Genomic DNA, 260785 nt, shown 5'->3' on the forward strand with positions numbered 1-260785 from the left:
CAGGCGTGAGGACCGAACAACCGGTGACCGGCTGAACGCCTCCTCCGCCGAGAGCTCTAAGCACGGTGCGGAGCACGGATAACCCGAAAGCCCCATCTTGGGCGTTCACCAGCCGCGGGACCCTGAGCCAGGCTTTCGGTCTCCGTGGCCTCAGTTCTACTCCGGGAGGGACTGGCCTCCAAATGCCCTTCTCTAAGTCTACGATTTTCCCTGCCCCCTAACCAGGAACCATCCTGACAGCTTCTGGGTCATCCGACACAGAGGGGTACGGGAGCTCTCTGCTCCGCAGTCCGGTCTTGTGTGTTCTGCCTCCAAACTTATCGTCCTGACTTCTACATGTTGGAAGCCCCAGCTCCTCGCAAGCCGTCACGTTTTCTGATTCCCCCGAGTTGTTAACTGCTTCCTTCCTATCCTTTCTCCCCCTATATGTAGATAGTGGGACCATAAGTGTAAAGTGCCTATTATGCACCTGTTCAAAGAGAATACCAAAAAAAGAAAAAAAAAGGAAATCCTCACAGTGTATTGGAAGAGACAACATGTAAACAAATACTGTATGAATAAATGGGATACATTGGTAGTTTTTACGGACTTTAACCCTAACTTCAAGGTCCATCAGACTATCTCAGAGAGAAGGCACTAAGATTGTGGAGAACTAATAAAGACATCATGGCGCAGTGGATAGAGCGCCAGCCCTGAATTCAGAAGGACCCGAGTTCGAATCTGGTCTCATACACTTAACACTTCCTAGCTGAGTGACCCTGGGCAAGTCACTTAACCCCAGCCTCAAAAAAAAAAAAAAAAAAAAAAAAAAAAAAAAAGACTTCATGTAGGTAGGACTTAAACTGAGGCCTGAAAGGTGCCTGGATGGGGGACAAGCTATATATTGTCCCCCATTCAGGGAATGAAATCTCACTTCTTGGAATTTATACAGTATGGCAATTACAAAATGCAAAAGGTAACAATAGAAAAGAAAGTCCAGTTCAAAATAACATATCTAGAATTTAATCAAGGTACACTCCAGATTTATATTAATACAATTACAAACACTCTTTAAAGAGAAAAATAGTTGTATGGGTATTTGTTGCCCATGATTGAAAAGTGCCAATATAATAAAAATGACAATACTGCTTAAATTAATCTAGAAACTTAATGATAGACTATCACAGAATACAAGAGAGACAAAATCGTAGTTGTTTAGAAGAACAATAGGCCTAAAATGTCTCCAAAAAAATGATAAAAGGAGAATTTAAGACTTCAGATTATACTATAAAGCAATAATCATCAAGGCAATTTTATACTGGTTAAGAAATAGACAAGTAGATCACTGGAACAGGCTACATAAGAAAAATCAGACAAAATTGAATTCAATTACCTATTGTTTGGTACAATAAGGAGCATAAGTTACTTGAGGGAAGAATTCTTTATTTGACAAGAAGTACTAGGAAAATTGGAAAGCAGTCTGGTGGAAATTCAACCAAAAAAAAAAAATGGCCTAATCAACAATCCATATGCTAAAAACTCAACACTGATACGTGCATGATGTAAATATGCAAGGTTACAGCACAAAAAAATGAAAAGAGAACAAGATTAGAAAGCCTTCACAACTACAGGTAAAAAGGATTCTTAATCAAAAACCATACACACATGTACACACTATTTTGATCATATTAGGTTGAAAAACTTTTGCCCTGACTAAATAGCAAATATGTTCAACTAGAAAAATAGGATACTGGAAAAGTGTTTGATCAATAACAATAATGATAAGGGTTTGATTTCTGAGGTCTGAGGGAGCTAACAGTGTAAAAATAGTGCTCTGAGAGAAGTAGTCATCAATAAGGATAGCAGAGCACATGTTGGGGTAAGAAAGATTATTTTGGCAACAATATAAAGATGGATTGAAAGAGGTAGGGAGAGAACCCAAATTTCATTTGGTGTACAGAAGAAAAAGAGATGCCTTGACATGGACTGATGATAAGAGAATATGAGGAAGGGACCATTTAGATGGCCAACAAATCAAAGTTGAATGGAGAATTATAGATAATAGAAAGTAAACCAAAAGCTCTAATTAGGATTGAAGTTTGACGGATTCTTGTGTGTGTATCTATACTTACATTCCCTCATTCACTTTTACATTTCAATGACTCCATGATCTCAACAATGTAGCCAAAGCCATAGCTAGTAATTTTTGTAAACAGAACAACTGCTGGTTGGAGGTAAGTACTAGGGAAAACCCATCTTTCTTTTCCCCCTCAATATTTTATTTTCTAAACACTTCCAAATATAGTTTTCAACATTCATTTCTGTAAGATTTTGTATTCCCAGCTATATCCAGTGAAAGAACTCTGGGAAATGAGTAAGAACCACTATATAGAATTCTTAATCCTTCTATTTTTGTCCGCCTACATTTTTTATTTCCTTCACAGGTTAATTGTACACTATTTTAAAGTCCTTTTTGTATAACTGTATGGACATATATACATATGTTGTATTTAACTTATACTTTTGCATATTTAACATGTATTGGTCAACCTGCCATCTGGGAGAGGGGATGGGGGGAATGAGGGGAAAAATTGGAACAAAAGGTTTTTCAATTGTCAGTGCTGAAAAATTACACATGCATATATCTTGTAAATAAAAAGCTATTTAAAAAAATTGTGTTCCAAATTTTTTTCTCCCTCTCTCCCTTCTCCCCTTCCCAAGACAGTAAGCAATCTGATATAGGTTATACATGTACAATACTTTAAAACATATTTCCATATTTGTCATGCTGTGCAAGAAAAATCAGACCAAAAGAGAAAAACCATGAAAAACAAAAATCAAACAAAAAAGTGAAAATACTATGCTTTGATCCACATTCAGTCTCTGGATGTGAATAGCATTTCCATCATGAATCTATTACAGCTGTCTTGGATCACCACATCGCTGAGAATAGCTATATATCTATCATAGTTGATCATTACTTAATCTTGCTGTTACTATGTACAATGTTTTGGTTCTCACTTCACATAGTATCAGGAATACTCATCTTTCTGGACTTCTTATATGTTTTATTCTCCTTCTTGCATTCTATAGTTCAACCTTATTGTTTGTTATTCCTTACAGTATTCTATCTCTTTCCATGCTTTTGCATGGAATCACCTGAAATGCAGCCATTTTTCACCTCTACCTCATACTGCTTTCAAAATTCAACTTGAGCACCCCTTCTCTGTAAAGCCTTTTCATAGCTTCCATCTTCTAGTACCCTTCCTTCCTAAACTACCTTGTATTTATTTTGTATGTATTATGCTTATAGTTATAAATGTATACATCTGACCCAAATAGAGTAAAAGATCCTTGTATTTCTAGAAGGAGGGTGGGTTGTACCTTCCCCCTCACCAAATATTACATCTATTTTCACACAGAAGATGTTCTCATTGAGGTGAGCTTGTGCCCAAACTCTCTGTGTTTTCTATTTTGTATTTCCTTTCCTAAGTATCTGGATGGCTATCATTCTTTCTTTCTCTTTCTCTCTCTCTCTCTCTCTCTCTCTCTCTCTCTCTCTCTCTCTCTCTCTCTCTCTCTCTCTCTCTCTCTCTCACACACACACACACACACACACATACACACACACACACACACACACACACATTAGGATTAAGTGACTTTCCCAGGATCACACAGCTATCAAGTGTTAAATGTCTGAGGCCAAATTTAAATTCAAGTCCTCCTGACTTCAGGGGTAGTGCTTTATCAGCTGTGCCATCTAGCTGCCCCTATCATTCTCAAGGAACATAAACCTAGGCCTGGAGTTGATTTTTTGGGTTTGAGAGATCCAAAAGTCCAATGATCCCATGAATGACAAGGAAAGCTTTTGCATTAGAAAGACCAGCCACTAAGAAAAAGCTCAAGAGTCTCATTTGACATACCAAAGGATATACATTTTTGAGAGAGTCAATAACAGGTAGAAATGAAAGGTAAAATGTAATCTTACAAACCACTTAATCTTCTGATTAAGTATTTTTTTTTCAGTTATTATCATGTCATGTCAGACTCCTTGTGATCTCATTTGAGGGTTACTGAAATGGTTTGGCATTTCCTTCTCCAGCTCACTTTATAGATGAGGACATAAACAAATAGAGTCAAGTGACTTGTTCAGTGCTCCAGACCTGACTTCAGGCCTAATGCTCTAACCACTACTCCACTTAGCTGTCCCCCCAAAAATAATATTTATCATTTATACAGCTAAGCTTTATGATTTACAAAGCATTTTATATGTGTTATCTCTTTTTATACTCATGTTACAGAATTAGTAAATGTTTGAGGTAGAATTTGAACTTGGGTGTTCTTACAAGTCCTCTCTGTACCACCTAATTTAGATCTAAATTAAATATTTATTTAATTTAGAATTAGATTCTCCTAGGGACTTCCAGATCCTCTCTGGCTTGGTATACAAATGAATTTAAAACCAAGAAAAAAAAAAGAAAGCTAAGGGGACCTATCATTGTTTTCTATCTACTTGGCTCACATCCCAGTCTTTATTATCCAGAACAGTCAATGGCAAACCTAATCTCTTTGATGTTGAATTTAGACCAACAGATAAACTTTTTCTCTCCACTGAGAAAGAGCTCCAAGACTTACAAAATAGCCCAGCGAATATATCTGCATTCAAACCAGTCAACAGCAAAGCCTGATCTTTTTGATGTTGTATTTACATCAACAAACCTGTCTCCCTGTAAGACTTAAAAAAACAGCTCAAAGGAATCCATCTACAGCCAGATTGAGATGATCAAACCTGTGTTTCAGATAACCTTGGTTTGCTTCTCCCTGCCTGTGTCTGCTGTCTGGTAGGCAAAGATACTTGATGAAGCCCTGGCTTGGCTCCTCTCGGGCAAGACTCCCAAGAACTGTCTCACCATGTCACAGGCCCAGGCCCATTTCATCTCTTCCTTTCCAGATCATTAATCTCCTAAGAACTTTATAAATCTCTATCTTGTTGGTGGCAACAAAACACAATAAAATCTTCCTGGCTGTTTGATGTAGAAAAAGGATGAGAACGGCTGTCTTCAGTCTAGATGGAGATACTTCTTCCCTCTTTTTCCTTCTCCACTCTCCCTCCACTCCCCATGTTCAGAGTGATTCTGGTAGGGAGGAGAGGGTCAATGACAGGATCAAAATGTAGCACTCCAGCATTTGAGATATTAGAGAAATCTAGAGAATAATTTTCCACACATCAACTTATGGTGTCATATGTTGGCTGGGTCTAAAAGGAATGTTATCTATAGATAGCATACAAATTGTCTCCAGAATAGATTTTTAAATGGTATTACTGGAATGTGCATTTTAGACATAAGAGGACAAGGCCACAGCATAAATAGAAAATTATTTTTTAATAGAGCTTAATGGAATCTCCAGCAGAAAGGCAAGCAGACCAGACATCCATCTTTTTAAATAGATTGCATAGTGAGTACTGCTCTTTGTTGACTGTACATATAGCACTTAAAGAAACACTGGGAATGAAGAAATGGATGTGTTAGCTGTTTCAAAGGAAAACAATAGTAAGAATGTATTTTGCACTTTAGACTCAACTCGTCCAAATCTCCTTTTATTGAATTTAATATTAATCTGTAGCCAAGCTATTTCAAGCTTGGAAAGAAAAAAAAATGTCTAAACAGGCAGAATCCCCACTGGCTTCCAACATGATTCTCTGTTTCAAGAGGATTTAATTCATAGGAATTCTGAACAAGAAAAAGATTATAATACGGTGGGGGGGAGGAAGTTTAGGGTTAATATTGCACAATAATTACCATGATTTTCCTTCCTAGATCACTTTGTCTTAAGGGTTCTTTTCTGTGATCAATATTTTAACCTTGAATTTCAAAAGCAGACAGTCTTTAAGTGGGGCATGGCACCAACCATTTTAGGGAGTAGCAAGGCAAACCTCATATCTAGATAAGAGTTTTAACTTTGATTATTCTTATTTCCTTCAAAGGAAAAGTCATAACTTTTTTTCTTCCTACCTTTTTAAAGCAAAAAATCTGGAAAGGGTTTTAGGTTGGAAGAATATTATTTAATATTTCTAGAGAAACTAAAAAGGAATTTTTTAAAAATGTGTTTTCACAGCTGTCACAAATCAAATTTCAAACTCATTTTCTGCCAGTACTCATGTATTTTACCCATAGTTTCCTTAATATCAGCTTTGTGAGCCAAATGATATAGGAAAATGTTATGAGAGAGCAAGATAATCATTTTTTTCTTTAGGCCAGTGGATCTCAAACTTGTTTGGTCTCAGGACCCCTTTTACTGTAAAAATTATTAAGGATCTCAAAGGGCTTTTATGTGGGTAATATCCACTGATATTTACTATGTTGAAAATTAAAATATTTTAGTATTATTATGAAAGTAGTATTTAATCTCTCAGTTTTCCAGAAATGGTCTCAGGAATGCCAGGGGTCCCAATCACAGTTTTTAAAATGCTAATACAGACTATTGTTATAACCAATAATGATTCTATAAGTAGGAGAGTAAGAATTTATTAAAATGAGAAATTACCTTTGATTTTCCAAACAAGTACTCTGATTTTTAAATGTAAATCAAGTTTTTGTTTCCAGAATCTAAAAACAAATATGTGTGTCCATGCTCATACAAGAATTAATTCACTGATTTGGGGCTACTCATTTCATGTCTCTATTCTTGTTTCCTCATCAAAAAGATAACATTCCATTATTGGAAGATCACTGGTTTTGAAGGCAACAAACTGCCATAAAGGAAACCAGTTACATTGAAATCAATCAATTAGTAAACATTTATTAGGTGTTTAGTATATGCTAGGTGCAGTTTTCTATCATCTGTTATTTTTTTAAGTTCACAAACCCTAGGTTAAAACTTTTTTTTCTAGATGAAAAATCAATAAAGACTCTTTGCAGTGGGAGTAATATTATGAAAATGAGATTCAAAAGAAGTAGGAATATAGACGGTGAAAGATCAGAAAGGAGCAGAAATAACTTGAAAATTTGAAGTATGTGTGAGATAGGGAGGTAACCACGAGGTGTCACTATAGAGAGCAAAAAGGGCAAGCCAGAGGCTGAACTCAATTCAGCCCAAGACCAAGATCAAGAAAGTGGTAGAAACAAGATGCTCCAAACCAGGCTATTTCTATCTAGAGGCAGGGGGCCCTGGATAGAACTTTCTCTATTACTCTCTTCCCTCCCTCTCTACCCTTCTCTGAATAAGGGTTTAGAAAAGAACTTCATATTAGCCTCAAAGCCCTACATCCATCATGCTCTCCTCTCTATGATCATAAGGACCATGAAAAACAGATTCACTTAGTCAAAGGATCAGAAAGAAAAGGCCCAGAGGTCAAAGCTCTCTGAGAAGAGCTATAGAGTTAATGATATAGATAGATAAATCAATATCATTTTGTAAATTCTGAAGTGACATCTAAACCACCAAACTGAAAAAGAGATTATATTCTATGCTCTAAACTCCCTCAGAGACTGCACTGATTGCATACTTGGCATATAATTAAAGACATAAACAAACAACAATTGGAATTAATCCTACCATTTAGCTAGAGAAAACAGACTTAAAATATTGTGTTTTTTAAAAATACTTAACAATCTATATAAAACAGCTTGCCTTCTCAATGATGGAGTTGGGAAGGAAGGGAGAGAATTTGAGATTCAGTTTAAAAAAAAAAGAATGTTGAAAATTATTATTACACGTAATTAGGGAAAAATAAAATATTAAATTAAAAAAAATTTAAGGGAGGGCATTAGATTTAAATATCCATTTGACATGACAGTGGGGTAATAGGATAGAGAGATTAGAAGAAAGAAGATTCTACCTCCCTTAGCTTCCTGGATTCATGGCTACAGGCAAAGTTCTTGATTTAAGAGATTTATATTCCCATGCCATTGTAGCAGATGAAGATGCCACTGGGGAGCCTGGGTATCCTCAAATCCATTTGCATTCATCCATTGTCTGTCTCTCAGCACTACGTTGCCATTCTCCTCTTGAGAAATAAAAATATATCTACTGTCATTGTTGAGCTATTCAATCTCCTTGCTTCTCCGTACTGCAGGGGTAGAAGAATCAACCACTCATTTTGGCTACTGAAGATTCATTCTTTACCAATTCTCTCTCTCTCTCTCTCTCTCTCTCTCTCTCTCTCTCTCTCTCTCTCTCTCTCTCTCTCTCTCTCTCTCTCTCTCTCTCTCTCTCTGTCTCTCTCTCTGTCTCTCTCTCTGTCTCTCTCTCTCTCTCTCTCTCTCTCTCTCTCTCTCTCTCTCTCTCTCTCTCTCTCTCTCTCTCTCTCTCCCTTCTCCCCACTCACTCTTCAATTCTAATGGGCACTATATAATTTCTATTATTCTCTCGGGGCAGAAAAAGTTGCAAATGGGACTACATTTCTCAGAATATTCAAACATCCTGCCCTGTCTGTCAGATTCATCTGGAACTGTTCAAATATCTATTATAGTATCATCAATAGAAATAGAGAAATTAATTGGAGGGATAATGTCTTTGCTTTTTTGGGGGGAAATTAATGTCATCTTGGACATAATGTATTGAGTTAGAGATGCCAGCCAGATATCCAGGCAGGATCCCAGGGCTGAAATTTGAGAGAGTGGTTATATAATTAATCTATAGATTTGGGATTTATATGTATTGAATTCAAGGGAATAGATGAGATTGCCAAGGTAAATGGAGAAAGGGAAGGGTACAAAGAAGGACAGAGTCTTGGGAGGGGGGGCAAGCATGGGACAAGCAAGTTGGAAGAAGATGAAGAATTAGTGAAATAAACAAAAAGGAATAGTTAAAGACTTACACAAACATAGAGTAATGGAAGCCAAAAAAAGAAAATTAAAAAGAAAGGCTTCAACAGTGTCAAACATCACAGAAAGTTTAAGGAGACAGAAAGCTGGTGCTGTGCCTCACTTCATTGTCTGCACACAGCTAGTGCTTTTGTCCCCAGCTTGAAATTAAATTTCCCAAGTAGTCTGTTTATAAGGAATAGGGGGAAGCTGATTTTATGGAGCAGCATAAAGCCAGGCCACTAAACCTATCTTTTGTGTGTATGTGAGATAGAGTGGGGACATCTCCTTTCTGAAAGATCTACATTGTAGAACTAATTTGAAAGGGAATTCATTTCTATTGAGCTGAGAATGCACAACTCTCCATCTCAGCTACCTAAAAGAGGACAAAGGATGGTCCTCATCTGGCTATTCTTAGCAATTTCACTTTTCAAAAGTAAATCTCATCTGAGATCTCTAAACTGCAATGTCCTCACCAGCTATTATTATTTTCGTGGCTCCTCAGATTGTTATTTAAATTCATCCTTTAACTTCCCAAGATTCTTGGTGGTAAAAATCCACTCTCTCCCTGCCCTCCTATGCAGAAAGTCACTCCCCTCCCCCTGTCCCATGAAGTAAGACTTTCATAAGCGGGTCAGGTTTCCAGTTTTCATTTCTTTATGGTAGCAATTCAGTTCTCTATTACTCTCAGCAATAGCAAGGGAATATTAGCCCTAGTAGTATCTCTGATCTCCTACCCAACCTCCTTAAGCACTCAAAAGGCCAGTTCCATCAGGTCAGTCCCATTGAAAAGATTTTCAGAGAGGAATAGCCAGAAGTCCACAGGGGAGCAGGCTTCCATCAGGCCACCCTTTTGGATGGATGTTTTGCCCTTATTTCCATATCATTCTTTCCCATGTTGACCATGAGGTCATCCACAAAGTCATTCTTTAATAACTTTGTTGGTCACATCAAATGTTCTGAACAGGGCCTGACTCATTCTGGTCTGATGATTCAGGCTTGGAATTGGAAAAAAATGAATTTATTTTAGGCCAAATAATATTTTAAAAGATAAGTTTCCTCAACAGTAACATAAAGGATATTCAGCAAAGATTCAGCATTGGCTCAGTTAAGGAAAGCTCTCTTCTCCACTCAGACAGAAGAAAGTTGTGCTGGATCACATGGCAGTGGAAACTACCTAAAGCCTGACAAGTTTTGACTGTGTCCCATTCACCTGAAATAATCAGGAATCTTTACCAATGAATCGAGCCTTAACTGTCATAAATCACAGATAAGGTTCCCATTACCTTTTTGAGACAGATCAGCCTCTGTAGGAAGGTTTTAGTCTTGTCACCATGAATCTCAATCAACCTCAAGTAAATGTATCATCTTAAACAACATGTAAGGTGATTTCATGCATCTATCCCTTAGTTTTGGACATTCTTTGTGCTTGGAATGATGCAGGCTGCATCTAAACCTTGCAACTTCTCCAACCTTTACTTTGCACACATAATAAATAAATGTCTGGTACAATTATTGTAAAGCACAGAGACACATTGAAGTTAAAACTATAATTATTCCCTCCTTAATAATAATTAAGATACCTATTTTCTCTATTGAATTTTGATTATGTTTGGAAGATAATAAATTCTTAGCCAGTGAATTTGAGAGTCTTATGGGAGTATACTCTTTCATATTGTTCTGCAGAGAAATAGATGAAGAATTTATAAAAGATAAAATAGTTATTGAAGAATACATCAGCCTGGCATTTCTTAAAATGAGAAATCAATGAGATAAGAGAAGAAATTTGCCCAGGATCTCTATTTAGAACTATTACAGCACATAAGCAGTAACTTGAGAGCAAGTGGGGGATTTTTGTTGTTGTTAACAGTTCACTGTGTATGAGATCATCTCTAAACTAATTGCAGCTTTACTATACCAATGGAGGGTCTATATGTCTCAGTATAAATGAATGCAAGGGTTCATTAGGAGGAAAACCTAAATATAGCATTCTCATCAAAAGACAGCACATAGATCAGAAAACAGCCTATGGGTCTTTGAATGGAGGCTTGTATAGAAGACAGATGGGGGCTTTATTGAATATTTTTTTCTTGCTTTAAATATATCCTTTTTAAGAGGATTATAAACACAATTACTATGGGATTTGACTTCTTTTGCAACCCCATCTAAGGGGTAATAAAAGTCAGTTTCTTGAAAGAGGGGATTCTTTAAAATTCAAAGACAATTACACTAGAAATATGGGGCACACACAAATGATCCTAAATTAAGAGTTGATTTGGAAAGATTTACTGATACCATCAGGTGGGCATATTTTATTTATACTAAAAGGCCTTGTATTTTCTATGTATGAATAAAGCCCTGGAGGAAGAATATAGGAACTGGATAGTGGGGACCTCCATGGGTTAAGGATTCCCAGGTCAGGAACAGGAGAAAAATCATAGGGAAGAAGCTACAGGGTAGTAGAAGTAGTGAAACAATAATAGGTGAGCAATGGGGTCAAGAACAGGAATAGAAGCAAGTAAGCCAAGGTTGGGGAAATGGTCAGAAAAAAGGAATGGGACAAAGAGATGACAACAGGGTAATGAGCAGGTTTCATTTAGGTGAGAGAATGGAAAAGGAAGAAGGACAAGATGAGGCTGAGGTTACAGAGGTGGTTTCAAAATTCTAAATTTGAATATTGCTAAATTTCAAAAGATAAAGAGTTATAACATTAGTCAATATCAGTGATAGCTAGAGGGATAGAAAAGGAAGTCTATAGAATTGAGATTGTCCAGAGAGCCTGTCAAGATGAAGGGTTTAAATTCTTAAGGATAATGACAGGGAATGGAAGAGATTATGAACCAGACATTGTTAAGAAAGCTGGTAGAAAGACCAAGAGCCTTCAAAGAAACATGGTGAATTTATTGTTAAAAATAAAAATAAATGTTTGTTAAAAAAAAAAAAAAAAAAAAAAAAAAAAGAACGAAGGACAACAACCAACCAATGGCTCGGGGCTTAGAAATGAGTATACAGCTAAATAAAGTAAAGATTGGTGGGATTTTAAAAAAAACAAATAAACATGTATCTCATGATGAGATACAAGTCAAAAAGGTAGGGAGCTGTCTAGAGTGAATTCACAGGCTCAACCCATCTTCCAAGTTAAGGGACGAAGCTTTATTATGATGCTTAAAAGGTGAGCAAAGTTTCTAATGAACTCACAATTAGCAGGGTGCAAGATATGTCCATTTATTGGGAAAGAAAGCAGAGCAAGGTAAATGGAGGGACCTGGGGATTTAAATACTCCAGGGTACTTTGGAACTCTGAGGGAAGATTTGACTGGCCTAGCCTTGAGAGAACAACACAATTTCTTAAGAAAAGCTAGCATTTATATAGTATCTGCTATGTACCAGGCTTAGTACTATGTGCTTTACAAATATCTTACATCTCACAAAACCTTAAAAAAATTTTTATTCAGTCCTTTGAGTCATGTCTTAACTCTTTGTGACCCATTTGGGGTATTCTTGACAAAGATAATGCAGTGGTGTGCCATTTCCTTTTACAATTCATTTTACAAATGAGGAAACAAGCCAACCGGATTAAGGGGTTTATCCAAGATCACAAAGCTAGTAAGTGTCTGAGGTAAGATTTGAGCTTAGAAAGATTAATCTTCCTGACTCCCAAACCAGGTGCTCTATCCATTGTGATCTATTTAGCTATCTCATCAGAAGCCAAGACTAGGGTCTAAGCAAGGTGCAGAGAAGATGGATGGGACTGACACTGATCACTCAATTATATATTATTGGGATTGGTCATATTTCCTCTCTCTTGTCACTTTCTTGTTCTTTGTAATGCAGAGTGTTGGAATAAAAAGAAAGTATATAAAAGGATATGATGGAAGGAAATGTATAAGTAACAGTAATAATAGTGAATGTGAATTGGATAAAAGCATGTATAAAATAGAGGAGAATAGCCAAATGCTTAGAAAACAATCCAACAACATGCTGTTTTTCAAAAATAGATTTACACAGAGCTAAAATGACTGTCTGGACCAGAATTTATTATGCATCAGATAAAACAGTCTGACAAAAAACAAAAAGTGATGGTCATGATCTCAGACTGGGCGACAGTAAAAATAGATATTGTTAAAAGAGAGGAGCAATAAAATTACATTAACTTAAAGGCATCATACATGATGAGATAATATCAGTGCTTAAGATGTGCACCAAACAACATAGAATTGAAGTATTTAAAGGATAACATAATTGAATTACATGGAGACAATGTCAGGAAAACTATTAATAGGAAATCTAATTTTGCCCTTTTCAAACTGAGGCAAATGTAATAAGAAAGAAATTGAAAGTATGAATAGAATTTTAGAAAAATTAGCAAGGATGGGTCTCTGGAGATTAATGAAGATGAATAGAAAGTAATATACATATTTTTCAAGCAGCCATGGCACTTTTATAAAACTGACCATCTGCTAGTACAGAAAAGGATTAAAAATAAAGCTAATGGATTAAAAACATGCTTTGTTACTAAAATTAGAAAATCATAATCACTAAAGGGCCTTTTCAAGAAAGGATTCAAATAGAAATAGAAACAAAATAATTAGATCCTAAAAAAAGTTGATGTCAAAAATAAATCATAGACACAATAGATAATTATAGTTAAGAAAATGAAAAAAAGTGAGACAATATATCAAGACTCATGGGATACATCCAAAACAGAACTTAGGGTAGAACTTATATCTCTAAATATTTTCATCAATACAAAAGAGAAAGAAGAGATTAGTAATACATATTTACAATCAATCTAAATGAGCAACAAATATGAAACTCCTAAATAAATACAAAAATTTGGTCTGAAAATCAAAGAAGATATAAGCAAAACTGAAACTAAAGAACAATAATAACACTGAATTGATAAAGTTAATAAAATAGTTGAGTAGTTAGTCAACCAAATTGCCAATATCAAAAATGAAAGTGAAGAATTAACAAATAGAGAAGAAATTTAAAAATGGACGCAAATCTTTGTTCAATTACATTCCAACACATTAATAATGAATAAAATGATTATATATTTATAAAAATATAAAATAACCAATTTAACAGAAAAAGAAATATGCATTTTAAATAACTCTATTTCAGAAAAAAGAAATTCAGAAAGCAAAAAGAATTCCCAAGAAACAGTAAGACCCATTAGATTTTATAAATAAATTCTTTCAAACATTCAGATAACAATTAATACTAATATTACCTTTTTTGTAAGAATAAGAAGAGAAGAGATCCTGTGAAATTTTTTTGAAGTAAAATTTTTTTATTGCTAAACCAGGGAAACATAGGGTAAGGTAAGAAAATTATCAACCAATATCTCTATTGAAGATTGAATAAAATACCAGCAAGGAGGATGCAACAATATATTAAGATATTTTATTTTTGTTTGTTTGTTTAGAAAGGCTTTGATTTGTGGTGCTCCCAAAGAAAACTATAAGAAAACTACCTACTACATAGATTGTTGATTAATAATGATCTTTTTTTTTTTTTTTCCCTGAGGCTAGGGTTAAGTGACTTGCCCAGGGTCACACAGCTAGGAAGTGTTAAGTGTCTGAGACCAGATTTGAACTCTGGTCCTCCTGAATTCAAGGCTGGTGCTCTATCCACTGTGGCTCCTAGCTGCCCCCTGATCAATAATGATCAACTCTTTGTGACCCGATGGACCAAAGTTTCAATGCATCAGACTATCCATGGGATTTTCTTAGCAAAGATAGCAGAGTGGTTTGCCATTTCCTTCTCCAATGGATTAAGGCAAATAAATGCTGTGACTTTGATGGGGTTTCAGTCTAACTGAACCCAAAATATTGGGGTTTGGGGCTAGGGTCATCAGGTGTCTAAAAAAATTTTGTAGACTGAGTCCCTCTCCAAATCAAGAGGTCAAGATTTTCCAAAAGTTCCAAAAGAGTGCCATTACTAAGGGAGACCCTTAACCTGGTTTAGTCTGTCTCATGAGAATATGGCTGCTGCACATACTACACAGCTTTTTAGAGTCACTGGTGAGAGTTAGGTGGTAGGTGAACAGCAAAGGTAGCTGAGCAGCTCTGCAAAGGGCTCACATCAGAGATGTGTGCCCTTCCTAAACACCCCATATACTCTTATATACAGTTATATGACATATTTAAAGAAAAATCCATAATTATTTCAATCATTCTGTAGTTCCTAGATAGCCCCTAGGGAACTTACCCTGTATTTCCAACCAGGTACTGTAACATTATATAAGAAGTTGGTTAATTTGTACATCTTTTTGATGGCTACATAGATTCTTCAGTGAAGAGGATGTAGAAAATTATGTGGGGGCTGCTACATGGCACAATGAATAAAGCACTGGCCCTGGAATCAGTCTTGGGTTCAAATCCAGTCTCAGAAACTTAATACTTGCATGCTGTGTGACCCTGAGAAAGTCTCTTAATCCAAATTAACTAAAAAATAAATAAATTATATGACCTGTAATTGAAGAAATTACTTTCTGCTTGTAGATTTCATAGATTTAGCCTTTCTTTGTCTTGCAAAGCTTACAAAATGAACAGCTAAAAAGCCTGGGTTTATATCTCTGTTTTGCCACTTAGTGTTTGTGTGACCATAAGCAAGTCATTTAACTTCTTTGTGGCTCAGCTTTTTCCTCTGTAAAATAATGGGATTGGAATAATGTCTTACAAGATACCATTCAAATCTAAGCTCATGATCCTAGAATACGATGGTCCTGTGAACACTTGACCCATTTGCTGCTAATCTTACTTTCCACTATACATGTCCTTGAAGTAGACAATGACTGACATTGTTCTGGGCTAGTTGAACAGGCAAGGTCACTTAGCCTGTGACATATTACTTTTCTGTGCATGCCCTTGCTAGACACCCTCAGGCAGGAGTTTTCAGGGAGGTCTGGGGCCTAGAAATCCAATTTGTATGGCTCAGTCAGACAGAAGAGAATCTTTGTAACTTCCCCAGACACTGGTGTCTTAAGTGAAACATTCACTCTTTGCAGATTTTGGAGTAAGATTAAAGGAAACTATTTGAAGCTTTTATGCCAGATGTCAGTCACAGCTCTTCCTTTTCCATAGTTTTTGATTGGCCAGCATAATTAAAGTAGTCATAGTAGAAAGACTAGAGATTTCCCATAGGGGAGGAGAGTCCTGCTTTCCTTATATGATTTCTGTATTTTGAACAAAACAGCTTATTGAGTCATTGAAACTTTTTAGAAAACCACCCACGCCATTAAAAAAAAAAAAAAAAAAAAAGTCTTGCTGTCGATTAAAGTTCACTTAGAGACACAAAAATACAATTGTGTCATGGAATAAGTGCTGAACTTGGCATCAGAATATCTTAGGAAACCAATCAACAAGTGTTTATTAAGCTCTTACTGCTGAGGTTCAACAGGAGACTCCAAAAGGTTGGAGTTTTGAGGTATCTCAAAAGAATTTGCAGACTTGAACCCATCTCCAAGTCAAGGGACAAAGCTTATTGTAATTGTAACACCAATTGAAGTGGGCTAAATTCGAAAAGGATTTAGTAAAGAAGCAAGAGTAAGAAGACAAACTTATAGGAAAAGACAGAACAATCTGATTCTTCAAGTCACTGATATGCTAATTTTATGGCCCAAAATAGAATTGAGGAGTGGTCTGCTATGCACTTCACCCATTTGTCTCAGAAACCCTGTTATCACAGACCAACAGATTCTTATCTGACAGTCTGTATAATTTTTAAGACTATATATATCTCTATATAAGCGGAAGCAGCTAGGTGGCTCAGTGGATAGAGCACCAACCTTGAATTCAGGAGGACCAGACTTCAAATCCGATCTCAGACACTTAACACTTCCTAACTGTGTGACCCTGGGCAAGTCACTTAACCCTAGCCTCAGGGAAAAACAAAATAAAACTATACTATAAGCCAGAAGATTTTAGAATAATTGACAGATTGTTTGAACAATAGCAGTCTAAGGTGAGGGGATCTCAGGATCACTGCTATATTTCCCCTAGAAGCAATATTCAATCACAACTACATACTAAGTGTTGTCCTAAGCACTGGGAAAAAAAGTCAGAGACATAACAGCTTCTGTCCTTGTTGTTGCTGTTCATCCCTTTTTCTGTAAGAGGAGCAATTACATCAGGAAGGTGATACCTTGACTTGAAAGTGAATTAGATTTAAGTGAGGCAGGGTTGTGCAGTCACCAACTTCACCCTCTCCTCCAAAATCATTAGGGTCCAGTGGCAAGACATAGGTCAAGACCATTCAGTAGTGAAAAGCTATGTAACAACTGAGGCAAAAGATGTCTATTTTGACTTTCTAAAAGAATCAGGGGCAGCTTGGTGGCACAATGGATAGAGCACCATCCCTGAAGTCAGGAGGACCTGAGTTCAAATCTGACCTCAGATGCTTAACACTTCCTAGCTGTATGACCCTAAGTAAGTCACTTAACCCCAATTGCCTCAGCAAAAAGAAAAAGAAAAAAAAAAAAAAAAAAGAAAGAATCTATCTGGGAGGGAAAGATCCTCCAAGTTTTTGACCAGAAGAGAAACAATTGATATTACATTCTACAAGAAGAAATGCATATAAATCTATATTAACTCTACATAGAGTAAATATATAAACTAAAAGGTAATAGAGGGAGTGAGGAGCTCTAGCATCTGAGGGATGAGGGGTATCAGGAAAGATATTATTTCAAATGATGCTTGAATTGAACTTTGAGAGAAATTTGGGTTCCAAGAAACAAAGAGGAAATGAATTGTGGCCATGGGAGATGCAAAAGTGTGGAGAAAGAAGATAGAATGTTATTTGTGGGGGAAAAGAAGCAAACTGGTTTGAGATTTTGAAACTTTGACATGAAACTTTCTCCCATGGCAGGGAGAAAAAAGGGTGGTTGTGGTTTAGTTTTATCTGCCTCTTCCTGATCCCATTTGGGATTTTCTTTGAAAAGGTATTGGAGTGCACAACATAGCATTTTTACTTTTTTTGTTATTGTTTGCTTGAATTTTATTTTGCTTCTCCTTTAAAAAAAAAAAAAACTGGTTTGATTGGATTTTTCTTGTGCAGCACAATAATTGTATAAAAATGTATGCATATATTGGATTCGACATATATTTCTACCATGATTAACATGTATTGCCATCTAGGGGAGGGAATGGGGGAAGGGGGAGGGATTTGAACACAAGGTTTTGCAAGGACTAATGTTGAAGAATTGTCCATGCATATGTTTTAAAAAATAATAAGCTTTAATTAAAAAAAAAAAAAAGGTATTGGAGTGGTTTGCCATTTCCTTTTCATTCTATGCACTGTGCCACTTAGTTGCCCAAGAGAAAAGGGATTTTGCTTCAAATATTCTGGTCCTTGGTAAAATATGAAGCAAAGTCCTCATTCTATATGTAGTAGCAATATGTACTTTTAAAAAGTTTTTTTTTTCCCCCTAATATCTTTTGTTTTATATTACCTATATCGAATTGCTTGCTTTCTTGGGGAGAAAGGAGGTAAAGGAAGGAATGAGAAAAAATTTGGAATTTAAAATCTTACAAAAATGGGTGCTGAAAATTATCTTTATAAGGACTGTGAGAACTGAGTGTGGACCACAACATAGCATTTTCACTCTTTCTGTTGTTGTTTGCTTGCATTTTGTTTTCTTTCTCAGGTTTTTTTCCCTTCTTGATCCTATTTTTCTCGTGCAGCAAGATAACTGTATAAATATATATATACACATATGTTGGATTTAACATATATTTTAACATGTAATGGACTACCTGCCATCTAGGGGAGGGGGTGGGGGAAAGGAGGGGAAATTTTGGAACAGGTTTTGCAAGAGTCAATATTGAAAACTTACCCATACATATGTTTTGTAAATAAGAAGCTTTAATAATTTTTAAAAATTATCTTTACATGTAGTTGGAAAAATAAAATACTATTGAGAAAAAAATGCCTTTTGTTTTTATATTGCAGTCATTTTCCAATATACATTGTACCCTCTACAAAATATCATAATTTTTTAACAACAACAATAAAAGCAATTGAAATTCCTAAGTGGTTTGCAACATTCCCCACTCATGATCCCCTTATGTCTCCAAGGAAAGGAAGGAGATTTATTTTCTCATTTCTTCTCTGGTGTGAAATATGTATGTCTGCCATTCAGTACATTTATGAAAAATTTTGAACATTTAAAAAATATAAATATTACTGTCTACTAGCTGTACTTAATAAAAGAAGGAAAAGAAGATGAATAAGCACTGAGAAAGAAGTTGTATTTATTTACATAGCAGCATAGGATATATTTATGATAAAGGTAATAATATTTTGTTGTCTGAAGGGAATACTTAATGGGCAATATGCAGTACATTTTAACTTTTTTTTGCTAAGGGAATTTCTATCAGTTTTCTCTTATAATTCCTGAAGATTTATACAGGAAATACTAAAAGTGCCCTCCCCAATTGTCACTGATAGGTTGTAAACAGTTGGATTTTGAAAGGGAAGTAAGGTGGGATGAATCTGTTTTTCCCCTGGCTATGGGATAAGTCTTCCAGTGTGACCCATTATATCATTATATTGTCTTTGTAGTCTTGAAGATAATGAAAGATGATATTGTAGAACTGACACATATAACAAAATTATGTCACAACAATTTATAAAACTCCTTTTCCCATCAGAATGTCAGCTAATATGTGTTTAGGGAAAAATTAAAATGCCTTCAATAATTTAATGCAAATAACCAATAAGCACCTGCCAGGTAACCAAGGTAAGAGAAAAAAGTCAAGATAATTCTCATTATCATGGAGTTTGTATTCTATTGGGGAGAGGGTGCAAATATAAATGCAAGGTAATTTAAAGAAGGGAATTCACTAGCAATAGGGTGACTTCATGGAGGAAGTGGTCTCTATGCTGAATCTTGACAAAAGATAAAGATTTCAATAGGCAGAAATGAGGGAATTGCATCCAGTGTGATGAAAACCATCTAATTTGCATTAACTTCTCTGAACTTACTTCTAAACTTACTTGTACTAATGCAAGCCTTAATTGACTTCACTTCCCTTAACCTCCTCTCCCCTGTTTGAAGAGCTGGAAGGCAAAGTACTAAATTTCACCTAATGCTTTCCTTTACAGAAAACAGAAATTGGTTTGTTTCCACTTTATATCTGCTGTTCTACCTGGATTCAACTTCACAGAACAAGATATTCCTGACCAAATACACCTGTTTCTGCATCTTTTTGTATGTTGTCTCCACCTTTAGACTATAAGCTTCTTGAGGATAGGGACTGTATTATTTTAAATTAAATCCCCAGTGCTGAGCATTATTCTTGGCATTTGGTAGGCACTTAATAAATGTTTATTGGATTGGAATTAGGTGCCTTTATTATTGCCCTTTTACAGATGAGGACACTGAGGCAGACAGATGGTAAGTTACACAAATAGCAAGAGCCTGAGGTTGGATTTGAACTCTTTGGGTTTTTTTTTGTTTGTTTTTGTTTTTGTTTTGTTTTGTTTTGTTTTGTTTTGTTTTTGTTTTTGTTTTTGTTTTTTGTTTTTTGTTTTTTGTTTTTTGCTTTGTTTGTTTTGTTTTTACTCCAAGTACAGAGTCCTATCTGTACCAACTTTCTGTAGCATCCTTTGAGATAAAGAGTCCCCTTACTGGTTACAATGATGATGATGATGATAACTCAATGGATGTTTAAAAAGAATCGCCTTTCTATCTCAAGCCTCTCTTCCTCTCCAGAAGTGTATTGTGTCAGAACTCTTTCAAATGGCTTCCTAAGAGGCAATCAGGATAAGGGACTGCCCTATCACCATCCCAGCCTCTTTATACCTGATCACATGACATATAGAATATTATATCCTGTCTTGATAAGTCCAAGCCTGGATTGGAGTTGCATCTTTTCTGTTTGTCCTATCCTGTTAAGCAAATACTACCCCAAAAGGGATATCTCCAGGCTTAGAGGTGACCTTGGAAATCTGAAAGGTCTGAAAGTCTCAGGTATCATCTTCCAATCTCCCTATAGCAAGAGAGGAGTCCCCAACAACTACTTCAGAGTTCTTGGAGATGACTGCTACCAACAAGAAGATTGGCCAAGTCTAGGCTAGCTGTTTTATAAAAAGAGTTGAGTGAGCAGCTATTTGCACTATACAAAACTAGGCTATTTCTTTTTTTTTCTTTCTCTCTCTCTTTTTTAGGTTATACATGTACATTCATTTTTTAAAACATGTTTCTATATGAGTCAGATTGGGAGAGAAAAATCAGAACAAAAGGGAAAAACCATGAGAAAGGGGAAAACAAGGTGAAAATTGATTCACATTCAGTCTCCATGAGTCTCTCTTTGGATGCAGATGGCATTTTCCATCTAAAGTTTATTGGGATTGCCTTGGATCACTGAACTTCTGAGAAGAACCAAGTCTGTCATAGTTGATCATCATATAATCTTGTTGCTATGTACAATGTTTTCCTCGTTCCGCTTGCTTCACTTAGCATCAGTTCATGTAAATATTTCCAGGATTTTCTAAAATCAGTCTTTCATAATTTTTATAGAACAATAATATTTCATTACTTTCATATACCATAACTTATTCAGCCGTTCCCCAACTGATGGGCATCTACTCATTTTTCCCCTCTTTTCCACTACAAAAAGAGCTCATACAAACATTTTTGTATGAGTGGGTCCTTTTCCCTCCTTTATGATTTCCTTGAGATACAAACCCAATAGTGGCAATGCTAGGTCAAAGGGTATACATGGTTTTATAGTCCTTTGGGCATAGTTCCAGTTTGTTTTCCAGAATGGTTGGAACATTTCACAACTCTACCAACAATGTATTAGTGTCCCAGTTTTTCTACATCCCCTCCAACATTTATCATTATCTTTTACTGTCCTTTTAGCCAGTCTTATAGGTGTGAAGGGTTATCTCAGAGTTATTTTTATCTTCATTTTTCTAATCAATAATTATTTGGAGCATTTTTCACAGATGGCTATAATTTCTTTATCTGAAAATTGTCATTTTATATTTTTTGAAAAACCAAGCTATTTCTGGGAGCTTACAAATGAAAGGGAAGCAAGAGAATGATACTGGATCCTACTTTAGAGGAAAGAAACTTTACCCCACTCACTTTTCAGATGAGAAAACTAATGCCAAGTGATGGGTCATGCCTCATCCAAAGTCACACAGGTACTAAGAGCTAGAGCTGGTCAAGTATAAGTTTCTTATCTTGTTTTTAAGGAATAAGGAGTGTCTGGGTTTATTTTCAGAGTGAGGAGAAGAATTGAGTGGATAAAGAGAGACTGAAGTAGGGAAAGAGAGAAGGGATGATAAAGAAGAGAAGAAGAAAATGTGGAGCCAGAGGAGGCAGGCAGACCTGGCTTAGAAATGAGAAGGGCTCATCTCTTCTTTAAAGATTGGAAAAAAGAGAACATGGAGGACAATTCTATGGTGTGGTATAAGAAAGAGAAAGGAACTTACGATATATGGCTCTGTCTTCCCAGTAATGTAGACTTGGTTCTCTGCTGAATGAGTGGGAAGGAGATGAAGAGGACATTTGAGGAGAGAAGAGAGGATATGTAATAGTCACTATGGGAAGAGTGATAAGGGAGTTATTAAAGAATAAAAGAATTTCTGTGCAAAGTCTGGGTCTAGTTTTAAAAAAAAATAGATAAAAAGGGACAGCTAGATGGCCCAGTGGAGAGAGTGATGGTGCTGAAGTCAAGAGGACCTGAGTTTTAAAAAAAGACTAAAAAATAGATAAAATACATCATTCTAAGTAACTTTTAATAAATCAGTTTAACAGTTCATGGTTAGGATCAGAGAAAGATAGTGGGATTAACCCAAAGTTGGAGTTTATTTGGCATCAGCAGTGAGAGGTCCGGCTGGGCAAAGAAGTCAGAAGTAGAGGGCAACATATGGCTGAACTGGTTAATAACCACATCAAGACCAAGAAGGGAAAAAAATGAGGTGGGGCAAGGATCATGTACTGGGAAACTAGAAGGAGATGGAGGAAATAAGTATCATGGGAAGGAAAAAGACAAGATAAAGAAGAATGAATCACAAAGAGAAACCAATGGGGAACTGAGGTCCAAAGAAATGAAGTGACCTCTTCAAATCCCCAGGAAATCAGTGTCAAGAGTTCTTCCAAGTGTTCTCTTTTCTTCCTTTCAGAACTGGGACTCTGAGCTCTTATTGATGAGTCTATCTCACCTAGAGTGATTTAGCGTCAATTCTACAAGCTCCCCAGAACCAATTGTTAAATTCCCAGTGATTATTTCTATATCATAATTGCAAGTGACAAAATAGGACCTGATTTATTTTTATCATCATCTAGACTTAAGAAAGTGATGGAGAAAATACGACCAATGCAGATTAAACTTAGAAGTGTGTCAAACTTCCTTTCCCCTCTCTTCTTTCCTTCCCACACAGACACATGGTTGTTAAACATTTACCAGAATACCCCTGACCCTGGCCCACTATACCACTTCAGGGTTATCTCCGAGCCATGCCACAGTACATGCACCCTCCCCTTCCCTTTTCCCCACACTATCTCCTTTCCATAATATATCTTGTCTTCCCATTAGAGTATAAACTCCTTGAGTACAGGCTATATTGTTTATTTGTTTTATTATCCCCAGCACCTAGCACAATGGCTAGTAAGTAGTGAGCACATCACAAATGCTTTTTTCTTTCACGCATTCTTCCATTCTCTATCCATCCATCTATCCCAGGACTGTCTGACTGCAGACTGTAACTGTGTGTCTTCAGAAGTTCTGGTTGTGAAACTGGCAGCTTTCCCAAGGACATCTGCCAGGAGACAACTGAACTGGTGATAGAAACGAATGTAACTATTTCTGTGCTAGAGTGAGGAATTTGCCATTTTAAATGGACTCCATGATGTGTTTTGAAAAGAATGTGTATATCATAGTTAATGTCAGACCTCCCATTTTGGGAGAGACAGGCTGTATTTTGTAAGGACCCTTTTTATCCAATGAACTCACTTGTTCTACTCTCCTTGCCCTTAATCTCCACCCTAACATAATTCTCTTTTTTTGGTTTACAAGTTTAATTATATTTTATCAATAAGCAAGGAAGCCAGACAGACCTAAAGAGAAATAAATCTTGTCTTTACACCCTGAAAGACTAATAGCTTTCTTGGCTTGTCTTGGTTCTGTGGAAGTCAAAGCAAAAAGAATAGGACTAAGGAGCTACTTTTTAGTTTAGAATTCTGATTCACTATTTTTTTTTTAGGCAATTGGAGTTAAATGACTTGCCCAGGGTCACACAGCTAGAGAGTATTAAGTGTCTGAGGTTGAATTTGAACTCAGGTCCTCTTGACTTCAAGGCTGGTACTCTATCCACTGTGCCATCTAGCTGCCCCTCACTATCCTTTTTCAATAAAAAATAATAATGATGGTAATGGTAGTAGTAATGGTGATTATGATGATATTACTATTAATAAAAATAATAGCTAGTATTTAAATAGCATTTAAGGTCTATAAAGCACTTTACAAATATTTATTTGATCCTCACAATCATGCAGGAGATAAGTGTTATTATTATCCCAAGTTTACACATGAAGAAACGAAGGTTGGAGTTAAACTCAAGTCTTTTTGATTGTAGGTTTAGTGTTCTATCGGCTATGGCGCCACCTAGAAGCTGAGGCCATAGAACCCCTCTCTTATAGCTGCCTAACTCTATCACTTCGCCTACCCCCAAATCAGGATGGGAAGTGGGTGAGCTTGGTTGGTGACCTTAACCTTCTGAACACCCTACGCCCAGTGTTTACCTCAACTGGATTCTCCCTAGCTGCATTTATTCAGTTACATCTCTGTGATTCAATTTTCTTTCAACTGCCTCAGCAACATATATATAAACCCAGGATTTAAAGTCAGAAAACCAAGATTTGAATTTGAAATCCACTATTTGCTAACTATATGATAATGGCAAATTATTATTATTATTATTATTATTATTATTATTATTATTTTGCTGAGGCAATTGGAGTAAGTAATTTGCCCAGGGTCACACAGCTATGAAGTGCTAAGTGTCTGAGGTCAAATTTGAACTCAGGTCCTTCTGACTTCAGGGCTGGAGCTCTAACCATTATGCCACCTATCTGCCCGGATACTGGAAAATTATTTTTCTTCTTTGGTCTCCATTTCTTGAACTGAAAAAGGAGAGGAATGGCCTAGATCAGCTTCTTTTTAATTTTTTTTTATTTAAAAATGTTTTCTCTTCCCTAGTTATATGTGAAAATAATATTTTTGTTATACATATACATTCATTTTTTACATATTTCTTCATGAATCATGTTCATGAAAAAAGTAGAACAAAAGAGAAAAATCACAAGAGAAAAAATAAAACAGAAGAAAAAGGGGGGGATTTACACAACGTGTCTTGATTGACATTCAGTCTCTACTGTTCTCTTTCTGGATGCCAATGGCATTTTCCATCCAAATTTTATTGGGATTACCTTGTATCACTGAACCACTGAGAAAAACCAAGTCTGTCATAGTGTGTCATCACACAATCTTGTTGCTGTGCATATGCAATGTTCTCCTGGTTCTGCTCATTTCACTAAGCATCAGTTTATATAAATCTTTCCAGGCTTTTCCAAAATCAGCCTGTCAATTTTTTTTTTAGAACAATAATATTCCATTACTTTCATATACCCACAATTTATTCAGCCATTCCCCAATTGGTAGATATCAACTCATTTTCCAGTTCTTTGCTACCAGAAAAAGAGCTGCTATAAATATTTTTGCTCATGTGGATCTTTCCCCCCTTTTATGATTTCTTTGGGATATAGACCCAGTAATGGCACTGCTAGGTCAAAGTAATGGCACTGCTAGGTCAAAGTATAGGCACAGTTTTATAGTCCTTTGTAGCCCAGCTCTTTAAACTGTAGTTTATAGCCCCATATGCAGTCTCATAACTGAAAATGAGGGTCACAATATTATAATTTGTTATCAGTAAATGTTTGATTTATATACCTAGATTTTGAGGGCTATATGAAAGTTTCTTGGACAAAAAAAGGTTGCCATAGAAAAAGTTTAAGAAGCATTGGACCGGGGCAGCTAGGTGGTGCAATGGATAGAGCACTAGCCTTGAATTCAGGAGGACTGGAGTTCAAATTTGATCTCAGACACTTAAGACTTCCTAGCTGTGTGACCCTGGGCAAGTCACTTAACCCCAACCTCAGGGAAAGAAGAAGAAGAAGAAGAAGAAGAAGAAGAAGAAGAAGAAGAAGAAGAAGAAGAAGAAGAAGAAGAAGAAGAAGAAGAAGAAGAAGAAGAAGAAGAAGAAGAAGAAGAAGAAGAAGAAGAAGAAGAAGAAGAAGAAGAAGAAGAAGAAGAAGAAGAAGAAGAAGAAGAAGAAGAAGAAGAAGAAGAAGAAGAAGAAGAAGAAGAAGAAGAAGAAGAAGAAGAAGAAGAAGAAGAAGAAGAAGAAGAAGAAGAAGAAGAAGAAGAAGAAGAAGAAGAAGAAGAAGAAGAAGAAGAAGAAGAAGAAGAAGAAGAAGAAGAAGAAGAAGAAGAAGAAGAAGAATTGGACCATAGGACCTCTGAGATATCTTCTGGTTTGAGAGCTGTGATCCTACCATCCATTCTCTGGTCCTAAGTAAGGACAAAATACAATCAGAGTGCTTTGGGTGGGGGTTGCTCCTTATCCCTGATATTAGGAAATGGCCCAAATGATCTCAGTGCCCCAATTTAGGATGAAGATGAGCCTGGACTGTTAAAGACTCAGATCACAAGCACATCATAAGCTCCTGCAGGTTTTCTTAGACTAGAAAACCTTTAAGTAGAGACCTGGTGATATACATCCAGTATCCCAGAACCAGCCTAGCTAAAAATGTATTGTTTCATGCCAGGCTGAATTCAAACTGATGAATCTTTTGGCCATAGCAACCCACAAAGGCCGTTTGCTACATGATAGAGGTGTGGTATGGGAATATGAACACAACAGTGAAATTTCAAATCAGGGAAGTATTAAAAAGACTAGAACAATAGTTATTCTTTATATATAGCACCTTCTTTAGGTGATAGAAATCTATTTGTAATGTATGAAGTGTGTAACATGTGAATGCATATATGTATATGTATGTGCAATATAGAGAGACAGATGCAAAGATATGAAGATAGAGATAAAAAGAAAATGAGACAAAGATAAAGAAACAGAGAGACAAAGAGCAATAGAGACAGAAAGATAGAGACAAGGAGATTCAGAGAGAGAGACATTCAAATATAAAAAGAGCAACAGAGACAAAAAGAAACAGAAAGAGAAAGATAGCTCTTTGAGGACAGGGATTATATCTTTTGTATTTATATTTTTAGATATCAGCACAACTCCTGTGCTAAGTAGGCAGTTAATAAATGTTAAATTAAATATGTTTAATAAATATGTATGTATTATAATATACAGTTAATATAAATATACTTGTATTATATAGATTGCTATATATATTTATGTTATTCAAAGAACTTTACATATAGAATCTCATTTGAAGCTCACAACAATCAGATGCTCTTATTATCTTTATTTTACAAAGGGAAGAAACTGAATATGAAATTGGCTTGGCCAAGTTACTTGCCCATGGTCATATAACTAGTATGTGAAACAGAATTCAAATTCAGATATTCTTGACTCTGCTGCATCTCCTAGCTGCCAGCCTCAAGTTCTCCCTATGCTTGCTTTTATTACTCTGGCTAAGCAGTCATATCCCACTGACACCTCTGAGTCATTATAGAGCAGGAAACTGGGATTCACAGGGTGAATGACTTGACCACGTTCAAACAAGTGGTCAGTGTCAGAGTTGGATTTTGAACCCATATCCTCAATTCTAAAAGCAGTGTTTTTCCCACTGTATTAAGATGTTTTCATCATCTCTGCTGAATGCCCGGGTCTTTTAAAAACTTATCACTCTTTGTTTTTAATTTTTTTTATGCCTTCATTGTCACACTCAGTGGAACCCTAAGGATCACTTGAATTCCATTTCCCAGCTTGTCTCTTTGATCCTGATAATGGAGGCAGAACTGGCCACTTTATCCTGTTTTTCCTTAGAGACCTCTCAGGCTTCTTCTGATTCACAGCAGATCCTCTGAAGTAGGCTGCAGTCTACTTATGGTGATCTTTCTCTCAGAAATTCCATAGTCACAAGGGCAGGCAAACCAAGTTGTCTAGTCTTTTTTTTCTTAAAAATAAAGATGCCAGAATCAAATAATATTATTGCTAACCTATAGGTTTATACGCTCAATATTTTATTAATTGAATTATTGCATTGAGAAGGAGGAAATACTAGATAGGCATTTTACTTGTGTAAAAAGTTAGATTAGAAATAAAGTATTTCATAAACATACTAGTTACAGCTGATTCATATGCTTGAGGCTGGATACTTATTTTTAAAAAATCTTGTTCTATTATTCTTAGTATTGTTCTCATGATAATTTTGCTTTAATGGGAACATTATTTCATTGATTTAGTTGTATTCTCTAGTAGTACTCATCATAGTACTCAAAACCTAAACCTCAAACCTCAATCTGTGTGGCTCTAATATATTTTCCCATGAATCCTGAGACTTCCCCTCTCAGGCTTCCCTGTAACTTCTCTGTAAAAAAGCAGGTATTCTTTTCACTTTTTTTCTATATTCCTAGCACCCTTAGAGACAGTATGACATTGTGAATAGAGATCTGTCCCTCCAAGTCAGCATAGGTCTGGGATATGGTTCTATTTTCAACTTGTTGAACTCTTTCTTTCTTTCTTTCCTTCCTTCCCTCCCTCCCTCCCTCCCTCCCTCCCTCCCTCCCTCCCTCCCTCCCTCCCTCCCTCCCTCCCTCCCTCCCTCCCTTCCTTCCTTCCTTCCTTCCTTCCTTCCTTCCTTCCTTCCTTCCTTCCTTCCTTCCTTCCTTCCTTCCTTCCTTCCTTCCTTCCTTCCTTCCTTTCTTTCTCTTTTCTTTCTTTCTTTCTTTCTTTCTTTCTTTCTTTCTTTCTTTCTTTCTTTCTTTCTTTCTTTCTTTCTTCTTTCTTTCTTTCTTTCTTTCTTTCTTTCTTTCTTTCTTTCTTTCTTTCTTTCTTTCTTTCTTTCTCTCTCTCTCTCTCTCTTTCTTTCTTTCTTTCTTTCTTTCTTTCTTTCTTTCTTTCTTTGTGTTCTAGGTAGCTCTCTAGGATTATAAATTGTAGAAAAAGTGTCAAGCTGATTTGGTGGAGGGAGTTCCCTATAGCAATGACATCACAGGTTTGGTCCCTATTCAACTCAGCACTTAATATAGTATTTCATTCAGTAAGTGCTTCACCAATGCTTGGTGACTGCCGATCAAACATACTGGAAGCCTTCTAGGTCTTCACTTAGATCTAGTTCTTCAAACATAACTGCTCCCTTTCCATTTCTAATCGTTTTTCCAGCTCAATGCCATTTTGTCACATCTTTTGCATCCTTCACTGATAGAAATCAGTAGCAATAAAATTTAAGCCCCCATGTATCCGTCTGTTGTTCTTTGGCTCAAAAGAAACTTCACTTTTTCTCAGATTGTAGATTTATATGGTTCCCCACCGTTTAGCATCATCGAGAGAATAATGGTTAAAAAGGGCAATTGCCTTTAGAAGTTTACAAGCTCCTCCTTTGGTAAAATTCATTCTTTTTAAGATGACTGTTTTAGCCAGGTCAAAACAGACTTAACCGAGAAATAAATTTTGATGCTCCCAAGAGAAACACTGGATGGTGGCAAGAGCTGATGTATTATTTTGATAAGAGATACCTATCACCAAGGCTGAAATAGTATAAACTCAGAGCTGTGATACTGGGTCATGGGTTGTATCAAGATGTAGTGGGGGGTTTTCTGCTATACTAAAAGTATCCTAAAATATTATTACATTAATATACATACAATTATATTATTCATACACATGTGCTCTGTCCTGACTTCAGGACATCACCAGTCATACCATATTAAGGACAGTTGATAGCAAAGTATTAATGTTATTATAATAAGCAACAGTCAACCAATCCTCAAGCATTTATAAAGTCCATCTTATATTTCAGAGATATATGTTAAGAGCTAAGGATACATAGACCTCCCCCCCTAAAAACTGTAAAAAACAGTCCTTACCTTCATGGAGTTTACATTCTAAAAGAGAGAAGGAGTGAGTTTATCACATATAAATCACACTATTTAAGTTATATGGAGCAGATGCAAAGAAACTTTAAAGGAGATGGTATTAGCAGCTGGAAGACTTGGAAAAGCTTCCTGGAGGGTGTAGCAAAGTCTTAAAAGAAGATGAAATTCTAAGAATTAAAGGTTGGAAAGGAGAGGCTAACAGGCATGGGGAACAGCTGGTGCAAAAGCAAAAAGATGAGAGATATTGTGTGAAAGAATCTTCAAATAGTTCTGAAGAGAGACTCTGGATGCATGAATAGCTGGAATCATCAGTATAGTGATGATTCCATGGAAATTGATGTAATTACAAGGAAAATAGTAGAGAGAAAGCAGAGAAAAGGGTATAGGACAGAGTCTTGGAGAAGACCTTCAGTTAAAGAAAATACAGTAAAAGAAGCTGAAGAGACAAGTAAGTGAAGAACCAAGAGGAGGCATAGTCAGCAAAAACCATTTATAAAAAAAAAGTGGTCAACTGTGTCCAATGCTTCAAGGAGGTCAAGAGGAATAAAAATTGGTACATGGCCATTAGATTTGACAATTAAAAAGTCATTGGTGACTTTGGAGAGAGCAGCTTCAATTAAATGATAAGTTTGGAAGAAAGATTGAAGAGAATTTAAAAGAGATGAAGAGAAGGTGAGGAGAAAAATGAGACAATAGGTGGTGGGCACATTGTGTATCATATGTATATATGTGTGCATGTGTGTATATCTGAAACCAAAAGTCATTCTCTAGTAGATAAAAGATCAAAGGATATGAGAAAGATGTCTCAAAAGAAGACTGTAAAAGTGTTAGAAACTGTAAGAAAGAATGTTCCAAGTCATTAATAATTAGTAAAATGCAAATCAAAACAACCCTGAGATTTCACTTCAAATCCATCAAATTGATGATAGGAAGATAGGAATAGTTAATGTTGGAAGGGGTGAGGGAAGATAAGCACTTGAAGTGCATTGTTGATGAAACTGTGAATCAGTGCAACCATTTTGGAAAATAATAAAATAAAATAATTAAATATCTATATTCTTTAACCCAGAGATCTCATTATCAAGCATATATCTCAGGGTTACTGATCAGAAAAAAAACCAAAACCAAAATATATATATATATACAAAAGTATATGCAGTTTGGTTGCTCTTTGGGTCTAGCTCCAAATTGTTCTTCAGAATGGTTGGATTAGTTCACACATTTACCAACAGTGCAGAAAACAGGGACTAATTCTCAAATTTGCATGTCATCCTTGCCCAGAGGTCATGCTAATCTTCCCTTTATCATTCCAATTTTAGTATATGCACTGACAAGGCAAGTATAGGCATACTTGCTTATACTTTTGTCCCAGCAATAGCATTACTAGGTTTGCATCTCAAAGGGATAAAATTTTTAAAAGGGAAAAGGACCTATTTGTACAAAAATATTTATAGCAGCTCTTTTTGTGATGACAAAGAATTTGAAATTAAGGAGTCGTCATCGTTTGGGGAATGGTTAACCAAGTTTTGGTATGTGATTATAAAGGAATTCTATTGTGTATACAAAATAATGAGCAAGATGCTTTCAGAAAAACTTGGAAAAGTTTATATGAGTTGATACAAAATGAAGTAAGGAGAATAGGAGAACATTGTACACAATAACAGCAATATTATCTGATTATCAATTGTGAATGACTTAACTATTCTCAACAATACAATGATCCAAAATAATTCTGAAGGACTTATGATGAAAAATGGATCTATTTTGAGAAAAAGGAATTGATGGAGTCTGAATGCAGATTAAAGCATAGTATTATTTTATTTGTGTGTGTGTTTTAAATCTGTGTTTTCTTTTACAACATGACTAATATGGAAATGTTTTACATGACTGTATATATATGACCTACATCAAATCACTTGCTGTCTCAATAAAGGTAGAAAAGAGAGAAAAAAGGAAAGAATTTGGAATTCAGAATTTAAAATTTTTCTTATGTAAAATGTTAAAAATTGTTTTAGGTGTAATGGGAAAAAATAAAATATTGAAAGGAAAAAAAAAAAGAAATTGTCCATATTTCCCCAAATATTTATAATAAGACTTTGGTAGTAGCAAAGAATTGAAAAAATCATTCCCATCAATTAGGAAATGATTAAACAGTAGTCCATGGAAAGTGTACAAATGGAGAATAAAGTAGAGCAAAGGAAACAACATATACAATGACTACAACAATGGAAACTGAAAGAATAAACACTACTAGACAATCAAGACTGAATGCTGCAAAATTACAAAGAACAAGCTCAGCCCCAAGGAAGAAATAAGAGAAGACATATTCCCCCTGTCCTGTACTTCTTTGTAGTAGTAAGAGGTCCACAGATGTGGAATGTCACATTTATTTTAAAACTTCTTTGATGAATTGATCAGTTTTGTTAATTTTTCCCTTCCTTTTTCTTTCTATCTTTGTTTCCTTAAAAATATTACTTGTTATATAGGATAGTGTAGGGGGTGGAGGTAATATTGTAGGGTACTAAGAAAAATTTTTAGCAATGTAAAAGCAAATATGTCAATATAATTTATTTTTAAAAAAGAATGGAGGGGGACATGAATATGTTTGTAAGCAGCAGAAAAGGAAGAGAACATGATTTTACGGTGGGAGCAATCTATTGAAGAACATGGGAAGAAATGACATAATCTACTGAAACACGTGGGGAAGAATGAGATCAAGGGGTTGGTCTTGGCAAGCAAAAGAGCTACCTCATCATTAGATATTAGAATGAAAGAGATGGGGGGAGGAGTAAGAATGATGTCAGAGGGATGTGAAGAGGAAGAGGATAAAAAGGCAGCCCTTGGCAAATAGCCTCAATATGTCTCAGTGAAATAAGAGGTAAAGTTTTTAGCAGAGAAGGTGAATGGAAGGAATGATAGGAGCACCTTGAAGATAGAAGATTTTGGAATACCTGCTGTGGTGAATGGGTTAGGGAATATTCTAGGTAGTAAGAGAGTATTTGTCTTGCTATAATGAGAGCATAGTTGAAATTAGCTTGAATAAATTTGTAATGGACATAATCAGCTTGGTTTCAGGATTTCCTCCAGTTCTAGAAGCACATGAATAGAAGCAAAGGAGATGGATGGTGGGAGTAATCTAAGGCTAAAGTTTAACAAAGTTTGAGTGGGCATAGGAAAAAGAAACAAAAAATTCAAGAGTAGGAGACAATGTAAATCTGAGCTGGTTCATCAATAAGTTGAAAATTGAAAAAGGAGAAGAGCAGAGGGGAGTGGAAGATGACCTGAGACAGAACTGATGAGTGGAGGGAATGGAAGGAAATGATAAGGTTTTTAAATAAAGTAATGAGACAAAGTATAGCCAGAACATGGAAGTGAAGCAATTGTGGGTAATGGTAAGATGGAGGATGTGATGGTCTCTCTGTGTAACTGAATGGAGTTGGGTACATTAAGGAAATAGAAACTTATGGCATTTAAGGGAACATTGTGTATATTCTGGTAATCTAGAATGGGGGAAGAAATTAGGGTATAGTGAAAAAGTGAGCTGGGCTCTTAACTCATTCAGAAAAGAATGAAAATATGACACTATCAAAATGTGGATTGGGTGATAAAGGTGGATCTAGTGAACTTCAAAGTAAAAAACATTGCTGAATTGGAAGGTTGCAAGAGAGGGAGGATTGGGAGGAAGAAATACTCCTCCCCAAACATTCCAAGTCCCGATTATTCTAGGAACTGTGCTAAGTACTGGGGATACAAAAACAAGAAAACAGTACTGTTGCTTCTCTATACTCTCAAGGAATTTATATTCTAATATAAGGAGACAAACAGAAGGGGGAACAAGAAAAGGATGGGACAGGTATACCGTACTGGAGGAGGAGCTGGGAAAGAAGAGTGAGCATTATGGCTGGGCCTTCTCATGATATGGAAGTTCTAGGAAGGGATTCTTCAAACTGAGTTGGCCTCAGGGTGGATAAGCATAGTATAATTGTGCTAGTTTGCATATAATAATAAAAAAGGAAAAACCTCAGTATGTTGGTTTGATCCTCTATGGAATGTTTCCAGGGGGACTTGAAGAGAAATCACACAGGATAAGAAGGCCTAGAGGGATTGTAATCTGCATTGGTGGATCGTACACATGGATTCATGAAATCTCTACCCCATAAAACTTTCATTAGAATATAAAAAGTCTGTGTTGCAAATATGGATAATATATAGTGGCACAGTAGACCAGATGTAAGACAGAAAGGTCTTTTGTTCCCAGACTAATTAAGAAATAAAATCACCAATGGAGCTGAAGAAACATCAGAGGTTCAAGCTTTCTTCTTACAGTCTGTTTTTTGTCTCCCTTCTTATCCAGAAGCATAAAATGAGAAACAGATATTTTAATGCTTTCATCTTTTCTTTACCTTCTTCCCCATGTTCCTCCTTGAAAGGGGACTTTTTTAGAAGTATAAATACTTCACAGAGGCCTTAAAATTTTAAATAAGAATTTTTTTAACTAATTTTAATTAACATGGAAAAAGAAATGGTGAATTTTATACCATTAGCATTTCAAGAGAAATTAGGGATAATTTGTTGGTACTATGAATGTTGGACCACTGAATTTTGAACCTAGACTTGAATCCTATGCAGACTTGGGTACTTCCCTTCCCCTCATCTGGTTCCAAGTTTGACCAAATTGAATAATACACCTTGGGGTAAAGCAGGTTGGGCCAACTCATTGTGGTTTGATCTACCCAACAAAGTACTCAAGCAAACATATCTTTCTGCAAAAGTGTTTGCCTTTCTTCCTTCCATAAATTTCCCAGTATTAAAGTCATACCTTTCAGTGAACTAATGTGTGCATAGTCTTCAAAAGGCCACCATTAGAATACATTATATAGTTCAATAAATGTTGAGTGAAAGAAGAGGGAAGATAATGGAAAGTTTTTCAGGAAGAGGGAGTTGTAGCAAAATCTAGTTTCCTAAAATGGCTTTGATCTGGAAAGAGAAAGAAGAGAGAAAAAAAAAAAGAGCAAGAAAGAGAAAAACAGGAGGAAAAAAAAAGAAGAAAAAAGAAAAGATTATCTTACTATCCATCTCATAAAGGAAGATGGACTCCAAGAAAACAGACCTGGATTCAACTTGAGTCTTCATTTGTGTCAGCCTCAGTTTAAATATAATTGCAAGTAGTCCCTTGTATTGATTGGTCACAAAGAATCTGAACAACAGATGCCACACCCAAATTGGAAAACCTTTTTTAAAGTAGAAAATTCTCAGGATTTGGAATCAGTGAGACCCAGGTTCAAATTCTACTACTAACTCTTTTTTTCTTTTTTTAAATTAATTTTTTTTTTTTTTTTTTTTTTTGCAGAGGCAATTGGGTTTAAGTGACTTGCCCAGGGTCACACAGCTAGAAAGTATTAAATGTCTGAGTTTAAATTTGAACTCAGGACCTCTTGACTTCTGGGCTGGTGCCCCTACTAGCTCTTACTATGATGACAATAAAGGTTGAAATGGTAAAAATGGCAATGATGTGAAGGAGATGATGAAATGATGATGATGGTGACAATGGTGGTGAAGGTAATGGTGACAATGATGGAGACAGAGATGGTGACAATAACCATGGCAATGATAATGATATGATGATGGCAGTAATAATGGATCATGCAGATGGTGCTTAAGATTGCCACTAAATTTCTTACAAAAATTATATGAATAATTATTTATCTATAATAGATAATAGATAATTATCGACTTGTAATACTATTTTGATTTTATCATTTAAATACATTAGAAGAAAACTAAAATTCTGGAACATAAAAGAAGGCAGCAATACATAGATTGGTCCTTAGGCTGAATCCTAGGTTTTATGGCTTGGTTGTATGACTCTAAGAAATCTTAATGATTTAAAAATTCCCTTGCCCATTTATTTAAAAAAAACAAATGAATTGCATTTTCTATGCAAAAAGACTAATTTTATTAGGTTCTCACTAGTTACTGGCTTTATACCTCTATAAGAATATTGAATAAGCTGTTTAAAAGCAATCCATTGAAAAAGTGACTACTATGACCAAACACTGTATTAAGGGTACAAAGGCAAAATGAAACAGTCCATGCTTTTGTGGGAGCAGTATTTTAGCACCCTATGCCTATTCAAGGTAGGCTAATTTTTTCTTGAAAAGTTTTTAAACCATCCTCCAGACTTGATTGAATTAGGTCACTAAAGGTTCTGCCTATTGACATAATTTCCTAGTTAGCTAAGTATAAAACAACTGTTAAAAGTTGCATAAACTCTCCTTGAATATTGACTGCTGACCACCATATTCAGAGATTGGAGTGTGGGTTAGCTGGAGAGCCTCAATGCTTAACCTTATTGAATATTATTTTCTGGCTACAAATTTCTTTTTGTTACCTATTGAATAACTTATGAGGGTTCATTTTGTCCAATATTTTCAAGGGAAGTGGCCTGGGTCAGAGTCAACCTAAAACACCTGCTCTCAAGAAATTTAAGTAAAAGATTACAGCCAAATTCAACAAAAAGCATAATATACAAATTCTTGAAGGAAAATTTAAATGAGTTACAGGAAGAAATATATAGTAAACCTATATTAGTAGTGGACTTCAATTTATCCCTCTCATATTTAGATAAATATAACCATAAAATAAATAAGACAGAAATTAAGGAGATAAATGGAATCTTAGAAAAGTTAGATAAAATAGACCTCTGGAGGATATTGGATAGGAATGGAGAAGAATATATCTTTTCAATTTATATATGGCAATGTCACAAAAAATGACCACATATTTTAATGGAATATCAAAATTTCACACAAATGCAGAAACATTAACATAAAGAGATTCTCAAAATGTGGGTTGAAAAGCAGTAGACACAAGGTCCCTGGTGGAATCAAGGTGTAGCTAAACCCAGCTACACAGTCAAGATTATACTAGGCTAAAACTAGTGTTTGCTGATAACAAGATCAAGTGGATTACAAACCCAGAGATTTTTTCTTCTTCTATTCCCATAGACTGCTCTGCTAAAGAAGTTCTTGTTATTTAAAAACAAAACAAAACTGTTCAATTTTCATTTCTTCCCATCCTCTTCAGATTAGTTGGGAAGAGGGAGAGAGTAGAATAAAAGAGAGGAAGAGGACAAATCAACTCAAACTGCAATGTTGGTTCATTCTGCTACTTGAACATTGTTCTGAAATGTTTATTTGAAATTTTTAATGCTGTTTATGACATTGACAAAAATAACAAAAGATGGAAATAGTCATTATTAGAGGGACTGTGGAAATAAAAGTACAATAATACACCATTGGTGAGCTCTGAATTGATCCAATTTAGGAACACAAATGAGAATTAAGAATGAAAACAACTAAAATGATCATAGTCTTTGATCCAGAGTTGCCATTGCTAGACATCTCTCAAGAAGGTCAAAGACAGAAAATAGGTCCCATCTATATCAGAATATTTACAGTGGCATATTTAATGGTGTCAAAGAACTGAAAGCAAAGTAGATGCCTATCAATTGGGGTATGGTTAAATAATTATAATGCATTTATTTAGTGCACTATAAGGAACAATATGGCTAGATTTATGAAAAGATGCTTTTTGTTGTTTACTTATTTCATTCTTGTCTGACTCTTCATGACTCCATTTGAAGTTTTCTTCCCAAAAATACTAGAGTAGTTTGCCATTTAATTCTCTAGCTCATTTGACAAATAAAGAAACTGAGACAAACAGGATTAAGTGATTTTTCCCACCGTCATAAACCCAGTAAGTGTCCTGAGGCTAGATTTGAACTAAGGAAGATGAACCTTCCTGATTCCAAGCCAATGTTCTATCTACTTTGCCACTTAGTTGCTTCATGACATAGAGTAAACAAAACGAATAAATAGAGAGTTTTTTTTTTTAATCAAATCAGAGAAATAATGTACACAATGACTGCAACAATATGATGGGAAGGAAAAAAGAGTAAAAACTGAATACTTTGTAATTATAATGATTAACTTTGTCTCTGAATAAGATATAAAAAGACATCTGTCTCTCCTTTGTATTGCCAAAGACTATGGGTAAAGATCACTATATATACCGTTTGGTTAAGGCAATAATTAGTTTCAAAAAATGTATTTTCTACTTTTATTGTCTTCTATAAGAAATAATTCTAAGAGTAGTGACATAAAAACAAAACATAATAATAAAATTAAAATAATTAAACTTGTAGTGGAAGAAACATAAATGGGTAGTGCTCATGGATGAGCAGTGAAGTGTATTCCTATAAAGGAGTGGATTCCTAGAAGGAAATAATCTGCCTAGGTTACCTGAAACAAAAAAGTGTGTGGAGGGGTGTTGTTTAGGAGGTATCTGCAAAGTGCTGAGGGATAGTGAGGACTAAATTTCATTGAGATTGCCCTTCTGGAACTCCACCCCAAAATTGAATAAAGCTATATCAAATGCTTACCATCAAAAATAAACAAACACATCACATAACCATTAGCAATGAATTATTGAATTCTATAGCTATGAGAGTTCAAGATTCAGGAGATCAGATCAATTAGAGAAAATATCAACTGAGAAAAAATTGGTTGAAATGGTTGAAATATATATATATTTCTTTCTATCTTGAGATGGGAGAATAATTTTTTTTTCCTTTTATTAATCACTTTTCTTTTAAGCAGGTCTGTCTCAGTAGCACAAGAATAATAACTGTGATGATACTCACCTTATAAAAATATTTTTTCTTAGATGATTATGAGTTTTAAGTAGAATTTTAATTTTCCTTTCTCTTTTTTCTGGAATTTTTCTTCTTTCTTTCTTTCTTTTTTTTTTTTTTTTTTCTTTCAGATGCTCATTTTAGAAACATTTTCTTGGAATTGTCTATTTTATTTTTATCTATCTTTGTTATATTATTTTGCTACATTGTCCTATGTATGTTCTATAGATCATAATCAACCCTCTATACTTCTTAGGATTAGGATTACAAATGTAGACTGTTATTGCTGGAATGATTGATTCAGTATATTGGTTCAGTATATTGGCTCCTGCTCATTAGCATGCTGTTCTGAGCTAACAGTCTATTCACATGCTAATTTTCTTTATATTTATTCAGTGAAGTCATCTACATTTGCATGATTTTGTTCAAGTCCCTTTAGAGTGTTACTAATTTGCATACTTGTCTTACAGTATTATTGCTACATCTTAATCATAAATCACCATTGCTTGACTCTTGTTACACATTTATTATGTGGTTTGACATTTGCTGAATATTTTTATGAATACTTGAACAAAAATGGAGAGTGATGTTTGTAAATTATTATCATGTGTGATGGGACCACCATCCACCTAGGTCTTCCCCAGGACTCACAAATAGATAAAACTGTTTTTTTTCCCTTAAGGATACCATAACTGTAGTCCAGATGAGACTGATTGAAGAGATGGAGGCTCAGATAATGCCTGATTTGTCTGCAGATTCATGGTGGCTGCATCGATGTGGTTTTCCAGTTACTTAGGGACATTAAAAAAAAAAAAAAAATTCCTCCACATGTAATCAGCACCTTGGCCACGTCCCAAAGTCAGATTACCAACCCCCATCCTGTTGACCAAACACCCAAACTAAATGTGACAGTATCTTTTTTTGAATATCCTTTCTATACTATGGCTAAGTAAATCTCTATTTGCTAACTGCTGATTGGTCTACAAATGTCTTGTTTCATTCTAATATTGCATCCAAATTAATAGAGGACCCATCTATTAAAATCATATAAAAGGTATTCTTAAATTCTATACACATTTAGTCTCTAGATTTTAGGAGTAGATTCTGAGTGTGAAAATGACCTTCCCCATTGTCCCTCCCCCACGATAGGTTCCTTTTAATTTTAAATTTTAGGATTCTGCTTTCCTAAAATTGTTCCCCCACCCCACCCCCAATGTTAGGACTTTACTCATAATATACTGAAAGGGCAGATTCTGAGTAAGAGGTTCAAATTGAGGTAAGGAGTAAAGAACCTTAATAAGATGAGGCAAGGAAAACAAATAGTGTAGCTGTTTGTAAACACTTTTGTCTAATTGGCAAAAAGCATGTTGGAGAATTTTAATTACATTATCTTTTTCTTTCTGAACTAGATAAACATCATTAAATATTAGCATTTCCACATTCCAGGAAGAACAGAAAAAAGGAATTTTACATTAAAATGATTCTACATTATATACATTTAAAATAGCAAATAATAACTTCAGCAAATAATAAATTCAAATCATTTCCACAGGTATCCTATTCTTCAGTGCTTCCCTCTTAGCTTCCCAGTGTTTAGCACAGTGCCTGGTACATAGGGGTGTAATGAATGTTGACTGATTGATTAAACCTCCTTTTTGTGCATGTTTAATGTTCCATTGACCCACATCATGTCCCTTCCTCTGTCTCAGACTCTCTCTTTCTCTTTTTGTATCACTAGCACCAGTCCTCTCTTTCTCTCAATGCTATCTCTCCATTTTTTTTTCCTTCTAAGCAATAAATACACTCAAGGAAAACAAATTCTTAAAACACACATCTTAAAATGCACTTGTTTCATTCTATAATTCTCATTTCTATACCAAACAATTTTTTGGGAATATGTTCAGTCCTCCTTTGTTTCAGTTAAAAGTAAAATTGATTTGATAGTTATACTCATTGCTCCTTCCTCCGTATTTGTATAGTCTTTCTTTGCACTCCAAATATGAGAAATAACAGGATCCAAATCCTGCTTCCTCCTTTATGCATTAATGTATTTATAATCAGTGGTCAGCTGGTAAATGTTTAACAATTGCCTCTCCAGGAAAAAAAGTACAAGAAATACTTATAAATTTAATCTGTGTTATTAATATTTTCTTAAGTCTAGACAATTAACAAAACAATAAATTGAGTCCTGATTTATAATGTTGTGATTTCTGGGGTATAAATGCTCACACTACTTCCAAATGCTCATAAATGTTAACCTTCCTAATATAATAGGAAAGGGGTCTGGTACCTGTAGAGGGGTTTCAGATGGTATGTCCATGTGGAGGTCGGGAGGGATTTATTACCAGAAGAATTATGCTATCATGCAAAGGAAGTGCCTTGGAGATACTAGATAGTATAGCTTCCAGTTGGCTAAGTGTGTGTTTGGAGAGAATAGTTTTGAATTGGCTCCATACCTGGAACTGAAAGCATCCTTTAAAATGCTAGAGTCAGCAGTGGCTAGTTTCTTTTTTTATTCTTATCTGAGAGAGCTTAGTGAGTTTTTTATTCATACGTCTTGGAGTGACTATGCTGGAAAGATCTCAGGGCCTTCTTTTCCTTTGATGTCATATGGTCGCAGAGAAATGTGTCTGAGTTCTTGGCCTTTTTACTATTGTGTTGTTGTAATTCTTTTTTTTTTTTTTCTACTCTAGTGCAAAGAATAAGGATTTCAATTATGGGAGAGTGAGCTACAGGAATTGGAGGAATCAGAATGCAGGCTAGTGTTTCAGCCCACCTAGGATCAATGCTCTAAAAAGCAAGAAGCAATCTTTGAAAGTGACCTTTGGGTGCTCAGCAGGACAATGATAACAAAATGCTATGAAGGTACTGAGCTATTCTGACTTACTTCTCTAAAGACTGAGGTAGTTTAGGAGAATAATTGTCCTAGAATAATTGGGGGGAAATGTTGTATTCTTATTATTTCTTAAAAGTAAATAGCCCATAGGGGCAGTTAGGTGGTGCAATGGATAGAGCATCAGCTGTGAAGTCAGGAGGACCTGAGTTTAAATCTGATCTCAGACACTTAACACTTCCTAGCTGTGTGACCCTGGCCCAGTCACTTAGCCCCAATTGCCTCAGCAAATAAATAAATAGCCCATTGTGAAAGAAACATGATATTAAATAACTAAATAGCACTGGGACTGTTAATTATTGGCTTCCAGCCAATAGGGAGAACAGAGATTATAGTGATTGAATTCATGGTAATAGAGAAGAGACATTCAAAAACTTTCCAGTTATCCTGGAGCCCTGAGGGGTGATGTGAAAAGCTTGCCCCTGTAAGAATGAGTCCAGAACATATTTGTGACATTGCTTTTCTAGACTCCTGTGTTGGTATTTCAAAGTTCTTACATAGCTCTAATCTTTTCATTTGAAATGTTTGAAAATTCTCTAATCCACTAAAGATCCATTCCCCCAACTGGTGGGATTATGCTCTGTCTTTTCTTCTTGATTATAAACCTTTATCTTTTGTTTTTTGGAATATCCCATACCAAGATTTTCTTCTTAAAGGAGTAGCTGTCAGGTCTTTTGTGATTCTGACTCTTGTTTTGTTGAACTTGAACTCTTTCAGGCTTTTTTTTCTTTAACCTAGAAGTCTTGTGTTTTAGCTATGATGTCTTTGATAGTTTTAATTTCTTTCATGAAATTATCATTGAATTCTATTTTTACTTTGTCCTTTATTTCCAAAAAATTGGGATAATTTTCATTTATGATATTTTAAGCTTTTACTTTGAAGATATGCAAGTGCAAAAGCATGCACCTTGCTTTCCATTATTCTAAAGATTCTCTCCCCTATGATCATCACTTTAGTCTCTGGGAAGAGCACCTTCAGACTTTGGATTGGTCTCACCAAGTTTAAGTCTAAATGCTCTGCAATGGAATGAGAACTCATTTTCATTATTGCTACTCTGGTCCTTGAGGTCATTGGGACATTGATGTTGGGCATCTGACAAAACCCAATATTTCCTGGACTCCTAGACTTGTTAGATTGCTAGATATTCATATACCTGGAAGAATGGCTCTCCAAACCTTTTGGAATTCAAAAACTCAGAACCTCCAGGTTAATCTCTTTTATTTAAAACAGAAGAACAAACAGAAACAAAGGATTAAAGCTTATTTTCACAGGGCTAAATATCAACCTCAAGGTGTAGGGGGCCCAAGTATTATGCAGCATTGTCTCTCATAAGATACTATCTGCCAAGGAGTCAAACAAATAGCACAAACTCTTCACGAGACATCAGTGGAAGAGAATGTCACAGTTTTCAATGATTTTTTTTGTCATGTGGAATTTTTTTAAATTAAAGCTTTTTATTTTTCAAAACATATGCATGGACAATTCTTTAACATTAGCCCTTGCAAAACCTTGTGTTTCAACTTTCCCTCTTTTTTCCCCACACCCTCCCTTAGATGGAAAATAGTCCAATATGTGTTAAACATGGTAGAAATATATGTTAAATCCAATGTATGCATAGATATTTATACAATTATTGTATTGCACAGGAAAAATCAAATCAAACTAGTAAAAGGAGAAGGAGAAGAAGAAAATGCAAGCAAGCAACAATGAAGAGTGAAAATGCTATGTTGTGAACCATATTCAGTTCTCACGGTCCTCTCTCTGGGTGTAGATGGTTCTCTTTATCATTGAACAATTGATTTGAATCATTTCATTGTTGAAGAGAACCACCTGAATCAGAATTAATCATCATATAGTCTTGTTGTTGGCATGTCCAATGATCTCCGGGTTCTGCTCATTTCACTTTGCATCATCCTGTTGAAATCATCCTGTTGGTCGTTTCTTACAGAACAATAATATTCATATGACATAATTTATTCAGCCATTCTCCAATTGATGGGCACCCACTTAGTTTTCAGTTTCTGGCCACTACAAAGAGGGCTGCCACATTTTTGCACATGTGGCTCCCTTTCCCTCCTAAAGATCTCTTTAGGCTATAAGCCCAGGAGAGACACTGCTGGATCAAAGGGTATGCACAGTTTGATAAATTTTTGAGCATAGTTCCACATTGTTCTCCAGAATGGTTGGATCTGTTCACAATTCCATCAACAATGTATCAGTGTCCCAGTTTTCCCACATCCCCTCCAACATTCATCATTATATTTTCTTGTCATCTTAGCCAATCTGAGAGGTGTGTAGTAGTATCTCAGAGTTATCTTAATTTGCATTTCTGTGATCAATAGTCATTTGGAGCACCTTTCCATATGACTAGAAGTAGTTTCAATTTCTTCATCTGAAAATTGTGTGTTCATATCTTTTGACCATTTATCAATTGAACCTGATGATTCTTAAATTGTCTTTCTGATGTGTTTTCCAAGCTATTTGTTTTTAATGCTATATACCGTATTATTGTTGTTGTTATCTTTTCATTTATCCTATTATTTCTCATTTGTTTGTAAACTATTGCCATTAAGCTCTGGTCCATTTTTACTTTGAAAGATTCTATTAATTAGGTAATGTCTTCCACCTTCTCTTATAAGCTATCTATTCTCCTTTGGATCATTGCCTCTATAACTTTTATCTCTCTCACAATCCCATTTTAAAAATACCTTGCTGCATGGACACACACTTAACACCACATACCAAGATAAGATCAAAATGGGTCCATGATTTAGGCATAAAGAACGAGATCATAAATAAATTAGAGAAACATAGGATAGTTTATCTCTCAGACTTGTGGAGGAGGGAGGAATTTGTGACCAAAGAAGAACTAGAGATCATTATTGATCACAAAATAGAAAATTTTGATTACATCAAATTAAAAAGCTTTTGTACAAACAAAACTAATGCAAACAAGATTAGAAGGGAAATAACAAATTGGGAAAACATTTTTACAGTTAAAGGTTCTGATAAAGGCCTCATCTCCAAAATATACAGATAATTGACTCTAATTTATAAGAAATCAAGCCATTCTCCAATTGATAAATGGTCAAAGGATATGAACAGACAATTTTCAGAGAATGAAATTGAAACTATTTCCACTCATATGAAAGAGTGTTCCAAATCACTACTGATCAGAGAAATGCAAATTAAGACCACTCTGAGATACCACTACACACCTGTCAGATTGGCTAAAATGACAGGAAAAAATAATGATGAATGTTGGAGGGGATGTGGGAAAAGTGGAACATTGATGCATTGTTGATGGAGTTGTGAAATAATCCAACCATTCTGGAGAACAATTTGGAATTATGCCCCAAACGTTATCAAACTGTGCATACCCTCTGATCCAGCAGTGCTACTACTGGGCTTATATCCCAAAGAAATACTAAAGAAGGGAAAGGGACCTGTATGTGCCAAAATGTTTGTGGCAGCCCTTTTTGTAGTGGCTAGAAACTGGAAGATGAATGGATGCCCATCAATTGGAGAATGGCTGTGTAAATTGTGGCATATGAATGTTATGGAATATTATTGTTTTGTAAGAAATGACCAGCAAGATGAATACAGAGAGGCTTGGAGAGACTTACATCAGCTGATGCTGAGTGAAATGAACAGAACCAGGAGATCATTATACACTTCAAAAACAATACTATATGAGGATATATTCTGATGGAAGTGAATCTTCAACAAAGAGAAGATCTAACTCAGATCCAATTAATCAATGATGGACAGAATTAGCTATACCCAGAGAAGGAACACTGAGAAATTAGTGTAAGCTGTTTGGATTTGTGTTTTTCTTCCCAGGTTATTTTTACCTTCTGAATCCAATTCTTCCTGTGCAACAACAACAAAAAAAAATTCGGTTCTGCACACATATATTGTATCTAGGATATACTATAAAATATTTAACATGTATGAGAATGCCTACCATCTAGGGGAGGGGGTGGAGGGAAGGAGGGGAAAATTTGGAACAGAAGGGAGTGCAAGGGATAATGCTGTAAAAAATTAACCATGCATATGTACAGTAAAAAATAAATAAATAAATAAATATAAATTTTTTAAAAAGAAAAAGAAAAAGAAATCTCTTATCCTATAGTTTCCCATTGACTATTAAGGAAAATCTGCATTAAAGTTTTGACACTGATATCCTGAAATCCAGGCTCAAACTTTTTTGCCATCTTTGTGTTCTAGTATTTTATTTTACTGAAGAAACCTATGTAGTTAGTTACAATAGATGGACTATTTCTGCTTCCTTCATATTTTTTACTCCCATTGGGTTGTGAACTCCTCAAGGAATAAAACTGTTTTTTCCCTTCCCTTGTATCCTCAGTATTCACCACAGTTCTTGTCATTTAATAGTACCTTAATAAATGCTTATTGATTGACAAAAACAAAACAAAACAAAACAACTTGCTTCATTCATTTCTTCCAGTTATATCTGAAATCCTTGTGGCCAAGCCATTGTTTATTTATTTTTAATGAATGAATAAAAAAAAAAGTGCTTAATGGAATGTCCACCATGTGCAAATTGTGCTAAGAATCACATTTTAATTTTTATATTTTATTAATGATATTTTCAAAAATTTGATACATTTTTAATTCTAATAATTTAAGAAAAGGGAAAGGGAAAGTCAAGACCCATTGTGCTTAGGGTTCAGCAACAAAAATAGATGATAAAGCCTTTTCTTTAATGTCATTTTCCATTGATAAAATCATTTTACTTTCTGATAAAGAACTTATTTTTTTCCTTTCTCTGAGCTCTGCTTGTAATTGTTATGGACTTACTCTCTTTTTTATCTCCTGGGCATCTTTGGATACAAAATGCCTCTTAAGAGTCTTTGGTGTCTTTTTCCATTTGCTCATATCTCCAGCCTCATTACCTGATGTAGGACTTTGTAACAGCATCAGGATGCATACTCTCTCTCCCTCTAGAATGGTATACTTTGGTTCTGACCTCCATTTCCCCATTTTCTGAAAGTTGGTTTCCCCTTCCCTTTGTGTACCTGGGCCCAGAATATTGGAAACTTTCATGCTCTGACTTACAAGAATGGAATTGGTTGTCTCTTATCAAGGTGGAACTATGGCATTCTGGCTTTCTAGAGCTTCTCTGGTCCAGGCACTGCCAAAGCTTCCCCATTTTGGTTGGTATTATGTTCTTCCAGGCTACTACCCTGTGCTGGTGTTGGCTGCACTGACAGGACCTTTCTTTTAACAACAGTTGCATTCGGATCCCTTTAAGTCCAGTTCTGGGCTGGATCCAGGAGTTTCCTGATTTTTTTTTTTAGGCTTTTTTGGTTGTTTTTAAGAATGGGATCTTTCAGCACCTCTTGGAGTAGAAGTGGGACAATCAAGTTTCCCTGATACTTTTCACACCACCATCTTAATGAGAAGATCTAGGAGGAGACTTTCCGAAGAGTGTTTTCTTGGGGATAGAGAAATGGCCACAGTCTGCTCAGGATAGAGAGGAGACTTGGTACTAGTAATGGCTCATTGAATCCCCCTAATAACCAAACAGTTGTTGTTTACCTAGGACACTGGGTGTAGAGTGGGAGGCTAGGAAGGAAGCAGCAAACTCCTCAACAGCTGCTCCTTCTCCAGGGGTGCCCATCCCCCATGGCTAATTTGGGATTGCCTTCAACCTCCCCTTGCATGTGGGAACTTGGAGTCCTGGCATGGAAGGGAGGATGTACTCACCTTTGGCTCCACTTCATCTGTAAATAGTGCAACAAGGAAAGAAACAAAAGGGAGCAATAATGAACTGTCTGTGTCAGTCCTAGGATTCAGGCCCGGAAGCCCAATTTTGGAGTCCGGGGTAAGGTGCCAAAATGATGGTGTGGTCGGGGATAGTAGTAGAGCTTGGTGGAGATGCAGGAAACCCATTTTTAAGGGTTTACTATGTCCCAAACACTGAGTTCAATAATAAAAGCAAGATGTCTCGCCCTGAGAAGAGTTTACTTTCTAGTGGAGACATCTAGAGAAAGGAGTCAGTTTCTGTCTGCATAGTCATATGGATGGTCAGTGGAACAATATGTGTGGCGGGCAGTGAGATTCTTGGACAAATTCTTTCCCCAGACAATAGTGCAGCTGATTTAATTATTCAAATTTCAGAGTTCTTAGAGAAAGCCATAGAGTTTGCGGATGCTAAGTTCGGAGGGAGTTCCGAAGGAGAGAAGGAAATTTTACTGACACCAATTCCTATTTTTCATCAGAATCTGATCCTTTGCACACACGCTTTAACAAAGAAAACCAGTTCAACAAAAAGAACTCATTCAGCTACCGCCTTCCGACTGAGTGTGAAGCTCTTCCTTTGTAGTCTCCACTCCCCTCCCCCCCACACCCCTTACCTCACCACCACCCCATCTCCCGCCTCATCTCTCAGAGCAGTGGAAAGAGGTATATTCATTTATCTGTTCCCCCAGATCATTATTGGTTTTTCAGTTATTCAGAATCCATTTTCCTTTCAGAGATGATCATGATTGTGACATAGCCCTCCTCCCTGTTTTACAAAGGAGGAAACTGAGGCAATGAGGGATTAAAGGTAGTTTAAAAAATGTTTTTCCAGCAGAGTTTGACTTGACCCAGGTACTCTGCTTCCCCCGCGAGGGCTCTTAGCCTCTGCACCCCACTACTCTGTTGGCTCTGGGTGACTCCGGGTCGAGAGCTACGCTTCCTATGGGCTCCGTCCTAGCGCGGCGCTGGGTGTCCCGAGGGGCCCGGCGCCCAGTGATTGACCGAGGGGTGAGACGGGGTGAGGTGCTAGCTGTGCGGCGGCTCTTGCCCCGCCAGGTGGCAGCCCCTCCTAATACCTGGCCGTACTGCCCCAAGCCCACCTCCCAATTCTACGGCACCGCCCCCTCCCTGGCAGCTACCCGAAGTCTCCGCCCACGCAGAGGGTCCGGTGGGAGGGGGGAGAAGGCGGGGCATTCCCGGGATGGGGAGGCCCCGCCCCCTCCTCTCATTTGTGCGGGCCCGCCTCCCTCCCTCCGCATCTCAGTTTCTGAGCTAAGTAGAATGGCTCAGAGGTCGAAGCTGCTGCTGCGGCGGCGGTGGCGGGACCTGCGGGCACCATGACTGTCAGCACCTTCGTGGTAGTTCTGGTGCTGGGGACGCTCCTCGGAGTGAGTGGCGTGGAAGGGAGCCCGAAGTCCCCCGGGCTGCGCCGGTCCCCGCTCCCTGCGGCGCTCCCCCGGCCCCCCGGCTCCATATCACTGGCGCTCGGAGCGGCTCGACGGCCGTCCAGTTTGCCTTTCCAACGCCGCCAGTCCCCTGCCTCCGCGCCTCTGCAGCTGCTCTCCGTCCCAGTTCTCGGCCTGGGGCAACACCGCTTCTCCGGCAAAAGCCCGGACGTGGGTGCAGAAGACGGACAGTGTTGCTTCCCTGGAGACCCTCGAGACCGATGCGATTGCAGACACGGTGAGTGCACACCGAATCCGAGCCTGGGGGCAGGATGGGAGTTTGGACAGTGAGCACGTGTGGGAATGTGGACAGGTGAGCACGTGTGTGGTGGAAGTAAATGTGATGGGCTGGCATGGTTGGGGATGGAGATAACTTCCTGGAGACCTGGAAAGACTCAGGCCTGGAGAAACATCTTCGTCCCATCCCACTTCCATCCCTCCCTCTCAGTTTTTCAGCTAAGGAGACTAAGGCCCAATGAGGGAAAAGATTTATCCAAGATCACATAGCTGCCACAGAATAGCCAAGTCAAGATTCAAACTTAGGTCCTGAGATTCCCTGCTGCCTAGTGAGTTTTCCACTGTACCAAAGTGTTTTACTTTGGGACTCTGAGTCAGTCACTTTCGAATCTTAACTTTCTCTTCAAAACACACCTGATTCTTCCAGATAGAACTTTCAGTGATTCCATGTGTGTATGTTGCAACTGCTCCACTGTCTGCATTGTCAGGTATAATTGTCAGCTGTGTAATTGAGCAAGAGAGATGTGGATTGTGAGATTGCTTGGAGTATCAGAACTGGCTGAAAGGGTGGGAGGGCTCTGTGCGGGGTGCTGTCTGTGGCAATGCTCCGATGCTGTTGGCTGTGAGTTGATGTTTAATGGGAGAGTTTTTCCAAAGACTTTATTCAGCAGTGACATTTTATGTTTTTTTTTTTCATAACCCACATCCCTTCTGCCATCTGACCTTCTAGTTCATTGCTTTTAGAAAGAATAACATTCTTTATCCTGGTGAGATGTCTTGCCCAGAATCCAGTAGTTGGTCCTGGTTCAGTTCAAGAATGAGACAGGGGCATTTCCTCCTTACTTAGGATCCTAGAAAGCCCCTTAACTGAGCCAACATCTTATTCCAGCCAAAGTACTAGAGGTGCTCGATCTGTTTCTTCACTGGAGTAAGAACAAAGGAAGCCCAAAGAAAATCCTTTGTGAACAAACTATAAGTCCTTGTAGGTATGGGAGAATCTAGTGTATTAGATACCTAGCTATTTACTTTCATTTTAATCTACCTCTGGGCAACATTGATGGGAGAGATCAGCTTAGGACTCAGTAAGACTAGTTTCCAGTTACTTTTCATGTTAAACAAGTACAGCAACAAAACAAAACCATAAACATGATACCCTCCAGCCCCACCTTGAACTCCACCTCTTAGATGTGGGATTTTATGGCAGGTTTTTTTTTTTTTTTTTTTTTTTTCCCCACACTAGGGTTCTCTCAGTGATTTTAATGTTTTTAGAACTTGAAACTGTGTGACTTTGCCCAAGTAATTTCATTTCTTTCTCCCCACAGATTTCCTCCACTTTAAAATGTGAGGGTTAGGCCTTATGATCTCTCAGTTCCCTTTAAATATTAATATGTCTGCACAGGCATGTCCAGTGGATTACAGGGCCAAACTTGAAATGAGGAAGTCAGAAATTCTGCCTCATATACTTGATAGCTGTGTGTCCCTGGGCTATTCACTTGACTTAGAATACTGAACTTAGAATTTGGAAGACTTGAGCTTAAAACTGGCCTCTGATACTAGCTGTGTGTCCCAGGGCAAATCTCTTAATCACTCTTGTTATAAATTGGGAAGCTCAATTTCTTTATTTCCTTTTGAATGTCAGTACAGTTACCATGTCTGTGATGTCAGCCAGAAGGCAGACTGAACAAAGAAGCTTGAACCGTTACCCTGTTAATTGTGAGATATCTGCAGTAAAGCCAAAATAACACATATCTAAATTCCTTCCAAATGTTTAAGAGCTATGTAAATGTTACTTATCTCAGTAACTGAAAGAAAGGCCCCATTTTCTTTTTTTGGGTGCTTAACTTTCCCTTTTACATTTGATTGCCCTTCCTGTCCACTGAAGGGAAGAAGGAATGGGATGATAATCCATTTTCTTTCACTTGGGACCTGAGGTATACCTCTTTTTGTCCCCCTTTTGAGGCTAGCTCAGTTTGTCAGGTGTTCTGCCCAAGTGCCTTTTATCTCTGCCTTTGGTTGATGGAGTCCTTTGGGCTAGAGGTAAGTGGTAGCAAGGTTAAGACTAAAGTTTTCTTCTGCCCTGGAATGAAGTCATCATTACTACTTTTGTATTTCATGGCAAGAATGTTGATGGGCTTGTAATGGCCTGGAGCTGGCCCCAGCTGGGAGCTCTAGAATTTCCTTGCTATTTACTATAAGGCATATCTATGACTTCAGTATTAAAATTCTCACATAGAGCAACACCAGTAACAACAGCTGAACACCACCACCATCACCACTATTACTATTAGGACCCCTTCAAAATCCAATCCATTCTCTATGACACAATGAAGGTGAGAAGGCAAAGTCAAAAGAAAGAGATGACATCTGGAGGGGTATATATTAGGGGAAATATGTATATATATATATTGGGGATTCTCTGTCTTAAAACTGATATGAAACCCATGAAAGAACCCTGAACCTTGATCCCAATCAAATTCTAGCAATATCATTGATTAACAGAGTACCCAGCCTTGTTAACTTTGACCAAGCTGGGTCCTGCCAAGCTTTTAAGCTTGGTTCTATCTAACCTCAACCTCTATTGCTTCTCTCTGTTCTGATACTTATCCTGATCATCCATTTTCCAGGATTAAATTTTACAAATGAGCTTATATACATAGAGTTGCTTTTATCATCTTTCCTAAGCTTTTTTAAAAATGGATTTATGTCCTAAATAGGTATTTCCTTTGAACACCGTTTTTCTCTCTCTTATTCTCTATTTAGTGACTGTTTCTTTTAATTGGAGAATAATTCAAGTATGTGCTTGCTGAGACATATTTTAGGATCTTTTTTGCCTCTTTATTATGGCAATTGATGTATATTAGTTAAATTTCTCCATAATTGCTATTATGCATTTTTTCCTATTGATTTACTATGTTTCATTATTAATAACTTATTTAATACATCAAGAATGAGTATTATTTCATTGTCTGTAATCCTTTTTCTGAATCATTATTTCCTCATATTTTGTATTAAATTTGATCTTTGTTTTTAATAAGTAAATGGTCTGAATACACATATATAACTGATTTAAGGAGTTGTTATGTCCTGAATAAAATTATTATGGCCATCCCCCTTCCTTGCTATTAGGACTGGGAGAATTGAGTCAGGAAAAACCTTGAAGTTCTGGCCACTTTACATTTCATTATATCATAAAATCCAGGTGCATTAATTATCTCAGTCCTTGGTAGGATAATTATCTCTCCACTAGAGTATTGCCTCCCTCCCCCCAATCTTCTTATCTTGACTCTATCCTGTCAGGATTAAGTTATAGTCCTCTTCTGGAATTATGGCCTGCACGACCTTTCAGTGCCTTCGCCTCCCACTTTATCTGCCTTTGTTTCCCCTATAAGATAATTCAGGTTATTCTGTTTGCAAACCCTAGTTAGTTATAAAAGTTCCCTGCTTCGTCAGTGCTAAATGACTTTTGAACATGAGTTCCATTTGGTCAATTAGCTTAAAAAAAACTCTCCACGTTAAAAAAGATTAAAACCAATCTCTATCTTGCCTCAGTTTCTCTGGCATTACAGAATCCTTGCCCTCAAGAAGCTTACATTCTATGAATATGATAGAATATAATTATGCTGTAAGAACCCTGGGAACAGTAAGAAGTGATGCACAGTGAAGTAAGCAGAACCAGAAGAACAATTATACAATAACAACAAAATTGGAAAGATAAACAAGTTTCAAAGACTTAGGAATTCTGAACAACTCAATGACCAATGATGATTCCAGAAGCTTGTGATGAAACAGACTATTCACCTTGCAATTAGTGCTGATTAAGATGTGTAGTTCTTAGAAACGGCCATTATAGGAATTTGTTTTATTTGTGTTTCCATAACAGGAGATTATGGGTTTGTTTGTTTTTTCCTCTCCTCTGTCAGTTGGTTGGGGATAGAAAATAATTGGGAGGAAAAGAAGGACAATTTTTGTTTGAAAATAATAATAATTTAATAAAAGGAAACAAGATTACATTCTACTGGTGGTAAGGAAGAATATAACACATACAAAGATAAGTATATATAAAGAAATTTGAGGACAGAGAGAACACTAACAAAGAAGAGGATCAGGAAAGATCTTAGCTTAAGTTGATATCTGAGCTGAGCCTAGAAGGAAGCCAGGGATGGATTCTAAGAAGTAAAAATGGAAATTCCAGGCATAGGGAACAATTTTTGCAAAAACTTAAATGTGGTAAACTAGGATGCCAAGGTCATATAGTTTCACTGGAATGTAGAGACTTTGAAGGAGATTAAATGTTAAGTCAGAAAAAGTAGGTCAGAGCTCAAGTGTGGAGGGCTTTAAATGCCAGGCTGAGAAGTCTTGGTTTTTATCCTGTAGGCAACAGTAAGTCCCTGAAGATCTGGGGGCTAGGGATTAACATGAGCCTTTAGGGAAGTTATTTGGGCAGCTTTTTGGAGAATGGAGTATAAAGGGAAGAGGCTGGAAGCAGAGAAGCCTATGAGGAGTCTACCATAAAAGGATACATATCAGGTTGTGGATATCCTGACCAAAAGTGTTAGCTTCCTAAGCAAAGAGAAAGAAATGGAGGGGAAAAAGGTTGGTAATATAGAATGGTCAAAATTTGGGAGCTGAATAGATATGGACGGTGAGGGAACATAAAGATTCAAGGATGGTGCTAGGGTTTTGAATCTGGGGGTCTGTTAGAATGGTGACATCCTTAATGGGAAAAGGCTCATTTAGCTGAACAATTAATTTTATAGAAATTGGTGAGTTCTTTCTTGAATGTACTGAGTTTGTATTGACAATGGAGCTATCTAGGAGGCTGCTAGTAATGATATATATTTTGAAGCTCAGGAGGAGGAATGGGGGAAAGAGAGGGAGAGAAGGAAGGAGGAAAGGGGAGAGAGAAAGAGAGCAACAGAGACAGAGAGACAGAGAGAGACAGAGAAAGAATCAGAGAGAAAGAGAGAGTCTGAGAGACAGAGAGATGCACACATAGAGACAGAGACAAAGAGATAGAGACAGAGGGAGAGACACACAAAGAGAGAAATGTTGGAGTCAGAAGAGCATAGACATAGTGCTAGAAGGGACTTCAGGTGCCATCAAGTCCAGTTCCCTAATTTTACAGAGGAAGGAACGGAGGTCCAAAATTCTCCAAGGTTGCCCAGCTAGTAAGTATCAGAGACAGAATTTGAATACAAGTTTTCCTAGTTCCAAATTCACCACTCTTTCCATCACACTAGAAAGAGAAACAATGAAAGAAAACTCTATTATGTACTTATCTGTGACAGAATAAATGTTATTACTCTGTAATATTTAAGATGTTTCCCCAAAAGAATCATTCATATTTCTGAATTAGTGTGCTAATCCATGCTGAATATAATATATTGAATGGAAGATTCGTGAGCACATTAGGCTTAGAGTTTGGAGACCCAGCTTTGAATTATAATATGGTATTTATTTATCTTTTTGAATCTCAATATTACTCATCTGTAGACTGGAATAATGATACTGGGACTGCCAGTTGAGCTGTTGTGGAGACCATGCTTTGTAAGCCATATGGTGCTGCTAAAAAAAGAAGCTTAATACTGAAGTAAACAGCAGTTTCAGGAACTGTAAACATTTGCATTTTGGTATAAAAAGAAGACATCTGGAACACTGACAAGTTGTACTCTTGGAAGTCCATCTCTTGTCTGAAATGGTTTTTAATGACCCAATTGACCCAGAGGATTGGCCTGACCTCTGCTTCCCCCACTTCCTTCCTGTTCCATCTTGACTCTATGTTGTAGATCACACAGATTTACAGATCATGAATTCAAACATCTCATTTTAAATATGATAAAACTGAGGTCCAAAGTGGTTAAATGACATAACATATTATCGCAATGGGATTTGAACTGAGGTTCGCTGCCTGTCAAAACAGGTACTGCACTTTCCTTTCTCTCTTACAGATTTTACAAAATTCTTAATTCTTGCCTATTGTTAAGGCCGTTGGCTGATAAAAAACACTTTGGATTCTTGGCATTGACCAGCTGGAAACAAACAAAGCATCAATCAGGAATTGTTGACTAGAAAGAAACAAAGGTTGTTTAGGTTTATACAAATCAGAGCCCATCTGATTATTGACTCATAACACTGGGATAGCTTCAGCTGTACCGATCACCCAATGTTCCTGGTACTAGGTTCTGTCTTCCAGGTGATTTCATATTTCATGGGTCCCTGGGATGGTGCATGTTAGTCTTATGACATGACCAGCATGCTTCCTCTTTCTAATTAAACTCTCCTTTACTCTTGTCAGTTTTCTTTCTTTTAGAATGTTTTTAATTATGAATTTTAGAAATCATTAACCAATATGAACAGTATACAAAAAGCAAAAAAAGATATTTGTATATGAAACTGCAAAGTTGTTATATGCTTTAAAAAAAAAACCATACATCAAATTTAATGCAGTAGTATTCATTAGAGATTTTCTTGGCAAAGATATTGGAGTATTTTGTTATTTTCTTCTGCAGCTAATTTGACAGGTGAGCAAACTGAGGCAAACTGGGTTAATTGGCTTGTCCAAGGTCCAAGGAAGTGTCTAAGGCCACATTTGAACTCATGAAGATGCCTTTTTAACTTCAGGCCTGGTACTCTATCCACTGTGTAACCTAGCTGCTCCTTTATAAGTTTTATTGATGATTATTTTTTGTTGTTGTTGAATCTATTTTTACCTAGTAAGAGATAGTAGAGATACAGCCCTGGGAAATATGCCACATTTTCCTTACCTTTACAGGCAGTCAGGCAGGCACTCAACAAGAATTTGTTAAATACTTATCATATGGCATGAATTTAGTTGCTCAGTTTTGTTTTGATTTTTAAGATCCAGTTTCAAAACTTGTGTCTCCCTATAGGTAGGGAGGTCCAGTAGAAAGGAAAGAGTCCTAGATTTGAAGTCAAAAGATCTTAGTGAGCCAGACTCCCAGTGGCACATGCTTGTAATTCCAGTTACTGAGGAGGTTGAGATTGGTGGATTTTTTGAGTTCAAGACTTCTGAGCCAGCCCTCTTTGCAGTGGCCAGAAATTTGAAATTGAGTGGATGCCCATTGATTGGAGAATGGCTGAATAAATTGTGGTATATAAAGAGTTCTGAGCTTCAATGACCCAAGCCAATCTCTGTCCATACTAAGTCTACCACCAGTATCGTGGGGATAAAAGGGAAGGGGCACCAGTTTATGATCAAGAGGGGGGAAATTAGCTTAGGATGCAAGCAGAGCATGTCATAGCTTCCATGGCCTTGAACTCTCATAGCTATGAACATTAACAGGTTTTGATCCTCTGTCACTGAATTTTTATTCTGAAATGGACAGCTAAGCCACTGAACCCTATTCTCATCCTGTCCCTTTTAATGGGGGTGGGAGGGTGGGGGGTGGTGAGTCATTTACTTTAAGCAACATGTAAATGAATGGAAAACATTGAGACTACACAGAGTGTCATTTGGGACCTCTTGCCTGATATATGCTGTCTCTTGATGTGTCGTGGCCATTCAGCAAATGATTCTGGGAATCTGAAAATACCCAATAAACTGTACCAGCCCAATTCAGTCTTAATGTGGCTGAAATCCTTCTTCCTTTTGGGTTTCCCTCCCCATTTTCTTGGATGCTTCTTACAACAGGGAATAAGAAATCAGAATGAATTTAAGAATTGCTCCTGTTAGGGCAAGACAGCTTCTGAGTGGGTGTTTCCATCTGCTCTGTGAGTACAGCATTGCCAATCAAGGAGATAAGCAATGCTGATCTCATCCTTGGCAATTGAATTAGCTCTGCCACTACCCCCCCCCCATCATGAACTTGACAAATATCAACAAACATAACCTTTTCCATATACAAAAAAGACCAGAAAAAAATTGATTGCAAATGAAACTGTGACTCTCAAGTACATAGATCTTATTTTTTGAGGTATATATTAAATTGACTGTTACTATTAGTGTGTTTCTATATCCCTCTTTAATTCTGTTGTCTTGTATATTTTTAAAATGTTTTACTAATATTTCTTTAATTTCTTCTCTTTTTTGCATCAATATTACTAACCCTCAACTCTACTCCATAATTCCTAACCCCCCCTCTCCAAGCCCTCTTTTGAAATGCTTAAATATAGTCAAACAAAACAAATTCATACATTGGTCATGGCTACCCAAATTTGTCCTATATCATACCTCTAGTCTATTACCTCTCTGCTGTGATACCTGGTATTATGCTTTTTTCTCAGTCTTTTGGAGTAATTTTCAGTTACTGTATTCATCAGAACTTTACTTTTTTTTTTTTTTTAATTTATTATAGCTTTTTATTTACAAGTTATATGTATGGGTAATTTTACAGCATTGACAATTGCCAAATCTTTTATTCCAATTTTTCCCCTCCTCCCCACCCTCTCCCCCAGATGGCAGGTTGACCAATACATATTAAATATGTTAAAGTATAAATTAAATACAATATATGTATACATGTCCAAACAGTTATTTTGCTGTTCAAAAAGAATCGGACTTTGAAACAGTGTACAATTAGCCTGTGAAAGAAATAAAAAATGCAGGCGGACAAAGGTAGAGGGATTGGGAATTCTATGCAATGGTTCCTAATCATCTCCCAGAGTTCTTTTTCTGGGTGTAGCTGGTTCAATTCATTACTGCTCTATTGGAGCAGATTTGGTTCATTTCATTGTTGAAGAGGGTCAGGTCCATCAGAATTGATGATCCTACAGTATTGTTGTTGAAGTGTATAATGATCTCCTGGTCCTGCTCATGTCACTCAGCATCAGAAGAACTTTAAGTCTTTTAAAATTATTATTTTTTTGTAGTCTTGATATCTTTGTATAATGATTCATTCTCCAGGTTTTTCTTACTTCCCTTGGAATCAGTACATAGAAATTTTTCCAGGTTTCTCTGAATCCATCCCTTATATAATTTCTTATGGAACAACAGTATTCCATTCTATTTATATATCATAATTTGTTCAGCCATTTGACAGGAAATGGGCATCTACTGTGTTTGCACTTCTTGGCTACAACAAAATCCTGTTATAAATATGTTTTACATATAAGTCGTTTCCCTCTTTGATCTCTTTGGAGTATAAATCTACCAGTGGTTTCAGTGGGTCACCAGATATTCACAGTTTCAGTGACATTTAAGAATGGGAAACCACTTCACCACTCTACCAATAAACAGTAGGCCAATTCTGCTCTAACATAGGTTATGAAAATGAGATTATGTCAATGTGATTAAGAAACAATTTGAGCTTAATGGGAATTTCAATTTTGTTTCTATGCAATTTTTTCCTTGGAAAAAATCAGGACTTAAAAAAAAATTAAAAAGAAGAAATAATTTAAAAATGAAAAGAAAAACATCAGGACTGCAAAAACTGCACTATTTAACAATCACTGTCAAGCTATAACCTTTATATATTCTGGGTATAGATCATTATCAGAAAAATATGCTTTTAAGTCATAGTTCCCTAATTTACTGTATTGTTATTGTTCAGAAAATTATGCTACAATTCCCTGCTAATTCTAAATACTTTGATTTTATTTATTCAAAAACTTTTCGATTTCATGTGATCAAAATTATCCATTTTATCTACTGTGACCTTCTCAGTCCCTTGCTTCATCAATAACTCTTCCAATATCTAACAGTGTGGATGGTATTTTTTTTCTATTCTAATTTGTTGATAATATGACTTTTTATATCTAGATCATGTATCCATTTGGAAATTATTGTACTATATGATATGTAACATTAATCTAAAACCTATTTTCTGTCAGAATGCTTTCTAGTTTTCCTAGTAGTTTTTGTATGGTAGTGAGTCCTTAACCTGGTAGTTGTAGTTCTTGGGTTTCTTGAACTCTGTGCTACCATGTTTGATTGCTTCTTGCATGACTAATCTTTCTAGTGATCTACTTTCCTGATTTTTAAGTAGTACCAAATATTTCTGATGATTTCTAACTTATAATCTGGTTTGGGATTTGATACCCTGTGCCCTGTCACTTTGTTTTGTTTTTTTTTTTTTTTCCCTCATTAATCACCTTTAGATTTTGATTTATCCTAGATGAATTTTGTTATTATTTTTATAATTTTATAATGTAAACTTTGGTGATTTGACCAAATCTATAAATAATATCATTGTTTTTATTATACTGGTAAAGCCTAACCATGAACTGTTAATATCTTTCCAATTATTAAAATATTTCTGCTTTACTTTATTTATTTAAGAAATTTTTATGAATTTGTATTTATTTATTTTTTCCCAAAGATGCTCCAAAGGACTAAGAAATAAATATATTCCTTTCTATTTATATTCAGTGATCATCAGAGATCTATGATATTTAACTTTTCTAAAATTACATTCAAGTTCTCCACTTTTTTCTTACTTTTTTTTGTTAGATTTATCCAGGTCTGAAGTGTGCACATTCCAAATTATTATGATTTTGTTCTCTATTTCTCCCTATAATTCAATCAGCTTTTCCTTTAAATAGATTCTATGCTGTTCAGTGCCGATAGATAGATAGATAGATAGATAATTATTTTATTGTCTAAGGATACTATAAGGATAGTGGTTTCCCTAATTATCACCTTTAATAATATCTGTTTTTTACTCTTGCCTTGTCTGAGAGCACAATCACTATTTCTGCTTTTAAAAGTTCACCGAAGGCATAATAAATTCTGCTCTAGACTCTCATTTTGACTCTGTGAATCTTTTTGTTTTTATGTTTCTGTGTGTGTTTCTTATAAATAAATAACACAATTATTGAATTTTTGGGTTTTATTTTTTCCTACTATCCTCTATTTTATGGGTAAATTAATCTCATTCATGTTCATGGTTATGATTATTAATTATATATTTTCTGTCATCATATCTTATATTTTTCCTTTTTTTGCCAATTATCCCCTTCTTTACAAAGAAGGAAGAAGAAATGAAAAAAAGGGATGTGTTCTATGCAGCTTTCTTAGTTCCTCTGCTCTTCTCTTCCCCTGTCTGGATCCCTTATCACTGATTCTTCCATCTCCTTTCTCCCCCTTTTACTCTATCATTTATGATCCACATTTGATAATGGAATTTGTTTTGGTTGTGACTGTGTCCTTCCTGTATCTATCATCTTTATAAACTACCTTCTCCCTCTTTAAGGTTCCCTATTGATTTTTAATATATTTCTATACCAAATGGTGTATCTTCAATCTGTTTTTACTTAGTTTAGATGAGTGAAACTAATAAGATGCATGTTCTCTACTCCTTCCTCTATGTTTATATGCTTTTCCTCTCATACATCTCAATTATGCCAAATAACAGTTTACTCCCCTTCTCTGTCATTTCTCCCTCAACATATTACTTTCACTCCCTTTTCATTACTCTCTTAAAAACAATAAAAGAGAACAAAAACAGCCCTAGTAATTTTTGATTTACTTTCTTAATTCCATGACCCTTGTTGACTATAGGTCTCTGAAGTGAGACTTTTTTTCTTCTCTCCCCCACCCTTCAGAAAATATGTATTTCATCATCATTTAACTCTTTCTAATTTCTAAAATGTGCTTCCCTTTCTAGGTTTTTCTGTCTTTCTGTATTTGTGTTTCAAAGACTCTATGAGCTCTAATCTTTTAATCAGGAAGATCTGAAGTTCCTTCTAATATAAATCCAATTCTGCCTTGAGACTATGCTGAAAGGGAAAGTTATTCCTGGTTGTAAGTCTTTATAGTCTTTCTTTCAGAATGTCATTATATAAATCGTTTGATCCTTTATACTAGTTTTATACTAGTCATTTTTAATGATCCTATCTGTGGTTCATTAGTACTTACATTCTCTTCTTGACTGCTTACACTACTTTTGCTTGGACCTGGAACCTCTGGATTTTGGCTATGATTTTCTGGGGTGTTTTCAGTTTGGAGTTTCTTTCAGGGATGACCAGTGGATTTTATTTCCACTTTGGCCTACAGTTCTAATATGTCTGGTTTATTTTCTTTAATGATTTCTCAAAATGTGGTATTTTGGTTTGGTTATAGTTTTCAAAGAGTTGGATAAAAGTTCTTCAGTTGTTTCTTTTTCCTTTCCCCAAGGTCAGCTGTTTTTGGTAGTAAATGCCTCATGATTTTTTTTATTTTTTCAGTGTTTTGACTTTGTTCAGGGGATCAGGAAAGACTTCATATTTGAGCTTTGCAGGTGGATAGGTATGTGGGAAAGCTAGGCTCTTTTACAACTTTAACTTGAAGTATTGAAGTTTTTTTCTAGCAATTCATTAATTAATTCAACCAGTGTTTGCAAAACATTAGGTTCAGTTGGGGGTTTACAAAGACCTCTGCTCGAATCTTTACTGTGCTCCATACCATCTGTGTGACCTTAAATTAGGCACTTTCCCTTTTCCTGATTCTCAGTTTCTCTATATATCAAAAGAGGGAATTTCGAGAAATAATCTCTAAGGTCCCTTTTAGGTTTAAATCATATGTATAATATGGCAAAAGCACAGACCCTGTATGCCTAATGAGTTTGTGAAGAAAGACAATGCAGTTTCATTTGTATTGAGATTCCTACAGGACATGCAGTTTGAAATATCTCAAAAGCAACTGGTGATATGGGATTGGAGGTCATTAGAATTTAAAGCTGGATATCTATCTCTTGATGTTGCCTGAAAAAAAAAAAGGTTATAATTAGACTTGTGGGAGCTGTTAGTTTACTGAGAGAGAGTATACAGAGAGAAAAAGAGAGACATACAGAAAGAAACAATGACAAAGTGGGTGAGGGAAGAAAGAAACAGAGAGACAGAGGGACACACATACAGAAAGAAAGAAAGAGGGGGAGGGAGGGAGACAGGGAGACACACAAAGACAGAGAGAAACAGAGAGAGAGAGCCTCAGAGAAGAGAGTGAGTGAAGAGACAGAGAGATAGAGAGGAAGAGGTAGAGGAAAAGGTAGGGTACTCCTAGTGTGAAAACTCCTTCTTTCTAAACATATCACCAATCCAATCTTAAAGAGCTGCCTGGGTTACTGAGAGATAAAGTCAACAAACATTTAATAAACTTCTATGTGCCAAGCACTATACTGAAGGGGGGGAGAGAAAGAGAAGAAGGGGGGGAGAGAGAGATGGAGAGATGTAAGAAAAAGAGATGTGAGGGAGGAGGAGAAAAGAAGGGAGGGAGAGAAAGAGAAAGAGAGGGAGAGACAGAGAAACAGAGAGATGGGAGGGGGGAGTTCCTGGCAGAGCTTTGGGGCTCTTGTACTTTCTAAGAGGCAAAAAAGAAAGATAGAGTTTTGTACTCATTTTTCCTATGTTTAATTATTTCAATAAATATTGAACACAATTCATAAACATCTTAAACCCAATTTAGATGTTTTAAGATGAGTCATGTGAGAAGGCCTCTCCTAAGATGAGTCAGCTATCAATCCATTTTAACCTCTGAAGTAAAGGCATTTCATGAATAATCAGGAGTCAATACACTGAGTAAATGGGGCCTCTTCAGTGAAATACTTATGAAATGGTGTGATTGTCACATATGATTAAAGGAGTGCTGGCTTTCATTTTTTTTAAACTTTGGATGAGTTGAATAAAAATAGCCATTTTATGATGACAAAATGGGGATTTTTACCTATTCAATATAGTTTAAAGTGACATACCCCATCATAGAAATTGTTTCTTTCACTATTAGCACTAGTACCTACCAATGCCTAAATCTTCCAAGTATTCATCATAAAGTTCAAAATTCAATTATTTTTTATATTTTTTCAATAAGTGGTTTTGGAAATTTCATAATTCATAGAGAAATGCAGCCTCCTATCCTTCACAGCTGGTGTTGGGTATGAAGAATTGTAATTATTGCTTAACAGATGTGTGGTAACGGGAACTTTTCTTTTACTCTTGTAGAAATTACACTTGGCCAGCTATTGGACATCTCTCAAAAGTGTCTTGTTTTTCTCAGGATCAGAACAATAAGATAATCTCATCCACATGGCATTCTCCCATAGCCCTAGACAAGACAAATGATTAGGGGACACACATAGTATAAGGCATAGTGGAATGGAAGAGATTTTCAGGACCTTCAGCCTTCACTGGAAGAGGGAATTTACACATTTGGGAGTTTTCTTTATTAGTGAAGGTCACATGGGTAGTATGGAGTCCCAGTTGAACTAGATGTTGTACAAACACTGGTTAAATTAGTGAGTGAATTAATTGGTAAAATAAATAAATAAATAAATAAAATAAAGTGACATTTTGAGTTAAGATTGGACAATTTGAGAGTTATAAAAAGAGCCCAGATTTCCCACAAACCCAACAAGCTAGCAAAGACCTAAGGTCCACTCTTTTTCCCTCTCATTTGCTCTTCAGATTAAACATTTGAAAGGTGTTTTTAGAGCCATCCAACACAAAGTCTTAACCCCCTACTTTATTATACTGTGGAAGCAGCCCTGAAGTCATAAGGGCAGGACCTGAAATGTGCTTCCAATATGGAAAGGTCTCAAGAAGGGCCAAGGGCCAAGCCCAATCTGCTAGCAAATTTACTTAAGAGAGCTTTCTATTAACTTAAACTAGAGATTATAATTGTCACATTACTTTTTCATTTCCTATAGTCTGCAAATGATTGTTTTGTCTGCACACAATTCAATCCATTTCATTTCACTAGAATTCATCTTATTTCTTATCTGCATCAGAGGAGGGTTTTTCTATACCAGGAGTACCGTACGCTAATAAAATCTCAAGTCTGCACCTCCCTCTCCAGTTTCTATTACTATCTTAATGTGAGTGGGATATACGTGTGAACAACCCAGTAAACTCCTACTTGGTCTCTCCCTATGGCCTATCAATTTTTGTTCACTCTCTGGCATCTAAGAACAGTGTTAGGGACTTCCCAAGCTCTGGCCTTGGTATATGCTCGTTTGAGCCTTGCATCATCTTGCTGAGTGCTGGGTGCTGTCTTCTACCACTTTCAGGGTTTTCTGGAATCCCCGAACTGGGGTTTTCTGACTCCCATGATATCTCTCAGTGCAGTCCTCTATTCTTGCTGCTTCTGGACATGGACCTTTGTAGCTGTACCTTCTCTGTATTTTGCCAGGTTCACTTTGCTGGAGAACCTTCCTTTTCCATTGTCAATGGGCTTCTGGTTAACATTTTGTTCAGTTCTGGGGCAGAAGACATCACCTCCTATGGTTTTCTATTATATTTTTAAAATTCATTCCGATTTGTACCATTAAGTACTTAATGGTTTTTGTCAGAGCAGAAATGTAGAAGCTGGGTACCCTGCCTTCTACAAGGCAGCCATGTTGGCAGGAAGTCCAACTGTGTTGTTTTTCTAGCATGTTTTGCCGATTTCTTTAGCAGTTTCTACTAGTGTTGTCTTCCAAAAGAACAATTTCTGCATGAATCATTGTCGTGAAAAAATATTTTCCACAGATTTTTCCAGGTTGTTGAGCTAAGTCATTATTTTGTCTTGTTTCCTTTCACTAATTTTATTTCTCCCTTTATTTCTTTCAGTGTATTTACTGTCCTCACTGGTATGTCTTTCATTAGTCAGAGATTTGTTTCTGGGACATCACTGGTATTAATTTATTGTATATCTTCTAGTGACTTATTATGTTGGAACTTTTGTTTTGTCTGCTCATTTTTTGGTCCCTTATCTTCTGAGAATTTTTTTTGAGATTTTTTTGGTCAAAGAAATCACTACTTCCTTGAGTTGACCTTTCTGTGAGTGTTTTTGCTGGGATTTGGAAAAAATGGGCTGTTCTATGGCCTCCAATTCTGTCCTCATACCTCAAAGTAGAAGTCCTGGGGACATGTTTTAGAGTCAAGATGACTTTTTTCCAAGTCATTTGAAGCATTATGAAATTCTTAGCTTTGTTTAGAATGAATGAATACACAGTCTTTGAGCCTAAGGATAATTGCATCTTCAGAATAATCTGGCATTTCTATGGATAAGTATTATTAATTATGAGAAGCAATCATGGTGTAGTGACCAAATAGCCTCTACTCCAACCAAGTCTGCTCCAAGATTTGAGTTCTAGTCTTTCCTTTGACACAAGTATACTATGGACAAGTGACTTCATCTTAGCAGTCTTGGGGAAATCTCTAAGGTGAAAAGTTGCAGAGGTGTGCTGACTACCTTTGCTGAAAAGAGTTTCTTCTTTGGGGCCTTCCCTGTATCACTGAAATCAATGGTCCAGTCTTTATTACTTTTGAACATAGGAAACCAAGTAAAAACTTGAAAATATTATTTTATTTCTTTCATTTAGATGTTTTGCAGGAAAATACTCTATGATTCCCCCAGCATTCTCTCTTTTCTCTCTTTACTTTGTGTTATACTTAGATTGTATATGTTTTAAATCTCTTCCCAAGAATGTAGGTTCTTTGTTAATTTTTCCTGCATTTGTTTATACAGCATCTGGCGACTGTATATTTATCCAGGATATCTTTTTTCCCTCATTTGTCTAGACCTTTAATTTGATTCTGAGCTTTTTGGTCTGCAAATTCCCTTGTCCCATGCAACTCTGGCTGGGGGTCTTAGGCTCTTAGAAACTCCAGAGCCCTAGGAATAAAGTAGTAATCCAGGATTCTAGAGCTATAAGTGTTGTACCAGACATTGAGATCCTCTCTCGAGTCAAACAGCCAAGCATTCAAACTCTGCTGCAGAGAGCACAGCTCAGAAGGGCTGTTCCACTGCCAAATGTGTATTTGTCTAAAAGACTATTTTACAGAGAGCTCAGGGCAAACACTCACATGGAGGTCAGAAAAGGTAAAACAAGGGCATTCAAGAACTCTCTGAAGAACTTGGGAGTCGATGGTGAAATATGGGCAACACTGGCACGGTACCACCCAGTATAGCATGCCCTCATCGAAGAAGGGACTGTGTTCTATTAGCAAAGTAGAATTGTAGTACATTAAAAGAAATGTGAGATGTGCAAATTTAAAGCCATCTCCCCTCCAGGTGTTCATATGGATTATTTGTGTCTGAGTTATGGTGGAGTCTTCCAAGCTTGTATTGTTCTGATCAGCCACAGTTGGACACACTGTACCTATACCTAGATGTAGTGATGTCATTTTGGTTCTTTCTGAGCACCAACCATCAGCTCTATGTCAGAGGGGCTCTAACTTTCATCCTCCTTATTCCAAGGTCAGCTACTTATCTACTATGTTGTAAAGATCAAACAAGGTAACATCTCTAAAATCCTTTGCAGACTTTAAAGAATTATAAAAATGTTGCTGCTGCTGCTTCCTCAACTCTCTACTATTTCCTCTGTTTTTTGCCTAACTTTATATAAATACCTAAAAGATGAGTGAATAAAACTATCTGTTGGTTGCAGATCTCACAGGAGATTTTTTTTTTTGATGTTAACATGTGAGATGACCATAGATGGAGAAGTATTCCAGATGCTCTTTATTTTTGCCAATGTTCAGTTTGGCTGACTGAAATCTAGAATTGATATCTCCTCTGAGGTCCATGATCATTCAAAAAAGATCAGCCTAGTAATCCACAAAGGAAACAACAAGTGGATGAAGATGGCTCTTGACCAGGTTATGACATGTAGTTGGATAGACAGCCAATTGTGCTACTTCATCCATACATGCATAGGGTTGCAGATGTCCAGTGAGCTGAACCCAATATTGAGCAAAAGGATGAAGATGGGCTGAATCATTTTTTATTCATGGGTAAGGATTTTCAGGGCTATTCCACTGCTTTCTGACACCAAACCATCGTTTTCCTGGGGATGCTCTGTGGCCACAAGTGAGAGATTAATACCATCGTGGAAAACTCACAGTTGGAGGTAATCCAAAGAAAGAATATACTACAGCATCTTAACAATTTTGACTTGAACATGGGAGATAGCAGAGAAGAGAAAACAGAGAAGATATGACTGCCAAGGAAGCAAGGATGATGGGTAGCTCTCTTGCACAGTGTATGAACATCCATGAATGTTAGTAAAAAGGCTGGTAGTATCATAGTCTATCCTATGAAGGCTTTATAAAAAGACATGAATAAAGTGGACTCAGGAGGGAATGACACAGCTGACATAAGTGGATAGCATATGCCCAAATATAAGATCATGAGTCCAGCCAATTGGAGACCTGAGTTCAAGATCTGTACCTTTTACTTCCTCCTTGGTGAATTTGGGAATGTTAGTTATCTTCTCTGGACCTCAGTTTCCTTATTCATAAAATGAGGGGATTGAACTAGATTATCTCCCAACATAATAATAATAATAATAATAATAATAATAATAATAATAATAATAATAATAATAATAATGATTGTTAGCATCTGTAGAGAAGCTTATGATGGGCAGACCACTTTACAAATATCAACTTATTCAATCCTCTTAACAATCCTGGGAGTTAGGTGAGATCTTTACCCTCATTTTATAGATGAATTAATCAAGGCATATACCTTGGTTCAGGTATAGAAACTCAAATAGAAACAGGGGCTACTAAATCTGAAAGAATTCCTGATCCCCACAGACTGCATACTGACTTAGAAAACCACATATTAACATTATCTATGCTTTACTGTAAAGGCATAACCCAGAGATATTGCATATTTGATTTCAGACACTACAATAAAGCAAATATATATTAATATAATATAGTATATTAATGTACTAATAGACATTAATAATGCTTATTAAATAAGTGATGATGTTATATCTAAAAATATGTACATACCTGAACTAAAATATATTTTAGCACTGAAAATACTAATCACCATCGGACCATTCAGCAAGTTCTAATCTTTCTTGGTGGAGGATTTTGCCTCAGTGTTGATGTCAACTAACTGATCAGGATATTGGTTGCTGAAAGTTAGGGTGACTGGAGAAATTTCTTTTTTTTATTATTAATTTTATAATTATAATTTTTTGACAGTACATATGCATGGGTATTTTTTTTTACAACATTATCCCTTGTATTCATTTTTCCAAATTTTCCCCTCCCTTCCTCTACTCCCTCCCCTAGATGACAGGCAATCCCATACATATTAAATGTGTTCACAATATAACCTAGATACAATATATGTGTGTAAAACCAAATTTCTTGTTGCATGGTAAGAATTGGATTCCAAAGGTATAAGTAACCTGGGTAGAAAGACAATAGTGCAAACAGTTTACACTCAATTCCCAGTGTTCCTTCTCTGGGTGTAGTTGTTTCTGTCCATCATTGATCAAGTGGAAGTGAATTAGATATTTTTTATGTTGAAGATATCCACTTCGATCAGAATACATCTTCATACAGTATCATTGTTGAAGTGTATAATGATCCCCTAATTCTGCTCGTTTCACTCAGCATCAGTTGATGTAAGTCTCTCCAAGCCTCTCTGTATTCTTCCTGCTGGTCATTTCTTACAGAACAATAATATTCCATAACATTCATATACCATAATTTACCCAACCATTCTCTAATTGATGGGCATCCATTCATTTTCCAGTTTCTAGCCATTCTCTAATTGATGGGCATCCATTCATTTTCCAGTTTCTAACCACTACAAAAAGAGCTGCCACAAATATTTTGGCACATACAGGTCCCTTTCCCTTCTTTAGTATTTCTTTGGGATATAAGCCCAGTAGTAGCACTGCTCTCCAGAATGGCTGGATTCTTTCACAACTCCACCAACAATGTATCAGTGCCCCAGTTTTCCCACATCCCCTCCAACATTCCATCATTATTTTTTCCTGTCATCTTAGCCAATCTGACAGGTGTGTAGTGGTATCTGAGTTGTCTTAATTTGTATTTCTCTGATCAGTAGTGATTTGGAACACTCTTTCATATGAGTAGAAACGTATTCCTGCATTCTTTCATGGAAATAGAACATAGCACATGATATCAGACTTTGGGTGTATTGATTAGTTTTACTAACCTATTTTCTAATAAAGAGAAGGTCTTTATTATAAGGAATAACTCAAGATGGTAGAAAAATACAGAAGGAAATGGAAAATTGTGTAAGAAAATAATATGTCAATAAAATTTTATTTGAAAAACATGTACATTCTTTGGTTTGATGCAGTGCTGGCATCTGATATGCATTAGCTTTTTTATTTCACTGAAGAAGCTAGCTTGAGGGAGGTTGCAAAATCCCTTTCAGACAGTGGGGAGGAGAAATTAAAGGTATTCTTTTTTTACTAAATTTCTAACTTTGAGCCAATTTAGTTCAAAGTGCAACAACCCCTCTGGGTTTCCTCTCTTACTCTCACTTGCATTTACAGGCCCCAACCCCAGAAACTTGTTGCTTATTCCTAGTTAAGGCTCAGGGTGACTCTGAGGGCCTGAGATTCCTAGTTAATGTAATTCACAAATCCCCATTCTGTGTTCTCTATTTTCAAACAAAGGAACCAAGCTTACTAGTCTCAGAAAAAGAAACTACTGAGAAGGTATAGCAAGAAAAGGAGTTACAACCACCATCCTTCCCCCATCCCAGGGCAGATTTTCCTCTTGCATGTACAAAGACCTTGAAAAGAGTGAGCTTGAATTTAAAGTACTGTACAAAGTTAGTTAGGTACAGGTCTAGGAAATGTATGTAGCCCAGGGGTATCTCCCTATCCCCAGAAGGCTTTTCCCTTTTCATGAAGTCCTCATGAATGTGATGAGGTTTAGATTTGGGGAACCCAAATGAAATTAGGGTTTCTGGTGGTCAGGGAGTTAAATGAGGTCTAGTTGTTAGATTCGGGGTTCAGGGTAGATTTTGGCGCAAGGGTAGAGAGTTTTGGGTTACTCCCTTCTGGCAGGGCAGAATTTACAGACCTGAAAACCTAGATTGATAAAAGAGGTTTATTATGGGGATTGGAAATAAGGTTAAAGTCTAGTTAAGGAAATAGGTGAGGGTAAAGAGAAGATAGCACTGGAAACAGTATTCCAGTGGGCAAAGGCCCTTGGTGTGTCAAGCATAGCATAGCATGGCATGTTTCCTCTTCTGTGAAATGACAGGGAGTGACTAGGTGCCTTCTAGATCTATGCTGTATAATCTTAAGACAAGTCACTTGACCACCTCAGGCCTCAGTTTCCTTGTCTTTAAATAAGGAGGTTAGGCTAACCTGGTACCTTCACTAGCTAATCCTAATAGGATGAAACTATTCTCACTTCGTCTTCCTTTTTCCAATATAGCCAGCATGTTCCCTTTATTTACACTGTCTCTCTTATTATAATGAAAGGGCCTTAAGGGAATAATCTATTTTTGCTTTCCTCATGTATTAATACTAAATGATTAATAAATGCTTATCGAGTGACTAACTGGACCCTGAAATCTTTTGGATTTCTAGATAGATCTTGTCTTTAAAAGGATAAGGACACTTAAAAGATTTAGAATGTGATAAACAGCTTTTCCATAAATTCCTAACTTTCAGTTTCAAGATTGGATTTCTGTATTTTGGTCCCATAGTGGGAAAGGACAGAGTTAATTCACTGCACACACACAATTTGAGTAGTTCAGTCAGTTATTCACTTTCCTTGTCTGGCCCTAAATCTGTTCTATTCTAAGCAGTTATCTTGGTCTTCTCTCCCAAAATCAGGTCTGCCTTAGCTCTCACTTAGGATATTAGGATACTTCTAGGATCAAGAATCTTTCTTAATTTGCATTGGGTTCAACCCAAGCAGCTGTGTCCCTTCTGTAAGGGCCCATGACTTGCAATCCATTTCCATTTATCCATTTAACATTGATTGGTTTTTATAAAGTGATATTTCCTTCAAAGCTATTTTAAGGACAAAGGAACAAACATTTCTCCAAACAATTGTGGGGCATAATCTCCCCTACACCACCTAGGTCTCTAGGATTTAGCTCAGTTCCTACATTATCTGCAGAAAAACCCTGCCAAGTTTATGGTCAGTTCATAGTCAGCAACATTTCTCTTCTTCCTGAAAGATCACTATCCCTGAAGCTGCTGTTATCCTCAGGAGGATGAGAGAATCTTTCCACTGGAATTTCAAAAGTAACTCCTAAAGATTGCTCCTTGCTTCTTGAGAAATTGATGTCAACCTGGCTGCAAAACCCAGCCTGGAACTCCCAGGGGTCAAGATACTCTGAGGATCTCATCAACTCATAAGATTGTGGAGGTTCCATTCCTTCAACCTATAACAGAAGCAGACAAACTACAAGACCAAGGATTGAGAGCCCATTCCTGGGAGGTGAGATAGTGAAAACATGGCATCAGACAGAAAGAAGGTCTTAAGGCTGTCACTTTTGACTACATGGTCTCTGCCTGGATGCCATGAGCAAGATCATTGTGCTCCCGCAGACATGAATGCAACAAAGACCAAGTATATGAAGTTACCTGGCCTTTTAGAATATGCTCGTTGTTCTTTGTACAAAATCAGTCTTAAAAGTTTTTTTCCCAGTTAACCAATTGGAGTCTATTTGAGGTCTACCCATAGCACATTTCTCTTCTGCATCATGATGAACTAAAAGAAAGCTCCCTATTGCCTTCCATGTATAGAGATGGCATCAGATCACCCAAGCAAGCTAATGGGTCTTGAGTGCACCACACTCAATTATACTATGAAAGGCTTTATACCTCTTACTTATTATGTAGGAGAACTGAGGTCCAAGGCATGTAAAATGACCAGCTTCAAAGTCCCACAATTAGTTATAGGCCTAGAAGTAGAGCCCTGACCTCCCCCTCAGGGCTACTGTCCACCTTGCTTAAAGATGGCCTAATGTCCCTTCTAGGACTGTGGATGTACATAGGAATCTGCTCATCATCACTGTGCACTAAATTTGAATTCAACTATTGCATGTCTAATTGCTGTCAGGTGTCATGAGCTCCATCATCAGCATACTAAGTAGCAGCTGCTTTTTGAATCCTTATTTAAAGCCATTGCCTCATGCTATGAAGGGTGGAAAGGAGAAAGGATATCTTAGAATCGGTCAGATTTGGGGTCACCACAATTGCATAATCACATAGCATTGGTCAATCAAACAGTCAATTGATTGACAGGCATTTATTAAGTGCCTACCAATGCCTGACTCAGGCATTCAAAAAGATTCTTTTATTAATGAATTTGGCCCTTTTTTCCTTTTTAGGGTCAGTACGTCTCCGAGGTGGGAAAAATGAATTTGAAGGTACCGTGGAAGTATATTCCAGAGGAGTTTGGGGAGCAATCTGCAGCAGTAACTGGGATGATGGTGCCGCAGCTGTCGTCTGTCGCCAGCTGCAGCTTGGGTGAGTTTCCAAGTCAATTTAATTCAACAAACATTAAATGCCTTTTGTGGCATGGGAGAAGGCAAAGGTAGTAATGAAATAAGCTCTGTCTTTAGGGGGTTTACATTTGATTGGAGACGAGATAGAGAGACACAGAGAGACAGACACAAAACACAGAGAGACACAGAGATACAGAGCCACAGAGAGAGAGAAAGAGAAAGGACTCCTGGAGGGATCAGGAAAGACCTTGTGAGATATGGTATGAAGCCTAAAGAGTGACTAGTCAGAAAGACTTGGATTCAGATCCTGCCTCTGAAACTCTTAGGTAAATGACCATGGGCAAACTATTTACCCTCTCTGCACCTTGGTTTTCTTATTTATAAAATAAAGAAGTTGGATTGGATGACTTCCCATCTGTATGATCCTAAGTTAACTTTAGAGGATTCTTTTGGTATGGAAAATTAAAATCTCTTCTTTCCATTGTCCCTCATAAGACACCACTATAAAAATAAAATCTCTAAATGGAAAAGACCCATAAATAGACATACCTTAGATAACATCAGTTATCCAGAAAGCCAGAAAATGAAGGAAGTGCTAAGAACTGCATTATCTGGGCCTTTTTCTGGTCTTTTGAAGAAAAAGTACATTTTTCTGGACTTAAAAGCTGGCATTTCTTTTTTACTGCCCATTATTCCACATAATCCTGGGATGCCAGATTTTCTGTGTAACGTGCTTTCACTAAGCTACTTGCACATAAAACATTTGGAACAAGGAGAATGATCCCTAAATCTGTTCTACAAAGTATGTAGGCAGAAATTCATGGCTTCTATCTCCTGAGAGTGGTCCCAAGCCTCCATCAATACTGCCCCCTACTTCTATCCAAGACAGGTATGGACTAGAAGTTCACTCTATAATGGCTGATGAATGCAAAAGGACAAGCAGGGATTGGGGTGGGAACCCTGGAATTACTAGAGGTAAGTAGTATGCCTGGAAATTGTTTAAAGATTAATTTCTAGAAGTGAGAATGTTTTTTTCAATGCTAAAACTCACTAGGTTTGCCAAATGTAGTTAAAATGACTAGGACTTAAATGTTAAGAGCAATTGTCTGGAGTCCCAACTACTTGGATAACCTTGGGCAAGTTATTCAAAGGAACTTCAGTTTCCTCATCTGTAAAATGAGAGAGGGTAATATGGTACCTGTTAACGCCTTCTCTTCTCAGATTGTTTCCTATGTATTTTGTATATAGCTAGTATATACTTAATTATTGACATGTTGCTTCCCCTATTGAATTGGATACAGGAGTGTTGACTCCAGGGATGAAGGCCCAGGTAGTATGATGGCCGCAAGGGAGTGGAGATGTGGCCTCCTCTTCTTTGGAAGTCTTTAAGCAGAAGCTGGGTGACACTTGGTGGATACATTACAGTGAGGATTTCTTTTGTGCATGGATGGAATCAGATAGCTCCTTAGATCCCTTCCAACTCCTAAACTTTGTAGTTCTGTGGATGGTTGCATTTATTTATATCTACATGTGCTAAGTTCATAATCAGTGCTTCTTTATTGACTGACTAGACTTTGCATCTCTGGATATAAGATCCAATAGAATTATCAGGTTTCTGCTGACAGCCACATGAAAAACTGAGGATATGAGCCCCTAAGATCTTTTTAGTGATGCTTATCTCTGGATGATTAACTTTTGACTTCAAGAATAGATTTCTAATTATACTTTATGATTAGTGGGCTCATGGGAGCAAGGAACAGAGTTAATTAATTGCACGCCAATTTAGTATAGACTTTTCCCCTTAGAATTACTGCTGGGAGCAGGATGCTCTCAGAAATACCTGGAAAGTCCTCCATAAGCTCATGCAAAGTGAAATGTACTATGTATAAAGTAAAAGCAATGTTGTGGGATAATTAGCTGTGAATGACTTTGCTAAATACACTGCAATTCGATGATCCAAGACTACTCTGAAGGAACTTATGATGAAAAATATTATCCATATTCAGAGGAAGAACTGATGGTGTCTGAATACAGATTGAAACATAACTTTTTTTGCCTTATTTTTCTTGAGATTTCTTTTTTGGGGGGAGAGGAATCTATGTGTTTTTTTTGTTTTGTTTTGTTTTGTTTTGTTTTTTTGGCAACATGACTTATAAAAATGTTTTGCATAACTTTACATGTGCCTTCTCAATGGGAGTGGGGTGAGGAGGGAGGAAGGGAGAGAATCTGGAACTCAAAGTTTTAAAAATAAATGTAAAAACATGTTTTACATGCAATTGTGATAAACAAAATATTAAAAGAAAAAAACATAATTACTGCTCAGGAAAGAGGAGACAGTAAGGGCAGATCCTTTTAGTCAGTCACAGCTGAGAGATGCTTCCCAGATGCTTCTTGCCAATTGCCAGTTGTGTGTGGACAAATGACAATTGATGCTGACCTAGGAAAACAGACTTACTGATTTATTTCCTGAGAATGGAGCAGGGAGAGATTTACAAATCCCCAGGCTTTTACATAATAAAGAACCCTGGATTTGGAGTGGGGGGTGGGGGGAGCTAGTTCTTACCCTGCATCCACTGAATCAAATGCACATCTACTGCATATTTGGCACCCATCCCCAGAACCACAGAATTTGGGAGTTGGAAGGGACCTAAGGAACTATCTGTTCCAACTCATGCACAAAAGAAATCCCCAGAATAATGTACCCAACAAATGGTCACCTAGCCTCTGCTTAAAGACCTCCGAAGAGGAAGAGACCACATATTCTTTTGTGGCCTCCATTAAAGCTGGGCCTTCATCCCTGAAATCAACACTTCTGGAAATTGACACCATCCTTGTCAGCACTCCATTCCATGTTTACTTGTATTGATCCACACTGTCCTCATTTCTGGAATGTATTTCCTTATTACCTTTGCTTCTCAGAATGCTGATCTTCCTTCAGGGTTCAGGTCCTGCTATCCTTTTGCAAAGCATCCCCTGATTCACCAGGTACTAGGATTCTCACTTTATAATCAAAAGAGAAGAATGCTTGGTCAAGTGACAAAAGGGGATGATGATCCAGTGGACCATGTGCTCCAATAATATCTTCATTATTTCAACAGAAAGTGAGGAAGGCCTGTGCATATTGAGTCATTTCATCCCGATTGCCTCCCCAATCCTACCAGTGAACATATTTTAGGGGTATGTGAACAAGCATCACCCAGGATGTGCAAGCTTGGATAGATTGGAATCCTAGGCTTGTCTAGGCATAGATCTAGATATCAAACCCTTTCATTTTACAGATGGGCAAACAGAGCTCCCAGTAGGTTTAGAAGATCATATAGATATGATATATATGACATAGAAGATTGGAGTACTTATCTGTGTGCCTATTGTATACTCTAGGGAGTATTTAAGTCCTTTGAGAGCAGAGATTGCTATATCTCGGTATGAATCTTTAGTGTTTGTAGTTCTTGTTTCTATTTATTATTATTATTATCATTATTATATTTATTCCCTTTATGGTCTTGAGCTAGACTCTGGACCTTCTCCAAATTCCAGTTTTTCTTAAATGAAGATTGAGCTAAATGACCACCAAAGTCCCTTCCAGCTAGGAGCCTGTGCATAAATGAGATGTGAATAAATTATTTCCTTTTTTAAAAATTCATTTCTAAAGAGGAAAAACCCATCTTATAAATGAGGCATGAAGGAAAAAAGAGCAAAATACTGAGACTGAATTGGAGACTTTTAGAGAAGAGAGGGATCATGGCATAGTGCATGGAGAACTTTGACTCGGAGAGGTCCAAGTTCAAATCTTGCCTCAGATACTTAATAGTTGTGTGATTCAGGGCAAGTCGACCCTTTCTGCAAGCCTGGTTGGTTGGTTGTTGTCCTTTCTTCCCAAAGGGGACCAAAATGACATCAGCATATTAGAGTTGCGTTGCAGTGTATCCAACTGTGGCTGGTCAGATTAATTCAGAACGCTCTACCACAGATTGGGCACAAATAGTTCCTATGAACATTTGGGGTGACTGCTCCAACTTTGAGCATCTTGAATATTTTCTAAAGCTAATTTAGTCCTACTTTGTTCAGAGAACACAGTACCTTCTCTGATGAGGGCCCATGCTGGGCAGTCCTATGCCGGTGTCTCCCATGTCATACAATTGATTCTAAAGCTCTTAAGCGAGACCTTGACAGTGTCCTTGTATTGTTTTTTCTGACTATCTTGTGAGCTCTTGCCTTGGGTGAGTTCTCCATAAAATAATGAGGAGCACAAAGCTAAAGTAATGGCTAAGAGTGGTTTCTTTTTTTTTTTTTTTTTTTAATATCATTATCATTTGGAAAAGCCATGAAGTTCCCAGAAGTCAGTCACATTACTCATTATCCCTCGGTATACCATCTCTTTCCTTGCTTCATCACTCGGGCTAATCTGTCTTTGTTGCTGCTATAATGGATAGTCATGGCATCTGTTGAAAGATTTCAATATATTCCTGCATTTGCTGGTAGGATCCAAAGTGGTGTCTGGTGGGTGGATTTCCAGAGATACCTTGCCTATTAGCATAAGTATTTAGAATATTAATATCAGTCTGGATTCATTCAAAGCAATTTCTAAAATCTGTGGATTAGATGAGATGAGTAGGATCCATCTGGATTCCGTTCTTGGGTAATCAGCTTCATATTCTTCCTGCCAAGGCTTGTTATTTTAATCAGGAACTGATCATCTCTCAGATCATTTATTTAACTTCTAGCTATCACAGTAATTATATACAATTCTCTCAAAAATGTAATGTTGGAAAGGACTTTGGAAATGTAGAACTCCAATACTCTATGTTCCTATGGAGGAGGATGGAGCGAAAAGGATGTTTAACTTGGACTAAGACTGTGCCCATGGGTGGCTTGATTAATATGCTTAAGCCTCAGTTTAATCATCTGTGCATTGGGGGTCCTAATGCTTACATAGTTGTCAGAAAAGCTCTTTCAGCCCTAATGAAATGTGAGGGATAATTAGAGCTCTTTAACAACCTGTAATAGCTCAAGGATCATAGGGATATAAATTTAGAGCAGGCAGGGTCTTTAGACACTCTCAAGTCCCAAACCCTCAATTTCCAGAGGAAAGCCCAGAGGGGTTAAGTCATTTACCCAGTGTTACAAGCTAGAAAAGAATTTAGAGATCACCTGATATAAACCTAGTTTTTTTTTTTATTAAAGCTTTTTTATTTTTCAACACATATGCATGGACAATTCTTCAACATTAACCCTTGCAAAACCTTGTGTCCAATTTTCCCTCCTTTCCCCCACATCCTCCTCTACGTGGCAAGTAGTCCAATATATGTTAAACACGGTAGAAATATATGTTAAATCCAATATATGCATACATAATTATACAATTATTGTGCTGCACAAGAAAAATCAAATCAAACTAGCAAAAAAAAAAAAGGAAGAAGAAGAAGAAGATGCAAGCAAGCAATAATGAAAAGAGTGAAAATACTATGTTATGGTCCACATTCAGTTCCCACGGTTCTCTCTCTGGGTGTAGATGGCTCTCTTCATCACCACAATTGGAACTGATTTGAATCATCTCATTGTTGAAGAGAGCCACGTCCATCAGAATTGATTTTCATAGTCTTGTTGTTGCCATTTATAATGATCTCCTGGTTCTGCTCATTTCACTTGATGTCTCTCCAGGCCTCTCTGAAATTATCCTGCTGATTGTTTCTTACAGAACAATAATATTCCATAACATTCATATCCCATAACTTATTCAGCCATTCCCCAACTGATGAGCATCCACTCAGTTCCACTTTCTTGCCACTACAAAAAGGGCTGCCACAAACAGTTGTGCACATGTGGGTCCCTTTCCCTCCTTTAAGATCTCTTTAAAACCCAGTTATTTTACTGATGGTAAAACTGAAGCCAAAAGACATTGTCATTTGCCCAGGGTCCTAGAGCTTAGTTAGTGACATTATTAAGTGAGACTAAAGATCTCAATGAGAGGTAGTATGGTATAACGGGCACTGGTTGTGGAGTCAAGAAAATCTAGATACAAATCTTACCTGGGACACATGCCAACTGTGTGACCTCGGGCAAGTCTCTAGCTGCTCTGGGCATCTGTTCCTCAACTATAAAATGAAATCCTTGGACCATGATGGTCTATAATGTCCCTTCTGACTCTAAATCCATGATCATTCTATCATGCAATCTAAATTGTTTCTTTCCGTCATACCAATAATTCTGTTTTGTTTTTCTTAACTTGTTCCTGAAGATGAAATTGGTACAATGTGCGAAGCTATCCATTTCTAGGGGCAAAGCTTTGCCAGTGCTATTCCCACCATTTCTTGTTTAAGACAAGGACATGAGTTCAGTTGGGGGCCAGTGAGACCAATATCCAATAGTACATAGATATAGAATAGGGCTGCTTTGTAGATATGAAACCATTTAAGTGAGAAGTCGACCTGTCACTTCATCAGTCAATATATATATTTATTAAGCACCTACTAGGTGCTAGGCACTGTACTGAATGCTGGGAATACAGACAAAGGAAAAAGGCAGTTCCTGCCTTTAGGTAGTTTATGAATTAATTTTTTTTTTTTTACCCTGTGATACAAGGGACATTGAGCAAGCAGTGATATAGTGGAGTAGGAGGCAACATGAGATCATACAGAAAGGGCCAGCTAGGATTCAGGAAAATCTGGGTTCCAAACTATCCTGTACCACACAGTGGCTGTGTGACTTACTTGCCTTTCAGTGTCCTCAGCTGCTCTAGAAGTCTATCAAAAAGCAGCTGTCAGTCTGCATTGGTAGAAGAATTTCTTTATGCTAATGAAATCACAGATGCATTAAAAGAAAAATGAAGCTTGATTATAAACCAAGCGCTGACAAAGCACCTACTACATGGCAGGTGCTTAGATAACAGGAGAAAGTGAAATAGTTCCTGCCCTTGGGAAGATTATACTCTAATAGAGGAAACTCTGTGTGTGTGTGTGTGTGTGTGTGTGTGTGTGTGTGCACAAATACATGAAAAACAGAAAATATGTAAAGGTAGAGAGGGGGTTGGGGGAAGTGGGAATAGCCATCAGAGGGAAGTTAGTGTTTGAACTGAATTGCAAAAGAAGCTAGGAATTTAAAGCTGCAGACGCAAGGAGATGAAAATTTGCATGGGACAATTACTGAGTTGCATGGGACAGTTTGACTAGACCGTGGAAGGGAAAGGCAGGAAGAAGAACTTTCACTACCAGACGGGGCAGTTTCTATTGCATAGCAGAGGTAATAAATAGGGAGCCACTGGAGTTTATTGAGTAGGAGGGCAATGTGGTTAGCTCTGTGCTTTGAAAACCATGTTGATTTCTCCCCTTTAATTAGGGGCTATTGGCAAGGATCTCTTTCAGCCCCCAAATTAAAGAGCTAGTGTTATTTTAGAAGGTCTGTAAAAATTAAAAGTCTTGCAGAACCAGTGAAAAGAATGAAGTTATTGTGGTTGTTTGCCCAAGCTTTGATCTGACATCTTAATTCCCTTGAAAGCTCTTTCCCCTTTCCTTCTCCTCCTCCCCATCCTTCTCATGTTCCCAAACCCACATGCTTGGAGGTTTATTTCATAACTTAACTGTGGCTTTCTCCCTCCCAGGGCCAAAGGGATAGCCAAACAGACCCCAATTTCTGAACTGGGACTCATTCCCATTCACTGGAGCAACATCCACTGCCAAGGGGATGAAGACAACATCCTGCTTTGTGAACGAGCCACCACTGGGCCTCAGGGGACATGTCCACAGAAGATGGCAGCTGCAGTCTTGTGCAGTTTTTACCAGGGTACCACAATGATATCCAAGAATTTTCTGCTTTCAATTTTAGTGTGTTTTCAGCACAGAGAAGCAGCCATGTTTAGCAAAAAGAGCACATGATATGGAATCAGGAGGGACCAGATTTCTAATCCTGCCATTGATGCTTATTAGCAAAGATATCACCAACAAATTACCTAACCTCTCTAAGACTCAGGCTGCTCAGCTGTAAATGGGGATGAGAATACCTTTAGTAACTCACTGAGTTAAATGAGATAATGTAGATAGAATGCTTCATGAACTTTAAAATGAGATTATATATGTATTTATATAATATTCTACACATTATATATTACTTATATATGGTTAATAATATATTGCTAATATATGATATGTCATATATAACATACACATGTAGCAACTGCTGAAATACATATTATGTATGTATATAGACATATAACAATTGTTAAAATATGTATTCATATATACATGTATAACAGCTAAAATGTTATATATATACATATATGCATACATAATATACATTTAAGCTATTGTTATAATTACAAACGACTAGATTTGTCTTGGTTCTTTTCTTAGAATACTTATTTTAAATTCAGTATAATTTTGAAATGTCAAAATTTATAGTCTTCTGAAATCTTCATAGTATAGCTAAGAGTTGAATCACAATTTCCTTGGTTTTCATGAAGTTATTTTCAGAATATTTTCTTTTCAATAGATTAAAAAAAAATCATAGGCAGTCTTTCTCTTGGGAGCTTGGCATCATGGGAAGAGCATTTTTGGAATCTAAAGACCTGGATTTAAATCTTAGCTCTGTCACTGACTTCCTGTGTGAATTTAGACAGGTCACTTTCCCCCCCTCATCTTTAGTTTCTTCTGTAAAACGAGGGGGTTGGACTCACTGGTCTCCAAGATGCCTACCATTTCCAAATCCTATAATCCTTGACCCTTCATCCCCCACATCTCATCAACTGCCAGTACATTACTCTTTTGTATTTATAGCATCTCTGAAAACAATCTCCTTCCCTCCTCTCTATAATTGGAGTATGGGTCCTCTCCTCCTTTTGTCTAGTCAACAGAACATTCCTAATTGGTCTTCTTGCCTCCATTCTCTTTTCTCTTCAAATTATTCTTCATATAGTTTCCAAGATGATCTTGTTAAATCTGGTTAACTTGTTAAAACTTATTAACTTGTTAAAACAACTTGTTAAAAGTTTTGATACTTTCACTTTGCCAATCTATGCTCTTTTAAAAAATATATATTTATTTAAAATTAAATACAAAATAAGAAGAAATAAAATAGAAAAAGAAAGACAGAAAAGAAAAAACAAAACAAAACATTATCATGTGCCCAACAGAACATCAGAGAGAATTCAAAATATATAACAATAAATTTCCATTTCAAGAGAGTATATATAATAATGTAAGAGATTTTATTCATAACTGTCCATCTTTGCTTCCTTGTAGGTTATTCTTTTGCTCACTGCTATGCAATTTTTACTTTATTCTTTTTCCCCCTCTTTTGTCTCTCCTCACTTCTCTCAAACAAGCTAAGTTGTTAAGTACAGGTATAATTTATATACACATAAAAACACATATTCACAAGCATATATATCTACATACACAGATACATATGCCTACATGCCTATAATATATACATATTCGTTTACACATATATAATCTACACTCTTTTAGATAGGCATTGGTCAGTAATGTAAAATGCAGACTCTTTAGCATGATCTTAAAGTCCATCTACATTGAGGCTCAGACAAAAATCTCCATATTTATTTCACAATATTCCTACTCACATGCTCTCTGTTCCAGACATACTATAAGTAGTCAGAACCATTTTGGCTTCTGTTGATTCCTTGAATTTATATTTAGTTATTATATTATATTATTTATTATTATTTTATATAATTTATTATATAAATTTGTATTTATATAGGTCCTTATATATGGACCATACTCCTTTCCCATTTCAACTGGTTGAACTTTTCCTCTCCCTTCAAAACCTAGATCAAGTCCCATTTCTCTATGCAGTCTTTCTTGATCCAGTCCTATACCTAGAAGTAATAATCAATTTCTTATGCCTTTGCATGTTTTAAGCCCCACCCCATTCCTATAATAAGAAATAATATTTGTGTGAGCAATGTAATCTCATCTGAGGCTTACAATCCTTTGGTGAATAGGTAGTAATGTCCCCATTTATGAAGCTCAGAGAGATGACATAGGTGTGCAGCTCTTCCTTGTACCTGGGTTTGATGCCCTTTAAGCTCTTTTGGTAACACTTACCAAAACGAAGTTGGACAGAGCTCCTTTTGGAGCTCATGATCACCTCCGTCTGGGGTAAGACATTGGAGGAAGATTTTTTGGGGGGAGAAGGCAAATATAGTGCAGATGTTCAAGGCTTTAATTAAAATAATTGGTAGGAAGACCAATTGAGATCTCAGTTGACTTAGACTTGGGAAACCCAAATGACTTGTATATCACTGAGACTTTTCAGGCACCTTATATTTCTAAGATTTTTATTGTCTTTTTAAAAAAAATTTATATTTCTAATGAAAATTTTCCAATATTGCTTCAATCAATAAATAGCATTTAAGAATGAACTATATGATTATTAGACTTGTTATTCCAGGGGCAGCTAGGTGGTGCAGTGGATAGAGCACTAGCCCTGAATTCAGCAGGACCCAAGTTCAAATCTGATCTCAGACACTTAACACTTCCTAGCTGTGTGACCCTGGGCAAGTCACTTAACCCCAGCCTCAGGGGGAAAAAATTGTTATTCCTTTCTATGCCTTTAAAAAGAATCATGTAAGTGATTTCCACCAAGCTGTTATAATTTATTAGAATTACTCATTATGTTATTACTGGAAATGCAATCTATGTATCAGGAATCATCAATCAACAAAAATTTATTGCTTGTCTTCTAAGTGGCACTGTATGAGGCATTGCATAAGGTGTTAGGAATTCAAATACAAAGAATTAATCTTTCCTACTCTCAAGGAATAGTTAAACTGGGATTTTTGTAACCACATGCAGAATAAACATGAAGAGAATATATATATATATAAATATACTGGCTATTGGGTGCGTGAAGAGGGGCCTTATATCAGAGATAGTGCTTGAACTACATGTAGAAAGAAAAGAGGGACTCTGCTGCAGAAGCAAAGGAGTGGGATCCAGGCTTTGGGCACAGTCCATAAACAGATATAATTATGGAGAGCAGAATGTTGTGTGGGATGAACACAAAGAATTCCAGTTGATCTAGCTCATAGAGTGAGTGCTTCACAGTTATGTATGATGCAGTTAAAAAAGTAGATTGTAGGTGATGAAAGTCTTTAAAATGTAAGCAGATGAGTTGATGTTTGATCTTAGAGACAATAGGGAGCCACTGGAAGTTCTTAAGCAGGGGAATGACATGACCAAATCTGTGCTTAAGGAAAATCATAATAGCATGTGTGAGGTCGACTGGAATAGTCAGTGATTTGAGTAAGATGACCACTTCAGAGTTTGTTGCAAAAATCCAGGGATTGGGAGCCTGAACTAAGGTGATGACTATGTGAATAGTGAAAAGAGACTTGAGGAGAGAGTTCAGGGAGATAGAAATGGTGAGATTTGTCCATTGGCTTGATATATGGAGTGAGGGAAAGGGATGAGTTGGGGATAACATATTATGGATGTAGGAGACTTGAAGAATGGGGGAAGTTTGGAAGAAAGGAAGGTTGAGGGGAAAGATGAGCTCCATTTTGGATTTGGTAGGTTTTACATGTCTCTGAACTTCCATATTGAAATATCCAGTGGGCAATTACAATTGGTGATGCAGGACTGACTTTCAAGGGAGATACTGGGGCTTGATATGTAGATCTGAGAATCATCTACATAAAGAGAACAACTGAGCCTATGGAAATTGTTGAGGTTACCAATCAATCAATCACTCAATCCATAACAATTTATGTTACTATGTGCCAGGCACTATACTAAGCTAAGTTGCTGCTGCTGCTGCTGCCATTGTTGCTGCTGCTGGTGGTAGTAGTAGTGAAGAAGAAACTGGGGAAAAGAGATGAGAGTGGGAAATAATATCAAGTGGTTTTGAAATGAAGAGAAGAGGAAAAGGGGGAACTCATAGAGAGTGACTTCAATTTTATATATATATATATATATATATATATCTGAGGCAATTAGGGTTAAGTGACTTGCCCAGGGTCATACAGCTAGGAAATGTTAAATGTCTGAAGCCAAATTTGAACTTGGGTCCTCCTGTCTTCAGAGCTGGTGCTCTATTCACTATGCCATCCAGCTGCCCCAAGAGGTAAGAATCTTATCAGAAAGGGTGAGATATGAGAGACTTGAAACAGGAATAAAACATTTAAAATAGCTTTTGCAGGGAATCAAATAGGGAACAATAACAGGATTATCATATTAAATGAGGGCCCAATTAAAGATGGATAGTATGAATTTTATAATGTATTTCATCAGCATCATTCAGTGACTTTCTCCAGCTCCATTTAGCAGCCCATAAAGAGAAGGAAAAGAGCCCAAAGGTATGGAGCAAGCCAGGGACAAGATCTGGTAAAGGATGAGAGGGCTAGGAAGACCAGGGTTCAAGTCCTACCTACATTTGTAGAGGGAGTTTCCTGCTCCAAGAGTTCTCTTTATCAATGAAATCATGTGTTGGGACCTTATCCTCTCCTGATTTAGAACTCTTGCTGGTCTTATTAATAAAACACTCCCTAGAAATGAGGCAGCTTTGAAAGCATCAGGACTAATAGGACAAATGGCATAATTAATAATAATATATTGGGTGAATGGATGGTCATGGCTCATAATAACAGTGCAGGTAAAAAAAAAAGTCTAGGAATTGGATTCTCTTGTTAAAGTAAAGAAAATTTATTTTGGAAATAACTAGAATAGCACAGTGAATAAATAGAGTACCAGCTCTGAAGTCAGGAAGCCCTGATCTCAAATCTGGTCTCAGACACTTAACACTTTCTGGTGTCATTTAACTCCAATTGCCCCACCAAAAAAAAAAAAAAAGACGGAGGGGGAGAGAGAGAGAGAGAGAGAGAGAGAGAGAGAGAGAGAGAGAGAGAGAGAGAGAGAGAGAGAGAGAGAGAAGAAAAAATAAATTTATATATATAGGCTAATAGTAAAAAGAGCATTGGGTTTAGAGTTAGAAGACAAGGCTTCAATCCCAGTCCTGCCACTTACTACTATATCCAAGAGGCTTTCCTTCCTCTCTCTGTGTCTAAGTCATCTTTAAAATGAGAGGCTGTCATTAGATAAGCCTGGGGTGCCTTCCCTCTCTGCCATTCCGTGAGCTCCAGCTCTTCTGATTATGGGTCCTTTTTCTGCTCCCATATTTGCTGTAGGCTTCTAAGAATGGCCTGTGTCCTGCCTGCTTCAGAAACACTTGTGTCATCATCCCTGAAATGAGGAATGTTTCCCTTGCCCAGGTCTGGCTCTGCTCTCACCTGGCTCCCTCCCTGTTGCCGCCCACCCTCGAGTGCTCTGTCATCCTTCTGTGAGGGTGACAGGCTCCTGCTCACTGTGACACTGCTGTCCTTTTTCTTTCTTTGGGTCCACAGCTCCTTCCTGGACACTGGTGCGGCTTGTTGGTGGGCGCAGCAACCACGAGGGCCGAGTGGAACTTTACCATGCGGGGCAGTGGGGGACGGTGTGTGATGACCAGTGGGATGATGCAGATGCTGAAGTGGTCTGCCGCCAGCTTGGCCTGAGGTTTGGCTTCTTGCTTTACTTGTTTGTTTGTTTGTACATTGGAAATTCAAATCCAAAGACTGTCCTTTTCCAATCTGCTACAAAAGACCAGACTCACAGATCCATGAGATCATCTGGTCCAATCTTATTTTATAGGGGAGGAAGCTGAGGCTGAGGGAAGGATCATGACTTGTCTGTGTTCACACAGTATGCACATTGCATTTGAGGCATCTGAACTCTGACCTTCTGACACACATTGCCCCCTTTGTTCCTTGTGCTGCACTCGCTGGCCTTTGCATTGCATGAAGGGATACTTTTCTCTGTCTGAGTCTTTTCTGAGATTAGGCTTTCTCTGGGCCCCTTAGAACTATTCCATCTTCCCAACTGAGCTTTCCTGGCTCACATTGGAGTTTGTTGTCTTCTCATACCCATCTAATATGGAGTCCCTCTATTTTTTCAAGATAAAGCCCAAGCACCATCCTCTGATGCTGGAGACCTTTCTTGAAGCCTCATTGCAAGTGCCTCTTTTGGCCAATTAGCTCATATTTATATTATTTCCATGTATTTCTATTTATTGTCTTTCAAAGTATTCTGCATAAACTAGATACTTGTTGGCTCTACTGTTAGAATGCAGATTTTTTTTTTTTCTCAGTAGAGATTACTTTTGTCTTTTACTTGGATGCCCCAGTACTCAGAATAGTGGTTGAATCATAGTAGATGTTTAATGAATGCTTTTTAATGGATGGCTGTTTCTAGCAGCCTCTCATTCTTCCTTCATCCTTTGTCAGAATTACCCAGCTGCCTCTTTAGTTCTCTGATTTCTGAGGTCTTTTGATCTTTTGTTTCTCTAAACTGGCTCTAAACTAAACGTCTTTTTCTTAATTTCACCATAGTATTAAGTGTAAACATATTTAGTATGCATTCAATTATTCTCAACTCCCAACAGATGGAATTACTCTGAATTCATAGGTGACTTTGGGGTGTAAGGAACACTTATTTATCTCTCCTCCCATAGTCATCAAAATATCCATTTTTGCCTTGTATTCCTAAATATCATGCGAAAATATTGTCTTCAGGGAGTCTTTTGTTCACTGGAAGAAAACTGAAAAGAACTTTAAAATATTCAGCTGTATTAACAGCCCAGTGATTGCATGGAAGAACAAATGGTGAGATTCCTTTGTGTTGTGAAAATATTTGCCAAAACACTAGTTACTGTCTTGTGATTTCAATGGGGGAGGGGCTTACTTCTCTTCCAATGCAAGGGCCACACCTCCCCTGCCAACTGGTTGTTGTTGTTTGTCCTTGGTTCTCGAAGAGAATTGGATTGAAGTGAGGGAGGGCTAGGCAAGGTCATCTGCCTCACTTTCCCCTCCATAACCCTCTGGGTCCAGTGACCAGGATGACTAGAGATGGCCCTGGATGCGATGAGAGATCTTGGCCTTTTTAAGCTAAGAGAGAACTCCATAGTACCTTGAGAGGGCTAGGGACTTGTCCAGTGTCTCAGTGCCAGCGTGTCAAAGAGAGGACTGATGAGATCAATTCTATACCCACTTAGAACTCAGGTTCTAAGAACCTGATTAATTTCTCATCAATCAATCATTCCACAGCATTTATTAAAGACCTGTTGAGCACTAAGACTTTGGTAAGGCATATAGATATGAAAGTAAAATAGTCCCTGCTCTCTAAGACCCATTAGTCTTTCTGGAGCTGTGAGTAATTTTCTCCCCTGATGTCTAAATCCCTTTTGGCTTTTAGAGAATGAGAGGGTCCTTGAGGAACTCCTTATGACTCCTAGCAATGAATAGTTGGTCTGATTGTAGGTTATTCATTTAAAAAAAAAACAACAACAACAATTAAAAAAATATGGAAGAAGAGAATTTGGATTTTTTTTAAAAGCTAAAAATAAATTTTAAAAATGAAAAACAGACTATTTAAAAACCCAATGCTCTTATTTAAAAAGCAGTTATCCCTTGGCCATAAGGACCCTGATGAGGGCCCCTCCTTTCTGAGCCTGTTCCTGCATTCTGGACTTCACAATCCTGCCTCTAACACTGTCCCATTTTGGAATTTCCCCCAATTTCCTCTTGCCTTCTTGACTCTGGAACATCAAATACCTGTGATCTTCTCAATTTGGGAATAACTTTCTGTCAAGTCTCGTTTTTGCATTAATAAGTTCTTTATGAGTTCTCCTTTTCATGGAAGATCTCAAGTGGTCCTCATTCCCCTAATGTCCCTGCTCCTGACTTCCAAATTTTAAAGCTATCCCTTTATTGTACTCTTTACCCTCTCCCTCAATTTTCAGCTTTCCTTTGTGTGCTGTCTTAATTAAAATGTAAACTCCTTAAACACAGAGCCTGTCTTCTTTTGCTTGTATTTGTATCCCTAGCACCTAGCAAAGTGCCAGGCACATAGTAGATAGTAGGTGCTTAATAAATGCTTGATTTTTTTTTTCCTTCCTGACAATTCCCTATTACTTTTAGAATCAAGTACAAACCTCTCACTGCAGCCCCAATCTACATTCCCAGCTTTACTAAGTATTATTTCTCTTACACACCTTGCAATCCCCACATACAACATCTTTTTCTCTTTATCCCACAAATTGACGTCAGTCATCTCTCCTGTGTTGTGACTCATTTTACTAATAAAGGAACTGAGGCAAAGAATGTTTAAATGACTTCTGAAGATCACACAGGTTATCATCTCTGAGGCCACATTTGAACTCAGGTCCCTCTTGACCCTAAGTCTAGTATTCTCTTCACTGTACCACTGGTATTACTTTAAGCAAATCTACTAACTTTGTCTAGCCTCAGTTTGACTACCTACAAAATGAGGATTTTTAAGATCTATTCTAACTCTAGACCTATAATTCTAAATCATTTCCTCTCCTTGGGCTTCAGTTTTCTCATTTGTTAAATGAGAACATTGGATAAAATGGCCTCTCTTCCAGCTCTTGCTCTGTGACCCTTTAAAATTCCAAGGTTTCATTCGAATAAGCTATCATAGGAGTTAGAAAATGCTCAGAAAAGAGGGGATGCAAATGTTCAATGGGGAGAACATGGGCAAATAAACTATCAGTGCCTTCAGTCAGATGAGATAAAGATGAAGAAGGTACACATTAGAACCACAAGTTATGTTGTGGACTTATATCACCAGAACCTGGAGTGGGGGGTGTTTTAAATTTGAGAAAAGTCTGGATAGTTGAGATTCAGTCTTGTGAGGGTTATGTGATATTGAAACAGATTTTTTTTCACTTCTGGGCCTTGACTTTCTAAAATGAAGGAGTCAGAATCAATCAGATGATTGTGACCCTGATCAAATCACTTATTCTCTGAATCTCGGGATTTTTTATTTATAAAATGAAAGGATTGGACTTAATTCCTTGACTAACATCCCTGCCAGCCCTCATCTATGAACCTTTGATGCTATGATCGCTGAATCTGTCCCAAATCTACAGCATCTGGTGGTTAGATAAGTTTAGGATAAATATAACCAGGAGGCACTACAGCCAGGGTGTACCATCTCCTGAGAGCCCATTGTTAAGATGACAATGTGAGCATTTACATCTGGGACATCATCAGCAAAGGCTAGAAATCAAGGCTTGGTTTCTAATTTTGTTGACTGTGTAAACTTAAAAAGGTGATAGAAGGATTTTTCTATCTCCATATGACTCATCTGGAAATATGTGAAAAAATGAATGTACATGTATAACCTAAAAAATTTTAAAATAAAAAAAAGAAGTTGATGAAAGAAATATATGGTGTATGTACATTTTTTGGGGGAAAGTCAATTGTTAAACATTTACCATCACAATCCTGAATATAATTAAGAACTATTAAATACTAGGAAAAGTGAAATTCATTACACTAAGAGATGGGTAATATCTTAAAATATAAATATTAATGTTAACACTTATATAGCACTTTCAAATTTGCAAAGTGCTTTATCTATGTTACCTCATTTGATCCTCATAACTATCTTATATGAAATAAGTTATTATTATTATCTCCATTTTACAGGTGAGGAAATTGAGGGTGGGGAAGGTTAAGTAACTTTCCAGGTTACATAGCTGGTTAGGTGTCTGAAACAGGAGCAGATCTTCTGTACTCCAAGTCTTTTACTCTATCCACTACACCACCAACTCCCTAATAGATTATTCTAGTGGAATGTAGTCCTGTTAAATGAGGACATACAAACAAATGCCATAAACCTTTATAACAAACATCCAGGACCCTTCTTTTGCACATGATCAATGTCTCTGTCAAAAACACTGTTGCTTGAGCACATGCCTGGGTCATACTTGTAATTCTTGATTGTTTTGTTTGTTGGTTGATTTAGTGGGGTTGCCAAAGCATGGTCCCGGGCCCATTTTGGGCAAGGATCAGGCTCCATCATATTGGATGAAGTACAATGTACAGGAAATGAGCTTTCCCTAGAGGAGTGTCCCAAGAGTTCCTGGAGAGAACACAACTGTGACCACCGGGAGGATGCGGGCGTCTCATGCACCCCTCTGACAGGTATGCAGGCCAGCAACGGCAAGCCAAGCTTCACCACTTGGTACCATCCCTGTTCTTCCTACCCCCTTCTCATCAAACATGGGAGAAAACAAATCTATGCATAAAAGCGAGTTTTGATTGGTCCAACAGCTACTGTGTCTGTTTTTCTGGCCATGAAGATGGTTGGTCTTTGGGTTCAAAGGAAGTTAGTTTTTTAAGATGGCAACTGTTATTTCAATTTTAACTCTGCCTTTAACATAGTATCCTGCATGCAGTAAGCCCTTAGTACTGACTTGATTGAAGGGTATATTATTACTTTGTTGCATGCTGAACAAGCAACACCAAAGAACAGTGTTAATAATTATAATAATGTTCATTCATCTGCTCCCATGTTTTAAAAGGCAGATTTTAGAACCTCCAGTAGGACTTTTGCCTTCAGAGAAATGGTAGGTAGACTCTGGTAGGAGCCTAATTTCCACATTCACTGAGTAACAGCTGCTGACAGATGACTCTTCCTGTGGTGACCTCATTAGCACCCATGTGTTCAGTTATAACCTGTAACATGTTCATTCCCAGACGCCATATTTCTGGTCTCTCTCCTGGGCTCTAGTCTAATGTCACTAACTGCCTATTAGACAACACACGCATGCTCCAGACACATCTCAAAGTCAATGAGTGACAAGAGAGCTCATTTTCTATTTCTCTAGATATGCTTCTCTTCCAAACTTCTCCTATGTCTGTCAAGGGCACCCACCATCATTCCCCTCCCTAAGTTAGCTACCATGGTGTTCTCTTTGACTCCTCACTCTCCATATATCTAGTCAGTTGATAAATCTCGTTCCTTCCTCCACACTTTTTTCTCATATTAAAGGCAATGAGATAGCACAGTGGACAGAGTTCTGGTCCTGAAATAATAAACCCTGAATTCAAATCCTGTGTAGTCCTGGAAAATCATTTAATATTTCTTAGCCTCGGTTCCCTTCCCTGCAAAATGGGGCTAATAATAGCACCTATCTCACAAAGTCATTGTGGGGATAAAATGAGATAATTGTAGAGCAATTTTGCCAGCACTGAAGCTCTATATAAATGCTAGTCATTTATTATTATTATTATGTCTCCTCTTCCCAACTTACATAGTCACCACTATAATTCAGTTCTTCATCACCTCTTACCTGAATTATTGCAGTTGCCTCTTATTTTGTCTCTGTACCTCTAGTCAATCGGTCAACAAAAATTTATAAAGCACTTATTATATGTCAGGCATTATTATATGTCAGTGCTAAGTGGTAGGGTTACAAAGAATGGCAAAAGATAACCCCTGCCTTTGAAGAATTCAGTCTAATGAAGGAGAACCTCCAATCTTCCCTATTCAATCCATTTTCCACACAGATATCAAAGGGATTTTTCTAAAGTGCAAGTCTGCCTATGTCATCCCCTTATCAATCAACTCTAGTGGCTATCTATTTCTTCTTGGAGCAAATATAAACTCCAGTTTTTGACATGGAAAGCTCTTCACCACATGGCCTTTTTCTCCTTTTCCAGCCTTCTTACTCTCTGTGACTTAACCAAACATACTGATCTCCTTGCAGTTCCTCACATGCAACACTATCCATTTCCTCCATGTTTTTGCACTGATTGTTGCTGTGCTTGGAACATATTTCTTCTTTTTATCTTTTTCTTTTGAATTTCCAATTTCCTTCAAGACTGAGCTCAAGGACCATCTTCTCCAATTCATCTTTTCTGGTCTCCTACCCTCTCTACTCCAGCTTCTAGTATCACTCAAACCCAAGGTTGCCTTGTTTCTGCTTTGCATGTATTTTGTAAATATTATGTTTGAATAGTTTTGTGCCCCTCACCCTATCTCTATTAAAATATATCAACTCTTTGACAGCAGGGATGGGTTTGCTTTTATCTTTTATCATCATTCCTTACACAATACTTGACCCTTAATGTATATTTAATAAATGCTGGTTGTTAATAGCTCATTTTGACTTGGGGCCAACTAGGATCACTGTACTTAGAGCAACTATATATATATATATATATATATATATGCATGTATGTATAAATTAAGCTCCCATGATGTGCCAAGGCACTGAGCTAAGAGCTTTATAATTATTTTGTCACTTGATCCTCATCACAACCTTGGGAGGGACATGTTGTTATTAACTCCATTTTATTTTATTTCATTTTATTTTTGCTGATGCAAAAGTGACTTGTCCAGGGTCACACAGCTAAGAAATGTTAAGTGTCTGAGACTAGATTTGAACTCAAGTCTTCCTGACTTCAGGGATGGTGCTCTGTCCACTGTGCCACCTAGCTGCCCCTATTAACTCCATTTTAAAGATGAGGAAACTGCAGCAAACAGAAATTAAATGACTTGTGCAGAGTCTGAGGGCCAGATTTGAACTCAGGGTGGCTTCCTGACTCTAAGCTCAACACTCTAACCATTGGCCAGTTTAAGGCCTGGCTCTGGCACTTACCATCTGTGTAAGCACAGAGGTGTCAGCTCACCTTTCTGACTCTCATCTTTCCCATGTGTAAAACACATAATAATAATCCCCGCCCTCCCCATTCATAATCTCTGGGGGTAAGTGCTCTACAAGCCTTAAAGAGATAGACAAGTGGGAACTGTCATTATTCATAGCAGCCAGAGTTTGAGAAATATGCCTTGTATGTCACATAAGTGGATAAACTGAAGGGCAGTCAGAGATCAGCCCAAATCATCAGTGTTATAAAGACCGATAAAAACAGTTTATATGTTGGGTGTTCCTAAAACCTTATTATTTTTCAATCCAATGGTATCTGTTGCTCTAATAAATTGAGAATTTATCCATTTTCCATCCTACATTTAATATTAAGATTTATTTATCACTATCCCAAGAAACATTATTCCTTTCTCTAAAGAAAAGATGGCTCATCATCTTTGAGAAATTTTTCTCCTTGAATTCCCTTGAATTATACTTGAGTCTTTGATCCTATTTCTTCTCTCCTCTTTTACAAGCTTCCTTAAGAGTTATTTCCCTTTCTATCTTTCATCTTCAGTCTCTTCTTATCAACCTAAACCACCTACCTACAAACATGTCTAGGTCTTCCCCATCCTTAAAAAAAAAAAAAAGTCTTCATTTGACCCTGCTACTCCTGCAGATAGATAGATAGATAGATAGATAGATAGATAGATAGATAGATCTCCTTTGTACCATCAAACTCTTGGAAAGAATAGTCTAGGCTCTCTGAAAACCCAATCCTATCTTAGTGTCTTGACATTTAGCTTCCAAATACCTAATTAAAACCGCATTCTTCAAAGTACATCAATGATTTCAGAACTGTTAAATCACAGATCAAAAATCACAAACTGTCAATGCTGGAAAGAATCTCAATGACCAGCTAGACCAGAGGCATTGAACAGGCAACCCAGAACACTCCCAAGTTTGGTCAGATGAGGTTAAAAATGCAATTGGGAAACATTACATAAAATAAAAATACAGTAAAACAAGATAATGTTGATATCAGCTTTTTAAATTCACTATGTGACTTGTAGGGATATTTAGGTAATAGACTTAATGGGCTCTGTTTCTACTTGAGTTTGATTAGACCACTGGTCTAATCCAACATGTGTCCCCCCAAAAATCCTTGCAACAGACTTGACTAGTGGTTTCCAAGTCCATCTATTGAAACTGTTTCCAAGGTTTCCAACAATCTCATATTCATAACTTTACAGTATTTTTCAATTCTTTTTTTCTCCCTAACTTTCCAAAGCTACTCATTTGCCAAGTTTTGTTGATTCTATCTTCTCTTTCATCTCCTGTTCTTTATCCTCACCACCCCTAGCTATATATAATATTACATCCTCCTAACTAAGCTTCCTGGGGCAGCTAGTTAGTTCAGTGGATAGTACTGGGCCTGGTATCATGAGTTCAAATCTGATCTTTGACATTTACTAGCTGTATGACCCTGGGTGTCATTGAACTCTGTTTCCCTCGTTTTCCTGATCTGTAAAATGAGCTGGAGAAGGTAAACCACTCCAGTATATCTGAAAAGAAACCCTCAAATGAAAAATTCACATGAACTGATACTGAGTAAAGTAAGCAGAGCCAGGAGAATAATACACATTAATCACAACATCATGTGATGTTCAACTATGATAGACTTAGTTCTTCTCAGCAATATAGTGCCAAGACAATTCTAAAAGATTTGTGATGGAAATGCTATTGACGTTCAGAGAAAGAACTATCTAATTGAAATATACTATTACACACTATTTGTGTAATATTTGACGCATACTATTTTCACTTTTTTATAATTTACTTTTTGTTTTTTCTTTCTCATAGTTTTTCCCTGTTGTTCTGATTCTTCTTTCGCAACATGACCAATAAGGAAATATATTTAACATGATTGTACATGTATGACCTATATCAGATAGCTTGGTGTCTTAAAAAGGAGGGAAGGAAGGAATAGAAGGAGAAAACTGTGGAATTCAAAATCTTACACAAATAAATGTTGATGACAAATATGGAAATATGTTTAAAAGGATTGGACATCTACATCAGATTGCTTGCTATCTTGGGGAGGAAGAAAGTAAAGGATAGAAGGAGAAAAATTTGAAACCCAAAGTCTTTCAGAAATAAATGTTGAAAACTATCTTTACTATATTGGAAAAAAAATAAAATGCTATTAAGTGGACAAAAAGCCATAAGAACAAAGAAAACCCAAATAGTGTCATGAAGGATCAAACATGACTGAAAAAGTGGACAATAAACTGACCTCCCTGCTTCTAAAAACCTATTTTTCTCTAGTTTATTCTCCCTAATCATAGCTACCAAAATAATTTAAGGCAAGTCTTCAGCATCTCTCTTTTGTTTCTAAGAGAAACTATAAGCATTGAAGCCTAAAATTAAGGCTCTCCATAATCTGTTTATAACCTAACTTTCCAGAGTTCTTTCCCCTTCCTCTTCTTTATTCAATCTATATTTCAACCAAACTACATTGTTCCCCAACAAGTAATTTTTAGCCTTATTGTTTTGCCATACCTGGAATACATTCCCTCCTTTCAATCATTTCTCAGAATATTTGGCAGGTGTTATCTTCTACTTGAATTCTTCCCTCAGTTATCCCTAATTTCTTCATCTCTGTTTTCTTTGTACAATGTTTTTTAAGTACCAGTGTGAACTGAGAGCTAGACAGAGACTGGGCCCATTTATATGAAGTGATTCTTCCTAATTTTAGGGAGAGTAATAGAATTTCCTCCACACCTTTACAGAAGAGATGACATGTTAACTCTGAAGATAGACAAGAATGGCAGTGATGTAGGGAAATTGGGGGCTCTATGTATTTTATTGAACTTATATTGAACTTTATGTGCTGGGTTCAAGCATGGACCTTTGCTTTTCTACTGCAATCAGAAGGTCTCAAGGACCTGAGTACATTTTGATGTAGAGAAGGGATAGCCCAGAGACTTTTAGCACCAATCAAGGAGCAACAAGTGTCTCTTGGTGAGACTAGGATAAGGTGGTACTGCTTTCTGATTTGAACATTTTTGTTAATAGAAAAGGACATAAAATGAATTGTTGTGAATGGGAAAAGATAATCACTCAAAATGAAGATGATCCAAATGTGAAGTGTCCTAGCATGTAATTTACATACAAATGCTATGAAAACATCAGAGATGTAACTAGGTAATTCTAATACCTAGAATTGTTTGGGAATTTTAGGTAAATTGAATATCATCAAGTTGTGGTTAATAGAAAAGTGGATTTTGGTTTCTCACTGTAAGGTTGAAGTGAGTCATTTCTCAGAAGAAACCCAGCTTTAGATCAGTAGGCCTGGTTGACAGAAGATCTTTGAGGGTCAAGACTAGATCTCTGAACAGATGCAAGAGGAATCCTCAACACTAGAGCACAACAAGACCTAAGATCTTATACTGTCAATTACTTCTTGGAAAACCTGATTGAAGGAGAAGCTTTGCCTCTAGGCAGAGCTGATTGAAGAAAGATCTACTTTTGCCTTTCCCTACTGTGGCTCAAAAGAGAAAATCCTTCATAATCCAACCAGGAAGCAGACTTGGAAGAGGGCTGGAGTCTTCTGCCTGAGATTTTTGTTTTACTGAGTATAGAACTGGCTCAGCAGGACCGAAGAGGAGTGTCCTGAGGTAGCCAACAGAGCAGGGCACAGAAGCTCAGCAAAGGAATGTCCCCGTCCATCAGTGAATGGTTGTGCAAACTGTTCCTGAGGGCACCAGGACACCACGGTACCAAGGTTTGAGCAGCTCAGAATTAAGTCCTTCCAGGAATGTGTGGTCCCTATGTGCTGTGGTTTTCTAAGTTTGTATGTACTTCCCACTGTGTATATTAGTGGAAGAGCTTTTCCCCAAGTTCATTGGTGGAATGTTATGAATTGATTATTCTCATTTTGTAAATTTAGTTTTGTAAATATTTGGGATTAATGTTGTCATGTAGGATGATTTGTTAAATGGAAAATATTCCACTGGAGGCTCAAAAGCTATAATTGCAAGCAAAAATTTATAGTTCCTTCTACACTAGAGTTCTCTCCTGAAGCCTCAAAGTGAGTTGTAGTGGTATGACCATCTCCCCATGCAAACCCCCAACTTGCAGTGTCAGTAGAGGAAAGGTAAACAAACCAAGCTAAAGAAAAGAGTGGGGATAGTGAGGCTCTGGGTCTCATACCCATGCCATGCTCACACTAGCTTGGGTTCCCCTTGTATTTTTCTGAGAAAAGAGACTCACTCTTTTTATCTTTCTTCATCTATTTTTATTTTTCCATACCTGAAAAGGACAAGGGACAGAAGGAGGAAAGAAAGAATGAAAGTCCAACAGCAAATAGGCAATATTCAATTTCCTCATACTCTTCAAACAGTTTCTAGCTATTAGTATTATACAGCTAACCATTTCTAAAGTTCTCATATCACTTATTTCAGCTGCAGAATGAGCATGCTGATTATCATTTCTTTAAATTCCTATTTTGGGTTCCTTGCTACACATTTGAACTTGAATAAAAAGTAGATAGTTCATCCTTCATGGAGATAGGAGATCCATATGTTTGCAAAGTGCATGTTTTTGGACTTTTTCAAAATATTGATATATTATGTTGATTTTTTTTTTTTTGGTCTTAAAAATACTATAGTTATATGGTGTGGTTCTGGGAGGGAGATAGAGAAGGATATTGTAGAAAGCTATGATAATATAAAAAACCCAAAAAAGAATGTCAATAAAAGTTTTTTTTTTTTAATCAAATAAAATAGCTGGTAAGTATGTGCTATACTGAGAAACTGGAAAGGAAGACAAACTTGGAAGAGAAAGATTTGAATTATTGAGATTTTGTAAGTCAGATTTGTATTTTGCCAATGAAAAATAGCTGCAGGTTTGGAGATTCCCATTTAATAGCGATAAGAACTTATTTAATTAGTTTTTAATGATTTTTGAGCAAATAAAGAAAAATATTTGTGATGATATCTTTAGTAAATATAAGCTGGTATAGATATGGAGGTGGGAAAGCAGGTTGACCTAGACAGCCATTTTCTCCTTTCTCCCTGAAAGGCTGTATTCAATGCATGTAAAAGGAAAACCTAGAGTGGAAGTGACTTTCCACAACCTTTAGACTTGGGCCCAGACTCAGGGGATTTGACAGCCAGGCCTTCCTTGCTTGCCAGTGCCACCTAATGGTTCCCCTTGTATTATATTTATGTGTATACATCTTGGATCCTACCAGAAGAATTACTCCCTTGAGACCCAGAATGTTTTTATTGTGTCTTCATATACTCAATGACTACAAGTTGTAGAATACGAAAGGTCTGAAGATTTCAAATTTAGGCTCACCCAAAGGATGACCGAGAAACAGGTGGTAGAATTGTGGAAGCCATGATACATTGCCAGTCAAGAATTGCTCAAGACAAGAGGTTTAAAGGGCATTTCAGAGAGTTTAGGTTGGAAAAAGAGATGGGTTTTTGATGTAAAGAAATACAAGAATAACCAATGAATTGCCATTAGGCTCCAGTATTATTCCCACCATAGCAATAGAACTAGACGAAGGACCTCTTCTCCCTGACACAATCCCTTCAGGACCTGGAAGTGCTCAAAACAACAAAGCATCTTTGGGCTACAATTTTCTTTTCTGGAGAGATTACCAACACTGATGAGATGAAGGCTACATCATGCCTAGAGTAGTGGTGTCTTCCGTATACTTAATTAATAGTTATTGAATTGACTAGAGTTCACTTTAGAAAATTGTTAGAGTTTTAATCATTTCTTACAAAGTGTTTCTTCTGTCCAAGATTATTGCAAGTTCCAATAAGAGTTCTTTCTATTTGTGTGATATTTGTTCAGCATGCTTTTTTTTATGGCTGCAGTATTCTTCATTTTTGTCCTATTTATCTCCTGAATATTAAAGATTGCAGATGACCCTAATACAATGATGCATCTCCTTCTGGTTTGTAGCTTGTTGAAAGACTGTTCTTTTTCAGCTAAATTGTCACACTGGAGGGAAGCTAGGTGGCGCAGGGGATAGAGCACCTGCCCTGAAGTCAGGAGGACCTGAGTTCAAATGTGACCTCACGCATTTAATTCTTCCTAGCTGTGTGATCCAGGGCAAGTCACTTAACCCCAATTGCCTCAGTCAAAAAAAAAAAAAAATTGTCATACTAGTATGTTCTTTTGGCTCTGTTCATTTTACTTTGCATCAGTTCATATGAATTTGCCCATACTTCTCTGAATTGTTTATTGATCATTTTTGTTGCCCAATCATATTCAATTACATTCACATATTACTTTTTAAAAGCCATTTCACAACTGATGAAGAACATGTTTTTTCAGTTCTTTGCCACTATAGTGTTGCTAGAAATATTTGTTTTATATTGGTTCATCATTTCTATTTCTTACCTACTTGGAGTACATATATAATAGTGTGATCATGGGATCAAATGTAATGGATAATGTTGTCACTCCTGGCCCAGGATTTATTTACTGAAGAACAAAGACTTCACTTATACATCATTTGGGGATCTGAGACACAAACAGATGCCTGAGGTTTCTGAGGAATTTCTTGTGACTGCTTTGAAATCCTTCTTTGTTGTGTCTGTCCCTCTCCTTAGAATAATCATTTCTTATCTTTTCCATTTGAAACTTTGAATTATTACTAAATTCCTCTAACTTGCTCCTTTGGAGTAGAAACAGCTTGTGTCTACAGGGTTAGGATGGATGAGGACAGAATAAAGAGAATGCAAATTTTCCTTGATTTACGGTTTATTCCTAGGAGGAAGAAATATGTAGTTGTCTTAGATCATCTGTAATCTTAGATATTTAGAAGAAAATAAGCAAATAGGAAAGACTATTTTATCTATTAGAATCATCATAAGGAGGGAAACTGGGACCAACAAACAAGGTCAAAAGCCTTCCTTACTTCTTAATGCAGGATTGATGAGAACAGGCCTCAGTGACAAGCCTACCCATCTACTTGTGACTAGAAGGACAAAACAATTTAGTATCTAGCTCTTTCACCCTAGACTGAGGTAGCATGTGAATAAGCAAAATTCCTTTAAATCATTTTGGTGAAATAAAAAGGCCCATTTAGGCTCTCTGGATAAGGCCTGATTCTTGTTTCTTTCCACAGATGGAACCCTGAGACTAGCAGGTGGGAAGGGCAGTCATGAGGGACGGCTGGAAGTACATTACCATGGACGGTGGGGTACCATCTGTGATGATGGGTGGACAGAGAAGAACAGCCAGGTGGCTTGTCGGCAGCTGGGATTTAAGTAAGAGTTCTTACTGTTGAATGAAACTGGTGACCATCATGTATTAGCTGCTGAAATTCCCAACCTTTCATTATAGCATGTCTACTCTAAGTTATCTCATTGGTAGTAAGAAAACATATGCATCCCAAACCAGAGCATTGAGTTTGGAAGAAAAGCACTGGGTTCAAATTCTGAGTTCCCCTGCTCCTTACTACCTATGTAATCTTGGGCAAGTCACTTTTGTCCCTAGGCTTTACCTTTATTTTCTATGTAAAATAAGGCTCTTGGACTAAATGATCTGTAAGGAGGAACCTTCTCTCTCATCCTAGGACAAAAAGTGGAGCAAGAAAACAAGCATATTTATAGAGAGAACATTTTTCCCTTTCTTTTGTCTTCTTCTTTCTCCCCTCCCCCCTCAACACCACTGATCATAAGAAGACTTACTTAATCTCTGGGACCTGGGCCACATTAATACAAATTGTTGGCTTTTCAAGTAACTTCTGGAGTTGCTAACATGACTGGCAGAGATTATTCTAAAAGAGCATCTCCTGTGGCTGGTTCTTTCCACTAAAGGAAGTCCTGACATCACAGGGTTAGAGCTAGAGAAGAAGGCAGAATTCATATTTGACTATACATTGGTCTCAGAATTGGATGATGATGGATACTTTTGGTTCAGGAAAACAACTCTCCTTGTCATAAAAGTGACCTTCAGAATTTCCCCTTAGGTTCCCAGTCTGGAAGTCTGAAAGCCATCAGTCATGCTTCTATGGAAAAATGCTTCATGACTCACACATACTAAATTCCTAAATGGGATGCAAACTTTTGGGTGATTTTTGTCTCTTGCTTTTCTGTATCTCCCTGCCTCACGCTTGAAAGATAAATTAGATAAAAATATGTTTTCAAAGACAATCATATAAAATGTTATTTCCATAATTGTGCTCAAATCAGTAGCTCATTAAATACTTTTTCAGTCATGTCCAACTCTTCATGACTCCATTTGTGGTTTTCTTGGCAGAGATCCTGGAGAGGTTTTTCCATTTCCTTTTCAACTTCATTTTACAGATGAGGAAACTGAGGCAAACAGGGTGAAGTGACTTATTCATGATCACATTGCTAGTAAGTGTCTGAGGCCAGATTTAAATTTAGGGAGATAAGTCTTTCTGATTCCTTTAAATAAAAGGATCTAAATCTGAAACACATTAAATGTGTTAAACATTATCACTACATAGATTTCAGTTTTTAAAGCCACTTAACTTGGGCACACCCTGAGCAATGGACACAATTTTTCAAGCAGAACCATGACAATCAGACCCATATCTTTTTTTTTTACCTTCTATTCAAAGCCTTTCCTGAGTCCCCTTCTTCTCAGATCTTGGGACTTGACCAGCTGTTTTGACCCTAGTCTTTCCACTGGACTCCAGTGATTCAGGAGGAGAGGTTGAGGCTGAGCTTTGCCTCACAAATCCAATTCACCCTCTAGTTGACACCCTTCTGAGGGGTTCTCTTTGGGAATGAAGGACAAATAACACATTGTATTTAACTACTTCAAATTTTTTTGCATATATTCTCCTTACATTTAATCTTCATTTACTTATAGGTTATAGTCTTCTCTCTGTCCCCTTTAAAAAATGTAGACTAGTGTAAGTAGGGATTTTTTCATTCTTTATAGTTGTATCTCCAATTTCTAGAGTTGTATCTGGAGCATAAAAAGTGATTAATAAGTGCTCCTTTTTGCATTAAATGTTGTCTACTTGCGTTATCTCTTAGCAGAAAAAGAAAAGGAATTTTTTTTAAAGCTCTAGTGGTTCTTTCTAAATCTGTTCACCTTAGAGAAACAGAGTGGTACAGTTGTTAAAGGACCAGGCTTGGAATCAAGAAGTACAAGATTTTAATCCTTCCTCAGACACTTTCTAGCTGTGTGATCATCACAAATTCATTTAACAAATTCATAAATCTCTTACTCTGTTTCTTCATCTATAATTTTGGGAATGATAATGTCTTTCATAGTTATTCCTTTATAATAGTATCTTTTTATTTTTCAAAATATATGCAAAGAGTTTTTAACATTCACCCTTGCAAAACTTGCATTCCAAATTTTTCTCCCTCCTTCCAAACCTTCCTTAGATAGCAAATAATCCAATAGAAGTTAAACATTAACAATTCTTCTAAACATATTTCCACATTTATCACACAAGAAAAACAGATTTGGAAAGAGCCACCAGTGTTTTAAAAAATTATTGTGTAATAACAACAAAAGTGGAAATATATCATGATCCACATTCAGTCCCCTAGTTCTCTCTTTGGTTCTCTCCATCACAAGTCTTTGGGAATCTACTTGAGTCACCATATTGCTGAAAAGAGCCAAGTCTATTACAGTTGATCATCACATAATCTTCTTGTTGCTGTGTACAATGTTCTCTTGGTTCTACTCATTTCATTTAGCATTAGTTCCAGAAGTATCTCTAGGCTTTTCTGAAATCATCCTACTAATAGTTTCTTATAAAGAAATAATATTCCATTACATTCACATACTTATTCAATCATTCCCTAACTGTAGCATTCACTACAAAAAGGGCTACTGCAAACATTTTTTGTATGGGTCCTTTATCCCCTTTTTATGATCTCTGAGGGATACAGATTCAGTAGAGACACTTCTGGATTAAAGGAAAAAGACAGTTTGATAGTCCTTTGGGCATAGTTTCAAATTGCTTTTCAGAATGGTTGGATCAGTTCATACCATGTCCCAGTTTTCCCACTTCCCCTCCAACATTTATCATTATATTTTCCTATCATTTTAGCAAATCTTAGAGGTGTAAAGTGGTACCTCAGAGTTGTCTTAATTTTCACTTATCTCATCAATAGTTATTTAGAGCATTTTTTCATGACTACAATTGGCTTTATTTTCCTCATCTGAAAATCGTTCATATCCTATGACCACTTGTCAACTAGAGAATGACTTGTATTCTTATAAATTTGAGTCAATTCTCTACATATTTTAGAAATGAAACCTTTATGAAAACCCTTAGATGTAAAAACTTTCTCAGTTTTCTGCTTCCCTTCTAATTTTGGCTGCATTGGTTTTGTTTGTACAAAAGCTTTTTAATTTAATATAATCAAAATTATCCATTTTGTATTTCATAATGTTCCCCAGTTCGTTGACCATAAATTCCTTCCTTCTCCACAGATCTGAGATTTCATAGATCATTTTACATGATCATTGTGGGAATCAGATAAAATAATAGCTATGAATGCTTTGGAAACTACAAATCACTATGGGAACAAGAGTTGTTGTTTTCTTTGTTAAAAATGCCACAGAATGATCAATAGGAGTTCCTTACTTCTCATTTATCCCACTATCTGGAACAGGACCATTTTGGAAGGCAGGTCAACAACAGCTGTTCTCATTCCCTTGAGTCACATGCCTTTTTCCTTATCAGAGATTTCATAAGAGGCAGATGATTTTTTCCAATTCAAACCAAAAGACCTAAATCCTAAAAATTGTTGATTTTTCTTTTTAATGATGAGAGGAAAGTAAAGACAGATAAAGATCAACAATATAGTACGACCAAAAAAAAAAAAAAAAAGGTTATCTAAGGTGATCATAAAAGGAAATGAGCCCTGCCATCTCCACTGAGAATTATCTAACTAATTCTTGATAATTTAGGAAATAGATTACTCTAAAACATACATTTTAGAAAATGGGGAGCAATTTTTAGCCTTGATTGAAAATGCCTGTTTATTATTCCCATAAGAGATGATAGTCATTCTAACATAACATTATTCACTTCATGGCTGCAGTGACATGGGAAGTAGGAAGATGGAAAGTAGCTAGTCTGATCCATATGGAACAGTTTAGATACAAGTGCAGAATAATCTAAAAACATTGCAATGGTAATACTATTAATAGCAATAGTTTCTTTTTATATAACTCCTATAGGTTTTCAAGGTTTTCTTATTTATTATTTATCTTATTAAATAATTATTCTCACTGGCTCTTATCTCATTTGATAACTATAATTGCTAACAGAGTAGAAATCTGTCAGCATGATGAATCAATATTTACAAACTAATTTGAGATTTATCTCTTATTCTTTTATGTTTTTCTGGTAGATGTTGGATAGATGTTGTCTAAACTTGAGAAAGAAAAAAGGGATTTTGCACAAAGTGCCTAATCCATCCCTACAGTAGTTGCACATTGTTGATAGTAGATTGTATGATACTCTGAGAAGTTTCTTCCTTTTAGATTTGTTTCCTGATTGGAAGAGGAAGAGGATAAATATTTAACCCATCTGAGTAACATAAAATTGAATTGATGCTCATTAAAGCTTGGGCTTCACAAGAGGAAACAGATATAAAAACGGTCTTTTTTTCCCTGAGGCTGGGGTTAAGTGACTTGCCCAGAGTCACACAGCTAGGAAATGTTAAGTGTCTGAGACCAGATTTGAACTCAGATCCTCCTGAATTCAGGACTGATGCTCTATCTACTTTGCCACTTAGCTGCCCCCCCCCCTAAAAACAGTCTTTATTTTCTAATCTCAGGTATGGCAAACAAGCCTCCAATCGTCATTTTGAAGAAAGCCTGGGACCTATCTGGTTGGATGAGGTCAGCTGTTCAGGAAAGGAGACAACTTTCCTTCAGTGTTCCAGAGGAAAGTGGGGAGAGCATGACTGTAATCACCAAGAAGACATTCATATTATTTGCCAGCCAGACAACGATGTGCACAAATTCTCTCTGGGTATGTTAGCTTTTTTTCCCCTCTGACCTTCAATTTTTCTTTGTATTGAACTTCAATGAGTTCCTCTTACTTTCAGCGTAATCACATTACAACTACAGTGGCTCATGTTAAGGACTCTCTCCTGCAGAGTAAGGATTATAAATCCTGGCACTAGGGCTAAGTACCACTAAAAAGAATTCACTTTTTAAAAAACTTAATTTTATTGTTTTCTAAATAATAAGCATTTATTTTCTCTTCCCCCACAATTAAAAAAGAAAGAAAAAACTCTTGTAACAAGTTTACATAGTCAATTAAAATATATTCCCATATTGTCCATCTCCAAAGAATGTGTCTCATTCTGCATATTGGTTGATCACCTTGGTCAGGCGGTGAGGTAACCTTCTTCATCATCTCCTGGAATCATGGCTGGTCTTTGCATTAGCCAGAGTTCTAAAGTCTTTCAAAATTGCTCATTTTTGGTGTTATTATAGTTTAAATTGCTTCCCTCTGCATTATCTCATACAAGTTTTCCTAGTTTTCTGTAAAACTGCCTCCTTAATTACTTCTTACAACACAATAATCTTCCATCACATTTATGTACTTTAATTTGTTTTGTCAGCAATTCATTTTTTATTTATTATAGCTTTTTATTTGTAAGATATAAGCGTGGGTAATTTTTCAGCATTGACCCTTGCAAAACCTTCTGTTCTAACTTTTCTCCTCCTTCCCCCCCACCCCCTCCCCTAGATGGCAAGTTGACCAATACCTGTTAAATATGTTAAAGTATATGTTAAATACTATATATATATATATATATATATATATATATATATGTATGTACATATATATATATACATATACATACAGTTATTTTGCTGCACAAGAAAAATCAGACTTAGAAATAAGGTAAAATTAACCTGAGAAGGAAATCAAAAATGCAAGCAGACAACAACAGAGGAAGTGGAAATGCTATGATGTGTTTCACATTCATTTCCCAGAGTTCTTTTGCTGGGTATAGCTGGTTCTCTTCATTATTGAACAAATGGAACTGATTTGGTTCATCTCATTGTTGGCCATGTCCATCAGAATTGATCATCATATAGTATTGTTGTTGCCAAGTATAATCATCTCCTGGTTCTGCTTATTTCACTTAGCATCAGTTCATGTAAGTCTCTCCAAGCCTTTCTGAAATCATCCTGCTGATCATTTCTTACATGCATAGACAACATTTTTACAAAATAAATAATAATCATTTTAGAGAGGAGGGGAAAGAATTGACTCTATATATTTTGTAAATGAGGCCTTTTTCAGGACTGTAAAAATGTTTTCCCAGTTTAAGCAATTCATTTTTTAAAGACAAATTCCATTGCAGCAAGATAGAGATCTTGAACCTCAGGATAGAAGGTTCTGTGAAAGTTAAGACACAGCTCCAAGATAAAGCTTTTGATGTCTCAATCCATCAATCAATCAATAGTATTTAATAAAACCCAATTATAAGATGTCAGGCATTCTACTAAGAGCTATGTCATACATAAAAGAGAGTCCCTGATATCAAAGGAGATATAAAGGGAGAAAACAGATACAATTACATGCATAGACAACATTTTTACAAAATAAATAATAATCATTTTAGAGAGGAGGGGAAAGCATTACATGTTGATAAGCCCAAGAAAAGCTTCCCATTGAAAGAAGGCAGATCTAAAACTATTTGAGCATTGTGGAGATAGAAACAGCAAGACTTGGCAAATATCTGACTATTATGGAGTGAGTAGTTGAGATTTCTTCTACCATTGTGACTGACACTGTTAATATAGTGAGTGGGTTGTTCTTGTGGTTTAACAGGCAATTTTTCTGATGCAACTTTAGTACAGCAACCTTCCTCACCATTCTCTGTATCTGAATTTGCTGGGGTGGGAGATACCAACAGAGTTTGTTGTATCATCCTAAAGCAGTAATTCTTACAATGATGAGCCACATGTGTCCCCAGTAGCTTTCAGAGGAGCTCAATGCTTCACGAGATATACTCCAATGTAACTCTGACCAAAAGTAATTGATTGAAAGGTAGGTTGGAACCAGATTATGGAGGAGCCTAAAGATTAGTGGGGGGGGATTTCTATTTTGTTCTAAAGGTAACAAAGGAACAGTAAAAGTTTTTGAGTAAGAGAATGGCATAATGAGAGCTGTGCCTCGGGAAGGTTACTTTGGTGTCTGGAAGATAAAGGGAAGGCATAAAGCAGAGAGACCCACAAAAAATGGCATTTCAGGTGAGAAGCAATGAGGGCCTAAAGTTACATGTACCATATTTTCAAATAATGAAAACTAAAATTTCTTTATTTTGTCTTCCATAATGTAAGGTCCTCATATATTAATGCTGAAAGGTATGAAAGATCCTTAGACACACATTTCAGCCTTTCAGATTCACCAGAGTATAGTTTTTTGTGGACGAGGGACAGCTGCATGGTGCAGTAAATAGAGCACTGAACTTGGAATCAGGAAGACCTGAGTTCAAATCCAGTCAAACACATACTAACTATGTGATCCTGGACAAGTCACTTAATTTTTTTTGCTTCAGTTTCCTCATCTGTAAAATGAGCTGGAAAAGGAAATTCTGGTGTCTTTGCAAAAACAAAACAAAACAAAATCAAACCAAGGGGCTATGAAAAGTCAGTCATGACTTTAAAAAATGACTAAACAGTTTTTCATACTCTAAGTAATAAAACTCTAATAAGTCATAAAATGTGAACATAGGAAGGGATCTTAGTGGGCACCTAGTTCCATTAGAATCTGAACAGAAGTTCCCTTTATGACTGCTTGGATTAATGGTCATATAGGCTTTGCTTTAAGATTTCTAGTAAGGAGTGTTTTCTGAAGTAACTATTCCACTTTTGTATGCCTCCAATTTTGAGCTATTCTACTCATATCACACTCAAGTATGCCTCTTTGCCAGCATCTCCATAGTTTCCACTTCTTGCCTTTAAGCCAAGCAAAACAAGATGAATTCTTCTTCCACATGACAGCCCTTCACACCTTGAGCACAGTTCTTATGTCCTCCCTTCCCATTCCCTATTCCAAATCTATCTTCCAGACTCAACATCCTGATTGCTTCAGATGATTCTCATATGGAATATGTTTCAGACCTTTCACCTACCAGGCATTTTCTTACAAATACTCTCCATATTGTTTTTGCTCTGCTCAAAATATGGCCTCCAGAACAGAAGGCATGTGTCCAATGTCATCTTAGCCAGGCCAGAATATAATTAAATTCATATTTTCCTCATCCAATTGGGCTTCCTAACTTTTATTTTTGTGTCATGGATATTTTTAAATGCATAAAATAAAGCACTTGGGATTACAAAGGAAAAGGATTACACTGAAATGTAGTTCCCAAATATTTAAAAAACAAAGTCATGGACCGGGGCCCCCAGGTTAAGGACCCCTGTCTAGACACTAAACTATTCTACATAATTGAGGACAGTTAAATTCCAGTCATAAATTCTATACCACTCAGCTTTCGTAATAGTTATTAGTACAAATTAGCTCCTTAAATTAGGATATAACAGAGTGTAAGACTCTTGAGTGGATTCTTGTTCAGGCTGAGATTGAACTGGATGGCCACTGGAGTCTTGGCCAGTTCTGAGATCTGAGCTCTCTAAGACAAACCAAAGCTGATAGGGTGGAGTCAGAATGTGGATATTTGTCTAGAAATAATGCCAAATGGATGCATCAATAGGCACCTGTCTTACAAAGAATTATATAAGGAAAATGTTATGAGTTATTGTGCATATGTCTTCCTAATTAAGGAGAAAGCAGTACCAAATAAAAACCCTAAACTGTAAAATATGATGCTCTAAGAATGAATTCAGCTATAATTATTTTGTCTGTGAGGACAAATTTTTCTTGTCTTATCTTCTGCAAATAGTTACAAAATTTCAGAAAGTGTTAGTTTGAAATATTTATTTTCCCATTATATTTGTGGCAGTGTTTATGTATATGAGGAAATAGAATCAAAAAGGTTAGAGGATTTTCCCAGAGAGGATGGTAATGGGAATAATATTTATACTCTCTACCTAAATTCAATTAGCAAGCACTTACCTCCTTTGTATAAAACCCTGTGCAAGATGCTGGGTATACAGAGACAACAAAAAAAATTATCCTACATACAACGAACTTGCCATTCCACTGTTGGAGATGTCACATGCACAGATTACAGAATGCAAGGACAACTGAGGAGAGAATCAACTTTATTGATAGAGGTTCAGGGGGAAGCTTCAGGGAAAAGCTGAACCTTGGATAAAGAGAATGTCTCTGAACTATGGGAAAAAAGAGCATGCCATCCATGAGAAATACAAAGAGCCAGAAAGGAGAGAGGATGTTTCAAGTTTGGGGAGTAGCTAATATACTCACGCACATAATGTTCTACATACAGTAGGGGGTTAGTAGAATTTATTGACTTGAATGTGTAATCTGATTACAAAACAGAAAAAAATAAAGTAATTTAGTTCTTGACTGTTATATTAGTTCTCTTATATTTTGACTTCAATTTTGACCTTCATACTTCTGGGGCTTATTTCAGGTCTCCCCATCAGGCTGATGGATGGAGAGAACAAGAAAGAAGGACGAGTGGAGATCTTTGTCAGTGGGCAATGGGGAACGATCTGTGATGATGGATGGACTGATAAAGATGCTACTGTGGTTTGTCGGCAGCTTGGCTACAAGTAAGAGATTCTTTTGTTAATATTCAGATGTTCTCACTTTTCTTTTGACAACTACGGTTCACTTTCTCACTTCAAATTCTACTACCTCATCCAGGTGAAAAATACAAGTTGCCTAAAAAGTAGCCAAGTGTTTTTGATATTTTTTCCACTGAATTAAATCCAGTTAATGCCTAATATGTTAAGAATCCTGTGTTAAATGAGCAAGACACAGTTCACAGAATCCAGAGTAGAAAGAGATCTCAATAGGCAATTAGTTCATCCAGTTCCTGAACAAAAATCCTCTCTATAACAAATCTAATGATGGCTCTTCCAGTTTTCACCTGCTTTAATCTCTCACTTTAGCTTGTCTATATGCTTCCTACAATATAATGCCCACTTCCTACTTGGGCAAAACAAAAAGTAACTACCCAGAACCAAATAGATTTATAATCAAATATTTAATGAATGACTAATTCCAATAGCATATAAACTGGAAAAAATAGGAAAAGATGAGATCCTACCTAAAATTGGGAAGACAGCATCAAAAGATCCAAGAAGTAATGCTCACCTAATCTTCTTGTCACTCACTGTGTATAATGTTCTCTTGCTTCTGCTCAATTCACTTGGCATCAGTTTATGTAAGTTTTCCAGGCTTTTCTGAAATCAACCTGCTCATAATTTCTTATGGAACAATAATATTCCATTACCTTCATACCATAACTTATTCAACCATTCCTTATCTCATGGGCATCCATTCAATTTCTAGTTCCTTGCTACTACAAAAACATTTGCTATAAACATTTCTGCACATGTGGGTTCTTTTCTCTTTTTATGATCTCTTTGTAATACAGACTCAGTAGAAACAGTGCTGGAGCAAAGGGTAGCCCTTTGGGTATAGTTCCAAATTATTCTCCAGAATAGTTGGATCAATTCACAATTCTAATATCAATAATGATTCAGAACATTTTTTCATATTACTAGAAATGGCTTTAATTTCTTCATTAGAAAAGTGTTTATAGCCTTTGACTATTTAATAATTGGAGAATGGCTTTATACAAATATAGTCTTGATACCTAACCTCCACAAACAAAAGGCTTTTATCTGTAGCTTTATCTTCTGATTTTTTCTTTCAGATATGTCACTTAGAATATTCTTTATTTCATGACCTGACCTGCCTAATGTTATCCCCATGGGCAAAAGTCAAATTGTATCTCTTAGAAATATATTGTTTTCCTTAGGCTACTTAAATGGAAAATGATGGATAGATCACTGAGAAAAAACTGTATTAGGAGTGGGGAGAGATAGGAAGTCTGAAGAGGTTTATCTTAGACATTTTATCCTTTAAAAACTATTTTTTTCTTTTCAAAAAAAATTTTTGTATGTTTACCTACTGAATTTTGATTTCTTTATATAGCCTCAAATTCAAGGAAAAGAGGTATTGTCAAGTTTGTATTATTTTCTAAACAGTTATAATGAATATTTCAGTTCTTAAGGATTTGTAATTTCATTGCATGGATAGTGGCTCAGAATATAGTTTTTTCTTTCTCTGCTTTTGTACAGAATCTTTAAGAGCTGAAGTGTCAAAAAAATCATGACTTCTTGACCCTTCTGATGATGTCTTCTCATTTTTAGGTAGGCTTCTCCTGGGACAAGAGACATACAGTTTAATAGCAAGGCCATATTTTAATTTTTTGAGGGGGGGGCTACTAATTTATTTTATGAGCATGGGAAGAACTAATAAAGTAATAAAGTAATAGGGCAGACAAAAGGACAGAAACTTATGAATCTAGAGGATGGGAGCCCTGGGTTGGGTCCCAATTGTGATATACTTTCACACATTAAAAAGGATACTTTATATATATATATATATTTATATATTTATATATATAATAGGTATCAAGGTGGTACAGTGACTAAAGTGCTGGGTCTAGAATCAGGAAGACCTGACTGGCTGTATGATCCTGAATAAATTATCTAACTTGCTTCAGTTTTCCCATTCATAAAACAGGATCATGATAGCATCTACTTCCCAGGGTTGCAAAATTAATAAGTGCTTATAATGCTTACTAGGTGCCAGGCATTGTTCTAAGAACTCTACAAATATCTGACATCATCATTGCAACAATTCTGAGAAGTGGGTATTATTATTATCCCCACTTTAACAGATGAGGAAATTAATCTTTTAGATTTCTTGGAACTTTTTCATTATGTCTCTGCTCTAGGAATCTCCTACTTCTTTTCTACTTCCTTTTTTTTTTGTTTTATTCCATTAAATTAAAATTTTATTGAGGAAAAATACTTCCTTTTTCATATTTGTATCTCCAATCCTTAGTGCAGTGACTGACAAATAATAGGTGATCAATAAATGTTCATTAACTAATTCTGAAAACTAAACAAAAGTTTAGAGGGCATCATTTTACAGGTCGCCAATGGACCTTTCTCTGCTTTCCTTTCACTAAATATTTTGAAATTTAACAGATATTCATATCTATTTAAGTTCTGACTTCTTTGGCAAAAAAAAATGTCGATGAAAAAAGAAAAGAGGTTTTCAGGATTGTACTACTCTGGCTTTGAACAAAAATGATCATCACAGCTTTCTCTGTTCAAGTGAATTGGATAACTAAATTATTATCGTTCCCTCTCTTATCTAATGACAAGTTTTTTAGTAGAATTTTGTTTGAATTTAATCTGGACTTGTGATCTCATCTTTGTAAGGAATTCCTTGGGTGGAAAGCTTCTACCTGAATTTAGATCAGTGATTCATTCATATCTCATAGACCAAAACAGTTAAGTGATTTGTCCAGAGCTCCATAGACATTATACATGAGAGGCAGGGCTTGAACCTGGAATCGGGAATCTTCTGGAAAATTAAATAATTTTAACAAACAACTGTGCTGACTGAAATCATGAAGGTTAATTCAGAAGATGGTAGATTAGTAATGAATTATGAAATGAAAATAACTCACAATGATTGATTTATTAGGTAAGGTTGCATGTCATTTAGAAAGTCAAGAAAAGCCCAATGTGGTGATGTTGCTATATTTCCAGGGGTCCTGCCAGAGCAAGAACCATGGCCTATTTTGGGGAAGGAAAAGGGCCAATCCATGCAGACAACGTGAAGTGCACTGGGAGTGAGAGGAACCTCGCAGATTGCATCAAACAAGACATCGGAAAGCATAATTGTCGTCACAGTGAGGATGCTGGAGTGATCTGTGATTACTTTGGCAAAAAAGCTTCAGGAAACAGGAATAAAGGTAAGTGACCTGAAGTCATGTAAGGGCCTGGACTGGTGATTTCATGACTACAGAGACTCCCTGAATGGGAAAATTCCCTCCACCAATTCAGAGCAGCACTCATGCAGCTAACACCCATCAAAGGCAGGTGTGCTGATCATACAAGTGCATAAGTAAAAGGGAGAAGAAATGGTGGTTTTTTGTAGCAAAAAATCTCCTCACTAGTGTAAAGTAGAAGCAAGTGGAGCCAGATTAAAATGTCATCAGGAACGTCTAACAAAATAAAGAAGATTACAGTATAACATAAATAATGTCAATTTGTGGTTCTCTAAGCCAACTATGTGACTCACAGGGATCTATTTATGTTTGACATCTTTGACAGCAATCTCAGTATTACAGAGTTGCAGTAGAGTTAGGAAGACCCAAGTTCAAATCTTGCCTCAGATACATACTAGCTATGGGACTCTGAAAAGTCACTTAACTTCTCACTGCCTCAGTTTCTTCATCTGTGAAAATGGGGATTAAGAATAACAATCACTTCCCAGAGTTGTTGTGATGGTCAGCTTAGATTATCTGTGAAGCACTTTGCAAATCTTAAGTGCTACATAAATGCCAATTATTATTATTATTGGAAAAAAGAGGTTACTAGTCATGTAAGTTTGATTTTCTAGTTGTTGTTGGTGTTTCCATTTATATTATTGTAGACATTATGAACATGGCATTCCTGATTCTGCTTTCATTGTTCTTGTTCAGTCATTTTAGTTGTGTCCAACTCTTTGCAACCCCATTTGGAGTTTTCTTGGCACAGATACTGGAGTGGTTTGTTGTTTCCTTTTCCAGTTAATTTTGCAGATAAAGAAACTGAAGCACACAGAGTTAAGTGACTTGACCAGGGTCATATAGATCCTAAGTGTGTAAGATCATATTTGAACTCAGGTCATCTCCAGGCCTAGCACTCCATCCATTGCATCACTTAGCTGCCCTTTGTATCAGTTCATATGAATTTTTCTCATGTTTTTTTGTCTTCATTCTCTTCACCATTTCTTGGAACACGGTAATAATCAGTGACATTGGACCACATTTTGTTTGTCATTCCTCTATTGATGGGCATCTACTTTGTTTTCAATTCTATGCTGTCACAAAAAGGGCAGCTCCAGTATTTTAGTGCATTTAGGACCTTTCTTTTTATCGTCTACTTTGGTTATATGTCCAGCAATGAGATCTCTAGGTCAAAGGCTATGAACATTTTGGTCACTCTCTTAGTCTCTAGTTCTGTTTATTTGTATGCTACTCTTATTCTGCTAACCTCATTTTGCATTACTTCATGCAAGCCTTTCTAAATTTCTTGGCATCCTTCATGTTTTTCATTTTAATGGCACAAACTTTTTTTCCCACAAAGTGAAGAATGACTTCTAAGAATAATTTATTTTTGACTTGACTCTTGACATATCCTTTAATGGCTCTTCATTACCCCTACGATAAAATAAACTTCTCAGTCCATTAAGAACCAGAGTCCTCCAAAGTCTGGCTCCAACTTACCCCTTTCCTGGCTCAGTTCACATGACTTTCTTTCATGGAATCTCTTTCAACCAAATTGCATTGTAAATTGTTCTTTGACCTTGGTATACCATCTGTTAATTCTGTATGTTCCCAAAGGCTGTGCCCCGTGTATGGCATGCCTACGCTCCTCATTTTTACCTTCCAGAAATTTTTTTCTTCCTTTAGAGCTGAACATGAATGCTCTTTCTTGTCTGAGACTGCTTTCTGTTAACTTATCTGTGGTCATGACATATCCCACAGACTGTCCTTGGTATCGGTATGGGAGCAGTTTGCAGAGAGCTGATGATGTAGGGAGAAGACTATGTGCTGAGAATCTTCTATTAATTCTGTTTTTTCATTGCCCTTGAAGAGATAAAACCAAGTTCTACTCAGATCCCTAGATGCATTTGGATTTAACTATTCTGCATAACTTTCTTCATTTGGAAAAACAGATTTGCATTTTGATCCTTTTAAGCAGTGTGACATTTAAAAAATTCAAGAGACATGGCTTGTGGGTAATTAATCATTTTATTGATTATTCTAGCATATAATTAATAAAAGGAGTCAGTGACATTCAAATGCCAAAGATCTTTCATGGAATCCACTCAATACTTATGTGCCTTTAGAAGACTGGGTATTCCTGAGACAGGCAATCATTTCTAATTGAATAGCAAGTAGTGAGAGAGAATGAATATCATAATGAGAGGTGAACCCATTCTAATGAGGAGACGGAAGATGTGACTTTGATCATGTCATTTACTTCCAAATCATCCCCAGCCTTGTGTGATCTAGATAAAGCATCTACTCTCTGCCCAAAGCTGCCCAAGTGGAACACAGTGGGCCAGAATTCACCTTAGATTCAATTCTTTATGTCAGATTTAAATAATTGGAAAGACATCCAGTGCTTGTGGATAGGCCAAGTGAATATAATAAAGATGACAATACTCCCCAAACTAATCTATTTATTTAATGCTATACCAATCAGACTCCCAAGAAACTATTTTAATGACCTAGAAAAAATAACAACAAAATTCATATGGAACAATAAAAGGTCGCGAATTTCAAGGGAATTAATGAAAAAAAAAGTCAGATGAAGGTGGTCTAGCTGTATCTGATCTAAAGCTATATTATATAGCAGCAGTCACCAAAACCATTTGGTATTGGCTAAGAAATAGACTAGTCGATCAGTAGAACAGATTAGGTACACAGGACAAAATAGAGTACAACTATAGCAATCTAGTGTTTGACAAACCCAAAGATACCAACATTTGGGATAAGAATTCATTATTTGAAAAAAAACTGTTAGGAAAACTGGAAATTAGTATGGCAGAAATTAGATATGGACCCACACTTAACACCATATACCAAGATAAGATCAAAATGGGTCCATGATTTAGGCATAAAGAATGAGATCATAAATAGATTAGAGGAACAGAAGATAGTCTACCTCTGAGACTTGTGGAGGAGGAAGGAATTTATGACCAAAGGAGAACTAGAGATCATTATGGATCACAAAATAGAAGATTTTAATTACATCAAATTAAAAAGCTTTTATACTAACAAAACTAATGCAAACAAGATTAGAAGGGAAGTAACAAATTGGGAAAATATTTTTGCAGTTAAAGTTCTGATAAAGGCCTCATTTCCAAAATCTATGGAGAACTGACCTAATTTATAAAAAATCAAACCATTCTCCAAATGATAAATGGTCAAAGGATATGAACGTACAATTTTCAGATGATGAAATTGAAACTATATCCACTCATATGAAAGAGTGTTCCAAATCTCTACTTATCAGAGAAATGCAAATTAAGACAACTCTGAGATCTCACTACATACCTGTCAGATTGGCTAAAATGACAGGAACAAATAATGATGAATGTTGGAGGGGATGTGGGAAAACTGGGACACTAATGTATTGTTGGTGGAGTTGTGTAAGAATCCAGCCATTCTGGAGAGCAATTTGGAACTATGCCTAAAAAGTTATCAAACTGTGCATACCCTTTGATCCAGCAGTGCTACTACTGAGCTTATATCCCAAAGAAATAATAAAGAAGGGAAAGGGACCTGTATGTGCCAAAATGTTTGTGGCAGCTCTTTTTTAGTAGCTAGAAACTGGAAAATAAATGGATGTCCATCAATTGGAAAATGGTGGGGTAAATTATGGTATATGAATGTTATGGAATATTATTGCTCTGTAAGAAATGACCAGCAGGATAAATACAGAGAGGCTTGGAGAGACTTACATCAACTGATGCTGAGTGAAATGAGCAGAACCAGAAGATCTCTATACACTTCAGCAACAATACTGTATGAAGAGGTATTCTGATGGAAGTGGATATCTTCAACATAAAGAACATCCAACTCACTTCCAGTTGATCAATGAGGGACAGAAACAATTACACCCAGAGAAGGAACACTGGGAATTGAGTGTAAACTGTTAGCACTACTGTCTTTCTACCCAAGTTACTTATGCCTTCGGAATCTAATTCTTACCGTGCAACAAGAAAATTGGATTTACACACATATATTGTATCTAGGTTATACTGTAACACATTTAAAATGTATAGGAATGCCTGTCATCTAGGGGAGGGAGTAGAAGGAGGGAGGGGAAAATTTGGAAAAATGAATACAAGGGATAATGTTATAAAAAAAATTTTATTCATGCATATGTACTGTCAAAAAATTTTTATAATTATAAAATTAATCAAAAAAATAAGAACACACTTCCAATAAAACATCAGCATAAAAAGGAAAAAAAAAAGATTCAATTCTTTATGAGGTTTTCTAGTTGGATGAGACAACTCATCTAAATAAGATAGTCTAGGTGGGATAAATTTTTGAAAAAGGTCAGAGATCTCCCCAATAATTTGTTATTTAATCATACTTTTAACTATTAATGATGATGATGATGTTGTCATCCTTCTGATAAAAATTATCACTAGCATTCTCTTTTTTGTGTTTTGCAATCACAGTTGAAAACTTGGAAGTAAATACCATGAAAATTTCCCTTGTATTTTCATAGCTCTGTATTCAGAAGACCAGATTCAAATCCCACTTCTAATGCTTCCTACCTATGTGACTTTGAATAAGTAACTTAGCCACCACAAGCTTCACTTTTTTCATCTATAATATGGCTAACTCTAGATCTCGAATCCTATGATTGAGTGCTCCCTGCTCTAGATTACCATTCGTCCTTTTACACTTTCTCATCCTGTGTGATCCTTGTCCTTCTCTTCCTTTCCTTTGCTCTATCTCCACATCTCTCTCAGTAATAACCTCTTATTTGACTAAAACATTTGAGTTTCTCCCAGGGTATCCATTTTGGGGGGCTGAGGGCTAGCTGACCATCCTTCATTCCTTTTCTACTTCTGTTTCTGAATCCAAATTGGTGGGCATTTCTCCCAATCCTTCTCTTTTTAGCTCCATCTTATAAGTTCCCTCATATAATACCTCTCTTATAATCTCCTTGAGGGCAAGAACTGTCTTTTTTTTTTAAATTTGTATATTTTATTTCTCCCAATTATATATAACAATTTTCACATTTAATATTTGTTTTTTGGTTTTTTTTTTTTAATTTTGAGTTCTAAATTCTTTCTGTCTTCTCCCTTCCCCTCCCCCTTCCTTGAGTAGGAAAGCAATTAGATATAGGTTATATATGTGCAGTCAGGAAAAACATATTTCCATATTAGACATGTTGTGAAAGAAAATAACAACAAAAAAAGAAACAGTTAAAAGTATGCTTCCGGGCAGCTAGGTGGCGCAGTGAATAGAGCACCAGCCCTGAATTCAGGAGGACCCAAGTTCAAATCTGGTCTCATATACTTAACACTTCCTAGCTGTGTGACCCTGGGCAAGTTACTTAACCCCAGCCTCAGGGAAAATAAATAAATGAATAAATAAACAAATAAATTTAAAGTATGCTTCAATTTGATTTAGATTCTACCAGTTCTGTCTCTGGAGATGGATAGTATTTTTCATCACAAGCCTTAAGGAATGATCTTGGATCATTGTATTGCTGAAAATAGCTTAGTAATTACTTAGTTGAAGAAGAACACAGTTAATCATTGCTATAATCATGTACAATGTTTTCCTCGTTCTGCTCACTTCACTTTGCTTTCCAATAAAATCAACTCAGCAGATGAACTTTACAAGGCTGAGGGCATCCAACAGGCCTCAAGTCCATCAATGAGTCATGAAGGCATAGCATAGATTTAGAACCAGATGGCCCTTTAGGGGACATATAAATCTTTCATTTTGGTTTAGAGAAATTATACAGGTAGAAAATGAATTTATATAGGCAGAAAAGAGCAAAGTAAAGTGTGAAACCAACGTTCAAGATCACAGAATTATGGATTAGAGATTACAAAAGTTGTTGGATATAATTTTACAATTTTACTCCCTCATTTTACAAATGCAGAAACTAAGGCCCACGGAGGCATTGAAACTAGCCCAGAGTTTCATGGGTAGGTAATAGCTATCATTTCTAGGGTGCTTTCTATAGAAAGGGTTCAAACCTGACTTTTCTGACTCCAAATCCAGGGCTATTTCTCTTCCCAAAATTCCTCTCCCTCCGAAGCAGATAGCTGCCAGATCTATCTATCTAGTCCTAGTTTCTCTCAGGAACTCAAATCCTACACCCCTTGTGCTTGCTAGAGATTTGCAGCTGTGCCTGGACCTTCGAGTCCAATACTGAACTCATCATCTGGCCTGACTTAAACTGCCCTCCCCCAAACCTCCTTCCTTCTCTTAAAGGCCACCCAGTCATCAGTGACTCCCACCTGTCCTTTTCCATCCAGTCACCAAATCTAGTTGATCCTTCCAGAGATAGGTATTGGTTCTTTTCTTGATATTTTTGCAGTTAGTTTTGCTGCTTCCATTTTGTTTCCTTAATCCATCTCCCCTAGCAGCTGACAGATCATTTCCCTAAAGTCTCGCCTTGTACCAACATCTCACCTTGCCAAACCCCTGCTTTCAAATCTGTGGTCCCCTATCAACTTAAGAATAAAATACAAACTTCTCAGATCTCCTTCATTTTGACTCTATCTTACCTTTCTAGACTTATTCCAAGTTATTTCCCTAAATAAATTGTAACTGTTAATCAAACTGGATAATTTCATTACTTCCCAAAGTCATATTCCATCTACCTCTAGGATCTGTGAGATAAGAGGAAAGTACATAGGGTCTAGAAGACCAAAATGAAAGATTTGTATCCCATCTTAGGCATTTACTATCTTTGTGATTTTGGGGGAGGAGGAGAAGGAGAAAGAGGAAGTGAACGAGAAAGTGAAAGAAGAGGAGAAGAAGAAGAAGGACTATGACAAGGAGGAAGAAGGGATTAGGAGACACACAAAGTGTCTTGGCTGACTTAGAAAAATGTAGACATTTTAGATTAGTAAAGGATGGGGCAGCTAGGTGGCATAGTGGATAGAGCACCAGCCTTGAATTCAGGAGGACCCGAATTCAAATCTGGTCTCAGACACTTAACACTTCCTAGCTGTGTGAACCTGGGCAAGTCACTTAACCCCAGCCTCAGGGAAAAAAAAAAAATTAAATTAAAAAAAAAAAAAAAGATTAGTAAATGAATCATTTTCTCCAGGAAAGACAGTCCAGTTTGTAGTTTTAAATGGGTGGGAATGCCTTTTGGGCCCTCCAACAGTAATATAAGAGTTTAATGAATGGCCTGTTTCTACTCTAGATTCCCTTTCATCTGTTTGTGGTTTGAGGTTACTCCATCGAAGGCAGAAGAGGATCATTGGTGGGAAAAACTCTTTACGGTAAAATGATACTCAACCAAGGAATTGTCTCTAGGTGCCAATTTAAAAAAAAATAATGTTCTCATAGAAATTACACATGGCCCTTATCTCCCCAGTTAAATTCTAGTAGTACCTTTGTCATTGTGTTTCCTATGGTAAACATAAAGAAAGGAACGATGGCAGCTGATGGTTAATGAACTATAAGGATCTGGGCTTCCTGTCATCAGGAAGTGCTAGGATCCTGAATTCTCCAGAACTGGCCCCTGTCATTACTAGTTTCTTTCCTTAATGAAAAAGTTTTAGGTTACAGATTTTATCTGTCATCCCAGGATCTACCCTACTTAATTGGACACTCTACCCTACTTAATTGGACACAACAAGTATCTACACTGGTCTCAGGGTGATAAACTGTGTTTGACCACAAATATTCTTAACAACTACTGTAGAGTCACAAAAAGACAGATCAAGGGCTAGAAGGGACCTCAAAGATCATCTGGTGAATTCCTCCTTTTGCAGATGTGGAAACTAAGACTCAGGGAGGTGACCAATGACTTTGCCCAGAGTCATTCAGGGAACAAGCATCAGAGACAAGATTTGAACCCAGGTCCTCTGGCAAGCAGAATCAATGTTCTTTTTCCTGTACTATCCTTTCGGCCTAGGATAGAGAAAGAAGTTGTGATCTGAGTCAGCAAAGGGAATTTCCATTCCAAATAAATCATGGATTTCATATTTAAGTATTGTGGTATATAGACTTAACAAGTGAAGTCTCTACAATCCTAAAAGTTCACAGTGCGTTTTTCTCACAATAGTGATTGTGAGTAAATATTTATCCCTATCCCTAGTGAGAGTATTTATCCCTCATTTCCATCCCCCTGGCAGCTGACAGATAATTTCCCTAAGGTCTTACCTTATCATTATCCCTCCTGTAGGGATAAGAAAACTGAGCCCCCAGTGCTTTGTCAAAGATCAAGTTGTAGTGAGTGGCCAGGCTTTGTACCCAGGTCTTCTGACAACAGATTTGGGGATTATTGCATCTTTGTCCTACTCTATGCAGGCATACTTTGATTTATGAAATTCAAGTTTCCCAAAATTTATATAATAGGACTAATGTGACATAGCAGAGGATGTTCAAGATTTGTCACTATGGGCTCAAATAATGAATAACACAGTGGTTCTGGCACCACATTGTTCCTTTGTGGAATCCTCAATCCACTCCCTGTGAAATGAGAATGATAGTCCTTTTACTCCAGATCTCATAGATTTGCTATGAGGAAAACACTTTGTAAAGTGAAAACCCCTACAGAAATAGAAGCCCTAATAGGGTGATTTGGAAGGGTTCAGCTTCCTTGCAATGATAGGAGCCTGTCTTCTGTCAGATTGCTTATTCAGGCTTAGGCAAGGGGCACAAAATAAAGAAAGAGCAACTTGAGAGAGGATTAAATGTGTTTTCAAGTAGGCTGCAGGAAGCGGGGAGGGCAAGAGCCTGTAAGCAGATCTCAGAGGTTACTGATGGGTGACATTCTCAGGTTGGCAGCGGCAAGGGGATTAAGTAATGTTCCAACCCCCTGTGCTCCAACCACAGGGCCAGACACCTCCAAGACATTCCAGTCACTTGACTCTTGGCTCTGGTCCTGAGAGAACTTTTCTCTCTACTCCTGCCCCCTCCCCTTTCTGAATTATTTGATAAAGGACACAAATACAGACACGTTTGGCATCTCTGGTCCTTAGGGGCGGCTGGCCCTGGCAGGTGGCCCTGAGGCTGAAGCTATCCCATGGAGACCGCAGACTTCTTTGTGGGGCCACACTTATTAGCAGCTGCTGGGTGCTTACTGCAGCTCACTGCTTCAAGAGGTAAGTATTCCCTGTTAGGTAACCAATAAAACAATAAAAAAATAAACCCCACTAATAATATAGAATGGAAGGAGCAGAACATTATATATAATAACTATAAAATTATATGTGGAAATAATACCCCAAAGAAGTCGGACTGAAAAATTGTACTAAGTAATTTTAAAATATGCCTTCCGCCTCTTGACATAGTATGGGGGCAAATTGTATATACATTGTCAAAAGTTGTTACTGGATTGTTTTTGCTTTCAGATAAGAGAGAATATAAGATTATTAACAAAGGCATCAATGAAACATTTAACATAGTAACATAGAATAATAATTTATTTTAATAATAACTTTTAAAATACATGCAAAGATAGGTTTTCAACATTCATCGTTGCAAAACCTTGTGTTCTTAGAATAGTAATTTATAGTGTTTTTCTGTTTACAAAATACTTTTCAAACATCTCACTTGAATTGCATAACAACCCTGGAGGCAAGTTTATTTTGCAGATGAGGAAACTGAAGTTCACTGAGTATCAGTGACTTTTCCTGGTCACACAATGACTAAGCACTGGAGGCAGGGTTTATATCTTTGCTTGCCTGCCTCCCGCTCCAACATTCTATCCCCCTTGCCAGGCTCCTTTTGGCTATGTTGACTTCCCTTGCACAGTCTAGACTCCTTGTTTCTCCAGTCATTTTCCACTCTCCACGTGCCAGATAGTGAATCAGGATCTAATGAGAGGTCTCTGGATCTGTTGTCATAGTGATGTAGTGATAGATAGAGGTCAGCCTCATGAGGAGGCAAGGTGAGACAAGAGGAGGCTACTGATGCTAATGATACACTTGGCTAGGGATAGGGTCTGCTGTGAAGTAAGAATGAATGAAGAATGGGTCACTGGCTGGTAGGGAATGAGCAAGAGGAAGCACTCAAGGGATGTCTCCTATTCAAATAGGGACAGAAGCACCTACAAAGCCAGCCTCGTTCTTGTAAATCTGATCAATTTAAACTGAGAGGGGAGAAGGGAAAAGGGAGAAAACTACCCACATCACTCTCAGATCTAGTGCCTTCCCTTTGAAATCACTTCCAATTCATCCTCTGTATCTCTAGCTTGAACACACATGTTGTCTTCTTCCATTAGATTGTGAACTCAGTGATAGCAGGGAGCCTTTGCTTTCTTTGTATTCTTAGCTCTCTGCAAAGAATGTAGCATACAGTAGGTACTTAATAAGTGCTTGTTTGTTTGATTTGAGGAGGGAAATAATTTTAATTTCATTAATTTAAAATTTAATCAATTTTAGATTGTTCTGTCATTGAGTCTCATGACTAGAATGTCTGTAGAAGATACATCATATTTAAAAGAAACAGGTTGATTTATAAGGGGGTAGGCAGAGAGAATAGAGCAGGAAAGGCAGAAGACAGACTCTTATGAGGAATTTTAGGAATCTGGGAGAGAAACATGATGGAATACATTTGGGTGAGGATCAGTGGAGGGAGACAGACATGATTCTGTTCTGGGAGTTTGCCGTAGACTTCTTGGATAGGATCAGCAAACAAACAACGGATTCTGGAGAGAGATCATAAACCTGGCACAGAGGGATGATGTCTGAGTTATGGAGGTCTCAGTTCTCTTGACAGCTGCAAGAGCTCTCTCTACCCAAAGCCAAATAACAAATCAACTTTTAATTTCCCTTAATAATTTAAGGGAAAACCAAGGGGAGCTTCTTGCTTGACGCTGATGATATAAAATGAACCAGGTGACTGAAGTAGAAAGAATGGGCACACTAAAAGAAATTGATTGCCAGCCTCACTCCATTTCCTTGGAACAGAAAAGGAGAGGAAAGCTAGTCAGAATCTGGAATATTCCCTAGGATTATGGAAAACAGATTTCAAAGGACTCAAGAGAAGAAGGGATTCCATGGCTAAAATTTTTACAGAATAATCCAGTTTGAGAGGGATGGGTAATGGTTAGGGTCAAAGGACAAAGGTCACATTCAGTGCAACCAGAAGGTAATATTATTCATGATTCGGTCTCTTCCATCACATAGAAGTTACTTCTGGGTTTCTCAAATATTACCTCCTGGTTGCATTGAATGTGACCTTTGTCTTTTGACCCTAACAGGTAATTCAAAAACAAAATGAGACATTTATAGACAATGAAACCAAGGAAGAAATTGAAGGTGAATGTACTATTCTTGAAAGAATAGTGTCAGAGATAGTGAAACTCAGGAAAGCTAGGTACAACAAAAACCTTTTTAAAATCTCTCCTGAGGAAGGATCTAAGATATTAGGGAAAAAAAAAGATATTAGGACCACAGCTTGGGGTGGATGACATAATAACAGATGGCCAAGAGTATGCAAAAGAATTTAACTTTTGCAAGAGTTTCTTCAGTTTCCTCTGCAATGAAAAAGACTTCTAGGTGGGAAAGATCAGGAAACAAGGTGTTTAATAAGGAATTGAAACCCAGTTGCCTTTAGTAAGCTTGTCTCAAAAGCCAGACAAAGGACATACCAAGTTACTTAAGTAACTGATGAAAGTGATTTCTGAACAATCACTATCAAAGATGTTGAGATTGTAGAGAGAACAAAGGAAATGCCATAGGATTTAGGAAGAAAAATTTCCCAATTTCTCAAAATTTATAGTTTGGAATTTATAAATTCAAGATCAGTGAATCTCATTTTTATTTCCAACAAAATGTTAGCTTATTAAATTATTAGTAACAAATATTAAAGTGTTAATTATTGTCAGATGTTAAATATATGTCAGATATTAAAGGGGATAATTTATGTGCATTTAGAAAAGGAAGCAGCACAAGAAGCAGCATTATAACTTCATGCAAACTAACTTCATTTTTGTTTTTGTGAGAGTTATTAGACTAGCAGGTTCAGAAGAATTCTGTGGTTACAGTTAATCTAGGTTTCAGCAAAGCATCTGGACAAATTTCTCCTGTTATGTTTGTGAAAGAGGATAAAGAGATGTCAGCACAGTTAAGAGGATTCAGAAAAAGTTGCATGGCCAGCTCCAGAAGCATCTAGTTTGATGTTATCCTGGTAGAAAGGTCTCTAGCAAAGTGCTTCGGGGAATCTTTCTTTGATGAAAGATTAGGTGTTTTGAATGTAGATATATATGGCATTTTTGTGAAATCTACAGGTTGCACAAGCCTAGTAGAGATTGCTGATACAGTGTATGAGAGTCAGGATTCAAATCATCTTGCTAGGTCAGAATAATATGTCAATTTTAAAATTATAAGCTTAACAATTGATTCATACTTGTTAATTAACCAATTGCTCATTGCTAATATACTCCTATTAACAACAGTAAAGCACTTGCAGTTTCTTTGAGATGGGTGGTCTTTCCACAAAAACAGATCATTGGGTTCTCATTCTACAAGGGAGGAAAAACTGAAGCCCCCAAAAGGGGATGTGACTCCAAATCTAACTCTCTTTGTCCTGCACTTGTAGCAAGACAGACACTTGTGTGTGCACATTCATTATGGTTTCGTGAATTTCTATGGCATATGTTCTCCTTGTCTCCAGAGGTAATGAGACTGAAAGCCATAGCTGGGTATGCACACATGGGTAGCCTTTCCATCTTGGGAGAGCTGGCCAAGCTTTGCTGGCAAGCTGGCCAAGCTTTTGGTAATTCAGTGTCACCTTCATGTCACCATTGGAGAATGACTCCATTGAAATGTCTGAAATACATTATTCATATCAATATACCAGATATGCACCTTCCTAATGTCAATCATGTGCAGCTCAGAATGTCTCTTTATAGTCTGCACAAGATGATTAAAATACCAACTGGGAACAAGACAAGCAGATAATAATATTCAATAAGATGTTAATGGGTCCTTAAATATGATACAGGACTCTTTTAATAAACTCCAAGGAGAGGAAGATTGTTCCTGAGATATATCCCACTGGGTTTGAAGCGTGTCTCAGGTTTCCTGTGACTTCCTGCTTTATAATTTCTAAGGAGGTAGGTCAACAAATATGATGAACAGGAAATTTGTAAATATAAGTTATGACTATAAGACAAGATTACCCATGAAAAGTGAACCTAGCGTGTTTTCTTGGTAATATAGGCGCTGGATTTACTCTCCCAGCTTTTGCTTCCATTGATGGATCTAAGGTCCTAGAACCTACTGACTGACTTCTTCACTCAAGGTTCTAGGGCAAACCTGGAGGAATGGAAGATGTTAGTACATAGTTCCTTTCCCTACTGGGATGCTCATCATTGATTATCAATTGGTATCAACTAACCAGCCAAATTTAATTATTTTTAGAAATAGATATTTACTAAGTGCTATAGTAAGAACAATTGGTGTAAAATCAATGGTTCATGACTCATGTGGGATTTCAGAAATGACTGTAGGAGTTATGAAATTATGATTTATTATTAATAAATGTTTGATTTTTATATCTATTTTAAATACCTATGTATTTGGAGTCATGCAAAATTTCTTGGACAAAAAGGGATCATGAGTGGAAAAAGTTTAAGAAGCCCTAACATAAAACATCCCCCCCACAAGGACATTTGGAGTCCAAAAGAAAGTGGGCTTGAGCTTAGAGAGAATATGTGACAAAAAGGTAAAGTAATTCATAGCTCTTAGTTGCTGGAAGACTACTACTCCCTTTGTGAAGGCTTCATAAAGTTCCCCTTAGGAACTTAGGTATCTAGTGTTGCTTGAAAAAAAAATAAAATTTAAGAGGGCTTTTTTTTTTTTTTAATTTTTGCCACTATGGCCAAAATTAGTATAATAAATTGCCTACCTAACTTCATCAAAATATTTAATTCAACAGATATTCATTTGTATGATTGATTGGTATTTGTTTAAAAGAATGTATATATGTTTGATTTTCTCAAACTCTTTATTTAATTGCGCTGAAGACATTCTACTTGAAAGAAAAAGGCAAGTTAATTATAAGACCATAGATTTAAAGATAGAAGATTCCCTAGAAGTAATGTAGTCCAACCCTTTATTTTATAGATGAGGAAACTGAGACCTAGAGATGAGTCATTTGCCCAAGGCCACATGGATAATGTCAGAGGTGAGATCTGAATCCAGGTCCTCCTGACTCTAAATAAACCCTTGCTCCTTTTACTATTCTATGAGAGTTCAATATACTTTTTTTTTAAAGTTTTTTTTTTTATTTTCAATGTTATTTTATTTTCCCAAATACATGTAAAGATAGTTTTCAACATCCGTTTTATAAGATTTGTGTTCCAAATTTTTCTCCCTCCCTCCCTTCTCTTCCCCATTCCCAACACAGCAAACAATCTGATATTGATTAAAATATGTGCAATCATATTTCCATATTTGACATATTGTGCAAGAAAAATCAGACCAAAAGGGAAAAAACCCCACAAAAATGCTCCAAGACACACAGCTACTAAGTGTCTGAGGTAGGATTTAAGTTAGGTCTGCCTGATTCTCAGACTTTGTGTTTGCAGCTGCCTCATAAGCATGTGATTTAAGCATAGGCATCAAGGACAGTCAGTACTGGGAGCTTGCCTTCATTTTATTGCTCGTAGAAGCCCTGCATTGAGGGTGGGATGATCTGGATTTGATTCCAGACTCAAACACCTCCTCACCATGTGGTCTCAAGCAAGTCATTTCTCCTCCTTGGGCCTCATCTCAGCTGTAAAATGATGAGTTCTTTTTAGCTCCAAATTCTCTGTTTCTAGATCCTCAGTCATTTGGGGCAGCCACCACATTTTATTGAGGAGAAAACAGATATCTTTTCTATTTTGATTTGCTTAACAATGCTGCCAACCAGGGTCAGTCTATAAATTAGGCGCAGCCAGCAGTGTCACTAACAGTGTTACAGGTCATTTGCTCTGGGACCTACAGCTGAAAAGGACCATAGGGTGAAAAAGTGAGGGCTAGAGAAGTCAGTAACTTGTCCAAAGCAACATTTGAATACAATTCTTTCTAACTTCAATACCCTAGGTTTGCATCCCAGTTTCCTGATGGCTTCTGTACCATTTGTGTCAGAGAAACTAGTGTCACTATGATTTAAATAGTGAGAACAAGGACTTTGATTTGCTTTATTCCTTCCAGATGATTCACTTATTCTTAGATCTAGAAAATGCCAGCAATGATGGCTGGGGATGCATACACTGCAGTCCTAAGACAACTTCACCAACCTGTCATGCTTATTATATGCAGAAGAGCTACCATGCATGACAAATGGGTTTTATTTAAATTTATTCTGTCTCTACTTCTCATATACACACATCCAGGCCAGTATTCCAATAAACTATATTTTTTTTCTTTTCTTGTTTGAAATAATAGCTTTTTATTTTTAAAACATATGCAAAGATAGTTTTTTAACATTCATCCTTGCAAAACCTTATGAAATTTTTCTCCTTCCCTTCTCCTTCCTCTAGATGACAAGTAAATTAAAGAAAATTGAAAAAAATTTCTCACTTAGAAAATCAACAACCTTGAAGAAGAAGTGGTGTTAGGAAGGGAAGATGTGTTGATTCATAAGACCATTGATCTAATGTTGGAAGAACCTTCAGAGGCTTAATATTATCCCTTGTTTTTAAAAGAGGAAACTGAGGCCTATAAAAGGATTCACAGACTTACATGAACTGATGCTAAGTGAAGTGAGCAGAACCAGGAGATCATTGTAGCCTGCAACAACAAGATCATATGATGGTCAATTCTGATGGACATGGCTCTCTTCAACAATGAGATGATTCAGGCCAGTTCCAATGATCTTGTGATGAAGAGAGCCATCTGCATCCAGAGGACTGTGGGAACTGAATGTGGATCACGACCATAGTATTTTCACCTTTTTTGTTGTTTGCAGCAGTATTTTGTTTTCTTTCTCATTTTTTTTCCTTTTTGATCTGATTTTTCTTTCATTTTTGTGGAAATGTGTATAGAAGTATTGCACATATTTAACATATATTGGATTACTTGCTGTCTAGAAGTGGGGATAGGAGAAGAGAAGGAAAAATTTGGAACACAAGGTTTTACAAGGGTAAATGTTGAAAATTATCCATACATATGTTTTGGAAGTAAAAAACTTTAATTAAAAAAAAAAAAGGACTCACAGATAAGCAGGAAGTAACCTATTGAATTGACTATGGAGGAAGTACTTAAAAAGAAAGGCATGTGCTACATAGAAGAGACTCACTATTTAATAGCAATGCCCTCCTATTCTGCTCACTTTTTTCTTTTTTTGGTTGTGGGGCATGGGGTGTTTCCTAAGTTCAGAATAAATAAATAAAATTTAAAATACATTATTTGATATTTCTTAAGTTTGGAATAAATTATATAGATAGACAGGCATAGTATATTTCAATTTTTATCTTATAAAATTTGTATATATACATATCATATATTTTATACATACACATGCATATTTTAAAGGGAAACTGAGGCTCTATGAGGTGAATTAATTTGATCAAGGACACACAGATTGCAAATCTCTAAAATGGGATTTGGTCCTAGATCAGCTTATCATTTTGCCAGATAAAAAGGAGGAACTAACCTCTGAGAGTTGTGGCCAAGTACCCAACAGTTTATATCCTCCTCTTCTCTCCCAGACTTTCTCCAAACTTCTGTCACTATAAAAGTAGAATGATCACCATGGTGATGGAAGCATCTTTTTGTATGCCCTCCTTCTGGTCACCCATCTGCCAGTCGGGGAAACCTGCATGCTGCCATAGCTACAGACTTCAAGCCTCAAAACTTTCCCACTCATTTACTCACCCATTCAGGCACTAACAAATGTTTATCCTGATTATATGCAGGCTGGGATGTGAGACAGGCTCAGTACCTCTCATCATTTAAGCCTGGAGAACGCCCTATTTAGCAGAATCTTGAAATGCCATGAACAGAAAGCCTCCTTATGTGTAATAGAACAACTCTGGAGTCTGGCAGGTGCCCGTGGTCCTGGATACTGTTAGTAACATGTGAAAAAAATGAACAAGTTGAGACAATTTAGCCCTGATACCTGTGTGAAAATGCTTGAACTGGAAATGCTAATAATTTGCATCTATTTTAGTCCCAGTCCCAAGGAATAAGTAACAGGGATACCGACTTTCACAAGGGTGCTGTGTCAGGTGTTTTCCTGCCAAAATCTGTTTGGAAATGTCAGGCAACTTTTGGTATCTCCAGGGCTTAGCCCAGTGCTCAGCCTCCAGTAAATGCTTAATAAATGTTTGTTTGTTTGTTTGTTTTCTCCCTTTCATTCACTCACTCCTTTACTCCTTTGGACAAAGGCCACTTCAGAGTGAAAGAGAGAGTAGCCCAAAATTACCATATTTGTTTTAGGGACATTTTTTTACTTTGATAAATAAAAGTTATTAAAATAGTGGCTATTAAAATAGCCAGAAAGTCTCTCGTAAATTACATGGCAGGAAGGAATCCTTTGCAAGTTTCCTTTATAACTCCCAGACACACTAATAAAGACTTTAAATGCTGTCTAACAGATTAGTACTCTCAGCCAGAATGTGGTCCTTATTTACATGTAACCACATCCCCTGGGATTGCTGAAACCAGACGACAAATATTTGGTCAGTAGCCCCACCTAATCTAGTATCGTGCCCTTCAAATTCCAAGCATGACATTTGTTCCATTTATAATTTCAGTAAACGGAGAGATGGATTTGGCAAGTTAGTTCCTTCACACTGAATACACAGAATATGCAAGAATAGAAAGGGAACTTCATTTTGATAGTATAGGAGACAAAAAAAAAAGATTTGTTTAAAAGAAATACTGTTAATTCTCATCAATTTGATGATGACAGGAGATAAGAAGGGAGAGGTGTTCATGTAGCAGGTGGCCCACTGGATGGAGTTCTGAGTTCAGAGTCAGAAATACCTGTGTTCAAATCTATCCTCAGCTGTGTGACCTTCAACTGTTTAAAAAAAATGGGAATAAGAAGAGCCCCTGCTTCCTAGGATTGTTAAAAGGTCCAAATGAGATGATTCTTGTAAAGCACTTTGCAACTTTAAAGAATGTGGTCAGTGTTAGCTACTCCTAAACCTGGGCTTAAACTTTTTTCTTTTTTCTTTTTTTCTTTACTTACAACCCCTCTTTGCCCAAGAAATTTTTTATGTGACCCCAGGTATAGGCATACAAATCAAACATTCACTGATAATCATAAAGAAATTTCTTTAAAACAATTCTTTGACATACATAAAATTTTACTATTTATTATGAAAGCAAATTTGCATGCTGAGATGGATGTGCTTGTTTATTTTTACATAAAGAATTAAATCTTGAGAGAATATTTGATACCTTTTACTGTTGCCAAATTTTTCATGACTTTATATGGGGTTGTAATCCACAGTTTAAGAAGTTCCATACTCTTTGGCACCTTAGGAAAAATCCTGCCATCGGTAGGATTGGCCTCTGCAATCTGTTTCTGGACTTATCTGCTTCTAGTTTGCAAATTTTGGGATTGACAGTGAGGGTGATGGATGCACTACAGGTCAGTGATGTTCCTCACTCACCACCTGCAAGAGCTCATACAACGAATGCTATTAGGCCTTTGTGACTGGGTTCCCAAAGACAATCCTTCGCTCTTAGTATTGGCTATGCATAGGCTCTTCTGCTTTCTGCAGGTATGATACAGGAAGTCTGGGGTTTGGTTGAGGACTGGCCCTATGATTTCTGGAGGGTGTGAAAGCTCCCTATACCTGTATAGGTCTGCTATTCTTCCACTGCTCGGGGTTGAATTAAGTGACCTGCCAGAAGGTCAGCATCAGGACTAGAACTCAGGACTTGACTGTTTTTCTAAGGACACGATGTTATCTGAAGAAAGCTTTTAGGTGGTTTTTTTTTTTAATAGTATTTTGCTTTTCCAAATATATGCAAAGATAGTTTTCAACATTCACCTTTGCAAAACCTTATGTTTCAAATTTTTCCCCCTCCCCAAGACGACAAGCAATCCAATATAGGTTAAACTTTGCAGTTCTAAATATATTTCCATATTCGTCATGCTGCTCAAAAAAATCAGATCAAAAAGGGAAAAAACACACAAGAAAAAAACCAAGCAAACAGACAAACAACAACAAAAGGTGAAAATGCTATGCTTTGATTAATAGTCAGTTCTCATAGTCTTCTCTCTGGATGCAAATGGCTCTCTCCATCACAAGCCTATGGGAAATGACCTGAATCGCTTCATTGTTGAAAAGAACCAAATCCATCACAGTTGATCATCACATAATCTTCTTGTTACTGTGTACAATGTTCTCTTGGTTCTGGTTCACTTCACTTAGTGGTTCATGTAAGTTTTTTCAAAGCCTTTAGCTTTAAGGGACAAGTTAGTCATAGAAATAATCATACCTGTAAATATTGAGGGTGGCTGAGGAACCCTTCCAAGAACTGTGGTATCCAAGATACCAGGGGTCAGGCTATTTTTGGAAGAAAATGAATCTAGTTTAGTAGAGGTCTCTTCTAGTTCTGTCCACTACCAGAACCCTGACCTGTTTCCCACAGGTGCTTCAAGTAGCATTGCTTTGCAGTTTATGGGTTTAAATCCCACTTCTGATAATACCCCACTTCTGTGTGATCTACTTAAAATTTTTCTTTTTTTATTATTATTACTCAGAAGCTAATACACATAACATAAAAATGGATATTTCAATAGAGTGTAATAGAAAATGACTTTCATAAAATATACATCTCTATTATGTATAGTTTATTTTTTTAAAAAAGCTTTTTATTTTCAAAATTATGTATTTCAAAATATATGCAAAGATAACTCATTTAACCTCTCTGGACCTTATTTTCCTCACTTAAAGCTGTAAAGTCCCTTCTAGCTCTAGATAGTCCTATGATCCTAGGAATATGTATGTTTCTAAAATTGCTTCCTAATAAGCAATCTTATAGATTTTTTCATATGATACGAAATGTTTACTTTTACATGTAAATTTATATTTAGATTCTAAGGCCATTAATTACTCAAAGACTTTGTTGAAGTTAGACTAAAGTAGTAATTGGTGAAAAGGGCCAAGGGTCAAATCAAAATACTATCAGTTGCAAGACCTTATGGAAAATTATGTCAAAATTTCATGGCCCATAAAAGTATTGTATGTCAATTCCATGATGGCATGCTTGCCTAGGTTCTGGATAATGGACAGTGATGCTCTTATGCTTTCCCAGTCAGTTACCAATGGAGTGAAACATGGCTGTATGCTTGCTCCCATGCTTTTTAGCACGATGTTTTCAGCAATGTTGTCAAATTCTTTCAAAGTCAGCTACTGCACTGATGGTAAATTCTTTGATTTGAAAAGGCTACAAGCTGAAACTAAAATAGGAGCATTGGTGCATGATTTTTATTTGCAGATGATTGTGTACTCAATGTAGCCTCCAAAGCTCAGATGCAACCAAGTATGGATTGGTTCTCTGCTGTCAGAGCTAATTGCGGCCTAATAAACTAAGAAAACACAGTTACTCCATTAGCCAGCACCACACCATCCATATGCTCTGGATAAGTTCACTTCCCTTGGCAATGTATTTTCAGGGATGTCCACATTGATAATGAGCTTGACACATGCATTGCCAGAGTTAGCTCAGTGTTTGAGAGGTTCTGAACAGTGTGGGAGAAGAGAGATTATTACCTCTACCAAACTGAAGGTCTACAAAACCATTTGCTGACTCCATTGTTTAATGTCTGTGAAACCTGGACAGAATACCAGACAGAATACCAGTTCTATGCCAGGAAACTGAATCACTTCCATTTGAATTGTTTTAGGAAGATTCTGAAGATCACCTGGCAGGATAAGATACTAGACACTAGTTTTGTCTCAAACTAAACTGCCAAGTTTAAACTGCAGAGAGCACAACTCAGTTGGGCTAGTCACATTGTTTGAATGCTAAAAAAGTTATTTTCTGAGAATTCACACAGGACAAGCGCTCATGTGGTAGTCAGGGGGAAAAAAATAATAGAAGGACATTCTCCAGGTCTAGCTTAAGAACAGTCCATTTCCTTATTTGAGCAGCCTCAACCTTCTTGGAGAATATGAAAATTACTGGCCTGAGGCCTTGCCCTTGGATCTTCTCGATAACAAGACTGGCCCCAGAAAGTTTTTCAGTCCCTTTTCTTTTAGGCTTCAATCAACAGCTCATTCTTGCACATTTTCAGCCCATCTGATTTCTCCTTTCATTTTCCTCCTTTGTTTTGGGGAGCTTAGCAGAATAAGAATTGCTGGTTCTTCTGAGAAGAGAGGTATTTAGAAAGTATCACTGCAGCTGAAGGAGAACCCTATCCTAGGCTGTCTTCTGTAACAAGGTGGCATGTTTTCAGACTGCCTGTTTCTTCTTCTACTTCTCTCTTGGCCTTCACATAACTGGGGAGAACCAATGTCTATCACTCTTTGAGTGAGGGTGGTTTCCAGACTGAGGCAATGTAGTGACAGTCTATACCATAAGCAGGGCTCCTTGCCACAGATTCATAGACTTGCTTGTGTTTCTTGCTGCAGGAAGGTGAAGTCAGTAAGGAAGGGGCAATGAGGGACAATTCTAGGTATTAAAATTGTTTTTTTTTTTAATTCATTCATTCATTCGTTTGTTCATGCTAGAATATAGTCAACAGTCAATAAGCATTTATTGAGTGCTTACGATGTGCCAGGAAGTTGTCTGGCACCATGGATAGAGTTCTAGGTCGAGAGTCAGGAAGACCTGAGATCTTTTCCAGCTTCAGACACTTACTAGCTGTGACTCTGCACTAGTCATTTAACCCTGTTTTTCTCAGTTTCCTCAATTGTAAAATGGGCTAGAAAAGGAAATGGCAAACCACTCTAATGTCTTTGCCAAGAAAATACCAAAGAGGGTCATAAAGGCACAACTGAAATGGCTTAACAAAAAATGTGCTAGGCTTTGTGTGGAGCACTGGGAATATAATAAAAGGCTTTATATGTCTTTTTTTAATGTCTTTACATGAGAGAGAGATAGAGACAGAGAAACAATGAGACAGAGAGAGAGAGAGAGAGAGAGAGAGAGAGAGAGAGAGAGAGAGAGAGAGAGAGAGAGAGAGAGAGAGAGATTATGAAGGTAATACAAAAAGAGAAGGTATTAACAGGATGGGGGTAGACTGGGAAAGATCTTCTGTAGAAGGTAGGATTTGAGCTGAATCTTGAAAGAGGCCAGGAAGAAGTAAAGAGGGCAGAGCATTCACAAAAAAAAGGAACAGCCAGTACAAAGGGACTGGAAAGGGAGTATGTGAGAAGAGGAAGATGGCCAGAATTGCGTTCTAGAGTATGTTATGTATAAAAAGTTCAAGAGTCATAGTTTCTGGGTAATTAGTTCTTTTATTCATCATGCTAGCAAATAATTAAAGAGGTCAATGGAATGATCCTACATGGAACCTACTCAAATTATCATCTGCCTTGGAAGAGAGTGGCAATTAACATTGAACAAACATTATAATGAGAGGTGAACTTATTCCATTAAGGATCCGGGGGACCTGACTCTGATTACTCAGTCTTGGTCAAAGAGATTTATCTATACCTTTATCATTTCATCTAGGGTAAAATAGACCAAAGGGACAATCCACTTTTATTCAAACATAAGTAAAAACCCAATGGGCCAAAATCCATCAGTTTATCTAAACTAAAATTTCTTTGCCTTTTGAATAGACCTGAGTTTTCCCTTTCCTTATCAGCTTTGTACTTCAAATACTATCTGAATAATTTACAGGAACTGATTTCTGAATTGAGGAAATAGAAAAGAGGGAAAATCATAGCCCTAAATCAATAATATAAAAGTGAAATAATTACTTCTTTCAAGTACATAGAAAAGGGAATAAAGAGAGAAAGCTAAGAAGGGTCCATATTAGAAAGAGTCTCAAATGTCAAAGAAGTCTATTTTTTATCATGGAGGTAATAGGAAACCTGTAGAATTCAGTGAATAAAGGAAGGTGATGTGGTCTGACTGGCACTTTAGGAAAATTACCTTGACAGCTGAGTGGAAGATGGATTACAGTAGGGCCACATTTGAGGCACAGAGATGAGTCAGAAGATTATTCCAGAGATTCAGTCAAGAGGTGATATGGGTCTGAACTAGGGTTGTGACTATGCGAATGGAAAGATGACAACACAAACAAAATAGTAGAAATGATATGATGTGGTACTGGACAGGCTATATAGGGAGAATGAAGAGGAAGAACTGTGAAGCTTGTGAGCCTGGGTGACTGGGAGGATGGTAGCTCCCTTGATAGTAATAGAGGAATTTTGGAAGGGAAGATGGTTTGAGAAAAAAAAAATGAGCTTCATGGTTTTTTTCCCCTTTTGATCTGATTTTTCTTTTCTTTTTTTTTTTTAATATATTTTATTTTTTTTAATTTTATATATATATATATATATTTTATAATATTATCCCTTGTATTCATTTTTCCAAATTATCCCCCCCTCCCTTTATTCCCTCCCCCCGATGACAGGCAATCCCATACATTTTACATGTGTTACAATATAGTCTAGGTACAATACATGTGTGTGAATATCATTTTCTTGTTGCACAATAAACATTAGAATCCGAAGGTACATGCAACCTGGGCAGACAGATATTAGTGCTAACAATTAACATTCACTTCCCAGTGTTTCTTCTCTGGGTGTAGCTACCTCTGTCCATCATTGATCAACTGGAAGTGAGTTGGATCTTCTTTATGTTGAAGATTTCCACTTCCATCAGAATACATCCTCATACAGTATTGTTGTTGAAGTGTACAGTGATCTTCTGGTTCTGCTCATTTCACTCAGCATCAGTTGATTTAAGTCTCTCCAGGCCTCTCTGTATTCCTCCTGCTGGTCATTTCTTACAGAGCAATAATATTCCATAACCTTCATATACCACAATTTACCCAACCATTCTCCAATTGATGGACATCCATTCATCTTCCAGTTTCTAGCTACAACAAAAAGAGCTGCCACAAACATTTTGGCACATATATGTCTCTTTCCGCTCTTTAGTATTTCTTTGGGATATAATCCCAGTAGTAGCGCTGCTGGGTCAAAGGGTATGCACAGTTTGACAACTTTTTGGGCATAATTCCAGATTGCTCTCCAGAATGGCTGGATTCTTTCGAACTCCACCAGCAATGTATTTGTCCCAGTTTCCCCACATCCCCTCCAACATTCATCATTATTTGTTCCTGTCATCTTAGCCAATCTGACAGGTGTGTAGTGGTATCTCAGAGTGGTCTTAATTTGCATTTCTCTGTTGATCTGATTTTTCTTGAGCAGTATGATGAATATGAAAATTTCTAGAAGAACTGCATATGTTTCACCTAGATTGGCTTGCTTGCTATGTTGGGGAAGGAAGGAGAAAAATTTGGAACACAAGGTTTTGCAGAGGTGAATGTTGGAAACTATCTGCATATATTTTGAAAAATAAAATGCTAGGGGCAGCTAAGTGGTGCAGTAGATAGAGCACCAGCCCTGAAGTCACTTCAGACCTTAGACATTTAACACTTCCTAGTCGTGTGACCCTGGGCAAGTCACTTAATCCCAATCCCCCCCCCAAAAAAAAAAGCTACTAAAGCAAAACAAATAAACAAAACAAACAAATAAATGCTTGTTGGTTGATTAAAAAAAAGAAATATAATGATCTCTATTTTGGATGAGCTGAGATCCCATGGGATATCCAGATCACAATGTCCAAAAGGCGTTGAAAGATGCATAATAGCAGCTCAAGTAACAGGCTTGAAATGGATATAAATAGCACCCATATGAAGATGATAAGTAAACTCCTAAAAATTCAGTAAAGTAAATTCCTAAAAATTCAGTAAGTGAGATTGGTGAGATAGTAGAGTAAAATGGGAAGAAGGCTCCAGAGAGAGCCTTGGGTATGGCCATAGTAAGAAAATATAGCATGGATGTAGAAGGAGTTAGATAGGAGTATCACTATAGCAGCCCAGGTACAGTGGATACAGTGCTGGAACTAGAGAAGTCAGGAAGCCCAGATTTCAAATCTGGCTGGCCTCAGGTACTTTGTAGCTGTGAATCTGAACAAACCACTTTATCTCTATCCATTTCCTCATCTTTTACCTCATTTACCTCAATTTCCTCATCTGTAACAGGAGGATAACAACATCTATCTTGCAGTGTTGTGGTGATAATAACATGAGAAGATATTTATAAGCTGCTTTGCCAACTTTAAAGCAGTTAACATAATTAATTTTACTCTATTGGTCTCTAAACTGTAAATTACTAGAGCCGCACAAAGCAAGCCTAGAGACAAGTTTTTAGAGATCAAGTAATTAATTCAAATTAAATCAAATAATTAATCACTTTCAGAGGAATGCAGTTTGCAAACTGGAAGCTGTCCTGGGAAGGAGACCTTGCCTGCTGATTTGAAGAGAGTGGGAAGGAAGAGGGAAGGTAGAATATAATAGAATCATTTTCAGAGCCTGAGTGGTTTCCTAGGACAAGCCCACTAATGTAGGACAATATGGGAGTTCTCCAGTCCTATGAGAACAGTTCTTAAAGGATTGTTTCAAATCCCCAGAGTCGTTACTTGGTGAGGACAGGACTAGAGTTCTGTGATGAGACAGGGTCTGCAATCTTTGATTCACTTCACTTAACATACACAGGAGAGCACTGTCAAGAACTGATTGATCATTTCAAGTTGCATTGTGAGACTGGCTCCCAAGTCAATCTGTTGGAAAATGGTAGTTCTGAAAAATCTAGATTATTAATTTATTCATTATATGTATCAGATCAATTTAAGAAAATCACAATTTTCTTCATACAATATATAATCAGTTAGGTGGGTTTGGGGTGGTTTTTTGTCATAGAAAATGCCATGATTATTCTGCAGAAAAGAAAAAAAAAATATTCTGTCATCTTGCTCATGACATGATCCCACAACCCACTACCTACTTATAAGAAATTTTTATATTTTTCCACCCCTCTGGTAGATTGTGGACAAAATTTTCCCCAGATGTTATAAGATTTAATTGCTTGCATATTAAGTTTAAACTCACACATAGGAAATGTGAATCCTGGAAAGGTTTTATTTTTTCTTCTTTTTAACCTAAAGTCAGTGTTTAATTCAGCAGCATGTTTACCTAATTAGTAACTTTTTTGTCTCACTTCATCACAGTATTTGTTGTGCTGAGCCTGTGATTTTGTTGTTATGAGGAACTTTGTTCACAAAATTGCCTCTGCCAATGCAGACTGGCGGCTGAACTCAGAAGGGAATGGAAACTGAGGATGCACAGCCAGCCTGGCTCAGGATCTTCTTGCCCAAGGCCAGCTCTCTAAAATGTCCTAGTGCTCCTATTGCTTTTTAGCTCATTGTAATAGATTTCTTTGTCATGATTACTTGGAAATAGTTTGTGTGTTGATGCGTACAGCAAGGCTTTCTTTGGCATTTTTTCCTTTGTATTTAGTGGTATGTCAGGAATTGTAGGGGCAACCTTCAGGGAACATCAGTTCTGCAAAGCTAGAATTCTAGCATAAGCTCTTAAGCACTTACATTGAACATCTGTTGTGAGGAAATCATGAAACATAGCTAACACAGAGGTCAGAGAGTTAGGCGTGGAATCAGGAAGACTCCTCTTCCTCAGTTCAAATCAGGCTCAGACACGTATTAGCTGTGTGACCCTGGGCAAGTCACTAAATCCTGTGGACCTCAATTTCCTCATTTATAAAATGAGCTGGAGAAGGAAATGACAAATCACTCCAGAATCTCTGCTAAGAAAACACCCATTAGGGTTAGGAAGACTCAGACAGGACTAAACAAAAACAAAGGGGTCTTATAAATCATCAAATCCCACTCCCTCATTTTATAAAGGAGGAAACTGAAGACCAGAGAAATGAATTGACTTGCCTAGGATAAGACAACTAGTAAGAATTGAAGGTTGGATTTCTGGCTCAAGTCTAAAACTCAATCCACTACTCCAGGCTGGATGAACTTCTACCCTTAGCTTGTGTCTAGATCTGAGCTGAATGGGGAGCACTACAGAAGAAAAGGAAGAAAATATAATTTAAAGTCTCACTGTATATTCCCATTGGTCCAGAACTAATGACTATATTTTACAAAACCAAGACTTCAAATTGTGTGAATTTGAATGCAGTGACCTCTTGTGAATTGTTATCTAGTCTATTTGTATTTTGATTGGCCTGTTAGTATGCATGTTGTTTCCCCACTAGAATGGAAGCTCCTAGAACTGAGGCCTCCAACTTCACAGAATGATTGCTTGATTAATCTTTCTTCCCGGCCTTTCAGGTATGGTAACAACACTCGGAACTACATCATTAGAGTTGGGGATTATCACACGCTGGTGCCAGAAGAGTTTGAAGAAGAGCTTGGAGTCCAGCAGATTGTGATTCACCGGCAATACAGGCCGGACAGCAGTGACTATGACATTGCTTTGGTGAGGCTGCAGGGACCAGACGAACAGTGTGCCACGTTCAACAGCCATGTTCTGCCAGCCTGCCTGCCCCTCCGAAGAGAAAGGCCACAGAAGACGGCTCCTAATTGTTATATCACTGGGTGGGGAGACACAGGTAAGGATGGGTTAATACAACGGGTGCAGGACTGTGCTGGAAGGCTCCTGGCTACTTTCCTAGGCTTAGGAACGTCAGTGTAGCAGTGTGACAGAAGTTCTCAGATGATAGACAAGGATTTGGGGGAGGACTTCTCACTTATTTGACTTGTTTCCCTTTTATGCACAGTCTGGTGCAGATAATTCCTGTATGGCTTCTCTTGTGGAACAAACTGGCCAGCTGCACATAGTGGCTTACACTTCTCTCTTGGACTCCTACTCTTCTGTTTCCGGGAGCCTAGTTAAATCCTAGTGGTTATGGGGCCCGCTTGATATCTGGGGATATTTCATGGCAGGATAGACTTCCTGACATGCACCTTGATAAGCTTGGCTGGTGTTCCATCCCTCAGTTCATCACTTCATGTTTTCAGGGACATCAAGATTTCATGGCGGGGCTCTTCCTTCCTTGCAGTATTCAATTTAATTTTTTCTCCCTAAGCTGTGCTGGGCTGAGGCCCATGCCTCATGGTGAGACTACCCAGTGACATATAGGCTGTGGGTCTCTTATGTCTTCTGTGCCAAAGAATAGTTTAATAGAAGACTGAGGTTGCTGACTAAACATCAACATTCGCAAAGAAAAGCATTCATGATTTCACCAAGGTGGTGTTGGAAGGACCCCAGAGGCTCTCAGCATCAATCCCCATTTTCATTTTCCAGAGAAGGAAACTGAGGTCTAAGAAGGAAAAGGAACCTCAAGTTCATTAGAGAGCATTAGAGAGGGCTTCTGATCACACTTAGCACTTACCACTGACAATAAAGCATTCTTCCTGCCAGAATGTGATGGAAATGCTTGTATATTTCCAGACTCCTTAATTCTTTCCAGAAGGAGCATGACTTGGGTCACTTGCTTTCAAAAGATTGGCCCTGATTTGAGTGAATCCTGGCAAAGAAAGCATTGTAATCATGGCTGACCTTCACAGACCACCTTAAGATTTCAAACATGCTTTATGCACATTATTTTGTTTGAACCTCAGCTACATCTCAGTATATGTGGGTTGTAATATTGGCTCTTGGCCCTTACCAGTTGGATAACTGAGTAAGTTGCACAGTAACCTGAACCTCAGTTTCATGTAAAATGGGAAACATACTGACCACAAATCTCCCTGAACAGGGTAGCTGACGTTCAAACAAAATAATGTACATAAAGCATAAAATATAGGATTGTTGGTTTTCTAAGGCATCCTAGCCAAAATTATTCTATCATCTAGTGCTCGTCTTTCTAGTGAAAAAACTGACTTCATTAAAGAGAATTAACACTAGGGAAAAAAAAAAGTTAAGCCTTCAGGGTGAGAGGCTTACCATAAAAATCATCATGAGATGATGGATGAATTGTGATAGTGGTTTTTTGATGGACAAGGAGGTAGCAAGAGCTTAAATAAATCCCACTCCTGATGTTTTTCAGAAAAAAAGGCAGTTGTTATTCACCTAGCCAATGTCCATCAACTGAGCAAATTAAACTTTTTGTCATCTAAAATTAAGGAACTGGCCTCTAAGATAAAAGGAGAGTATCCCTTCTATATGCTGAGTTATGTCTGGTAGATGGCCCAGGAGCCTAGATTCAGTTTTCCAGACCTTGACTTACTCCCTGTGCAATCTTAATAACCTGATAAGAACTAGGCCCTGGACACCATAATCCAGTTATGGGGAAAAGGTGCTCTTCAAAGAGTCACCAACCCTTGGATATGGGGAAATTATGAGAATTTATTCAATTCTTGTATTTTTTCAGCTGAGGACAGATCATAGTGTCATAAAATTTTAGCGGAAAAGGACGTTAGAGGCCTCGTCCAACATACTTTTTTACAGATGAGGAAACTGAAGCACACTAAGCTACTCTGTGAGTTGCCCAGAATCATATTGCTGAATAGTAGTATCAGTATTTGAAGCTGGATCTTCTTATCTCTAAGGCCAGTGCTCAGAATTTCAGTATATCTCAGAATTTCCATCCAAAATTATACAATGCTATTTCCCATTTATATTGTGTTTTCAGCAAAGTGAAATCCTTTCAGGAAAAAATTGCTCTATTTGATAATGGGGAAATTCTAAGGGGAATTTCAAGCCTTCAGGGAACATCAGTTCTGAAAAGCTAGCATCCTAGTATAAGCTCTGAAGCACTTAACTGAACATCTGTTGTGAAGGTATCATGTAACATAGTTAATTGTACAGGCCTTTTCTGGTGAGAGTCCCATTTTGCTAAGTCCATCAGTTCTTGGAATTGATTTATTTCATTGTCCCTTGGCACTGCCCATCACAAAGATGGGCAAGAATCTGTTATCCTAATAGTCTATAGAGGATAAGAAATGTCTAATGGGCACTTCCCATTAATTACTTCCCATAATTTTGGAGCATTGTTCCATGTGGCACAGATGTTTACTCAACTTACTGTTTGGTCTGTCTGGGCAGGACAAGCTTATTCGAGGACCCTGCAACAAGCAGCCATCCCCTTACTTCCTAAGAGGTTTTGTGAAGAGCGTTACCAGAGTCGGTTCACAGGGAGGATGCTATGTGCTGGAAGTCTGCAGGAGCAGAACCATGTGGACAGCTGCCAGGGAGACAGTGGTGGCCCCCTGATGTGCCAACGGCCTGGAGAAAGCTGGGCTGTATATGGAGTTACTTCCTGGGGTTATGGCTGCGGTGTTAAAGATTCTCCAGGTGTTTATACCAAAGTCTCAGCCTTTGTACCCTGGATAAAAAGTGTCACTAAACTTTGAAGAGTTCAGCACTGACAGCTTCAAGAGAAAAGAACAGTGGGCTTCTGTGGCATTTGAACTGAACAGTCAGTCCACAGTTTAAACCTGTGGCCAATCCATGCACACTTTTCTGCTTAGTGTTGTGATTTTAATTTTTAACAACTGAATGTAGGCTGTATATGCATTACTTTTGTTTGAGGTTTCTTATGCACACACAAAAAAAGTGAAATCACCTCAAATTGAGACAAATCTTACAAAAGTCACTGAAGGTGTTGGGGATGTTGGCAATTTCAGGAATACCTTCATTTCAGCACTGACTACAGAAACTGGCACTAGTTTTCCAATTTGTCTCACCTTGGTAGAGTGAATTCTCTATTTTGCCATTTGCTAATCTGGGCCTTATTTATGATTTCATTTTATTTCAGAGCATTTTCCTCAAGATGAACAAGATATGATGATTCAGGCCTTATTTCTGTATAAAAATTTAGATTTTGAAGTGGCTTTTTATATTTAAAAATTACCAATTCCTAAGTGTCAATGTGACTTTGATTCAAAGAACATAAAAGTATTCTGTTTGAATAGAGAAAACAATCTACTTTTTTTCCTTACTACTCCCAAATATGGCATGGCAGAAAAGAACTAAACCTAAAGGCAGAAGTAGGCATTTTCAAGCCCAGCTTCTGACACATCCTGGCTGTCAAACTGTAAGGCAAGCCCCTTCCTTTGTTAGTACTCTAGGAAAATTCCCAAGAAGTTGCCAACCTCTACGAATTGATAGAAATCATTTCCTAACTTGGGATTTCCTTAAACCAATGAAGTTAAAGATCAACATCCCTAATATTCAAGGTCATTCTGTATTTTCCCACTAATACATGGAGAAGAGGAAAATGATGGAAATGATCTGTGTAAGCTCACATTCACAACCTGCAGAACTGTGAGGAAAAAGGATCTTGGCCTCAAAACCTGTTCCACATTTCTTCCTGAACATTCGTGTAAATGTGTCCATTTAACCGTTTGTCAAGATTCATGGCAATTCCTCAGAGAAAATGCATTTAAACTTCCAGCCAGCCCACCCCCAGAAGGGAGCTGTTCAAAAATCACAGTGAGAGCCACAGTGCAATTCCTTGTCCTTATATCTGAAGTATTTGTAATGTTGGCTTGAATTTGGTTCTTACAGTATCTCACTAGATAACAGAATTTTTCCTTAGTGCAATATTCCTGTCCTGTGAAACCTGATGATCAAGGAGTTGTGACTAAGGAATATACTGTTGGTGGTGGTGTCATTCTTTCCTAAAATAATACATATTAAATTCTGTATCAGAAATATTTGGGAGTAGTACTTTTCACCATGTAGAAGTCCATTTTGACTAAAAGTTTCCCTTACCTTTGACCACCTGAGGTATAGTGTGGAAAGCTCCTCATCCACATATACATATATACATATGTGTATGTAGTGTGGAAAGCTCCTCATCCACATATACATATATACATATGTGTATGTATATATATATATATATATATATATGTAGAATACAAAGTAACTAGGAGGATAATTGAATTTGGAATCAGAGGACCTGTGTTCTTGTTCAGATTCTATTGGGTTTACTCCTTATGGGCAATATCAACAGTTTCTCCTCTAAAAATTTGGGAATGTAGGACAAGAGAGAGAAGAGAGGGCGGACTTGGACTAGACAACCTTTATGGTACTTTATTGCTCTAAAACTGGTTTTTTTGATTAAGAGTGAAGATATTTCATTTTGAAAACAACTTTTTACTTATAAAATCGTTACAAGTTTCAGAAGTATTTAAGTCAAAATGTATGTCCCTTTACATTTTTCATTGACAATCATTAGGAAAGAATCCACAATTGAATAATACAGTACAGTACTTGTTAAGCAGGCACTAGAGTGCCCTGCGGGATGCTGTGGAAGCTACAAAATGTATATGGCATCCCTTTCATGAAGCTTATAGTCTAATAAGAATACTGAGAAATCTTTCAACTTTAAGTCCAGAAGAGTTCAGGGAGAATCTCATCTCCCAGCTGGGTCCACAGACTGAGTAACTTCAGGGACCAGATGAAAAAGATAAGTTTATTCAAAGCTAAGTAGGGGAGCCATTGTCTAGAAAATGACTCTTCAAACAAGGGTTTTGTTTTGTTTTGTTTTTTTTAATAGCCCTTGTGCTATAGGGTTCAGCACCATAGCAGAGATGATAGCCAATAGGCAGCATACTCCAAGAAACAGAAACCAATCTGTGTTTGTTCTAAGGCTATCCACATTAAGGCACTCCCTAGGGCTCTCCCTGGAAGGTATGGTACTTATTTGTATCCAGCACCATTTCCCCCAAGTTCCTTTGGAGTCTTGCCAAGTCAGGGCTACTCAGGGTCAGTGTTCATTAAGTTTTTCAACTTGGTAACATTCTGACTTATCTGATTCTTTTTATCGACATAGAAACAACACATGGTGTTGATAAATGCACAAACTCCTCCTTGTTGTGCTCGTTTCATATCTAATGCCATTCGGCTCTGAACCACCACCTGAGAAAGGGGGTCTACCTCTAGGCGGAGGTTGGAAATGGCATCTAAGGTGGCACTAAAACCTTCTTCCACAGCAGCAGACATATTCACTATTGCCTTCTCAATTTCCAAAATCCCAAGCCATGGAAACAAAGCTCGGGCAAAAGCATGGAATCCTGAGGGTTTCTCAGCCAATGGATTAGTGGTACGTTTGTGAAATCGATTAATGAAGCTCCCAGAGTTGGAGATAGATGTAGAGGTCAAAGTCTTGTGTATCTGCAGATCAGGGACTAGATAGGCTATGGTGCATGTTCCTCCCCACCCTGGCGGTAAAGCCTTATAAGCATAATCACCACATATGAAATAAAGCCCTGGCATGTGTGCAAGCGATAGAGTAAGTCTATTACCAGAATACTGAGCCCAGGTGGAATTGGGTGCCCACCGTTCTTTCCCATGTATCATCAAAGTACCTGTTTCAAAGTACCAAGGGCATCGCTTCTCAAAATTCTTCCACAAACGGGTCAAATGATGCCAAGGGGTGTCATTATAGGCACAAAATATAGACTCAAATATCTGGTATAAAAGTGTGAAGTTGACAAAAGATCCTTCACCAGGGCAACTTGACATATTAAAGTTTGGGTGGACTATCTCTCCCCCTTCAGCAAGAACATATAAAGTGTCATTATGATAGTTCTTTGTTTCACTTTCCCAGCTGACAGAGGTATAATTGAGGGGGAGGATGGTGAAATTGGAGTAGCTCTCTTTTCCCCAGAATGTCATTGGTGAGGTCTTCCCACATTTTAAGTTTCTTCCACTATTTGATCCAGGGTCCACTTCCCATGTGCCATCATCAGTGTCAAACCACAGGGTCTGGGCACATCTCTCTTCTGGAACATCGCCCAAGTATACAGTTCCATTGTCATTTTGGATACACAAGGGATACTGACCTCGGTGTTGTATTCGGTACTGTGGACGTCCTGCAACTTGATAAGTATAAAAGGAGCGGCTTACATGTACTTTGTATTTCAGTCCTTTTCCATATTCAGGGGAGAGGGGCTGGCCTGTATATTTCCACAGATACTGATATTTAGAATAGGAGGAAGAATAATATACTCCATATATAGATTCATTGATCCAGTGGGACAGTGGAGCTGGTATGGGGATCAGGGAAACCTCACTTTCCATATTACCCACTTTATAACAGACCCAACAATCTGTTAAGTTTGCTGCAGTAACGGCCCTTTGTATAGATGTGATAAATGGATGCTGTGGAAGGGCATGACCTGCCAGGCCAAATCGTAGGAGCACTGCGATGACAATGGGAAGTATGGTCATCATCTCTTGCTTCATTATGGGCACAGATGACATTTACATTAGTCTACAGTTTAGTCACAGGACCACGATAAATGCTAATGGAATCAATAGTTAAGAAAATAAAGCATACAACATCCCAGCTTTGAAGGGAGGGATTCCATATGGCTCAATTCCTATTGACAATGCATCCAAAAGAAGAAAGCTTTGGCCTTGGCTCACATATATCTATATAGCCTTTCCTTTGGCTATTATTGAAGTATGACTTGTCAAAACTTGATAAGGACCTTTCCCACCAGACCTATAGAGGACTTCCAAAGGTGAATTTTGATATGGACTTGATCTCTAGGTCAGATACTGGGGCAAAGTTGTGTTTTAGGCGTCATCCAGGCATCCTAGGCTTTTCTGCACAAACAAGAAAGAATTCTGGTTAGATTGCATTTAGTTAGTGGCTTCTTCAAATTTTTCTCAATTCATACCTCAACTGTAGGCCAGTTAGCATGGACCTTCTAAATATTATCTTGTAAGGTAACAAAGCAAGTTCTCTACATTGGGTGTTTCACAACTTCAAAAAAGACAAGCATTTCAAGCTTCAAGCCATTTCAGAATCATCACAGACTTTTCACAGTACTCATTTAATATCCAAGTCCTTTCAGTCTACCAGTCCAGAAAATTAGGGATGCTATGGGTGTGAGTTGAAAATACAAGGACTTTAGCTATCTTGTGATTTAGATTGGAGGTGAATTGAGTTCCTCAGTGAATCCCAAATCAAGAAATTAAGAGATCCATTTCTTTGCTAACGTAAAGAGAATCATCCCTAATGAGATATCATTCTACCATCTACTAAATACAAAAATAATTACTAAGCAATAAGTACTAAGAATGGTAGTTTTAAATGAAATTGATCTGGAATTCTTTTAAAGGTGTACTGTTTCGAGGGTTTTCACCAACCCTTTCCCTTGGCCTAAGGTGGATTTTCAGCTTGCCTATTGTTTTGTAATGAAAAACAGAAAAATGATTCTTATGACCAATCATTCTTATTATATTTCATCACCCTTCTCCCTTTTCACATACTCCCATGAAATGGAACACAAATGCACTTCATTGGAGAAGGGAGCACTGAGTGACAGGAAGCTTGTTTGAACTATGTAGTTAGGAGGCCAACCACAGATTTACATTTCTCATGTTTTGAATCAGGGGTGGGTTGTTGGGCAGAGATATGGTCCCTCAGAAACAAAAGAACATAACAGTAAGAATGAAAAGCAGGGGAATGCTGATGTCAACGGTAGCATTGACAACCATCTGCCCTGGAATTTCCTGATGCAATGTGTTGGTTTTGGTGGGACAGTGATCACAATGTAATTGGTAGATGGATGACTTCAGGCTACTAGGTAGCAATAGGATGTCTAGGTAACAGCAAAAATAAGGAATCTAGTTCTTCCAGATCTTGTATATTATTGCAAATACTAACATAAACATCAGACTTGCAAAGTAGCAGACATGCATTAGGAAAATAGGTTCTGCTACTTTGGCCAACTCCCTCTGAAAACTAAGTAACCACATATAGGATACAGCCAGGGCAATAAGGGAACTACACTTGCAGGGCAGATCACAGAAAAGGATTGAATCCCAATTAGCAAAGATATTATATGGCTTTATAAAATGATCAGAGATGGGGTCTGTCTCCAGATGTGTTGTTACAGAGCAAATACTAATGATTTCCTGGGCTGGGTTTTGTGATAAGTAGCAAAAGAGCTCCATATTAGGACCCAGCATGGCCTATTGACACCCTACTTTTTGGCCTTAGTGAAGGATTTGAATTGTAGTTTCTTCACATACTTTGCCCCTCAAATATGACAAGCTCTTGGACAGGGAAGTCAGTAGCTTCTCAATGCCAATGCTGGGAATTTCCCTTAATGCCCAATTTACTAAGCCAGGTAGACGACAATTTCATACAAAATAGGGCTTAGATTTGAGTCATCGGTAGATATACCTTTGATTGTGGATTTCCAGTACAACGGGTATAGCTTGTTTTAAAAGGCTTTTGTTTGGGAAAGCAGGTCCATGGGAATGCCATCTTTAGGCAATGGGAAAAAAGTGGAGGGCAATGCTACCAAAATGACTCACTAGCTTGAGGTTCTGGGAGAAAAGGGACTTCAGTAATGCCTTTAGTGTAACTTAAGGAAACTGGCAACTTATCTCAGGAAGTTAGAAAGGTTAAAGATGATGCAGAAGGGAACCGTGGGCTGCTTAAGTTAATGAGTTCCAGGGCTACAGTGATAATTTTGAAGTGAGAAATGATAAACTTGGGAAGATCAAACTCCAGAGACGACTCTTACAAGTTGAACCCTTTAAGTTGATGTGTTGAGTGTTTCCTCAAAGTAGGCTAAGAAACCTTAAGAAATTGTTCCCAGTCCTCAATTTAAGGTTGAATGGTAGAGTGGGTGGAGTCTAACAAGACATTATGGGACTTGGGGAGAAAACTGAATTAGGGAACCTAATTGGTTATAAATGCCGTTTGTTTAATCTCCAAACTATCACCCTCATTCCTTCTAATCCTCATAGTAATCATGCTCCATCTTCATTTTATAGATTTTAAAAAGATCGGGGACACACAGTAAATTGCCTGGATTCTAATTCAGGTCTGCCTCCAAAACCAGTACTTTACCCATTGCACCCACCATTTCTTTCAAGTGCATTTTTTCCCTCAGCTTCTTGAGCATTTCCAGAAGACTGTAGTTTGTCTATTTACCTTCATGTATGACCCTTTTATCACAAAATTCATGGTAGTTGCTGTTTGGGAACAGATGTTCAACCAGGATGTGGTTTGTCCTGACTTCCACTAAATTTCCATGATTTTAGACAGTGAAACTGTCAATGTCTCACTGATATTTAAGACATCACTGTGATGTCATTGATCTTCAAAATCAAATCCATGTTCTTTGATCTCTGGATTTAGGTAAGTTGTTATTCTTGCCACCTATCTTCTGGCAGGGAATAAGTAACCACAGCACAATGGATCCTTGTTTTCTCACTGTTATCTGTCAAGCAAATTAGTCTAAATTATACACTGTTACTGAATGAGCCAGATTTTTACTCAGTTACTATCTGGGGGAACACACATACCAGTGCTATAGTAACATCAACATAGTAGATTGAAGTTTTACTAGATTCTTCATATACATTACCTGGATTCCCTTTAACTTTTATTCATATTTGCCTCAGCTTTCTAGAAGGGTACAGAAAAGGGCATGAGAAAAACAAAAGTCCACTTTAGGGAAAAGGGTAGAGGATTTCCTGTAAAGGTTTTAAAGGTGTTTCAGTTTGGGATGGATGTCTCTAACTTTATAATTTTTGCTATTATGCTATAAATGTATTTCTGACTTGTTAGGAAATCTTTCTGTTCATTAGTAATATTCTATTCAATTCATGCCTAGAATGTAACATCTCCAAAAAACCCGGTAATTCATTTGTCTTGAGTTGATCTAAAAGTAGGTCACTGAAATCATCCTTGGTATAGATATACATTCAATGAGTGTCTGACCAGAGTCCTACTAGCTAAATGTCAATTGTCCCAATGGAATCCCTAAAAAGGGTTACAATTGCTAAGCACCTCTTTCTCTCCCATCACCCATCCATTCTCCCAGTTTAATGTGCTAAGAACAAAGGCCCCTATCTAATGTGGCTGTTTCTAGAAAAACTGAAATGATTTCTGTTGAATCTATCCTGACAAATCTTACCAAACACCTGGTCATTCTGTCACCATTCATTGGCAGCACTCCAGACACTCACATCCAGCAGTCAACAGAATAAAGCCAAGTGAAGCCAAGCACTTATTAAGCACTGTATTAAGTGTTGGGAGAATACAAGAGTCTCTACCCTTAAGGAGTTCACATTCTAATGGTGAAAACAAAGGAAGTCTCGGGCTTCTTGAAGGTGGGATTTATGAAGTTTAGTAGGAAGACAGGGAAGCTGGGAAGCAGATGTGGGGGGGAAATATTCCAGGTGGTGGATGTGTCAGCCTAGGAAATTTTTGCAGATCCAAGAGCAATTGTGTTTATAAGAAATATGCCAAGTAAATGAGAATATGCAAAATACAATGACTAGAAATGGCCAGATTAAAAGCCAAACAGGGAACTACTGGAATTTGAGTAGGAGAGATAAAATCATGCCAGGGTCTGTACAAGTAAGATGTGCATTAGCATGGCAACTATGAGCTAAGAAAGGCACATAAAAAGACTCGATTTGGTTAGTGCCATAGAATGCCATGAGCCTGTGTGATTACTGCTAAGACTGCCACCTTCAACAAGGAAAGCCAGAAGATGGGAACATTTTTGGGAAAATGATGCATTGTGTTCTAGACATTCAAAATCCAAAATAAGGGTTGAATAAATGTTGAGGCTCATCTATACCAAGTGAAAACATGGGAAGTGATGAAATTAAGTGAGAATATAAAAGGGAAGGGGAGAAATAAGACAGGAAATATATAAAACCTTCCCACAAACAAGACAAAATGAGCCAAGCAAGGGAAGAATGAGGGACCCCAAGCTGTTATGAAGGCCAGACCCAATGTCTATGGCTGTAGGAAAAGATCAAGGACCAGTGAGCCCATGCAGAGGTAGACCGTGTGGCTGCAGGTACTTACAGAAGACTGAAATTCCTGGTTTTAGATCCAGGGCAGTAGTTATGCCTTCATTGACAACATGGCTGGGCCAAGTTGGACCCTTTGACAAAACTCAGAAAACACAAAAATCCACCCCAAAGTAAGGGACCACCCCCACAACTCTTATTAGAACCTGACTGTCACTAAAAATAACAAAGCAAAGGAGAAAGAAGCCAATCACAGTTATGTAATATGGGGATGGACAAGATCTGGATGAAAGCTACTATATCAAAGAAAAATGTCAAATGTTCACAAACCCAAAAGCATTTCTTGGAAGAGCTAAAAAATGACCTTTAAGATCAAAAGTTAGGTAAGGAAAAAATACAATTCAAGAAAACGAATGAAATTTCAAGTCAACCAATTGAAAATCTGAAAAATAGGATGGATACTTAATGAACTGACACATTAATGTTTGAAACAGCACACATAGAAGGCTTAGTGTTGAATATGAAGTTAAAAAAAATAAAACTGGGTAGGGAGAGCTAACTATGTTATACAAAGAAACTGATACAAAGGAAGGTAGGATTGGAGGGCTGTTAACTAGTACCTTAATCTCATCAAAACTGGGTGAATGAAAGGGAACAAAATATAAAATTCCAAATTTATAAAGAAATAAGAGGGCAAGGATTTAGGAATAAGGGATGGATTTTTATAAGAGTGTAGATGAAGGAAGAAGAGGATAAAGGACTCAGATAAGCAGATAAAGTAATAAAGGTATAAGGGGGATTTTTAAAAAGTATTGATTAGAGAGAAATAAATTAAGACTTGTAAGGAGGGATAGTGTAAAAAAGTGAGAAAGGTAATTAATAGTGAGGGAAATATTTAACTGGTGATTATAACTTTAAATGTGAGTGGAATGAATTCCCCATAAAATGAAATTGGCAGGCAAAATGGATTTAAAAAAAAAAAAATCAGATTCTTTTGACAATATATTGTTTACAAGAAACACACTTAAAAATGAGATACACAGTTTAAAATAAAGGACTAGATAGAATTTATTGTTTCAGTTGATGTTAAAAAAAAGATAGGGCTAGCAATTATGATTTCAAAGCAAAAACTAAAAGTAGATTTAATTTAAAAGAAATAACAAGGAAACTATATTATGATAAAAGTACCACAATGAAGCAATATCAATACTCTATACCAAATATTATAGCAGCTAAATTTAAAAGTTAAATAAATTACAGATGGAAATATAAGTAGGGAATTTCAACCTTCATCTCTTAGAATTAGATAAATCTAACCAAAAAATAATAAAGGTAAACAATTTTAGATAAGCTAAGAAATGAAAATAAAAAGGAATACATCTTAGCAACACATAGTACGTCTTTGTAAAAACTGGCCATACGACATTAAAGTTATGTTTAACTTAACAGAAACATTAAATCCATCTTTTCCAGAGCATAACGAAATTATATTCAGTAAATAATCATGGAAGCAGAAAAATGGTAAGAAAATTTCTATCTCTAATGCTTATTCAATAAAATAGAACAGAACATTGAATTGTGTATAAAATTAAACATACTAGAATGAAAATCCCCTATTAAATACCAAATTGAAAATCTTAAGTGAGATTAGTAAAACTGAATATAAGAAAGCCATTGAATTAATAAAATTAAGAGTTTATTTTAGGGGGGAGGGGGTTATTTAAACCTATTTTAGAAAAAAAAAAAAAAATCAATTGAACAGGCCATAAATGCACTCCCTAAAAAAAGTATCAAGACCATACAGGTCTACAAATGAATACTATCAATTCCAATTCCAACATTAAGTAATTTTTAAAACATCTTTTCTTAAAACTGTAAGAAGCATCTACCTTAAGTCATCAGGAAGCATGATTGGTAATGGTGAAAATCTAGAAATATTTCCAGTAAGACCAGGCATGGAACAAGTTGCCCATTGTCATTCAACAATGTGCTAGAAATTTTAGCAATAGCTATAAAAAGAATCAGAATGGGCAATTAGGTAATAAAACTATGCATGATATACTTGGAAAATCTTGACAATTAACTAAATACTGGAAATAAATTTAGTAAAGATAAATCCACATAAATAATCAGCATTTTTATATACCACCAACAAAACCCTGCAAGAAAAGATAGTAAGATATTCTATTTAAAATAACTGTAGACATTGTACACGTACTTCAAAGTATACCTACCACAACCCAGAAAACTACATAAATAAAATATTTAATACAAATAATCACACATAACTGGAGAAATGTTAAAGCTTTTATCTAAACTGACTTATTCAATGGTATTCCCAATTAAATTGACAAAAATTTCTTTTACTATGTTAAAAAAATTAAACTCATTTGGAAAAAGGTTAAAAATATTAAAAGAACTAATTTTTTAAAGGAAGAAATTAGTGCCAGATTTTAAACTACATTCTAAGGCAATAAAAATTATCTGGTAATGACTAAGAAACTGAAAAGTATCACTATGGAAAAGTAGCTATAATGCACTGCATCAAGTTTTAAGCTTTTGGGGCAATTCATTATTTGAACAATGATCAGAAACCTGGAAAGAATCTGGCATAAATGAGGCCCAGGCCAATCTTATACCATTTACCAGGATATTAAGGTCAAAGGGATTATTACCTAGGTTTCAGACTAACAAAACCATTTATGGAAAACAAAAACAAAAAAATGAGCTGGAGAACAAAATTAGGTATAAAACATAGTTTTGTTAACATTAAAAATATATGTACAAAAAACTCAGATTAGGACAAAAAAATTTTAAAGTTTCAAGATAAAAATGTCTTGCTTCAAAACTATAAAACAAATTATTCTGCAATACATATATGGTCAAAGGATATTTAGTTTTTCAACCAAGAAAGTGTTGTTATATGAAAAAATGTTCTAAATCATTATTGATTAGAGAAAAGCAAATGAAAATTTGGATATTGCTTTGTACTTATCAGATTGTCCCAAGTTATAAAAGAATTTTATGTAAATGCTAAAAGCTCTTTGTAGTGGCAAAGAACTGGAAATTGAACTATGATTGTGATTGAATTGAAATTATGAGTCATTTTTGAAAAACCTGGAAAGTTGTGCATGAAGAGCAAAATGAACGTAAGAATGTTATATTTTTTATAAAAAATTTTTTCTAAAAATAATTCTGAAGGACTAAAGTAATTTGGAGAATTATATTGAAAAATCAACTAAAAGAATCTGTGAAAGATGTGAAGTGTGGATTTATACATATATATCCACACACACATTCACATACACGTTTTAATGTCTAATGGCAGTCTTTCTATGGTGGGCTATGGAAGGAAGAGGATAAAGGCTTAGTGATTAGACAGATGAAAAACCAAGAAAGCAGCCATAAAACCCCAAAAGTATTCTAGTGGATTATCAGCAAGGTCAACTTTTACAGAGAGCAAGATTGGGGAAATCCATTAGACTTGGCAATTAAATTATTAATGATAACTGAAGTTTACTTGAATGAGATCAGAGTCAGAATGCAGAAATGCAAAGTGTTTATACCAAGTGTAAATGGCTTTCTCAGGTTTAGTTCAAGAGGTAGACAGATTTCTCAATTAACTTAGACACAAATGTGAAAAGCCATGCCTCAAAATTTGTTAGAAAAAGAATTTTGTCTAACCCACTTTCATAGCTTTCGATAAGCTATAATAACTCTTAGCTCCTTAAGTCAAAAAAGAGCTTGATAAGCTAAATTTGAAAGGGGCTAAGAATTTGAGCTCAGAAGTTTTTCCAATTCTGAGGCATTCTCAGACCATAGAGAATAGCACTAATCAACTGCGTCTAAAGACAAGTCAATTACTACCTGAAAAAAGGGCATGTTACATTTATTCAAAGTTAGCTAGCAGAAAGAAGAATGCCTGCAAAGTGTGTTCCCCTGGGGTTCAGCATTTAATAGACATTGCAACAGAGAGAAAACAATTAATGGTTAAACTTAAAGGCAGGAGCTCTATTTCCAGATCTAGGGCACCTTGTATTAATCCTCTACAATGTACATAGAGTTAATGATACCTAAAGTATACAATGTTATTCGTAAGTTCTTGATAGATACAAAACAAAGTTAAGGTCTTCTAGCCAGCGGTGCCATAGTTATCAAAGACAGGACCCTTCATTCTTACCACTTCCAATACCGTGAAGCCTGCAGGAAAAGATTAACATGAAACGTAATATGAATAAACTTAATACTTTCAGAAACTTTTCAAAACTTTATTAATGAAGAATTTTGTGATCAATAATTTGACACATGCTAGAATTTACTTAAAAAGCTAGCTTGAGACAAATTAGTCTCTCCATTTTTTACAGCAAAAACTTAAAGAACCACTTACTTTGTGTCTTTACTTCCATTTCCCTTTTTGTCCAGGCACCTAGGAATTTTAGTATAAGATTAGTTTACTAAGCACTAGTTATAATTGTATACCATAATTTTTGAACACAGCTTTAAAAAAACGCATGTTACTTGCACAAGTCAGAATCTGATACCAATTAAATGGTGACAGCTTTGCCAATAAGCAAGATAATGCTCTTCCATGGCTAGGAAGGGAGACTGCCACAGCTGGCAGGGCCCAAGGATTCATGGAGATTCTGGGGAAGGTTCCAACTTCCTCCTCGTGGGGCCCCGGGGGTGAGGGGGCCACAAACAGGCCTCTCCCTAGGCAGGGCCGCGCCACTTTTGTACCCCTTCTTTTACCTCATACGACAAAGAACCGCAACAAATACAGAGAAACTCGCCGCGTATCCCCAAGATACCTCTTGCCTCAGTTTTCTCTTTGCCAAGGTCTAGAGTCCCCAAGTTCAGGGTTTTCCAGCACCGCCACGTGAGGCTAACCAGGATCACCTCACGGCGCATGCGCTCCCGCAGGTCCTCCCCACGCGAACGAAGACAAGAGTGCATGGCCTCCCCACTTTCTCGCGTGCTAGTGGATCACCCATACTCCTCCCCCAACCGGCCCAGATGGATCCCGTACCCAGCCGCTCCCTCACCCAGGTCGGCCAGACGCGGCCGGTCCCGCACCCTCCACAGCAGCAAAAGAACCACCAGCTACTCCCGCCAAAGAAAGACCGAGCACGCCTCCGCGCACGCTTTTATAACTAAAGTGACGTACTTCCGCCTGTGGAGGGCGGGTCTGTCTTCCGCCAATCTCCTGTCGCTTATTCTGGAAGGCGCTGAGGTGGGCGGAACTTGGAGGAATGAATTTGAGGGGGAAAGGAAAGAGGCTTGGAACTTTTTAGAGGCTGTCACTCGACGTAGGCGGCGCCTAGGAGAAGGTGGAACTTAGACAGCTTCGCTGCGACTGCGCAGGAATGGGACGTGGGCGTAGCTTGGAAAGTTACTTCTCCGGGAAAGCTAGGAGGCGTGGTTGGGGAAGCTGAATCTGTAGAAGGGCGTGGCTTGGAGAGGCGAGGCGGAATACGGTTGGGTGACCTCTCTCAGCGGGTTCTGGGAAGCGGGCCAGGGTGAACCTAGGGAGCTGTATTCTTGTTCAGTAGTTGTGAGGGGTGAGGAAGGGACGTGACTTGTAGCTCTTCTCAGCTGCTACGTTTGTCACCGCACGGGGACTAAGAGGAGAGGCAAGCCGTATCTCTTAGTCGAGATTGGCTTGAGATGCAACGTCTCTGCGGCTGCAGGAGGCGTGGTTTGGGCAACAGCATCTCTGCGGCTGCGCAGGACTAGCTCTCTGTGGCTGCGGGAGGCGTGGTTTGGACAACAACATCTCTGCGGCTGCGCAGGCTTGGCGGCTGGAGTATCCACCTCAGCTGCTGGGCAACGTTCTTCCCTCGGCGCACTCTGGCTCGCGACATCCTTGGGGCTGGAAGAGCCTAAAGGCGGCTCCCCTCGGGTGAGCTCCGGGGGTGGGGAGCCCCGCTGACGTCTCTCTAAGCCCCGAGGTGGGTAGCGCGGGCGGCGTTATCCTTTTATTGGGGGCAGGGCGCGCCTCATTGCTCACCGGACCCTGACGACCACCTGCAGCCTGTGGGACGTCCTGCTGGAGCAGCGTGGCGCGTCCTGGGGACTTGAAGGGCGAGGGACCACGGAGGGATTGCTGAGTCAGCTTCCTTGCGCTGGTGAGCAGCCGCGGGCTAAATGAGAGTGCACTTATTAAATGCCACCTGTGTGTATCCGCGATGATGGTGCCAGCCGGCAAGACCGCCAGTCTTTGTCTGCTGGGAACTTAGCTCCTAATGCAACCGGCATAGGGCAGCCAGGGTCGTAAAGGGGTCCGGGGCCGAGGAATGGCCTGCCAGTGGTGGAGGAACGGGCTAAGTCCTGCTCGCCCACTGGGGCCTCAGCGTAAGTTGTGGCACCTCCATTCAAGCCTGTGACCCCTCTCCCCACTCTGTCCCAAGCGAGGACAGGTAAAAGCCCGGACCTATGGGAGAACAATGTGTTTCCCGAAGTCAGACCCGCTGTCAGTTTCAGCAGCAAGGATTCAGATCACTGCCAGGTCCCAAGGTGGGGAGATGGGGAGTTGGGAAAAGAGATCGGAGCCGGACCAACCAACAAATCTAGACATAAGAATGCAGAGACAAAAATGACATTGACCTTCCCACCAGGAGCTTGCTGTCTTCCCCAAAAAGAAACAGTGTATCCCAGTAAGAAAGTAAGAAATAGAGAGGAGTTCCAGAAGGCACTGGGGGTACATAGGTAAAAAAGGACTTGTGGTAGAAGATGGTTTCTTAGTTAGAGGGAGTGTGAGCATCCTAGGCATGAGGCAGAGCCAGTGCGAATGCACCTCTGAAACGCTGGTGATCAGCTGTGAGAGCTTGATCCTGCCTTTCTAAGGTTTTCCAGTTTGCTGGACATTCCCATGTAACTGATCTCATATCGCCTCCACTAAACCCAAGGTTATAGAGTTGGGGAAGTGGTTAGAGACTGGGAAGGTGACGGTGCACTGAAGGGAAATGCAGAAATCTGAAGCATGTCAGAGTATGAAACTGAGAGAATTTGGTAGTAGATCTTTTGACTTGACGTGTTCAGTGGAAACTACAAAAGCAAAAGCTATTTGGTTTAGTTTTTTTTTTTTTTAATAGCTTTTTATTTACCAGACATATGCATGAGTAATTTTACAGCACTGACAATTGCCAAGCCTTTTATTCCAATTTTTCCCCTCCTTCCCCCACCCCCTCCCCCAGATGGCAGGTTGACCCATACATGTTATACATGCTAAAGTATAAATCAAATACAATACATGCATACATGTCCACCATTTGGTTTAGTTAAAGACTTCCAAGGAGGTACTGTAGGAGCAAGGGAACGGATGCAGGGCAACCCATTGACCTCACCGTAACAGTGAAGCCAAGACAGATATCTCCAAATGGAGGCATCCCTACAGTCCCCTCATGTTGGGGCTGAAACTGACACCTCCACACTGCACCTGCACATCAAATGTAGTGTGGAGCTGACACCTCTCAGAGTGAGGCAGGGAAAGGATGTAATCAGTTAGGGAGTCTTAGGCACAGGAGTCTTCAGGTTTTTGTTAGAAAGATGAAGCCTAGCAAGCGTCTGTTCCCAAGAGTTAGCCCATCATTATACTCCCTTTTCACTGCAAGCTCTAGGTCCATGCTTCAGAAGTGTTTGTGACTCATGACCTGTCCAGAATCTGGCAAGCTCAGATTTGGTTTGAATCCTGCTCAGGTGCTTCTATCCAGGAAGTTACAGGTGGAGACACCAGTTATTCAGAGAACTGAATATAGAGAAGCACCAAACGTATAAAGTCAGATCAACAGGAAGGGCAAATGTGGGAAGGTTCCAGGGAAGAAGTAAATGGGTCTTAAGTGGGAGAAGGGAACTTAGAGAATACATACCCTGTGAAATGAGAAAGATTAAGTCCAGACAAAAAGGAAAGTGGTATTTAAGGGGAAAGATGAGAAATTATCTTTGGAATTTGTTGCATGGAAGACAACTGCTATTTACATAACTCAGTAAAATTTGCAAAGCATTTTAGCCTATGTTATTTCATTTGTGCCTATCTAGCAAAAATGGAGATGGAATATAATCAACCCAATTTAGATTTAGAAGCCTCTAGTTAGGGAACTTGGGCCTAAATTATTTTTCTCTTCTTTTTTCCATTTTTTTTTTTCCATAAAATTCCATGTAGTTGGTAAGTGTCTGGTTGACATTCTCAAAATATGAGTTTAAGGGTGGTCTGGTCTCTGCTTGAGAATGGACATTTGGTTCAATAGAGTGACTTCTGTACTGGTAGGCCTAGTTCTGTCTAGTACCCTGTTTGCTCAAAATATCACTCTTATGATATCATTGATCATCTTTGAGAATGAAAGAAAAATGACACAGTTTGGCTTTGAAACAAAAGATACTGATAAATCATTATTCAACCGTTAACAAAATGGGATTCACTTTATCATAGCATAGAAAAAATGCTTAACAATTTAAGCAGGCCAATCTCCTCCTCCATGTGGAATCCTGTCCAGTTAGCAGGGCCAGGTGTGGTTATTCACCTCGCCTTGGGCATCCCCATCTGCCAGATGGACAGGGGTGAGAGGCTCTGTCTCCATGGTGACCTTTTCATATCTTTAGGATATTAGGAAGTCACATTAGTGTGGTCAGAGGATTCCAGGCACAGCTTAAGACTTCATTCCCTGGACTTACATCATCACTTTTCATGGAAAACGTATCCTAACCTGTGATGGGAGGAAATCATGGTAGACTTTGGTCCTCTTATGGCCTATGAGGTTCCTTCCAGCTCCAAGGTAATTGATCCCATGAATGATGCTATTAAGATTAATTCCTATAACTTGAGGCATAAAGATTGAGGTATATAGTTAATAAATATATAGATCTATCTCTGTTTGAGATATGTGTGTGTATATATATATATGTAAATATCTAGTCATGGCCAATGTTTTGTTTGAATATACACATTTATAATGGGTGTTAACTCCAATATATCCACAGATACATAATTCAGAGTTTTATATGTTGATTTGAGAAGGACAGATCCAAATATTTTTTATGTGATTCTGTCCTGTAAATTTTCCACAGGGTATTTTCAGAGCATAACTAAGGCCTTCTGTGCCTTTTACTATTGCTTAGCTAGGTTATTACTTCTTATCCATGAATCTTGCTATATGACTGACTTCTTGGTAGTTTATAGGCTCCTGCTAACTTTTTTGGTCATATATGACTTTATTGGTGATTGACTATAAGAAAAAAGCCATCTTTCAGCTTCCCTATACTGATCACATCTCTTTCTACTGCCATTTGGGTTACTGCAATTTCCCCTTGTAATCTAGCACATTCTCTTTCTTTTTTTTTAGTACATGTTAAAAAAACAAACATAACCCCAGAATTTGATAGAGATTAATGTAAAGTCCTACAGTTTTTTTTTTTTTGTTTTTTTTTTTTAATTAATGGCACAAGACCAAGATGAAGGGGTATGTCATTAGAAAAGACTGCGAGCTCAGTATGAGTCATCTGCCAAAAAAACATAATATGATTAGAAATATTGAATCCCAATCAAGGGAAATGGTAGTGCTCATGTGCCAAGGCTGCCTCATTAACTGCCTCATGGACATCTCTGTCTATCTTCCCTAATCTGTTCATCTTCCAAACTTCTCTTTCTGGGGAAGACACAATCGTCCCTCTAGTAATACTTGTTTTTAACTTTGATCTTGTGTTGACTTTCTCATCTTCCTCTCCCCAATCAGTTGTACCTATGCAGAAGTCCTATTCTTCCCCTTCTCTCATAACCACTAAGTTTGAGCTGCAGAGTTCACCTTTTACCTAGACTGTCACCAATCCATTGTTCACAATTGCCAAAAAACACTTTCTAAAACACAGTTCTGACCATTTCACTTTCTTTCCAAGATTCTCCATAGGCTATCAGTATCAGATCAGATGCAGACTTCTCACTTGGGTTTTTAAAATCCTTCATGTTGTGTCTCCTTCCCAAATTAATTTCATATTTCTTTCCTTAAAGGACTTTACACTCTGACCTTACTGACCTGTTTTCTGCTCTTGCCATTCCAGGGGGTAGGGTCAATCATGACTTCAGAATACTGATGCCCTGAAGCCTCTCAGTCGAGGGGTGGAGCACTGTAGCTGCTGAATAAACCTTGTTTTAAGACCTGTTAATGTTATTTATTTTGCTTGAATAGATTACCAGTATGACATTTTAAAAGAGAAAAAAAAAAACAAACCTATGTCATTTCTTCTTTCACTCCCATTCCTTCAATGCCATCCTTTCTTATCTCCTTTTCTTAGAATTCCTAGCTTCCTTCAGAATTCAAGGTCACCTTCTTAGGAATGAGAAAGACAGCTCTCCTAGGTGTCCATACTCTCTGCCTCAAATTGTGTTCTATTAACTTACCTGTGAAAATTTTTTATGCCTTTGCAAAGTACAACGTCCTTCAGGGTAGGGACTATGCCATTCATGATTATATCCCTGGTACCTAGCACATAATAAGCCTGTAATAAACACTGAATTAGACTGGGACTTTTAGTCCTGGGCCCACATTGACATCAGTACAACAAGAGAACTCCAAACCATACCATACAAAGATTGGTTAAAGAAATTGTTGAATTTTATTCTTGAAAAGAGATTTCAAAGGATTTTTGGAAAAAAAAAAAAATTTCCTGAAAGAAAGGCAGAACCAGTAGCAATTGTTATAAGGAGACAGATTTTTAGCCGCGCCTAGGAAAATATGAAAACAATAATGGTAACCTCTGAGGGTAGTGAGGTACCCCTTACTAGAGGTCTTCAGAAGAGAGGAGAGAGTTGGAAGATCCAGCCTCCTTTGTGTATTTTATCTTTTCCCATCCCCTTCCCCTTCCCCAGTAGTATGTAAGATCCCTGAGGGGGAGGATTTCATTTTTGTATCACTCTCATGGTAAGCAGTCATAATGGAGAATCAGCAGATGACACAAGTCAAAGGACCCGAGTTCAAATCCTGATGGTTATTACCCGTAAGACACTGACCCTACTTGGGTCCTAGTTTCTTCATTTATAAAAATAACAGATTAGACTAAATGACTTCTGAGGTCTCCTTCAGGGCCTCATTCCAAGAAGAGAACTGGCCTTGAAGTGAAGTCAGCATTCATTTATAAAGTGCTCTGTATGTCTGTGCCAAGCCCTCCCTTCCTTGGAACCAGAAAGACCTGCATTCAGGCCTGCCTGGCTATGTGGCTATTGCAGAGAAAGTGCTGACCTGCATTGATACAAGGAAGGTCTTCATCTGGAGTTACTGATGTAAATGATATCACTAGTTCAGTCACTAACCCTGTTTTCTTGAAATTAATTTAATACTACAAATCATGAGAAATTCTGTGGTACAGACAACAGTCCTGGCATATTTTGCCATGATACTGGATTAAAGTTGCTTCTCATATCATTTGATTTTGAGTTCCCAGAGCCTTCCTAACTTCTGCAGGGGAACGTCATCAGTTTCCTCCCTTTGGAGTTGCTTTTAGCTGATACCTTTTAAGAAAACCTGAAGGAGGGAGACTCAAAGACTGCTGGGAGAGCCATACTTTGCAAGAAGGGCTTTTCTATTAGCATCAGGGGAAGCTCTGAAACAGGATTGCTGGCTTGAGATCTTACAAAGCTAGCTTGGGAACACATGCCATCCATTTCCAGTTCTATTCCAAGGGTCATGAAGTGATATTAGTAAATTGGAAGTAAGGCTAGAGCTTGGAGCAGAACCTGCATCAGTATGAGCCACCTAAAAGAGCATACTTTGTAATAAGTATAATGGGTGGAAGGTAAAAGGCAAAACAGGTCCTGATTGGGGCTTTTTCCAGGCAAGCCTCACTAATGGGAGGAGAAGGATACAAGCAGCCTAGCAGTTGTTTTTTTTTTTTAAATAACACATTTCTTTATGAATCATGTTGGGAGCCTAGCAGTATTTAGCAATATTTCTCTTGCACTGGGAAACTCCAGAACCTTTTTATCCTTTTACTTGTTTAAGGAGTCTCTTAGTAGTTATGGGCTAAGGAAGCTTAATTCTTTTATCCTACCAGACTTTAGTTTCCATCTGTTAAAAAAAAAAAAAAAATACTATTGGCACTAGATGGTCTCTAAAGCTTCATTAAGTAATTTTCTAAAACTAGTGAAGGAGATTTGGGGAAGTATGGTGGAAGTGATTTTTGTTGGGGGAACATGAATCACTCAAAGGCTGCCTTGGCTATAGGACTGGGAGAGGAGGGAGAAAGGGAAGGAAAGATTTCCATAGTTTCCTGAAAGACATGGGGTAGAGAGGAACAAGTATACAGGACTGACTGGCATGGTGGAGGAAGTCTAATCACCAGAAAGCCACTCACTACTCCTATGTGTTGTGGCTAATTCTCAGCTATGTCTCCTCCCCATCTCCTCAAAATTTTTCTGTCATTAAAACAAATATAATTTTGAGATTATATAAGAAAAAATGCACCTTCAGCTTTTGAGGAGAAAATCCCTTATGTGTAAGCATTTTATTTACAAAAATAAATTTATTTTTAATACATATTGCTTTATGAATTATGTTGGGACAGAAAAATAAGAGCAAAAGGGAAAACCATGGGAGAGATTAAAAAAAAAAAGTGAAAAATATCATGGGTTGATTTACATTCAATCTCCTTAGTTCTTATTCTGGATGCATATGGCTTCTGTCCAAAGTCTATTGGATTTCTTTGGATCATTGAACCACCAAGAAGAACTTTCATAATTGATCATCGAACATTGTTACTGTACTGTGTACAGTATTCCACGTTCTGCTTGTTTCGCTCAGCATTAGTTTGTGTAAATATTTCCAGGTCTTTCTAAAATCAACTTGTTCAACATTTTTTATATAATAATAATGGAATAATCATATATCACAATTTTTTCAGCCATTCCCCAATTGATGGGCATCTATTCGTTTTCCAATTCTTTGCTACCACAAAAAGCTGCTACAAACATTTTTGCCCATGTAGGTCCCTTTTCTTCCTTAGATAAACTCAGTAGTAACTATTGGGTCAAAGGATATGTAGTTTTATAGCCCTTTCCAAATTGTTCTTCAGAATAGTTGGATCATTTCACAACTCCACCAAAATGCATTAATGTCCCAGTTTTCCCACATTCCCTCCAACATTATTTTTTTTTCTGTCATCTTAGCCAGTTTGAGATGTGTGAAGTGGTACCTCAGAGTTTTTTTAATTAAGCTTCTTACTTCTCATGGGAACATAGGATTTAGTATGGAAGGAATCTTTGAAGGTCATCTTGTCTGCCTGGAAATTTAAGATCTAAAGAGAAGAACTACTGAGTGGTTTTGTCATTTCTTCTGCAACTCATTTTACTGATGCAGAAATTGAGGCAAACAGGTCAGGGTCACACAAACTACTATGTGTCTGAGCCCAGATTTGAATTCTTAAGAGGAGTCTTCCGTACTCAGGGTGTGGCACTCTAGCCACACTACCACCTAACTGCCTTGTTCATCAAGCTACTGGAGTACAGATTGGCTACTTCAGCACTTCCTGTGTATACTTAAGGGATTCAACTCAAATCCATTTAATCAAACAGGGCTGTATGAAGTGCCTGCTTGGTATTGATGGACATCATTTTTGTGTACCATCCATAGAATAATAGTGCTTCTTCTCTTGCCTCTTGGAACTACCAACCTTCAGGGAAATTAGAAAGTTGGGAGTATTTGTTTTATGGGAATCAGAATTCCTTCTGCCACTTGCCCTCTAGTGGCCACCAATTGTGAGATGTCCCTGGATTTCATACTATTTTCATTATAAGGTATATTGGTAAGGATATTGGCTCTGAGGTTATTGGGATTCAAATTTGCTATTGTCTTAATGAATGCCCTGTTCCTTTCTTCCCTCTCAGGTTTGTTTCTAGTTCTTGGATACTATAAAAATAGATGCTATCGATATTTTTGAACATGTGGGCTTTTTAAAAAATGTCTTTGGGGTATAGTTCTATCACTGCGTCAGGAGTATGACAGTAGAATGACTTTTTGTGGCAGGGTTGTAGATTCCATTCCAAAATGGCTGAACCAATTTATATCTCCACAAACATCACAGTAATGTATGTGGCTTCCCATAGATCCACCAACGATTCTCATTTTCCTTTAAAAAAAAATTATCTTTGTCTTTTCAATTATTATTGCAATTTTCATTTCTCTATTATTAGTAATTTGGAATATTTTTTTTCATCTTGCCAGTGATTGCATAGATGTCTTACTTTGAAAACTGCCTGATCATATTCTTTGATCTTTAGTGATTCCTTACTTTTTAAAGGGGAAGGGCAGTGGGATGGGGGGCACCTTTCAGTTTTATTGCTGAAATTTCTAACTGCTGCTCCTAACACTGGATAAAAAGAAGCAGTTCCTGCCATCAAGGATATTATGTTGGAGGATCTTATATTCTACTTTTGGACAGATCAATGAGTTTTAAATTGAACTTCTTTAGTTGTTTTATATTTGTGAACTTTGGTTTTTAAACCCTTTGAAGGGCAGCAGTTTTTTGCTGTCTGATTTGGTTTCATTGTTGCCCAATGGTCCTTTCCTTCTGTGGTCATCCTGCTGCCTTTTCTTACAAGTGCAATAATAATGGTATTTAATATTATTTAGGAAAGGAAATATGTCACAGTGCCTTGGAGTCTGAAAGTTCTAGGGTTTGTGCAAGAGAGGCTGGAAGTTCAGGATTCAGATCTTACCCTTTAGCTTATGCATATTGGCTATGTGTCCATGCATAAGTCATTTACATGTGTATTGTATTGTAGTTATTCATATATATTTTCTCTCTGAACTGGAGTCTACTTTCCAAGATTAAATTATAGATTGCTGGTGATCAGACTCAGTGGGTTCCTACATTGACACACTGCCTTTGTTTTTTTTTTTTTTATATAATTTCCCCAATCAGAGGGTTGGATACCATATATTAAAATCTTTTTGGCCACAGTAACATCCAAAGGCTTTTACTAAGCATAGAGGAGTTAGATTTGTATTGAGAGGGATTACTAACATAGATGAAGTCATAGGTCCTTTTCAGTGAGATATTTGGGATGGAGGAAGTAAAGAACATTTGGGCCATGATACCTGAGACCAGAGATGGGTAACAAACTTAAAATAAGCTAAAATGTGTGGCCAGAAAGGGGCTATGAGGACTTTATATTCTTTTTACAGCTGTAATTGGAGGCCTCACTTGGAGAACTTTAAAGTGTGTTCAGTCCTGTTAGACTCTGAGATGCTATAGGATCAGACATTCACCTGGAACAATATTGAGCCCTTCAGAGAACACTCATTTCACCTTGGCTCATTTAGGCCTGTGGGTACTCACACCGTTTTCAGCTGGTGAGAAACAGTTCAGTGTGGAACAACTCTCACACAAAGACAAATTTCTTTCTTTTTTTTTTTTTTCCTGAGGCTGGGGTTAAATGACTTGCCCAGGGTCACACAGCTAGGAAGTGTTACGTGTCTGAGACCAGATTTAAACTCTGGTCCTCCTGAATTCAAGGTTGATACTCTATCCACTGTGCCACCTAGCTGCCCCCTAAAGACAAATTTCTTAAATCCAGCCTGGATTCTTGACCTGCTCTGGTTAACCTTTCTAAGCTGTGAGGAGCTTTCACCCAGCCTCATCTTCTTGAAGGAGGAAAGAGATCACAAATCTTTGTCTCTTCCTTGGTAAACCCATAAGACTCCTCTTTCTTAGAGTGTTCCAAATCACTACTGATCAGAGAAATGCAAATTAAGACAACTCTGAGATACCACTACACACCTGTCAGATTGGCTAAGATGACAGGAACAAATGGTGATGAATGTTGGAGGGGATGTGGGGAAACTGGGACACTGATACATTGTTGGTGGAGTTGTGAAAGAATCCAGCCATTCTGGAGAGCAATTTGGAACTATGCCCAAAAAGTTGTCAAACTGTGCATACCCTTTGATCCAGCATTGCTGTTATTGGGATTATATCCCAAAGAAATACTAAAGAGCAGAAAGGGACCTGTATGTGCCAAAATGTTTGTGTCAGCTCTTTTTGTTGTAGCTAGAAACTGGAAGTTGAATGGATATCCATCAATTGGAGAATGGTTGGGTAAATTATGGTATATGAAGGTTATGGAATATTATTGCTCTGTAAGAAATGACCAGCAGGAGGAATACAGAGAGGCTTGGAGAGACTTAAATCAACTGTTGCTGAGTGAAATGAGCAGAACCAGAAGATCACTATACACTTCAACAACAATACTGTATGAGGATGTATTCTGATGGAAGTGGAAATCTTCAACATAAAGAAGATCCAAACTCACTTCCAGTTGATCAATGATGGACAGAAATAACTATACCCAGAGAAGGAACACTGGGAAGCAAATGTAAATTGTTAGTACTACTGTCTATCTACCCAGGTTACTTATACCTTCGGAAGCTAATAATTAATGTGCAACAAGAAAATGGTATTTATACACATATATTGTATCTAGGTTATATTGTAACACATGTAAAATGTATGGGATTACTTGCCATCGGGGGGAGGGAGTGGAGGGAGGGGGATAATTTGGAAAAATGAATTTAAAAAAAAAAAAAAGACTCCTCTTTCTTGCCAAGGATCTTACATTCACTGTTAATTGTCTGTTCCTGTCCTCTTTCCTTTATAGGAGTATCTGGTGCAAGCTGCTGGGGGAGTAGCTGGAAAAAAGACCGCTCAGGATCTCCTAGATGTGGAGCCAGCCACACTCAGTGCACCAGAGCTTAGTCCTTCATGGAGACCAGCTTCCAGCCAGAATGGCAGAGGAGAAGAACGGCTTGCAGGTGGTCCCCTCACTGGAGGCTGGATCAGAGCATGGACTGCAGAGAAAACACCTGGTAGGAAGTCTCAGCTTCCATCTCTCCTCCCAGGTAGTACAGCATGGTGAGAATCCGGAAGAAGCAGCTCTGGGCATCGTGCCTGTGCATCACAGTAGCATCCTTTCTTCTCATTTCATTCCAGGTATTGTAGATGAGCTGAATTCTGGTGTCTTTGATCTCTAACTGCTTTACCTCTACCTTTAAATACTTTCTTTAAAATGTGCCCCCTTGCATTTCTTTCTTCATATTTCTTCAGTTCATTTATGTTATTGGGATTTTTTCTTCCCTCCTAAAATTTGCTTTTATCAGTACAGGGACCTCCTCTCTGAATGCTGGGTTGGCATCTTCTCTGAGTGGCCTAGACACCTAGTATTTAAATGATTTACCTAAAGTGAAATATGGTATAGGTAGAACATTAATCCAGCTCTGAGGCCAGGTCCACTGTGTCAAGCTTCCTGCCACTTGTATTATTGTGTGTTATAATAATGCGTGTGTGTGTGTGTGTGTGTGTGTGTGTGTGTGTGTGCGTGTGTGTGTGTTTGTGTTTGTGTAGTCCTCATGTTACATGGAGGGGTAGAGGAACGGAGGATAGGATATTGTGTCTTATCTCAATTCCTGGTGCATAGAGTAGGTACTTAATGAATTTAATTTTATACTTCAAGAATCTGATGTAGGGAAAAGGCAAAGAATGAGTCTTATCATCTTCATTTTATAGTGAGAAAATCAAGGTTCTTTGGATACATCTTCGAGAAAATAAAGTAAATTGGACTGAGAGCCCAAATTCAGGACCATACTGAAGGCCAACAGATACAAAAGCCCATTCTCCTCTATCCTAACAGAGTCCTTCCCATCCAAGCATGAATTGCCTTCCTGCAGCCCCTAGCTTCCACTCTAGAAGATGCCAGAGGCAAGCACTGTATTTAGAAAAGCAATAAAAGAACAAATTATGTTAATTTGTATACTTTGTTAGAGTAGACCCTAGTAATGTCACAGGATTCTAAGAGCTGTAAGTGCAGAATCAGTATAGCCACATGAACTACTTTGTAGAATTATTTAATACAAATTGCTAGAACTTTACCATGAAATCAAAAATTTTACCAGAATGGATGAACCAAGTATGTCACGTTGGAAAAAGTGCTGGGGATGGAGTCAGAAATTTTCATTTTAAGTTTCTCTTTAGAGGCTTTTTAGGGGCGTTTCCAAGCCCTACCAGCACTCTTTTCCTCTTCATCCTATATTCATAATCATCTCTTACTCTTGCTTATCTCAGAAGTCCTCAGAAGGGAAGGAATGGTAAATAAGGCACCTGTTTTGCTCCTCAAGTAGTTTATAGTCAAATAGAGAGATAACAAATATGCAAATAACTGTAATACAATGCATATATATGGTATAATTCATTATATGATTTACAGAGCTTTCCTTTTCTTTCCTTCAGTACACTGTGGGTAGAATGCTTTCAAAAAGATTCATAATTGACATCGTATTGTTATTTAACTCTTTAAAGTCTGTGTTGTGTGGAACAGATGTGGTGGGAGCCTAGTCCCTAACCTACATCCAAATTCAGCTAGTTTTACTTAAAGAGTATCAAAATCATTCTGGAGAGTGAAACCATTTGATGGAGGTGACAAGAAGTCATGAAGGTGAGGAGTTACCTAGAAAGAATTCAGAGACTTAAACCATCTTCCAGTCAAGGAACAAAAGCTGCAGACTAAGTTATCTAGCAGAACTCAAAATATAGGAAAGAATTCAAAGCAAGATATGCTAATTATGCTAGATGTTTGTCTCAGAAAGTCAATTGATTATTAAGATTATTTATAACAGAATAATTTCTAGGGTTGGCATGTATAGTTTGCCCTCCTGATTGTACACAGTAACTGTGGGCATCAGTTCAAGATAGTCCTATTTGAATAAATTAAAATCCTATTGATGCAAGAAATTCAATAAGGGTCCACTTAGGGACGACATAATCCTGTCAGTTCAAGAATTTCCACAAAGGCCCACTTGGGGACAAAGTAATCCTTTCAGTAACCCTTCCTGGGGCCCATTTAGACACTGGGTTGCAACTTCTTACATGGTCTTTTGCTTTATTCAGAGACATACTTGCTTCACGGACCAGAGGCCAGAGCTCTTTCTGGTTTACAGACTAGAAAGCAGAGAGCAGCTGAAGCTCCAGGATTATTCTGGTGTTTGGCTAGAGGGTTCTGAAGGGCAGCTACTGAGGAAGGGGAGCTTTCCTTAGCCAAGTCAGTTCAGGATACCCTCATTGCCTACAGTTATTGAATAACCCTTTCTAATGGCTAAGTCAGTCTCTTCTTGTTTAATATTGAACGACCTCTGTGAGTATTTCATTTTATTCTGTTGTTCAGCTGGTCTTGAGTCAGGCCCAACCCAGAACATATGATGTCCTGAGATCCTAAAAGATCAAGTGGTACCATACTACCTTCAACTCCAGGATCTGGCCCTCCTCTTCTAAAACTCTGAAATACATAGGCTACTGACTGCAGTTTAACAGTCTTTGGGATTTCCATTCTGTATTAAAGTCCTCCACCAGTGCCTCAAGATGGTATGGAAGTGACCCTGAGGTCTAGGAATCTGTCCCAAAGGAGCACACATTCTCATCTTTTCCCAAAGCTTAAATTACTGTCCCAGTGTTGCATCTCTTTTCTGTGACCTGAGAGTTAGCCTGGCAAATTCAAAGGACTCCTCTGCCTTAGCCCCAGGTGATGAATTGTTTCAGTGAAATAACTTTGGAGACTAACAGGAGAGGTGTCAGGGATAGCCTCAAAAGAAGAGAGTATATTCATACAAGGACAAGTTTTTGAAATATTTGTTGTGATGGGATTTCCTTTCTATTCTTCTGTAAAACTCATTAAGGGTTCTGTTTAATCACAGTTGCCAAGTCTTTCACTGTTAATTATCCTTAGAATTTTGCTGGGTCTGTGTAGATTGTTCTGCTTCTGCTCACTTCACTTTGTGATGTTTGTCATAAAGGGAGACAGCACCTCTGTAAGGCAGACAAGGAGTACATTCTACACATGAAGACTAGCCAGTGCAAAGGCCTGGAAGTGGGAGATGGCCTGTCATGTGTGAGGAATAGAAGGAAGGCCATTTTGGCTAGATTACAGTGAAGTAGGAAAAGTAATGGGTCATGAGGTTGGAAAGATAGGTTGGGATCAGGTTGTGAGGGACTTTAAAAGCCAAACAGAGGAGGCAATAAGTATTTATTAAGCAGCACCTGCTATGTGCCAGGTACTATGATAACTCGGGGAACACAAAGAAAGGCAAAGAACAACCTGTATTCTCCAGGAGCTCAGAGTCTAATGGGGAAGACACATGCAATAATGCCACCACAAGAAGAACTGCTATAAAGACTTTTGTATCTATAGGTTTCTCTTTGATCTTCTCAGGATATAGACCTTTGAATGGTATTGCTGGGTCAAAGGTTTTTGTTTTTGTTTTTGTTTTTGTTTTTCTATCCATCTATGTACTTATTTATTTGTTTGTTTATTTTCTAAATAGTATTTTATTTTTCCAAATACATGTGAAGATAGTTTCCAACTTCATTTCTGTAAGATTTTGTGTTCCATATTTTTTCTCCCGCTGCTACCTCCTTCCTTCCCAAGACAACAAGCAATCTGATATAGGTTATATATGTACAATCCTTTTAAACATATTCCGTATTTGTCATGTTGGGATATACACAATTTTGTAGCACTTTGTACCTAGTTTTAAATGGTTCTCCAGAATGGAGCTCTACCAACCATGGCCTCTTTAGAAAGAGGACCAGGAGCATGAGATTTGGTGGGAAGGCAGTGGAGGGAGCAGATTGCCTTTGAACATCTTTGAGTCAAATCCAAAAGAAAGATCAAGAAGTACTTGACATGGAAGACAGGAACAGCTTTAGGTCAGAAGAGAGGTGCTCCTTTGTGGCTTACCAGATTTCAGGATGCCAAATGGCAGATCTGAGATGAGCAAGACTCATGTATGTACTCCTTTTTGTCCCCAGGAAAAGACGTTTAGGTTGAATCTTTGCTCCGCTATTTAATCAAGCAGTCACCCTCAAGCATTTGGTAAGGGCTTACTACTTACTAGGCACTGGAGTTACAAGTAGTAATTAAATAACTGGACAAATCATTATACTTTCCTGGATCTTTGTTTTCCCTTCTGTAAAATGACAATGACCTCTAATTTCAGTTCAATAAATGTTTATTAAGCACTTACTGGGTTTTGAATGTTGGAGATACAAATAAGGAAAAAAATAGTCTTTGCCTTCAAGGAGCATATGGTGTAAAGGGAGAGAAAAGATAACCCACAAAAGGAAACTGCAAAATAAGGGTGGGCAATAAAAAGGGTTCAAATCAAGCAAAGCAGCAGATGAAAAATAGTTTCTTCCCTGTCTAAAGTCTTTAATCTTAAATGGAAAAAATATAGATTGCCTTCCTCATGATTATTGGAGAGGGCGTGCTTGGTTAGATGTGGTCTGTACTAAAGGATCTTTAAGACTGTTTCCAAGTTAGATTTTGTGATTCTCTACACTCCCCCGTGATGGAGAAAAAGACAAAAGAATGAAAATAAAGACTTGAAAGAGAATGTGAGATAAGGGCTTAATTTCCATAGTTACGAAACTTAAATCAAAAAAATGAAATTGAAACCTAAGAAATGGAGGTTATATTAATAGGAAACAAGGAAACAAATTTATGGAGGGAAAAATGCAATCAGAGGTGGGGATTTAGGATAAGAAACACTTTGTAAAATGTAATTAGAGGTAGAGACTCACAAATGGAAGATGTAATTAAGGACTTAAACTCACTTGGGAGGATGATGTATCGTGCTGTTATCAGAGATGGAGAGTCACCTTTGGGGAACTAGATTCTAGGTATAGATTGTAACCTTTATAGTACCTAGCCAATAGGGTAAATAAGGGAGGGACTTGCATTTCAGACTGCATCTGCACTCTAAGTATGTCTATTCTGAGACATCTGCTTCTGCAGTTGTGTAATAAAATGGACTTTTAAATTCACCCCTCCCAAGGCCAGTGGAGTTATTTGTCATAAAATGGTCCTGCATTCTTTCTGAAAGGTATTTAAGTGGAAAGATTGCTAAAATAAAGTGGGAAATCACATGTTTTAACCCTATGATGTGATAGACAGATAACCAGATATCGTACTGAGTCTTTGAGAGCCAGCTTAGTGTAGAAGAAAGAGGTCTAGACTTGGAGGCAGGAAGACCAGATGTATATCTCACCTCTCATCCTTTACACTCACTGCTTAATGACTATGGACAAGTAGTTTAACTCCTGGGAGACCATCTCCCCTTTTTAATGGGGATTGTGCTTTTTGTAGTGCCTGCTTCACTGGACTGGAGTTAAAACTCTAATAAGTTAATGTATTCAGAGTACTTTGCAAATCTTGAATAACCATGCACATTCCAGCTATTATTATTCTTCCCCAGGTAGTCAGTGAGCTTGGCAAATTTGAAAGACTGAAGATAGAAAACTCTAATCTGAAAGATGGGCAGCAAAAACCTGAAGAAGCCACCAAACATCTCCATCTTTTTCTTAAGAAAGGACTGTACCAGAATAAGAAGATATCCAAAGCAGACAGCTATCCTATCATGCTCTGGTGGTCCCCATTGACTGGGGAAACAGGAAGATTAGGTCACTGTGGAGCAGATAGCTGCTTTTTTACTATCAATCGGAGCTACCAACATCACCATCTGACCAAAGCATTCCTGTTCTATGGTAAGTAGTAGATTTGTCTTTTTAAAAAAATTTTTCTTCTTTATTACTCTCATTTTTTAGTGACCAGTTAGTTACATGCTAGCCACAGGAGTTACTAGAATGACCTTGGCTTGAGATGTACCTGATCAGATGCAGCCTTATTTAATTCCTCAGGTGCTGAAAGTCAATTAAATCCATTAACTGGATAGGGGAGTAGAGACAAATGATGTCTCTACTATCTCACTTGGGCATAGATGGAGAGGAAGACATTTATATGTGAATTAAATATCTCAGGGAATTAGGTAGACAGTGCAGACACAACAATTCAGCAAGCTTAATGGATGCACTCAGTTCAGATAGTAGAATTTAACGTGTGAATGTCTCTGAGACAGCCATGAGATTTTTGTCTTAGATATAGCTCTTTGCCATGAACATTAACCAAACATTTTTGCTATTTCATTCCTGATGAATTAGTCAGAGGAGGAAAAATAAAATTTTGTATTATCAGTGTGTTTCTGATTCCTAAGTGTGGGAACTCTCTTCAAAAGTGCTGAACTCATCCTTTTTATGACATTGGAACTAAGGTTTAGGGATTGCCATAAACTCACAGTGATTGGTTATCAGGGTCACACAGCTACAAGTACCAGAAGCTAGATATAAGCTAGTATCAGGGACTTGAGCCCAGAACTATCTCTAAGGCCGTGCTAACCCTTTATAATGATGAGATAAGGATCAAAATAATTTTTGTTCATTATCTTCTTGAAAGACCATGGGGCCAAATCATGTTCCAAGAGTCTGGTATCCTTTGGACATTCTAGAGCAAGTTACCCTGTTGTTTGGAAACTTGTTTAAAAAAATTTTTTTTTTGATGACTTTATTCCAGTGTGATTAGTTTCCTTCTTAATCCTATGTATTTTATATATTTTAAGTTATAATATTTGAGAAAGGGTCTGTAGACTTCATGAATCTAACTTTAAATGGTTCTGAGCCCTGATCTGAGCAGGAAAGCCTGAAGTCTTTGTAGGACATGAAGTAGCTAAGAAGTCCCTGACTTAGGAAATAGTGCGATACTTTGTATAGAAGCAACTTTAATATGTTAAAAAAAATTTTTTTTAAATTATGAACTTTATCATTAAATAAAATGAATGTTTTCATGTACATGGAACAATAAAGATATGAGTCTGTGAATCTCTAATATCTGTACTTGGATTTTCTTTTAAAATATAGTAATTTATTTATTTTTTTAATTTTCAATACTTTTATTTTTCCAAATACATGTAAAGATAGTTCTCAGTATTCATTTTTGTAAGATTTTGAGTTCCAAAATTTTCTCCTTCACTTCCTTATCTCCCTTTTCCCAAGACAGCAAACAATCTGCTATAGGTTAAATATGTACAATATTTTTAAACATAATTCCATATTTGTTATGTTTTGCATAAAAAATCAGACCAAAAGGGAAAAACTATGAGAAAGAAAACAAAAACCAAAAAAGGTGAAAATAATGTGCTTCAATCCACATTCAGTCTCCATAGTTCTCTTTGGTGCAGAGAGCAAGTGAAGACATCACCCATCATCTACTCTGTTATCTCAAGATAAACCTGTACTAATTCCCTCTATTTCTTTTTCTTGTCTTACTTCTATTGCCAATATTTCTAGTAATGGTAATAATGAATATCTTGCTTTCCCCTTATATTAGTGGAAAGGATTCCTTACTATATATAATGCTGATTCTTGATTTTAGAGAGATATTCTTTATCAGATTAAAGAAAGATCCATTTATATTTCTAAATATCAAAGAAATCACAGGTCTAAAAGAAAAGATCATGTTCATTCCAGTAATCTACCATTATGTCCTTTTGGAATATGGTAGAATGTAAATTCTTCTTTTCCATCATAACAACAAATTCTTCTCATTTATATGCTAAGCACATGAGAAGAACCATTTACCATGTAGAGTTCCTGCCTACACATGGCTTATTTCTCTGTGGAATGTAAAGAATTAACATTAATTTTGTGGTTGTGGAATCATTTCCGTTGTGTCTGACTTCCCGTGACCCCATTTAAAATGTTATTGGCAAAAAAAAATTGGAGTAATTTGCTATTTTCTCCTGTTAATGATAGCAGACATTAGGTTTGCAGACCATTTTACATAACTATCTTACTTGATTTAGTAATAGTCAATCAATAAACATTCCCTGCTGTGGATATGTGGATATATATGTGTTACCTGAGATTTCATTTTTTGTTGTAGTTATTTTATCCTCACATTGGGAACAAGATTTATATATTGAAAAAAAAAGTTAATTTAACCTTTTTTTTTTCTATTTGAAGATTTGTGACAATTTTGCACATTTAACTTACTCTAAGAATCTAGAAAAGAACAATAAAAATAGTGTGTTGTGACACCTGGAGCAAAAAAGCCCCAATATCTTCATGAGTAAAGTAATCTGGGAGACATTCTCCAAAATCCCTTCTACAGCTGAGATTACAATATTTGCTGCTTGTCTTTTCTAGGTACTGATTTTAGCATAGACAGCTTGCCTCTGCCTCGGAAAGTACATCATGACTGGGCCCTCTTTCATGAAGAGTCTCCTAAAAACAACTACAAGCTCTTCCATGAGCCTGTCATCACACTGTTTAATCATACGGCTACCTTCAGCCGCCATTCCCACTTACCATTAACCACTCAGTATTTAGAAGGTGTAGATGCTCTGAAGTCACTAAGGTACATGGTTCCTCTGCACACCAAAAACAGCCTGAGACAGCGCCTGGCCCCACTGGTGTACGTGCAGTCTGACTGCGATCCACCTTCAGACCGGGACAGTTATGTGCGGGAGCTGATGAGTCACATCCAAGTGGACTCTTATGGTGAATGTCTGCGAAACCGAGACCTCCCTCCACACCTGAAAAACCCAGCTTCTATGGATGATGATGGCTTCTACAGGATCCTTGCACAGTACAAGTTCATCCTTGCATTTGAGAATGCTGTCTGTGATGACTACATCACGGAGAAGTTCTGGCGGCCTCTGAAGCTGGGCGTGGTCCCTGTGTACTACGGCTCACCGAGCATCACTGACTGGCTTCCCAGCAACAAAAGTGCCATTTTGGTAACTGGGTTTTCTCACCCTCGGGAGTTGGCAGGCTTCATCAAACAGCTGGATAACAATGACAAAGAATATGAGGCCTACATAGAATGGAAAATGAAGGGTGAGATCTCCAACCACCGGCTTCTCACGACCTTGAAGGAGCGCAGGTGGGGTGTACAGGACATCACGCAGGACAACTACATTGATGCCTTTGAATGCATGGTGTGTAAAAAGGTGTGGGAAAACATCAGGCTGCAAGAGAAGGTAAGCTAATTGAGAACTGGGGAGATGGGTCCTTCTGCCTGTGCAAAAGACAAAGATGGGTTTGGTTTGCAAAGAATGAGTCTTAGTAATATGGTCCCAGGTAAATCACCTAAACTCTTAGGGCTTTGGCTAAAGGATGGAGGAAAAAAATTTATAACACAAAGTTTTACAAAAATGAATGTTGAAAACTCTTTGCATGTATTTAGAAAAATAAAATACTTTTGAGATAACCCAGTCTGACCATGTCATTTTGCAGAGCAGAAGAAGGAGTCTCAGCAAGGAAAGGTGACTTCTCTCTTCAGACTACTGGGAGGCTTATTTAACCATGCCTTCTGGAGCCATCTTTAGTCATTGTATTAATCATAGTCTTTGGTGTTGCAGCCATCTTTAGGAGCTCAAAGCATATGAGCCTTTTGCTCTTAGATGAATGAGGCAGGAGACTCAGAGTGGGAAAAGAGCTCCAGTTTTTTATGCCACACAGCTTTGTTGATATACATTTTTGCAAGCATGATCAGCATGTGAACAGTAGGCAATTCCCAGTCACCATGCAGAGAAGCAGCTTGTGGCCTTTGCATATGCATGATATCTGCTAATGGAAGGAGAGCCAATCCAGAAATTCAGCAACTCGTTCACAGGCGAGGGCCCCTGTTCAGAAATTCGTGCTTACATAGCCACTGGCTGTGACCCTCTGGCTCAATACTCATTCCCATGTATCCTAGCATCTTTACCTGTATTTGCTTCAGTTTTCTATTAAATGGAAATAATAGTAGCACCTGTCTTCCAGGGTTGTCACAAGAAGAAAATGAGATATTATTTTTAAAGTGTTTTGCCAACCTCCAAGTAAATATTAGATTAAGAGTAGCTGTCATTCTTTTTCCCCCACTCTACATTCCATGAAAATTGGCCTCCTGGTGGTTCTTTCTCCCACCTATATAGTTGGAGGTTAATAAAAAGCTGGAGAGATCTCTAGGAGCAAAACAAAACTTTATTGTATGTTCTTTTGTGAAGTGGGCATCCCACCCGTAGAGCAGGCTATCGAAAGGAGGAGGCACCTTTTGGGACAGGTTTTACACTTTAAATAATCACTAAGGTAAACACCCCTCTCACCACTGACCATCATCCTCACTGGCTGAGATTCTTACATTCTAAATTCGGGAACTACCCAAGAAATTGAACTTGGCCAATAAGTACATAGTTACCCATCTTTGATCAAAGTAGGGAGAAAATGATGTCATGGGAGGATAGCAGGAGGGGGACTTAGGTATGCCCTTGAGTCAATGCTTAAGGACCTTCAAGCCTATTCCAACTCTGAAGTAGATGAAGCCTTACTCAATTTTCACAACTGTCTTGAGAGATCTCACCTCATCTTGTTCAGTGCCCTCCCACAGAAGTGCTATCATTTTGATAAACCAAATACTTGATGTTAGGATAGTTTTGTTCTTGTCTTCTCTCCTCAGGACCCAACACACAGTGCCTGTCACATAACAGGCATTTAGCTGATACTTTTTGAATTGAATTGAAAGTTTAAGAAACAGGCCAGATTTTCCTTCTAAAAATTTTTGATCTCTTGTGGGTTTAGCTGAATTAGACAACTCTCCCTCTGTCTACCAACCATTCCCTGCTCTCAGGCTGTTATCAAATCTCACCCTGCAGGAGGCCCTTTCTATCCCTCTCCCTCAATCCTAGTATTTAGTCTTAAAAGAGCTACTTTACATTGGGTTTGTTCATTATGTGCCTTTCTTTTCATTTTCTGCTCTTAGGGCTTTCTCCCTAAGAGGTGGAATGCAGATGTGACACACCTGAGCTGCCCCAAACCTCAGGCTTTTGCCTTCCCGATCCCAGCTCTACAGTGGACCTCTCTGCGGGAGATGTGGATCCCAAGCTTTGAGCAGTCCAAGAAGGAAGCCCGAGCCCTGCGGCATTTGGTGGAGAGGAATCAGAATTTCACTGCACAAGAGTTCTGGGCCCTGGTATTCAAAGACTGACTTCAGCAAGCCCTTAGGATCATTGATTTAGAGCTACTGTATATTATAGCTTTAGGCCCTGCCCAGACCTGAGCCACAGAATTGATGGTGTTTGCCTCGTGGGTGTGGGACGCTGCTCTTTAGGTTGCCTTAATAACGTTTTAAGTCAATAATGATAAGAAAGTTGTTTTGTTAACTTATCCTCTAGGATAGGAATTAATTGGTGCAGTATTCACAAAAAGCCCTATCAGATAATTCCCATGAAGTACTCTTAGAATTCACCCTATATTTTTATATTTAAAAAAAATATTTCTAGTAGGCATTAATTTTATCCACTTTAAATGGCTAGATTAAAATTCCTGCTGCCTTTATATTAAAATCCATGTCAATGGGCAGTGCCCATTTCAGTGCCTAGGACAGATGGCATATGGACGTGTTTTGCACATTCTGTGTCAAATGCTCCTACCCAGAAAGACCATTTCATGGTCACTGGGTAGCAACCTTTCTGTCAGCCAAGCATGGAAGAGCGAAGCATGAGAGCTTGGTCCTGGGAAGTCCCTCTCTGCTGTCCAGAGAAAGAGCAAAGTCAACTTACAATCTTGCCTTCAAGAAGCATTCAAGCTCTGTGTAGGTGTGAGTGATTTGTACTAGTAGTCACCTTAAGAACCCCAAGTGATGTGATAAAGAGAGCGCTGGACCTGAAATTAGGAAGTCCTAGGTTCTAATCCTGTTTCTGAAACTTTTAGTTCCGTGTCACTCAGCAGTTTCTCTAACCTTCCAGCTCCTTGTCTATAAATTGAGTGTTGTTGTAAGGGTCAGAAAAGCATGTTAACTTTAAAATGTTACAGGAACATCCATTATTAATAATCCCTGCCTCATCCCTCCAGAAAAAATCTGTACACTCTTGGTAAAGCTGAAAGATTGTGCCTTTTGGGGTTTCCTGGCCCCAGAATATTCTAAGATTTAGAGCTAAAAGAAACATGGAGGTCACCTACTTACCAAAAAAGAGGCAAGCAAGCTGACAGAAAAAGATGACAGAGTAGGAGTCAGTTTGGATCCCAGCTTTGCCACTTACTGCTTGTGTGGTATTGGAGAAGACACCTTTCTTTTCAGGGAGTGGACTCCAGGTCTTGGTTTCCTTCTCTCTAAAATGAAGAGATTGGATGAGATGGCTTCTGAGTCCCTTCCACCTCTGAATCCATGGTCCTTCAAGATCCAGAGTGGGGTAAGAGAGCAAGTCACTGGCCAAAGAAGCCCCCTTGCTCCTGGCTCACCCTGGCAACAAGGGTTTGTACCCACATCCCACTAGTGTTTTCCACAACATAACTTTCCTGTAACAGAATATTGGGTTATTGGTAAAGCTTGGTCCAGAATTAAGATCTCCTGCCTGAATCCGGGATCCTTTTCTACATTTTCATTGGCCTCAGGAAGCCAGGGAAAAAAAAGAAAAACAATCTCTATTCACAAGGACCTGACATTCCAATGGATGGGACAAGAAGTACATTTAAAAAATACAAAATACATTTGAAATGAATAGTCACAACTCTTAATTATAAGGTAGTTGGGGGAGGGGTGACAGAGAGTTCTAGCACCTAGCAGATCAAAAGAGGCTTCATGTACAAGGTGATATTTAAGGGATATCTTCAAAGAAGACATGAAAGGAAGGAGAGAGTGCATTCCAGGCAGGGGGCACAGCAAATACAAATGCATGGAGATGGTAGATGGAGCATACATGGGAGAGGAAAAGAGAGAAGGCCAAGTTTGGCTGACTTGGAGAGTAATTTCCAATGAGTTGGAAAGATTGAGGCTGTATGAAGATCTTTAAAAACTAAACAGAGTTTTATATTTTATATTAGAGGCAACTGGAATATTTGATCAAGTAGGGTCTTTACGTGGTCATGATCTGTGTTTAAAAGAAAATTTCCTCTCTGGGAAGGCCTTGCAAGGTATACGATTTCTTGCTCTCTAGCTCTTGCTGGACCTGGCATCTTCATCAAAAACAAGTCCCTTCTTGTTACACTTGAGAACAGAACTCAAGAGATTAGTTTGATTAGGAGAAAAAAGAACCAGGTCTGCTCTTTACTAACCAGATGGTGGCAGAAAAGGCACTTCCTTTTTCTGGGCATTTTTCTCAATTCCTAACAAAGCCATTAGCTGAGAGGAATTCCCATGTCTACAATTTTTTTTTTTTTTAAATAACATTTATAGCTAGTGTTTACATATCACTTTAAGGTTTGTGAAGCTCCCCACATCTATGGAATGAATTTTTTAAAAACATGTGTAAATAAACTTCTAGTTCTGAACCTCAACTGTGACCAATTTCAAAGAGGCAGAGGGCTGGGTCCAACGTTCGGAGACCTGATTTTGCTGTTGACTGTAAGTATATATCTGCCCACTTTAAACCTGTTCCTTTTATTTGTAAAATGAAGTTTAGTAATAAAGTACTGGCAATATGGATCAGAGGCTTCCCTTTGTAAGTCCTAAGATGCTGTAGATGTTGGAATTATGGAGGACTTTTATAGCTTTTATAAAGAGATATTTACTAATATGGCAAGAACAGAAGTAGTAACATTCCCTTTATGACACTTCATTCCCTGAGCATAATAGGATCAAACTTAGATGTTTCAACATATCCCCACTTCTACCCTCCCCAAGTCCATTTCTCAGTGCACTGTAGGACAAAGAACAGGGTTCATCCCTTATTTATCTTACCTAGAATCTTCATTCTGGGGTCCAGATAACTCATCCTGCTTGTGCTGGTGGATTGGGCTTGGCTTTCTGCAAGCCCTGACATGGACTCCAATTCTCTTTCTCTCTACCTTTCATAGTTCACAAGACTTCTATACTAATCCATTTTGTTCTTCAATATTCCCAACCCAAAGTAGGAAACTATAGACAGAAAAGGAAAATAAAGCAACAGCAAGGTCATATGTCAGGGCTTCATGTTGACCTGGATTGGGAGAGGAGTCATTGGGGTTGTCACTCCTGAGCAGCAGCAGAGATGGACATTCCTAGTCTCATCCCTGAATGAGGTGAGGAAGAATTGGAGGTCCTAGAGACCCATGGAAGCTCTTCTTGTATCTGGATACTAATGATGAAAAACTGTAGAGCTCAAGAAGCATAGTCTTCTTGGAGGGCAGGAAGAAGTTATCTATTGTGTATAAATAAAATACCCAACAGCATACTCAGCAAATTGATTAGGGCTGTGCCAGTCCAGGCTGTTCTACTGTGTATCTATGTTACATGTTAAGAGGAAGGAGGAAAGTTGTTCATTCTGGCCCTGCCCCAAACCTCACAGGAGTGTCTGAAGGACCCCCACTGGTGCCAAGCAGAACTTCCCTCCCCCATCTCAAAGCCCACCCCAAAACGTCCTGATCCTTCTCCTTTTTTCCTTTCCTTCCCAGACATGGTTCACCCCATCCCCACCCCTTAATAGAACAGAACCCCTCTGTACTCTAACTCAGTTCTATTTTCCCTTTACCAGTACTGGTGGGGCAGACACTGTGATGCATCCCCAAGGATTCCTGGGCCTTGTCTTCTGCCTTACACCTCATTTATATGTTTCTTCTCCAATTAAAATGTGAGCTCCTTGAGGGCAGGGATTGTCTTTTCTGTTTGTGTCCTCAGCACTTAGGACAGTTTACATTACCTAAGTGCTTAATAAATGCTTTTTCATTCATTCATCTTTAAACTGACTTTTGAGTCATCATTTAAAAACTTTACATGCCAGCTTTGCCCATCCTCCTTCAGAAATAAGATATTTGCCCACATTGAAGAAATGAACAATACCCAGTCCTTCCCATCCTGCTTTGCTCTGTCTTGGGGTTCTTCACTAAGTTCATTGTAAGAAATTAAGGCCACCACACTTCAATGCCAGGCCCAGTCTTAAGTTTTTTCATTTAAATTGATTTTCTGAATTTTTCAGATGAACTCTTGGCAAATATACAGACTTGCATTCACAAAATACAGATTGCAGGGGACCTCAGAGTTCATTTAATGAACTGAGAATAATATAATAATAATATTCCTTATTTTTGAGCAAAGTGTGGCTCAAAGATGTGAGATTTGCCCTAGGTCACATGGCAAGTAAGCAGCTGTTGGAATGCACAGGAGAGCTATTGGAATACAACAGAGCCACCTGACCGTGGCAGTTAGAGATCCAACTCAGAATGGATCTCCTCTTGTGAGAGGATGATATAAGGAGCCTTAGTTGCTGACCTCTCTGACTGAGAGGCTGTTGCATTGTCAGACTTCTCTCCTCTTCCCTCTGCCTCCAATTTATCTCATTCCCAGTCCTCAACACCTATGTCAACAAAGACTGCCTTGCAACTCTTTCAGATGTCATGATCCACAGCTGTGGAGGCTCTAGGAGAACGGACCTGTCTCTTAACAATTCCCTGTTTTTTGTTTTTTTGCTGTTATTTCTTCCCCCTTCCCCCCCCCCCCCATTATGGTCCTCGCACTGAGGAATGCAAACAACTAAGACATTTTTAGATGGGGTAATTAAATGATCTAATATGTTAAAGGGGTGAGCCAGGAGACTGATGAGAGCCTTAAATGCCAGTTCTGACTACAGTACTCTTCTCCATTTGAAAGTTTGCCTTAATTAACACCTGCTACAACCATCCAGAAGTGATAAAAGGTACCCAATATGTCTCTGTATTGCAGCAGCCACTTTGCAGTTTAAGATACTTCCAGGCAGACCTTCAGTAGTAAGGGAATTTATTAATTTTTTAAAGGTTCTTTGAAAACTATTTTTTCTTCTGCTCTCAAATCACTTAAAAAATAATCTTATTTTACTAATTACATGGAAAACAATTTTTAATCTATTTTTTTCAATTTTGTAAAATTTTAAAATTGAGTTCCAAATTCTCTTCATCTCTCCCTTTTCCTTTCCTTGAGATGGCAAGCAATTTTATATGGGCAATCATGCAAAGCATATTTCCAGGTTAGTCATGTGAAAGAAATCAGACCAAAAAAATTAAAAATGTATGCAGTCTTTGGAGGAGATGTAGTTTCTAGATGAAGGAATATGATAGGTCCACTCTGTCTTAGTCTGGTGAATACTATATTGAGTTCTGGGACTTCATGTTAGACACTGACAAGTAGAGAATGTCTAGATAAATGGCACCATGATGGTAGGAGGATCCTATATGGTAGTACATTGAAGAAATCAGAGGCATTTACCTAAAAACTTACTAGGGAAATAATTGCAATTAGGGGGGATTCCATTTGTTTGCTTGTCTCCAAAGAGCTAAACTATAAAACAAACAAATTTATTGATTTATTCCTCCTCAGGGATCCTAGTAGTCACCCAGTCTGAGCAGGGATCTATTCTAGACTATTCCTGCCAAGTGATTGATTTCTCAACTTTCTCTCCCATTTGATGACTTCAGATCATGAGGAGATTCTCTGAGGAAGTCCGTTCGACACTAAGGGAGCTCTAATTTGGGAAAGTTTGTCTTGTGGATAGGCGATGTAACAAAGCTACAGAGAGCTGATATTAAAGCCAGGAAGTCTCATATTCACATGCTGACTTTGAGATATATTTGCTATTTGATCATAGGCAAATCATTCAACCTATCAGTGAGCACTTATTAAGCACCTACTGTGTGCCTGGTATTGTGCTAAATATTGGGGCTACAAAGAAAGGCAAAAGATAGGCCATCTGTCCTCAAGGAGCTCATGGTCTTAACAGAGGAAGTGATGTGCAGAGAATTCTGGACAAACAAGCTCAATCCAGGATGGAGATAATCCACAGAGAGAAGGCACTAACATTAGAGAGGATCAGGAAAGGCTGCTCATAGAAAGTGGGATTTTAGCTGGGATTTGGTGAAACCTAGGAAATTCAACCAAACTTGCAGATTTTCAGGATTTTCTATCGATCAAAACTGAATTTAATGGAAATTTTAATATATATTTAACATATAAAAGCCAATAGCAAAGATCAATCTCAAGTAACTTAACATGTTTTTTACATGGAAATGTATACTGTATGTCTAAGCAATAGGGTAGCTCACAAGAAAGATTGTGGCAGAGTTGAGTATGATCTGACTCTAAAAAGCAAAACCACCTAAGAAAAAGTAAAAATAGTAATTATATTATACAAATGAGGTGCAGAGGAAGAATAGACAGAGAGACATTAGAGGGAGGAGGAAGTCTTGTAGTTCTGAAAACCTACTCACTTTCAGAATGGGTTAAATAGGCAACACTACATATACACTATGAAGAATATAGCACCCTGCAAATCTATACAGAAATAAGAGGGGAGGGATGAGAGGAGGGAGAAGTAAAGGGTGGAAGAACAAGACAAGGTAGAGATACATGGAGGGGGGGGGAGAACGATTAAATAATAGTAAGACAAGTTGAGTATATTTTAAAGCAAAGGAGTTAGCAGAGATAGGAAAGAAGAGATATACACAAACACTACAAAAGGATAAAGAGTAGAATTTATCAAAAAAAAAAAAAAAGTCTGCCTAGTAATCAATGATCTTAGACAAAGTCAAACTTAAAGATTCAATTAAGAGAAAAATCTACACATTATATGTCAGCCATACTAATGTTGCTTTAGATGCATATTTACACATAGGTAGATGTATGTATAAATATGTATCTGAGTATACATATATATGTATGCATGTTTCTCTATGTATATATATATATATATATATATATATATATATATATATATATATATATATATATATATATATATTTAGAGAGAGAGAGAGAGAGATGCATATTGTGTGGGCTGTGAGTAGATATGAATGAATATGTATATTTGTGTGTGTATATATTGTGTATATATGCACTTAACTATAGCCTGTTTGATGGAAGTAGGAAAGATGAAAGGGGAGGGGAAAGAATAAAGTAAAACATGCATGCAGCAGAGAACAAAAGAACAATTTATAAGGAAACAAAGAAAAGATGGACACTCATAATTATAATTTCTTCTACTATTGCATATTCTTTTTTGAACTGCTAATTATATATTTTTGAATCCCCCCTAATCTTCCGCTGGGCACATGACAATATTCTGTTCTGTTTTGTTTTTCTGTTTTCTGTTTTCTATTGTTTTTTAAAAATACCCTTTCTATCACCTGAAAAAAAAAGAGTTCCTTGATTAATGAAATTTCTGCTTTATATAGATACTCTCAATGCTGAGCTTGACACACCATGCTCAACTATCGGCTTATTAGTCACAACATTTCAGTCAAATTAGTTGATCCTTGATTGACTTTTCTGATTCCCTATTTCCAAACTGTTCCTCCATTCATATAGACTTATTCCTGAATGGCAACTATTGTATCTATCACTTTAAGCTACAAGCACAGAAGATGAACTTCTGAAATCTGTCTTTTCATGTTTCTTTTCTCTTTCGGGGATCAAACTCTGAAACCTTTCTGCAAATGATCCCACTTTGGCTTAGAGTAAGTCATATTTTTATTTATTATATATAATCAGGTGAATTACGTTTGTCCCATAATCATACACAAGTTCTGTTCATTTCTCCCCAGTTTACTATAGTCAGCCACAATACAAAATTTAGAAACAAATTGTCTCAGAAATCTGAGGCAGAGAGTGAGTGCTTCAGAAACTGTTTCTCGGAGCTACTGTTTCTCTTACATTTCTAAGGAACTAGGACTTAGTTTAGCAACAACTGCTAAAGAGACATTATAGAATATTATAATGTATCACAGCATGATAGATTTGTGATCTGAAAGAAACTTAGGAGTCACTGAGCCCAGCTCCCTTATTTTAACCCAAGTTTCATCATAGAGCATTGGATTTGAAGTCCATGAAGAGCTGAGTTTAAATCTTGTTTCAGATACTTAGAAATTTAATCTGGGCAAGTTACTTAATCTCTGTCAGCCTCAATTTCCTCCTCTGCAAAGTGAAGGTAATAATAATACCAACCTTGCAGGATTGTTATAAGAAAGGAAGGAGATCACAAATTTAAAGGACTTTGTAAATCCTAAAGCTATGTATACATGCTAAGTGCTATTTCATAGATGAGTAAACTGAGGCACAGAGTTTAAATGATTTGTCCAGGATTACAAAATTAATAAGTGTCTGAAGACTCCAGATCCAGCATATATATAGTCATTCCTCTCCTGCAGTGTGATTTTATAGATGTCACAAGGGATACCCTTCTGAACAAATGGAAAGATAAGGAGATTAAATTATTAGATCAGGGTCACATAGCTTTTAAGTAGCTTTAGTGAGATTTCATTCTGGGTCTTCTTGCTTGACTTAAGCTAAGTCCTCAACTACATAATATACTGCTTCTCAAATACTTTAGAATCTAAGTGCTTAGAGTCCTTCAAACAGATGATTCCAACCTTACCATCTTGTCTTCCTTGTGCTCACCTTCCCAAAGGGGATGAGTAGGTGTAATTGAGGAAAGCACCTCCTAAAATCCTTAATATGTAATGAGGTCACAGACTGTTTAAAGGGAATTGGTAAACCAAGAACAGGTGGTGAGAAATCTGTCTCCTTTTTATGGATGGGGAAAAGAGCTAGTGAATCAGGCAATGGGCCAGTGTGGAAGAGCATGAGCTGGTGAAGAGGGCAAAGACAGTGGGGAGCTCAGTCTCTTCACAACTTTGTCTGACATTTGTATCTCATTCAAATACTTGCTTAACTAAGATAGAAACACCATTAACACATTTAAGTGTAAGCTATGTGGTAAAAATAAGATATCTTCTCTTTTTTTCTCCTATACTCTCTGAAGAATGGTAGTCATGTGGGGATGGTGTTGAGGGTACAAACTGGGGACTAAGTGTACATGTGGCACTGGATGGCAATTTCAAGCAGATGGGCTGAGTTACATAGGTCTGTCCCTTTTCCTTTCTCAGAGGGCAAAGGCTCATTAAGAAAGACATCCTGTGCAATGTAGATCAAAAATTGATAGCTGAAGTACACTAGTACAATAGAAAAGGTAACCATTAACCTGGGTTTCCTTAATGAATAGTCCTTCCAATGCCTCATTGCCTGAATTTTACAACATAACTACAGTATAACTATTTTCAAGGGAAAGATAATACTATATGTTACTTCAGTTCCTTTAGGTGGATCACAATGGCATTGATTTTTCAAAATAAAATAAATCAGGGCATATGTATATGATGGAATAGCATTGTGCAGAGAGAAATGATGAAAGGGACAGTTTTAGAGAAATTTGAAAAGATTTGCATGAACCTATGCAGAAAAACAACAGACCAGGATAATTTGTGTAACAATAAGATTGTAAAGATAAACCATTTTGAAAAGACTTAGGAAAATCAAAAGGCTACTTGGTTCTGATACCAAGGATGAAATGATTATAAATATGAGCTTAAATGCTGTTAGAAAATTCCACATTTTTATAAAATTTGAAAGTAATATATATGTACATGAAAATTATTCTAGAAAATGTTTCCTAAAGAAAGGCAGTGTATCTTTCGAAAGAACATTAGATATTGAAGTAAGGGACCTGACAATGATTGTATTTTGTAATTACATTTTATTAAAAAAAAAAAAAAAAAAAAGACTTAGGAACTACATTAATTCAATGGCTCACCATGATGGCAGAGGACAGATAATGGATCTCTTGACCAAGAGGTGATGGGCTCAGTAAAGAATGGGATTTTTTAAAGTGGATATTTTGGTTATTTGTTTTTCTCGACTATATATATTTGTTAAAAGAGTTTTGTTTTTCCTTTCCTCACTTAGTGATAGAAAGTGAGATGAGAGAAAAGTAGATAAGACCTTAGAACCACGAAGACTTGACTTGAGATTCACACGTAACTACTTGTGTAATACAGGACAGTTATATAACTTTGTGCTTCCCTCAATTTCCTCATTTGTAGAAAAAAGGCACTAATCTAGATTACCTCTAAGGGCCTTTCCAGCTCTGAATCTATGATCCACCATAGATTCTATGAATCTATAAACTTTTTAGAATCTATGAACTCCATCAGCTGATTTTTTTCTGCAGGGCCATGATGAGATGAGATGTTTTTCCTTTATTTTCAAACAAATGCGATCAAGGGTTATGGCTTGACTTGAGCAATAATTGGCTTTAAGTGAAGCAGTTGCACATGTCAGCCTTATTCTCTCTTTCATAATCATCAAGTCTAGTGGCAAGACAAAAATCAGGATAACTGATGATGACCAGGGATGCAGTGGATTACCTTGATATCTTCAATGTCTAACCAAGCTTAAAGTGCTTCATCGTCCCAGCTTCAGCTGTTTCCATGGCCATTGGAACAAATTATTCTCATTCACATATTCCACTAAGGGAAATCTTCATATGCTTGGGGTACACATCTGTCTAACTCATCAATGTGTTTGTGGCCCATCAGTTACCCTCAACCTGGTTTAGCTTATGTATTGACATGGTTTACTGGGGTATGGTTGTTGCATATGCTACAGATACAAGTTATTGTTTTGTTCATTGTCTAAACTTAAGAAATGTTAATAATGGAGATTAAGCTTAAAGTGGGTCATGCATATATTATTAAACATCTATTAGCACACCACTGGGTCCATACACATACACACATGTATACACACACACACACATATATATATATATATTTAGTTTATAAAACTTAATTCTACACTTTAACAAAAAAGCCACACTAGCATCTAATTGTTCTCTAAACAATTTCTGTACCAAATATCAACGTGGCCACTTCTTTGGAGCTTTATCAACATGATAAATGTACTGTTAGAAAACAAATTGTTTTCTTGGTTCAGCTTATTTCACTTTGTGCCAGTTCACGTAGTTGTTTCCAGGGTCAACCTCTTCTTTTATTCTTTGATCCCAGCAGATTTTATCAAAGAAAGATTTTATCAAGAAACAAGTTTTGGGTGGGTAGGGGAATACCTTTGGGCACCATTGATGTCCAATATGATCAAGCATATACTAAGATCACATGAGACTGTAAGTGATTGCATTTCAAGTAGGCACAAAATGGTAACGTTTGCATCAGAGATGTTGCCTACTGTCTTAGAAACTAACATACTTCAAATGGTAAGATCTTCTAGAGCATTCCAATGTCTTCAAATAGGAGTATCAGAGCCCTGGCAACCACTTACAAGATTGGCTTAACTATCCAAAATCAGGAAAAAGGAATTGGGCTGTGAGTGCTAGTCCAGATGGTGACCTGTAGTTGAACAGATGATCTGGAAGAGCCACCTGTCCATCTAGCTTAGACAGGTGCTGTGGATCTACATTGAGTAGGGCCAAGAATTACATACATTTGGGGAATTTGGCTAGTGTTCCAGTTTTCATGTAGCGATTCCAAACTGCTCCCTGACATGGGCCTGTGCCTTCATTACAAATATTCTTCTAATGGTACTGCTCATGGCTAGTTTTGGGGATTCAATGGACATTTCCCAGCATCCAAGATTTAGAGCTGGTAGGAGCCTTAGACCAGGATTTCTTAAACTTTTTCCACTGTGATCCTTTTTTGCACCTGAAATTTTTATGACTCCAGGTATATAGGTATATTAAATAGTTATACAAACCAAACATTTACTCATAATAAATCATAATTTTGTGATTCCCCCCCCATATTCAATTGCATGGCCCCAGATGGAGTCACAAACTACAGTTTAAGAAGCAGGGCCTTAGATGACATGGTTCATTTTTTATTTTACAGATGAATCCCAGTTAGACTAAGAGACTTGCCCAACATATCACAAGAGGAAGTCTTTGTGACTATACACTACTCATTAATATATTCATGACAACTTAGGAAGATTTGTGGGGTGCTGTAGAGATTTCTGCTTGGTCAGAGGCTATGTAACCTTGTCAGTAATTTGAGAAAGAGACAAACCCAGAAAGGATGGACAGCAAGAACAATAGGGTCTAAAAACTCCCAGAAAGCCAAGTTAGGCTTAATCAAAGACTAAGTAAAATAAAACAGAAGTAGGCAGGACCAAGAAGAATGACAGGACTTCTAGATGAGAAGATTTTTGTTCTCACTATGACTTCTTTCCAGTTAATAAAAAATGTCTTCTTATTGCATTATTAACCAAATTAGATCAGTTTAACAGAAACTCTGTTGTTCTTTAGTTTTAGCCAGACATAATCTGCAGCACTTTCCAGTCTATCAGAAGGTGGCAGATTACATCTTTATGTAGAGATGTTGCTGGAAGGTCCACTTAATCTGAATGTGTTTAAGTACAAGATAGAGCTCTTGTCCATTTCCCATAGCTCTCTAAATGATAAGTGATTATTGATGAACATCTGGATAGACACTATCTTCATTCTGCATAATTCTGGCAGCCAAGAGTAATAATATTCCAGTGATCTACATGGCTGCAACTTGTCTGACATCACTGTCTACTCATTGAACTTGGTAGTCTGAGACAGGAAATATGTCCCTATTCTGAGGAAGGGTTGGATTTTAGTCAGAACTTGTTTGAAACAATTCTGGGGCAGTTAGATCATACATTGTAATAAAACGGAGGCTCTCGAGTCAGAAGGACTTGAATTCAAATTTGACCTCAGACACTTACTAGCTGTATGATCTTGGCAAGTAAGTCACTTAACCCCATGCTTCAGAAAGAAAGAAAGAAAGAAAGGAGGGAAGGAGGGAAAGAGGGAAGGGAAGGGAAGAAAGACAAAGGAAGGAAGAAAGACAAAGAAAGGAAGAAAGAAAGAAAGGAAGGAAGAAAGAAAGAGAGAGAGAGAGAGAGAGAGAGAGAGGGAGGGAGGGAGGGATGGAGGGAGGGAGGGAGGGAGGAAGGAAGGAAGGAAGGAAGGAAGGAAGGAAGGAAGAAAGAAAGAAAGAAAGAAAGAAAGAAAGAAAGAAAGAAAGAAAGAAAGAAAGAAAGAAAGAAAGAAAGAAAGAAAGAAAGAAAGAAAGAAAGAAAGAAAGAAAGAAAGAAAGAAAGAAAGAAAGAAAGAAAGAAAGAAAGAAAGAAAGAAAGAAAAAGAAAGAAAGAAAGAAAGAAAGAAAAAGAAAGAAAGAAAGGAAGGAAGGAAGGAAATGGTTACGGAAATGGTTTGTCATTTCTTTCTCCACCTCATTTTACAGTTGAGGAAATGAGGAACAGGACTAATGATTACCTCAGGTGTCAAACAGTAAATGCTTGAGGTCAGATCTATCTCACCAAGATGAATTTCCTGATTCCAGATCAGGCACTCTATCCACTGAGCCATCCAGTTGCCTTATGGCTATCTGAATTTTTGCAAGCCATTTAATTTCTTTGACCCTCTTCTTTAAAATGACATGGGAATAGATGACCAAGGAGGGACCATGCAACTCTATACCAAAGTTCCTTTAGTAGACACATTCTAGGAGTCTGTTGGTATAGCCTTCATGCCAATATTTTATGTTGAGTAATAAAACATGAGACTGACCTTGCTGTTCTGAAACAGATGTGAAATATGACATTCCAAATATGTGATACAGTAGATAGAGTGCTGGGCTTGGACTCAGGAAAACTTGGACTTCATATCCAGTGTCCACCATTTACTAGGTATGCGACCCTGGGCAAAACATGCAAACTCTGTCTGACTTAGTTTGTCAGGTGTAAAATGGGGATAATAATAGCATCTACTATAATTGTTGGTCAATCAAATGAAATAATATGAAGCATAAAATAAAAATAAGTACATTGTATGTCATAAAATAAATGCATTATATATGCTTCTTTCCTTCCTTGCTTGTTGAAATTTCAAAATTAGTAGTTCAATAGATGTAAGTGATCTAGAATATTGGATGTGGTGTGGTGATGGGTAGATATGAGATCCTTCCCAGCCAAAAGCAGGGAACATTGGGTCAGAGTAGTTCCCCTGGGAGTTGGCTAGTACAAAGAGGGTGGCATCTACTGAGGAGCTGGTGGCCTATGGGAATGGAGCCTTTGCAAAGAAATGCATTAGGCCACATTCGGGACCCACCCTGGGGGTGGTGATGGCACACCCAGCAGTCCTGGACACCCCTATTCCATTTACAAGGCAGGTAAAGCAAAGCGAGGTATAATTTCGTTTAACAAACATTTGGATACCTCGTGGGCTTTCTCAGTCCTACAAGGAAATGCTTCTACCCAGTTAGTAAATGTGTCCACGAACACTAGAAGCAATCTGAAACCTCTGCAGGGGGGCATATGTGTGAAATCTAGTTGCCAGTCTTTGCCAGGGTAAGTGCCTCTCCTCTGAATTGGCTTCAGGAGAGGTGGGGGCTTAACAGCTCCCTCAGGATTCACCTGGGCACAAATTGGACAGGCCTGGCAGACTTGTCTGATTGTTTTCCCCAGCTTGGGCCAGTGAAAACACGTTCAGCCAAGGAGTGGAGGGCATTCCTCCCCAGATGCGTAGCCTGGTGGAGACCAGAGACCAGTTTCCACTGATTTGCCTCTGGAACTAAGAGGTGGTCTGAGGGAGTCTGAAACCAAGCAGAGGGAGAAAGGGTATATCCCTTTGTTCTTCAAGAGCTTTCTCCTGTGTGCTATAGGAAGGAGTAAAAGACTCATTTAGCTAGGGAATCAAAGGTGTCAATAGGGGTGTAAGGGCAGCCATCTTAGCAGCTGCATCTGCCAGCCTATTTCCCTTAGCCTGAAATGACTCTCCCTTCCTGGTGCCCTCTGCAAAATATAATCGAGACATCCTTGGGTTCATGGACAGCTTGTAATAGACGTAAAATTTCTTCCGAGTGTTTAATGGGAGAATTCCTTGCTGTTAACAAGCCCCTTAACAGCCTCTTAAATCTCTCAAAGCTTTAGCTAAGGCTTGCCTGAATAGATGTGGACTATTTTGGAAACCTTGAGGAAGAACTGCCCAATTGGCCAGGAAGTCCACCTGGCTTTGCCCATTCAAAGGCAAATTGACAGTCCTCGTGTAGAGGAATACAAAAGAAAGCATCCTTTAGGTCCAGGGTAGTAAACCATTGAGTATTTCCTAGAATTTGTGTAAGTATAGTGTAGGGATTAGGTGCTATGGGATGGATTAGGATAACTGCTTCATTAATTGCCCTTAAATCCTGTACCATAAAATAATCCCCATTCACTTTCTTAACTGGAAGGATAGGAGTATTACAGGGAGACTGGCAGTGGACCAGAAGTTTAAACTTAAGGAACTTCTCAATCAAAGGTTGTAACCCTATCCTGTCTTCCTGCTTAATTGGATACTACGGCTACCTGGGAACACAGTAGGATCCCGTAGCTTAACGAGGGCTGGTGTAGCATGCGTTGCCCTTCCAGCAATGCCCTGATCCTAGACGGAAAAGTCTATGTCCTCCCAGATTTCATAAGGAACATGGGAAGGTCTCAGAAGCAGCACAAATATATCACTTGGAGATTTGAGCAGAGAGAATTGGGTTCCCAGCTTCTCCATTAAATCCTGACCCAATAGAGGAGTGAAACAGGAAGGAATCATTAAAAAGGAGTGTGGAAACAGCAAATCTCCATATCTACAAGGTAGAGGAAAAGTTTCCAAGCAGCTCTGGAGATTCCCTTCAATCCCCATTACTTTATGGGGGGAGGGGTGCGCTGGACCAGAGTGGGATAACAGAACCGAAAAATAGGCCCCAGTATCAAATAGAAAATTAATGTGCTCTTCTGCCACGTCTAGAGTCACCCTGGGTTTGGCTACGCTGATGGAGAAAGGGGGGGCTTCGCCAAACCCCGGGGCCCTGTCATTCCGAGTCCTGAGACAGACTGGTTAATAAAATGCATGCTAAGAACTGTAACACCCTCCTGAGAAGTGGGGTCCAGATTAGTGTATTTTCTCAGGGCCTCTTCCAATCGACCTTGGAAGAGGGCAGGATTCTCCTCAGCTGTTTGAGTAATCCCCCTGAGCTTGTCATAATTGACTTGCTTTTTGATTCCTTTCCTCATGCCCTCAATGAGGCAGGTCATTAGGTGGTCTCTCCTCTCTCTATCCCTGCTTCCCTTCTGATAGTTCCATGAGGGTTCTGATGGAGGTACAGCAACAGCCCCTGCCTGGTACCTAGCAGGGAAGGAGGAAGCCATATCGTCCCCGAATTTCTGAGCTAAATCCCAGATTCGCCTTTTCTCCTCTATGGTACAGGAGAGGAGATTATAATATTAATATCTCCCCAGGAAAGATCATATTGGAGGGTGATGGCTTTGAATCCATCAATATATTTAGTAGGATCCTCAGAATATCTGCCCAATTTTTCCTTGATTTGGGAGAGATCCGACATGGAAAAGGGCACTTGTACTCTGAGTACTCCCCCCTGAGCGTCAGCGACTTCCCTCAAGGGTAAGAGATTAGAAGAAGGCCCCTGATCCACAGCTGTAGCCGAATCAGGCTCCTGTGGAGGAGAAAGGGAATCTACAGCTTCAGCCGGAGGAGGGCAAAGGCCTTGAGACTGGCTGGCCTCCGAGGGAGGCTGGAGAAATTGGGTTGAGGAGAAAGGCAGCCCACTTCATGTATGAGAAGGACTAAGAAGTGGGGGTTGGGCATTTCCAGAACTCGACTCTGGTAGAGAGGGGAGTCCTATATCTTTGGACCCTGGATCCTGTTTCTGATAAGGAGGAGGTTCTGGAGAAAGCATTCTGCTGAGAGCCAGAGGGAGGAGTAGATGCTTCTTGTGCCCTTGAAGGAGTGGGGAAGAGAGGATCGTCTAAAAGGTCAATTTCTTCCTCTCCATTAGATTTGGCAAGTAACGCTTTGCAATTTGGTCTTAGTTCAGCGTCCTGCGCTAGAGCCATGAAGGCCTGAACATAAGGGACTTCAATCCAATTCCCTTGTCTCCTGCAATATAAATCCAACTCCTTAATAATTCTATAATCTGTTGAGTCAAATATGGGCCATCTTTAAGCACTCTAAAAGCACTCTTTGGAATTCCAATGATATCAGGGTTTTCCCAGCCCCCACCGGATCTGAGCTAACTTGGGCTTTCTTAGTTGTCCACTATCTTCTCAGGTTTCCCCAACCCCCACAAACAGCTTCTTCCTTATCTAAAAATCCATTGAATTCTATTCGATGCTTACCCTGGCCAAAACCAGCCAAGAGCCTGGGATTCCACCCACCTTCAAGATTATAAAAAGGGGAACCCTGGAAGTCCACTCTTTGCAGGAGCCCAAACATGGCATTCTTACACTAGCCATGCTAAGGGTTCCTGTCCGTCTGGCACCAGCTCTGGCCCTGGCATCTTTCTACCTTTACCCTTACTTCCAAACCCCTATAATAAATCTTTTTTTTTTTTTTTTATCAATCTAGGCTTTCAGGCCTGTAAATTCCTTTACAGGGGACTCTGTGCCATCACTAGACTGCATTTAACTATGTATCCTTGTGCTAAACCAAAAGGGGTTACCCCTTACTTAACTCTCATCAGGTACACTGTACTTTGGGAGAACTCCGAGAAGTTAGGAAGTTTTTTCTGACATCAACCCAACATTGTACTCTTGGTAATCCCCCCCCCCCATTTGTTAATTCCCCATTGTGGGACCAAATTGAACAGGTATAATTGTTTCAGCTGCATAATAAGCCCTTCATATACATTTATAATTAGAATCCATTTATCCCTGAGTTCCCCTGAGTCTTTTCTTCTCGGGAGTAAACATGTGCATTTCTTTCCATGAACTAGTGGTCCTTTATCATTCTGGTTGCCTTCCTCTGGGTGCTATCTAGTTTGTTTTTCTTAAGTTGTGGCACTGACCATGATATTCTAGATGAGGATGGATGAAGATAAATCACATTGGGATCATTGCCTCCATATTCTAGGAATTTATGTTTAATAAAGTCCAAGATTGCATTAATTTATGCAGGTGCCACAGCACAATTAATTGTGTTGAATTCTCAACTTATTAACCCCCCCAGATTTTTTTTTTAAGCAATTGGGATTAAGTGACTTGCCCAGGGTCTCACAGCTAGGAAGTTTTAAGTGTCTGAGACCACATTTCAACTCAGATCCTCCTGACTTTAAGGCTGGTGCTCTATCCACTGAACCACCTATCTGTCCCTATTCCCCCCCCCATTTTTTGTTCACAACTATTCTCTAAGTCTCTTCCATCTTTCATTTCTGCATCTAATTTTTCTACCTTGGTGAAAGACTTTGGATTTCTTCTTGTTGAGTTTCATCTTGCTAGATTTAGTCTGTCCATATCTTTGTAGATGTTGGCTGTGTATTCACTGGGATAGCTAGTCCTTGTAGCTTAGAGTCATCTGCAAATTTGATGAGAATGTCACATCTGCCTTTGTTCAAGACATTGGTAGAAATGTGGAGCATTACAAAGCCAAGCACAGATCTCTTGTTACTCCACTGAGATCTTTTGCTATGTTATCATTGAACTGATGAGGAAACCCCAAAACTCTAAAATCTCCTTGGACTCTGCCTCACCACAAGCACAAACAATTTTTTCCTTATCTAAGAAACCCATTGAATTCTATTAAAATTCTAACCTGGCTGGAACTCTAGCCAGAAGCCAACCTGGGACTCCACCCACAAGCCCCTTCAGATTATCCAAAGGCCCCCTCATTATAAAAAGGGCTAAACTGGAGTCCACTCTTTGCAGAGATCCCAAACATGGCATCCTTACACCAGTCATGTAAAGGATTTCTGCCCACCAGAGCCAACCCTAGGCTCTGGTGTTTTCCTACTTTTTAAACCTTACTTCTAAATCTCATAATAAACCTCTTTTATAATTTCAGTTTTCTGTAAATTCCTTTACAGGGGACTCTTGCACTGCCACTAGACCTCATTTAACTCTGTATCCTTGAGCTGAATCCAAAAAGGTTGCAGAGGAGCTCTATTGACTCCCTGTACCCCGAACCTGCCACTAGACCTTAATTAACCCTAATTTCATTTAGGTATTCCTTATCTGGTTCTCACCTATTGAACTACTATTGATTCTTAAAGTCTGACCATCCAAACAGCTCTGAATCTCTCCAAAGCTTTGCTGAATTCTAGGCAAACTATTTCCGTAGAAAGCCCTTTCATCTATTTATTAAACCCTGTCCAAAAAGAAAATTAAGTTAGACTTCCATGACCAGTTGTTGAAAAGGCCCCACAAGCTCATTAGGATCACCACTTCCCTTTTCTAGATGGTCACTAGTTACTTTTTAAATTATTCATCCTAAAAAAAATTTCCACCAAGTGAAATCTTACTAGTTTATATTTTGCAGACTCTAGCCTTTTGTTAATCTGAGCATTTGTTCTTTTCTGATTTTGTGACACCTGTCTCATTTACCATGATCTTTCAAATAACTGCTGATGCAGCTCAAACTAGTCTTGAGCATTCACTCACTGCCAACATCTGGTGAGCAGTGGAACTGATAGTCCTCTCAAGCTGAATCTGAAAGAGAAGACATAAGCTAGGGAGAAGCTCAGCAGGCTCAACCTGCAAAGATTTTTTCTTCCTTTTGGAGAATAATAGCTTCCCAAATCTCTATTTAAATCTGTTGAGAAGGAAACAGTTCTATACAGTTCTGCCAGTAAAGGGTCACGTCATTCTCCTATCTTTCCATTTGCTGTACTGTTTTTCCATATTAGACTGTAAACTCCTTGAGGACAGAGATTGACTCTCTTTTTGCTTTTATTTGTGTCCCCAGTACTTAGTTTGGTGCCTGGTATATAGAAAGTTCTTAGTACTTTTTGCTAGAATACAGGTGAAATTTCCTAAAAAGAGTAGAGATCGAGGAATTATGATTCTAGTCAAAGGACTACTTAACAAACTCTGGTCTTCTTCCTTATGGCTGTATCTTCTCTTGGCATCTGCAAACAATATCTTCTTTTTTTTTTCCTAAAGCTTTTTATTTTCAAAATACATGCATAGATAATTTGACTACAGTGACCCTTGTGTAGCCTTGTATTTCAGATTTTCTCTTCCTTCTTCACCCCTTCCTCTAGATGGCAAACAATCCAATATATATTATACATGTTAAAATGTTAAATCCAATATGTATAAACATATTTATACAATTTTCTTGCTGCACAAGAAAAATCAGATCAAAACAAGAAAGTAAATAAGAAAACAAAATGCAAGCAAACAACAACAAAAGTGAGAACATTATGTTGTGGTCCACATTCAGTTCCCACAGTCCTCTCTCTGGGTATAGATATTCTCTTCATCACAAGATCATTGGAACTGGCATCAATCATCTCATTGTTGAAGAGAGCCACGTTCATCAGAATTGATCTTCATATAGTTTTGTTACTGCCATGTATAATGATCTCCTGGTTCTGCTCATTTCACCTAGCATCAGTTCATGTAAGTTTCTCCAGGCCTTCTAAAATCATCCTCCTGATTATTTCTTTTTTTATTATTATTATAGCATTTTTATTGGCAAAACATATGCATGGGTAATTTTTCAACATTGACCCTTGCAAAAACTTCTGTTACAACTTTTCCCCTCTTTCCCTCCACCCCCTCTCCTAGATGACAGGTAGTCCCATACATGTTAAATATATTGAAGTATAAAACAATATCTTTTTTTTCCCCTGAGGCTGGGGTTAAGTGACTTGACCAGGGACACACAGCCAGGAAGTGTTAAGTGTCTGAGACCTCTTGAATTCAAGGCTGGTGCTCTATCCACTGCACCACCTAGTTGCCCCCAAAACAATATCTTCTTCCTGAAAAATGGCTTCATGGATGTTCTACTCTGGGCACATCCACATTATTTATACTTGGTGTATTGTTGACTGGAACAGGGATTGATGTGGCTGATGTAGCACCAAGTGTTGTTAGGCACCAGATGATTGTAGGTACCAAATGTTGGGGGTTGGTTAGGTGAAGAATTCACAATGGCCATTCTCTTTGGTAAAAGAGTAGGTTTATTTAGGACAAGAGGTTACAGACAAAATAAAGAGATGTAATAGATATTAGAAATGGCAAGCTCAAAAGAGAGTTGGGAGAACATAGAAAGAGGTTTTATGGAAAGGGCAAGTTCCCTAGTGGAACTTGCTATTTACCAGGAGAAAGAAAATGTGGGCTGATGAGCAAGTAAATAGGATAGTAAACAGTGCCACTTGTTGGTCAAATACTCACAGCCACCTTCCCATGTTGGGCAATAGAGGGATAATGAGAGATTGAGGGACAACAAAAATAGCTGAGGGAGTTTCATGTCATTGAATCACCTCTGCCATGCTGGGCTTGGTCATCATAATGAGTCAAAAATAAGGATGGAGATTTTCTATTTAACTTTCTATGATTAAGTAGGTGAATCCTCAATGTGCAGTTCACAGCTCTTTAGTCTCATATATAGAATTTATAATCACTACCACTATAGATTCATATTAAACTGATTAATATTGGTTACAATAAAATAGGGCTCCAATTAACCATCTATCACTACTGGAAGAGTTCTTAGAGAAGATTTTCATGTCCAACCTTTTCATCTTAGAAACAAGGAATTAAATGACAGCTGGGATTGAATGAAAAATCAGACTCCAAATGCAGAATACTTTCTGCTATATCATGATGCCATCCATGACTTTATTTAATCCACTCATCTGTGGGGTAGGCACCATTTGGACAAAAAGTAAAATGTGACTTGGAAGTCAGGTGATAAGAAATAATAGGTATATGATCTAAAGCTATATTATATAGCAGCAGTCACCAAAACCATTTGGTATTGGCTAAGAAATAGACCGATCGATCAGTGGAACAGATTAGGTACAAAGGACAAAAAAGGGTAAAACTTTAGCAATCTAGTGTTTGATAAACTCAAAGATACCAACATTAAGGATAAAAATTCATTATTTGAAAAAAACTGTTAGGAAAACTGGAAATTAGTATTCTAGAAATTAGATATGGATCCACACTTAACACCATATACCAAGATAAGATCAAAATGGGTCCATGATTTAGGCATAAAGAATGAGACCATAAATAGATTAGAGGAACAGAGGATAGTCTACCTCTCAGACCTGTGGAGGAGGAAGGAATTTATGACCAGAGGAGAACTAGAGATCATTATCAATCACAAAATAGAAGATTTTGGTTACATCAAACTAAAAAGTTTCTGTACAAACAATACTAATGCAAACAAGATTAGAAGGGAAGTAACAAATTGGGAAAATATTTTTATAGTTAAAGGTTCTGATAAAGGTCTCATTTCCAAAATATATAGAGAATTGATCCTAATTTATAAGAAATCAAACCATTCTCCAATTGATAAATGGTCAAAGGATATGAACAGACAATTCTCAGGTGATGAAATTGAAATTATATCCACTCATATGAAAGAGTGTTCCAAATCACTACTGATCAGAGAAATGCAAATTAAGACAACTCTGAGATACCACTACACACCTGTCAGATTGGCTAAGATGACAGGAACAAATAATGATGAATGTTGGAGAGGATGTGGGAAAACTGGGACACTAATACATTATTGGTGGAGTTGTGAAAGAATCCAGCCATTCTGGAGAGCAATTTGGAACTATGCCCAAAAAGTTATCAAACTGTGCATTCCCTTTGATCCAGCAGTGCTACTACTGGACATATATCCCAAAGAAATAGTAAAGAGCAGAAAGGGACCTATATGTGCCAAAATGTTTGTAGCAGCCCTTTTCATAGTGGCTAGAAGCTGGAAGATGAATGGATGTCCGTCAATTGGAGAATGGTTGGGTAAATTATGGTATATGAATGTTATGGAATATTATTGCTCTGTAAGAAATGACCAGCAGGATGAATTCAGAAAGGCTTGGTGAGACTTGCATGAACTGATGTTGAGTGAAATGAGCAGAACCAGAAGATTGCTGTACACTTCAATGTTGTATAAAGATGTATTCTGATGGAAGTGAATATCTTCAACATAAAGAAGATCCAACTCACTACAACTACCCCCAGAGAAGGAACACTGGGAATTGAATGTAAAATATTAGCACTACTGTCTATCTACCCAGGATACCTTCGGAATCCAATACTTAATGTGCAACAAGAAAATTGGATTTACACACATATATTATATCTAGGTTATACTGTAACACATGTAAAATGTATGGGATTGCCTGTCATCTAATAGGTATAGAAAAACACTGATAATCTAGAGCATGCTGAGAAGAGAATAACTGAGATGAAGTGTTCTAAGCTCATGGAACGAGTTCTGGAGCCAATTGGGAGCAACATAGGTTTGACTCCCACATGTAGTACTTAAGAACCATGTGACCACAGATGAGGTAATGAACCTCTCTGCGATTCAATCTCATGAGGGGATGCGACTAGATGGCATGTGAGGCCCCATTCTAAATACATGACAATAAGATGTTCATTGTTCAATCATTTTCAGTCATGTCTGGCTCTTCACAACCCCATTTGGAGTTTTCTTGGCAAAGATCTTGAGTGGTTTGCCATTTCCTTCTCTAGCTCATAAAGATGAGGAAACTGAAGCAAACAGGTTGAACTGACATTCCTTATATAGCTGATAATTGTCTGAGGAAAGATTTGAAGTCTTGAGTCTTCCTGACTCCAGTTCTGGCACTTTATCCACTGGGCCATCTACTTGCCCCAATCATAAGGTAGATTAAGTAAACTGGGGATTAGAACCTGGAGAAGAAAAGACTTTTAAAATGAGGGACTGGATAGTTGGGAAATAGAATGAGATTTCTTCTGTTTGTTCCCCAAACAAAAGATGCAATGGGGAGAAATTGTAAAAATTCAGATTTAGGCTGAAATAAAGATATTTCCTAATAATCGGAGTAAATCAAAGTCAGGGTAGGCTACTTGGGAGATAGTATTCCTTTTCTTTTATTTTATTTTCTTTCTTTCTTTCCTTTTTTTTTTTTTTTTTGATAGGGATAAGTTTTTTTTTTTAATTATAACCTTTTTTTGACAGTACATATGAATGGGTAATTTTTTACAACATTATCCCTTGTACTCCCTTCTGTTCTGAATTTCCCCCCCCTTCCCTCCACCCCCTCCCCTAGATGGCAGGCAGTCCCATACATGTTAAATATGTTATAGTATATCCTAGATACAATATATGTGTGCAAAACCAAATTTCTTCTTGCACAGGAAGAATTGGATTCAGAAGGTAAAAATAACCTGAGAAGAAAAACTAAAATGTAAACAGTTTACACTCATTTCCCAGTTTCCTTCTCTGGGTGTAGTTTATTATTTCCATCATTGATCAATTGGAACTGAGTCAGATCTTCTCTATGTTGAAGATATCCACTTCCATCAGAATACATCCTCATACAGTATCATTGTTGAAGTGTATAATGATCTCCTAGTTCTGCTCGTTTCACTCAGCATCAGTTGATGTAAGTCCCTCCAAGCCTCTCTGTATTTCTCCTTTTGGTCATTTCTTACAGAACAATAATATTCCATAACATTCATATACCATAATTTACCCCACCATTCTCCAATTGATGGACATCCATTCATCTTCCAGTTTCTAGCCACTACAAAAAGGGCTGCCACAAACATTTTGGCACATACAGGTTCCTTTCCCTTCTTTAGTATTTCTTTGGGATATAAGCCCAGTAGTAGCACTGCTGGATCAAAGGGTATGCACAGTTTGATAACTTTTTGGGCATAATTCCAGATTGCTCTCCAGAATGGTTGGATTCTTTCACAACTCCACCAACAATGCATTGGTGTCCCAGTTTTCCCACAGCCCCTCCAACATTCATCATTATTTGTTCCTGTCATTTTAGCCAATCTGACAGGTGTGTAGTGGTATCTCAGAGTTGTCTTAATTTGCATTTCTCTGATCAATAGTGATTTGGAATAGTGTTCCTTTTCTTTGTAGGACTTCAAGCAAAAGTTGAATAGAGATCTACTCACATTATGGATAGTAATCAATATCCATTATGACTTAAACTAAATGGATGCTGAAGGTCCTTTCAACTTGGTGATTCTAAATACTGTGCTTTTGAATCCTTTTCATGGTTGCATGGTTAAGCAGCTGAAAAAGGATGTAAATTTTTAAAGATGCCTAAGTCTTAAGGTTTACCATTGATCCCAAAATAACTTCTATTCTACTTTCATCTGATAATGTCTCAGCTGACTTGAGGAATGAGTAAAGAAAAGTGCCTGAATTATCCCTTATAGGGAAAAGATATTGGAATGCAATTATATTGAGATTAATGAGGTTAGCCATTGGGTTAATGTCTTTATCCATTCTAAAGCCCACTCAAAAACACTTGTTAACTTGTGTGACTTATTAATAGCCTATTTGATTTACTTTCCCTTTCTCTGGAATGAATTCTAGTCAGCTTAGCACATTTTAATTATTATAGATTAAGTTGTTTCTTTATTTCCTACCTCTGCCCTCATACCATCCAAAGATTAATTAGCATGGCTCATAGAGTTGGAAGAGAAGTGCACAAGCTTATCCAGTTCCCTCACTTTCAAAACTAAAAGATTATAGATTTAGATAGGGAAAGGAACCTTAAAGGCCATGTTATTATGCTCCCTTATTTTTTATAAACAAAACAACTAAGGTCCAGAAAAATTGAATAACTTGCTCAAAATTGCACAGCTATTCTGGAGCAAAGCTGGGATTGAACTCAGGCCCTTACATTTCAAATCCAGTGTTCACAACACTGTACCATGTTGCCTCATGTCAACAGAGTGAGGGCAAGAGGAAAAATGGTCTCCCCAAGGTCATCTAGGCAGTGAACCACTGGGCAAAGATTCCAACCTTGTTCCTTTGACTACAAATTAAGGCACCAATGCAGGCCTGACAGTAATAACCATAATGCTGAATTTGGAGTTGCTGGTATTCCCCATTTGTGGATATGAGCGCTCCATGAAATACAATCTAGAGATTCCTTGTAATATTGCATGACTTTCTAGAGGAGAAATTTTATCTTCATTTTCCTTTCCCATCCTTCTCTTCTTTTCTCCTTTTCTGCTCTTTCTAATTCCATTTTTTTCAGATCAAGCTTTGCTCATTCTTACCTCCAGTCCTGGACTCATATTGTGCCCATTTCTTAGAAAGAAGTCCTTTTTTTTCTCTATCTGCTACACATCCTTTAAGAGTTAGCCAAAATATATGTTTCTTGGACAAGACCAATATAAAAATGTGTTTTGCTTGACTATATATTTATTAAAAGGGTTATTTGATGATGAAAGGAAAGAGGTATAGTTTTTGCTCATTGAAAGAAGTAAAATTAAATTTTAAAAATTAGCTCATGCTTCCTCTTGTTCAAGAAGTCTTCCTTCATCATGGTAGTCCAAAGTGACCTCTGGCATCTTTGACTTTTTTTTCTCCTCCTCTAACTTCTTATATTACTTAATTTGAAATATATATGTATATAAATATGTTTGTGTGTGTATATATATGTATATATATACATATAATTATATATAAATATCTTATGTTACTTCATCTGTAGTGTCTCTAAGATAACTGCAAGCTCATGCAGGTGCCATCTCTTTTTTTCTCTCCACCACAGAACTTCACACAGATGTAATAAACATTCAAGTACTTGAATACTGGTTCTTGGCAACAGTTTTTCCTCTTATTGATTTTTTTTTTTTTTTTTTGCTATCTTAGTGTAGACATGTCATCTGCACTGTTTGTCTTGTGACAGAAGTGCCATTCATTTGACTACAGTTACTCCCAGAGATATGAGTGTGCTGTATCATTCCAAGAGAGTGATCATTTATCTTTTCTTGGTTGGGTTCTTTCTTCCTTCCTTCCTTCCTTCCTTCCTTCCTTCCTTCCTTCCTTCCTTCCTTCCTTCCTTCCTTCCTTCCTTCCTTCCTTCCTTCCTTCCTTCCTTCCTTCCTTCCTTCCTTCCTTCCTTCCTTCCTTCCTTCCTTCCTTCCTTCCTTCCTTCCTTCCTTCCTTCCTTCCTTCCTTCCTTCCTTCCTTCCTTCTTCTTCTTTCTTTCTTTCTTTCTTTCTTTCTTTCTTTCTTTCTTTCTTTCTTTCTTTCTTTCTTTCTTTCTTTCTTTCTTTCTTTCTTTCTTTCTTTCTTTCTTTCTTTCTTTCTTTCTTTCTTTCTTTCTTCTTCTTTCTTTCTTTCTTTCTTTCTTTCTTTCTTTCTTTCTTTCTTTCTTTCTTTCTTTCTTTCTTTCTTTCTTTCTTTCTTTCTTTTCCCTGAGGCTGGGGTTAAGTGACTTGCCCAGGGTCACACAACTAGGAAGTGTTAAGTGTCTGAGATCGGGGTCCTCCTGAATTCAGGGCTGGTGCTCTGTCCACTGCGCCACCTAGCTGCCCCTAGTGTCAGGTCCTTTCAAAGTGTGGACCTGATTGTCATGAACACATAAGAAGTCAGAATAAAACATGATTCAAGGACAGTAGAAATGTCCTCAGACACATCAAGCAGCATTCTTTTTTTGGGGGGTAACCATACTTACAGTAAAATGAAAAATGATTAGCCAGTGTTCTAGAATCAGCTGGGAGGAAATAGTTTATCAGTTTAAATTTTTTTGTTTGTTTTTTTCAGACATGATTATGTAGGGAATTCCTATACTGATGAGGTATATCATAGAAGAAACAACAAATATATCTACTCACGCAGATCAATAAATTCATCTCTAAATTCATCTTCAGGTTGCATGGGATCCCAACTCATTAAAAAATAAGGCTCTTGTAAGATTAAAAAAGGGAATAAATCCTCTTCAGTATATTTTTAAGAGGCCTTATTTTAACCCGGGTGCTCAGTGATTTAAACTTAATTAAACCATTTGACATCATTCCCCTCATGACTTCAAAAAATGGAAATCTGATTGAAATGCCTATTGTGCTCCTATTATCTTCAACTGGGGATCTGAACTGCTCTGACTTGCAAAGAAAGGAAAACTCATTAATGTCACCAGTTACTTCCTATTGATGCTGCTTGCTTCTATTGCTTCTGAGGTAAAGCTTTCTGCTCTACATTCACAGCCATCTTAAATCACAAGCTGGTCTTTTTTTGTTAAATGTTTTGTGAACTGTAACTTCTCTGCCAAAAGCGACCTACAGGATGTGAGGCCTTAGATTTTGCAAGCACAGGAAGCTTGGGAGTGAGAGTGTTGTAATGTCTTAGTAAAAAGCTATAAAACACACTTTGAGCCTTTTGAATTGTCAAATGAAGGTAGTTTTAATAGTAGAATTTAATCGTGCCCACAGTCCCCTTGCCCTTTCCCTCTCCAACTCCCAGAAAAGCTGAATATGTAGATTTAGTTTAAGTCAAGAAAATGTTTAGTCTATATGCCCCATTAAGCATTAACTATTCTGGCCAAACACTCAGGAGCTCTGTCTCCTCTAGGATTACAAGTTCTGAGTTTTCAGAAAGACAAATCGTATTTTGTGTACAAAACCTGGCTTTATGGGATGGTTGCTACTGACAAGTCCTATTTGGCAACAGTGAACAAAATATTCTTAGGCTGAGGAAGAGCCCTTTCTGTCAGCTTTATATAAGAAATAGAATTGTCCTGATGACAAACCACAAGTCATCAGGTGATTTGCCTGCTATGATTCTTGAGAACTGTTCTGGGTCACTTGGGACCCTGCCTTGCTACCTTCTCTAAAGGTGCTATAATAATGGTGGGTACAGCTCTCCAAAAAGGAGAAAACAAGCAGAGCATCCCACAAGACCTTCATAAAGTCATCTTCTTAACTTTACCCCAATTCATCAAATAAATCAAATAAAAAAATTCAAACTACTGTCTGAAATTTACATGATACTTAGACCTGGGGAAATAAATGAAGGCGACTCAAGACGGCTCTGAAGAGCTGATTGTTAAATGTTCAGTGCTACCATTTATACCTTGAAAATAGGCAAATGATATAAATCAGGGCTTGAGTTATTGTTATTGAGTTATTGTCCAAACTTGAAGTGATGGGGAAGATATTAATAATTCAGATAAATTAAAAGTGTGTCTCTCTCAGCCACACAATGATCCAAAACAAATATAAAGATTCATGAAGGAAAATACTATTCATAGCCAGATAAAGAACTGATGGATTCAAATGTAGATAGAAGAATAATTTTTAAATTTGTTCTTTTTTCCTGTTTTTTTCTCCTTTTGATCTGTTTCTTTTTTCATAACTGTGACTATTATAGATATATGTTTTATATGATAGTACATGTATAAACTATACCAAACTGCCTACTATCTTCATAAGAGGGGAGGAAAGGGAGTGTTTGGGCCAAAAAGACCTACCCAAATTGACTACTCAGAGATCACTCATAGAAAGCAGAATTATTTATTAGAATTAGACCATCCTGATCTGTGAGCTAAATCCACAACAGGAGAGAGCCACTCCCTTGAAAATGTTCACAGCTTTTATACATTTCAGATGAAGAATCTCCAAAATCCCACCCTTTATATGTTGTGATTGGTCACATAAATCTTTATTTCCCTATTTGGTCAGTGGAATGTAGTAGACAAGGTGATATACAGCCTCTTCAGGCACATATGTTTTTAATCCCTTCTTTGGATAATGGACTGCAGCCTAGGCTTTCACATGACTGGGGCTTACAGGCCTTATCTGCGTTAGCTAACAGTCTCTGATCAATATGTGCTTAATCTGTAAGTTCTTCACCTTTCCACACAGGAGGGAGGGAGGGAGGAAAATTTAAAATTCAAGATCTTGTAAAAAATGAAAGTTAAAGATTTTCTTGACATGTAACTGGAGGAGAATATGTTTTTTTAAAAAGTGTATCCTACATACATCATCCCCCTAACTTATCCTGGCTCCCAGACTGTTCTTAAACATTTACTAGCATTAATACCAGACTTTATCTCTAGGACCTGGAATATGCTATGTCCTAAATAAATGCATGTTGTTTGAATAAAAAACAAATAATTACACTTTCTATAAGGCATGTAGGTGACACCATAGGGCATAGAGTGCTTGGCAAGGAGTCAGTTAGACTCATCTTCCTGAGTTCAAATCTGACCTTAGATAATTATTAGCTAGGTGATTCTGAAGATTTGTCTCAACTCAACTATAAAATGAGTTGAAGAAGGAAATAGAAAACCACTTTATCTGCCAAGAATACCTCAAAGGGGGTCATGAAGACTCAGACACCAGTGAAATTAATAAACAAAAAACAACAACAAATCTTCTGCATTGTCAAGGAGCTTACATTTTAAGGGTGAGATATAGTTATGTTGAGGTGTGAGAAATAAGGGTTAAGAGATCCCCTGACAGCAATGGGATCCCCTCATCAGTCCGTAGGCTTTGGGAAAGAATCTCAATGAATGTGAGGATTGAAGTTTGTGGCAAGAATGGATTTATTATGCTAAGAAAATAGCTTTCTTAGCAGGCAAATTCCTATTAGGAATTAGAAGCGATGGATTGACAGGTCTCTGTCATATGAGATTTGCCTTGGCCCTGAGCTGGGGAGCAGTTGGAGGGACTAATCTTCAACTCAATAGAGAAGGTTAATCATGCCCCAGGCCGAGATTTCCAATTAAATGAGATTACTTCTCTGAGAGTTTCCCCTAGGACAGTGGAGCCCCTCCTAGAGGCCGGGAGGGTTTGAGAGTCATTCCCCCAAAGATTTCCTTCTTTTTTTTTTCCCTAATGAATATTTTTAAATTAATTTTATAATTATACATTTTTTGACAGTATATATGCATGAGTAATTTTTTTTTATAACATTATCCCTTGTATTCATTTTTCCAAATTTTTCCCTCCCTCCCTCTACTCCCTCCCCTAGATGACAGGCAATTCCAAACATTTTACATGTGTTACAGTATAACCTAGATACAATATATGTGTGTATAAATCCAATTTTCTTGTTGCACGTTAAGTATTGGATTCCGAAGGAATAAGTAACCTGGGTAGATAGACAGTAGTGTTAATATTTTACATTCGCTTCCCAGTGTTCCTTCTCTGGGTGTAGTTGTTTCTGTCCATCATTGATCAACTGGAAGTGAGTTGGATCTTCTCTATGTTTAAGATATCCACTTCCTTCAGAATACATCCTCATACAGTATTGTTGTTGAAGTGTATAGTGATCTTCTGGTTCTGCTCATTTCACTCAGTATCAGTTCATGTAAGTCTCTCCAAGCCTCTCTGAATTCATCCTGCTGGTCATTTCTTACAGAGCAATAATATTCCATAGCCTTCATATACCATAATTTACCCAACCATTCTCCGATTGATGGACATCCATTCATCTTCCAGTTTCTAGCCACTACAAAAAGAGCTGCTACAAGCATTTTGGCACATACAGGTCCCTTTCCCCTCTTTAATATTTCAAAGATTTCTTTCTGATACCTCCCCAAAATTAAAGGGGACACAGTTTACATCAGTTAGATATAGAATAAATTGTTTTAAGAGCAGAAGTTATTTTTCTAGCTTCTTTCCTAAAAGATCCTGGTGTTAACATATCACTTTTTATATTATAAAAGTAGGCAAATAAACCTATTCCTTGTACCCAGGGCATATACCATTATCTGGTATATATACTTGTACAAGGAATGTACCAGTATACTATCATCTGAGAGGCATAATTTATAGGTAACTTGATGGGTAATGTCAAGCATCTAGAAGGTGCTACTGTGTACAGACCTGGAGTTGGGAAGCTATAAACTCAAATTCTGCCTCAGAATTTGATCAAGCTCTCCACTCTTTGCCTCAGTTTCCTTATTTATAAAATGGGATAATAGTGTTGAGGGCGGTAGCCCCTTGATATTCCTTGTTTGATCTCCAACTTCATTTGGGACTTGGACTTTGATGTGGTCAAACTAGTTTGGGCTATCTGAGGTGGCCAGGGTTTTACAGCTCCCATTCTAATCTGCTCAAACAGACCAAATGTCACAGCAGGGGAAGAGACTTCTGTCTCTACTCAAAAGATTACAAGAGAATCCTTATCTTATCTACATCACTCTCTGGAACCTCCTTACATCAATGCATTTGGATAATTATGCTTTGTATAAAATAGGGAACCCAAAAATCTATTCTTTGCAAACTGGCCTTGTACCATGCAGCCATTTTGCCCACCTGCTCTCTGGTGTTTCCATTCTAATCAATAAAGACTATGTTTCCATACAGCAGTAAGTAGCAAATTCCTTTGCTGCCGAACCCGCCATTGGTTACTTTGGGGAAGGAAGGAGAGAGAGAAAGGAACTGACCCATCTTGGTTTAGACCACAATTTACTCCTCATCATTTACTCCTCATCAATAGCACCTACCTTCTAGGGTTGGTGTGAGGATGAAATGAGATAATATTTGCAAAGTATTTAGCAAATTTTAAAGCATTCATATTAAGTACTAGCTTTTGCTTCTGAAAGAAATATTACATGTTTCATGAGTAGGGCGTGTGTGTGAATAACAGGTGTATTTTTCCTGACTTCCTTTTTTTTTATTTACTCAATTCAGCAGCACACATTCTTAGAGAGTGATAACTGGCGATTTTACCCTTGACACAGGTGCCAGTAAGAAATAGTTGGGTTTTCTTGTTCTTTTTTTTTTTTTTTTTTTTAAGATGTTTGACTTAATACCCACATATTTCCTGGATCAGAGCCCTTGCCTCAAAAACTCTGGAAGTAAATCCCTAAGTAAATACACCTGGCTTTTCTTAATGTGCACTCCAGTGGCTGTTAAGTAATTCAATTCGGTTGTCCTTAGAAGAGTAAGTATTACTTGTTTCTTTCTTTGTATTTGTTATCATTCTAGGTGAGCAAACAATCTGGTATATAATAAGCATTTAATAAATGCATGCTATTTTGTTGAATTTTGTCACCAGGGCTCAATATAGGGCTTGGCACATGATATATGTTTGAATCAATGCTTTAGGAGATTATTTGTTGGAAACCTACAAGTCATGTCTTAATGACACAACTTTGAGCAAATGTGCATAAGAATGCTCCCACTTCACCCCTAGAGTGTCTTTGTTCCACTGATGATTGTCTTTCATTTCTTGCAGGTGTGGGAAGGAATACATTTCCTGAGATTACTTCTGTGACTAGAAGAGGAAAGTGACGATGGTTTGAATGAAGAAAAGTCTTCAGGTCTCCAATAATCTTGGTTCATAGCACTTATAAATTGTGTAAGGCCTTTCAATTATGTTTAACCAATTTCCAGTCTGGCTTATAAGGAGTTTGAATTTCATAATCAACTATTCATCTAACTAGCATGAAAAACCTAGTTTCTAGGAGCAGATTCTGAAATTCAACATCTTATTTTTTTAATGTCTTCATTTTTTATTTTATTTTTAATTTATGGAATAAAATATTTCCATCACAAAGTATCATTTTGAAAAGATGATTGCACATGAAACTGCAGCTCTCATATAAACTTGCTATTCCTTTAAAAGTCATAATAAAGTTATCATGAAAATTTCTTTTATTTTCTTCCCCCCAAGATGGCTACTACTACTACATACATACTACATATGATGAAGTAAACTGCAAAAGCTATCTCACAAAATGGAGACAAGTGTTCTAAAAACTGAGTGAAGGTCAGCTGTGCTCCTGGGTCATGTTTCTTTCTCCAGAAATGATGTGGTTCACAAGGAGTGGGACCTTTTCTTTGTGACACGAAGTTGGGGTCACCTTGGCATTGAAACTCCCATATAAAGTAATTTAGTAATTTAGAGATGTGGTTGGGTTAAAAGTTTTCCTCATTTATGACTTGGAATGTGAAGTCATTTGTCCTGACTAATCAGGCCAAAGATCTAGCCTTTAGGGAATGTTACCTCAGACCCCTATATAATTCTTATCTATTAACTGGGCCTTTACTTCTCCTAGCCTAAATGCTTGTGGGAAGGGAAATGCCCTTTCTCTTAACATGGTAATAAAATTCCTTTCTGCTTTTACCTTGAGAAATCTCCTTAATTTTTTTTATTTATTTGAGCCAGTGGTCTTGTCCCACACATATATATATGTAAAATCATTCTATACCTACTTCTGTTTATCAGGTCTTTCCTCTCAATATAGATAGCTTCTTCCTTCATGGTGATGAGGATCAGCACCAAATGTAGGGATTGCAATCCCAAGTGGAGATACAAGGCACAAGGTAAAAAATGTATATAAAGAATTCACATTGGCTTTCTCTGCCAAAAGGCACCTTTATTTATTTATAATTTATTTTATTTTTAGCTTTTTATTTTCAAAACATATGCATAGTTAGTTTTCAACATTCACCCTTGCAAAACCTTATGTTCCAAACTTTTCTCCCTCCCTTCCCCCACACCGTCCCTTAGATAGCAAGTAATTCAATATATGTTAAACATGTGCAATTCTTCTATCCATATTTCCTCAATTATGCTGCCCAAGAAAATCAGATCGAAAAGCGGAAAAATGAGAAAGAAAACAAAAAGCAAGCAAACAATAACAAAAAGGTGAAAATATCATATTGTGGTCCACATTCAGTTCCCACAGTCCTCTTTCTGGGTGCAGATGGCTCCTCTGTCACAAGACCATTGGAATTGTCCTGAATTACCTCATTATTGAAAAGAACCACATCCATCAGAACTAATTATCATATAATCTTGTTGCTATTTCCAATGTTCTTTGGTTCTACTCAGTTCACTTAGCATCAGTTCATGTAAGTCTGTCCAGGCCTTTCTGAAATCATCCTGCTGGTCATTTCTTACAGAACAATAATATTCCATAACATTCATATATCGTAATTTATTCAGCCATTCTCCAATTGAGGGGCATCCACTCAATATCCAGTTTCTGGCCACTACAAAAAGAGATACTACAAACATTTTTGCACATGTGAGTCCCTTTCCCTCCTTTAGTATCTCTTTGAGATATAAGCCCAGTAGTAATACTTCTGGATCAAAGGATATGCACAGTTTGATAGCCATTTGAGCATAGTTCCATATTGCTCTTCAAAATGGTTGGATTAGTTCACAACTCCACCTGTCAGGCATGCTTTTAAGCATTTTACAAACATTATTTCGTTTGAAAGAGGAAGAGGAACTCCACATTATAAAATATAATTCTGTAACTTTCCTACTATCATGAAGATAGCAGCTGAAGTTTCTTATTATTTAAACTAATTTTTTTTTTGAGAGGTTGTGGGAGAGGACTAATTCAGAGTTGCAGGTGGCCAGCAGAAAGTGTGGTCCTGAGGGCATGGAACACCAAACAAGCCATCAGTAAAATTATGGAAGAAGACCATCTTAAATCCAAATGGGCTTTTTTGTGTTCCAGGTACTGAACTAATACCTCTGGCTGCAATTCAGCTTAATCTGCTGCAATATAGACCGAAGAGTACAAGAGATCCTTACCATATTAGACAAGGATCCATAGATCTACTACTACTACTTTCTATAGCACTTGAGGAAATATAAAGCACTTTCCTTAATATCCTGTGATATTTTGTTGTTGTTATGATGGCTTTTTTTTTTTTTTTTATCATTTCTCTAATAGAACCCTAAGTTCCTTAAAATTTCTTTACCTTGCCACTACAGTAGGAATCATGCAACACTGATTGAAAGACTTGTCATTCCCCAAACTGGACTTGGGTCATAGATATTGTCATAACTTTTCTCCTTTAAATGGCTGGGGATATGTCTAATTCCTAAATATTGCCTTGTACATTAGATGGCAGCAAGTCACAGATCTTGTTTTTGCCAATCCTATCTCCCCCACTCTCAACTCAATAGTAAATATCACTTGGTAGTTAGGATATTAGTTAGAGGTCTAATAAGTTAGAGATCTAAATTGCCAAACCTGGTTTTGAAACTGGGATTTTTGAGAGGTATTTGGTGCTATTGAATTAAAGGATAAACACAGTTTAGTAACTTTCTGTGAACATGTCCAGAATGCTTTCCAAAATGGCTCCACCACTAGTACATTAATATGCATGTGCAAAATTTACCATGAGGAAGATATCCCAAAGTCTTTGTCTTAACTCATATTTTTACCTTTATATACTTAGTGATTCATCTGAGATAACTGATTTCCTCAATTTGTTGGATGGAAAGAAGGTTCCAAAGCAAAGTCAGGAGTGTTAATCTACCTACCACACAAGGACTACTTGGAGTGGGGGAGAAGTAGTTTGTGTGCCTTAAAAGCAACGGAGTGTTGATTTATGTCTAGAGGCTTCATCACATTCCTGTTTAAAATTCTAATCTCCTCGAAATTCTGTAGAGTAGGAAGGAACCAAGTAGCCATTTAGTCCAATTCTCTTTTCTTAACTTAAGGCAACTGAAGCCCAGAGAAGGAAGCAACTTTTCAAATTAAGCCTGCTACTTAGTGAAAGGCTTACTAGATAGTGCAGTGGACTGAGCAACAGGCCGGGAGTCAGAAAGACTCATATTCCTGAATCCAAATTTAGCCTCAGACACTAGCTATGTGATTCTGGGCGAGTCACTTAAACCTGTTTGCCTCAGTTTCTTTATATATTAAATGAACTGGAGAAGGAAATAGCAAACCATTCCAGTGTCTTTGCCCAAATGAGGTCTCAGAGTTATATATGACTAAAAAGAAGTTACCAAAAAGGTCAGAACTAGAAACCAGGCCTGACTCTTAGGTCTTTTATTTATTCCCATTCTGAATTTGCTTATTAACTTAGATGTGTAAGAATACAACTATAGCTACTCTTGTTCTTAAGCCACTATTCTAAAGGTAGCATGTCTAATTTGGAAATGGAAGAGTCACCTTTGAATACATGTAGATGAGGAGAGATGGGGGAAATCCAACTACACAAAGTTCGTCTCTTCAAGCTCATTTCTTTGAACAATCTCAGCTCCAACCAGGGCAGAGGTATAACAAGTTGCATGACAGGACCATCTGTTGGCTCCATGAAATTATGCTAGGTAATGATTACTACAAATAAATGTTACTCTCAAGTCTCTTAGATTGTCATCACAGAAGAAAACACTGGGGTTTATTTGTTTATTACATGATGTGGAGACATTCCTGTGAGTAGCTACCTCATAACCTGAACCTCTGCCAGTTGAATGGGTTTTTACTTCCTGTAGGAACCAAGTCTGATTGCATAGCTGAAGTCTGGTTAGGGAGGATTCTTTACTGGGCAAACGGCGCTCCTAGCAAAGTCCTGGCCATTCAGCTGAATGCTTTTTGGAGGGGCAAAGGGTCATGCCGTTGTGGTGGATTACATGAATCAGACCCAGTCCCTGGCTTTAGACACACAAAATGGGTAAAATCCAACTCAGTGATTTTTTTTTTCTATTGGATTCTAAATAAGAATCTCGAAACAATTGCTGGATTTCATTTTTCCTTAATCCAAATCTAGTTTTGATAGTCAATCTAAAAGAAATCCAGACTTTGTTTGCTCTCTCCTCCCTCCCCCACAATTGCTTTGGGTCAACCATTCTAGTACCTTTGTAAACTTCTAGAAAACTCCATTCTCTTGCTGACAGGGAAGCAAGTCACCCATCTGGGCCTTCTGGAACTGGCAGGGAGGTGCTGTGTGTCTGTTTACACTGGCAAAGAACAAAAATGTGGCTTGGCTTCATTTCAGAAAGAACAGACTTTGAATGTATTGACACAAATGAGCCCATGATCCTTTAATGGAACATACCAGGATTCCCTTTGGAGAGTCAAGTTGGAGGGGATAGTCAGAAATATTGCGGCTTCAGTACTGATGACAACACAGCTCTCTTTCACTTATATCCACTGTGTGTATGAGAAAGAGAGAGGGCAGTGGAGAAGGGAGATGGAGAAGTCCTTGTGGCTCACTTAAGTCACTATTTACTATTTTTCATTAGAGTTCTTACAATATTAGGCCAGGGAATAACAAAACTACATTTGTGTTCATTCATAGAATGAGACATGAGAGACACCTTAGAATGTGGTAAGTCTAACCTTTAATTGATAAGAAAACAGAGGCTCTATGTAACTTGCTCTGGGTCACTCTGGAATTTAAATCTGTATATGGTTTATTCTGAATCTAAAGCTGTAATGTTCTTGTTTGATTTTCTGGAGGTCTCTGGACAGCCTTCTTTTCAGCCAAGTAATCAGCACAAGAATAGCCAGGTGTTAAGGTCCAAAAGTCATTGTCTCCTTGGCCTTGTGGTCAGCTAGCTTTCTTGTGGCCTTCAGAGGGGACTTGGTTTCAGTGGAGAAAATGCAGGAGGACAGGCCTGCCACCACAGGGGGCGAGATGGGATGAATGAATCTGAGTTTGAGCTTGTCTTTCCTAGCTCTGAATGAATCTGGCTGAGGCTCCCAGTTTATATGGTCTACTCTGAGTGTAAAGCAATCATTATATGACTAGGAAACCATCATTTGTTGTAAGATTAAATCAATCATACTGAACTTAGAGAACTATTAAGCACCATGCTCAACTAGATAACTATTGTCTCATCAATTCCACTGAGTTAGCCCCTTGTAATAATCTTTGTTTCAGAGTTCTGGCCCATAACATGAAGTCTTCCCTATTTCTTTACCCTATTTCTCAGATTCAACAATTCATTCTTTTGATTTTACCAGTTCCTGTTTTGGAATAAGAGTTCCTTGCTGAATGGTGAAGAATGTGGAACTTATAGTTTCTAGGCAGAGGTCTCTGGGCCATATCTATGGTATTGAAGAAACTTAGATAACCTCTTTGCTCCTGCTGCTTGGAAGGAGAATTCTTTCCACACAAAGAAGTTAAAAGTCACCATTAAATAGAAGAAAGAAATTTACTTCATACACACTTTTTTAAAAATTCAAATTTTAAAATTTTGTTTCAAATCCCTTCTCTTTCCTTCATTAAACACAGGGAAAGCAAGAAAGTTAAATATGTATACTATATGATATCTATATTGAATATCTATTATATATTATGCTCTACTATATCCAGCTATATTTAGTAAAACAAGCAAATTCCTATATTAGGTATATCCAAAAAAAATGCTTCAAACTTCATTGGGTTTATCTGCTATCTATCTGGATATTTCATCACGGGTTCTTTGAAATACTTAGAAACTGAAGGATACAATGACCAATCATAATTCTAAAGTTTAATATCGTTATAAAATTGTTTTATTGTATAAACTGTTCTGATTCTATTCACTTCACTTTGCATCATTTCATACAACTCCATTAAAGCTCTTAATATGATATCAATTAACTAACAAATGGAACATATTCTATGACTCTTAAAACCTTTTATTTAGAAGGGTCCTCAAAGATCTTATAGCCAACTGGTTCTTTAAAGAAAGGGTCCTCTGAAGCATTCAGAAAGTGGTCATTTGGTTTTCAGAATATCTGCAGATCTTTTAGCAATCAGCTGCTATTCTGTATAATACTTGGTTCAGGCTGCAGAGACAATTTAATATAAAATTCTAGACTGTCAGATAGAGTCAGCTCTTCCCATTCAAATTCCTAATATTTCTAACTCAATAACGAGAACTTCCTTATTGGTGTTAATATGCTGGAGCCAGACTTCAGTGGACTTGATTGTGCTGGGCTCTGGAATTGATTTGTTATAGATAATAGTCTCTGAAGGTAGCTTGTGTAGGTTAAAAACAGGGTCAGACTTGTGTGTTTTGGCAGCTGTGTAAATAATAAAAAAGAAGTGAAACTAGAAGCAGGGAAACCAGTTAGGAAGTTATTATAATAAACAAGGCCAGAAGTAATGAAGGCCAAATCTTTTTGACTCCACCATCATAGACCTTTGCTGTAACTTCTATAAAATTGTAAGATCCTCTTACTTAGGGGTCCACTCAGTAGTAGGCAGCAGTGAAGAAAGTTGAACTGTAATTACTCTGTGTCTTAATGTTTCACTGTACTCTTATGGTTCCCAGTTATCTTGTGGAATCACTTGAAGTAAGGTGATATGAGTTAGACAATAGAATTCACAATTATGTCATGTGGAACTGTTTGAATGGTTGACTCCAAAGAATAGTCAATCTCTGTTGGATATCAGCATTGAAGGAGGTTTCCAGTATTCAACAGAGTGTTTATGAACTGTATTTGGCCCTGTACCATTTAACATCTTGATCAGAGACGTGGATAGTCCAAGATGATTGTATACTTCTCAAAACTGTGGGTGGCACAAAGCTGGGTGCTGCATGATATACACTAGAACACTGTGCTATATCAAGAAGGATTAATACGTAATAAATGTAGAAGAATTACTAATAAATAGAGAATTTTAGTATTTGGTTCAAAAAATCTTTTTTTTTTTTTTTTTTTTTTTTGAGGCTGGGGTTAAGTGACTTGCCCAGGGTCACACAGCTAGGGCGTGTTAAGTGTCTGAGACCAAATTTGAACTCGGGTCCTCCTGAATTCAAGGCTGGTGCTCTATCCACTGCGCCACCTAGCTGCCCCAAAAATCATTTTCATAAATACAAGATGGGGAAAGTTTACTTACATTGGGATTTTTTTTGAAAAAGAGGTGTGTGTGGGGGCAGCTAGATAGTATATCCGATGGAGCATTGGCCCTGAAGTTAGGAGGACCTGAGTTCAAGTCCATTTAATACTTCTTAGCTGTGTAACTCTGGGCAAGTCACAGTAACTCTAATTGCCTCAGGGGAAAAAAAAGAAGAAAGCAATTTTTTAAAAGAGATAGGTTGAGATTCTTTAGATGACTGCAAGCTCAATAGGAGTCATTAGTATAATTTGGTAGTGAATGAAGCTAATTCAATTTTAGGAGGTTACATTAAAAGAAGTATAGTTTCTTCATTTAAGTTGATAACCCTCACATATGCTGTGTTCGGTTCTGGAAGGCACATTTTTAGAAAGATATTTATAATCTGGGGAGACCCTATAGGAGATGGCAAACAGGTCCTCATGAGGATGAAGAAATGGAAGAGAAAGCAATTGAGATGTATAGATAGTTGAAGGGTACGTCCACAGAAGGAGAAATCTTGTCCTGTTTGGTTCTAGAAAGTAGATCTAGGATCAATGGTTAGAAGTTGTTCCAAAGATTCAGGATTGTTGTAAAGAAAACTTGCTAGCAATTAGAATTAGCCAAAAATATAATGAGCTCTCTATATAAGCAGCTTATCCTTCTTCATTGGAGTTCCTCAAAGCAAGGCCAAATGGCTTCATTCGGATATTATCCAAGGGATTTATTATGGGCAGCTAGATAGTAGAGTGGATAGCATATGGGTCTTAGAGTCAAGAAGATCTGAATTTCTGTTCTGCTTGGACATACCCTTAAAGTAAAAACACATGACATTGTTTAAAAAATGAATAGGACCAGATGGTCATGAGTTCTCTGAAAATGCTGATGTTAACATAGGTTAATGTACCGGTCTGATGTTGTAAGAAAGCCCCAAATAGAATGAGTTGACAAGGATGACAGTAGAAGAAAAGTGCTCCCAACAAAGATCTTGAGTGGCCAGTAAGCATAGTGCTGGATCATCTTAACTGGAAATTATTTTGATCTAATGATAAATTTTGTATTGGCTCTACCAATCTGAATGGAACAGGAATTAAGGTAAATCTCTCTCTTGTGGCTTACACCTGGCATTGCCTGTTGTTTTAAAGTCCTAAAAGGCTAATTCTATCTTGGTTAGATTTTTAAACTGTCACAAATTGAGTCCCTTCTCAGTTGCTACATTTGAAAATGAAATCTTTTGGCCTGAGATAAAAACAAGAATAGTACAAAAAGTAAAGAAGATAACTGGCAAGAACAAGTGTTCAAAACAGGCTTATGGACTCAAAGTTCCTATTATAATTGTTAACAATGTAAAACATAGAATTCCTAAAATATACTGCCACTGACTGTGTATTTGCAAAGCCGATGGGGGTGGGGAGCAGAGGTGAGGGAGAGGGTTAAGTGATAAACTGAATTCTGGGATGGCAGCTGAACTCTCTCCAAATGGAACTAATGTTTTCCTCTACTCTCTTCAAAAAACTATTTCTATTTATATTCCCATCTTCTTAGACACTTGGGGTTCCAACCTCAGTCGTCCTCAACTCTTTCCCCATTCTTTCACCCTTATGGTCAAAAACTACTAATTTATCTTTGATCACCACAATATAACTTCCCATCTCTCCACTTCTCTCTTATTTATGTAGTCATCATTCTAATTAATGTTATCCCTTCTTAAATGAAGAAGGTATGATTAGAGAGCTGTTTGTAATTGACCACAAGTTCAATATACAGCAGCTAGAGAAGCTAATGGAATCCAAAGCTGTATTGAGAGGTATTTTGATTATTATTAATATCCAAATTAACCCCAAGGGACATATGAAAGAAGAATTTATAAATAAAAATATGCATAAAATTATTTTACACATATATACACATTTATGTCTGATAGTAACTATCTCTAGGTCAGGGTTGGGGAAAAAGAAGAAAGAAAAGGGAAAAAATTACATGATAACTTTTTTATGTATTTGAAAGAATAGCAAGTTTTACAAAATAGATTTGTAGTTTTATGTGAAATATTTTTTATCATATTATGTTATGAAAATTTTATTCCATAAATTAAAAAATTATATATATATATACACATATACATACATATGTGTATATGTGTATACACACACACACACATATATAATAATTATTATTATTTTTTTTTTTTAAAGAAAAACATAGCTTCCAGGGATTCTGCTGTGGTCAGATCAAATTGAGACATCACAGTTTACAAAGATCAGGGAAGCTAGAGAGTGTCCAGAAGAGGATCAGCATGATGAAGTTCTTTAAAACCATGTACTTTAAGAAGCAAGTAAAGGAACTAGGGATTTTTAGTGTCCAGAAACAAAACTTCAAAGGTACCTTCTATCTGTTCTTAAGCATTTGAAAGACAGACAGATGGAGAAGAGACTGAGCTTCTCTATGGCTAGAGAGGGTTGAATCAAGAGGTGAATGTTGTAAAGAAGTTGAAGGAAAAAAAAAATTCTGAGCTGTCCAAAGTAGTCAAGTAGTCTTCCTATTACAGGTTCCCCACCTTAAAGATTTTCAGGTAGAAGTTGGGATATTGTCAGACTTGTTATAATGGGGAATTCCTTTCAAGTGCAGGACTATGGGGATTATGGTCCCTTTCCACTTTCACAGCCAGAATTTAATTCTTCATGCAAAGCAGACCCATGTCTTGTGGGTTGATTTGTAATACTGTATATAACGTCAGGTATAATGAAGACTTGACTCTTTAAAGGGTGAACATTCTTAACTTCTCTATAACTTTTTCTATGTATAGGAGTTGGCAAGTCTGAAAATTTCATAATGATTTTAAAGTTTCAATAAAAACTATTTACAAAATCTTTGTGGCTTAATTGATATTCACCTAGTTTCTGAGTAATTAATTGACAGTAATTAATTTAAAGTCCTGACTACTTTATAGGTTCCTCCCAGTACATTATTGCACTCCTCCACCCTTATCTTTCAAACAGCTGTAGTCAAGGACAAAAGCCTATTCAGAACACAATTAGAAAGAAAATCACAGGCCAGTGTGTTCCAGAGAATCTTAGAAGGGCCAGGTTCCTTATCCCCCCCCCTTTTTTTTTTTTTCTTTTCTGTTGAGATGTGTGTGTGTGTGTGTGTCTGTTTTGAATCATAGCTAACAAGTGGAGGAAGGAACGGATGACTGAGCACATGACAACCAAAACATATGTCCTGTTCACCCTTTAAACATACCCCTGAGCCTGTTTGAGGGCTGTCTCTTGTGTTAACTTGAATAAGTGACAAATCAGACATCTTATGAAAGCCTAGCAATGACCTTGTGATGTTAAAAAGTCTAAGAGTGGTGATAGTGTCTACTAGAGATGGCTAGTAGTGCAGTGGTCAGAGCATTGAGCTTGCGACTTACCTTTCTGAGTTCAAATCTGGTATCAATCACTTATTAGTTGTGGGACTCTGGGAAGTCACTTCACCTGTTTGCCTAAGTTCCTCATCTTTAAAATGAGCTGGAGAAGAAAATGGCACACTAGTATATATGTCAAGAAATACCCAAAGAGGTCACAAAGAATTGGACATGACTGAAACTACTCAGCAACAAAAGAATGTCCACTGGAGTGGTGTATTTTGGCAAAAGCAGTTAACCTCAAAGCAGCCAAGCATAAAGTTCAGAGGATGTTTGGCTTTCCAGTGGAATTATCATTCTTGCAGGAGACTCTTAACATTATACTAAGTTAGTGTACTCCATTTTGATAATATTCACCTATGAGGTCTGTTTTAGTTGTTCCTATTGTGTGTAGGAATAAATTCTGAGGTGTAATGTACATTTAATATCTTGTTGTCCCCTTCCCTTTTTAGGGAGACCCTAAATGGAAGTCCTGGAAACACTGGGGTGGGGAATAGAATGATCTGTAAGTACCTATAAGTAATGACCTGTAAGTGTCAAGAGAAAAAGCATCCTAACTCCTCTAATTAGAGCAGTATTCTAAATCTGGGGCCTGTAAACTACATGGGAGAAAAATGTATAACTAAATTTCCATATAAGTAAGATTTTTTGATATTTCTATGCATTTGACAATATTATTTTTAGAAGTGATCCTAGGCTTCAGCAGACTGCCAAAGGGATTAAACAAAAAAGGTAAAGAATCCCTTAATTAACATCAGGATTTCTTGAGATGAAATCCAATCCAAACCATACTGGGTATAGAGCAGAGGAGCCTTAAGCAGAGAATTGTTGTTATTTGTCTTTTGTTTTCAAAGAGGACCAAAGATATGTCTTTGATATCTTGACGTGTGCATGAATTGGATTTAAGTGAGCCAAAGTTGCACAAAGTCACCGGCCTCACTCTCTCCTCTAGAACCATCAAAGTCTAGTAGCAGAATAAAATTCGAGATGACTGGCAATGGTTTAGGATGCAGTGGATAATCTTGGAATCTTCACTGTCTGACCAAGCTCTAAGCATTCCATGAGCTGCTGCTTCAGTCACCTTCATGGCTATTGGAACAAATTGTTCTTATCTACCCATTCTACGAGGAGAAATTTTAGAGTGCTATAAGCCCCTACCCCAGTGGAACCCATAGCAATTCTTTATTACATTTATGTTATAGGTGGTAACATCAATTTTGATAGTTTTTTCCTACAGAAACTAGTTATTATTATTGTATTTTTAGTATGCAGGAGACTGGAGTCTCTCATTCTGCAATAGCTGAAAAAAATCTGATCTCACCTCCTTAGCAAAGTTGGTTCAACCTTCATCTTTTTTTTTTTTAAGCTTTTTTATTTTCAAAACATATGCATAGATAATTTTCAACATTCACCCTTGTAAAACCTTATGTTCCAATTTTTTTCCCCCTTCCTTTTCCTTACCCTTTCCCCTAGACAGCAAGTCTATATAATCAATCTTTATCTTTCAAGGAAACATGAAGAGAATACTTGATAAGCTTTTATTCTTGAGAGAAATGAATACAGATATCATTTCAGAACTGGGAAAGACACTTTCAGTGATTAGAGGCTGCTTTCTTTCTCATGGCAGATACAGTCTGAAATAATTGTCAACATTCTTAATAAATTATATAGCTTGGGACATTGTTAATCAGTTGTATAGCCATTATGTAGCCATTACCTTTGCTGTTTAAGTTTAGAAAGTAGGAATGTGTTTGCAAGTGTGTATACATATATTTAAGTTAAAGGTTTAAGCTAATAAAGCTTAAAACTACACTAAAGTTTTTGGGACACAAATGTTTGTAACATACACACACATATGCTCATAGAAAACTAGTTAAACATAAAGTAAAGCAGGAATTTTAGGTTTACTCTTCTGTGTAGGATTGATGGGATAGAGTGGAGTTACAGAAACATGAACCCCAAAAATATATTGGGTGTTAGGACTCTCCCCATAAAGTCCACTAAATATTGGGGAATGGGAATTGTATGCCAATAACATTTTGGAGGTTTGTGCTGGTGTCACAAGATGTCTTAAAATAATTTGTAGGTTTAGGCCATTTCCAAATTAAAAGGCAAAGATTTTATTATTATGCCACTGACTTGCAGGCTAAATTTCCAAAATGAATTAGCCAAGAAAACATGAAGAGAAGGGGAAAGATATGGACTAATTTCCCTAGTAGAACCACCATTCACAAAGAGGAAGACACCATAAGACAGAGCAAATTCCTAAGGAACTAGCCATGCCATCAGATGGGCTAAATTCCTGAAGAAGTTAGGGATTACACTACTGTCTGGTGGGCTAACCTTAAAAGGAATTAGTATCCTAAAAGGGGTTAGCTATTGTAATGTTCGGGCTAGCTTTCTGGAGGTCCTCCAGAAGGGCTTTGGTCTCACCAGGATAGACACCACAAGAATGGACAAGAATAGAGTCCAAAGTCTTTATTGCCTCTTACATAGTCTATGGCTGTCATAGTCTGACACAGTCTCCTCCAGCAGTCAGATAGTCTGCTAGTCTCAACCAGTTTCTTTTTGAATCTGACTTTGTCCCCAGTTTAAATATCCTATTATAATTACATCATTATAGTACACTGAGTATGTGTGAACTTGAGAACCCTTACATCACCATACTAAGTACTAAGTATATATGTGAACTAGAGAACCATTATCTCATCAATCTTACTTCAAGTATACTTCTCCAGAGTTCTGGCTCTCTACAAGCTATAACAAGGAGAAAGATGCCACAAGGAAGGCAAAGTTCCTAGAGAACTTGCTGCCATAAGGTAGGAAGTTCCTAATGAATCTGTGATGCTATAACTTCCTAAAGAAGTTAGTTATTGTGATGCTTAGTAAAAGAGTTAGAAATTGTGACCCTTAGTAGGTGTTTTAGCAAAGAAGTGGATATTAGTAAATTCTTTAATAGGAGAAAAATAAACTCAGGAGTTGACATCATAACTTGACCTTATGGTCATGATAATTTTGTCAATGCAAGAAATTCCACAAGGAACAAAAGGCCCACTTAAGGGATAAAGGGGCCCTATTAAGGACAAGACAGTCCTGTCTGCACCTCAGAGAGTAACTGAGGGAATTCAAATAGGGCCCAAGGAAATAAAGGCTCTTTTAGGGGCAAAATAATCCTGTCAATCACCTCCCTATGGCCTAGCTAGACACTGGATCAATAGCAGGGACATAGCATTTTGCTGGAGTCTTATTCACCCCCTATCAAAATAGTCTCTCTCTCTCTCTCTCTCTCTCTCTCTCTCTCTCTCTTTTTTTTTTTTTTAATAATCTCTCTTCTAATATCTATTGGTCCACTTTCCAAATTAATTCCCAGGCCCCATCTTTAATTCAATAAAATGGCAAGCTAATGTTTCATCATAAATGACAAAACTTGCAATAATATCTCTAGGGGGTGCTAATAAATCAGACAAAAAGTTATTTTTTACCTTCTCATTCTGGATCCTGCCTAATTCTGCTGGTATCTAAAGAAATAAGTTTCCATTTTATGTCATCTTACCTTGTGGGACTATCCCTTCCTGCAGACTTCTGGTCCCCTTATATTTTTACTTTATTAATATTCATGGATTTGTGGTATTCCTTTACATATTAAAGGGTCAGAGGCTTGAGAGACCAGGCTAGTCCCTCATTCTATAATTAAGGAAACCAAGGCCTGCGAGGAAAAAGGTGACTGTAACATTACCCAAGAGAAAGTAGACCAATCTATTAAGCATTTACTAAGCTCCTAAAAATGAGTCAGATTCTAGACAAGGTGTGAGCCAAGGTGTAAAGAGGAAAATCAATGCAGTTGGGTGGAACTTAACCTCTGGCAGAGGAAGGACAAAATTGTCAAAGCTTACTGGTACAAAACAATTGTTGCTGTCAGGTTTTCTTGGCAAGGATACTATAGTGGTTTGCCATTTTACAGATGAGTTTAAATGGCTTGCCTAGTCACATAGCCGTAAGTATCTGAGGCTGGATTTGAACTCATGAAGATGAGTTATATCTATCTTATGTCTATCTTGTTTTCTAATTATCTGTTATTCTAATCAAATTATCTAATTTACTCCCTTTGGAATGTAAGCTCCTTAAAAATAGAACCTGTTTTGGCTCCTAATGCCTAGCACAGGGCCTAGGAAAAAGCTGCTTAAACTGGACAGGGTGGTCCAGGCCTGTTTATAACCCCTGCCACAGGGAAGGCTGAGGTTGGGAGATCATTTGAGTCTCAAAGTATCCAGCCAAAGGTGGGTTAAACCAGAAAACAAACAAACAAACAAACCAACCCCCCCCCCCAAAAAAAAAAACCTGAGAAGGAAAACAAAAATGCAAGCAAACAATAACAGAAAGAGTGAAAATGCTATGTTGTGGTCCATACTCAGTTCCCACAGTCCTTTCTCTGGGTGTAGATGGCTCTCTTCATTACTGGACAATTGGAACTGGTTTGAATCAACTCATTGTTGAAGAGAGACACATCAAGGGGGGATATTTTGAGGTGTCCTGGAGCTGGGATAAGTTGGTAAATAGTGCTAATGTTGCAAAAAAAAAAAAAGTATGAAACAGTAACCAATTAACAACTCAGAAGACAAATTGCTTTACTTGCCTGTTTACTATCATATTAAATTTAACATACCACTAAAAACATTTTAAAAATTCCATTTCATATGCCATCATCACAGATAGGGCAGTGTTGATTGATATCATCAGGTTTAATTTATGACATTTTTAAAGCATAATAAAGATATCAGTTCTTTGTGTGTGGAAATGTTGGTGTTTGTCAAGTTCCTTATTTTTTTTATAAAAAGAAACAAAAAGGAAAAAAAATCTGTGCTCAAAAAGCTTATATTCTAATAGGGAAGAAATAACAGGTATGCTATATACCAGTCATCCACTCTATTTGATGTATCCCTACAAAATTTCGATGGTATTATAAGATTTAGAACTTTGTTAGAAAGAAGCGCCTCCCTTAGAGTCTTTGACTAAGATAAAAGACAATAATTCTCATCCCCAGTAACAGTGCTGGGCTATAAGAATGTGCTTTCTTTTTGAACTCTCTGGCTTTTTCACAGGTTCTCTCTCCTTTTGACTTCCTACAAGAAATTGGGGGTGGGAAACCATAAGTAGCAACTTATGATAGAAATATATGACTCAGACAAACTTGAGGGGGTATTTCTAGATCTCCCTTTTTGCCTTTCCATTTTCTTTTCTGGTCATGAATGAGAGATTAGCCAACATTGATAATGAAAATGCTTTTGGGGTTTCACTACCAATAATTCCAAATTTGAAAGTCTCCTGAGTTCCAGAGAGAGCTAGATTTTAGTGGACCCATTTTGCAGCGGGAAAATTTATGTTCTCCCAAAAAGGACCAGACCAGCATATCTGGATTTTAACAATCCTCCATAATCATTGCTATGTTTGTTGACTAATAAATGTACGCCTTCTAACAGAAACATAATCGGCTTTTTGAATATCTTAGGATCATCCAAAGAAATGTCACTGAGTATTTCTTATCTTATGCATTTTACTGGCTAAGATAGAGAAAATAAGCTGCTTCATTCTTGATACCCATCCTATACACTGAATGACTTTGTGGGTAATCTTACTACATAGAACTCTGGTCTACAGGAGTCATATCTAATCTTTGTTTAACACATTTCTTGATGAGGAGAGACAGAAAGATGATCTGACCCCTCTATGGGTCAGGACAATCAAGAACAAGATCTGGTGAAAATATGAGTTTAGAATTTCTTGGGGGAGGAGAGGATTAGGGGCAAGGGTGTATATAAAATGAAAAATACAAAGTAGAAAAAGGTAATTCCAGAAGAGCACTAGATACTGAAAGGATAAGGATAGGTCTTATGTAGAAAGTAACACTTGGAGAGATAAGCTTTGAAGGAAACTAGATTCTTTGTGAGGCAGAGATGAAGCCACAGGAAATGCCGGTATGAGAGAAAGCCTGAGCAAAGGTAGGGAGATAAGAAATGGAATGTAATTTGTGCAGAACAGCAAGAAACTGGTTTAGTTGATCTGTACAGTATATAAAGTTATATGAGTAAGCCTAAAAGTAGCCTGGAATCAGATTTTGAAGGATGATTAGTGTCTAACAATGGAGTTTACATTTAATCAAGAGAGGCTCACAGACTTCTGAGCAGGGCATTGACAAGTTTAGTTTTGTGCTTTAGGAGCATTATTTTAATAACTATGTAGAGCAGGGCTTCTTGTTACCCCTTTTCGCCTGAGAAATTTTTACACGACTGTGTGTATATAGATATACGAATCAAACATTTACTGATAACAAATCATAATTTCCCAACCCTCACATTCAGTTACAAGAACCCACATGGTTTGAGAATCACAGGTTAAGAAGCTGGGGTATACAGGATAGATTGGTGGAAGACAGATTTGAAGCAGAAAGGCCTCATAGAAAGCTATTGGCAGTGAAATTGGAACTCTTTTACCTGAACAAATCAGTGCATCTTGAATTAGGAAAGATGTTAATTGGTGGGGAGGGAATCTTTGCATCAAATATCTCTGATAAGGATCAGATGTCCAAGATATTTATGGAACTAATGCAAGTATATGTATGTGACTAAGAATTATTTCCCAAAGCATAAATGATCATAGAAGACAATGATTCCATATATAAATATATGGAAGATTTCTATAAATCACTAATAATAAGAGAAATGCAAGTCAAAACAATTTTGATTTGTCCCAAGTTCTAGAAACCCTACAAAAATAATAGTCAATGTGGGAGAGACTTCGGAAAGACAGATACATAAATATACTGAATGGAGTATAAATAAATTGGTATAAACATTCTTTTATAGTAAACTGAAATTATTCTTTTAAAAATGTGATCAAAATGCCCCTATACTTGGATTCAGAGAACCCACTACTAAATATTTAACTCTAGAAAGTCAAAGATAAAAATAATGTTACTATAAATAACAAAATATCCTTAGTAATATTTGGGCAAGTGGCGGCATATGGTAGCAAGGAAGAGAAGGCAAAATAACTGTCCATTGATAGAAGAATAGCTAAACAAAGTATGTCAATTAAATTAAATATATATATATATATATATGTATATACATATATATATATAGTTTTTTCTCCAATTATATTTTAAAACTTTTTAAAATGCAATTTTCTTTTTAAGTTTTGAGTTCCAAATTCTATCCCTTTTCCCCATTTACCTTTCTCTCCCCACTCCCAGAGATGGTAAGAAATCAGATATGGGTTATATATATGCAATCATGTAAAACGTTTCCATATTAGTCATGTTGTACAAGAAGACTTGAATAAAAGAAAAAAAGAGAAAAAAAGTGAAAAGTAGCATGCTTTAGTCTGTGTTCAAACAATATTAGTTTTTCTCTGAAGGCAGATAGTATGTTTCATCATTAGTCTTGTGGGATTTTCTTGGGTCTTTATAGTGTTGAGAATAAATAAGGCATTCACAATTCTTCATGAAACAATGTTGCTCTTTTTATGTATAATGTTTTCCTGGTTCTTTTCACTTCAGTTCATGTAAATCTTTCCAGATTTTTTCTGAAATCATCTTGGTTTTCATTTCTTTTAATACAATAATATTTCATTACAATTACAACCACAGCTTGTTTAGGCATTCCCCAATTAATGGGTATCCCTTTGATTTTAAATTCTTAGCTACATAAAAAGAGCTTCTATGAGTATTATTGTACAAATAGGTTCTTCCCCTTCCCCTCCCTTTTTTGTATGCCTTTGGAATATAAGTTAGCAAAGGTATTGCCGAAACAAAAGATATGTACAGTTTTATAGCCCTTCGGGCATAGCACCAAACTGCTTTCCCAAATGGTTGGATAGTTCATATTAGTGTCCCAGTTTTTTCCACATTCCCTCCAACATCTATCATTTTCCTTTTTTTTTTTTGTCATATTAGACACTCTAATAGATATCCCAGAGTTATTTTTAATTGCATTTCTCTGATCAATAATGATTTAGAGCGTTTTTTCATATGTCCATAGATAGCTTTGATTTCTTTGTCTGAAAACTGCCTGTTCATATTCTTTGACCGTTTATCATTTGGAAATGATTTGTATTTTTGTAAAAATTCTGTTCTCTCTCTATTTGAGAAATGAGGATTTATCAAAGATATTTGTTGCAAAATGTCCCCCACCCCTCCCCTGCAGCTTTCTATTTTTCTTATGCTTCTAGTTACATTGTTTTTGTGCAAAAACTTTAAGATTTTATATAATCCAAACTCATTATGTGATGTAAAAACCACACCCATCTATATGACAGAAACTAGTCTCATACTATATGCCAGAGTATATTCAAAATGGGTAATAGTTTACATGTAAATTTTTTTGGTCGTGCAATGAATTTTTGTTCCAAAAGCTTGGATCTTTGGGTTTATCATATACCTGATTACTATGGTCATTTACTATAAGGTGATTTGTACCAAATCTATTCCATTGATCTACCACTCTATTTCTTAGCCAGATCTGATTTTTTTTTTATTGTAATTATCATTTAAAAATACATTTTGAGATTTGGTGTGACTAAATCACCTTCCTTCATACTTTTTTTTTTTTTTTTACTGATTCCCTTGATATCCTTGAGCTTTTGTTTTTTCAGATAAATTTTGTTATTATTTTTTCCAATTTTATATATTTTTTTGATATTTTGATTGGTATGGGACTGAATAGATAGATTAATTTAGGTAGAATTGTCATTTTTATTATATTGGTTCAACCTGCCCATGAGCAATTGATAGTTGCTTAGATCTGACTTTATTTGTATGAAAAGTGTTTTGTACTTGTGATCAGATAATTCCTGGGTTTGTCTTTGCAAATACTTTACTTCCAAATACTTTATGTTGTTTACAATACTGATGGGAATGAGGTGAGAAAATGAATTTTCTTTTCTTTATGGTGAAATGAAACTAGGGCAATGTACCTTTAGATCTAAATGATATTCTGGTTATTTTGTTGAATTGCTTTTAGTCTTTGTTAAAAGGATATCTCACTGGAATGGCATAGGAAAGGGGATCTATTTAGATATAAGCATGCAAAAGTTAACAGTAATTTTAAAAGACTACTGCAAAAAAGTCGAGGTATTAAAGTCCTGAATTGGGGAAGTAGATTGATATGTAGAAAGAAAGGGGCCATAGGATTGAGTGGAGAGTGGAAGTAGAAAAGAGACCTGATAAAATTTTTAATGGGGATTGGGTAGAGTGGGATGGAGTGCAGAGATTAGAGAGGGGATTGAAAATAACACCAAGGTTGCCATCCTGGATAACTGGAAGGATGATGGTGCCCTCAACTAGCAAAGAAAAGTTAGGAGATTAGGTTTAAGGCAAAAAATGATGAGTTGTGTTGAATTTAAAATGCCTATAGGACATCTAGTTGAAAAATGCCCAGAAGGCAGTGGATAATGCATTCCTGGAATTTGAGAGAGACTGGGGTAGACTGAGGTCACATCTTGTACCAAGTACCAACTTATTCTGGGGAATGGGAGAACAGAAAAACTTGATCTCCTACACAAGAGTACTCTAAGGCTAGAGGGATGTTCTCCAATAAGGACAGCATAGAGAAGCATTGTAAAGAAGCCACTGACTTTAACAGTAAAAGACAGACACAGAGAAACAAAGAGAAAGGCAGAGAATAATTTGGTTCTTCAACTCTTCAGGCAAAAGATGGATGATCATTTTCCCCATGTGATGTAAGGGGGATTTTTTTTCCCACCTTGAGTTGATCTAAATGGTCTCCCAGAATTTTATAATTCTGCAGATTCTGTCTGATCCTGTGCTACTGTTTCCACTGGGGTGTAGTTTCCTGAATTGTTAAGTGTAAAAAAGGCCTTAGCTATTGAAGTACAGATCACCATCCTCTCATCCAGCCTTGTTTGGACAACATGCTCTGTCTTAATTCTCTCTGCTAAACTATTCCTTCCCAGCACACCCATACCTGGACAAACTCCACTGAGGTACCTGTCTAAATGCATTTTGGATGTGAGAAGAAAGTTAAAAAGAATTTTGTTCTTTTTCCATAGATGAGTATATAATCTGACCAAGACTCAAAGCAAAACAGCATAGGACTGGAGAAGAACCCAGAAAAGCCTTCTTGGCACAAGATCTGGCTTGTTGACCTACAAGTTCTAGTAGCCCATCTTCTAGGGGCTTTCTTATTTTCAGGAGAACAACTAGATAACCTGATTAGTATCTTAATTTCTAAATAGCATAAGAGACAGTGTTTCAGCTTCTGTTGTCAAATTATCAAAGGGAGTGACTTCTTGGCAGTTAAACTCCAGTTAGAGACAATTATCTGTTTCAGAATGAAGGAGGTAGAGGGCAGATATTTCTTATGTCCTGGATCAGTTCTGCCTTAACTTCCTGGTCCCTCCCACCAATGTGGTGATGGTGACTTAGGAATGAAAGCAGTGTGGGAAACTTCCAGACAAAAATTCTTTTTGTACCTTACCCCCAATTTATAAACATGTTTGTATCATTTGCCCCTTAAATGGCTGCCTTTGTTTTGAATAGAAATTCATATGAAACCTGGTGCCAAAACAACAACTTCAGAATGATGGGACTATGTCCCACCTTCCTTTCCAGGGCATCTTTTATGTAGATACAGGAAAAAAGCCTGAATGAAAATATAAGACATAGTACAGGTTGTAAGAAAGAAACTACAAATGTCGGCAATATATGCTGATATACCAGATGAGAACAAAGTTCATGTTGGCACATTTTGGGTGGAACAGATTTGGTTTATAAAATATCAATATTGAGATATGAATGACAGATTTATCTGCATTTTGTAATTTCTAGTGGATTGAACCCCTAATTCTATAAGGAAAAAAAATGCATTAAAAAATCTATCATCTACTCTCCTCAGCAACTGTCATGATATGATTTCCATAAAATAAATTGCTATTGTTCCTATTGTTATGATCCCAGTGGATGATGGGAAGAGAAGCCTGAGTTAAGCAGGGCTATAGAGAAGTGAGTTAAGCCAGTCTGTGTCATAATCCACAGCTTGTCAGCTTGCCAGTACTCTTGGTTAACTTTTATCATTGAATCATGGATTTAAAGCTTGCCAGAGACCTCAGACGCTGCTGAGTCCAATTCTTTTATTTTACAGTGGAGAGTCATTATGCACTTTGCCCAGAGTCACACAGCTAGTAGTTGTCTAAGGTGAGATGTGAATGTAAATTCCTGATTTAAAGCCCAATACCATAATATTCCTTAATTTAAGCCTAACCATAATCACCAGTCTGGCTATAGGATCTCTGGGTTCGAATTTGAGTTCTGTGACTCAATCTCAACAGCTATATGTGACTTTTTGAGATTCACTGTTCTGCACAAGGCATAAACACTATAGTCATTCTTTTATTCTGTACAGTATCAACTTTGAGCTGTCAAACAACAGGAGGATCCAAATGATATGATGGATCAAATTACCACAGTTGGATCTTCTAATGTAGTCTAAAGGTGTTCCATAGTCCCTGGCTCATTGTAGTTGCTTTAAAAGTTTCAAATAATTCTTGAACAACAAAGACTCATTCCTCCAGGAAGCTGATTACTCACAGTCCTAGGTTTTAGCTTCTAATCTGTCACATAGGAGCTGTTCAAGTTTCTGGACTTCTCTCAAGATAAGGAAGTGATATTAATCATAACTAGCATTTATAGAGAACTTTAAGCTTTGGAAAGTACTTAAAAACCTAGGATGCAAAATAATCCCACATAAATCATCAGCATTTCTATATGTTGTCAAAGAAGTCCAGCAGCAAGAGAAAGAAAGAGAAAATTCACTTAAAATAACTGTAGACAATATAAAATATTTGGGAGTCTACCAGCCTAAACAAACCCAGGAACTATCTGAACACAAGTACAAAAAAACTTTTCATACAAATAAACTTAGATCTAAATACCTGGATAAATATTAATTGCTCATGGAAAAGCTGAGCCAACATAATGAAAGTGACAACTGTACCTAAATTAATTCAATGCCATACCAATTAAACTATCAAAAATTATTTTTTAGAGCTAGGAAAAATAATACCAAAATTCATCTGAAAAAGCAAAAGCTCAAGGGGATCCATAGGAAAAATTATGAAGGAAGATAATTTAGCCATACCAAATTTCAAAATACATCTTAAAATAATAATTATAAAAAATTGATACTGGCAAAGAAATAGAGTGGTGGATCAAGGGAATAGATTTAAATTTATAGAGCATTATAATATATAACATAATTTTCATTATATAACATTCTTAAAATTTTTACACAAACAAAACCAATTCAACTAAAATTATAAGGAAAGAAGAAAACTGGAACAGGGAAATTATTGCCAGAAATAACTCTGATAAAGCCTTATTTCTCAAATACATACATACATATATATATGTATATATGTATACATACATATACACACACACACACACACACACACACACACACATATATATATATATATATATATATATATATAAAAGAATAATAGCTAACTTCATAGGAGTAGCTAAATTGGTACAATGGATAGAGAGCACCAGCCCTGAAATCAGGAGTTGAATGCAAATCTGGCCTCAGACACTTAAACTTCTAGCTGTGTGAATCTGGGCAAGTCACTTAACCCTCAGTTGCCTTAACAAAAACAAAAACAAAAAAGAAAAGAAAAGAAAAGAAAAAGAAAGAATATATATATGTGTGTGTGTGTGTATATATATATATGCATATATATATATATATAAAGAACTGAGTTTGATTTATAAAAATACAAATCATTCTCCAATTGATAAATAGTCAAAGAACATGAACAGGCAATTTTCGACAAAGAAATCAAAACTATTGTTTGCTCTAAATCATATTGGGAAATGCAAATTAAAACTTTAAGATACCACCTTATACCTATTAAGAGTGGCTAATATGACCCCCCCCCCCAAAAAAAAAAAAAGGAAAATGATAGAGGTTGAAGAGGATGTGGTACACTAAGGCACTTTTGGTGGAGTTGGGAACTGGTCCAACCACTCTGGAGTTTTGAACTATGCCCCAAAAGGTTATAAAACTGTTCATACCCTTTGAGCCAGCAATAAATACTATTGCTGATTCTATATCCTAAAGACATACCAAAAAAAAAAAAAAAAAAAAAAGAGTGGGGGAAGAACTTATTTGTACAAACAGTTCTTTTTGTGCTAGCTAAGAACTGAAAATCAAAAGGATGCCCATTAATTAGGGAGTAGCTAAAACCTGCTTTGATATACGATTGCCATTATTGTCCTGTAAGAAATGACAAACAAGATGATTTCAGGAAAACCTAGAAAGACTTATATGAACTAATGCTGAGTGAAGTGAATAGAAGGAAGACACTGTTGTACACAGTAATAGCGATATTGTTTAAGAATTGTAAATGACGGGCTATTCTCAGAAACACAGTGGTCCAAGACAATCCCAAAGGATTAATGATCAAGCGCTCTCCACCTCCACGGAAAGAACTGACATCCATTGAATACAGATTGAAGCAGGTTACTTATCGCTTTCTTTCATTCACTTTTTCTTTTATTTGAGTCCTCTTGTACAAAATGACTAATATGGAAATGTTTTACATGATTTCACATGTATAACCTATATCTGATTGTTTACCATCTCAGTGAGGAGGGGGGAGGAGGAGGGATAGAATTTGGAGCTCAAACCTTTAAATAAAAATGTAAAAAAAAAAAAAAAAATACTGTCTTATTTGATTCCCACAACAACCCTGGGAGGTAGGTGTAGTTATTTTTATCTCCACTTGACAACTGGGGACCATTAAGTGACTTGCAGGGTTTCTGAGCTAGAAGTGTCAGTGGCCTGATTTCAATACAGGTTTTCCTGAGTTCAAGTCCAGCACTTTATCCACAGTTCCACCTGATTGCTTCTAGGAAACTCTTTGACTCACTAAGATCCCTTCTAGGCTTAACGTTCCGTAAAACCCTAAGCACCCTAAAACGGCAATCCTTTCAAAAGCAGCAGGAGCCAGAGTGGGAACCTGTCAGCAGTGGTGGATCCCAGGCAGCCCTAGTGTCTCTCAGTGGGTTCTGTTGCATTCATTTGAGCAGTCCAGGATCAGAAATCCAGGCAAAAGGAGGGACTTGGCTAGCTACAGGTCTGAGTCACAGGGCAGTGTGCTGGTGGAGCCAGGATGCCGGCTGCTGCTTTGCTCCCCCTTCAGTACATCTTCTGGGTTCGTGTAGGCTGCCGGCCGAGGCATCCTGAAGCCCACTCGGGGCTTCGGGCCACCCTGAGGCTGAAGCCGGCTCTGGCTGCGCTGGGACAGGATCGAAGGAACGGTGGGAACTTCGGGCCATTGTACCTGCACCGTATTAAGACTGCTGCGGCGCGTAGCCGGGTACGCCTTGGGCCGGTGGGCACACTCTTCGCAGACCTGAACGAAGCTGAGGGCCAGGGAGAAGCCCCCCACTAGCAGCAGGCAACTGCCCAGAAAGCCTAGCACTAAGCTGTAGCCAACTCGCAGCTGGACGGGGCTGGGCTGCGCGGGAAGAACGGTGCGGTTTTGCAGGACGTGCCTGTACCAAGCCACCGGGATGAGTCCCAGGAGGCCGGCGGCAAAGAGCACGAGCCCCGAGGCTCCGGCCAGCCAGGCGCGGGGCTTGTTGTGCCAGCAGCGCACCCCCAGAGAGGCCATCAGCAGCCCCACGGCTGTGGTGGCCAGTCCCGTGACGGTCAGAGCGCGAGCCGCCCGCACCGGCTCCGCAGAGTAATACCCCAGCTCGTCCGGCAGCCCGCACTGGCTATCGCGACTGCTCTGCTCTCTACACGTGTCCCACAGTCCCTGGGTCACCAGCACGTCCACCGGCTGGTCGAGGAAACCCGTGGCCTGCCGCCAACCCGGCGTCAGCGTGCAGACCAGGCACAGTAACAAGCAGCACTAAGCCCAGGGTCATGACCACCGGCGTCCTCATCTCGGCAGCTGGGGGGCTGACGGCTCCTCACTTTGGCGAAATTGGCACTTCTACACCCGTCCGACCCGCGAAATCCAGCGGCTGAGAATGTGGGCTTCTCGCTGTGTCAGAGCTGGTGTGTGTCCCGCTCCTCTCTCTCCTGGTCCCTCACTTCTCTCCACCCGGAAGAAAGCTTCCCTACGGGGGGCCGATATGCCCCTGGCATTGAGATGCCTCTGGCGATCCGAGGGTCCAGATCAGGGCGATCAAGCTCAGTCCGGATCTGCTCCGCGCCTCCCACCTTCTCCTTCTCCTCAGTCTTTCCCTTCTGTTTTGCCCTTCGCCCATCCCTCTCCTCGACTTCCTACAGCTCAAAGCTCCGCCCGTCCGCAAGCGAAACCAGATCCCTGGCACTCTCACCGAAACTGAGATTCAAGAGTCCGCCCGGCTCGGGAGGGGCTGACCCGGTAAGGGCCAAACAGGAAGCAACCACTGGGCCGTCGCTGGGTCCAGCCCCGCCCTTGCTTGCTCCTCCCCCATTGCCTTGGACAAAGGTTGAGACCAGAGCTGGTAGCTGGGAGGGGGCTGAAAGAGTCTACAGCATCTTGCTAAGCCCCTATCCCTGCCTGCATCCAGTCTGGGGAGTCCGGACGCTAACTTATAGCCACTCCAGCTTCTTCCCACCTCACCACTGGCCACTGCCTACCGTGTAGAGCACCGGGGGCTCCTTCACCAAGCGAGGGGCGGTTCTGGATTTCGGCAATCCAGAAGCTCGCCGCCTCTCTTGGAGCGTCTCCAGGTGGCTTATTGATACTCGAGAAATTACCTGCAAATCTTTTGTCCGTGTAGTCAGTTACCTTTTCTCCCTCTCCGTGACTTCCTTACTGCTAAGTTGGAGTGGAGCTGGCTGGAGGTGGGTGAAGAATTCAAAAAATCTCTACACATTCAAATGTTTCTCTCTCTCTCTTTTTTTTCTTTATATATATATATATATTATATTATATATTAAATATAAATATATATATTATATATATATTATATATTATATATTATATATATATATTAATTTGTCCAATTACATGTAAAGATAGTTTTCAACATTCATTTTTGTAAGATTTTCAGTTTCAATTTTTTTTTCTTTCCCCTGGCCTCCCCGCTCCCCAAGACAGCAAGCAGTTCGATATAGGTTACCAATGTACAATCGTTTAAAACATATTTCTCTATCAGTCAAATTGTGAAAGAAAAATCAGAACAAAAGGGGGGAAAATGCAAACAACAAAACACAGTAAAATCAGTATGCTGCTAGGGCAGCTAGATGGAACAGTGGATAGGGCACGGGCCCTGAAATCGGGAGGACTTGAGTTCAAAATCTGACCTCAGACACTTAACACTTCCTAGCTGTGTGACCCTGAGCAAGTCACTTAACCCCAATTACCTCAGAGAAAAAAAGAAAGAAAATAGTACACTTCTGCCCTGATTCAGCCTCCATAGTTTCTCTGGATGAGAATGGCATTTTCCATCCCAAATCTATTGGAATTTCCCTGGATTATTGTATTGCTGAGAAGAGCTGTCACAATTGATTATTACACAAATTGTTACTATGTACAACGTTGTCCTCACAGAGTCAGTTCATGTAAGTCTTTCCAGGTTTTTCTGAAATCAGCCTGCTCATCAATTCTTTCTTTCTTTCTTTCTTTCTTTCTTTCTTTCTTTCTTTCTTTCTTTCTTTCTTTCTTTCTTCTTTCTTTCTTTCTTTCTTTCTTTCTTTCTTTCTTTCTTTCTTTCTTTCTTTCTTTCTTTCTTTCTTTCTTTCTTTCTTTCTTTCTTTCTTTCTTTCTTTCTTTCTTTCTTTCTTTCTTTCTTTCTTTCTTTCTTTCTTTCATTCTTTCTTTCTTTCTTTCTTTCTTTCTTTCTTTCTTTTTAATTAAAGCTTTTTATTTACAAAGCATATGCATGGGTAATTTTTCAGACATTGATCCTTGCAAAACCTTTTGTTGCAAAATTTCCCCTCCTTTCCTCCATCTCCTCCCCTTGCTAACAGGTAGTCCGATACATGTTAAGTATGTTGAAATATATGTTAGATCTAATACATGTATATATATACATATATATATATATATATATTTATACAATTATCTTGTTGTGCAAGAAAAATCAGGTCAAGAAAGAAGAAAGGGAAAAACTGAGTAAGAAAAAACTCACGCAAAATAACAACAGAAAGTGTGAGAATGCTGTTGTGTTCCACACTCTGTTCCCATGGTTCTCTCTCTGGGTGTAGATGGCTCTTTTTATCACTGAACAAGTGGAACTAGTTTGAATCATCTGAATGTTGAAGAGAGCCACATCCATCAGAACTGATCATTATATAATCTTGTTGCCATGTATTATAACCTCCTAGTTCTGCTCATTTCACTTGACATCAGTTCATGTAAGTCTCTCCAAGCCCCTCTGAAATCATCCTGCTGGTTGTTTCTTACAGAACAATATTCCATAATGTTCATATACCACAATTTATTCAACCATTCTCCAATTGATGGGCATCCACTCAGATTCCAGTTTCTGGCCATTACAAAGAGGGCTGCCACAAACATTCTGTGCACATGTGAGTCCCTTTCCCTCCTTTAGGATCTCTTTGGGATATAAGCTCAGTTAGAAACACTGCTGAATCAAAGGGTATGCACAGTTTGATAACTTTTTGAGCATAGTTCCAAACTGTTCTCTAGAATGATTGGATCCCTTCACAGTTCCATCAACAATGTATCAGTGTCCCAGTTTTCCCACATCCTCTCCAACATTTGTCATCTTTTCCTGTCATCTTAGCTAATCTGACAGATGTGTAGTGGTATCTCAGAGTTGTCTTAATTTGCATTTCTCTGATTAATAGTGATTTGGAGCACCTTTTCAGGTGGCTACAAATAGTTTCAATTTCTTCATCTGAAAATTGTCTGTTCGTATCCTTTGACCATTTATCAACTGGAGAACTGCTCATAATTTCTTATAGAACAATAATATTCCCTTACATTAATATACCATAACTTGTTCAGATATTCCCTAACTGATGGGCATTCCCTCAGTTTCCAGTTCCTTGCCACCATAAAAAGGGCTGCTGCAAACATCATTCAAATGTTTCTTTAAAAAACACAAACAAAAAAACATTGTCATGCAATGTCGTTTTTGACTGATCTCTGTGGAAATCTAAGTCTCATTCAAGTAAAATGACACCTAAAATGTCATAACTAGAAATATAATAGCTGACATTTCTATAGCATTAAAAAAACTTCAATGTCTCCTTTAAACCCCAAAGCTCCCCTGGGGAGTCTATGAGTTAATTACTTTCAGAGGCCAAATGGATCCACAAGTCTTTCTTTCCCCATGATAGTCTAAGTGAATCACAAATACCTAGTACACTGGGAACAGTCTTATTTAATGTTCCAGTGTTTTAAAGAAGAATACCCAGATGTGCTTGTCAAGCTTGGAAAGGATAGCTGACACTGAAATGACAGAAGAATTAGTATCCAAAAATGTAAAGGGCTGAAACTCTGAGTTGATGCACTGGGGTTGGACAACCAAGCACTTAAGGATTGTTACTGATTGGACAATACTCTATTAGCATATGCTTGGAAAATGGTCCTTCCCACTATTCTGTGTTGGTTCTATCTTTTGTGTATACCGAGAATTGTGGAAGGGATTAGGGAGTGGAGTAAAATAAGCCAGAGTTACTTTTGGCAGTAGAGGAGGAGAAGGGAGATCGTGGAGATCCTGCATCCATCCAATTCACTTCTACCCCTAAAAACCAAGAATAAAGATCAAGGACTTTTGCTTATCCTGACTCTGGCTGATTCTAAGGTATCCAGGGTGCTAACTCGGTCTTCACACAAAAATATCTTTCATGACAGAATAATGGACCAAATATATTAAGATGAAATTTAAGTGGGATAATATATAAACTCATGCCTTGTTTAACTTTAAAAAATTTAAATTAAGCTAAAGGGCAAGGAAAGCTAAGTAGAACAGTGGATAAAGTTCTAGGCCTGGAGTCAGGAGACTTTTTTTGCTGAGGCAATTGGAGTTAAGTGACTTGCCCAGGGTCACACAGCTAGGAAGTGTTGTATCTGAGGTTAGATGAATTCAGGTCCTCCTGACTTCGAGACTGGTACTCTATCCATTGAGACACCTAGTTGCCCCAGGAGTCTTATTTCTTTGAATTCAATCTGGTCTCAGACACTTATTAACTGTGTGAAATTGGGCAAATCACTTAATCATGTTTACCTCATTTTCCTCATCTGTAAAATGAGTTGGAGAAGAAAATGGCAAATTGCTCCAGTATCTTTACCAAAAATATGCCAAATGAGGGCATGAAGAGTTTGACAGAACAATAACAACAGGCTCCAAAACAGGCTGTTAAATGAGGAAGATATGAATTGAAAGCCTACGTCAAAGACTAAATCCAACTTAACCCCTCTGTATCTCAATTGTTTTTCTCTGTAAAAGGAAAATTATAATAGCATTTATTCCATTGGAGTTGTGAGATAAAATGAGTTAACATACTTATGTAAAGCGTTTTACAAATCTTCTTATATATAATGTTAGCTACAATACCATTCTCTTTTTATATCATCTTTATTTCTATGGCCTCTAAAAAGAGCCATTTCTTGTACTAAGAAATATTGTATGAATTGTCTTTAGGTCTTTTGTAGATAGCTACTATCAATAAATATTCCAGCACAGGATGCAGAACAGGAAAATTTTAGTTTATTCATTCGAGATTCTGACACATCTTACTATAACATCTAAAATTCATATAATGCATGCTATGTTCCTGAATTATGTGCTAAGATATCACATTAAAAAACCTCAGCAGGGAATGAAAATTGTTAGCACTAATATCTGTCTGCCCAGGTTGCATGTACCTTCGGATTCTAATGTTTATTGTGCAACAAGAAAATGATATTCGCACACATGTATTGTACCTAGACTATATTGTAACACATGTAAAATGTATGGTATTGCCTGTCGTCGGGGGGAGGGAATAGAGGGAGGGGGGGTAATTTGGAAAAATGAATACAAGGGATAATATTATAAAATATATATATATATATATATATATATATATATATATATAATAAAAAAAAAAAACCTCAGCAAACACAGAATAAAAGTGTCAATTCCTAATCATATTTTGCGCTTTAAAAACTCCGATTTCCTGGATTTCCATTAATTAGGGAATGGCTGAACAAGTTAGGATCTATGAATGTGCCAGAACACTGTTGTGATGTAAGTGACAATTAAGAGAATGTCAAAAAACTCAATAAGTCTTTATGAACTGATTCAGAAAAACTGGGAAAACCTGTATAAATTGATGCAAAGCAAAGTGATCAGGAGAGCATTTTCTACAGTAAAAGCAATATTGAAAAGATAATCAATCATGAAGGACTTAGTATCAATAATGTGTGCAGAGCATACTATGATCCACATGTGTAGTTCTCCACCTCTGTAAAGAAGGTATGAGGTTCATTTTCGCCTCTTTTCTTTGAGGATGAGCTTCATTTGGTGGCACCTTACTGAACTAACCTCCTACTTCTTTACTCACAGATTTGTAGTCTGGGCCCCAGAAAGTAACTCCTAGAGATTTCAAGAGCTCTCTGTCCTGTCTAGTTCTCTAAAGTTATAAAGATCTCTCTCCAGTGAGGTCACCTTTAAGAGTTATATATTTGGGGCAGCTAGGTGGTGTGATAGATAGAGTCCCAGCCCTGAAGTGAGGAGGACCTGAGTTCAAAATCTGGTCTCAGACACTTAACATTTCCTAGCTGTGCGACCCTGGGCAGGTAACAACCCCAATTGTCTCAGAAAACTGATGGGTTGCTGTTTAGTTATTTTCAATTCTGTCCAAGTTATTATGACTCCATTGGAGGTTTTCTTGGCAGAGATATTGAAGTGGCTTACTGTGTCTTTCTCTAAATCATTTTACAGATGAGGAAACTGAGGCAAACAATGTTAAGTGACTTGGCCAGAATCACACAGCTAGTAAGTGTCTGAGGCCGGATTTGACCTCATGAAGATGATTCCAAGCCTAGAATTCTATCTCCTATAATTAATAATAGCTAATATTTATATAGTACCTTTATGTCCCAGGCACTCTACTACAATTATCTTAATTGATTCTTATAACAACCCTAATTGCTAATATGATTCCCATTTTAGAGTTGAGGAAACTAAGGTAAACATAAGTGTCTGAGAACAGGTTTAAATTCAGGGAATGAATCTTCCTGACTCCAAACCTGCATTCTATCCATTGTTTCATGTAGATACCCTAGCAGATGGGTAGAAAATGGAAAAAAAATTCTTGCTACCTTCTTTTGGGGAGAGGGGTCACACTCTGCATAGCTGTTCTCTGAGCAGCTCAGCTCACAAAAATATTGATCAGGACTATCAGGGTTGTCTTTTAAAGGCCATCCAGAAAAGAACCAGGTTTGTTTTTTTTTTTTTTTTTTTTTTTTCCTAGCCAAAGGTCAATTTTCTTTTGTGATTCAAAGAACTCATTCATACTTATAATAAACAGGTGACAGGGTACAGATGCATTCTTGCATCATTCTATTCTTGGCTGTATATCCAACTTTCTAGAATTAAATAGCCTCAGCTACAGTCTCACTTTGAAACCTCCTCCAATACTCAGGTTCTCTTGACACTGAAACAACCATCTGCCCAACTGGACTCCTCCAATTGTTAGGTTTCTCCCAAGGTTTCTGTTTGGGAAAGGATTCAGGTGGGCCAAACTTTATTCCCCTCACCCTTATCCCAGTTGTGCTTTTAACTCTCTGGACTTTAGTAACTTGCTCCCACTAAGGTATTTTAATCTCTATTTTTAGCTTCCTCTTTGGGGGTGTTTTCCCCCATTAGAATGCTTGCCCCTTGAGGGTGGAGACTGTTTTATTCTTTGCTCCTAATTGTTTCCCCAATGCTTATCATAGTGCCTGCTGCTAGATAAATGTACCTTGCCTAGCCCTTCCTTAGCAAAGTCATACCTTATTTCTTTAGTTATCTAACTCTTATATCTAATGAAATTGTGAAAGTTGGGAAAAGCAATGAAATGCAAAGTGAAATGGTGAAATGTGCTCTGTACAAAGTAATAGCAATGTTGTGGGATGATCCACTTTAAATGACTTTGCTCTTCTCAGTAATACAGTGATCCAAGGCTACTCTGAAGAATTTATGATGAAAATGGTATCCATACTCAGAGAAAGAATAGATTATGTCTGCATACAGATTGAAGCATACTTTGTTAAACTTTACTTTTCTTGAGTTTTTTTTTTTTTTGGGGGGGGGAACCTAACTTTTATAGAAATGTTTTGCATAACTTCATTATGTACCTTTGGGATGGGGTGGGAAAAAAAGGGAGGAAAGGGAGAGAATCTGGGACTCAAAGTTTTAAAAATATATATTAAAATTGTTTTACATGTCATTGGGAAAAATAAAATATAAAATAAGAGATTCAAAAGAAACATAAAAAGATAAACAGGAAAAGGAAAATATAAGAGACTTAAAGATTCAACTGCTTATATTCTCATATGAGAAAGTGATAGATGTAATTCCTGAGAATCGTATTATTATAGGCATGAGTGTGAGAAAATAATTTTGGAAAAATCTTAAAAAATGAAGGGATGAGAAAGAGTGATGCACAGGGAGAAGGGGGAATAGAGGAAGGAAAATGGAAAAAATATCTTTCACAAAAGAAACTCAAAAGAACCAATAAAATGCAAACCGATAACAGAAAACAGAATCTAACACTATGTTATTTGCGAGAAATACATTTAAAACGGAAAGACACACATAAAATAAGGAACTGGAGTAGAATCTATTATGTTTCAGATAAGATAAGAAAAAAAAAGACAGGGGCAACAATCATGATTTCAAAAAAAGCAAATGCAAAAAATAGACCTAATTAAAAGAGATAATCAGGGAAACTATATTTTACTAAAAGATACTATAGACCAGTGATGCCTTCAGAAAAAAAATAGTTTTTATTTCTAATGTGATAAATATAGCCTACATAAACAAAAACTCTTTCAATACTTTTTATGTTCTCAGTGTGAACATACTGAAAACAAAAGTTTAAAAACTATTGCCATAGATCATAAATCAATACTAAAATATATGCACTAAGTGGCAGAGCATCCAAATTCTTTTTTGTCCCTCAATAGTATTTTATTTTTCCAAATACATAAAGATAGTTTTAACATTCATTTTTGTAAAATTGTGTTCCAAATTTTTCTCCTTCACCCCCTCCCCAACAATCAAGCAATATGATACAGATTAAATGTGTGCAATCTTTTTAAACATATTTCCATATTTGTCATGTTGTGCAGAAAGCAAGCAAACAAAATAACAGATCAAAAGGAAAAAAAAAACACATAAGAAACAAACCAAAAATATGAAAATACTCTGCTTTTCACATTCAGTTTCCATAGTTCTCTCTCTGGAGGCATTTTCCATCCCAAGTCTATTGGAATTGTTTTGAATCATCACATCATTGAGAAGAGCCAAGTCCATCATAATTGATTATCACATAATCTTGTTACTATGTACAGTGTTCTCTTAGTTCTACTCACTTCACTCAGCATCAGTTTATGTAAGTCTTTCCAGACTTTTCTGAAATCAGCTTGCTCATCATCATTTATTCCCTGATGGGCATTTTCTCAATTTCTAGCTCCTTGACAGTACAAAAAGAGTTGCTACAAATATTTCTTTCACATGTGTGCCCTTTTCCCTCTTTTATTATCTCTTTTGTATACAGACCCAGGAGTGAGGCTGCTGGATCAAAGGACATGTTTTATGGCCCTTTGGGAATAGTTCCAAATTGCTTTCCAGAATAATTGGATCATTCACAACTCCACCAACAAGGCATTAGTGCCCCAGTTTTCCCACATCCCCTCTAACATTTATCATTATCTTTCCTGTCATCTTATTCAATCTGAGAGGCATAAAGTACTACTACAGAGTTGTCTTAATCTGCATTTTTCTAATAAATAGTGATTTAGATCATTTCCCCCATATGACTAGAAATGAGAACATCTGCATTTTCTTTTCTTTTTTATAAAGCTTTTCATTTTCAAAACATATGCAGATAAATTTTCAACATTGACCCTTGCATAGCCTTATGTTTTAGATTTTCCCCTCCTTCTCCCATCCCCCCCTAGATGGCAAGCAATCCAATATACATTAAATATGTTAAAATATATGTTAAATACAATATGCATAAACATATTTATACAATTCTCTTGTTGCACAAGAAAAATCAGATAAAAAAAGAAAGTAAATGCATAAGAAAAAAAATGCAAGTGAACAACAACAAAAAGAGTGGCAATATTATGTTGTTATCCACATTCAGTTCCCATAGTTCTTTCTCTGAGTGTATATGGCTCTCTTCACCACAAGATGGTTGGAACTGGTATCGATCATCTCATTGCTGGAAAGTCACATTCATCAGAATTGATCATCATATAATATTGATGTTGCTGTATACAATGATCTACTAGTTTTGCTCATTTCACTTAATATCAGTTTATATAAATCTCTCCAGGCTTCTCTAAAATCATCCTCCTGATCATTTCTTATGGAACAATATTATTCCATAACATTCATATACCATAACTTATTCAGCCATTCTCCAACTGATGAGCATCCATTCAGTTTCCAGTTTCTAGCCACTATGTAAAGGGCTGCCACAAATATTTTTGCACATGTTGGTCCCTTTCCTACCTTTAATATCTTTTTGGGATATTGGCCCAACAGAAATACAAGCATCCATGTTTTCAAAGGGAAGTTAAATAAATTATAGGAGGAAATAGACAATAAAACTATATTAGTGGGAGATCTCAATTTTCCTTTCTCAGAACTAGATAAATCTAACCATAGAATAAAGGAGATAAATAAACTCTTAGAAAACTTACACATGATAGATCTCTGGAGAAAATTGAATGATAATGGAAAGGTAGATAGACAGACAGACAGATAGATAGATAGATAGATAGATAAATAAATAGTTTTTTCCCACCTGTACATGGAACCTTCACAAAAACTGGTCTTCTATTAGGGCATAAAAGCCTCCCAGACAGCAACTGCTCGCTACATTTGGCGTCCACACGTGGGGCAAGGACTTTTGCTTATCCTGACAAGAGGAGCTAGACCAGACCTTCGCAACATTGGGCCTGAAGAGCAGATTGGACTGGAGAAGGACAAGAGTTAAAGAGGAGAAGTCTCTGCATTACATCAGGCGTGACGGGGCTCTCTGCAGGAAGGGAAGTCACTTCTCTGGACAAGAGTTAACAGTAACTGCCTGGAGACAATGGTTCACTACAAGAAGAAGAATCTGTCTGAGAGATTTGAGTAGACACAGCAGATCTCTTCCCAGAGAGCGATCCGGCAGCTTCTGGAGACGACAGCTCGCTACAGGTGAGTTGAACCAATATGATGAAAATGACAATTTTACCTAAATAAAATTTACTTGTTTAGCACCATACTAATCAAATTATGAGGGAATTATTTTACAGATCTAGAAAAAACATTTGATCTGGAAGAAGGAAAGGTCAAGAACATCAAGGAATCAGTGAAAAAAAATTGAAAGAAGGCACATTATTAGTAGAGTTATTCACTGGTCCAATCATTGTGCTAAAGAATGCTTCCCTCCTCATTTTTATTTTTTCTCATATACTGAGGTTTAGAATATTAAAATCCAATGAATCAAACCTGAAAGGTTATCTTGGACATTTCTTAGTTTAATGGCATTAATACTTTGAAAATTCTGCAAAGTTCACAGAACTCCGGGTTTTGACAAGAAAAAGTCATGGACAAATTTGCAAAGTGCTTAGGAACATAAGGTTGGATTTAATTTTTCAATGGGCATTTTTAGAATTTTTCAACTTTTTTTCCATTATTTACCAGAACTGTGAAGAACCATTCTGAAGGGAAAAAAACCCGTGTTTGATGAAAACATGAACAAATTTATCAATTTAAAAAAAAAATAAGGAATTAATTTAGCACTCTCTGGCACCTGAGAGTTAAGCATTTTGAGGTCTAAACCTGAGGGCACAAGAATGATTCCAGGCACCCTCCTAGGTATCTAAAATGTACTTTTCTCTTCCTTATCTCTTTGGGCACCAGTAATATGATTGCAGAATTTTTAAAGTTAAACCCCTTGAAAGCTAACTCTACACTTTTTGTTTTGGTGGAAGAGAATTCATATTTCATATATTATGCAAACTTCACAGAAGTGGGAACTTAGTCAAATTTTATATTTGGATTGAATTTTGCAGTGTGTATTTTTTTATTTGCTATTTTTAGTCACTTTATTAAATCCCTTTCTTTTCAAAACATATGAACGGATAATTTTCAACATTCAACCTTGCAAAACCTTGTGTTCCAAAATTTTTTCTCTCCTTTCCCTCCACCCTCTCCCCGAGATGGCAAGTAATTCAATATATGTAAAACATACAATTCTTCTATACATATTTCCACAATTATCATGCTTGAAGTATGTATGTACCTTTAGAATTTTTCACATTTCTTCAAGGTGTTGCACCATTTTTAAAAAGTGGTCTCCTCCCCCTATAGAAAAATCAATGTCTTCATCAAAATATGGTTATAATTGTGTTTGCTGAAAAAACAAATTTATCAATTTATTAAGGATGAAATGATACATTTATTCATCTAACATCAGAAAGAATTTTTTCTTTCTGATTTTCTTTCTGAAATAGTTATCCTAAACAATGATGGAATTAGACCTCCCTCTGCTGGTGTCTGGGAGTTGAGCATCTTGAGCTCCAGAGTAATTTGGGCACTTTCATAGGTGACCTTAAGTGTACTTCAGACCCCCCCCCCTTTTTTTTTTAATGCCAGTAAGATCATGTTTTGCAGAGATTGAAAGCTAATTCTAAACCCTGGTGCAATGGAATTTAAATTTCTTAGATTCTGCAAAAAACTTAGAAGTGGGAACTTAGCCAGATTGTCTAAAGATTTTTCTTTGCTTAAAGCACTTATTAATATGAGTTTGGATTTTCTTTTTCAGTAGCTATTTTTAGAATTTTTTTCATATTCTCTTTCAAGGAAAACAGGAACTCTTAAAAGCCATTTTGAAAAAAGTTACAAAAAACAGAGAAATCAATTTATCAAAATATTGGCATAGTTGTATTTGCTGGGAGAAAGTGAATCAATATATTTGTTTCTATGTCCATATGTCCACTGGTTCCAAAGAAAAGTGGGATTAGATCAGCATTCCCTGTAGCCTGGAGCTTGAGTTTCTTGAGATCCGGACACTGGGGGGTACAAAAATGATTCCAAGAATCTTGTATCCTAGAGTTTACTTCTTTTCCTGTTTTGGGGGCATCAGTAATAAGAAATTTGACAAGATTAATCTCATAGAATTAGTGACTGAAAGCTAATCTGTACATTTCTTGATGCAAATTTATATCTCATATCCTCTACAAAATACAGAGAAATGGGGACTTAAACCAAATTGATTAATAGTTTAAAATTTAGAGCCTACCCAAATAATCAAATTTTTTTTTCTTGAACAAGATTTTTTTTTTTTTAACATGGTGTTAGACTTAATTCTGTACTGAATATTTTTTAAAGTTTTCTGTTTTCTTACATGGGGCCACAGGTGCCTGAAGGCACAGATTTTTGAAAAACATTGTGCAAAAAAGATATCCATCTCTTTGTAAAAATAAGTGGACGATTTTATATTTGAAAAATTAAATGGATAACTTGATCTTAGATTTGGATTCAAAGGCAGAATTATGCTTACAGTCAGAGGCAGAATTAAGCTAAGGTTAGGAATTATATTTGCATCTTTGCTCTGCCTGGTTTCAAGTTCTTGAAACAAAATGCCCCTTCCAGGACAAATTCATTATTTTAAATCACTGTATTGCTTCCTCAGTTCTTTTTTTATTACTATCAACCTCAACCTCCTCTCCCCTCTGAATCCAGGCCTGGCTAGCAGAGTAGCAAACTCATTGCCTTCCTTTATAGAAGGCAGAAACTAGACTTTCATCTCACTTCACTTTGCATTTGCTGGTTCCAATTCCTGGAATAAGATGCCCTGGCCCTGAGTAACCTGAGTTGTCCCCAACTTCCACCCTGCTTCCCCATCTCCTTCTATTCTAGTACTACTCCCTCTTCCCTTCCCTCCCCATTAGATTTAAGTTCCTTAAGGACAAAGAATTTTTAAAATTTAATTCTATCCCTAGTGTTTACCATAGTGCTAAGCATATAATAGTAACTTAACAAATTTTATTGGATTGGAATTAGTCTGAAATATTTATTATTATTAGATTAATAAAGACTTAATAAATAACTGGAGTTAGGATTTAAAAAAAAAAAAAGGGGGACTGCAAAAGCCCACAAAAGTTGGCCCTTGAAAACTTATCTTGATCTAGGTACTGAATGGCACAAGGATAATTCCTATCAACTTCCCAGAAATCTTCAAGGGAAACTAGCCTCCCTCAGCATTTCCACTTATACTATGATTTTTTACAAAGTCAAACCCAACAAACTGAATATTGAATGTTAATTGGGTCAATTTTTGGTGCCCAGGATTGATTCATTGATATTGAAGGTACATATTATTTGGAGTATGGCCAAATTGTCCAGTGTTTTTTTCTTGCCCAAGATGCATTGTAACATGAATTTGGATTTAATTTTGTAGTGTATGTGTGTATATATATGTATATACACACACACTACAAAATTATACATACATACATATATATATATATATATATATATATATATATATATATATATATATATATATATATATATATATATATATATATATATATATATATATTTCCCTTCAGTTTTCTTCAGTTTTCTTCCATGGAGTAGGGGCTTCTGGGAAGCACATTATGAAAAACGTTTTTGAAAAAGAGAAATCCATTTTTATGATAAAAAAAATAATATTGATTCTTGAAAATCATAAATTAATAAATTGGAGTTGGGAATCAGAGGTAGAATTATAGTCAGGGACCTAATTAGCATTAGTGTTAAAAGTTAAGACTTAAAGGGATAGGTTTAGGGTTAGGATTCGTTTTAGAGTAGGAATTAGATAAATAGATAAAACGTTCATTTTCTATTTGCAAAGTGTGGGAGGAGGCCAGGCAAGCCTTGGTCAGACCTCAGCTCCTCCCCCTCCTCCCAGCCCCTATTTTTTTCTTGCATTTTATAGATACTCCTAGCCCTCAAACAGCAGGCCTGATGAAAACCCGAAAGGATCTAGCCCAGAGATACTAGACGAAAATGTGCAACAACCTCAATGAAAGCCTAAGCTAGGTGGCCAGGTAGGTTCCCCAGAACTCGGTGAGTGTCGAAGAAAAGTGTCAATTTATTTCCCAAGAATCTATTCGGCTTGTGGGAGGAAGGTCCAACTCGCCACTGGGGTGCTAGACCGTGGGGGTGGAGAGCCAGCGCAGGGGGTCTGCAAAGCCTGGGGCAGGAGATCCGAGGAGCAGTGTGCTTTCAGGTTTCAGAGGGAGTAGCAAATATTAAACGAGAACTTTGACAGCAGAAGTAGAACAGCAGTCGAACGGGGGTTGTTCCTGGCAAAAGCTGTTGTCCCCGGAGATGGGCGACCGCAGTCCCGAAGGTCCAGGAGCCTGGCCTCTGTTGCCCTCGGCCGATTGAAAGATGGTATCCCGAATCCAGAGTGGCGGAGAGAGTGCCTTGGGATCCAGTGCAGTCACTGGATAGATCCTGGAGAAGCCCACAGGAGTCCCGAAAAGCTCTATTCCGTAGTTGAAGGACTAATCTGGCCAGGAATACTCTTTCACTCAGCTCCTGAGAATCCGCCTGGAGGCATAGAAATTAGCCGCAGATCTCAGAGGTAAAACGATTCTGGCTAGAGCGAACAAAATAGATAAGAGAAATACCGGTCGGTGAGGTCCTTTGGGATCCGGGTGGCTAACACGTTTGGGGCACTGAGCCGGCGGCTGGACTGCCAAAGATCCTGGCTTTGATCCCCCTACTCCAAGTTCTTTTCAGCCTGCGCTTCCCGACAGCCCCCGGGCTCTCCCGGTCTTCCTCGGCCTCCCCAGCCTCCCCCATCCCACACCGCACCTGCAGCAGCTTCTCCAGTCTTCCTTCGGCATCTGCAGCACCCTTCCTCTCTACCGCATCCCACACCATTGCTCCTCTCCTACCCAGGAGACCGGAGGATTGTGACTGGCAATCCAAGTCCAAGTGGGCGCTGACACAGCAGGGGTTCAGATTTGCTCCGCTGCGCCAGCTCTAAGTCTCCCTTTCCAGTCCTCTCCCCTCCTCCTCCCCCCTCCCCCTCTTTCCCCGCCTCCAGACAACTGGTGGCCGCGGGTGAAATTAGGCTACTTTGATCGTTTTTTCATTGCTCGGAAGGGAAGGTGAGGCGAGCTTTGAGGGGCTCTCTAGCGGGCACAGCCAGCTTCAGGGACAATGTCAAGTGGAATTGGACTGGGGCTGGTCCATCTGTCAAAATGTGACTCAGGTCAAGGAGGAGAGAAACTTTCCATGGAACAGAAGAGCAAACACTTGCTTGATCTGGACCTTTCTGACTTTGGGGATTTTAAGCGGGAGATAGCAGAAAACTTACTACAGGGATAACTGCATTGTGGTTGCCAAGCGTTCATAGTGACGTCATCACGAAGTCACAATCCTCGCTAAGCGTGATGATCCCGAAGCGCCGAGGAACTTCATCTGGCGCCTGGGAGGATCAGAGGGCAGTTTGTTCTGGGGCCCGGTTGCTGCAGCGAAGCATGCATGTTCGTCCGGCACCTTGTGCTAAATCGTTCGTAGACGATCTGCCTCTGCGGCGGTCTATAGAAAATCAGTCCTTGACTCAAGCTTTTGCAGTCCCAAGAGAAAAGAAAGCGAAGAGTTTCTCCTTTATACATCTTATTCTTTCCCCCTTCCATTGGATTTCGGCTCGTGGCTGAGGCAAACGAAATCATCCTTTCCTCCTCCCAGTTTGGAGAGGCCGGGGCGGGGGGAGGGAGGGAGGAGGGGAGGGGGAGGAAATAAACAAACTCTGAAAACTGAAGCCCGAGCCTCTGCTTACACGTGGACTTAGTGCTGAGGGGCACAATACCCGAGGAGGAAAAAAAAAAAAGGGGGGGGAGGTTTTCCGTTTGTTTGGTGTTGGTTCGACTGTTTCTGTCGCTTTCACTCAGTGGGAGAGAGCAGCAGTGTTGAGAACGTCTGAAACCCCAAAGAATGTGCAGGCTCTCATTCAAGTTTCCTCAGGTAGCGTCCCTTGTTACCTCTCTATCTGTTACACGCATGCAATGGCCGGGGTGGTGGTGGCGGGGTGAGGGGCGGGGAGGGAGGAAGGAAAGACGTGTAAAAACCAGCGTACATCCTCGTTCGGAGTCTGGATCTCTCCCACTCTTTTCCACCTCTGCTCCCTCATCTGAGATAGGGCTCTGTTGGAATTGCTCTCAGGCTACGGGTTCGACCTCCCTTGTAATAGTCCTCCACTCCCCCGATGCTGCAAGAGTCGCTCTGGGTTTTATTTTGCACAGCGCGCTAGATTCCGGACTTCTCGCCCCACGGAGCCTTCGATTTGGGAGTAGTGGCGATGTGAAGTTGGTCTACATATAGATAATCTGGATGATTGATAGAAGATAGATAGGTAAGTGGGTAGATGGATAGATAGATCGAGACATGATGGATAGAGATAGATATAGATGTGTAGATATCTACATCTATATCTATATCACTTATGAATATCACACCCATATCTCCATCCCTCAGTGCTGGATAACCTTAACCTCAGGGGCTGGAGGCTTTGCTACTTGGACACGGGGGATTGGATTTCCCTATGTTGGGGAACCGTCCAGAAAGCGTCCTTCGGCTCATCCCGAGCATCAGAATCCAAGCCCTAGCCGGGTTTGACTAGGTCCCGAAGCAGTCAACCGGAACCACCCCATCCGGGAAGGGCTGGGGACTTCGTCCAAGACACTAATGTCTGCTCGGTCGTCCTGCCTGATTACTTCCCTTTTCCACAAGACACACACATCCCCTCCTCTCGTTAACTCGGTGAATCTGCAGTCTTCTGGTTGGGATTTTTCACGGCACCCTCCCACACAAGACTGGAACAGACAACTGCACACGGGAAAACTCAAAGATCGTGGTGAAAACCTCCTTCCAGCCTCTGCTCTTTTCTTTTCTCACAAAACCTCAACTTCTCTTTCCTTCTATTACAAGGGAGGGAGGGAGGAACACTTCCACTTCTGTGTCCGAAATCTCAACTAAATCTCTCTGGGACAGATAACCTTTTACACTTTTTTTTTTTTTTAATCTTAAAAACAAAACCCTTTTTCTGCAGACTTCTATCAGGATGCCTATTGCTCTCGGTGGCATTCTCCCCAGAGTGTTTCTCTATAATGGCTTCTTTTCTTCACTACCCTTTCCACCCTTACTCCACCCCTCCCATTATAGGAAAATCATTTTTCAATTTCTTTAAAAATTAAATTTTTTTGATAGACCTCCATAATATCCACTGGTCTTGGTGCCATTCTTCCTAGAGTGCCCACGGGTTTCAGTGGCAGGAATTCAGAAAATCTCATAAGAAAAATGGCAGATTGAGAAAGAGGAGATACAATTGAAGGAGGTGGAGAGAAGAATGAGAAAAATTCTCACAACAGAAGCTGGAAAGAAAGATATTTTTACTATGGAGGGGAGCAGAAATGTTTGAGTCTCACTTTTACCTAAACTGACTCAAAAATGCATCAAAAGGCATATCATTCAAACTCTTGAAGGGAAAATAATATGAGTTAGGGGAGGAATAGACTATAAAATAAATAAATTAGTGAGGAGCTCATTTTACCACATACATAAATACTCATGAAATAAAATAAATGGAATTTTAGTAAAATTAGATATGATAGATCTCTGAAGACATTGAGAAGTGTAGATGTGCGCACACACACACACATACATATATATAATATATATATATATATATATATATTACACTTATCAATGTTTTTCTCAGTTGTTTATGGCAATTTCATAAAAATTGAACATATATTAGGGCATAAAACCATGACACATGTAGAAAAGCAGAAATATTAAATCATCCTTTTCCGACCATGATGCCACAAAAGTTATATTTAATAAAGGATCTTAGCAGCATAGTTGAAAAATAAATTAAAAACTAGATAATCTAATCCTAAAAAATGAGAGGGTCAAGGTATAAATCTGAGTCACAATCAATGCATTAAAGAGAATGACCATAATGCAACATGTCAAAAACTGATGAGGATGCAGCCAAAATGGTACTTAGGGGAAAAAAATTATACCTCTCTCTAACACATCAGTACAAGAGAGAAAGCGCAAACCAACAAATTGTTTTACATGACTTCATATGTATAATATCAGGTATATTTTATATATGAGTAGGTATTATATTTCTTGCTTTCTGTGACTGGGGGACGGACTTGCTAAGAGAAAGAAAATTAAAATAAAATCTTCCAGTTCTTCCCCATCTCCTCTTTCTGGAATATCCTAATTTTTTTTTTCTTTAATACTCACCCCTCCTCTTTAACTCAAACTATATTCTATGTCTTTCTCATGTGTGTGAAGATATATATAAATTTTTGTTTCTTTGTAACTAAAGTTCAAATGTAATATCTTTTCTGACTTGAGCTGCTTTTTTTTAATTATAGCTTTTTATATTCAAGATATATGCATATAATTTTTCAGCATTGACAATTGCAAAACCTTTTGTTCCAACTTTTCCCCTCCTTCTCCCCGACCCCTTCCCCCAGATGGCAGGTTGACCAATACATGTTAAATATGTTGAAGTGTAAGTTAAATACAAAATACATGTCCAAACAATTATTTTGCTATACAAAAATAATCGAACATGTAGGTGGACAAAAATAGAGGGATTGGGAATTCTTTGTAGTGGTTCATTGTCATCTCCCAGAGTTCTTTTGCTGGGTGTAGCTGGTTCAGTTCATTACTGCTGAGCTGCTTTTTAAGAGAAGGGAAAAAATCCTAATGAAACACTTTTTTATCCCAATGTAAATTTCCATTGATTCTAATCTGTCTCAAATTCTACCTCTATCTTTAATATATTAATATGTAATATTGATATTAAATTAAATCAAGAAAACCAACAAGTTAAATAGGCAATTATGTATAATATTAATACATTAACATTATATATGCATATATAAATATATCTACATACATATATACACATTTATAATATATTCAGCACTGATATTAATTAATTGTCTATAGGACATTTGTGTTAGGGGACCAGAAGCATTTCTTTCCTTCCATTCCCCTTTTGTGGAAGACCTAGGGGGCCTACAAAACCCTTACCTTCTCATTCCTCAGACCTAAGAGACTACACCTAAAATTTCCCATTTAGAATTTGACCCAGGCAGTACCTTCAAGTATTGTGGAGCTTTAAATCCCCTTGATACAAAGGACTCCATTGGTAAACAGGGACTAAGTGACTTTATTTAAAATTTAACTTCAATCTTTTACAAAATCTGCCTTTGGGGGACCAGGGGCAGCTTTTTCTGTTAGTTCCTCCCGGTCAGAAATGTTTTGGTGTGGAGGCACAGAATGAAGCTTGTCAGACAGTCAGACCCTTTTCCTCCTTGCGCTCATCCTCCTAGGCACTAGGACCCAACTTGGACCCCTCTTTTCCCGGGGCCCAACCCAAAGCTGGGCTCTTCCCCTCAGATTTGAACCCAGGCAGTCTGTTAGGATTCTCAAAACTTTACTGTCCTGATACATAGGCTCCTTTGAGTCCAAATTTCTTTTTGTTTTATTGAATTTTTTTTTTTTTTTTGTAAATTATAAACATTTAATGTTTGGAGACCAGATGCAATTCTTTGCATTTATGCCTCCTTCTCAGAAAAGCCTAGGCCATTTTGGAGTCTGCAACTAGTTTACCAGTCAGACTCTTTCCCTTCATCCCTCCAGGACCCTAGGGCCTGATCGCATGGCCCAGTTCAATCACCTTGGGCTTACCCTTTGGATTGGAAATTCCAGAGTATCTCTGAGGATTCCTCTTCCATACAAGTCATCAACAAAACAGTAACCTGGCACTTTTTTGTTCTTTCCTTTTCCTGCTTGTCTAATTATTGTACCATTTCCTGAGTATCGATTTTTTAGAATTCAGGTATTCAATTTAATGGAAATCAGGAGGGCCAAATAAACTATGGCTGACTAAATGGCCCACTGGAAGTTAAAGCCCTTTAGGACTTGGAGGGAACAATAACAGTTTAGAGCCCTTTCCATCCATTTCTCCCAGAGCCCTGAACTGCAGATCCCATGTCTTTTTAGACATCTTGACCCTTCCCATTGGACTCTCTTGGAGCCCTGCAGCCCTTAGTTCCCTCAGAAAATGCCACTTTCCTGACTAGGACTTTTATTCAATTTTGTTTTCCTAGTATCTCAAAGGATCCTCTGATTTCATACCCTTTCTCCAGTTCACTGGATTCTAGAAAATTGATACTCAGGAAATGATACAACAATGGGAAGCAGTCAACAAAGCATTCGAACACTATGACAATAGAAACAGAAGTTTGCCCCAGTGTAAGAAACTCATGGAGACTTATGTGATGGGGAGAGAATAAGCATTCATGTGCCAGATGGGCTTGGTTTAAAATAGGTGATTAGTACAGGCCTGCTTGCCTTCCTACTCCTATCCATGTTCTTGGCCACTCAAATACTTGTAAACTCAGTTGCCATTCAATGATCTAGTCTGCAATTTTGAGAACAGGTAACAAAAACTGTGCAGTGCCAGATCCAGGTCTGCCATTTCTTAGAAGGCATCTTTTCAGATGTATTATGGTCCCACTAGTTGTGTGTGTAATGGTGGTTACAGCCTTGGAAATCCATTTGTGATGGGATGAGAGAAATGGAAAGGAGCAATTGGAAAATCTGAAAAGGGGCTGAGGTGGGAAAGAGAGAAGAAAAATAAAGCGAAGACAAATTCAATCAATTAAAGAGGTCTTTCTTTGTCTGATCCATTCTATCAAGGACTGAATGAAGATCGAAGGATGGACCCTAAAAAGTCTGATATCCCTGGATCTAGCCTGAGAGAACAAACGATGGAAAGAGTGAACAGTGAACCTGGAGGATATGGGAGGGGGAAGAGGGACAGAAATAAGTGGGTCAAGTACCAAGCAGTTTCAGTGCCTACTGACCAGTCTTAGCCTGGCAGTTTCGAGGGGAGAAGCAGGGATGACTAAATCTGGTTTAGGCTATGTGGGCGTGACACCTGAGGGGTGAGGGGGCGGGGCCGGGAGGTCCTTTTCTTCAATAGGTGGAATAGACTAAAAGCTGGAGGGGCTGGCACTGGCTCGGGCCAAGGCGTCTCTAAATACGCAGACTCCTGAGACAAGGCTTGGGGGTTGAGGAGAGCAGTACACCCAAGTGGCTCAGGAGAAGTGGGAAGCCCCGGGGTTTCTTTGTTAGCTGTTGGGCGGGGATAGGAGGAGTCAGTGCCCACCGGGACTCTGAATATTCCGATCCAGGTTGTCCCCCTGCAAAACTGGGGATCCCTTCTGGCCTTCAGACTTGATGGAGAGGTCGGATGAAAATCAGAATCCCACTAGTACTTCCTGCGCCTCTGAAATCTCTGGGACCTTCTGTCTCTGGGTTTGTGTTCCTGTCCTCTCATCCCCTTCTCCTCTGAGGCTCTCGCCTACATCTCCTCATGTAGACTGAAGGACAGAACCACAGGAAGGCAAGAGCAGTTTCACCTCTGCATACCTAAACTCCGGGGCCCCAGGTCCCAATCCAGGCACCAGGTTGTTTCTCTATTTGGGGTACGGTAAAGGAGCTCCACATTTAAAACAGAAGTCATCCATCCACACAATCACTGAGCCACCAATTACTCGAACTTTTCAGAGAGCTGGCCTGTGCTGGGTGGAATGAGACAGGTAAACAAGTATCAGGGTAGAGCAATTGATTTCTGAATCCATGTCCAGCCCTACCTGGGAAAGAATTCTTCCTTCAATCCCTTCAAGCCTTTCCTTGAGGCTAAGAGATTTTCCAGGCTCCTTCCCGTTCTGCTCTTGGAACCGTAGGAGTGAGTAGCTGAAGCTGCACTAACTCCCTGCAGAAAGTCTTACTTCCTGCTTGGCCCGAGACATACAGACATAGACAAACGGGATGACACCCAGAGACCCAGGAGAGGGAGAGAAAAAGGGAAAGAGACAGACATAGGGGGAGGGACATAGATAAACGGGTTTGGGGCTAGTAGCAAAACAAACACTTCACCCAGAGTAATGCAGATAGTCAATCAATTTTCCCATCATTAAAGCCCAAATAAAATAAAATACTCTACAATACTGAACTAACTTGACTTAAAATCACACAGCTGAAAAATCTGCAGATTGTGTAATAAATTCTAGGAAGGACATATTTCACTTAAAATGAGACCAGAATAAATTCATTAACATTGGATGTATTTTTTTTTCAAATGATATCACACAGAATTTCCATTTGTCATTTCAATTATTAGATTTTGTACGAGTTTTTTTTTTATTCCAAGTATTCTTATTATAGGATTCCCTAATTCCAGCTAATCCAATGCCAAAGATTTTAAAAGTGAGTTATTTTCCCCAATTTTTACATTTAAGGAACATCTTGTTTATAGAATTTTTCCTAATTCTCTATAAATTTGTTTAATGACTCAAATCAAACTACAAAAATTTCACTCTCAACTTTTCTACTTAAATCAAAGTTAAACTTCCTTGCACCCTCTAAATAAGCTTAAATTGTGGTACAAGGTACCCAGAATAATTGTCCAGGGATAGAAGGCCTTGGAGTACGTGGGCTTCCAACTGCTTGCTTACTGCATGTAGAGTGTGTCCCCTATTTTCAGATCTCACCTATCTTTCATGTTTCATCTCTTTACAAATCTTCCAAACCCATTAGACTACTCAACTTTCCTTTATATTTAATTCATATTCCAGACCACTGTATTCATTCCATTGAATATTTTCTTCATAATTTTAGCACATATTGTTAATCTTCCCAAATTGTATAATTAATTTCAACCCACATGATTGTCTTTATCAATTTATTCAGCAAGATTATAACTTGTTGCTTGATTATAATTCAAATGTTCTGGTTAGATCACAGGGCTCCAAGTCTTTCTCATTCCCCTACCCCCCCCAATGAGATAGAAATCTGTACTGCCTATTTCTACTTCCAATATGGAAGAAGTTTGTGAGATAAAATCTTTTTAAAAGATCTATTAATTTTCATTTATTTATAAATAATTACAAAAACTTTAAAGAGACCTATGGAAGCCTAGATGGGGAGTTCTGGGTTCTCTCAATCCGGTTGAGAGTTGATCTATTA

At 37.6% G+C, this 260785-nt stretch overlaps 3 protein-coding genes, 2 long non-coding RNA genes and 2 other non-coding genes across 10 annotated transcripts; 3 read left to right on the top strand and 4 right to left on the bottom strand.

Moving 5' to 3' along the window:
* Window positions 1–31113: 31113 nt before the first annotated feature.
* Window positions 31114–31220, bottom strand: LOC141548136 (U6 spliceosomal RNA). Its single transcript, XR_012483824.1, has one exon. It is a non-coding gene; the product is annotated as a U6 spliceosomal RNA (small nuclear RNA).
* A 17266-nt stretch (window positions 31221–48486) lies between these two features.
* PRSS12 (serine protease 12) lies at window positions 48487–144046 on the top strand. The gene is made up of 13 exons (XM_074275240.1): window positions 48487–48917; window positions 71913–72051; window positions 79627–79808; window positions 85387–85537; window positions 89852–90030; window positions 99631–99772; window positions 104291–104487; window positions 109040–109181; window positions 112209–112414; window positions 119631–119709; window positions 121417–121539; window positions 139717–139997; window positions 142436–144046. The coding sequence occupies exons 1-13, from the start codon at window positions 48572–48574 to the stop codon at window positions 142741–142743; spliced, it is 2475 nt and encodes an 824-aa protein (XP_074131341.1). The 5' UTR covers window positions 48487–48571; the 3' UTR covers window positions 142744–144046.
* Window positions 144047–155647: 11601 nt separating this feature from the next.
* Window positions 155648–155778, bottom strand: LOC141548096 (small nucleolar RNA SNORA24). Its single transcript, XR_012483800.1, has one exon. It is a non-coding gene; the product is annotated as a small nucleolar RNA SNORA24 (small nucleolar RNA).
* Window positions 155779–156487: 709 nt separating this feature from the next.
* Window positions 156488–182688, top strand: POFUT3 (protein O-fucosyltransferase 3). Of its 3 annotated transcripts, none has more exons than XM_074275546.1 (5): window positions 156488–157263; window positions 167775–168106; window positions 173416–173704; window positions 176198–177033; window positions 178794–182688. In XM_074275546.1, exons 2-5 carry the CDS (start codon window positions 168026–168028, stop codon window positions 179016–179018), a joined length of 1431 nt encoding a protein of 476 aa, XP_074131647.1. In that variant the 5' UTR covers window positions 156488–157263; window positions 167775–168025; the 3' UTR covers window positions 179019–182688. The 3 variants fall into 3 exon arrangements, with proteins under 3 accessions (XP_074131647.1, XP_074131648.1, XP_074131649.1); XM_074275547.1 differs by having other exon boundaries at window positions 156488–157086; XM_074275548.1 differs by having other exon boundaries at window positions 156488–157037.
* Window positions 182689–236031: 53343 nt separating this feature from the next.
* Window positions 236032–238024, bottom strand: CLDN23 (claudin 23). The gene is given in 2 exon segments (XM_074276194.1): window positions 236032–237400; window positions 237402–238024. Coding segments are annotated over 2 exon segments (822 nt in total). The 5' UTR covers window positions 237440–238024; the 3' UTR covers window positions 236032–236616.
* An 11204-nt stretch (window positions 238025–249228) lies between these two features.
* Window positions 249229–252664, bottom strand: LOC141547715 (uncharacterized). Of its 2 annotated transcripts, none has more exons than XR_012483598.1 (3): window positions 252527–252664; window positions 251723–252304; window positions 249229–249782 (listed from the first exon to the last, which is right to left on the bottom strand). It is a non-coding gene; the product is annotated as an uncharacterized LOC141547715 (long non-coding RNA). The 2 variants fall into 2 exon arrangements; XR_012483597.1 differs by having other exon boundaries at window positions 251723–252308.
* An 870-nt stretch (window positions 252665–253534) lies between these two features.
* LOC141546849 (uncharacterized) lies at window positions 253535–254922 on the top strand. The gene is made up of 3 exons (XR_012483436.1): window positions 253535–253684; window positions 253963–254072; window positions 254195–254922. It is a non-coding gene; the product is annotated as an uncharacterized LOC141546849 (long non-coding RNA).
* Window positions 254923–260785: the final 5863 nt, after the last annotated feature.

Source organism: Sminthopsis crassicaudata, chromosome 6 (assembly GCF_048593235.1).
Source record: "Sminthopsis crassicaudata isolate SCR6 chromosome 6, ASM4859323v1, whole genome shotgun sequence".
NCBI classification, from domain to species: Eukaryota; Metazoa; Chordata; class Mammalia; order Dasyuromorphia; family Dasyuridae; genus Sminthopsis; species Sminthopsis crassicaudata.

Excerpts from the sequence above, each read along its gene's own strand:
- PRSS12 (XM_074275240.1), top strand. The coding sequence starts at position 48,572 with ATGACTGTCAGCACCTTCGTGGTAGTTCTGGTGCTGGGGACGCTCCTC. Across the intron at positions 48,918-71,912 it reads CCGATGCGATTGCAGACACG|GGTCAGTACGTCTCCGAGGT; the intron begins GTGAGTGCACAC and ends TTTCCTTTTTAG. Across the intron at positions 119,710-121,416 it reads GGTGGGAAAAACTCTTTACG|GGGCGGCTGGCCCTGGCAGG; the intron begins GTAAAATGATAC and ends TCTGGTCCTTAG.
- POFUT3 (XM_074275546.1), top strand. The coding sequence starts at position 168,026 with ATGGTGAGAATCCGGAAGAAGCAGCTCTGGGCATCGTGCCTGTGCATC. Across the intron at positions 168,107-173,415 it reads TTCTTCTCATTTCATTCCAG|GTAGTCAGTGAGCTTGGCAA; the intron begins GTATTGTAGATG and ends ATTCTTCCCCAG. Across the intron at positions 173,705-176,197 it reads CAAAGCATTCCTGTTCTATG|GTACTGATTTTAGCATAGAC; the intron begins GTAAGTAGTAGA and ends TGTCTTTTCTAG.